General features: G+C 34.0%; 1 pseudogene across 1 annotated transcript; it reads left to right on the top strand.

Moving 5' to 3' along the window:
- The first annotated feature begins 88,659 nt into the window (after nucleotides 1-88,659).
- On the top strand, nucleotides 88,660-90,780 carry LOC149553526 (putative UDP-rhamnose:rhamnosyltransferase 1 pseudogene; annotated as a pseudogene). The gene has a single exon (XR_016353083.1). The product of XR_016353083.1 is annotated as a putative UDP-rhamnose:rhamnosyltransferase 1 pseudogene (transcript).
- The last annotated feature ends 197,578 nt before the right edge of the window (nucleotides 90,781-288,358 follow it).

The following is a 288,358-nucleotide window of genomic DNA, read 5'->3' as shown; positions in this document are numbered from 1 at the left end:
GCCACAACATTGTATTTTCTGTAGGAAGCTTTCCTTCCAATGTGTTTGCACCCTTAGATACACATGCTGGACTACCATTGGAACCAATAACCACAGTCTTCTTTATTGATTTTTCAGATGGTGAGGATGAAGTGATAGCTGCTCTCTTCTTTGAAATAGAATAACTATTGCAATGATAAATACATGCATCAAGCTGAAATAGAGTACCTCTCCTAGTACCCTTAGCAAGCACCATAGCTCCTCTCATCATCTTACATCTATCTTTAGAAAAAAAAACTTGCACACCTACATCATTGAACATAGTTATAGATAATAGGTTTCGTGCCAAACCTAGGATGTGTATTACCTTGTTGATACCCTTTACTCATCCATTAGGGAATTTGATAGTGACTTGTCCTCGTCCAACTATCTTTAGGTGAGAATCATCACCCAAGTACACCTTTCCACCATTGAAAACTTCATACTTTGAGAACTAGCTTCAATGAGAGGTCATGTGGAAATAAGCACCTAATCAACCACACATCATCAGATGCATGCGCTACCAAGGCTACAATGAAAGCATCACCATCTTCTTGAGATTTTTCTAAACTAGAATCTAAGGCCTTCTTCTTCTTCTTTGGCTCTTTACAGTCTTTATGGAAGTGCCCAATCTTATCATAGCTCTATCATTTTGCCTTGGACTTTCCAGTATTATTTGATTTTCCATAGGATTTGGATCTACCCTTTCCAGAATTGTCATTTTTCTTCCCTCTATCATTGGATCTACCATTAACAACAAGAGCTTCCTTAGCTGAATCTGAAGACTTTCTCTGCATCTCCTCAGATAATAGTGAAGACACCACATAATCCATTCTGAAAGTGACTAAAGTGATTTGAAGATCCATCACAAGACGGTCCCATGAATCCGGCAAGGAGCATAATAGGGTCATACATCAATCCTCCACCTCTATCTTGACACTAGATGATTAAACTATGTAATCAGTGAATTAAAAGCATTTAGATGATCTATAACAGATCCTCATTCCTCCATTATTTGAGAATACAACTTCTTCCTTAGGAATAACTTGTTCACCAAAGATTTGGCCTGATACACAAATCCAAGCTATGTCTACAAACTATATTTGCTGTCTTCTCATCAAGAACATTTAGGAGAACTAAATCGGCTAGAGAGAGTCTAATGAGACCCTTAGATTTTCAATCATTGAGATCCCAATCTGCTTGAGATATTGCTGTAGGTCTCACATCAAGTGAAGCCACCTCCCATAGATCATGATCTTAAAGCAAGTCTTCCATCTTGAGTTTCCACAACTCAAAATTACTGCCATTAAATTTCTCCACCTCCATTTTTCTATATGATGAACTAGCCATCTCAATCTGAAAATAAGATTTAGAATGCTCTGCATAAAAAATTCCACTCAAGTTGAGATTAGCTCAAAAAACCCTACCCAACAACTAGGATCAAAAGTTGATCAAGCTTTGATACCACTTGTAAGGAAACTTAGGTGCAAAAATAACTTTCTACACTAATCCCTTAAGGAAAGTATTGTGCAAATTCTATTTAAATCCTTACAATTTCAGATTCAATATTATGTAAATAACAATATTGCAGTCAACCATGAATACATAAAATAGACAGAGAAAGAAAACACATAAACACAAAAATATGATGGTGGAGAAAAACCTTTTGATAAAAAAACCCCACCCCTCCAAAACCTACACAATGTATTATCTTCAACACAAAGGTTACGACACACTTGCAATGCAAGTTCTTTTAGGACACAAAAGACTTATCCCGTAGCCACCAACAACATACTTTTTCACTCTCTCCTATCTATAACCCTAAAGTCACTTATATCATGCACTTTCCATTTTAGGGAAAATTCCAAAGAAGAACCATATTAGAGTTTTACCATTCTTTTGAAAAGTAACCTAAAATTTTTTTCAGGGCAATGCCTCAAGTATGGAGACTTGAGTGTACAATACTCGGTGATCAATTGCCACATATCTTCATGTCTTCACCCATCATCATATCTTCCAAAGATAGCTCTTACACATCTTAGAAATTTATCATAACTATTTCAGTCATGATCTCCTTACACACTATTCAAGATGTCAACACATGCAAGTGGAGTGACACATCAACATACCAACTAGACATGTACACTCACACTTAATTACATTATTTGAAAAAATAAAATTTACAAAACAAATAATAAGAATAGGAATTATCCAAGGTTGAGACACCTTATTCCTAATACAACATGAATACCTCTTTGAAGAATGAATCTACCACTTGCGTAGTAGTTAATGTATTTGTAATTGAGAAGAAGTGGGAAAACTTTGTAAGCCAATCAACAACATATATACAATCTCTGCTTTGAGCTCTCGATAGCCCTGTAATGAAGTCCATGGAAAAAAACTTCCACTTACTATTAGGAATTGGAAGTAGTTGAGGTAAGCTGATTGGGTAAGAGTGCTCTTGTTTATTCTGCTGGCAAGTAGGACTCTCTCTAACATATTGCAACACCTCAACTTTTAGCCCTTTTGAAAAAAAATACTCACAAATCTGTCGGTAGGTTTTCTAAAAACCTGGATGTCCTACCATAAGTGAGTCATGATAAACTCTCAACATCATCCTTCTCACCTTTTTCCCTGGCACCAAGTAAATGCACCCTTTGTACATGATGAGCTCATTCACAAGGGTAAAATTGCTATTCTAGACTGATCCATCTATGAATCCTGAAGCCCGCATATCCTTTGCATACTCCACAAGGATCAAATGTCTTCAATCCTTTGATATATCTGTCATCAAGCTCAATTGGGGTCATCATAATAAGGCATATGCTACTACTTTTTGTCTCCCCTTGAAATAGGCAAATATCAAAGTCATATGCCTATTATTTACTTACCCATTTTTGCTTCCTGTCATTAAGATCTCCCTACCCCATGAAATGTTTTAGGCCATTGTGGTTAGTTTTTATGCTGAATTTGCCACCCACTAAATATTGCTTTAATTTTTTCAAAGAATGCATTATGCCCAACATTTCCTTATCATAAATGTTGAAGCTCTTCTCAGGCCCCTTGAGCTTCCTACTCTCATAAGAAATTGGGTGCTTGTCCTTCATAAGCATCGCTCCAACACCTTCACTAGATGCATCACAATGCAACTCAAAAGGTTTGTTGAAATTTGGTAATGCTAGCACTGGACAAGAAGTCATCAACTCCTTGAATTTATCAAAATACACCTATGCCTCAAGAGTCCATATGAAAGCCCCCTTTCTCATCAATTTTGTTAAGGGTGTTGCATGCCTAGAATATCCACTAAGAAACCTCCTATAGATCCCACACAAACCCAAGAATCCTCTCAGTTGTGTCAAGTTCACTAGAGTTGGCCACTCAATAATAGCATGAATCTTTTTAGAATCTATGCGTACTCGTTGAGCACTGATAGTGTGACCCATATATAATAACTCTGATAATCCCAAATCACATTTGGAATCCTTTGCATACAAGGAATCCTTAATCAAAATGCTCAACATAGTGTCTAGAGTGCCACACATGCTCGTCCAATGTCCTACTATACACTAGGATGTCATCAAAGAAGACTTACACAAATTTCCTCAACTAATGTTGAAAGAACCTGTTCATTGTGGATTGAAAAGTAGTTGAAGCATTAGTTAGCCCCAATGACATAGCTACAAACTCAAAATGACTATAACGCCTCACCAAGGAGCCCAAACAAAATTAACCTAAAGTTTTATAAAGATAATAACATCAACATATAATATAGTAGAAGCAATAACTCACATACACACAACCATCCATAAACATATTACATCTCTTAAGGGTTTCATGACGTTGAACCACGTGTATAAGTTTTATTACTACTAAATTTGATACACAATAAATCCACATCATAGAATAACCAAAAGTACGAATCCAAAGAAATAATATAGAATTACATAAGTTGTCACTTGGTATAACTAGAATGTATGATCAACCATTGTACAAGACATGGGGTATGAAAAAATCAAAGAATATACATCATAAATTAAATACATCATCTCATAAGATATCTAAAAATCAAGTAGAATTAAACAAAATCTAACCATCCAATGAAAATACAAGATCCAAAAGAAAAGAACAACTACACAAGTACATCCAGCAACAACACCAGCTATCAAATCTCAATTGTATAAAAAATAATACCACTAGAGCTTGTGGAACCTAAATGGCCCACTCCCATTGTGCTTAGGAGATAATCTCAAGTCCCATATAGATATCAATCCACAAGTCATAACCAACATTTAGGTTAAGGAAATCTTGATAGAAATTTATCTCAAAGGTACCAAGACACAAGTACCATCTATTCTTAGAGGCAACAAAGACACTTAGGAAATATACTATGCAAGTGGAAAAGTGTCATCGCATGAGCCAACTCTAAGGTTACCATGGCAACCTCTCTAGACTCTGACCCCCTTGTGTCTCTATGAGGCATCAATATCCTTTCACATAGACAAGACATACTAATGAAGCAAGGTCACAACCAAACATCTTCTCTACTCCCATCCTAGCTTGTACTAGCACTCGAGGCATGGGAGAGGAAAAACACTGACTCTTATTAATTCATTTTACTCTCATTTAATGAGATGTTATCACTTATTAAAACAACTTGTATAATGGGTTACCTAGGAAACCTCTTTAGGGCTTCGACCTCTATTGCAAGCCACATCACAATGTACACATAGATCACCTACCCTAAGCTCATGAAAATTATAACTAATAAAATCACAATTTTCACCTCAGTCCTTTATAAGCAATTGGAAGGCACCTATCGATAGAACATAGTATTCACCTTAGTCCTTTACAAGCAACTAGAAAGAACGTAAAGATAAATCAAAATAATTATCTCAATCCTATACAATAAACTGGAAAGCACAAGAAGATAACTGATCGAAAAATCAAATGTTATAACAAGAAAGTTACAATAATCACCTTTGTTCTATACAAGCAATTGGAAAGCACTAACAAACACTAATCAAAACTCATCATAGAAACACGTGAATACATCATCATGGTTGGGTGTAAAATATCACATACATAACATCATCATAGAACAGAACTCCCAAGCCTTTGGTAAACATCCAAAACTAGTTAACACTCTAAGTCAACCCCAAACCCAACACAATGTAAAACATACATCATAGCAAGTGTAGTTTCATAATTTTATTTGGTATTGAAAACATAAGATTTTGATTAAACAACAGGGTTCAAGTTTTTGTACTTTGTTTAAAAATGTATTCCTAAAAGTCCATTTATAAAAGTTTACAAATTTCCCTTTTTTCAGATTGATGATCATTTAATCAAATCAACATTAGATTTAAAATAAATAATTCAATTATACCTAGCTGATTTAAAACTAAAATCCATTTTCCAAAACTTGTAATTCATTAACTAAATATGTTTTAAATAAATATTATTAAAAGTAAATAATAATAATTAATTATTAAAATAATAACTATTAACTATTAATAAATAATATTAATTATTAATAATAACAATTACTAATAATAATATAATATTAACTATTTAATTATTACTAATATCTTTTAATTTAATTAATTTAATTTTAATTAAAATAAACTATATTAAAAAGTTTATTAAATTATAAAAAATTAATAATAAAAAAATAAAAAAATAACATAACCCCTTAGAAAAAAGGTGTCTAAGGCTCATCGACTGATAAGGCTTTATCGCGACAGTGTTGCTGCTGCAATAGCAGTGTACTACCTTATGACTATACTTGATGCTATATTAGCAACAACTGCCATGTAGTGCAGGCTATCATGGGGTGAGTGGGGGGTTGGTGGCCCTGCTCCCCCTTTTAAACATTTTATTATTATTATATATTATTATTTTATAATAAATAAAAACAATCAAAAACCTAATTTAGCAAATTCCTTTTTCTATTACATGGTAATATAATTATCAAATCAATTTTAAATTATTGTGGTAATTATATATATATATATATAATAGGAAACCCACGAATAACCAATCAAATTTTGTATATCAAATTTTGACCTCTTTTCCAAACCCTACCCAAATTGAAATCAATCAAATTACGAATCTCTAAAATTTACCAAACAAGGGTTCCAATCTTCAAATCATTTATAGATGTTTTCGAAACAAAGAATAATAAATTCACAACCAAGGGTTTCAACACATCGAAATTCTGAATACAAATCCACAAACACAGAGAAGATAGAGATTTCAAAAGAAGAATTACTATGTACAACTTCAACAAGATCGTACTTGGATTTGATGCTAAACAATCTGATGCATAAAGCTCACAAGAAAATTCCCTTTCTTTCAAAGACCCTCTTCCTAAAAATTGGCTCCTCCAAACTTGTGTGTGGAGAAATGAGCTCTAATATCTTAATAAAGAGCTTTCTCCCTTTAGACTTTTAGTTTTGAAATCACACAAAACCTTTTTCTTAATTATTTTATTATATTTTAATTTCATGTGCAAACTTTTTACATTTTAATTAAAATAAACTTTATTAAATTTATTCTTTCTGTCTTTTATTAAATCAGAAGACATCTTTAATAAAATATTTATTAATTTAACTAGTAATAATATTTAGAGTTTATTATAACAAATAAAACTCCTAAACAAATTATTATTAAATTAAATAAATATAATTACACCAAAATTGGAACTTAATTAAATCTCTTAAATTTAATTCTTTTATTTAATTAATTTCTCAATTAATTAAATAAAATTAAAATTTGCTTTTTCTTTATAAAATATGCATTAAATTAAATCATTTAATAATCTTCTAATTTGACATAATTATAATTGAAAATGACAATAGACTCACAAAATGAAATAAGAAAACTCATCTGAAAGACCAAGTACTAAATCAAACTCAAGAATCAAAATCACGAATTCACATCACTTGAGGAATTTGGGAGGGTAAATAACTCAAATACTTGTCCTACTTTCTAGGACAATTGGCTTAAGGTTAGGATTTGGACTCAAGAATTATCTCCCTTCTTTTACCATTGAGATATTGCGATAGGGCACACAGCTTGGAAATTTAGGGAAGTCAAGCCTGGTACTTGTAATCTACATAAAATATGAGCATGCACATACACATTATCTAAACTAAACAGGCAATTGCGGGGAGTGGTGCATCGTGTATATCCCGACTAGTAGGTGAGTACAAATCCCTCCCTCAATCACATTAGAAATGTCAAACATAAAGTAAATCATACAAGTACACCATACACATGCAAATATGGGTTACCTAATCATAAAAACTGCATAAAAATCATCCATCTAACTATCATCATGAAATAACTAAAATCACTATATGACCATACATGTATCATCATCGAAAGAATAAACATGAATACATGAAATAATTGAGTATTAAGTAGCTCATCAATAATATCATCTGAGTATGAAATAACATCTAAATCAAATCAAGTAACCAAGTACCACAATCATAAAACATAACCATAAAACTAGCCTAAAAGAGTTTGGCAATACAACATGAAAAATAAACTAGGGGTAGACATTACAATGGCCACAATGATACTCGAATGCGGCCTTCTTTATATCCAGCTCTTTGACTTAGATTTGATGATAGCCTAATCTCAAATAAATTTTGGAGAAGAAACATGCTCCATGTAGCTCATCTAATAACTCATCAATCTGTGGGATGGGGTACCTATTTTTGATAGTCTTATTCTTTAGGACCCTGTAATCTATGCACATTGTAAGATTTCCATCCTTCTTCTTCAACAAAACCATAGAAGAAGCAAAAGGCAACTTAGTTGGTCTAATATGCCCTATAGCAAGTAGTTCCTTGATTGTTTTCTTGATCTCATCCTTCAATCTCTTTGGATGCCTGTAGGGTGTGATCATGATAGGTTTAGCAGCCTCCTCTAACTCAATAATATGCTCAATACTTCTATCTGGAGGTCTACCTATTGGTATTTCACTAAAAACCTTATAGTTCTTGATTCTCAGTTCCTATAGGTTAGGGTGATATTCTGACTTTTTCTGCCCCTATGATGGCATTACAGTCCAACAGGCTGCCCACTCAACTAATTAACAACTAGTGGCATTCCAATGTGCCCAAAGCTCTGAATGTATAACTCAGGCTCTGATACTAGATGTAATGCCCTGCCAAGGGATCCAAAAGAACTAACCTAAAGTTTTACTAAGTTTTTCAAATATTTAATTTTTAAAGAATAACATGTACAACAATTATCAAGTATCAGAAGTAATAACGTACAATCATACATAAGAAAACATAACAAATTACATTCCTTAAGGATCCCAAGACATTGAGTCAGATTTAAATTTAATTAATACTAATCTAACAAATAACACATCCACATGAAAGAATAATTACAAGTCCAAGTCCATTTAAATAATATACATTTATTCCAAATACCACTTGGCAATAACGGAATGCACAATCATCTACTATACATGTCATAGGGTATGAAACACTGAAAGAATATACATTTATTAAAAATATTACATCATCCCTTTTGGATCCATGAAACAAGATAAAATATAATAAGTAAAATCATCTATCAAATAGATATAAACATCCATCGTAATACACAAAGATAGAATGAAAGGAAATGCAGACAAGGAACTCCAACCATGATATCGATGAATGGATCTCAATGGTAAAAGTAAAAAGCACTACCACCTAACCTCGTGGTAACTCATAAAGGTCCACTCCCACCATGCTGAGGAGATAAGCTTAAGTCCCAAATAAGATATCAAACCAAAAAATCAAAAGTAATATCTAAGTCAAGGAAACCCTAAAAGTAATCTAACTCAAAGGTTCCAAGATAAATAAAAATCTAGACTTAGAGGCAAACAAAGACATGTAGGGAATCTACTATGTAAGTGGGCAAGTGTCATCACATGAATCAACGCTAGAGTTACCATGACAGTCTAACTTGACCCCAACCCCCTAGTGAATCTATGCAACACTAGTATCTTTTCGTATTCATAAGCAATACTAACAATGCATGGTCACAACCAAGTGTTATGTCTACCCCCATCCTAGTTTGTACTAGCACTCGAGGCAAGGCTGAGAACATATAAAGACTCTTATTAGGTTATTTTCTCATTTAGTATAGTTTTTTCACTTATTAAACAACTTACAATAGGTTACCTTGTTAGCCACTTTGCGCCCTGGCCTCAATCGCAAGCCACTTTTTGACATTACATATAGATAACATAGCCTAAGCTCATAAAATCACAAATCAAAGAATCATAGTATTTAACCTCAATCCTATACAAGTGTCTGGAAAGCACTACAAGATAATTCATAATAACACCTCAGTTCTTCACACACAACTAGAAAGCATTGATGGGACAAATTAATGTCTTGAATTTGATATAGTTTTATTGTCTGATCTTTGCTCTTTTAAGCCATGAGAAAACATTTCAAAAACACTTGTTTTAAATTGTTGGAAATAATTGAAAAGCCACGAAGAGTAATGGAACTGGTAAAGAATGTTTTCAATCATTGTTTTGTCATTGATGTCAAACTTGCTACTTTCAGAAATGACAATTGCTTTAGTGGTCCACATACTATAAGTTTGTTGATTGACAAGGAGGTGGCAATCAATAAGATGTAACTAGAGTACCTAGAGAAAGGTTGAAGTTATGATGTTGTAATGAAGTATAAGGAACAACTAAGCCATTGATGAAATAGTGTATTGATGACATACTCTAAGACACAGATGATGGATACACCAAGACATGTCAAAATTCAAGGCAAGTTAGTTAGTGCTGAATAGACTCTTAGTTGAAGCTGAGAAAAGTACAACTTAGTGTGTGCCAAGTGGTCTTCAGGTGCTGAGTGAAGATACAAGTGCCGAGCAAGATACAAGTGCTGAGCAAGATACAAGTGCCAAGCAAGATACAAGTGTTGAGCAAGATATAAGTGCTGAGCAATATTGAAGTGCCGAGTAAATTTCAAGAGCCAAGTTTCACTGAATTTCTTCAGATGTTGAGCATCAGTAAATCAATAATGCTGAGTTGCTACATTATTTTGAAAATCAAAGATTCACAAGATTTGAGCTGACATGGTAGTTATCTAGAATTCTGTGAATCAAGTAGAAGATAAAAATGATGAGTTGGTGGCACAAAACAATACTATGTAAACCATTTTTGACAAATACAATTGGATTCTAGATGAAGTTTCTAGATAAGAGTAAAATGTGGGATAGATACATTGTATCTTACCTAATCCATTGAAACCCTAAAGTTGGAGAGGGTGAATCGAATGAGAAAGGTATTTCAAATTTCTATTTAAGGAGTCATAAGGTCATGAAGCAGAGGAGTGGTGAAAAAGCATGAAAGCATGAAGTGTTGAAGAAGGTGCTAAGGAGAAAGAGAGCACAGATACTCAGTTTCGCTAGATGACCATAGATATGATTGCATTGGTATGATGAGAAAGAAGACTGAAGGAGATGAAGCTTGAGATGACAAGCTGTCAGAGCTGAAGTGATTAAAGCCAAGCAAAAGATTGAACCAAAGTATGATCTATAATCTGCAAAATATGTTGTAAGTTGTATCAGATCAAAAGCCATTGTTGTTACTCTCTAGCAATTGTAACAGTTAAGATAAATCCTATGGACTTAGCTTGGTTTAATAGCTATGTTGTAAATCCTTTAGCAGAGTGACATTCCAAGTGAATGTTCCAAAGTCCTTTAACCAGGCCCATTCCTAACAGTATGGTGAAATCCTCTAACAAGGTCACATTTAACAATGTGTTGTAGCCTTTAACAGGGCAGACTTTTAACAAGGAAAACCATCAAAAGTGGTTGAAATAAATTGTGTAATTATTTTGTGGGTATCATCCCCACTCCAGTTTTACCTTCTTATTCCTAGAGGGTTTCTGGGTTATCAAATTCTCAATGTTATGGTGTGATGCATGTTTACTTTCCATAGTTGTTTCAATATTAAAATTGCATGCATGATAAGTTCAGTTATGTGATATTAAGGATTTAGAGAAAAATTTCCATTGGACGTTGAATAACTGATTCACCTACCCTCTTAGTTATTATAAAGAATTATAACAATTGGTATCAGAGCTTAGCTGCTGACTTAGTTTAAAGGGACTAGAAGCAGGAAAGATCAAAATGCCTAAGAGAGAAGTTCCCAAGCTCAACAAAGACAAATTTGTTGCATGGCAAAGCTTGATGAAGCTACATCTTGGATCCATAGGAGATTATGCCCAAAATTTAATTGTTATGGAACATGTTGATCCAATTGGTACTCTTACTGCAGAAGATTTGAAAAACAAATAGGAACACAATCAGACAATGCTAGAAATTTCTTATGCACTCAACTATGCTGAATTTGATGATATCAAAGGATGTGACACTGCATTCAAAATGTGGAAAGCCCTATCAGACATTTATGGAGGAGATCAGAATGTCCAAAGAGAAAAAAGAGAAAGTCTCATAGGAAAGTTTGATGATATGAAAATGGAAGAAGGTGAGAATGTTGTTCAATATGCCGCTAGAATAAAGGAAGTGGTAAGTGCAATAAGATTCTTGAGTGGTCAATTAGATGATGATACTGTTAATAGTAAGTTTTTAAGAACCTTGCTCCCTATCTATGCTATTAGAGTATCAGCTATACAAGAGCTAAGATGTATGCCAGGAAACAATCTAAGTTTTGAAGGTATAGTGGGTACACTCATTGCATTTGAGTTATCTAACTTTGACAACTACAGACCTGAGAATGTTGAATTTGCTTTCAAAGCAAAGCTATCATTAAAAGATGTTGATCAGGTGAAATCAAAGAAGGGAAGAAAGATAAAATATGTATCCAGTGACAGTAGCACTAATGAGGAAGATGTGGAACAATTGAAAGCATTACTAGCTAGAAGATTTCACAGAGGCAAAGGAAAATTCAAAGGTAAGCTGCCTATCATTTGTTTTAATTGCAATGAAGTAGGACATATTGCTGCAAGGTGTACACAGAAAAAGGAATACAAGGAAAGCAACAAATACAAAAATAGAAGAGAAGATGATAAGAGAGATTACAAAGACAAAGGCAAGAAGTGCTATATTGTTGAAGAGAATTCTGATGATAATGATGATGAAATTGTCTATGTGGCCATGAAGGACCAATCTGATGAAGAAGAGCTTGCAACTCTGGTAACATGTATGAACAAGAATGATAGATGGATCATAGACAGTGGATGCTCACATCACATGATAGGAGACAAAAGTAAGTTTATTAACTTTATTCAGTATGATGAAAATAGTGTTAGATTTGGTAATGATGCTCCATGTCAAATCAAAAGAAAAGGTTCCATTAAGCTTATAGAGAAAATATCATGTGATAATGCATACTATGTTGAAGGACTAAACTACAATTTGCTAAGTGTCTCACAGTTAGGCAATGTAGGTTGCAAAGTAGAATTTGGAAATAAAACTGCAAAAATCTATGATACTGATGGTAGATTGATAGGAAAAGGAGATCAAACAAGAAGTAATCTATTTTATCTTGATCTGGAAAATACCTCTTGTATTGTTACAAAATTTGATGATGTGTGGTTATGGAATAGAAGGCTATGTCATGTCAACTTTGATAATTTGGTCAATATCAGTAAAATGAAGAAAGTCAGAGGTTTACCTAAACTGAAGAAACCTGACAATATCATGTGCAAACAATGTCAGCTAGGAAAGATGACCAAGTCAAGTTTCAAGAGTAAAAACTATACATCTAAAGAAGTACTTGAGTTAGTCCATACTGACTTATGTGGTCCAATAGAAGTACAGAGTTACAAAGGAGATAAATATATAATGTTGTTTGTTGATGACTATTCTAGGATGACGAATGTTATGTTCTTAAAGAAAAAATTTGATGCTTTTCAAATGTTTAAGTGGTATGTGGCTAGAGTTGAAAAGGAAACAGGAAAGAGTTTGAAATGCCTGAGATCAGACAGAGGTGGTGAATTCACATCAAATGAATTCGAGATATTTTGCAATGACAAAGGAATCAAGAGACAAACATCAGCCCCTAGAACTCCCCCCCAAAATGGAATTGCTGAGAGAAGAAATAGATTTGTGATTGACTGTGCCAGAACATTAATGATGGAAAAGACTGTTGCTCTAAAATATTGGAGAGAAGCTGTAAGCGTGGCTATTCATACACTAAATCGAGTACAAGTCAAGAAAGGTACAAGTACAACACCTTTTGAATTATGGTATGGTCACTCACCCAATGTAAAGCATTTCAAAGTATTTGGTTGCAAATGCTTTATCCATAAAGATGCTAGAAATGAAAAATTTGATGCAAAAAGTGATGAAGACATATTCCTTGGTTACTCCACTAGAAGTAAAAATTACAAGTGTTTAAATACTAACAATGAAAAAATTGTGGAAAGTGCAAATTTAAACTTTGATGAGCATGCGATGTCCAAGTTGAAAAATTGAAGAAAATGGACGACTACAGAACCTTTGTGTATTCTTATGAAGGAATGCCTATTGACGAAGATACTACCAATCAAATTGGGATTCAACAACAAGTTTAAGTTTCAGCCGAGTCACAACCAGTGAATGCCAAGCTGCATTCAGAAGCTGAGTTACAAAATGAAGGAAATGCTCATTTTGACTCTGAAGTCAGTGCACATGACAGAGATGTAGAACTACCTAACAACGAAGCACATAGTGATCTTGAATCTGAAAGATCAAATATGGAAACAAGGATAGAACCAAGATTGTCCAAATATGTGAAGAGGCATCACCCTGCTGAATAGATAATTGGTGACAAAGATGCAAGACCAATGACAAGGAATAGACTAAGAAATGAATTATGTCTATTAAGAAAATTTGAACCTAAGATAGTGTATGATGCATTACAAGATGGTGACTGGTATAAATCTATAAAAGAAGAGATTGATCAAATAAAGAAGAACAAAACCTGGAGTTTAGTTTCCAAACCAGTTGACAAAATGTGATTGACACCAAATGGGTATTCAGAAACAAGCTAGATGAGAATGATGAGATTACTAGAAACAAAGCCAGACTAGTATGTAAGGGTTATGCTCAAGAAGAAGGATTAGACTATGGGGAAACATTTGCCCCTATTGCAAGAATGGAAGGAGTAAGAACTTTACTTGCATATGCTGCATATAAAGGTTTTAAAGTCTATCAGATGGATGTAAAGTCTACTTTTCTGAATGGTATATTGGAGGAGGAAGTCTATATTGAACAACTAGATGGATTTGTTGATGAAAACAACAAAGATATGGTTTGTAAACTACATAAATCACTCTATGGTCTGAAACAAGCACCTAGAGCATGGTATGAGAGACTTCACAAGTATCTAGTGCAAATAAGATTTGAAAGAACTGATGATAACATCAACATGTACATCAAATCAGAAGAAGGTAAGGATATTATTGTATCTGAAATCTTTGTGGATGACATAGTGTTTGGAAGAAAGGAAGTGCTTTGCAAAAGTTTTCTAGACAAAATGAAACATGAGTTTGAGATGTCTATGTTTGGAGAAATCAAATTTTTTGTTGGTTTGCAAGTACATCAACTAAAACATGGTATATTTATGACACAATCAAAGTACATCAAAGAGATACTTAAAATGTTTGGATTAGAAGACTCCAAACTAGTCAGCACACCAATGGCAACAAGACATAAGCTATCCAAAAATGATGTATAAGCTGAAGTTAATCAAAAAATGTACAGATCCATGATTGGAAAACTACAATATGTTGTACATAGTAGACTAGACATAGCATTAGCAGTTGGAATAGTGGCTAGATTCTCTGCTAATCCTAAAGAGAACCATCTCATAGTAGTAAAAAGAATAATGAGATATCTTAAAGGAACTGATGACTTTGGCCTATATTATAAAAAGAATGAAAAGTTTGAGCTCAATGCATACACAGATGCAGATTGGGGAGGTAACATTGATGATAGAAAGAGCACAAATGGAGGAACATTATTTTTAGGAAAAAGACTAGTTACTTGGACTAGCAAGAAGCAAACATGCACATCTCAGTCCACTACTAAATCAGAATATGTGGCAGCAGCAGTCAATTGCACAAACATTGTCTGGCTCAGACATCTATTGAAAGGAATGAAAGAAAAGGTAACAAAACTTGTGACATTGTATTGTGATAATACAAGTGCTATAAACATATCCAAGAATCCATTAATGCATGCAAAAACCAAGCATATTGCAATCAAGTATCACTATGTTAGAGAACTAGTAGAAGACAAACAAGTGAAGATGGAGTACATTCACACAAAGGAACAAACTGCAGATATCTTCACCAAACCATTGCCCAAGGATGCTTATGAATATCTAAGAGGCAATTTGGGGGTAATCCCCCTAACTCAAGCATATTAAAAGCAAAGAAGCTACCCTACATCAACTGGAGCAAATCATTGAAATATCAGAAGAATGATGCAGAGGATGATAGTAGAAACAAGAAACTCCAAATCAATCACAAGCATGGTGACAAAAGGAGAAAACATGAGATGCAAAGCTTATATTTTGCATGTTAAAGATGCTACATCTTTGGCATTTATGTCAAAGAGGGAGATATATGGAGAAAACTGATCAATACAAAGTAAGAAGGATATACTAATGAGGGAGATATATATGAAAGAGGGAGAGTTTCTAAGATGGAGATATATGAGATTAGTAGTAAAGGATGCAACAATCAAGAAGGAAGCAACGAATATGATTTTGGTGGTAACTGAGTTGATCAAGTGATCAGTTTGGTTTGCCATCAATGCCAAAGAGGGAGATTGTTGGAAATAATTGAAAAGCCATGAAGAGTAATGGAATTGGTAAAGAATATTTTCAATCATTATTTTTTCATTGATGTCAACTTGCTACTTGTAGAAATGACAATTGCTTTAGTGCTCCAAATACTATAATTTTATTGATTGACAAGTAGGTGGCAATCAATAAGATGTAACTAGAGTACCTAGAGAAAGGTTGAAGTTATGATGTTGTAATGAAGTATAAGGAACAACTAATCCATTGATGAAATAGTGTATTGATGACATACTCTAAGACATAGAGGATGGATACACCAAGACATGTCAAAATTCAAGGCAAGTTAGTTAGTGCCAAATAGACTCTTAGTTGAAGCCGAGCAAAGTAAAACTTAGTGTGTGCTAAGTGGTCTTCAAGTGCTGAGTGAAGATACAAGTGCCGAGAAAGATACAAGTGCCGAGCAAGATATAAGTGCCGAGAGATATTGAAGTGCCGAGTAAATTTCAAGAGTCGAGTTTCACTGAATTTCTTCAGGTGCCAAGCATCAGTAAATCAATAATGCTGAGTTGCTGCATTATTTTGAAAATCGAAGATTCACAAGACCTGAGCCGACATGGTAGTTATCTAGAATTCTCTGAATTAGATAGAAGATAAAAATGATTAGCTGGTGGCACAGAACACTATGTAAACCATTTTTGACAAATACAATTGGATTCTAGACGAAGTTTCTAGATAAGAGCAAAATGTGGGATAGATACATTGTATCTTACTTAATCCATTAAAACCCTAAAGTTGGAGAGGGTGAATCGAACGGGAAAGGTATTTCAGATTTCTATTTAAGGAGTCATAAGGTCACAAAGAAGAGGAGTGGTGAAAAAGCATGAAAGCAAGAAAACATGAAGTGCTGAAGAAGGTGCTAAGGAGAAAGAGAGCACATATACTCAATTTTGCTAGATGACCACAGATATGATTGCATTGGTATGATGAGCAAGAAGACTCAAGGAGGCAAAGCTTGAGATGACAAGCTGTTAGAGCTAAAGTGATTAAAGCCAAGCAAAGGATTGAACCAAAGTATGATCTGTAATCTACAAAATATGTTGTAAGTTGTATTAGATCAAAATCCATTGTTGTTACTCTCTAACAATTGTAACAGTTAAGATACATCCTATGGACTTAGGTTGGTTTAATAGCCATGTTGTAAATCCTTTAATAGGGTGACATTCCAAGTGAATGTTCCAAAGTCCTTTAACCAGGCCCATTCCTAACAGTATGGTGAAATCCTCTGACAAGGCCACATTTAACAATGTGTTGTAGCCTTTAAAAGGGTAGGCTTTTAACAGGGCGGACCATTAGAAGTGGTTGAAATAAATTGCACAGTTATTTTGTGGGTATCATCCCCACTCCAATTTTACCTTCTTATTCCTAGAGGGTTTCTGGGTTATCAAATTCTCAGTGTTATGGTGTGATGCATGTTTACTTTACATAGTTGTTTCAATATTAAAATTGCATGCATGATAAGTTCAGTTATGTGATATTAAGGATTTAGAGAAAAAGTGGCATTGGACCTTGAATAACTGATTCACCCCCCCTCTTAGTTAGTCTAAAGAATTATAACGTAAATGCCTTAAGAACTTATGCTACATACAACCAGAACATATTAAACCTATGGATAGTGGTTATGAAGTACCTTGCTTAAATATTATATATAAAGTGCAGTATTTCATATAAATGTTTTAAGCTATGTTTTAATATTTGAGTGAGAGTAGAAATATTGTTGTATATGTTCAGATGTTACTAATTTGCAAGAAATATGGAAGTGGCGTGAAGAGTGGCAGACAATGTATTAAATAAGGAGTAATGGAGACCGGTCAATGCATGAAACATAGGTAAACACTAGGTAATAAGTTGTGAATGCGAAAGGAGTTATTTCAAAAAAGTAACTTGTTACTGTATCTGCATATCATTATTCTGTTATTCAATTAATGTTTCAAGAGTCATGGTTGACATCCTGCCCTTTTTTCTATTGATGATGTTTTCTTATGAGTTTTATGTTATGTTTTGTAACAAGTTCCAACCTTCTATATATATGGAACAATAGATTTAGTAAAGAGATTCAAAAATTTTGAAGTTGTTCTTTGTTCTCTAAAAATTGTTTAGACATGTAATAGAAAGAGAAATTCTAATGAGAGAGTGATTTTGGATTACTTGTTGTGTTCTTAAGTTAGTTGAAGCCAACCAAGGGGGCCCACTTAGGAGGTGGAATAGATTTAGGTAGAGCAGATTTGTTTCTTGTAATTTTCTATTTAAGATAGATTTATTGTATTAGTCCTATAGCATAGTTACTATGAGAGTTCCTACAACACTTGTGGAAAACTATTATAGTAGATATTTGTACTGTTAACTAGTTTAGAATTCTCTTTTATGTATTTTCTATAGTTCCCAGTTGATAGTCCAAGTGCGTTTACTATTTTGTATCAGTAGTATAGATTCCTTTCATACATTTTACTTTCCTACAACATAGGTGTTAAAACTCAAAGGAACACAATGCACATACTGTGCTGACCCATTTCAAGTCCTATGTCCTTGGATTGACAATTGAAATGTATTTTCATAATGGAAAAGATGGTCCTCAAAATTGGATATAACACCTTTGTTAGTAGAATAGGAGTATGATTATCTTGATCTATTATGGAAACCTATATTTTGGGCACCATTGTTAGGGATGGTGTCAAACTAAGAACCTTCTTGAGTCCTTTGTTTCTAGATTAGTGTGTTAGAAACCACAAGATTGAGTGCTTGATTCACAAGACACCAATTCAATTACATGCATGAAAGAGGAAGACCACAAGATGAATATGGAATATTTCTTCCAAGGTAGCCTGTTAATTTGAACTAAGAAATTGAAGAAGAAGTTGAGTTTCCTTTTTTAGATGCAAGCCCTATTTTTCCTACAGAATCATCCTCAAGGGAAAAACCTTTGGATACAAGTGGCCTTCAACCTTTTGTTGAAATTTTGGCTAGTATTCTTGATAGTACTACTCCAAATCCACTAGTTGTTAACAATCCAGTGCACAATATCCCTTTTCAACAACAATGTCATAATCAAATACCTCCAGTAATGGCACAACCTACTTTTCCATTTCCTCTCCCAAGCTTTGTAACTAATGCTAATCTCAAAAATATACCTCCAAATGCTCTACCAAAGTTTTATGGCCTTGCAAATGAAGATCCTGATACTTTCTTGTTTGAATTTGAAATACTCTATCATAGATTTTACTACAACACTAATGCCCATAAGCTCAAATTATTTCTAGCAACATTAAAATAGTCAGCTTTAGAATGGTTTATGGGTTTAGGAGCCAATGCAACAGGTACTTGGGATGAAATGAAAACTTTGTTTTGAGATAAATACAAAGAGTATTGCAAAGCAAATGATTCAAGAGGAGATGATATTTTTTGAATATCACAAAAGGAGGAAGAAACATTGGAAGACTATGTTTCATGTTTCTTGTATACACTGCAAAAGAATCTTCAACATGTGTTGTCCGAGGATTCACAAAAGCTAGTCTTTTTAAAAGGTGTGAATCATAGTTGTGTAGAAGAATTATACTTGATGGTTGGAGGAGATGTGTATCAATCTTCTTGGGATGAACTCAAAAAGATTTGTCTTAACTACTCAAGATCAACCATGAAGAAAGGGAAAGGACACCGGGCTACAACTATTAAAGGAATTAGTTAGGGTCTTTCAAAGCTCATGATATCTAATCTACTCTTGGATTTCAAGCAGGACATTATAAATGATGTTGTTATACATCTCAACATAATAACTACAAAGAAGAAGCATGTAGAAGCCAAAGTAAAACTAGTTGAATGCTGCCCTCATTGTCGGAAGCAAAAGAAAGATTGCCAATGCAAACTGGTCACTAGCATGGAAAACCAACATCTTCCAACTGAGCACATCAAGATAGACAGAGATGATGAGCAAGTATTCTTTGTTTCTCAACACTAGCCATGGGTCCAATGTCAAGGTATGCCTCATGACCCTTTGCAAAATTCAAATCTATATGGTAATTAATGGAAAAATCATAATACCCAAGGTCCTCCACAATATAGTCAACCTAATTGGAATAATTCTTGGCAAAACAATCCACAATATCCTCAGAACTCCCATGGCCCAACCAAAAAAATAATCAATGGTAGAACCAACAGAACCAATGGCAACCACCCCAAGGGAATTGGCAGTCCACAAACCAATGGAGAGGACCTCAATAGTAGCCTAACCAAAATCCTAGAACTCCACAACTACCACCCCCAATCTAGCAACCTACACTAATGCCACCACCTATAAATCCTAGACCTCAAAATTAGACCTAGTTACCTATACAACCTTAGCTAAATCCAAATAACCAATAGTCACAACAACCCATGTACTTTGCTGATGTTTAGCAATATCCTGCTTACGCTTGAATGTTGCAAATATACATTTGAGATCTAGTACAACCATACCAGTCCCTAAACTACCTCTTATAACTAAAATACTAGATATTCCTGTAGCATCAGAACCTCTAGTTTCTAAAGAGGTTGACCCAACTAATGTCACTATTTCAGCTCAAGCCTAGCCAATGCTTGAACTACCTTTTCTAGAAAATCTTGTTCAAAGTAAACCTATACAAACCAAGGAACAATCTTTTGATCTTATTGATCAGTTAAAGAACATGCATGTCCAAATACCCCTATTCCAAGCTATTAAAGATGTTCCCATCTATGGCATAACCATTAGAGAAGGCTGCCTGAAGAAGCTCAAGAGGAAGAAAAAGGACCCAACTATGGTCTATGTTGTGGGACAATTGGATGACATTATGTTAGGAAAATTGATCACTCCTAAATATTTTGATCCAAGTACTCCAGTTGTGAATGTGATTATAAATGGTTAGCCTATTATAAATGCTTTAATTGATATTGGTGCCACTATAAATGTCATGACCAAGGATATTATGAAGAAGTTGAAAATAGAAGGATTAAGAGCTACTCCAACAATTTTGCAACTTGTAGAAAATTCTACTATCACTCTTGATGGGATGATAGAAAACATATTTATAACTCTAGACTCTCTAGAGTATCCTGTAGATTTCATGATTCTATCTCCCAAAGTTAATCTATCTGGTTATGATATGATCCTAGGATGACCATGGTTAGCTACAACTGATACAAATAAATGTTGTAGTTCAGGGAATATGATCATATCTAATGGTCAAGCAACAAAGAAATTTGATTTATATCCTCCAACCCAACCATAATCAAATTTAAGCACATCTATCTAGCTAGATCTAGGGGATGAAGAAAAAGAGTTAAACTCTATAGCATAGCTTATGATGTTACATAGACAATCTTTCTTGAAGTTGCAGGAAGAGGATTCAATAATTTAGAGTATCCTCACTAACACTTGTGTGGTAGAAAAAGATGTATCTGACAGTTCTGTGTTAGAGTTAACCACATATGAGGAATGCGATGAGAATTGTATTATGCTCAAAGAACTAGACATTATTCATCAACTCTTACCATGTGAATTATATACAAGTCCAATCTCTGAAGCTACTATGATAGAGTCTACCACTATTATTGAGCTATCAAAAGGTCATAATCTTCATGTCAATCCTAAATTATCTTCTATATAGATGAACCAGTTAACATATTTGCTTCAAAAACATGAAAAGGCTTTTGCATGGAACTATGGGGATATGAAAGGGTTGAGTCCCTACCGCTCTGTCAACCCTAGAAAATGATTAATGCAAACCTTAGAGAAATAGTTAAAACTAAATTAAAAAAATTGCTTGATGTTGGTTTTATTTATCCTATATCTGATAATAGATAGGTGTCACCCCTGGTCATAGTACCTAAAAAGGGAGGGAAATGGTGGATTTGTGTAGATTACAAAGAATTGAACAAGGCAACCAAAAAGGATCACTTTCCTTTACCATTCATAAATCAAGTTTTGGATACTTTGGCTGGAAAGAAGTATTTCTCTTTTCTAGATGGGTATAATGGTCATAATCAAATAAGTATTTCTCATAAAGACCAAGACAAAACCACATTTACATGCCCATGGAGTACTTTTGTATATTCTATTTTTCCATTTGGCTTGTGTAATGCTCCTGCAACATTTCAACAAGCTGTCATCAACATTTTTTTTGATATCTCACATGATTGTATGGAAATATATATGGATGATTTCACAACATTTGGAGTCACCTTTGAAGAAGCCATGATGAATCTTGAAAAGGTTCTTATCCGATGTAAAGAACATAATCTAGCACTTAATAGTGAAAAATGTTTTATGCTCATGTAGAAGGTGTGGTACTTGGTTATTTCATATCAGATGCAGTAATACAAGTGGATCTAGCTAAGATAGAGGTAATTCTAACATTGCCCATACCTAAAAAACCAAAAGATGTAAGATCTTTTTTAGGTCATGCTGGCTGTTATAGGCATTTCGTAAAAGATTTTAGCAAAATAACTAGTCCTTTGTATGCATTGTTGACTAAGGAAGTTGAATTCATTTGGACACCCAAATGCAATGAAGCCTTCCTACAACTTAAGAAACTTCTAAGAAACTTCTCACCACGACACCATTTTTATAAGGACCAAATTGGTCAATTCCATTTCATATTCATACAGATGCATCAAACTATGTTGTAGGAGTTGTATTAGGACAAAAACCTACTAATCTTGAGAATGCCATATATTATATTAGTAAAACTCTTCATAGACCTGAGCTAAATTACACAGAAATAGAAAAAGAATTTTTAGCTGTAGTCTATGCATTGAAAAAATTCAGACATTATGTGACTAGATATCCAATTTTTGTTCATTTTTATCACTTAGCTATAAGGTATTTAATGAAAAAACTAGCTGTTACTAGTATATTAGCAAGATGGCTCTTGCTATCACAAGAATTTAACATCGCTATCACTGATAAGTTGGGAAAATCCAATATAGCTGCAAATTATTTGTCTAGATTGACCATTGCTGATGAAGATCGAACTCTAATTGAAGACACATTTCCAGGTGAGCACTTGTTCCATATAGTAACCCATACACCGCGGTATGTAGACATTGCAAATTATCTTGCTATGAATAGATTGCCCCCACACTTCTCTTATAAAGAAAGTAGAAGACTAGTAGAGAAAAGTTTTCAATATTCCTAGATAGGTAACAACCTCTTCTATGTAGGACTAGACCAAGTTATGAGGAGGTGTGTTAGGGAAGATGATATAAATGATATATTTCATGCTTGTCACGATGAGCCATGTGTAGACCATTTTGCAGGGAAAATAATAGCACTGAAGATACTTACAATAGTATGTTATTGGCCAAATCTACATAAGGATGCAATGAAATATACATCTAAGTGTGACAAATGTCAAAGGATGGGCCGACCAACCAAAACTAATGAGATGCCACTCACTCCATAGATTGTAGTCACACCTATTGATAAGTGGGGAATGGACTTCATAGGCCCAATTGATCCACCATCAAGTGGAAAATATTACATCCTAGTATATATATATATATATATATTATGTCACTAAATGGGTGGAAGTTAGAGCAATGAAAAGTGCCAGGGATGAGAAAGTAGCTAAGTTCCTCTATGAATAAATATTCACCTACTATGGAGTGCTAAAGAACTTGCCACAGATCAAAGATCTCAGTTTATATCAAACTTGATCACTAAGGTTATGAAGGAGTACATCATAGGGCATCATAAATCTAGTCCTTATCACCCTCAAGCAAATGGACAAGATGAGTTTTTTTCCAAAAGAGAACTTGAAGCCATTTTGACAAAAACAATACACATACACAAGAAGGACTAGACAAGCTAACTAACTGAAGCTGTTTGGGCATAGCGAACCACATGGAAGCCAACAACTAGATTCACTCCATTTGAGCTTGTCTTTGGTAAAGCATAAATGTTTCCCATTTAATTCCAACACAAGAAACTACACACTACTTTAGAGTTGAACATCAATCTTCTTGCAACACAACAAGAGAGATTCCTCCATTTAAATTACCTGGATGAAATATGAAAGAGAGCTCTAGAAAGAACATAAACTATTCAACAATAGCGAAAATAATGTCATGATGCACATATCAAGAATAAAATATTTCAAATAGGAGATTGTGTCCTTCCACACGATTCTCATTTCAAAGAGAATCTAGGGAAATTGCAGACTCGATGGTTAGGACCTTATGAAATTCAACATGTATTTGATAATGGCGTAGTGCAACTCATAACCATTGATCTTGTTGAGTTTAAGTTACTTGTAAATGGCTACAAACTGCATCTCTATCATAAGCCATAGACTAAAGTGTAGTTCCTACAAAAATTTCAACCAACCAGTGCTCCAACTCTTCTGAACGTAGTTCCTACAACAGAAGATGAAAATATTTTTCCTGTAGCCACACAATGATAGAATTTTAGGAATTTTCATAATAAAACCTCATTTAAATATGAGGCCCCATTGTTCCATTCACTTTCCTCTTTCTTCATATCAACCCATCTCATTTCTTTATCTTTCATCCATCCATAATCCATGTCACCAACACTCTATTTTTCTTGATTTCAATAAACAAAACTGTTAGCAGTTTCTACGATCATTAGCCTTTGCCACCTTGTTTACTTGCACATAGATGTACAATTTCAAATTTTTAGTTACAACAATTTCTTTTACTCTTTCTTCATTTTTAAAATATAGGTTTTGATATTTATATCTAATACTGCATTACATATATCATATAAGCCTTCAACCAGTTTCCCCTTCCCACACCAAAATCTTTAAAGTGAGGACACTAGTCAAATTTTAGTGGGGGCTAGGAAAGTATAGTAATTTCCAAATGTCACATCCATGATATCCTAGTCATGTCTACATCAAAGAATGTACTTTGGCGGCAGTCTGATAGTTTTCATTTCATTAATTTTTAAAATCTCTTTGTATTTGCCATAACTTTTATTGAAATTTTGGAAAAAGATCTCTTGTACTTGGCATGATTGAAAGGACTAAGAGCTATTATTGAAACTTTTTAGTTAAACCCTCAATGTACTCCACCATTAATGCATCATTATTCTACATGCCAAAAATGAAGGGGTTTTGATTATGAGAAGTGGTAATGAAATACAACATTTTTTACAAATTAGTTTTGAAGCTCAGGTCAAAGAAAATTTGTAAAGGGAAGAGGGATAAAAATTGTCATAGTAGCAAGATTGGAATTCAAAAATTATAAGGATAGGAGGATAGTTAAAGAGGAATGAGCCAGTCATGCATAATATTTTACTCATAGATATTGAAGCAGTGTGACAATTCCATGCTTGTGGATGGCTCGGTTATTTCTTACAATTAACAAAATTCAGTGGTTGGGGATTAAGAGTGGTTTCTATTGAGGAAAGAATAGCAGAGGTCACCGGGTTACCAGCAATTGGGGAACATTATCCAAATGAGCATGATGCTAGATCTACAAGAGCACATTTTACTCAGCAAGGTGACCCTCTACTGGACATTACAAAACAAGAATGCAAGAGACTTTCTCTTCCACCTCCATATCTAGACCTAGAAACCCACATTATCATATATTTAACCTATGAAGGTAGGTTCTCAAATTTACATGCTCATCATTTTAAATTGCTTAGCTAGATAAGGCATATTATGCAAGCCAATATATTCCAAACTCTCTTTACAATATGTTATGTATCAGTGTTGAGAAAACCCAAATTCTATTTCCCATCATGCCCTTATTAAGTTTTGTTGGAAAGATCTATTAGGGACTCTTCCCTTATTCCATGGGCTGAATTTTTTGAAACCAAAACCTTACAGCCACAAGTTAACCCCGCTCCTCAAAATTTAGAAAATGGGGAAGAAACCATAGAGCCAATTCAAAACCCAGCTGAGAAGGAAAAAGAACCCTCTCCTGATAAGTATGATAAGCCTAATTTAGAGGAGGATATGCCAAGCTCTTCTAGGGGTAAAGGCAAGGGTAAGGTTAATCCTAACCTAGAGAAAGAAATGCAAAATCCCTCTATTAAGGTAACAAAAAGAAAGAGGTTTGTTCCTATAGTAATTGATCCTACAACATCTACTCCATTCACACCTAAGCTAAAATGGACCTGTAAAGTGGTCGAAGCTGAAGAAGCTCCTGTACGTAGAAGCCCTCACATGTGAGGCTGAGTATCTCTAGCTTATGTTGAAAAATCATATGCCCCAATTTCAAAATCTCAAATAGAGTCAGTAGTTGAAAACATCCCTAATGATTCTCCTGTGCAAGTAGAGCTCCAAAAAATAGAAACACATGAAGTTAAGTCTATAATGGAGAAACCACAAGAGAATTAGGACACATGCCAATCAAATCTTACTACGAGTCTAGAAGAACACCCAGTAATGAGCAACCTGTTGTGCCATTAGTCTCCAAATATTCCAATGTCACTCTAATCCCTTATAAATCTTCTTGGTACACCCAGTATTTCCAACAAGTTTCCAGAGACCAAAAGATGAAATTTGAAACTCAAGAATGTTCATCATCAAAAATTTAGTCAATATTGTTTGGTTATACAATCATTTTATTTTTTAGAAAGCCTTGTGGAAACAAGAGCGAGACTAGAAGCAAAAAGCTTTATTTGACAGAGATGAAGAAGTTGAATCACTAAAGGAACAACTAGAAAAATAGAAGCAACAAATGAATAAAGCCTTGAAAATAGCTAATTAGGTTATAGCCTGTAGACCACCCCCAAGGGTGTATGCTATGTGTTTGAAAGAACTATTTCTATTGTTCCAGTTGACGATGAAAATGAGAAATAGTGATTGTGAATTTAAGAATGCTCGAGATTTCTATGATGTGTATCAAACCATGCCCTCATGGCAAAAGAACTTGTTGTGTGAGCTCTATTTACATAATTTTATAATCCCACAAGAAATAGAATAGAATCCCTTGCTCTACATATGAGATGTTCACTTAAGGGCTCTAATATCATGGATACACAATGAAACCAATTATGATAGACAATTGGATGCTTATAGAAACCTTGAAAAATCTAAGCCATTGCCACTCTAGGCTGAATCACATAAGCCTTATGATCTCCTGAGAGATTGGTTCAAATTGACTTTTGAGAGGCCAAAATTGGAAATCAGAGAGAAGGTGTTTGGAGAAAGGGAGAAAGTTTACAGGGAGTATCAGACACTTCCTAATTTTACACAATCGAGAGAACTTGTAGGACTTAGAAATAGATGGAGCCGACTACCATAGTCTTTTAAGAAGGCTGAACCACACAACACTATTAATTTTGTGCAACATTAAATAGAGTGCCTAAATATATGCAGTTGGGAAGGTAGATTAGAAAAGAGTTGTGGTGCCACTAACCTTCCAACCTCCTACCCTTCTCTAGCCCCTGTATGAAAGCAATGCTACCAGGTTAGATCCATTAGTTGAAGAACACTTAGGTGAGCATTGGAGATGATCTAGAGGATACTTCTATACCTTCAGAAGTGGGAAATAGGGGAAGAAAATAGTGGGAGATTTTAGAGCAATGGTGAAGAAGTATAATGCTTGAGGACAAGCATTGGCATAGTGGGGTCAGGTGATAAGACAAATTAATGTCTCAAATTTGACATAGTTTTATAGTCTGATCTTTACTCTTTTAAGCCATGAGAAAATATTTCCAAAACACTTGTTTTCAATGTCTTAAGAACTTATGCTGCATACAACCAGAACCTATTAAACCTATGGATTGTGCTTATAATGTACCTTGCTTAAATATTATATATAAAGTGCAGTATTTCATATAAATGTTTTAAGATATGTTTTAATATTTGAGTGAGAGTAGAAATATTGTTGTATATGTTTAGATGTTACTAATTTGCAAGAAATGTGGAAGTGGCATGAAGAGTGGTGAACAATGTGTTAAATAAGGAGTAATAGAGACCTGTCAATGCATGAAACACAGGTCAGCACCGAGTAATAAGCCGTGTATGTGGAAGGAGTTATTTCAAAAAAATAACTTGTTACCCTATCTATGGACCATTATTCTATTATTCAATCAATGTTTCAAGAGTCATGGTTGACATCCAATGCTTTTTCTATCGATGATGTTTGCTTATGAGTTTTATGTTATGTTTTCTAATAAGTTCCAATCTTCTATATATATGGAATGTTAGAGTTAGTAAAGAGATTCAAAAAATTTGAAGTTGTTCTTTGTTCTCTAAAAATTGTTTAGATATGTAACAGAAAGAGAAATTCTAATTAGAGAGTGATTTTGGATTACTTGTGTTCTTAAGTTAGCTAAAGCCAACAAAGGGGGCTCACTTGGGAGGTGGAATAGATTTAGGTAGAGTAGATTCGTTTCTTGTAATTTTTTGTTTAAGCTAGATTTATTGTATTAGTCCTGTAGCATAGTTATTGTGAGAGTTCCTACAACACTTGTGGAAAATTGTCATAGTGGATATTTGAATTGTTAACTAGTTTAGAATTCTCTCTTTTGTAGTTTCTACAGTTCCCTATTGATAGTCTAAGTGTGTTTACTATTCTATATCGATGGTATAGATTCCTTTCATGCATTTTACTTTCCTACATCATAGGTATTAAGACTCAAAGGAACTTAGTGCACATACTGTGCTGACCCATTTCAAGTCCTATGTCTCTAGTTTGACAATTCAAATGTATTTTCATAATGGAATAGATGGTCTTCAAAATTGGATATAGCACCCTTGTTAGCAGAATAGAAGTATGATTATCTTGATCTATTATGGAAGCCTGCAAGCATCCCAAAAAAACTGATTGAAGACTCAAAAAGGTTAAGTTAGATATGTCATAACATCCATCTCGTTATCCCACAAGGACATTGAAAGCAATAACAAACAATATAACCAAACTCATCATAGAGTATACCAAACACATTACCATGGTTGAGTTTAAAAGATCAAGATCAAATCATGATAACATTACAAACGTAGAACTCCCAAGCCTTTGGTAGACATCCTAAATTGGCCAACACTCTAGTCAACCCAAACCCAAAGCATAGACAACATACAAATAACAATGTAGGTTTCATAGTTTGGTTTGATTTTGAAAAAGATATAGTTGAGTTAACTGTAAGGTTTAAGTATTTGTTTCAATGTATGTTTTAAGAAGATAAGATTCATAGTTTACCCTTACAGATTAACCCATTCTTATATTTGAATAAAATGCACAATTACCCTAATTCGATTTTAAGTCCATTATTCCAAATAACATAAGGGTAATTATTTATTTAAATTATTAAAATAATGCTTATGGATTTTCATGTAAAATAATTTACAATTTTATTAAAATCAATATTATTCATAATAATAATTAAATAAATTTAAATATTTATTAATTAAATTCCATTATTAATTAAACTTAATTAAATTACGTTTAGTTAAATTAATTAATAATTATATAAAATAATTATATTAACATTCATAAATTATTTACTAAATTAATAATTATTAATAAAATTAACAATAATTTAAATTTAAATTTAATATTAATAAAATTTAATAAAGAAAATTAAAAATAAATAAATAATAAAGCTTGGTTTTGAAGGCTTGTCGACTTTTAATGCTGTGCAGCCACGATAGTACAGAGTATTGTCGCTGTCGCTGTATCCTGCAATCAGTGGTAGTTAAGCTGCCAAAAAGGTAGGGGGGAGGTGTGGTAAAACCCCCTCCCCTTTTTTAATTAAATTTTTTATTTTTTATTTTTTATTTATATAAAAATGTTTTGAGAAAAAAGAACAAGCCCCACCAAAAAAATCACCGAACATTTTTTAATTATTTAATAATGTGATTACATGGTAATTATAAATTACCATGTAATTACATTATTATATATATATATATATATATATATATATATATATATGATAAATTTGCCATTAAAACCCTAATATACAAACCTAAATCGAACAATTGAAATTGATAAAACAACCTTGTCTACCGAGTGATGGAAGCACAGTGCCTACCGAGTGATGAAAGCATAGTGCCTACCGAGTGATGGAAGCACAACATTTACCAAGTAATGAAAGTATAATGTTTACCGAGTGAAAGCAAGGTAAACCAAGGATTTAGTTTTATCGAGTGAGAGTAAAAGCACAGATCTGTGTCACCGTTTGTGATACCAAAACCTGTTTTGGTCAAATTTCATTTCTCTATCAAAACTCAAAATTTTTCAAAAAATAAAAATACCCTTTTATAGATCTCAGATTCAATATCATCATTATATAATTTTTTGAGTGTTTTGATTAGTTATAATATGTTATAATCTCAAAGTATTATAAGTCGATATTTCAACATTTCAAAAGATGCTCGCTCAAAAAAGGAAAAAAAATAGTAAATCATATCAAAAAAATTTTAAAATTATATTTATCTCTAGAGGAGAGAATCCTCTTCATGAATATGTAATTTTTTTTCAAGAAGGTATAGATTTGATAGGAAAGTTTTGACGGGAGGAAAAAATTGTTGGATTCTGATAGGGTCGAACTTGAGTACTTCTAACAAAGAAAATATACATCAAATTTTTTTTTTTTTTTGGTGCACTAGCTATACATGCCATCTATAAGATATTTTGAAATCAGAACAAAAAAAGATGATTTGCATATACTTGTTTGACGGGAACTACACCCTATATTTTTTACAGTTAAAAAAGGGACTTCAAAACAAAATAAAATGAATAAATTCTTACTCAAAAAAATTATAAAAATTATAGGCATAAAGTTCATCCAATTCTACACATTTCATCAGTTTACATCATCTTCATATTATAAATGAAAATAACATTTTTTTTGTCACTAATGTTGAACTGTCACATTCTGATATCACATTTCTTTATAAAAGGTGACACAGGTTTGTGCTTTTACCCGTGATACTATATCTATCAAATCTCCAATTGTTATCGAGTTTAGAACTATTTCAAGTGATTAGTATGGACCGAGCCTTCACTTCTATCGAGTGCATGGCGATGCCGAGTAATGCAGTGGACACTGAGTATCAGAAGGTCACTGAGTCAATTTAGTGAACTCGAGTTATTTACTATTTGGCCGACTCAATAATATTTTGTTCACTTGTGTTTTAGCCGACCTTGCAATTGTAAATATTGGAATGGTATATATGTAACATATTATATCATTGGCAAAAGAGATGAATACATGGATTAGAGAAGAAAAAAAGGAGACATACAATGTTTGAGAAATGTAAATGCGAATCAGCAAAGGAGCAGAGTAAGCCGCAAGGTCAACAAGGAGCAGTAAAGATCTATCAGTCACAAGAGGTGATATATACTTCAAGGATCTAATCAGAAAAATAAGTTTGTAAGTAGATCCATTGTTTCATCCTAACAGGTGAATCAGCTTTGTAAATCCTTTATCATGGTAGGCTTAACAGTCTTTGTATAAATCTCCTAACAGAGTGCATACTTAAGTGTATGTTTGTAAATCCTCTAACAAGGTGGACCTAGTAGTCCTTTGTGCTCCTAATAGGGAAAATCACCAGAAGTGGTCAATGTAAGCCTTAAGAAGCCAACTTCATACTGCAGTAATGAAGCTTTGTGGGTATCATCGCCACCCTAGTTTTACTTTCTATTTGGAAGGTTTCTGGGTCACCAAATCACTGAGTACATGTGTTATGGATGTTTTATTTCTTATATATGCAGTAGATTAGATAAGATATGATAAATGGTTAAAGTGTTGAATTGATCAAAAGCTTTGAAGTTACTAATTCACCCCTCCCCTCTCAGTAACTTATCATATCTTGAATATTTCCAACAATTTGATGCTATGATGGCAACCACATGAAGCATGCACACAAAAACCCTTAAAACTTTATTCCTCTAAAAAATGAACCCTCAATTGCTGATAAGGAATTCTCTCCTAAATTTGGGGCACTAATTGTGTGATGACCCAAGGGAACTCTTTGATCACCACCCTTTAACTCTTTATTATCTTTTCTTTTTATGTTTTCATTCACACTTTATGCAATATAAAATATCTTTATTAAGTTTACTTGCTTTATCTTTTTAATTAATTTATTATATTTTAATCTCATGCATAAACTTTATGCAATTTAATTATAATAAACTTTATTAAATAATTGCTTACTCTCTCTTAATAATTTTCAAAACGTTTTTAATATGATATTTATTAACTTAAAAAATAATAATATTTAGCATTTATTTAAAAATGATCTCTTAAATATATTATTATTAAATTAATTAAATATTATTACGCTCTCAAAATAGATTATAATTTTCTCTGTAAATTCAATTCTTCTTATTTAATTAATTTTCCAATTAATTAAATACTGAAATTGTCATAATAATTTTCTATTAAATTAAATGATGAATTAATCTTTTAATTTGACTTAATTAATAGAAAAAAAATCACCAAAGACCTAAAAGATGAAATACGAAAACCCAACTTAAAATACCACATACAAAATCAAACTCAAGGGTTATAATCATGAATTTATGTCATATGACACATTTGGAAGGGTAATAATTACGAATACTTGTCCTAATTTTCTAGAACAAATTGGTTTAAAGGCTAGGATTTGGACTCAATAATTTATCTCCCCTCTCTTAACATTGAGATAATGTGATAGGGTATGCTCATCTAAGAAATTTAGGGATGCTGATACCCAACACCTACAATCAACATAAAATCCACGCATGTACAAACACATCTATTCTCAGCTAAACAAGTAATGACATCAAGTGGTGAATCATGTAGATCCTGACTAGTAGGTGACTACAACTCCCTTTCTTCACCACATCAGAAATGTCATGCATAAAAAAACACACACACACACACACCATACACATGCAGTATGGGGTAAGCATCCATAAGAAAACATGTATAATAATCCATCTAACTAATCATCATCAAATAACTAAAATCATTGTAATAATCATTATCATGTATACATGAAGTAAATAGTACCAACTAGTCTCATCATACAATCAATTGAGTGTGAAAATAATATCTAATAATTTGAAAGACAATGCTACTAATCATCAAGCATAAATTGACCTAAAAGAGTTTGATAATAATAACAAAATGTAAAGTAGGGGTAGGCACTATAGTTCTTGATTCCTAGTTCCTATATGTCTAGGTGATATTCTAATTTTTTCTGCGCCTGTTATGGCATTAAAGTCCAACGAGCTGCCCACTCAACTTGGCCATGTCTCAAAAAGTTCTTCATGCATCTAGAAGACATCATCCTAAGCCCATTATCATGAATGACCTTAAGTATATGGGTCTTCCCATCTGACTAAAAATTTATCTCTCAAATTGAGAGTGAACTCTCCAATATCATGTAGCTAAGTCATGCCAATAACTAAATCTGTATCACCTATGTTAATGACATAAAAATTTTCTTTGAAATCAAAGTTGTTGATCTTTAGCCCAATAGACCTGTAATCTTCTTGTCACATTTGAGGATGTAGCCATCAACTAACCTCACTCTCAGACCCTCAAACTACTTTGTTTGTATCCCATGCCTTTCAATCAACCTAGAATCAATAAAATTGTGAATAGTGCTTGCATTAAGCAAAGTGATAACTCATGACCAACCAATACCCCTCTCATCTTGAATGAGCCCTCTTGTTGCACACTAGTGAGATGGGCCTCTTTAATGCTATCTCAGTCTTCTAATCACCTATAGCCATTTTGTTCAACTTTTCATCATTTATGCCTCCCTTTTCTTCAATTGGTTCCTCATTTTCAAATTGTTGGTCTGAATTTTTTGAATCAAAATCCTCATAATAAGCCCACATAACCTTGTTGGCTTTCTCCTTTGGCCTCGAAGGACAATCATGGTTCATGTCATAGAGTCCTTTGCAATAAAAAAAGAGTTTTTTCTTCCTTAAATCATTTAATGTCTCTCTATCCAAAGGAGCAAATGATTTATTTTTATTTTTAACCTTTGTTTCATTCCTCCCAGGTTTCTTGAAGAATCGTTTGTTGTCTTTGCTAGATGATGCACCCTTCAACTAGAATTTATTTACTAGGATTGCTTGTTCCATACTTCTAGCCTTCTTAATTGCTTATTGAAATTTGAATGGATCAAAGGCTTTTACCCATTCCTTTAGTGGTTTGGATAATCCTTCAATGAACAAAACAACCAATCTACTATCTGAGCTATCAAGCACCATAACAAATAGCCTCTAAAAGTCACTAATGAAATACTCAATCTGCCTGTTTGTCTCAACTATGCCAAATCTCTGAAGTACACTTCTGGATCCTTCTCATCAAACCTCTCTACCAACTTATCCATAAAGTCTTGATGTGAAATCACCTGGTTATGTTGAAGGGTAACCATCCCATGGTACCACTAATCATGTGCAACTCCCTCTAAATGTAGTGTGGCATATTTTATTGACTCCACTTCTATCATAGGTCTTAGTGCTAAGAAGGTATCAATCTTGTGAATCTAAGCTTGTGCTGTCATTTTTCCACTACCATCAAATATAGTTGAGGAAAGATTCCCTGTAGCACACATTAATTCATTATCCTCGCAATGATGTCTTCTATCTTGTCTCAATGCCTTGTAATGATATCTTCTCATGTTAACAAACTACTCAAATGTTATCCTCCCTCACATATGTGGAGCTAATAAATCCCATTTATCATTCACAACCATGAGGATATCTACAAATGTCTCCTCTCCTACTTCTTCTGTAGGTGCTATCTCAGGCTCATCTCTAATGAACGTAGGACGAGTAGGCTTGTCTTTTATCCTAGAGTGTGTCCTATGAGCTCTAGATGACCCCACTACACTCCTATTATCCCTTTTCTCCTAATTCTTTTTATCTTTTTGGGTTCATGCGTTGAACCATGGTGGTGAGTGCCTACAAATCCTGATCCATCTGCTTCTGTCCTGTAACCATTGCTAAAAAAAACTCCTTTGTTTCCTGATTCTCATTTCTATTATCTCTTGGTGGGATATCCTCTTTCCTATCACCCATGGTGTCTGTTTTCCTGTCAAATTCCTCTTCCCTATCAAATAAAGCCCACCTGGAAGTGTAAAATATGTTCGAACCAACCTCAAACAGTTGCATGTGATTGCTAAAACCCTGAAGATGGTAGGAGTTAGCTCTGATACTAATGCAATATCCCTTGCAATTTTGATTTTAGTTTTCTAATTACTTAACTTGAGAATTTTGTCAAAAAATTTGCACACAAGGGATATATTATAGATCTAAATTCTAACTTCTTTCTAAATGCCAAACTTTTGGTAATATGCTTGCAAAGAACTCCAAAACATCTAACAATGAAGATGCAATTATTTTTGTGTTTTTTTTTTAATAAATATAATAGTAGTTACAAATGAGAAAATATGCATCTACAACAATAAGAAATTAGGGAAACAAATTTTGATGTAAAACTCTGATAGAAATTCGATTACAAATGATTTATAAATTCTTAAACATGCCCTAAGATATTCAAATCCATCCTCCATGCAATGCATAATGAAATGGATGGGCATATGCACCAAGTTGTGGTGCCAAAAAGGTGACAAGTATTATTATTATTTTTTTCTATTTTCAATAGCACGTACACACTATATTAGAAAATAAAAGAAGTATATATGATGGGCTACACACTCGCAACCCATCATTTTCATCAGCATTTTCTACTATTCCTATAGAGAGCAGTGCGTATGCGAGTTAAAAATCCAACATTTTCACCATCCTTTGCCAAAATGCCTCCTCATCAATGAAATTCAAGACCACAAGCACACCCATGACGATGCTGTAAGTGATATAAACTTAACTTTGCATTGTTTGATATGATTTTCATATGTTTTTGTAGGTTTTTTATATTGTTTTGTAGGGTTTTTACAAATTTCATTTAGATTTGTTTATTTATTTGGATTTCAATTGATTTTTTATCAAGAAATTTTCATAATCAACCGAAAAATCCGCAAGAACCTCAAAACCCTCAAGAACCTCAAAACCAAAACCTTCCTCAAGAAGAACAACAATATCCACAAACCGAACCAATTGCAAGACCTTTGCCAGGCACACAAGAAAATATAATAAATAAAATAGAGAGAGGAAAAACTAAATTAGAAAATACTCATTTCTTGGTTGAAAGAATCCGAACAAACCAATCTAATAAGGGCTCAATTGGCATCATCCTTTGAATCCATTAATACCCAGATAGCTTCAATTAGTGGTCAGTTAGATATTTGGCAGGTTAAGAGGGATGGAAAAAAAGGATTTTATGCAAATAAATTGTCATATGAAGATGTTAAAAAAAAAAGAAATACCAAAAGGTAGTATATGTGCATTATTTAGAAAACTCGGTGAGCAAAGTACTGTTAGAGAGGGTACTAAATGATTCCCCATCCATTGGTGCATACACGATGCTATTAGAAATAATTTTTGGGATAGATGGTGGATATTTTTTGATGCCCCTCCTTGCAACAATCACGAGGTCCCCATGTATTTTTTGAATAAATTATATTGTGAGTTTTTCCTTGGGGAGATCCCCAATTGTTTTGATATATTAGACTCCCAGGGTAGAGGTGGGGGGTCATCATTTGAGAGACCGGGAGCACATCGTGACCCTAATGTAGTTAGGGCACTTGTGGTCAAGCCACAACGTGAGCATGTGACTATTCCTTTAGTTGTGAAGGAACATGTAGAGGCCATTGCTCTAGGGACCATTAATGCTTTGACGTAGAACCTCATCCATTCTATGAGCCCATTAGTTGAGGGGGAGCCTTCTGTGCGTTGTGGTCACATGTGCAATTCATGCGGATCCCTATGCACATTTGGCACTCATGCTAGAGATGGTGTGGATGATGGGCTTGTCATCGATTAGTTCTTGAACGACACATTTGGCATTGACACACAGGTAAATTACAATTATAATTTACTAATTTGATCACATTTCATATGTATAGTGAATGATTAATTAATTAGCATCTATTGACATTGTTCAAAATTCAGGGTCAGAGTGTTGTTGGGCCTAGCAGCAATCCTCCAGGCCCATTTTTTGTCCCTTCCATGAGTCCAGAGGTATGTATTGATTTAATCATTTTAATTAATACATATATTTATTATGTAATCATATTAAGGATTGACAAAAAAATTATTCATGTGCATCAGTTCTCCACAAGACCCTCAACGTTTACTACGGACTCGAAGCATAGACATCGTACGACATCACACAGGTATAGTTTTTTCATGTTAATTTAATTCATTTAATTATATTTATTTCATGTTTCATGTTAGATGTAACATGTATTGTATGACATGCAACTCATGATGTCAGACACACCTCCTCATGTGCGATAGTTTGTTGATAGTGGAGTGGCTGCAACTATGGCTAGCTCACAACCATTGACGGAGGTATGAAAGAAATTTTTTCATTTTAGTTGTTATTTATAATAGTTAGTCTCAAAATTTATAATGTTATTTATAAGTGATTATATTTATTGAATTGTTGTAGGGTCTTATCATGCCTGATCATCCACGAGCATTTGAGGTGGACTTACATAGTGACTATTTGATGGTGGTAAGAAAATAATTGATTTTGTGTGTACATATATTTGATTTCAATGTATAATAAATATTTATTGATATATACTTTCTTTGTATCAATTGGAGTTGGAGAAGAGCCTCAACAAGAGGTCGAGTGAGTGTGTCAGGAGGACCCCATCATCTCCACTGTCTGTCTCCACACGATGGCAGAGGACATCGAGAGACTTGTTTCCTTCCCCTTGTGGGAAGGAAAAGATATAGTTTATCTAGACATGTATATATATAGGCATTAGTGGACATATTCGATACACATTTGATGTATATGACATTCTATATTTGATGTATGACATTATTCGACTTATGACATTATTGGTTAATATATGATATGTTTGTTCATATATGACATTATTGGTTATCATAATATATTATGTGTTTGTTAATGTACATGAAATTATTGGTTATCATTTTATATTATATGTTTGTTCATGTATGACATTAAATTAGATATGTGCATGTATGACATTAAATTAGAAATGTGCATGTATGACATTAAATTAGATATGTTTATGTATGAAATTAAATTCAATACCTAATCTATTCAAAACTTTGATAGAATATTGATTAACAATAAACTTTATCATTGTTTAAGCATAAGTTAATCATTTGCAATATGTCATTGTCATATGATTTATGATCTTGTTCATGTTTAAAGTTTTTGTTCTCTATCATTCGTTTATCAAGTTTAATTCAATACCTAATTAGTTTGAATTTTTGATACAATATTGATTGGCAATAAACTTTATCAATCAAGATCAATTCGGACCTCTTGGCAATAAAATTTATCAGGCAATATTCATGGACCTCCTAGCAATTGGTCACCTAAATGAGAACCTTGAGATTGATTAGGAACTCTATTAAAGAAATTAGTAGTTTGAAATGACTTTATCCAACAAAATTAGATCAAAAGTTCTCTAAACATTTATGTTAAAAATAAGATAAAAATTTGATCACAAGTGGTCACAAAGTTTGTGGAGAAGAAAAAATCATTGTTACAAAAAGAATATAGACAAGAAGAAAAAACACAATTAGCTTGTTGAGCTTCAATACATAACCACCATTCTTTATCATCAATTGAAAAATGTCAGAGATAGTAGAGAAAAGTTGGATTATTACCAAAAAAAAGTCATTTTAAAAATCATAAATGTAACATAATCATTGATAGTTTTATGTTTTTCATACATTAATGATTGTAACATAATCACCAGTTGATTGGAATGTGTTGTTATTATTCTATAGTAACTAGATTAAGGTAAAAATAAAAGTTTAATAAATAGTTGTGATGTATAAGAAAGAGAGATATCTCACATGAGAGGGGGACGAATCTAAGATGACACATAAGATACTTGTAAGAGGGTGCTATACTTGTTAACAAATTTACAATGCATGTTATGGAAAATCATAGAGCATCTTTAAAAGGAAATAAAAGAGTATGACAAGTGGAAGGAACATGTTGTTTTGTAGACTCATATTCAAATTTGGGTGTCAATTTTATAATGAAGGATTCAAGCACTGCAATTTGGTAGTTTTGGCTCATGTTATCCTTGTATCTCACTCTATCTTGTATCTCAATCTCTCTTATTCCCCCAACCCCCCTCTTTATATTTCTATTTTTTCCATATCTATATAGCCATCTATCCTCTTCATATCCCCCTCACTAATGCAGAGATGTTGAGCAAGAAGTGAGGTTTAAGCACTTTCTTCTTCCTAATCTACCAAACTAAACTTGTGGCCTTCCTACTATCTTACTCCTTTAGGATGTCATTTTTGTGGCCTATCCAAAGTGATAGGGTCATTTGTGAACTCCTCAAAGGTGAGTACTTCTCCAATCAAGATCTTGCACCTTTTTATTTTATGGATACTAGCCCTATTCCAAGCCAATAATGGTAACTCTTCACCAACCCCAAGTTTCTATTGGGAAACCTTCCTTATTTTGAACTAATTGAGAATTAACTCTTGGTTTAACCCTCCAATTGTCATACAGTACAAAATCTTGACTATCATAGAATTCCTTGTAGGTCTCCTATTCTGATTTTCTGGACTTAAATTCCTCTGAGGTTGAAATCTAACTATTCTATGGGTAGATTCATACACCCTTTTGAAATTTATTTAAGACTCCAAAGCCTAGATTCCCAATTCCATTCCTGTAGCACCTAACCCATGTAAAGTACATAGACCTAATAAGGTCACACTAGGTTTGGTTTTCAAAGTAATTACTAGATAATTGGTGCATGGCATCAAACCTCCTCTACTCACCAATATTTATCATCTTCAAATTATGATGAAAAAAATAATGTTTCCACTTTTTTCTATTATATATTCCCCCTTATGAAAATACTCATAGAACTAATAAACCCTTCATCTCCTTCTTGCAACACTTCTCTACTTCATGTCTCTGCTTGACTCATATCTTAACTATAACACTTCTCTGCCTGAGTAGCATTCTCCAATAGTTTATTTCTCCCCCTTTGACTCATATCTTCTATTTTTACATCACTACCTTTGATATAAGTCCATTCAATATTTTATCTTCATTAACAATTTATCAATGTTTTTAACTAAATTTCCAATGTTTTAAACTAAATTTTCCCTTTTTCTTAAAATCTTTAAAGTTAGTCAATATTGATTATCCATTGTCACATAGGAATATATTTATATTTTGTAGAAAATATTTTATATCTTCTCATACTCTTATCATCCCTAGTTGTGACAAACAACATAGAACAATGGGTTGCCTCTAGCAATTTGATGTTTTTAGTGGAGAATAGAGAGTTATAGAGTTGGTGACAATTTGGATGTGTAATGAATATTAAAAAAAAGAGTAAACAAGAAGCCATTAGACACATGACCTACAATGTGGTATTTTCGTGCATTCATTGGGTTTCAATATTATGGCTTTTGTGAGAGCAATGTTATCATTACAAAGAAATTCACACCTTGAAGGTGAGTGCAATGTACCCTTCTCAAACATAATCAATTTGAGAATGATTAGGCTTTTTTGAGTTTTTTTGTAGACTAATTTGGTAGACAAGGGAGAACTCCAAATTGGAGAGGAAAAGGTTGATTGAGCAATGATTTGTTCATGGACAATGTCAACCTTGAATTTTCATAAGGTTACTATTTAAATTAAGTTTACATTTCACTGCAAATTATTCCTGGACCTTTCTTGAAACTTTGGATGGGGCCAAATAAGAATGCTAATAACCTTTTGTTGAAAGATAATGCCTAGATTTAATGTAATAAAATTTCTTGTTTTTGAAGTTGGCATAAAAAGTTACAAGTCAATTTTGAAGGTCTTAAAGACTCCTAAACAACTCAAAAGTGTTTGTAATTAGTGTAGTGGAGAATGTTCAAGAATGCGTGAGAATGTTTGAGCATTGAAGGGGATAGGAAAAGGTTGGGGATAGGGTTTACCCAGCCCCCTAGAGCTAATGGAGCATATAGTTCGATCCCACGATGAAAGTCGAGAGAGATTTGGCAGTTGGCAACTTTGTATTGGCCAATACTGCAAGTTTCAGCATCACCCGAGATGGCATCGTAAAATGAAAATAGAGTGTGATCTCCAAAAAGTGAGAGAGGTTATTGTAGGTCTCTACAACACCATCCTATAGGAATTGTAATTGCATCCATACCTCACACAAGCTCTGAGATATGCCCCGTCAAAGGTCACAACCTTATGGCATTTAGTGACCCTTAGGGACATTTCAGTTTAGCATGCCCGAGAACGTTCAAGCATTGAAGGGGATAGGATGAGGTTAGGGATAGGGTTTACCCAACCACTTAGAGCTAACAGAGTAGATAGTTCTATCCCATGACGAAAGGTGAGAGAGATTTGGTAGTTGGCAACTTTGTATTGGCCAATACTGCAAGTTTTAGCATCACCCGAGATGGCATTGTAAAATAAAAATAGAGTGTGATCTCCAAAAAGTGAGAGAGGTTATTGTAGGTCTCTACAACATTGTCCTGTAGGAACTAGAATCACATCCATACCTTGCATGAGCTTTGAGATATGCATGAGCTCTAAAATAAAAGTAAACATAACATTCATAACAAGTTACATTCTTTATGGATCCCTTAATGTTGAATCACATCTAAATTAACTATTCATGTCTAACATCACATCCTCATGAAATAATAATGATACATCCAACATATTTAAACAATATACAAGTGTCCTTTAGTAATTACATCTCAAATTTCTCAATCATCCACTGTACATGTCATAGGGTATGAAAGGCTTAACAAAATATACATCTGTGTAATTAAAGTACAACATCATCCCAATCTAAACCATAATGCAATAACATAAATGAAACTGCATATGATACATCATCATAAAACATCAAATGTAATTAACTAAGTGCATGGTTCCTCCCATCCGTAAATAGCATCATTAGACCATCGTGGGCCCTAGCCATCCCTCTGTGCATAACATTCCAAATCATTGAAGAGATCATCGGTATTAACAAAGTAGGAATGCCACTCGTAAACATACTACATCATATGTAGAGAGTAATCTAACATGCTACAACATATGCACAAGAAATCTAATCATGCAAAATTAAGCATAAGATAAGTAACAACATCATCTATCAGAAGCTAATCAACAATATAAGGATACATGTCCACCATCATAACCCAAGAATGCATCAGCTATGGTGTCTTGAACGGATCTCAAATGATAAGAGTGATATAGCACTACCACCCGACCACGTGGAACCTAAGTGGTCCACTCCCACTGTGCTGAGGAGATAATCTCAAGTCCCAAACAGGTTATCAAAACACATAGTAAAAATACTCTCTAAGTCTAGGAATCCTAAAAGTATACTAACTCAAAGGTTCCAACACAAAACCGACATCTAATCCCAGAGGCACAACAAAGACATGTGGGAAACCTACTATGCAAGTGGGAAAGTTTCATCGCATGGATCACGCTAGAGTTACCCTGGTAGTCTCCCAATAGACCCCGACCCCCTAGTGATCCCTATGCGGCCACTAGTATCCTCTCATACAAATGAGGCATACTACGGAATGCATGGTCGCAACCAAGCATTCTCTCTACTCGCATCCTAGTCTATACTAGCACTCGAGGCATGAGCGAAAACAAAACAATTATCTTTTTAGGTCATTAAGTCAGTATTAGGTGTGAATATTTTCACTTATTAAGACAACTTACAATGAGTTACCCTGGCAGCCTCTTAGGGCCCCGACCCCCATTGCAAACCACTTCCTGACACTACAAGTAGATAACCTACCCTAGACTCATGGAATCATAAATCTCAAAATACCAAAAGATAATCCACAATATAAACATCAAATCTCCATGAGTCAATTGAAAAGTATCCATAGATAATCATGACCACAATAGTTCTCTATTGGCAACTGAAGGTATCACTAATAATCACAATAATCATTGGTTCTTAACAAGCAACCAAAAATATTCAAAATCATATTGATTGAAGAATCCAAACTGGTTGAGTCAAAACATGCCATAACATGACATCATCAAGATCAAATAAAAATTCAATTCCATCAAGTGACTGGAAAGTATCCAATACAATTGATCGATAACTCATAAAAAGGTTACATATAACACAACTTACACAAGAAGATTGAAGACAATATCAATCAGCATGCCATCACATAACCATGGTTGAGTTTTAAAAAGATCAAGATCAAGACATCATCATGACATCACAATCATAACCCTCGAGCCTCTGGTAGACATCCTATAATTGGTCAACGCTAGTCAACCCAAAAAATCCAAAATAGAAGGATAGAGAAAACACAAATACAAGCACATGTTTGGGTTTGCTAAAATAACTTAATTGAATGAAATATGAGGTCTCAGTTTTCGTTTAAGAGTTGAATACCTAGTGAAGGAATATTATTCATCTAACCCACGTGTTATTTTGTTGGACTAGATTTGCTTTCCCATAACTCTTAAGATTCAATTTTCTAAATGTTCTAAATATCTATTATACATATGCATTCTATTGATAATGACCCCCATCATTTTCTTTTTTTTTTAAAATATAATAATCGCCAACAATTATACAACTTCATTAGCCAATTGATCATGATTGAAATTGCATTTAAATTAAGCTAGTTATCAATTATATGACTAATTATTAAATCTCCAAACCTGAATCCCTCATTAATTCAAGCAACTAATATTTCTATTTAATTTAATAATAATTAATGAACTATTATTAAATTAATGTTCCACATTCACCATTTTAAAATAAGAATAATAACAAATATTAACACACACACACACACACATTTATATTAAAATAATATATCAAATAACAAATATTAATATTAATTGATGAATATATTTATATTTTTTAATAAATGATATTCAATAACATATATATAACTTAATATAATATATAATATTTATAACAAACTTTATAGCAAAACGAAAGGCAATTTATAATAATCGCAACAACCACTAATGTGTGTGGACCGCAGGTACTCTGCGGATCGCAGGTACACTGAGAGTCATAGGTACTCTGCGATTTGGCAGACTTGCGGTACGTAGGGGTGGGGTATGGGATTCCTGCCCGCCCCATTATATATTTTTTTGAATATAACGTTTTTATAAATGTTTTCACACGACACTAATAATTTCCATTTTAAATGTTTCCCACTGCAACTTTCTTTTAAAAAAAAAACAAGGACTGCATTTTTACATTTATATATTTTAATATAAATGTTTTCACATCAACATAATATTTTCAATAGTGTAATATTAATGCAATTTAGAGCTCTCATATATATATATATATATAATTTAGACATAAATCTGATTGATGTACACAATGAATAGATTTAAGAACACTACGAATTCACTCAGATGAAGAAATAGAGTGTATTACCCTTCTATTAACTTTTATCTACCTATTCCTTCTAAAAAGATTTGTCCATATTATTTAACCCCAATCCCATAAATTCCTCAGATCTATGCATGTGAGATTTTCTTATACAAAAATTTAAATATCAATGACAAGATTGCATATAACTAAAGCATTCATGCATGGAATTCTCAGAAAGCATTCAAAAGACACGAAGAAGATAGAAAGTGCAAGAAGTGGAAATAACATAGGCGAAATCACAAGTGTCTACTTCGACATTGCTGCTAATTCGCTTCTCCTTAGAATTCGCAGAGTAAGCTCCTTCCTTCTCCAATGTTTCTTGGGTCCTCCAACATGCTCTCCAAACACTCTCCAAACGCTCTCCCTGAGCTTCTAGGAGTGCCTGAATATAAAGAACTCTCAGGAAGCACCTAGAATGTCTCTAGAAACAACCAGAAGGTGTTGACAACTAAGCATGAGTCTTTTCCAACCTTCTAGATGAGTTACAAGGTTGTAGACACCATGTGCTTAATTTGTGGGATAACTCCTATGTTGTAGACATATGTGCATTGAAGAGGTGCGTTTACTCCTAGGTAAGTTTATAACTTTTATTTTAATTCTTTTATTAATTTTATTATTAATTTTAAATTCCTAATTTCTTTTATTTAATTCTTTTCTCAATTAATTAATTAATTAAAATCAAAATATCAAAAGATCATGATATTTTATTAATTTTTCCAAATAATTAAATTATTAATTAAATCTATTTATTTAAGACTTAATTAATAAAATACTCACCATAGACCTCCAAAATAAAATATGAAAACCCATTATAGAACAATTCATACAAAATTAGTCTAAAGGGTTAAAAATCATGAATTATGTCATTCGACACATTTGAAAGGTAAAATATCTAGATACTTGTCCTACCTCTCTAGGACAAATGGTTTAAGGGTTTAGGATTTGGACTTGAGAATTTATCTCCCCTCTCTTACCATTGAGATAGTTTGACAGGGTACGCTCATCCTGGCAATTCAGGAAAGTCGATACCTTGTACCTGCAACTTGCATAAAAACCATGCATGTACATACAATATATATATGCTAAGCTAAATAGGCAATGGAAGGAAGTGGTGCATCATGTAGATCCTGATTAGCAGGTGACTACGACTCCCTTCCTTAACCACATCAGAAATGCCAAACATAAGAACAAACACACACACCATACACATGCAAGTATGGGGTAAGTATCCATAAGAAAACACATGTAATAATAACCATCTAACTAATCATCATCAATAATTAGAAATAATGTAATAATCATCATGCATATATAAAATGTAGAGTCTAAGTAATCTCATCATACATCAACTGAATCCATAGCACAATATCTGATAGTCTCGAAACAATACTAGTAACCATCAACATAGTCTAGTCCAATAAAGTTCGACCATGACAGCAACAATAAGTCCAAAAAAAATGTGAACGGGGGAAGGCACTACAAGATGATTAACATACAATGGTACTTGAACAAAGAACACTAATAAATATTGAGGATGTGAATTTATAATACAATTTTACAAATGATTTTGGCATCTCACCCTTTATCACATGTGCGTCAACTTTATTAGCCTTCTTCTTTGGTGACCTACAAATGAAGAATTAGCACAGTAAAAATTCTAAGATAAGATTAATCCACTAAAATTAGAGAATGAAAAAAATTGAATTTGGCTTGTCATTAAGAATTATCCATTTGTAGAAATCCTTGCTTTTTGAGTTATATGATAACCCTTGTTTGATGAGTATTGAAAACTTCTCCCATTGTATCCTTGCTTTTGCCAGTTTGAAGTTTCTGGTTACATGCACACAATCATGACTTTACATTTAAAATCATTCACATTCTTAAAATATTCATGTTCTTTCATTAAACAAAAAATTCTAGACTTTAACTTATTCAAACGACTAATCTAAAAATGGGTCCTATTAAAAAATCTAATATAAATTCAAATAATGTATCTAGATTCTAAACAAATCAAAATTAAATCTCATCACTTATAGATCATAACAATACGATCCACCTTAGTCATGTGGATAGTCTTGGGGAAGAGGTTGTAACATTGTATTTGGATACAATAGATCACTCTTCCTCTCTCTCCCTCTCTTCCTATTCAATCTAATGAGCCAACTGGATCTGCTCAACATTTTAATGTCTCAAGTATTGCCTCATGGTTTGACTCACGAAATTTCCAAAGAATCTTATTATGTGGTTTTCTGCCATATTTTTTCTATTAGACACTTGATGTGACAACAAGGTTTGAATAATGAAGAATCTTCCTCTCTATTTGCTAATCCTCGAATAACCACAAGTTAGGGTTCTTCATAGAATATCGTCTAAGCCATGTGCCTATTACAACCATCGCATTGACATGGTCCTCTAAACCTTCACCATCTATAACTGAGTGATCCAATTTTTTTCTGGCTTCAACACAACGACACAAATAATAATCTATCCCTTCTTCATTGTCTTCAGGTGTAATAACAACAAAAACATGGCCTACAGTGACAAATGTACAAAATGCGGTCATTAATTCCAAAAATACTTGGGTAAAAGTTATAAAGTTACATATTGAAATTACAAAGATATATAAATATATATATTACTAGGTTGCACTAGATTTGACAAGCAGTCAAATTCAATAGAAGAATCCATCTCTACCATTTCTAGTGCTTTTGGGGGATGATAGGTGTCAATTCTGTCCAAAACCCGTATATCCCATTTGTCCACCCATTCAGTTGACTCACAGTCATCCCAATTTTTCTCTGCACATGATGGAAAATAGCATGCCATTTTTTGTGTGTGGATACTCCATGAACTTGCATCAGAGCTTCTAAAAGAGTGTAACTCACTAGATCCTATTAGTGTGCAACAATCCTGATATGGTGCAATGTTAGTATTATCTATCAACCAAAAAATCTATGAACCGTAGACTCATCTTCCTTACGTTGACCCATTGTAGTGTTACACCATTGGACAATGGATTTTGCATCTATCAATATTGCTCCATCTTTGTACTTTAGTTTTTCATGAGCCAACGCTCTTTTAATGAATGTGCTTGCACCATTGTGCTCTCCCTTACCATGACCAACCTCTGTGAAATTTCACATATATTGAATTCTACACAACATGTGCACCCTGCTCAACCAATAGAACATCCATGCATTCTTGAATTGAGATGCACAATTATCTGACCAAATAATGTGCTAACGATATGTTATGCCTCTATTAGCCAAATCTCCATAAAATAGTTAAAAACAACCATGTATGAACTCCGTAGAATGTGATCGATCATTGCTGATGTAAAAATGGTACTCCCTCAAAATCTTCCTATCATCCTTTGTACATGTAGGTGAATGCATGAATGTTATGTGAACAAATATGGAAATCTGTTGAGAAGTATAATACTTTTCTTGAACCTTATTTTTTGGTTGTAGTGTGTAGTTCTTTGCGAAATCTACAATTGAAACAATGGCATCTAGTGGAAATGTATCATTGCACAACTTGAATTGCAAATCTAGCCATCGAGCTCCATGGATATGCCTTGCATACTCGTAAATAATCTTTTCATGAAAAATATTCATGAACTCATACACTGGAATCTTTTCAATGACTAAATCACATCTTTTACCATATTTTCCATCTTTTAGAGCATATGTCACTGTCTTAAATTTTTTGTAATTTACTATTTCATTTCCAATTGCATGTGTACTATCTATATGTTGACAAGTTGATAAAAGTTGCAAAGAACCACAAAATAAGCATGTACCATCCAAGGATGATGTCTTGTAAAATTGTTGGCCGTCCCCTATTTCACATAAAATGTTAGATATGAATTCCCTTGAAGATCTTGGTCGCTCATTTATGTCACAATCCTGCAAAACAAATTGAGAATGCAAAACTACACATATATGCCTAAAAACATCAAAATGGTTAGAAAATTCAATATGTATCCTACAACAACAAGTTGTGCACGTGTGATTTATCTTCACATAAAAAGGTTTACCCATATCAAAAAATCTTTGACTTATTCGAATTTGAGGATACATACCAATAAATTTTGCAAAAAATTGTGTCTGAGTTGAGTCCAACAAATGTTTCATATATGGGTCACAATTTTGGCTACCAATCCTCCTTCTTACAACATCTCTTTGATTAGGAGAAACATGTGTGTTATTTTTCCAAAAATTTTGATCAATGATTTCAAGGCTTCACTAATTTCTTTATCCTTTTGCAGAAGTCTACCGCTAAATGTCCATAACTCATTTTTTGTTGGATCTTCCAATCTCTCATGCCTTAGCATGGCTCTCCTTAGAGTACCTCTATTAGTTTTTAATGTTTTAATTATCTTTCTCATGAGTTGAGCTTTCTTCATTTGGCTACTTACTATTGTCAATGTAAGTACTCGTCTTGTGATATTAATATCTTTGGTGCATGATTTAGAACCCACTTTGTCATAAGTACTCATTAGATTCTTTACAATATTTTTTTCATTTGAATCATCCATCGTTCTTAGCCCAAGAATCTTCATGATAGGCCTAAATTTCAAATTCCTTATCATTTCAAGAAATAATTGGCATTGACCTATAATATTTAATTCTTCAAAAAATAATCTACACATATGATTAACTTTTCTTTGACAAGTATGCTTGCTAATCTTTTTAGGCATTGATTTCAAAATGTTAGTATCAATATCAATCGAATTTTTTGATCTTCTAAAATGAATTCTAGAAGGCGTTATAATCTTTTCCATTCCCTCAATATTTTGAACATCAACATAAGGTCGAGTGTATTGCGTACCTTGAATCAAAGATGATGTGCCTTGACAATAAGATGCAAAAGATGGAATATCACCTACTTCATGTGTTGATGTTGTGCCTTCAACATGACATGATGGAGTGTGTTGGTATTTGAAAATGCTGGAGGGTTTTCAATTATCCCACTAAGAAAGTGACAGGTCGAGGGGTAGCTAACTCCCATTTTCAACATGCCATTTCTGACAACAGGCCAACTATAAGGCTACACTCCTTCTGGACTTCAGGCTCTGCAAAACCTAGGTGGGTATACCTATAGATTCTTTATATGGTACTAGTTATCAAAGCATATATTGAATCTAATATGAAGCAGATGAAAACCCCTTATATCTCCTAAGAACTCATGAAATGACATAGATCTACGGTAGCTAAATGAAAACCTATGACATACAAAAGCTGAGTGAGGGTTAAATTTTGATGCCCTTCAAAATAAAATGGAAAGAATGTTTGATTAATAATGTTGAATTCAACAAACCCTCAAATATGCAGTAGTAAGACTTAATGATCCTGTAACTGATCAGTGCTTGATCCATTGGGCAAATCCATGAGTCAGAAACATACATATGGATATCTAAGACTTACTTGCATCTTCAGATATACGATCTATCTATTCAACTTGTAAATAGACATCTGTGCTCAATCTAAACCTCATTCTTACCTGATATCCCCCTTAATAAACTTGGATGACTGTTGATTTACTGAAGCATTTACACAACCCTTTGAGTTATAAGCAACAATAAAACATCATACAACCTTAAGGGACTGCAACTACGACCTAGGCTCTTTGTTCAAAGATCGTAAAACATTGAAGCTTACTAAGAAAGAAGACAAGATTCAAGATGAAACTGATGAAATCTTGATGTTCTTTGTATTAATCTCTTTGAAACAATACAACCATATGCATGAAATGAAAACATAGAGAAACCTAACATATTAGAACTTGCTGTATTAACCACCCTACTGCTATTCATACAAGAGAAAAATGCTAAAAAATATGGTGTCACAATCATGGGAATGCATCAAGAACTGGATCCAAAACCTTGGTATTAGAGTAATGTGCCAAATTTCTCCCAAGAACTGGAACCTCTACAATGAGAAAGAAAAGGAATGATATAGAGGAAAAAATTCCTAGATTGAATATGCAATTGACACTTGTACCCTCAGAATTCCTTCCCAAGAAGATCAAAAGCCTCTCTCTACATTCTCTCTTCAACTGAATATCAAAATCTCATCATTATGGCTCTACAAGGCAAAAATATATGATATATTTGATTCACCATCATAACTAATTTTTGATGTTAAAGACGAGTTCATGGTAAAAGTGAAAAACCAGTTATAAAGTGACTTCAAGAAGCCCATACAACCTTTTCAGATTGTTTTTCTTCACATTCAAGCTTCAAAAGGTTTGCTAATCTGCCCTCTAACAAACTCTAATGTTCAATCATCAAATCTGTTAGTTTTGTTTCCAATGTCCCAAAATTTACAAATTGACCTACAACGCAAATTGATGAATACTTGTGCATAATCTAACTCCAGAAATGAAAAATTCAGCTCTCCCCAGTTTCGATGGTATATTGGAGCATCTATTTTGGATACCGAAAACCCCCAGAATCATAGTTTGAAAATTACTCCTCTGCTATTTAACCTTGGTCTGCAGTTTTGAATTTCAATAATTTGAAGATTTCGTAAAGTTTGACTTTAGAAAATACCCACTTATGCATTAAAAAATGTACAAGAACCCTTAAAACAAATAAAATATTAAAAATTAATATTTCATTTAGAATGCTCTTGCTCAATGGGCCCACTGATCCCCACCCGGGCTGCCACGTGGCATCTCCTAGTTGGCTGCCTAATTGCTCTATCATCACCAAGTCACTGTCTACCTCGCCACCACCACATGGCGCTCTGGGACCCATTGCCAAATCTACACTTGTTCATTACCATGTCAGCTCCACCACCTGCCTTGGTCACTATGTCGCTATGGTAACCTCCGTGCATCTTCCCTATGGCAACATAGCGACAATGGTCGGATTGTCCACATGTCATGATCTCAACATTTTCCTGCCACATCAGCATGTGCATAATCTAGTTCAAAATTAACCTCAGATCGAACAGATTACAAGCTGATGTCATCTGTCTAGGTCATCTTCAAGTGGGGCCCGTGTGCATTGGTGAACAGCTTGCAAAGGCCCAATTTGTTTGGACATAGTCAAGCATGAGCAGGAATGTATTTAAACATTAATAATTCTATCCCCTCCCTAATGTGGGACTAAATCCTGTTATAAATTTCCCTATGGGCTATGTGTCCGCCATCCTTGAAATGATATCCTCATCCGACGCCATGCAGATTCTCCTTTTTCAATGTGTGGGAGACCTTGTTTTATGGGGCCTTCTATTTGTTTCCACTGCCTTTCCTAAACCTGTAGCTTCCCCTCATCTTTGGCGCTGAGTTTTCTTTAAAATTCGAACATCCATTCTTCTCCCTACCTATGGTTTCACTTTTTGTACAGGGTCTTAAACTTAGCGCTGAATTCTTTCTCTTTCATATGGTGTTCCTTTTGATGTATTGGGCAGCTTTTGGAATTTCCATAGCCTTTCCTTCTTGCATGAGCTTCTCTTTTTCTTGCCTTTGTTTTGGCATGGATTTCATTTAAAAATTGTGGGTTTCTCTACCTCTTAGATCACCTGTGAATTGCTCTCCATCCTCATGCATGGATTGCCTTTTGAAATAGTGCAAGGTCTCTACCTTTGTAGTGCATGTGGTTCCCCTGTTCACATCTGCTATGGGTGTGAGATGCTCCTTTGTTATGTTAATGTTCTTGCATTAGACTGTCCCTGTGGCTCTTTATGCTACTGTTGATTGCATTTTTTCTCTATAATAGCTTCAACTGCATCTTTCCACATGCAAGGTCCCTGCCAATGTGGGCATCTTCCTTGTTGATGTGTTTTCTGCCTTTGATTGTGTTTGATCTTTGTGATCAACGACTTTGCATATTTGTTGTTCATGTATCCCTCTTGCTTGCAGTGACTTCACTGTACAATTGCATGGGAGGTTCTTTTCAGTTACCTGCACCCTTTTCTTTAAAGACATCTCTACCTTTCACCATGCTACTTTGCTTTCTTGTTCAATGTGAGAACTCTACTTTGATGCTGCATGTGGAGAATTATGTAATTCCAAGACTATAATCCCTCCTTTGTATATGTCTACTCAAAATGTGGACTTTAAATTTTTTACCATGTATGGTCTTGCTACTTACCTCCAATGGTTTGATTTCTACATGGACTTTGGATACCCAAACAACCGACATGATTAAAAGGAAGTAGATGCAACTTAAACAAATATATTTTCTCAACATATCTATTTTGAGCATATCTAGCAACCATGGCAATTCAAGAACTTGTGGGATGAGATTGGGGATCCATCTGTCAATTTGTAATTGACTTAGCATTTTCCTCCAAAATGCCAGAATCTAAATTCCAAAAATGCTTTAGTCCCATTGAAGTTTCCACAATGCCTTATCAATCTGACGGAATTTAGCCAAGCCCCAAGGCAAGTCCGGCTAAATTTTTTTCTTTCAAACACTTGAATTATCAAATTGATCCACTGGCCACCTCAAATTGTCTGAAACTGATTTTGAGCGTTAACTTGATCATTAAAAACTCACTTAAACTCTTTAAATCCAACTGTCCCTTTTTGCACTAGGAGGTCCTTTGATTGCCTTTGAAAACTAACCTGAAATGTTGACCAGGACCTAAAATTGAACACGCTAAATTTTTGTTCTGCATTCTTGCACCCTGTCAAATCTTGTCTCATGACGAATTCGGGGTCAAGAGATATTCACTATCAAAGTTGCCTTCTTAGAATTACCTACAAATAAACACGTTAGAAAGCAATAAACAAGGTTCGAAATCAACTTTGAAAACTAGGAAAATGGACACTTGGCAATACAAAAAATTGGGACACTGGTTCTATGTCACGAGGTGAATATGAATATGCAATTTGGGTTCATGATGAATCACAGGGCACAAACGGCGAGCGGTCAAAGTAGGCTACCAGGATTTTGCAAACTAGGAACAATGATAGAAAGTGATTTTTGGAAATGCAATTGACTCGAAAAAGTGTGCATATGGATTCATCAAGACTTAAAGAATGACACAGTTGGAGTATTTTCAGTGGATAATATAGGGGTACAATCCATTTGATCTTACCAATCAAGGATCTCAAGTTATGACATCACGAACATGGCTACCAAATAATCTGCAAATACTAACACCAGTAAAAAGTTAGAAATTCTATTTCAAAATAAGACTTTGCCAAACAGCTCAGAAAATCAATTTATCATTACAAAAAATGTGAACGGGCTATATGAAGGGTGTTAGAAACATTAAACACCATTTATGCATTAACTCAATAGCGGGGTACATAGGCTTCACAAAGCACTTATATATAGGCCTAATTTTCTCAAATTTTTTGAAATGTGACTAAAAATGAATCATGCAATTTTTAGTCCCAACAATGGCTTTGTCTGGGGATGCATGCCCCCTATGGGCATGGCAAGATTTCAGATCTTTGGGAGAAGCAGACCACACTCTTGAACTTCAAAACTCTCCTGAACAACTTTATTGAAGACAAGGAAACTACTCTAAAACTACTATATACAAATGATGACCTCGGGCCACCAAACTTCAACAAAACTATTTACCTTTGTCAAATACTTGATTTTCATCTAAACTTTCATGAGGTAAACTAAAATTTCTTCTCCTATCAGTTTCACCAATCATATTATCATCATATAACAAATCACTTGGCAAAACAAAATTATCACTCTTACTTTCATAATGCATGTAAAAACTTATTTCATTCTCAACTGTTAGCTCATTATAAAAATACCGATCAACATGCTCATGAATATCGGTGTCAAACTGAAACTCATCATTACTGACTGATTCATGCATGCTGTCTACCAGAAATGTAAAGTCCTCATTCTCAACTCCATAGAAAAAGTTATATATATATCATGAATTTTCAACTCACCTTGACTTTGCCCTCTTCAAGTATCTCCAGCTGACTGTCAAAAGAGTAGTCAGATTTATATTCACACATAACATCATCATCAAAATTTGACATCACTTCACAACCACCTGATATATTTTCATAATCAAAGTGTTGATTTGCTTTTACCTCATTTGAATCATCATGAAATTTACCATGAAGTGTAGATTTCTCTTCAAAGACAACTCCATCGAACACTTCATCTTCACACTCACCAAATATAACATCATTATAAAATTCAACATCAGAAATGGAAGAACAATATTCTAATTTATTGCTAAAGTATGATAGTGTATCACAATTTTCATCTAACCTCGCTCAATCTGAAACCTCCATGTCTTCTTCAAACAATGGGTTAATGACTCCATGCAAGGATCCTCATTGCACATTAGGACAGATAATGGGTTGCTCATCCTCACAAATATCATCATATAAAGCATTATTATAGACTTTAAACTCAGTACCCACCCTATCCTCATGGAAACTTTTAGTGTATGAAGAAAAGTCAGAACTGTATGAAGACTTCTTTTCCATTTGTTCTACCAAACATATAGTGTCTATAGTTACATGTTCTTTATCAACTTGTTTAGGATAACCACTACAAACAAATTGTGATTCATTCCTAGACACCTCACTATACACTGGATCTTTATTGACTGACGTAAAAGCATTTGGCAACTCTTCATTGGAATCTTCAAATTCAGATTCATTAGTTGGACTCAACATTTTCTTATCTTCATATCTTATGGACAAATCACTCATAATTTCTTCATTGGCTAACTGATTTGTATAATACAAAAATTTAGATGCATTTTCCTTTTTAGATTCAGAGGAAGAAATCATACCTTCATCTTCGGATGAGTTTACTACCATTATTACTTTCTTCCTCCCAATCAATATCAGACTCATATGAAGGTGAACATACTATGTCATTTTCCTCACTATGATTCGAGCAACCACTCTCATCATCTCCTTCATAGGATGCTTCTTCATTGTACATTGGATAAACAACTACATTGTCATCACTTGGAAGATGACTTATAGCTTTTTCATACCCAAATTGAGATTCTTATCTTTCTTATTCATTATTAACATAATGCAACCTCTCAATAGAGAATTCAATTCTTGCCTATCCGGCTGATTAAAATAATACATCTTACCATTTACTGCTGAAACATTATCAACATGTGCATTATGTTCTTCTGATTGTGGCTGAGATGAATGTGATTCATGCTCTTCACTTTGTGTTAACTCTCCATGGCATGTCAGATCAACAACATCAAACTCATGATCAGAGAGATAAGTTTCAGCCTTCTCACTTGCACAAGACTAAGATCTAAGTTCAGTAACTTCAAAATTGGAAACATTAGTAACATCATCATACACATAACTGTCATGAGAAGAAATTTTTATTGTAACTAATGTTTGATCTTTAAAATGAACATGTCACTGAAACCTATCAGAGTCTAAAATATTATTCACCGCTATAGCATCATGAACATGTGTGTTTCTATTTGCAACTGGACTAACCTTTCTCATACACACATTCTGATTTGAATTCTCAATCTTATAACTTATAGCAGGGGTGTTGACATTTTGTTTTGAAACTGAAACATCAACACTATGTTCCACTTTTCTTTCAAACACATTATATCGGCAACCATTCAAGGCAAAATGACCTCTAGTCAATCCATACTTCATATTATTCTCAATATCTCTAGTGATCATAAAGGCCTGATATAATGTCTGTGGTTCTTTATCCCTTAGTAGAAAACTCATTTTCTTATCAAATGCATCCAAGTAAATTGCTAAACATATTTGATCATTGGGTCTATAACTCTCAGGGATATCATTCAAAATTCTAGAAAATTTGATATTGAATTGAGGCACGAGTTCATCACTCCCAATGTGGATCTTGAAAAACTTATCATAAGAATAAGACATGCTTACCCATTCTCCAAATTACTCCCTGAAGGCTGAATGCAACTCACTCCAGGATGAAATAGAAAGTGCTGGTATGAAAGAAAACCAATCTCTAGCATCACTTTGTAAGGTCTAAATAAATAGCTTCATATGAACATCCTCATGAGCAATTTCGTAGTCACCCATCAAATCAATGAATAATTCAACATGATGACTAGCTGAAACAGTATGGTTCCCACTAAACTTATGCAAAATTTTCCTAACATCATTAGGAATGAAATTTGAAACCATGAATACCATTGAAATTCAATGGCATATATCGCTTGGTAGAAATGGATCTAGGCATTTCATTAATTGGCTGGATCCTAGGTGAACTGAATCTTGACTTTCTTAACAAGTTTGAACCTCATTCACCTATACCAATGTCTGATTTATATTTTGTAGCAGATCTATACCCTTCTCCCCATTTCAACTTTTGAAATACATTTCACCAGTTTTAAAAACAATCAACTGAAATTGATCTAATGAAATGTATAACCTTAAAACCATTCCCCTCTTCTCAGTGCTAAAACTTCACTTGACGGAGAACACACTTGTATAACAATCAATTCATGAAAAGAAAATACATGAAAATGAGAATATCTTTAGTGTTGTTGCATGAAACCACTAATCTATTGATTGGCCTGGTGCTAACATGAATTCCTCACACCACTAATCATAACCTTACAGAGTCGCCATCTCCTTGAGGAGAGAAATGAAATCACTGTAGTGATTCACATTAGTCATTTCAAAAACTTTTAACAGCAAATCAAACAACACTTTGAAACTTACTGGTCAGAAACTTATATAGATCTCTCTTCTTGCTTGAAAATTCACACAACTTTCAGATCTTCTTATTTCAACAGAAAACTCTTTGAAAGCAACTATTCAACCGATCTACATTGGTTCAGAGATCCTTTAGATAGAGTCACCACTCAGTTATGTGAGAAAGATTTGAAACATAATTTGCATCATTGTAGATCTGAACTAAAACTTTACTTTGAAAAACTTTGCAAATCTTTAAATACTCAAAAGAGGGAAAACATCTTTAAACAATTTTGACTCTGCATTACCAACAATATTTTGAAAATAACAACTAGCTGACTAGACTGAATATGAACATTCTTAGCAACACAATTTGTATTTAGCCTTGAAAAATACTACTATAATGGATAAAACTTAAATGGGGTGCATGATTTAAAGTAAGAAAACTGGAAAGAACCTCAGAGAACTTACTGCTGAAATTTTTTAATGCACTTCTCATGCTATATTGAATCTCTTCTTTTCAAATTTGCAAGGTTTTTCTTAAATCTAATTGAATACAGTCCCTAGCAGAGTCTCCATTTTGTCGGCGTTTGAAAATGTTGGAGGGTTTTCAATTATCCCACTGAGAAAGTGACAGGTCTAGGGGCAGCTAACTCCCATTTTCAACATGCCATTTTTGACAACAGGCCAACTATAAGGCTACACTCCTTCTGCACTTCAGGCTTTGCAAAACCTAGGCAGGTATACCTATCAATTCTTTAAATGGTACCAGTTATCAAAACATACACTGAATCTAATATGAAGCAGATGAAAACCCCTTAGATCTCCTAAGAACTCATGAAATGACACAGATCTACGGTAGCTAAATGCAAACCTATTACATACAAAAGCTGAGTGAGGGTTAAAATTTGATGCCCTTCAACATAAAATGGAAAGAACATTTGATTAATGATGTTGAATTCAACAAACCCTCAAATATGCAATAGTAAGATTTAATGATCCTGTAACTGATCAGTGCCTGATCCATTGGGCAAATCCATGAGTCATAAACATACATATGGATATCTGAGACTTACTTGCATCTTTAGATATACAATCTATCTATTCAACTTGTAAATAGACATCCGTGCTCAATCTAAACCTCATTCTTACCTGATATCCCCCTTAATAAACTTACAACCCTATTGATTTACTGACGCATTTACACAACCCTTTGAGTTATAAGAAACAATAAAACATCATACAACCTTAAGGGACTACAACTACAACCTAGGCTCTTTGTTCAAAGATCGTAAAACATTGAAGCTTACTAAGAAAGGAGACAAGATTCAAGATGAAATTGATGAAATCCTGATGTTCTTTGTATTAATCTCTTTGAAACAATACAACCATATGCATGAAATGAAAACATAGAGAAACCTAACATATCAGAACTTGCTGTATTAACCACCCTACTCCTATTCATACAAGAGAAAAATGCTGATAAATATGGTGTCACAGTCATGGGAATGCATCAAGAACTAGATCCAAAACCTTGGTATCACAGTAATGTGCCAATTTCCTCCCAAGAACTGGAACCTCTACAATGAGAAAGAAAAGGAATGATATAGAGGAAAAAATTCCCAGATTGAATCTGCAATTGACACTTGTACCCTCAGAATTCCTTCCCAAGAAGATCAAAAGCCTCTCTCTTCCTTCTCTCTTCAACTGAATATCAAAATCTCATCAATATGGCTCTACAAGGAAAAAATATCTGAGATATTTGATTCACCATCGTAACTGATTTTTGATGTTAAAGATGAGTTCACAGTAAAAGTGAAAAACCAGTTATAAAGTGACTTCAAGAAGCCCATACAACCTTTTCAGATTGTTTTTCTTCACATTCAAGATTCAAAAGGTTTGCTAATCTTCCATCTAACAAACTCTAATGTTCAATCATCAAATCTGTTAGTTTTGTTGCCAATGCCCCAAAATTTACAAATTGACCTACAATGCAAATTGATGAATACCTATGCATAATCTGACTCCAGAAATGAAAAATTTAGCTCTTCCTAGTTTCGATGGTATAGTGGAGCATCTATTTTTTTTATCAAAAACCTCTAGAATCACAGTTTGAAAATTACTCCTCTGCTATTTAACCTTGGTTTGCAGTTTTGAATTTCAAAAATTTGAAAATTTCGTAAAGTTTGACTTTAGAAAATACCCACTTATGCATTAAAAAATATACGGGAACCCTTAAAACAAATAAAATATTAAAAATTAATATTTCATTTAGAATCCACTTGTTCAATGGGCCCACTGAGCGCCACCTGGGCTGCCATGTGGCATCTCCTAGTTGGCTACCTGGTTGCTTTGTCATCACCCAGTCATTGTCTACCTCACCACCACCACATGGTGCTCTGGGACCCATTGCCAAATCTACACTCGCTCATTACCACATCAGCTCCATCACCGGCCTTGGTCACTATGTCGCTATGGTAACCTCCACGCATCTTCCCTATGGCGACATAGCAACAATGGTCGAATTGTCCACATGTCATGATCTCAACATTTTCTTGCCACATTAGAGTGTGCATAATCTAGTTCAAAATTAACCCTAGACTGAACAGATTACAAGCTGATGTCATCCATCCAGGTCATCTTCAAGTGGGGCTCGTGTGCATTGGTGAATGGCTTACAAAGGCCCAATTTGTTTGGACACAGTCAAGTGTGAGCAGGAATGTATTTAAACATTAATAATTCTGTCCCCTCCCTAATGTGGGACTAAATCCCATTATAAATTTCCCTATGGGCTATGTGTCCAACATCCATGAAATGATATCCTCGTCTGACGCCATCCAGATTCTCCTTTTTTAATGCATGGGAGACCTTGTTTTATGGGGCCTTCTATTTGTTGTTGTTTCCTTTCCTAAACCTGTGGCTTCCCCTCATCTTTGGCACTGAGTTTTCTTTAAAACATGAACATCCATTCTTCTCCTTGCCTACGGTTTCACTTTTTGTGCAGGGTCTTAGACTTAGCGTTGAATTCCTGCTCTTTCATATGGCATTCCTTTTAATGTATTGGGTGGCTTTTGGCATTTCCATAGCCTTTCCTTCTTGTGTGAGCTTCTCTTTTTCTTGCCTTTGTTTTGGCGTGGATTTCATTTAAAAACTGCGGGTTGCTCTGTATTGGCGTGCTCTGCCTCTTAGATCACCTGTGCATTGCTCTCCATCCTCATGCATGGATTGCCTTTTGAAATAGCGCAAGGTCTTTGCCTTTGTAGTGTGTGTGGTTCCCCTATTCACATCTGCTATGGGCATGAGATGCTCCTTTTTTATGTTAATGTTCTTGCCTTAGACTGTACTTGCAGCTGCTTTGTGCTGCTGTTGATTGCATTTTTTCTCTATAATAGCTTGAGCCACATCTTTCCACATGTAAGGTCCCTGCCAATGTGGGCATGTTCCTTATTGATGTGGTTTCTGCCTTTGACTGCATTTGATCTTTGTGATCAACGACTTTGCATATTTGTTGTTCTTGTGTCCCTCTTGCTTGTAGTGACTTCAATTGTGCAATTGCATGGGAGGTTCTTTTCAATTACCTGCGCCCTTTTCTTTAAAGACATCTCTGCCTTTCACCATGCTGCTTTTCTTTCTTGTTCAATGTGAGAACTCTACTTTGATGCTGTGTGTGGAGAATTATGTAATTCCAAGACTATAATCCCTACTTTACATATTTCTACTCAAAATGTGGACTTAAAATTTTTTACCATGTATGGTCTTGCTACTTACCTGTTGGTGTTTTATTTTGATGTTAACAGTGCTAAAACTACTAGGCGACAAAAGGCTTAGTACCTAGATATCAGTACATACACAACCTAACGAATAGCCAATTCTCATTATCACTTGCATATGCAAAGTACTAGGGCCCAACTCCAACAAAACCTTAGACAATTTTCTACTCTTTTGGCTCCGTAAAAACCAGGGCGGGTGTACCCGGGGATGGTTCAAAGATGGAACAATTGTATGAGAATTATTCTTAGTTTCATTTTGATTCTCATCTCTAAATCCTCAAACATATACATAAATCTTACCGAATTGATAAACACATCCCTTGAATAGATATGGCCAAGAAATCTTCTATAGCTCTGCAGATGTTTCCAACAGCAATGGCTAAATGAAGCTAAAACAATCCATGCAGGCAAGTGCTGGCCAACTTTGAAAATCTTACAGGAAATATAAGTAAAAATTGATTTTATAATGTATTTTGAAAAGCCTAGTCATAATATACTTCTCTTTTGGCTGAAATACTTTCGATCAGTGCCTAGTCCATTGGGAATTCAGAGTCAAGTAAATTCTTAGATCTAATTTGTTGCTTTGCAACAAATTTTCATCAGCAATTCTTACCAGAATTTATCATTCAAAAATCCTTATTAACACCCGAGCAACCTCATCACATTCATCAGAGCCTTTATTTAATTCCTTGAATTAACAACAATAACAAATGGATGTACAGTCTTACTATATTGCAATCAATTGCATAAGCTTTTACTCACACAATCTCAAGGTAGCTAAGTATTTAAAAGGAGACAAAATTCAGAAAAGAACAGATATGGGGACAGTTCATAATTTGTATTCATTTCCTTTGAAAATGGTATATCCTTTACAATAGACCCAGAAAGACCTTCAGAGAAGAAGCACAATTCTTTCTACATTCATCTATCTCAGAAATTTTTACAGAAAAGTATACTATAAAATTCTTTCCCAAAATGTTTGGACCAAAAATAGAACTAAGCACAATACTTAGTAAAAACCAAATTCGGACCCTTCTTTAGCCTTGGGATCTCACTTAAATAATGTGAGATGCAACAAGCTTCAGGCTACAGAAGGTGACAGGTGTCCTTCTTTTGAAAAACAAAAACAAGAATAACAGAAAGGTTGATTACAACAGCAATTCTTGGCGGGTCCCTTTCTGTTATGCTTCTTGGTTGTTATGATCTGATCTCACAATCATTCTTCATCTTCAGAGTACATACCCATAAGGTCTGTAAGTGATGTATCATCTTCTGTTACATGCAAACTCACTTTAACCTGGGGATTTTCTATGTCATCATTGCTGACTACAAAAGTAACTATTACTCTTACATCTTCTTCGTCATTGTCTCCTGACATCTGCTCACTAAACTGATTTTTCCATCTGTTAAAAGTATCATCATCTGGCCAATCAAAACTTAGGGTTTCTCTTTGTATCTTTATTAAAGAATTGGCATTTTCTTCTAAATCATCGAATTCTTTTCTTATATCAGCATAATATAATTGTATTTTTACCAGCTCTTCATTTGTCTTTGCCCAAAACCAATGGCCAGTCTCACTGATGATGTTTGTTATTCTGTTATCGAATAATTCATCCATTTCCTTTTTCCATTTGTCTTTTTCCTTTACTGTATCAACAGATTCTAAGGCACAAGGAAATAGGGTGAATTTTTTAGCAAGATATTTTGAAAAACAGAGTATCAATTTTCTCTGTAAAGAATCTCTTTTATTCTCAAAATTATCTAATTGATTCAATAAATCAAAAATCCTTTCAACCTGATGATAAGGCATTTGGACTGTAGATATATAAATAATTGTAACATCATTGTTTCTCTGTCTCCATTTCTGTGCAAGAGAATCTAGTCCATCCTTTTCTTTATTTAACTCATCCATGAGGGTTACAATCCTTGTCAACTGATCATAAAAAGTTGACCATTGTATTTTATCCCTCAAATATGTCACACCCTGCCTCCATTTCTCTTCCTGCTGATTTCTAAATTCTATCTGCCACTCATGTAATTTGGTTTTTTTTGCTTCAAATTCCTCTGCAGTATAGAATTGGGGTCTTTCAGGGGTGTCAGGTATCTCAATAATAGGGGTTAATCCCACAGATGACTGTGGGGGATATGCAATTCTCAGTGTACTGGATTCTCCCACTTTTCTCTTTCCAAGTACCTTTTCTAATTGAGATACCCTATTTTCTAACTCAATTCTCCTTTTTACCTCTTGGTTATAGGCTTCCACCACTATTTCATATTTATTATGCATATCAATCATTTCCCTCTCTCCTCTTTCCACAGTAGCCAAGGAAAATTTAGAATAATCCACATTCATGTGGGCTGCCTGTACATTTGAAGTGTCAGCAACTCTTCTTACAATGATATTCCCTGTTAATCCTGAATCATCAGGCTGTGATGAAGTAATTCTGGATCCTCTTCTCAGGGACCACATAACAAGGGCAGCTTGATCATTGCTGAATGCTGTACCCAAGAATTCCTCTTTATTTGGATCCTGGAGTCCTAAATTATTTGAAACAGAATTAAAAATTAATGCGTCAGCAATGTCCCAATTGGGCAATAATAAAACATTAGCATTTTTTACCATCTGTCTTCCCTCATCAGGGGTTATATTTTGGAACTCTTGCACCATTTGTTCCTTTATTAGATTTTGAATGGAGGTCTCATCCATTTCTGGATGTTCTTCTTTCATATTATTACACCTTTGCTCAAAAATGTGCATGTTTACTCTCCACGCAAACTGATGGAAAGCCCTAGATCTTACAAAATTGTTATCAGATAAAAAATGCTGACTGGCTTGTTCCAAAACAGGGTCCAATTCCCTTCCTCTGAAATCTGCTGTAGTTAATTCAAAACTTGGCACAGGGGGTTCTTGAGGGTTCCCTTCATCAATTTCTGCTTGTGTAACAAAAATTTCTCCTTGTGACCCCATTTGTTCGAATTGCTCACTGGTGAGCTGTTCTTCCTCAATTCTTATTGGGGTTTGAGAATGTGAGTAACTTTCATCAGGGGATTCTTCCTCCCATATTATTCTTCTTCTTTTGGGAGAAGGTTCCGGGGGTCTTTCTTCTAGGACAGTGTTGGTGGATTCAACTATCTGTTTTTCTTTATGTACAACGGGCACCTGCTGTCGAACAATAGTATATCCTGTTTTCTTCCGTACCACCAGTGGACCTATTCCAATGTTGGCGGTGAAACCCAATTTTCTCATAATTTCTCTGGCTTTATCTGGAAAAGAATTAATAAAATGCTGTTTCTTCTCATTCATTACTTCCATTATCTCAGAGAAAGTACTCATGAGCTTATGTATTTTATCTGCATTGTTTGCAGCATTACTAAGAGGACTGAAATCTTTGTCAAAAAAATTAATGAATTCCAAAACTTTTGAATAGACTCTCCATTTTTCTTTCTTTATTTCTTGCTCATGGAGAGAGTATTCATTTCTTATTATATCTTCAGGAAAATAGAATTCATGCTGAACTGGACGAAGCTTGATTCTCAATCTAAGGGCAGAGTTAAAGAAACCTTCTGTATCACAAAAACGAGAGTGAGACACTGCCATCTTATATTGATCCAAAATTTTATGGAGAAAGACCCACCCTTCTTTAGTTATCACAAACTGGTGGGCTATAGTACAAGTAGGAAAAATTGATCCTGTCCCCCTTTTGTGCAAAAAGGCCTCCTCCACTCCTCCCAACTGCCACAAAAATTCAGCTATCCCTACCTTTAAAGGTACCTGATAGGGTAGCACATGGGGTGTTCCTTTGAATCCATAAACCCTGATGACAGTTGAGACTGGATATGGGATAATATCTCCCCACTTATGTGAAACTTTTAGATTATGGGTTTTGTCCATAGGCCTAACAAGGTGCATTAATGCCTTAGGGATTCTGGGATTATCACTCAATATGAGGCACCTTAGTTTGGAGGCAAAGTGCCTATCAAATCTAACGAAGCTAGCATTTTCTGCTTCCCAGGTCATGTCTGCACTCCATAATTGGACTGGCAGTGCTTCACCTTCTTGTTCTCTATTTAAAACCATTTCTTTACCAAAATAAGTGGCCCCTTTAAAAAGAAACATATGCATCAATAAGGAATACTGACCCCAAACCTTTTCCACCTTGCCCTGTGCAATCCCCACCAATCCATGATGAATCTCATTTGCCAAGTAAGATGCAAAATCAAAAATTATTTCCACACCAAAAGAAGAGATTTGGGTGATCATATACATGAAGCTCACCGGAATAAAATCTTCTTCGCCCTCTCCGAAGACTCTGCACAGGGTCCTATATATCTCCACTGCCCTGGCATTAAAGCATGATTTCTTGAATGGTTCTTTAGAAGATGATGTTATGGTTGGGAGGCCTCCAATCCGGCCTATGTGGGCTTTCAGTGCACCCTGTCTAACTACATCCCTCTTGGATATATATTCTTTTTCTAAATCTATCAGATTAATGGGCACATGATACATGGTGAGGGGTCCCAGACTGAAAACCTTCCTAATCTCCTCGGGACTGATGGTAACTAAAGCCTCACCATCTATTCTTCTCACTACCTTAGTGGCTTGGTCATAGTTTTTTGCTATAGCTTCAAGCAGGTCAAAATCCATAAACACGTTGGGGACAACAAGCTTCCCAAGATCAAAATTCCATATATTGGCATGAGGGGCATAAAACTTCCTTTCCGCAAACCATTTTTTGAATAAACTCAAACCAGTTTGAGAAGTTTGAGCATCCCGGACCCAATTACCCTTATCATACAATCCATCAGCTACCCTTAGCCTAGGGTTGAGTGAGGTTAACCTCTTAACTTGCACCGTTTCTACAGTAGATTCAGGAAGTAACTCAAGCAAATCATCATGCACATTTCTATCCAGGTAGTTTATTGCACCTGTAAATCCCTTCTTAGGAGGCATCTTGGGCTATCTTTTTTAAAACTTAAAAGCTCACGAAGATGATGGTAGTTTTACTTACTTGAATTCTGTCTCAATTCTCCTCTGTATTCCTGCAAAATTTTCGCGAACAGACAACTTGACAAATTTTTTTTTATCAAACCTTGGCACGCTTTTCTTTCAGTAATGGCTTCTGCACAAGAATGGCTTCAAATCTTTTCTCGCGTGAAATGAAACTGATGCAATCTCTCTGTATTATACTCTATTTTTCCTCATGGACGAAGCTTTCTTGTCTAATTAATACAGAGAGTGGCACTACATTTTTCGTTTAAAACTACGCCGTCGATCTTCAAAGATCCTACGATCATGCGGTACAAAGAGAACAACTAGGAGTTATATTTGCCATGTCAGTTATTTTACCCAATGAGAACTTGCCACGTACAGAATTCTTTCTTTTGATGGCGCTTATATTTAGACCCACTGACGACGGAGAACACGTGTCAGCATGTCGCTACTTCGTTATGCATAAAGAACAAGCACCTTGCCATGGCGAGGCGGCGACAACCGTTGATCGGATCAAGAAATGATCGAAAGATATGCTACAGGACTTCTTAAGAAAGAAGGCGACGGGCCCAACTCGCTATGTTGCTGTAATTATCTTCCTTGCAACTCTTCATAGCGAGGTAGCGAGCTCCGTTGATCCACTTCAAGCTGACATTCTAGATTTCTTGTACATTTAGTCAGATAGGTATTAATGAGAATCAGATCTCTGCATAGCTGGCACATGTCAAAATTTATCACAGTCATCTGTCATTACACGTCATCAAAGATATTGCCGATCTTTTTCCATTTTACGGGGCCTCGCTAACTCGCTAACGGTGAAGCACCTAAATTTTCCGATAGCGAGGTAGCGAGCTCCGACACTTAAAAGGATTCCGTGCCGAAAAATGCAAGGGTTACCTAGTAATTACTTTTGTTAATTAAAACTGATTTTGATAATGGTATTTATGACTGGTCATGCCACTTGGTGTAATTATGATACAAGCAAGATGCAATGTCATCATTTTTAGATTTTCATGTGGCCTCGCTACTTCGCTAACGGTGAAGTTCCTGAATTTTCTGATAGCGAGGTGGCGGAACTTCCAGAAAATCAACATTCCGGCTCTAATGTCAGATATTCTAGTGGGTCCCTCTCCTTTTTTCTTGGATGGCAAATTGCAAAGTGTACCTGCACAATAAAACATTTAATAAGCAAATCTCCGATCATCGCATCTTCACTTTATGGTCCCACCGCTTAAAAAACCCAATACTCGCTATCTCGCTATACTTAATGAGCATGCAACTCTCAATAGCGAGGTAACGCCAACGGTAGATCTAATCGGATCCGACGGTTGGGACAAATAGGAAGAAAGGTAACCCGGGAGAAAGGAAAAGGAATATGACAGCATATTCGCCTCTTTTGAAATTTCAAAATTTCGCGCCCGACAATTTATGAATAGGGATGAATATAGGGTTTATATGGCGATTATTTCTTATAGATGGTTTATCCAAAACCCTATGCTTCACTTAGACATAGAACATCTGACTTTTCTATGATTTAACTGAAAAAGTTTTTTACTATAGAAAAAGTCAGACCAACATTACCTCCAATGGTTTGATTTCTACATGGACTTTGGATACCCAAACAATCATCATGATTAAAAGGAAGTAGATGCAACTTAAACAAATATATTTTCTCAACATATCTATTTTGAGCATATCCAACAACCATGGCAATTCAAGAACTTGTGGGATGAGATTGGGGATCCATCCGTCAATTTGTAATTGACTCAACATTTTCCTACAAAATGCTAGAATCTAAATTCCAAAAATGCTTTAGTCCCATTGAAGTTTCCACAATGCCTTATCAATTTGACAGAATTTAGCCGGGCCCCAAGGCAAGTCCGGCTAAATTTTTTGCTTTCAAACACTTGAATTATCAAATTGATCCACTGGCCACATCAAGTTGTCTGAAACTGATTTTGAGTGTTAACTTGATCATTAAAAACTCACTTAAACTCTTTAAATCCAACTGTCCCTTTTACATTAGGAGGTCCTTTGACTACCTTTGAAAATTGACCCGAACTATTGACCAGGCCCTGAAATTGAACACGCTAAATTTTTGTTCTGCATTGTTGCACCCTGTCAAATCTCATCTCATGATGAATTTAGGATCAAGAGATATTCACTGTCAAAGTTTCCTCCTCAGAATTACCTGCAAATAAACACATCAGAAAGCAATAAACAGGGTTCAAAATCGGCTTTGAAAACTAGGCAAATGGACACTTGGGAATATGAAAATTGGGACACTAGTTCTATGTCATGAGGTGAATATGAATATATGATTTGGGTTTATGATGAATCAGAGTGCGCAAATGGTGAGTGGTCAAAGTAGGCTACCTAGATTTTGCAAACTGGGAACAATGACAGAAAGTGATTTTTGGAAATGGAATTGACCCAAAAAAGTGTGCATATGGATTCGTCAAGATTTAAAAACTGGCACAGTTGGAGTATTTTTAGTGGATAATATAGGGGTACAATCCATTTGATCTTACCAATCAGGGATCTCAAGTTATGACATCACGAACATGGCTACCAAATAATCTTCAAATACTGACACTAGTAAAAAGTTAGAAATTCCATTTCAAAACAGGACTTCGTCAAACAGCTCGAAAAATCAATTTATCATTACAGAAAATGTGAACAGGCTATATGAAGGGTGTTAGAAACGTTAAACACCATTTATGCATTAACTCAATAGCGAGGTACATAGGCTTCACAAAGCACTTATACATAGGTTTGATTTTCTCAAAATTTTTGAAATGTGACTAAAAATGAATCATGCAATTTTTAGTCCCAATAGAGTGTATATATCGTTGGATCTACAAATTAGTGTCTCTTCAACATGAGAGGACAATACGAGTTCAACATTGGAAGATGGTGTAGCGGACAATATGAGTCCAACATTGGAAGATGGTGTAGCAGACAATATGACTCCAACATTGGAAGATGGTGTAGCGGACGATATGACTCCAACATTAGAAGATGGTGTAGCTTCACAATTCAATTATCTTCTTGAGTGTAACAATCTCATTCATTCTCTTTGTCTTTCCAATTCTTCCTCTTTGTTTCTTTGTACCGGTGGTTCTTGATCCTCTTCGAAATTCAATTCTTCATTATTTCTTTGCAATTTTCTTTGGTCACATAGTAATTTCATTTTATCTCTTTTAATTGCCAAATCTCTCTCCCTATCTTCATTTGTTCGAGTTTTTGGTTTCTTCCTTGGCATGATGATGACTTCTACATGTCAAATTATTCAAACATATGAATTACTTAAATGTGTAAATTACAAATTATTCAAATACATATAAAAAATATAATTATTTGAATAAATACACAATATATATCAAACTTCTCAAATTTCTAACCATTTCGAAATAACATTTCATTCAAACATACAAATTTCAATGAATTTGTTATGTATTAAACAACATGTCAAATTATAATCAAATTTGTATCTATATATCAACAAACAATATTTAAAATAGATTGCACTAAGCTTTTCTATACAAGAAATATTCAAAAAGTCTTCAAATCACATATCCAATGATTGAATTTGGTGTTTGCTAGCTTCCAAAAGTGTTGAAATAGTGTTCGCTATGTTGGAACCCATGATTTTTGTCAGAGTAACAGAGTGTATAAAAGACCAAAAGTAGAAAATGGATGAAATGGGCCCCAAAGGTTCTTTTTGCCCATTTTTATGTGATTTCACATAGTGCATATGCACTATAGCGCGTACACACTATAAAGCACAGTGCGTACGCACTATGTGAAAACACATCACTCTCCATCCTCCCTACTCTCTCCCATCCCCTACCCTCTCTCTCTTCCTACTCTCCCTCCCCTCTCCCATCCCTTACACACTCTCTCTCCCCTCTCCCATCCTTTACTCTCTCTCTCGCTCTCCCTCTCCCACCACCTACTCTCTCTACCTCTCTCAACCTCTCTCCTCTCCCATCCCTTAATATTTAGATCTCTCACACACACTCTTATCCCCCCACTCTCTTCTCTCCCATCCCCTACTCTCTACATCTGTCACACACACTCCCATCCCCCTATCTCTTTCCCTCCCTTCTCCTATTTCCTACTCTCTCTCTCTCTCTCTCTCTCTCTCTCTCTCTCTCTCTCTAGTTCTCTCTCTCCCTCTCTACTCTATCTCTCTCCCACCCTGTACGAGCTCTCTCTGCCACCACCTACTCACTCTCACACTCTCTCCCATCCCCTACTTTGTCTCTCTTACACACACACACACTCCCATCCCACCTCTCTCTCTCCCTCTCCCACTCCCTCTCCCACTGTCTACTTTCTCTCCCCCATCCCCTACTCTCTCTCCTTTCCCATCCCCTACTCTCTCACACTCTCACACACTCTCTCATCCCCTACTCTATCTCTCTTACACACACACACACACACACACACACACACACACACACACACACACACACACACACACACACACACACCCACCCATCCCCCCCTCTCTCTCCCTCTCCCACTCCCTCTCCCACTGCCTACTTTATCTCCCCCATCCCCTGCTCTCTCTCCTCTCCCATCCCCTACTCTCTCACACTCTCACGCTCTCTCCCATCCCCTACTCTGTCTCTCTTACACACACACTCCCATCCCCCCTCTCTCTTTCCCTCTCCCACCACTTACTTTCTCTTCCCCATCGTCATACTCTCTCTCTGCCACCCCCTACTCTCACACTCTCACACTCTCTCCTACTGCCTTCTCTCTCTCTCTCTCTCTCTCTCTCTCTCTCTCTCTCTCTCTCTCTCTCTCTCTCTCTCTCTCTCTCCCTCTCTCTCTCTCTCCCTCTCCCTCTCCCTCTCTACACACTCTCTCTCTCCCATCCCTTACTCTCACTATCTCTCTCCCATCCCCTAGTCTCTCTCACACTCTCCCATCCCCTAATCTCACTCTCTCTCTCTCTCCCATCCCGTACAAGCTCTCTCTACCACCACTTACTCACTCTCACACTCTCTCCCATCCCCTACTCTATCTCTCTTACACACACACTCCCATCCCCCCCTCTCTCTCTCCCTCTCCCATTCCCTCTCCCACCACCTACTTTCTCTCCCCCATCCCCTACTCTCTCTCCCCTCTCCCATATCCTACTCTCTCCCATCCTCTACTTTATCTCTCTTACACACATTCCCATTCCCCCTCTCTCTCTCCCTCTCCCACTCCCTCTCTCACCACCTACTTTCTCTCCCCCATCATCATACTCTCTCTCTCTCTGCCACCCCCTACTCTCTCTCACACTCTCACACTCTCTCCCATCCCCTACTCTCTCTTTTTCATAGACACACACACTCTTATCCCCCCACTCTCTTCTCTCCCATCCCCTACTCTCTACATCTGTCACACACACTCCCATCCCCCCTATCTCTCTCCCTCTCCCTCTCCCACCCCCTCTCCAACTGCTTACTATCTCTCTCTCTCTCTCTCTCTCTCTCTCTCTCCCATCTTGTACAAGCTCTCTCTACCACCACCTACTCACTCTCACACTCTCTCCCATCCCGTACTCTATCTCTCTTACACACACACACACTCCCATCCCCCCTCTCTCTCCCTCTCCCACTCCCTCTCCCACCACCTACTTTCTCTCCACCATCCCCTACTCTCTCACACTCTCACACTCTCTCCCAACCCCTACTCTGTCTCTCTTACACACACACACACACACACACACACACACACACACACACACACACACACACACACACACACACACACACACACACACACACTCCCATCCCCCCTCTCTCTTTACCTCTCCAGCCACCTACTTTCTCTCCCCCATCTTTTTACTCTCTTTGCCACCCCCCACTCTCACACTCTCTCCCATCCCCTACTCTCTCTCTTTCATAGACACACACACTGTTATCCCCCCACTCTTCTTCTCTCCCATCCCTTACTCTCTACATTTGTCACACACACTCCCATCCCCCTATATCTCTCCCTATCCCACTTCCTCTCCTACCGCCTACTATCTCTCTCTCTCTCTCTCTCTCTCAAGTCCTCTCTCTTCCTCTCTACTCTCTCTCTCTCTCTCTCCCATCCCTTACTCTCACTCTCTCTCTCCCATCCCCTACTCTCTCTCACACTCTCCCATCTCATAATCTCTCTCTCTCTCTCTCTCTCTCTCTCCCATCCCATACAAGCTCTCTTTGCCACCACCTACTCTCTCTCACACTCTCACACTCTCTCCCATCCCCCACTCTCTAGATTTGTGACACACACTCCCATCCACCCTCTCTCTCCCTCTCCCACTCCCCTCTTGCACCATCTACTATCTCTCTCTCTCTCTCTCAAGTACTCTCTCTCCCTCTCTACTTTCTCTCTCCCATCCCCTACTCTCACTCTCTCTCTTCCATCCCCTACACTCTCTCACACTTTCTCGGGCCGTCCCCTACTCTCTCTCTCTCTCTCTCTCTCTCTCTCGCTCACCCCCATCCCATATGAGCTCTCTCTGCCACCTCCTACTCTCTCTCAAACTCTCACACTCTCTCCTATCCGCTACTCTATCTCTCTTATAAATAAATACAAATTCCCATTCCCCCCCTCTCTCTCTTGCAGTCCCTCTCCCAATGCCTACTCTCTCCCATCCCCTACTCTATCTCTCTTACACACTTCCATTCCACCTCTCTCTCCCTCTCACTCCCTCTCCCACTGCCTACTATCTCTCTCTCTCTCTCTCTCTCCCATCCCTCTGCCATTGCCTACTCTCTCTTTCTCTCTCTCCCCTCTCTCATTCCCTACTCTTTCTCTTTCACACACACACCCACCCCCCTCTCTCCTCTCCCATCCCCTACTTTATATCTCACTCCCTCTCCCTCTCCCACTCCCTCTCCCACTGCCTACTCACTTTCACTCTCACTCTCTCTCTCCCCCTCTCTACTACCCCCGACTCTCTCTTACATTTTCACACTCTCTCCTATCCCCTTCTCTCTCTCTCTCTCTCTCTCTCTCTCTCTCTCTCTCTCTCTCTCTCTCTCTCTCTTTCTCTCTTACACACATTTCTATCCCCCCTCTCTCTCCCTCTCCCACTCCCTCTCCCATTGCCTACTCTCTCTTTCATCCCCTACTCTCTCTCAAGCTACTCTGTCTTCCCATCTCCCATTCCATACTCTCTCTTTTTCACACACATGCACTCCCATCCTCCTCTCTCTCACTCTTCCTCTCCCACTTCGTCTCCCACTGCCTACTCTCTCTCTCCCCATCCCCTACTCTCAATCTCTCTCTCCCAACTTGTACTCTCTCTCACACTTCCTCTCTCTCCCATCCCCTACTGTCAATCTCTCTCTCCCATCCCACACTCTCTCTTTGCCACCCCTACTCTCGCATCTTGTACTCTCTCTGCCACCCCTACTCTCTCACACTTCCTCTCTCTCCCATCCTATACTCTCTTTGCCACCTCTACTCTTTCTCACTTTCTCTCTCCCATCCTGTACTCTCTCCCCTCTCTCATCCCCTACTTCCACTCTATCTCTCTCTCTCTCTCTCTCTCACACACACACATAGCCATTCCCTTGCCCCCCTCCCCCGCCACTTAGTTCTCTTTTACAATTTAGGTATTGATAGTGTGTGCGCACTATAGCATGCACACGCTACTAGGAATACAAATTTTAATAGTGCGTGCATGCTATTGAAAGCTTTGCATTAAACCCAAGCTTAAGGCTTGGTTTTTCCTTGGAGATCCACCCCAAAGGTTTGGAGTTTATAAATAGGTTTGAGACGTGTTTTCCAAAAAAATACCAAAAATGATTTTTTTTTCTTGTGTGCTCCCCTTCAAGAATCCTTGTTGTTGGGTATCGATAAGATTAGGTTACATAGCATTATAGGTCTCTGTGTTAGCTATCTAACCATATAATTTATTTTTAATTTGAACTATTTCAAACCTTTCATCTATAATTTCTTTTGAATGTATGTTCATTTTTTGTGAAAAACCACCATGTTCTAATTGGGCTATAGATTTTAGCTTGTTCATCAAATTTTGAAACAACTTAGTTTTTTAGAAGCTAGACTCCATTCTACACACTTTGAAAAAAAAGTTTTGATTTTAGATTAGTTTTCAATTATTTCTAGGGGGAGCACACAGATATTTCACGTTTTTGGGATGAGTCTAGTTAAAAAATTCATAAAAAAAAAATACACATTATAAAATTACCAAAAAAATCTGGGATAAACTACATAGTGTTAAGTAACTTTTGACTAGAGCTATTAAAGAATTTCAAAAAAAAAGTTAAAATTTTAGGGGGGCCACACTTTGTATTGTGTTATGTTTTTTTAGAATAAACAGTACCACTTTTTGTGGCCCCCTTTTTTGAGGACCTAAAACTAAACCATTTTGAAAAACAATTAGTAGTTTAGAAACTAGATTCAAAGGACTACGACTTTTGTTTTTGTCATATCTTAAAATTTTGAGTGTAACTATCTTCAAATTCTTGTTGAAGTTCAAAATCTGCAAATTTCAACAAAAAGGTGTCTAGTTATACCCCCCTTTTGCACCACAACTTGGTGCACTTACCCAGATAGGAACCTAGAAATTGCTCAAGAAATCTAGATTTTACATGTAGCGAGTCACTATAGTAGCAGTGACATTGTAACAATGTTTGACTTATTCCTGCAATCATACTCCACAATCTTTCCCTATGCCACAACTTTGGCACAATGAAAAGATTGATTTGTCTTCTCTAATAGTTGCAACCCTTCAGAAGATATTTCACCAATATGCTCAAATAGAACACCTGTATGATGTCCTCCCAATACCAAATTCACTGGGTATTTCACCAGCTCAAATGGAGGCACACAAAAGAACTCCGTTTTCCAATGTAAAATGCCAAAACCCTTTCTTAGAGATCAAAGAGATCAAATAAGAAAATAATGGATGCCCAACAATGAAGCTCTCACCTCTATTTATTCTTTTCCTTCACCCTTCTAAAAGGAAATAAAATATTATTCAATTTCACTCTCTAGAAGCTTCCCCCTTTCCAATACAATAATTATTTGTGCTTCTAGAAAATTAAATTAATTAAATATAAAGTCATGTTTAGATTTATTTATTTATTGATTTTAATAATTTAATTTATTTCTTCATGTTTCCCCACTTAGCCTTTAGAGAATGAAAGGCTAAGAACTCCCCTGAGGGTCTAAAAGATGGGGGAACAAGCACGCGCACACACACACACACACACACACACACACACACACACACACACACACACACACACACACACACACATGTGTATGTATATATATATATATATATATATATATATATATATATATATATATATATATATATATATATATATATATAGACACACACACACACACACATATATACATATACATATATATTTACATATATGTATATAGATGTCTCTATCTGTGTGTGTGTGTGTGTGTGTGTATTACAATGTCAATTTGTAAGCCTCTCGTGTGGGAGGTATTGGGTTTGAGTTTACTCAATCTTGACATATAAAAGTAATTAATTACGAAAAATAATAATAAGTAATATAGTCTTTGGCCAATAATAATAAGTAATATAGGCTTTGGCCATTACTGATAAAAAAAAATCATTACATGAGTAGAATAGTTCACCTATTTTCAGGAAAGATATACATTGTACACTTTATTCAATAACGTGTAAGCTAATAAACTTGTTTTTCTTATCAAAAAAAATGTGTAAGCTAAAAGTAAAAATAAAAGATGGTCTTGAGAAGAGGTCTCATACGCCAAATCTATGACTACCTTGGAGGAAAATCACAACTATATACCCTTATTTGTTCTATTTCAAAATCATCTCAATGATCCAACATATTTTGACAACCATGCATTAATTATAATTCAGCTGATGTTTCCAAAAACTAAATTTCCAGATTGTGAATGATTAAAAATATAGAAAAAATATAATGTATCATTATTATAATTAATTTACAAACCTTTTTTTCTTCTTCTTGGTTCAAAGCAACTCTTGTGAAAAATTGCTTCAGGTTTGGACAAATCAAGTTGATGTTTCCAAAAACTAAATTTCCAGATTGTGAATGATAAATAATATTGAAAGAATGTAATGTATCATTATTATAATTAATTTGCAAACCTATTTTTCTACTTCTTGGTTCAAAGAAACTCTTGTGACAAATTGTTTCACGTTTGGAAAAATCAACTTGAGAGAAACTTGAGCCACCGGTAAACTAAATTTAAAACTTCACTCCTACAAATTTAACCCTTTAGCTAGCTAGAAAACTACTCTAAAAAATGAGCTCTATGGATAGGCAACCAAATCTTCCTGTTGTTGCAGAACCCAACTAGTGACAATTTCTTTCATGCAAACTATTGTAAAAACTTGGACCAAAAAAATCTCTCAACCTCTCTAATACAAACACTTGGCACTAAACTAAACCAATCCCATCCTATTCAAAATCATCGTCTCTAAAAAAAGACCTAACCATTAGAATAGTGCTTATTCGAACTAGAGGAAAGGTCTGACATAAATGGTAAAATAAGATCGAATGTCATGCCTCGAGATCCTTATATGTTTACATTGGCCCCTAAATTGCAACAAATGGTTTTGGGTCCACTCAATCAACATGCATTGGTATTTCTCCCACCTTTGTAGCTCTTCCTACCAATGATATTCCTATTGTCTATCATTTGGGATATGTTGTTGGGTAAACAAAGTCTACTAGGATCTGGATGTGGTTTTAAGTGAAGGGATGCATATTTTGAGGTAAACTTTTTGTCTCTTCATATGGGTCCACAACCTCTGTCCCCCCACCTACTATCTATAGGCACTAGTTCTGATTCAATTGGTTTTACAATCGACTCTTCAACTAATCTCACCTATGCCTTCACAAGTTACAAGGTCTTGATTTGGCAATATCTCTAATCCTATTATTTCTTAAGGCAATAAGCTCTATTGCTTGATAATATTTTTTCCCTATCCTGCTCCATATGCATGTGCCTCTAGCTCTACTCTTGGTCCTACTTCGATTTAGTAAAGATTTGGATCACTTGCACTAGTCCAACTATAGTCCAACAAGAAGGGAAACCTTTTTGGGATGTTGCCTCTACAACTATATACACCCACCCTATGTTGGATAATCTTGGATTGGAACAAGTCTATTTCCCTTTCAATTCAATGCATGACTAGCCCTCCTATTGTAAAAGGGGATTTGGAGCTCAATATATGGAGCTTTCTAGAAGCAAGGAAGAAATATCTAGTAAAAGTTCTAGAATAGTATGAAGAAAGCATTAAAATTTATTTATTGTTTATAATATAAGAAATTTTGTATTTTTTGGAAGAATTTTTCTTCTTCTAATTGATCCAATGAATGAGAATCATATTTTCATATTAGTGCAAATAAATATACTTAATCAATTATAATGTTTCTATATTAGAAGATTTAATACTTTATTTTATTGGTTGATTTTACAATCAACTTGTTAAAAATAATGTTTATTATAGTAGCTGGGCATTTAATGCACAGTCCAGAACTTTCTACTTGCTTCTTGGAGCCTCTCTCTTTGTGCAAAATGTGAATTTAAAATTATGTAGAAATCTCTAGAGTGCTTCCTTTCTTGAAGCTTCTCAAGAACCCTCTAGAAATATGTATGAGCTCTATAAATAGAGCATTCCTCTCAGCTATAAGAACACAAAGAAACTTTATAGCTCTTTGATATATTTAAGTCTTGTTTTTGCTGCTCTGTTTTTTTAAGCTTTGTTTTTATGCTCTGTTTTCTGTTCTTTGTGCTGTTGTTTTAATTCATCATGGTATCAGAGCATTTTCAGTTCTTTGGGCTGTGAATATATGATGCTTTTGGAATGAATATATTTGTTTTTTCTTGTGTGAATCTTTACATTTGCAGGCTGTAACTAAGGAGTGAACAAGAGTTTGGTTTGGGACAAAAAAACTACATCAAAGGAAGGATATTGCAGCAAAAGAAAAGGTTTTTTCTTCAACAAATTGGTGAGATTTTTTCAGTTTCAAGCTTGGGTGTTCAAGTTTTTAAATATCTTTCATTCTCATCCAAAAAAAAGGGAGAGAATTTAACAATGGAATCACTTGGTGTGACTTTGCCTACAGTTAAATTAAATGGAAAAAATTATTATGATTGGGTATCTCATGTTGAAATCACTCTAACCCTTCAAAATTGTTATGATATTGTGACTGGTAGTGAACAAAGGCCTACAAATCTAGGAAATGATCAAGATAATTGGGATAAAAGGGACAAGAGGGCAGCAACACTAATCAAGCTTACACTTTCAGAAGAAGTTTTTCCAGAAATTTGTAATGAGAGAAGTGGAGTCAAAGTTTGGGAGATTTTGAAAGATTTATATCAAAATTTAGGTGATGTATGGATCTTATCTCTCACAAATGAATTATACAATTTGAAATTATCAAGCTCACAAGAGATAGTCCCACATTTAAGTAAGTTAAAGGAAAAGAAAAATGAGCTTGCTTCTCTTGGAAAAGATATAGATGATAAAGATTTTGTGCAAATTATATTACAAAGTCTTCCAAAATCTTATCAATCAGTTATAAGGGGTTTAGATACTGCAGATAAATTAAAAAGTATTAAATCAGAAGAATTGTGTGCTAAGTTGGTTCAAGAAGAGAAAAGCCAAGTTAAAGAAAAAGAATCATTTGATGGTGAATCTCAAGCATTTGTAATGAAAGGAAAACAATATTATAAGAAGTCACAAGAAAATGAATCTAAAGAAATAAATTGGAAGAATGAAAATAAGAATATTTCATATATAGATCATAATAGAAGTAAATGGAAATGTCATTATTGTGGTAAAATGGGTCATAAGGAAAATGAATGTTTCAAGAAGAAAAGAGATGTAGAAAAGAAAGTAAATAATTATCCAAAATTAGGAGATTCTAAAAGAAATGCATTTTGTGTTGCACTTAAAGAAAATAATACTTTCAAAGAAGATTGGGTTATTGATTCTGGTGCTACACAACACATGTCTCATAATGAGAATCAACTTGAATCAATAAGTGAAAATAATATAGAGAAAATATATTTGGGGGATAATAGTGCTTTAGAAGTTAAAGGGACTGGTAATGTCAAAATTGATAATGGTTTGTTCAAAAATGTGAAATTAGTCCCTGAATTAAAAACAAATCTGCTTTCAGTATCTCAAATTGCAAGTCAAGGACATAAAATAGAATTCTACAATGATAAGTGCTTAATCAAGGATGTCAATGATAATTATAGAGTCATTGCAATTGGTAAAATGGAGAATGGATTATATAAATTTCAAGAATTTACTTCTAAATGTGGAGATAAACATATGTGTGCTATTGCCCAATATGATGATATGAGCAGGTTATGGCATGATTGTTTGGGGCACATCAATTTTCAAAGTCTCAAGCTTATGGAGAAATTACAAATGGTACATGGGCTGCCAAAGATATCATTAAGCCCTAAGGTGTGTGAAGGATGTGCAATGGGAAAACAACATGTGGAAAGTTTCCCTCAAGGTAAATCATGGAGAGCAAAAACTCCTCTACATTTAGTCCATAGTGATGTAATGGGTCCTTTCAAAACATCATCAATTGGAGGATCAAGGTATGCCCTCACTTTTATAGATGATTATAGTAGAAGAATTTGGGTGTATTTTCTACAAAAGAAAGATGAAGTGTTTTAAAAGTTTAAAGAGTTTAAAGCTTTGACTGAAAAACAAAGTGGAAAGTACTTAAAGATACTAAGAACTAATAGAGGGACTGAATACATGAATAAAGCTCTTTTAGATTTTTGTAAAGAACATGGCATTAAAAAGGAATCAACTGTCTCTTATTCACCCCAACAAAATGGTGTTGCTCAAAGGAAAAATAGAACTATAATAGAAATGGCTAGGTGCATGCTTCATTCTAGAAATCTAGAAGCCAAATTTTGGGCTGAAGTAGTTCATATTGCCGTATATATCTTGAATAGAACACCTACTAAGGTAGTTTTGAAGCTAACACCAGAAGAGGCATGGAGTGGAAGAAAGCCTACAGTATCTGATTTTAGAATTTTTGGTTGTAAAGCATATGCTCACATTCCTGATGAAAGGAGGAGCAAACTTGAAAGGAAAAGCGAGAAGTGCATAATGGTTGGATATAGTGAGGAATCGAAAGGATATAGGTTATACAATCCTAGAACTAATGAAATCTATATTAAAAGAAATGTATGGTTTGATGAAGATGTTAATAATGATAATTCTCCAACATTATCTTTCTTTCCAATTTTGATTGATGAAGAAAATTCTACTTCTACCAATAGTCAAAGTCAAGGTGTGCAAACCACTACATGGGATGAGACTCAAGTTGAAGAATCAAGTGAAAGTGATAATGAAAATCCAAATAAATTTAGAAGCATCAAAGAAATTTATCAAGAAGGTCCTAGATATATATTTGCTAAATATGCTCTTATGACTAAGGTGATGCAGGTTGACACTCCAAACACATATGAAGAAGCAAAAGGAAAAGAAGAATGGGAAGCAGCTATGCAAGAAGAATACAATTCTTTGATGAAGAATGGAACATGGGAACTAACAACACTTCTAGAAGGCAAAAATGTGGTTGGTTGCAAGTGGACCTATAGAACCAAATTCACATCAGATGGAGCTATTGAAAAATACAAAGCAAGGTTAGTGGCTAAAGGTTTCTCACAAGAAGAAGGTATAGACTATACTGAAACCTTTGCTCCAGTAGCTAAGATGACTTCCATTCGTACAATAGTTGCTTTAGCTGCAAAGTTTGGTTGGAAAATTTTTCAAATGGATGTAAAAAGTGCATTTTTGCATGGTGACTTAAAAGAAGAATTTTTTTTTGCAAAAAGAGGGGTAAAAATTTATTAAGACATAAAGGAATACAACAAGGAGAGCTCAACAAGGAGCTCGATCCTGAGCAATAAGATCATCAAATTCTTGCACCATCTCAAAGGACAGTTGCCCCCTATCCCTAATATTCCAACCCGGATCATGACTAGAAGCCCATTTGGCTAAACAATCAGCAGGTCTATTCCATTCTCGCGGAATATACTTGAACCTAATGAACTGAAAAGAGGAAGAGAAGAAAAGAATCTGCTTAACAACAGTGGCCAGCTACCAACTAACATCCTCAAGCTCTTGTGAAGAAAGCATGTTCACCACCACCTAGGAATCAGACTCACAAATAATCTTACTCCATCCCCACAAGAAACACTGTTCCACAGCATATAAAATAGCCTGAGCTTCCATGAGATTGTTAGTATAATCACCCTTATGAATTGAGAAGAAAAATTTAACATTCCCAGAACTACAACGAGCCACTCCGCCAATACCAGCCGGACCAGGATTCCCACGAGAAGAACCATCAGTGTTAATTTTCAGAACTCCACAGGGAGGAGGAGTCCAGTGCCCATCCCGGTTAACCCGACCCTTCCTCTGATGGTGAAGCTGCCTGGACATAGAAGGAAACCTATGAGCCGCAACCCCATCTTGCAGATGAAAATTGAGGCGATTACAGATAGCAAGATCAACCGGATCCATACCCCCATCAAGCTCACACTTCACAAGAATAGTTTCCTGGAGAGAATGTGATATTTTCCACCAAAGATGCAAAACACCAAGCTGAACATCTTGGAATATGTGACGATTCCTCTCCAACCAGATATGCTAAAGCATGAAAGATGGGCCAGCAATCCAAGCAGCATGGAGAGAAGAAGACTTGGAGGGAGCACTACCCAAGCGAGCCCAGAACTCAGGCAAAGAGGAAGCATGCCGACAAGAGAAACCCCAAGCACTCCACCAAAGGTGCCATATCTGAGTAGAATAGGAGCAATGGAAGAATAGATGGGAGACAGACTCCTCTCCATTACCACACAAAATACAATAAGAGGGGCCCTGAAATCCACGTTTACAAAGATTATCCCAGGTAAGACAACGGTTGTGAGCCACTAGCCACATGAAAAAATTGCACTTGGACCAAGAAACTTTATTCTAGACTTGCTTCCACCAAGGGACCTCAGCATCCCCAAATAATTGTCTAGTTATCTCCTGATACCCAACAGAGACATGATATTTACCAGACAAGGTACCGCCCCAAGCCAATACATCTGGACCAAGCAAAGAGGAACACTCTCTAGAGGCCAAAATTTGAGAAAGCTCCTGACGATCCATATCTGTACCTCTAGGAGGCCAATCAGAGGAATGCTTCCATCTATAAACAACAACAGGTCCCAATTGATAAGGAGTCTTGTAATGAGCCACTTTATCCCATCCAGCGGCAAGAAAAGAGTCACAAAGAGGTTGAAGATGAGGGTATATGGATAAAATGGAAGGGAATCCATCCCAAGCATCAGACCAAAACAAAGCCTGAGAACCTCCTTTACATATCCAGAACAGACCCCTCTTCACCAACATCGCACCTGTCTTCAAAGTATGCCAAACCATTGAGCCACGACCTTCAAGAGGAAGTGCAGAAACAGAGCAAGGATCAACACCATGAAAATATTTATGAGTGATAATATGAGCCCAATGTTGATGCTGTCCAGAGCACCATCGCCAATAAAGTTTAGCAGCCAAAGCTTGTCTACTGAATAGAGCAGAACGAAGACCAAGACCACCCTCCTTTTTAGGCCTACAAACAGTTGCCCAATTAACCAAGCTCCATTTAGTACTACTCAAATTACCACTCCAAAGGAATTGTCGAGAAAGAGCATCAAACTCCTTGAGAAAGTAAATAGGTGCAGCATGAACCATGCTTCTATAAGTAGGAAGAGCTTGGATAACAGCTTGAAGAAGAGTAACCCGAGCAGCAGTAGAAAGCCATCTATGAGTCCAATGATTTACTTTATCCTGAAGCTTGGTAATCAAATTTTGCCAGAAGAGACGTGGCTGCCTGGAAACAGCAATAGGAATGCCAAGATAAGTCAAAGGAAGTGAACCTATCTGAAACCGTAGGATACCAACAATCCTGTGCTGAATAGAATCAGGAGTGTTAAAAAAGTAAATGAAAGATTTCTGCTCATTAACTTTCTGGCCTGAAGCTGCCAAATAAACGTCCAAAGCATGTCAAAAGGCTTCAGCTTCCTTGATCCTAGCAAGACCGGCAAGAGCAGAATCATCAACAAATTGAAGATGGGAAAGAGAAGGTAAGCCATTACCCCACCGCCAGCCTTGAATAGAATTCTGGGACACCTGATGCTTAATGAATCTGCCCAAGCCTTCAGCCATGATGATGAATAGATATGGGTAGAGAGGGTCACCCTGGCGGAGGCCTCTAGAAGCACCAAATAGTTGTGAAGGTTGACCATTAATAAGAATAGAAAAAGAGGCAGAAGTAACGGAACTCATAATCCAACTCACCCAGTCAGAGCTAAATCCAAAAGAAAGAAGAATACTTCTTAGGAAGCTCCATTTAACTCTATCGTAGGCCTTAGCCATATCCAGCTTAACAAACATGGCTCTCTCCCTTGAAGTAGCCATAGAGTGAATAGCCTCAGTAGCAATAACCACCCCATCCAAAATTTGTCTTCCAGCAACAAAACCACCTTGTTCTTCTGAGATAATAATGGGAAGCCACCGTTTCAGTCTTTCAACAATCAGCTTAGTAATAACTTTGTAGACCACATTACATAAGGCAATTGGTCTAAAAAACTCCAATTGATTAGCACCCTCTTTCTTAGGAATAAGAGTCAAGAATGTAGAGTTCAAAACTCGAAGCATCTGCTTGCTAGCATAGGATTCTTTAACCACCTCCAACAAATCATGATTAATGATGTCCCAAAATTCCTAAAAGAATTCAACTGGAAAACCATCAGGACCAGGAGCCTTCCCCTTAGGCATGCCAAAGACCACCGTCTCCAGCTCTTCCAAAGAGATAGGACGCATGAGATAATCATTCATTTCCTGAGTGATAAGGGAAGGAATACAAGACAAAATAATATTTTCTTCATTATCAGCAGGAGGAGAGTCCTCAGAGAAGAGGGTAGAGAAGTACGAAATAGCCTCCTGGAACAAAGCTAGCAAGGAATTCAGTTGGATACCTTCAGTATTAACCAAAGAAGAGATAGTGCTCTGATTCCGGCGAGATTGCACTGTTTTATGGAAAAAGGCAGTGTTTCGATCACCTTCCTGGAGCCAATCAACTCGAGCCTTTTGCTTCCAAAAAATTTCCGCTCGAAGTTCCCATTATTCTAGAGCTCTAGAAGCAAGGGATTCAGCCTGGCCAAGATCCTCCGAGAAACCTCGATCTCTAATCTCCCTTGTGATGACGTCAAGATTTTCTTGAGCAAGCCTCTTCATAAAGTGAAGATTCCCAAAGCATTCCCTATTCCATATCTTGAGCTGCCTTTTAACATATTGAAGCCTTTTAGAAAATGAGAACATTGCAGTACCATATGCAGGGGCACCATCTTTCCACCAACAAAAAACAAAATCATGAAGAGAGGAGTCACGAAGCCACATCAATTGGAACTTAAAAGGAGGATGCTTCGGAACATAAGCCCCTATAGCGGAAAATTTGATTGGCCAATGATCTGAACCCCTCCAATCAAGGATTTCTGAAGAGATAGTAAGGGTGCCACTAAGCCAGAAGCAAGAAACAAGAAATCTATCCAGGCGTTCTGAGATAGCAGCAACACCAGTCCTGCGATTATTCCAGGTATAGAGGCCATTAGAAGGCTTAACATCAGAGAGATGCAAAAGAGATATGTGTTGTTGAAGAAGAGCAGAAGAAGGCCCCAATCTAGCCAAACCACCATGCTTCTCTTCCAGACTTAAAACTGAATTGAAGTCCCCTACTAACACCCAATGATGATAAGGATGATAATTTCTCACATATTGAATATGTTCCCAGAGTTCCTCCTTTCCCACAAGATCAACAGGTGCATACACATTAGTAACCATGATTACCTCTCCTGAGTCTAGAGCAGAAGCTACCATAGAGAGAGCTGAGCGAGAAGACATCCAGCCAAGAGGAGAAATTTTTTGAGGATCCCAAAATATAGCTAAACCACCAGCACTTCCTGTTGCCCCAACACACTGGCATTGGCCACGAGACCAAATACTAGAGGCATGTTGAACCATAGACTCCACAGAGAGCTTAGTCTCTTGGATACAAAAAACATCAGGACTATGATCAACCACGAGGTTATGAATAGCCTTTTGTCTAGGGATGCTATTCAACCCCCTTACATTCCATGAGAGAATAATCATCATTGGGTAGATTTGGGAAAATGAGAATCCAAAGGTTTCACTGAACCAGACTCAATCAATATATCTCCTGTGAGTTTAATCTTCTCTTGGTTTGTTTTGCGCCCACTCCTTAGAGGGGGAGAAGAAGAAGCCCGCTTAAAGGGTCAAGGCAGCAACCCCAAGGGGAGAGGAGATCCCTTGCCTTTACCTGATGGTAGCACATCCTTAACCAAGTCAGCCAAAACAACATCGTCATCTTCTAACACTGCAGGAGTCACCAGAGCCACTGTCACAGTAGCTACAGGAACCTCACAATTCTGATATACTACAACTTGAGATGCCCCACAAGCATCATTAGGAACAGATCTCTCATCTGGGCAAGCTGGATCAGAAGAGATAGGAGGAGGAATACCCTCCTCTAGAACCATACTATCTAGCACCTCAAAATGGTTAAAACCTGAATCAGATAATCTTTCTTTCAAAGGCCTCTTTTGACCACGTCCCTTAGCTCGAGGACGAATAGGGGTAAATCCATCCTTATCCTACATTGGAGCCTTACCCTTACCTGTAGCATCTTGTGGATTCATCCCCTTGGTAGTATTAACCATTTGAGATTGTCCTTTCCCTGTAGTATCTGCCAAACCACCAGCATTTCCAGCTGTAGACCGATCCACTCCTCTGAAACTCGAGTTACGGGGGCACTGCCGTAGTAAATGACCATACTCATGACAAATCTGGCAACAGAAAGGGAGGGATTCATAATCTAACTGCTGTACCCAAGAAGAATCCCCCAGACAAATTTCCAAAGAATCTGGTAATGGGTTATTCAAATTAATTTCAACACAAATTCTAGCAAAAGAAATAACCTTTTTATCGAGGGTTTGATGTGCGATTGCAGCTGGCTTCCCCAACAAAGCAGAAATTTGTCGAAGGATGTCTTCACGCCAAAATTCCAAGGGAAGATGAGGCACACGAACCCAAATTGGCACTGTTGAAGGGAGATCCTCAGCAGAATTAAAACTTGAATGCCAAGGTTTGACAAATAGCCCCATATTGTTGTGGAAATAAGGGCCTCCTTCAAAAACATGATCACGATCAGACATGCAAGAGAATACAACAAAAAAATAACTATTCCCTGCCAACATAATCTCCATATCGCCTTCCACCTACCGAGAGCGGCGGATCCATGCCTCAAGAGCGGATAGGGAAATCCGAATTCCAAGAAATTTGCATATCAAAGCATGCTTGGTCCAATAATCAATGTCCTCCATTACAGCCGTTGGAGGAATAACCAGAACAGGGCGATCATGGCTACGCGGAAGACAACCATTAACTTTTTTCAGCTTGGAGCTCTCGCCTGAATAAAACGATTCAGATCGCATTGCATGCATAGTTGGAGAAGAACCATCTGTTCTCACCAACGGAGAAGAAATCCCAGGCCCTGCCATGCAAACAATAAAACCCCCAATCCAAAATTGACTGCAGAAGATCTCCAAAAACACCGACGCAAATTATGTCCAGTAGCTTTCTTTCATCTTTTCAATTCCGTCTATTCATACAATTTCAGCATCACCTTGGAGGGTGCTTATTGATGCTTTCTCACAGAACAATCTATAAATTGGAGCCGCAATAGAGCCAATTCCAAATGCATATCCAGATCCAGAGTCAGTCATTTATCTTTAATCCATTCCCATTCAGTCCCAGCAACATGCTAATAGCGTCAAGAAGCTGCAAAAATGTTACTCCAAAACTTCAATTTACTCCTATTCAAAAACTTCAATCTAATACTCCAATAACCTCCACCTCTTCCTTCCTGCAAAAACATAAAGAAGAAATTTATATGCAACAAACACCAGGATTTATTAAGTATGGAGAAGAGAATTTGGTGTGTAGATTAAGAAAATCACTCTATGGTCTCAAACAAGCACCAAGAGAATGGTACTCAAAAATTAATAAGTACTTCCTAGAAGTTGGATTTAAAAGAAGTAATGCTGATCCAGATGTGTATGTAAAATATTGTGATAATAAGGTTGTTATCATTGTATTGTATGTGGATGACTTGATTATTACAGGAGATCACACACATGATATTGAGATAACTAAAAATCAACTCAAACAAGCTTTCGAAATAACTGACTTAGGACTAATGCACTATTTTCTGGGTATGCAAGTATGGCAAGAAGAAGAAAGAATCATGCTCTCTCAAACTAAATATACTCTTGATGTACTTAAAAAATTCAATATGAGTGATTGTAAACCATGTAATACACCATGTGAAATAGGAGTAAAGTTAGGTGCTAACTCTACTCAAAAGAAAGTGAATGGAAAATTATATAGGCAGCTTGTTGGAAATCTTTTGTATCTTACTATAACTAGACCAGATATTGCATATGCAGTTGGTATTGTATCGAGATACATGGCAGATCCACACATCGAACATTGGAAAGCGGCTAAAAGAATATTAAGATATATTAAGGGTACTTACCAGCTTGGCATTGAATACAAATATGGAGGAGAACCTACTTTAGTTGGATATAAGGATTCTGATTATGCAGGTGACATTGATGATAGAAAGTCAACTTCAGGATATATCTTCCATCTTGGATCGGGACCGATTTCGTGGAGTAGCAAGAAGCAATCAACAGTGTCACTCTCATCTACAGAAGCTGAATATATTGGTTTATCAAAGGCATCTCAAGAAGCATTATGGCTTAGGAGGTTACTTGAAGAATTGCATCATCCACAAGACTCTCCAACAACAACATTTTGTGATAATCAAAGTACTATCAAGCTAGCAAAAAATCTGGTATATCATGCAAGGTCCAAGCATATAGAAGTGCATCATCATTTTGTTCGAGATCTAATCGAAAGACAAGAGGTGGAGCTTCAATTTTGCGGAACAGAAGATCAACTTGCTGATATATTTACAAAAGCATTGTCTATTGTAAAATTTACGAAATTTAGAGATTTATTGCAGCTCAAAGATGTTTCTACTCTCTCCAAATAAACATTATGGGGGGGTGTTAAAAATAATGTTTATTATAGTAGCTAGGCATTTAATGCACAGTCCAGAACTTTCTACTTGCTTCTTGGAGCCTCTCTCTTTGTGCAAAATGTGAATTTAAAATTATGTAGAAATCTCTAGAGTGCTTCCTTTCTTGAAGCTTCTCAAGAACCCTCTAGAAATATGTATGAGCTCTATAAATAGAGCATTCCTCTCAGCTGTAAGAACATGAAGAAACTTTATAGCTCTTTGATATATTTAAGTCTTGTTTTTGCTGCTCTGTTTTTTTAAGCTCTATTTTTATGCTCTGTTTTCAGTTCTTTGTGCTGCTATTTTAATTCATCACAACTAAAATTATATGTTCCTAAAGAAATACATAAGTTACCATAGACAATTTGAACTGATAAAGACAAGAACTTGACACTTTGAGTGTTAATTTTTTTACGTTGAAGATGTTCAATTTAATTGTGCCAGTCACAATTATATCTAGTAAAAATCAAACTCTAAATCAAAATCACACCCAACAATTATAATCTTCTACCCTTGTTATATTAGAATAGATAGTAAACACATTGTGGTATAGACTTTTCTATCAACTAGATAGCTTAACCTTTGCATTGTCACATATACAAACACTAGATGACACTCGGTTCATAAAGAATTAAAGACGCAACTTGTCACATGTACAAACACTAGATGACACTGGTTCATAAAGAATTAAAAACACAACCAAAAAAAATTGAAAAAAAACAGTGTGTTTTCAGAGATCTCTAAGATTTTTTAATTTTTTTTAACTTCTGGTGATCTGTGTGGAGCATAGCCGGCACCGATCATAAATCATAATACTCAAATTAGCAAGCTTTTACAGCGGATTAAGATTGCTTTTAATCGGCACGTTTAGATTGTGGTCAAGAGTTCATATCATCCACACACACCAGACACGACGCACCTTACTGTCAAACCTACCGCTTTAATTTACCAGAGTTTCGCCTCTCTTCTAGCCTTCCCTGATCCCTTGTTGATGGCAACACACCTTCATAAGCAGCGTCATGGACAACTCAAGATTCTAATCTTGGAAACATAATCACACTCATTTTGTGCATTGCTTATAATGGAAAGAGCCCTTCATGTACTCATGTTCCCATGGCTGGCTCAGGGCCACATCTCTCCTTTTCTCGAGTTATCCAAGAGACTTGCAGATCGGGGGCTCAAAGTCTCCTTTCTCTCCACCCCTGGCAATATTTCAAAGATGAAATCCTCGCTGGATGAAAAATGGATGAACAAGATCGATATGGAGGAGCTTCCCCTGCCATCTGTGGACGGTCTGCCTCCCGCCGCCGACAACACCGCCGATATTCCCGTCGAAATGGCAGATCTGTTAAAGATCGCTCTCGACGGCCTCGAGAAACCGTTCGAGCAGCTTCTCCGGCGGATTCGACCGGATTATGTTATTCACGACTTTTCCCAGCACTGGGTTGCCACTGTAGCGGCCACGATTGATATTCCGGCCATCTATTTCTGCATATTCGGTGCTGCGGCCGCTGGTTATTGTCTAGTGCCGAGCAGAAACAAGGGTGGGGGGGAGACTACTGTTGAGGATCTAAGCACGCCGCCGCCCGGTTATCCATCCTCTGTGGTAGCTTTCAAAGCATTCGAAGCGAGGTCAATCTTACCTGCGTATAACAGCCGCGGCGCAGAAGATGTGACAGTTATTAGTCGTTTTTTCAAATCAGTGGAGGCGTGTAAGCTTATGCTCGTCAGATCATGCACCCAAATGGAAAGCAAGTACATTCATTATCTGGAGGCGGTGATCAAAAAGAGGGTGCTGCCGGTCGGTATTCTTCCACCGCCGACCGCCTCGATCTCGGCCGACGAAAAGAGCGAGTGCCTGCGCTGGCTGGGCAACCATCCGCCTGCCTCGGTTGTCTACGTGTCGTTCGGGAGCGAGTGCTTTCTGTCCAAGGAGCAGGTTGCTGAGCTGGCAGAGGGGCTGGAGGAGAGCCGTGTGCCGTTCCTGTGGGTTCTGCGCAGCCCTCGCTACGTGGAGGAGGGCGAGGAGTCCACGTCATCAGCGGAGGAGAGAGCGAGGGCGTTGCTGCCGGAGGGGTTCGAGGAGCGGACGAGGGAGAGGGGTGTGGTGTGGTGCGAGTGGGCCCCGCAGCAGCAGATTCTCTGCCATCCTTCCACTGGAGGGTTTCTGAGCCACTGCGGGTGGAGCTCCGTGGTGGAAGCAATAAGATTCGGGGTGAAGATAATAGCGCTGCCCTTGCAAATTAACCAGGGTCTGGACGCCCGGCTGTTGACGGAGGAACTTGGAATAGGGATGGAGATTGGAAGGGAAGAAGATGGGAGTCTCAGAGCGGAACAAGTTTGCGGATGTGTGAGGGAAATTATGGTGGGTGAGGAGGGACGACGCGTTGGGGAGAATATGGATAAGGTAAAAGAGAGGTTGTTTGGGGAGGGGGAAATCCAAGAGAGGTACATAAGCGAATTCATTAAGCACCTCCTCTAGTTTCGGTCGACTGCCCTTCATGTCACAAATCTAGTGTAATGATTGTGAAATTTCACAACTATAGTTTTGGTACTTCTTATGTTAAATTATGTAGAAGTAAATTAATTGAATTTTTGATGTAATTGAATGGTTCACAAAGAGCCCAGCAGTGATCAAGTCTTGTTAAGTGCGAGGTTCAAAGATATCATAAGGGATGAGGCTGGGATCGTGCTTTGGGCAAATTGGGCAGCGTGGATTCTCCTTAGTCCTTAGCACTTAGTCGAAGAGGTTTTAGGCATTGTGGATTTGTATTGGGTACAAACTTGTTTGTGGATAACCTCCATAAAATTTTTAACAAAAAAAAGTATATTTTAGCGGAAAGGCTATTTGTGGGAACTTTGTTTCCATAAATTGATTTTTTTGACAAAAGTTATTTGTGGATGGAAAATTGTAAATCCTTCTGGTTAATTATTTATGGGTGAGTTTTTTGATCTCACTTCACTTTTAACTCTTGTTTTATATTTATTATCTCCACTTTTAATTATCATTTTTCTTTTACTATTTATTTTAAAAATAATTACTTGTGATCTCCACATTAGTTCATGTTGTAATCTCTATTTATTTAACTTTTGATCTTTAAAATTGATTTAAATTTTAGTTTTTAAATTATTTTAATTTTTAATTTTTTATATTAGTTTAGTTTTTTCTTTAAATATTACTTTTTAGTTTCTATAATTTATTTAGTAGTTTTTTGAAATAATTATATTTTTTCATATTTGTTAAATTGAATTTAAATAAAAAATATTTATTAATATATTTAAAAGATGTTATTAAATATTATATTATTTAAATTAAAATTTATTAATAATATAATTTTTTTGAATAAGATTATATATAAATATTTTATTAGCTTTTGAACTAAAAGAATGTGTAAGGTTTATGTTAATTTAGTAATGTGAATATATTTGAAATCATTACTGGATATATTGATGGTATTAAAAAAGATATTAATAATTTCTGGAATATGTTATCTTCTAACATTTTGTGACAGATCTTGAAGTGTAGGAATGAAGAAAGGTAGATTTCTCCAGGTAGGACACTCCACCATGTTTGTCTATGAATTGAAGGATGACTTTGACTGGAGGAGGCATATGGACAACTTCATCAACTTTGAAGCTACCCTAAAGAAACTCACAAATGAAATCCACATGAATAGAAATGCTAATGATCATCATCTTAGCATGTTGGCACAAATTTAGGAAAATAAGAACATTGTTTAGATGGAAGGCCCAGGGGGTTGGACTGTCTAGGTTGAATATTATACTTGTATTCTACACTAGTCTTTTTAGTTGTCCTGATACTTTTTGTGGTCTTTTTGATGTATCTGTGAACTCTGCTGGTTGAGGCTTGGCCTCACCCATATAACTCTTGTAATTTTTTTTTTGTTATTGATCCCTCTATAGTTAATTCAAAAAAAGATATATTATAAAATATGGTGTAAGAGAAAATAAGAAATACAAAATTTGAATGTTAGTAAAGCATTAAGTACGATCATTTTGAAGTGGAAATCTCGATGATAGGTGCATTTAAATATGAGATCTTAATAGTTGTTTTCCATTAGTTTCTATCTCATGTTAAATAAAATGTAAAGGAAAAAAGACAATGAACTACTTTCCCAAATGATGATAACTAATTATTATAATGTAAGAGAACTCTTAGGGAAGAAAACATTTAAATAAACGCCTTGAAAGACATGCCAAACTTGATTTGAAGTAGTAAAACTTGGAGGAAAGAGAACATTTGAATGGAGGCATCTAAATGCAACCAAACTTGATTTATAGTATAAATCCAATAGTTTTGTTAAATTATAATAAATATATTTGATCTTGATTGTTGATTTTTTTTCTTACACTTAATATTGTTGTTAGATATAGTCTATTCATTGTGACTCTCACTTCAAGCCTTATTCTATAATGATTGTACTTGCATCCACCCTAATTAAGCCCTCATATTAACCCCAAACCTACATTTTATATAATTTATATAATTTTATTATATATTACTTAATATTTAGATTAGATTGACACTCGTTATTTAATTAATAAAAAATAGTAGTCTACATTTTCTAATATAATAATTGTATTAATTTTCTAATCATATTTTGATTGGAAATAAGGATTAAATTCATTTAAATTCTCAATTTTAAAAAAAAGATTAAGATTAAAACTAATTTTTAGTTTTATTTTTTTTATTTTCCTAAATTTTCACTAAATACAAATTAACTTAATTATAAATATAATCTATAGCATATGGAATTAATTTAATCTTGTATAATTTAATTTTAATTTTAATTTTTTATAACTATAATTTGAATATTATTTATAATATTTAATTAATAAAAAATATAAATTATTTTTCTTAAATAAAATTAAACCAATACATAGAAAGAGGGGTTAAGTGTGCAATATATACTTTATAACAATATTTGACAATCTTATTTTTAGGATGGGTAATATACTCTTAATAATACATTTTTATAATACTTAATTTAATATATAATTTTAGATTATTTGTATAAAAGGTAAAATTTATTAATATCAATATTTAATAAGTATTTTTATTTGAAATTAAAAATATTTTTATTTTAATTATATTTTTCTTTTCATTATAATTTTATTTTTAATTATTTTTTCTTGTAATTTTATATTTTTAAAATTATTTTAAACTCTATTAGATTTTGTAGCATGTACCATTTAATTTAATAAAAATTATAATTTATTATTTTCAATTTAAATTTATTTATATGATAAAAGAAATTTCATAAATAATTATTCCTATAATACAATACACCATTATAGTCATGTACACTCTTAAAATAAAACTAAAAATTCATAAATGAATAAAAATATTTTAGTTAGTTAAAATATATTTATATATTAAATTATTAAGTCCTTGCATATACTATAGATCGATTACTTTTTATTTAGTTGAAAACTTAAAAAAAAAAAATTATAGTTATTTTAAATAATATTTAAATTATAATTACGATGAAAGTTTCAAGTATAAAACTAACTATATAAATTTAAAATAATAATATAATATTAAACTTTATTATTCTTATATTAAGTTATAATATAAAAATTATAATAGTAGTATAGATATCTTAAATTAACTTATCTAAAGAAAATGATTTAAAATTAATTTACTAAACCTAAAACTATTTATCTTTCATTTTTCTCCATTTATTTTAATTTTTTCATTAACTTAATCTTTTTTTTAATTTTAAATTTTTTTAACAATATATATATATATATATATATATATATATATATATATATATATATATATATATATATATATATATGAGATAGGTAAGAGGCCGAAACCAAGATTAATTATTATGTGTTGTCTTTAATTATCAGTATTATTTAGTAAGTGTGAGTAGATTCAAACACAAGACCTCTTCGATAAGATGCTCACAATTTATCGTTGTGTTGTAGGCTCTTGCCTTAGTTTTAACAAATATTTTATTTAGTATTTATTAAATTATTTTTAATAGTATATTCTATTTATAATAAAATTAAATTTTTTGATGAATAGATGGTTGTCAAATTTAATCTAGAAAGATAAAAGTTAACATTAAAACATTCACACTCACATCACCCCATTCCACCATTTTTTCCATTGTAGAATGTCTATTGGCATTAATAATTTAAATTCCATAGTTCACTAATATATTAAAAAAAAACAAGAGAAGGATGATATTGCTAATAAACAAATTGACATATTTTATGAGCATGTTGCCTCATTGCTGACATTGATAGGTAGTGACATTGACATGTATGAACAATGTATGTGACACAAGCCATGGGCAATTTGATGAGGCATAGGGCAAGACAATCAAGAGGTGAAAATATGTTGCACCATAGCTTGTGTGTTAGAATAATAAGATATTGCCTTATTAATTAAATCATTTTAAAATGATTTAATTATTAAGTCACTTATTATCTCTAGTTTACTTAAGCTAAACTTTAGGCATATAATAATTAATTATTATCATGCAACCTAGATTTTACCTATTAGGGCTTTGATCTCCTTTATAAGGATGCTCTCTCTTTGTAATTTATTAATTCACTTTTGATAATAACAATCTCTCTTTTCGCTCATCAAGAATGTCCCATCTGTGGATCTGGGAATTCCAGCCTCCATAGCTTTTTCTTTTCTCTTTCTGTGACATCTGTTTGCATGTAGGTGACTCTTGGGAGCTGTGGGGTTGATCTTTCATCAACTTCAACATGCTATTAGAGCTCCAAATCTTCATGCCCCTTTTCTAGTTTATGAGAAGTTTGACTTGGCTTTCAGATCTGTGCTTTTTCTTTTAGAGGGTTTCATTTTTTACAATTATTTTATTTTTGACTTTTAACACGCAAATCGAGTTTATTTTTTTCATTGAGAATTTTCACATTTTTTGAGGTGACAATTTTGTGAGTTTTGGTATTGATGAGTACACATTTTGAGACATTTTGGCATGGATCTCAAGGCAATAAATAATTTATTTTGGCCTTCAAGTGCTTTTTTGTCCTACATGTGATTTTTTGGCCATAACTTGCTCATCTTGACTCTGTTTTCTGATCCAAAAGAAGTGCTAGAAAGTTGATTTTGAGCCTATCATGATGGTGTAGTTTATTTGGATGTTTGATGCTATTTGGTGGTCTATTTTGGTTGTCAAAGTTAGAAGTTCTATTTTGCACTCCGAGAGACATATTTTGAGACATTTTATTTTATAGATTCTGCTCCAAGCACATCCCATTTGGTTTCTTATTTTTCTGCATTTTGATGGATATCTTGGTTGTTTTAGGTCTAGGGCTCAATTTTTTTTGTTTTAGATGATTTTTCATGGGTTGTACTATCTATTGTATCAACCTTGTGTCTCTTTTGATCTTTGTTGACATCCTTCGTAGTATTTTTGCAAACACATTGAGATAAAGTGTCACTCTATTGTATTTCGGGATCTTGCACATTAGTATTTTTTTGTACTCACACTACATTATAATGTGCCTTGTGGGGTTTTATGTTGTCCATATTTTTCATTTTCCTTTTTCAAGTGAGTGTCCCTTCCACGACATTAGCGTCATGATGTGTTGATGAGACATGCCATTATAGGTGTTTGTACTTCTTTTGCACTATTGATGTTTTTGGTTCTTCTTTTTGTAGGAGATATTGTTGTTGGAATTAAGTCATGTTTGTTATTAGTGAAAACACTTATTTAGATTTTGTATGGTTACCGAGCTCTTCATTCAGTCTCCAATGTTTTCTTAGCAATTTAGTGGTTACCAAGTTTCATAGTTCATACCGAGCATTCAATAGTTGCCAAGTGAATTCAACAGTTCAGTTCAAACTGAGCAGTTCAGTGGTTACCGAGCTTCACATTGTCTACCAAGTCATCAATTCTTGTGATATGAAGCTAGTGTTAATTGAGTGATGGGATGAGTAGTGTTTACCGAGTACAAGCAAGGTAAACATGGTATTCAGTTTCTACCGAGTCTCTAATGTTCATCGAGTTTGAAGCTATGTTGAGTGATTAGTATGGACCGAGCCTCTACTTCTACCAAATGCATGACGATGCTGAGTAATGCAGTGGACACCGAGTATCAAAAATTCACCAAGTTAGTTTTCAAAACCTAAGTTTCTACATTTGGGCTGACTTAGTAATATTGGTGTTATCTTGTGTTTTGGCCGACCTTGTAATTATGAGAATTATGATGGTATATATGTAATGCATTGTATCATACCCAAGCATGATGTAGATGAAGTAATGTTTTGAAAAGAGTAAAAGTAAATGTGATGATCAACATGTGAATGTGAATCAACAGTAGAGAAAAGTGTATAGCAAGGTCAAATCAGGAGCAATCAAGTTACATCTATCACAAAGAGGTGATCAACATTTCAAGGATCTTAATCAACAATTCAATTGTAAGTCAGATCTATTGTTTCTTCCTAATAGGTGAATCAGGTTCAAATTCTTTAATAGGGTAGACTTAATAGTCTTTTCTTAAATCTCTATGCCGAGTGCATACTTCATTGTATGTTTGTAAAACCTCTAATAAGGTAGACCTAGTAGTCCTAATTGCTCCTAATAGGGAAGATCATCAAAAGTGATCATTGCAAGCCTTAATAGGCCAACTTTATATTGTCATATTGAAGTTTTTTGGGTATCACCCCCACCTTAGTTTTACTTTCTATTTGGAAGGTTTTTGGGTCACCAAATATTGTGTTCAAGTGTTTTGTGCTTTCAATTTCACATGCATGCAATAGATTAGATCTATTAAGGGTGAATGGATTATGTTATTAAGTGCCAAATTTTGTCAAAAGTTTTGAGGTTACTAATTCACCCCTCCCCTCTCAGTAACCTAGCTAGTCTTGATTATTTTCAACAATTGGTATCAGAGATTTGTAGTTCTCAGGATAAATTTTGACAACTTGAGCAAAGATCAAGGACAATGGAGATATTCAGACTCGACAAAGCTATTGACAATGAGAAGCTAGATCTGGAGATGGCCATAGCTCAACTCAAGGAAGAAAAAGAACATCTTTCCCAATCCCTAAAAAGAAGGAAGGAACTTGCAAAATAGATTAATGACCACTATTATGTTGAAGAGAAGATTGAATACTTTTTCCCTTCAAGCAGTTCAGATGAAGAAAATGATGCAATCAAAGAACTCCTAGAAAAGAATGGCTCCCTGTAAGAAGAGGTAAGAAAATAAAAAAGATAATAGGAAATTCAAACAATAAGATTGTGTGAAATTTTGGAATAGAGAAATAAGGCAAATGAAGACTTGGAGGCAAGAAACAATGAAACTCAAAATCAATCCCTTTAGCAAGAAAATCTTATCAATCAACTCTCCAATGCAAATGAGGAAATCATGAGTCTGAAATCTAAAAATGAAAGATTAAGGAATGATTTAAGCACCGAAAGGAAAATCAATGAAAGATTGAAAGTGGATCTAAATTTTGAGAAGCAACTCAATGAAAGAATTATGAAATCCCAAGTAGAAACAGATCAATTGAATCAGCAAAATGAGCATAATCTTTATAGGCAAAAGGGAAAAGTAGGACTTGGATACAAAGAAGAAGGTGAATCCTCCAAACAAGGTGCTCAAAGAAATCAAAGACCTACTTGCAATCATTGTGGTAAGATAGGTCATACATCAAACAAATGTTGGAGTAATGGAAAGGAAAAATTCAATGGAAAATGCTACAATTGCAGTTAGCATGGTCATAAAGCTAATGAGTGCAAGGAGAAACCAAAGTTTGAAGGCAACTATCACAAATGTAAGAAACAAGGTCACAAGGCATTTGAATGCATATCTAAACCATTCAATCTAGCTGAACAATTTGTAAAGACAATATTTGGTTGGGACTACAATACTTGGTGTAGATGTCATTACTGTGGAGAATATGGACACATTGGCATAAACTGTGCAAGGCATCACTTGAGAAGAAAGGATACTACAATAAGATGCTACACATGTACTGAACTTGGTCATATAGCTAAGAATTGCATGAATATAGGTAGAGTTGAAGATGAAAAGAAAGAAAAATTTCATAACACTAGGAAACATATGAGACAACAGTGGGTTCCCAAATCTACCGAGCAAGCCAGTTCAAGTGATGATGGTCATGTCACTCAAGAAGTGGGTGACTCCACCATGTCAAATTAAGTTCCTAAGGAAGAACTGGAACTATATTTACAAGGTCACATCTTAAACAGTTCCAATTGGAAGGAAGGAAAGATCCAAATCAGTATTCCAGATACACAGGGATCACAAAAGTTTAGCATCAGTATTCACTGAGCAAAGTAAGGTTATACCAAGCAAGGTCAGGAGTAACAAAGTTTTGTTTAGTCATCGAGTTACAAGCTTCTACCAAGCAATTTGCATAGATAGTGGATGACAGCCTGTCATGCACTATGTCATTATGGCTCTCATCGTACCAAGCATTAATGGGAAATTTTCATCAAAAGGAAAGATTTTGACTTCATTTCCACTGTGATTTCAACATATTTAGAACAGAGTGATTTGCAGAGCGTTCCAACGATCTTGATCATAATTTGCAGTGAAGTTTTTTGAGAAATTTTCTTAGTCTATCGAGTGATCATGGCATCCGCTAGCAGTAGTAGAAAGGCAAAGAAAAGATCATAGAAATTGGTGCAAGGCATTGAATGGAAGGCTCTAAATTTCAAATTGGTGCTAGCGATTGCAGAATCCCTCGACCCCAATGGAGCTCAGTCACAAATTCCACCAAAGGTACTCCTTATTAATGATATTTAAACTCATTTCAAATGTGCTGTACAAGAGATAGGAACCCTAGAAATGGATAGTGCCCTAGGTGAACTATGTGTGGAAGGAACTCTTATGCCTGAGCATAAACACCTAGAGGAGAAAGGCTTAACCCATATTCTGCACTTGGCAAGAAACTTTCAAATCAAATGGATTAGATATATCTTGAGCCGAGTCCATAATGGTCAATTATGGTTAGAGAAGCTAGTTATGATTACAAAGAAGATGATTCATAGGATTACGGGTCTCCCTATGCTTAACAAGGTCAAAGTCATGAAAACCCTAGTTTGGGATGAGCTTCAAAAGAAAACCCTAGCTGAGTGGGATAGTACATGATTAAAAATTAGAAATGTATCTAATGTGAAACTCAGATGTGGCATTCATATTATTGCTCACAAGATTTATAGCTCTAGTCGACTGAATAGTGTGCCATGTGAAGCTGTTGACCTGGCATACAAGGTTGTTAAGAACTTAGAATATGACTTAGTAGATTTGATGTTCAAGCAACTGAATAAGAACATGGAAAGCATAAGAACTTCGAACAATAATCTGTGAAAATTTGGTTCTCTATTGACTTTTTTGTTCTTTTATGTTCAAAAGTTTTTCCCCTCCAAAGGCACAGTGGTATGGAGAAAGGACACACCAGTTTTCTATCATATTAATGAGTTTATTGTAGAAATTGATGAAAATTTTGATAGCATAATGGACATTTATTTTGAAGCTTTTAAGGAAAAGATGAATAATAGGTTCTAGATTCCCCAAAAATTGGTTGAAGACTGCAAGGATGATGTTTGTTTCATGGTTGATTGTGACAAAGTATACATCCAAGCAATTAGGCCTAGAATAGTATGGGTGAAACCTCTTCCTTATGAGGTTAATATTGATGAAACAAAGGAAATAATTGAAGCCTTGGTGAATGAGCCTATAGATCCAAAGGCACCTATCTTTGGAACATATGATGAAGCAAAAGCCAGAATAGAACTTGAAATTAAGCTTCCACAGACAATAAATAAAGGTAAGAGGAGGATATTCAAACTAAAAATAGCTAGTGCCCCCCCTCTTATGATTATTGAGAGAAAAGATGAAGATGAAGAATCTAAGAATGAAGAAGAAGAGTCAAAAAAGGAACAAGAGCCTGTGAGAAAGAAAGGCAAGGTGATTATCACCAAGCCACCCAAGTCCTCCACAACTGTATTCACCAAGAGATCTAAGAAGAAAGGAGGAAATTTTATTTTATTTAGTAAGCCCCCTCACCTTCCAGGAAAGATTGAAGAAATTGGAAGAAGGTGCTAGTATTACAAATTTCAAAGCTTTGAAATATGAAACCAGAATTGATGCAAAGAAGATGCAGATTGAGGAGTTAGTGCTGACAAAGATGGGAAAATGGAAATATTCTCCTGATCAAATTACACCTTAGATTTCCAATGAGCTATTAGTAAGGTTAAAACCAAGATGAGAATCAACCATGCAAACAACCAAGGACATATATGAACAATCTTTGAGATAGTTGCTATTGAGCCTTACCAATGCTAAGGTAAAGGAAGCTATGAAGAAAAATGAAGATAAGATGACCATCAAATTTCATACTTGTTTAATTTTGGTAAATGATATTGAGCATGTAGTCAAGGATGCTAAATCTATGTGGAAAAATGTTTATCATCTACACAAACCTAGTGAGAATCTAATAGGAATCAATGATGATGATGATAGTGACAAGGATGAAGACAATGAAGAAGACAGTACTCCTTATGTCACTATTGATGTTGCAGAATATCAAGAGTTGATAAAGGATGGTGAAGAAGAGAAAGAGGATGAAGCTAAAGAGGAAGATAGGGAAGAAGAAGAAGAAGAAGAAAGTGATCCAGTTAGGATAGTAACTGCTGTCATAACCTCCCTTCCTCACTCTCCAGTAATAACAACAACATCATCAAGCATGGAGACAACTTCAACAAGTGTGATTGTGTCCACAATAGATACATCATCTACCCAATCACTCTTTGCTCCCTCTCAGCTCCAGACATCACTAATGGAAGTGTCTACCACTTCATCTACCGAGCTGTAGACTCTCTCTTCTTGAGCTCCTGAGTCAGGGACATCAACAGTAAGTGCAGCATCTAGTTCTACAATTTTGTCTACTTCAATTTTGCATACTACAGTAAGTGCTCCTATTGTAAATAATTCTATCAACATTCCACGTGTAATTAAATCAATTTTGGGTAGCACATCAGTTTTGGATTCTTTTAGTGCTCTAGTTACCATTCTATCAATAGGCACTATACAAGTTTTTACTGCAAGCCATACTATTTGTACTATTGTTTTTGTTTCCAAATCTAAGGCATTAATGTTAGAAGTTGAACCAAAGACACCACTTAAAATTCTAATTAGTGGAAAATAAATTTAGGAAGATATAGATTTAGAAAAGGAAATTGAAATTCAAAAGTTAGATTTTGATAATGCTACTGTTGAGCAAATGAGATTGGTCAACCAACTTCTTGAATATAAAGCTAAGCAGAAGCAACTCAGAGAAGAAAGAGATAGAGAATTTTGGATTATAGAGAGTGGTAAGAATATTTTTATAGAGGCTATAGGTGTTGATGTTGATTCTTCTCAACATATTTTGTTACAACTAGAAGAGGTAGTAAATAAATTCAATGAGGACTCTACTGGCCAAGATAAGCTTATAAAAAAAGTAGAGAAAAAGTTTGACAATAAAGTGCCTGAGCACATTGCTTAGCATATTGCCATTCATCAGGTAGAGCTTTCCTCAATTTTGGAAAATCTTGAAAATTATTTCACAAATGTAACATCTCTTTTTGCTAAGCTATGTGATGTTACCAAGTACACAAAAGAAATAGAGGTAAAATTGAATAAGATAGATGAGGATCTGAAGGCCAGTGCTCAAAAGTTCCAGCTTGACCCCAGTTCAAGCTCTGCACATCACATGAGGGTCAGATTCCTATCAGATATGTAGGAAGAGTTATTAAGAGAGGAAGCAAGGATTTCGTCTACACTTATAGACATCTAGAACATGATCCTTCCTATCATGGATACAATGTAGAAGCATATTGCTTATTCAAAAACATTGATCCATGACAACATTTTTTCAATTGCAGATCATATGATTGAAATCTCAGCAGAAGTCCAAGTTGCACTTCAAACCTGCAAAATTTTGCAAGAAAATTGGGATAGGACATTAGCTCTTATTCTTAATGTACATTTCGAGTTTCTCTCACATTTTGGTGTCTCTATATAAGTAATTTGTATGAATCTTTGGCATTATTGTCAAAAAGGGACAGAAAGAGATATTTGTGGAGAGAGACATGTATATAAGAAGGAAAAATATTTGTATATATAGTATGATATTATGCCTGATATGATATGTACATTGTATGGGGGAGATATGTGCAAATATATATACAATAGAATTACAAAAACAAATTTTGAAAAATCAAAAATCAATCAGCATGACACTAAACATAAGTTTTGGCTGATAAGTGTTTTTGTCACTAATGCCAAAGGAGGAGATTGTTGAAATTAAGTCATGTTTGTTATTAGTGACAACACTTATTCAGATTCTTTATGGTTACCAAGCTCTTCGTTCAGTCTCTAGTGTTTGCCAAGCAATTCAATGGTTACCAAGTTTCAAAGTTCATATTGAGCAGTTCAGTGGTTGCCAAGTGAATTCAGTAGTTCAATTCAGATTGAGTAGTTCAGTGGTTACCAAGATTCACAGTGTCTATCAAGTCATCAATTCTTGTGATGTGAAGCCAATGTTAATTGAGTGATTGGATCAATAGTGTTTACTGTGTGCAAGCAAGGTAAACATGGTATTTAGTTTCTGCCAAGTGATACAATATCTACCGAGTCTCCAATGTTCACCGAGTTTGAAGCTATGTTGAGTGATTAGTATGGACCAAGCCTCTACTTCTACCAAATGCATGACGATGCCGAGTAATACATTGGATTCTGAGTATGAAAAATTCACCAAGTGAGCTTTTAGAACCCGAGTTTCTACATTTGGGTTGACTCAGTAATATTGGTGTTATCATATGTTTTGGCCGACCCATTAATTATGAGAATTGGGATGGTATAAATGTAATGTATTGTATCATACCCAAGCATGATGCAGATGAAGTAATTTTTTGAAAAGAGTAAAAGCGAATGTGACGATCAACATGTGAATGTGAATCAGTAGTAGAGAAAAGTGTATAGCAAGGTCAAATCAGGAGTAGTCAAGTTACATCTATCACAAAGAGGTGATCAACATTTCAAGGATCTTAATTAGCAATTTAGTTGTAAGTTAGATCTACTGTTTCATCCTAACAGGTGAATCAGGTTCAAATCCTTTAACAGGGTAGACTTAACAGTCTTTTCTTAAATCTCTTTATTGAGTGCATACTTCATTGTATGTTTGTAAAACCTCTAATAAGGTGGACCTAGTAGTCCTAATTGCTTCTAATAGGGAAAATAATCAGAAGTGATCATTGTAAACCTTAACAGGCCAACTTTATAGTGCAGTATTGAAGTTTTGTAGGTATCATCCCCATCCTAGTTTTACTTTCTATTTGGAAGGTTTTTGGGTCACCAAATATTGTGTTCAAGTGTTTTGTGCTTTCAATTTCACATGCATGCAGTAAATTAGATCTATTAAGGCTGAATGGATTATGTTATTAAGTGCTGAATTTTGTCAAAAGTTTTGAGGTTACTGATTCACCCCTCCCCTCTCAATAACCTCACTAGTCTTGATTATTTCAAACAATTGCATTGAGTGTGTTTATGTCTTACTTCTCAACTTTATAGGGGGGTTATATTGGTCCTATTTATTTCTTGGTTCAATGGAGTGTGCTATGTATTTAGTGTTTGATCCTATGTACTAGGTGATTGCAGTGGCTGGATACCTATACATTTCATTGAGATGGGTCATTTACCATATAGAAATTCTTTTATTCCTATTTTTGGAGGCTATAAAGATACCTTTCATCTTCGATTGATCAACTCTTTAGACTTAGTCTTCTCTACTTAGTCATATTCTATACAGTGGAGGTTCTTTAGATCCGTAGTTTGATAGTGTTTGCAACTTCATGCTTCAATGGTGTTCTTCATGATCATTCTTTTGTTCTTATCTTTTGGAACATTCTTTCCATCTCTTTTTGGTGTAGGGATTTTCCCATGTGGTTTTCTCCATTTCTCCTCTTTATAGAGATTTGGTTGCGCTTAGGTACCTCATTAGGCCTTGTTGTCAGGACCCAAATTTGGTTTCAGTAGTAGTTTCTAAGTATTTAGCTACTCCCTAAATTTATCTTAAGGGGGTGTTAGAATAATAAGATATTTCCTTATTAATTAAATCATTTTGAAATGATTTAATTATTAAGTCATTTATTATCTCTAGTTTATGTAAGCTAAACTTTAGGCATATAATAATTATTTATTTTATTAATTATTATTATGCAACCTAGGTTTTACCTGTTAGGGTTTTGATCTCCTTTATAAGGATGATCTCTCTTTGTAATTTATTAATTCACTTTTGATAATAGAAATCTCTCTTTTCATTCATCAAGAATGTCTCATTTGTGGATCTAGGAATTCCAAGCTCCATAGCTTTTTTCTTCTCTCTTTCTGTGATAGGTGCTTGCATGCAAGTGATTCTTGGAAGCTGTGGGATTGATCTTTCATCAACTTCAATGCTATGCTCTCCAAAGATGGCACTGGCTATGGTGCAATATATTTGTACTGGCTAGATATATGCATCTATCATATGCACCATTCAATCAAATCATATCAGTGCGGTGCAATAAATGAGTTGTTTAGTGAAAACAAATTTTATTATAGATGTGTAAATGAGTTTATTTCAAAGGCATATATATATATATATATATATATATATATATATATATATATATATATATATATATATATATATATATATATATATATGACTTCTATTAATAAAACATTAGAGAGTTGTTAAGAACAAATTAAATAGCAAATTTACAATATTTAATGTAGGAATATAAATTATTTTAGAAATTATCAATAAAAATAATATAGTAGTTTAATTTTTTTAAAATTATAATTTATAATTGAAATAATTTATTAATTTTTTTTATTACATTATATTTATATTTTAGATAATTTGTTATTTTTAAATTTTATAATAAATAAGAGTAAGCATATTCCACTAAGTTTACATTATTCACTTATTCTTATGCTCTCTTTAACTCATTCTATGATAGATCACGGATCCCAAAATGCAAAAATGTTAATCAAACTTAGAAATAACAAGTGCCTCTAAGTTATAACAATTTAACTAAGTACAATAATTATGTTTAAAATTATAAGAGAATAAATTGAAATAATAAAATTTAACATAATTTAATTAATATTTTAATATAATTAGCCTAGAGGCTCTTTAGTCACATAAAGACCCTTAAATTTGTGAAGAAACAAAAATTTGTAAAAGATCAAAAAACTATGAAACTCTGACAATATAGTTTTGACTTATGTTTACTGTTAATTTTTAGATTTTTAATGGAAAATAACTAATTGAATATAATAAAATTATAACCATTTCTATTATGGAATGACAAGAAACATAAATGATTGTCTGATTTAATTGATTGAAGACTGTAAATTTTCTTTCTAAAATTTTCTTGTATCAAAGAATAGTGTCAAGATATTAATGAGTTTTCTTTTAATCTCGACTGTTTTATCAATTAGATTGCAGAATTTAGGATTCATCCGTCCGAGGAAGGAAGACTCCTGTAACTATTTTTCAAGACTGCAAATTTTTTCATTGTTGTAGACTTCCTGCAATAAAGGTGTGTATTATTAGTTTTGGTTAGTTGAAAGATTGAATGGCAGTTGGTTGAAGGCTTGAATGAAACAAATGCGACCTTTTCCTAACCCTAAAAATTACAACTTGTAGGATCTTTTGGGCATGAAAGTCACATTATTCTTCACCCTTCATTGTAAAGTATACATCGATTCAATATTTCTTGAAAAGAAGAGAAAACAAATCAACACATAAAATGCTAGCTTTTCCAATAATGATAAAATGTTAGGGAGGGACATTTTGTGGACTCTATTCCTTAGTTTGATAAGTGTAGTCATTTTCTCACTTAAACGGTGAAGCTTTCCACAATCAAAAACATTTATTATCATTTCAAATAATAAGGATGCTGAATAAAATAACCAACATACTTATAATATATAATCTTTATTTGTCTTGTTGTTTAAAAAAACAAATGTAAACACATTGGAAAATTATGTATACGTTTGATTTTTGGTTAATTACGTTGAGAGGCGTTCTATACAGTCACTGCATAGGAATATGCTAGATTCTTCGTCAATAAAAAAGAAGTGGGAGCGGTTACACACTAATTTAATAAAAAATGATTTTACAAATGCATTTTCAATTTGCGTTTCTGTTTGGTTTCAATATTTCTTCTTCATTTTTCTTTTTCCAACCGATGGAATGCAAATCAATTGGCAATCTTGTAATAGCAGGAAGCCGTAAAGTCATTCCAAAACTTTAAATATGTGCGCTCTTCATCTTGCTTGCCTTTTTCTTTAGAATCGGCCACTCTTCGTAATAGCTCGAAACAGACCGCTTAAGAAAAGGCTTATCTGCTCCATTTTCATTAAGCTTGGATTGCCTGAGATGCAGGTCTCCAAGCTTCATTTCAGGAGCTCTATTTATCCCTAAACGGAAATATTGTAGCCATCTTGAAGACCTACCACTGCGCGATCCAGACGAGACTGATGTCCAATTCGCCATAACATTAGATTTATTACTGAAAACGCTTGAATTTGCAACCTTTAATGCTTTTTGAGAGGTTGCATATTTAAAGCTTCTGGTGGAAGCTTGAGAATTGCTGGAGATTGAGCTTGTCCAGTATCTTGACTTTGAATCTAGCGAATCTGATCTCCAAGCTTGAAGCTTTTCATTTAACGGGAGCTTATTTTGCCTGAAAGATTTGAAGTCATTATTAGACAAGCGAGCTTTGCATTCAGAAAGGGGAAGGAAAGAGTCGTTGAAGATCAGATCGTCGACAGCAGGGGTTTGACAGGCATTGGAAATGGAGGCGCAAAAATCGAGATCAAAATGGAAATCTTGATGATCTGAAGAACAAGGGCTCGAATCTCCCTCATGCGTGTTTGCTACTTCTTCATTGTCGCAAAGAAGCATCTCACAGAATGACAGAGTCTCATCATCATCCGACTCCGCCATTGAACCTGCACAGACATTTTGAAAACCGCATTTTCTTTCTTCATAGTAAAATTCCATTCTTCTCTGTGCTGATTCAAAATTACGAAAGAGATGGCCGAGCTGAATGGATGATAAGAAAAGCAACGATTGTGTTCTATTTGTGAAGGGAAGACATTTATATCAACTGAATTTATGGAAGCTAAAGGCATTAGCAATTGTTGAAAGTTGGAGATAGTTGATTCAGACAGAAATGCTTGTAATACGGGATATTTATTTTACTAACAAGACTAAGACCGTTGCGAATAACACCAACTTTCATTTCAATTTTCTTTGTTTTCTAAATGAAATAAAGGAAAAGCATGGCAATGCAATTTTTAAATTAATTAAAAAATAATTAAAGCGGTGAATTCGGTTGGCTGGATAGATGCTTCCCTTTATAGCATAGGTATTTGTCACTTATCTACTTGCCTTAGGCAATATTATTGCATTCACTTGCAACAACTAATGAACTATTTGCACCAATCAAAACATTTTTTTATTTTTCTCAATAATAAAATTATTTATTTGACATATGATTGAATGAAAAAAATTTGTGTTTTATAGACAGTTTATCTTAGTATGAATAATTCATATTGAGGCTTCTCTCTAACTCATATTTTAACCCTAACCCTAACCCTTTGTCTACGACTATCTCTAACCCTAACCCTAACTCCAATCCTAACCTTAACCATAACTCTAATCCTAACACTAACCTAGTTCCTAACCCTAATCCTAACCATAATCCTACCCCTAACTCTAAACCTAAATATAACTCTAACTATAAATCTAACTCTACCATAATTAGACTCTAATCCTAACCCTAATCCTTAGTTTAACCTTCACTAAAACTATAACCTAACCCTAACTCTAACCTTAACCTTGACTCAAAACTCTAACCCTAAGCTTAACCCTAACCTAACCTTAACTCTATCCCTAACCTCCTAGATATAACTATAAACACAACATTAATCGTAACTCTAACCACGGTCCTACTTTATCCCCTAACCCTAACCCTAACCATAATTCTAATGCTTTGTCTACCCCTAACTCAAACTATAACCCTAATTGTAACTTAAATTCTAACCTAACTTATATTCTAACACTAAACCTAACCCTGACCCTTACCCTAACCCTAACCCTAACCCAAACCCTAATCCTAACCCTTTATTTACCCCTATCTCTAACCCTAACCTTAAGCCTAACCCTAACTCTAATCCTAACCTAACTATAACTGTAATCCTAACCTTAACCCTACCCCTACCCCTAACTCTAACCCTAAATATAACTCTAACTCTAAAGAAGAATATTCATTTTATACTCATTTTAAGTGTAATCATTACCTCAATAACATTTACTAGCCCTTCGTTGTACACTATTCATGCTAAGCATAATTAACATTAACCAATGGTCTATTTATAAACCTAACTGAGAAAATTCTAAAACTACTTAAGGAACATTGTAATCCTTATATTACTCCATTATGCCTAACACTAAACCTAACCCTGACCCTTACCCTAACCCTCACCCTAATCCAAACCCTAATCCTAAGCCTTTATTTACCCCTATCTCTAACCCTAACCTTAAGCCTAACCCTAACTCTAATCCTAACCTAACCGTAACTGTAATCCTAACACTAACCTTAACCTTAACGCTACCCCTACCCCTAACTCTAACCCTAAATATAACTCTAACTCTAAAGAAGAATATTCATTTTATACTCATTTTAAGTGTAATCATTACCTCAATAACATTTACTAGCCCTTTGTTGTACACTATTCATGCTAAGCATAATTAACATTAACCAATGGTCTATTTATAAACCTAACTAATAAAATTCTAAAACTACTTAAGGAACATTGTAATCCTTATATTACTCCATTATGCTAAGAGGCCTATCTAACGAGAACAAGATTCCCTCATAAATGTAACTCTACACATAACACTAATATAACTCTAACCACAGTCCTACTTTATCCCCTAACCCTAACCCTAACCATAATTCTAATGCTTTGTCTACTCCTAACTCAAACTATAACCCTAATTATAACTTAGACTCTAACCCTAACTTATATTGTAATACTAAACCTAACCCTGACCCTGACCCTACCCCTATCTCTACCCCTATCTCTAACCCTAACCCTAACTGTAACCCTCATCCTAACCATTTATTTACCCCTATCTCTAACCCTAACCCTAACCCTAACCCTAACTCTAACCCTAAATCTAACTCTACCATAATTAGACTCTAACCCTAGCCCTAACCGTCATCCTAACCTTAACCCTAATCCTAACCCTAACCTTGATCCTAACCATTTCTTTACCCCTATCTCTAATCCTAACCCTAATCCTAACCTAACCCTAACTCTAATTCTAACACTAACCCTAACCTTAACCCTACCCCTACCCCTAACTCTAACCCTAATTCTAACTCTAACTCTAAATCTAACTCTACCATAATCAAACTCTAACCCTAGCCCTAACCCTAAATTTAATGTTGACTAAAACCCTAACCCTGGCCTTAACTCTAACCTTAACCCTGACTCAAACTCGTACCCTAACCTTAACCTTGATGTAGCTCTATATATAAACCTACCCCTAACTATAACCATTAATCTAACTCTACCATAATTGGACTTTAATATTATACCCAACTCTATATATAAATGTAACCCTAACAATAACCTTACGCCTAACCCTTTCTCTAACTCCAACACTACACCTAACTATAATTGTAACCCTACCCCTACCTCTAATTGTAGCCTTAAATCTTACTCTACCGTAATTGGACTTCAACCCTAATTGTAATGGTAACCCTAACTCTAACCTTAACCACGACTCAAAACTCTAACCCTAACCCTAACTGAAACCCTGACTCAAACTCAAACCCTAAATCTAACCCTAATCCTAACCATGATTCCTATGCTCTATCTACCCCTAACTCAAACTATAACCCTAACCAGGCTAACTCGTATTTTAACCCTAAACCTAACCCTAACCCTTTCTCTATGACTATCTCTAACCCTAACCCTAACTCCAATCCTAACCTTAGCCATAACTCTAATCCTGACACTAACCCTATTCCTAACCCTAATCCTAACCATAATCCTAATCCTAACCCTAAATCTAACCCTAACCCCAACTCTATCTCCAACTTTAACTCTAACTTGATCCCTAACTCTACCTCTAATTCTAACCCTAACCCTAACCCTAACCCTAGCCTCAATTCTAGCCCCAACTCTAACCATAACACTAATACTAAAACTAACACTAATTATAATCCTAACCCTAATGCTAACCCTAGCTCTAACCATAACCCTTGTGCTAACCCTAAACCTAGCCCTAATTCTAACCCTAACTCTAACTCTAACTCTTGTTCTAATTCTAATTTTAACTCTAACTCTAGCTCAAATCCTTCCTCTAAATCTAACCCTAACTATATTTGTAACCCTAATTCTAGCCCTAACCCTAATTCTTACCCTACCCTAACCCTAACTCTAACTCAATTTGTAACCAATCACTAATCCTAACCCTAACACTATATATAACTCTAACTCTAACCCTAACCCTAATTCTAATCCTAATACCAACCCTAACTCTTACCCTAACCTTAAATCTAATTAGGTAACTTTAACCCTAACCCTAATCTAACCCTAAGCCCAACTCTATCTCTAACTTTAACTCTAACGTGAACCCTAACTCTAACTCTAATTCTAATGATAACCCTAACCCTTACCCTAATTCTATCCCCAATTCTAACCCTAACTCTAATTCTAACTCTAACTCTTATACTAACACTAACACTAACACTAACACTAACACTACCTCTAATTTTAACTCTAACTCTAATTGTAACCCTAACCCTAATGCTAAGCCTAACCATAATCCTAACACTAATTCTAATCCTAACATTAATTCTAACCCTAGCTCTAACTCTAACTCCAACCGTTATTCTAACTCTAATTCTAACTCTAACTCTAATCCTAACCCTAACTCTTATTCTAACGCTAACACTAACCCTAACTGTATTTGTAACCCTACTTCTAACCCTCACCCTAATTCTTACGCTTACCCTAACCCTAACTCTAACTCTAATCCTAAATATATTTGTAACCCTAATTCTAACCCTAACCCTAATCCCAACTCTAACTCTAATTCTAAACCTAAGCCTAACCCTAACCCTAACTCTAACCCTAACTATAACTCTAACCTTGATGCTAACTCTAGCTCTAATTGTAAACCTAACCCTAACTCTAATTCAAACCCTATCCCTCACCCTAATTTTCATCCTAATGCTAACCCTAACTCTAACTCTAACCCTAACCCTAACCTTAACGCTAACTCTAGCCTTAATTCTAACCTTAACCCTGACCTTAACTCTAACTCTAACCCTAACCCTAACCTTAACACTAACCTTAACCATAAACATTAATTTGTCCCTAACTCTAACCCAAAATCTAACTCTACCATAATTGGACTCTAACCATAACCCTAACCCTAACTTTAATCCTGGCTCAAAAGCTAACCCTAACCATAACTATAGAACCTTAACCCTTACTTAAACCCTAACACTAAACCTAACCGTAGCCCTACTATAACGCTAACCCTAACCATAACCATAACTCTAAGCCTAACCTTAACCATGAGTATAACTCTAACCCTAAACTTAACCATAAACATAACTCTATCCCTAACTCAAACCCTAAATCTAACTCTACCATAATTAGACTCTAACCCTAACCCTAACCCTAACCCTAACTTTAATCCTAACTAAAACCCTAACCCTAATCCTAACTCTAACCTTAATCCTGACTCAAACACTAACCCTATCCCTACAATTACCCTAACCTGAGCCCTATAATATCCCTAACCATAACTCTAACCCTAACCCTAACCATAACTCTAACCCTAACCTTAACTATGAGCATAACTCTAACCCTTAACTCTAACTCTACCATAAATGGACTTTAACCCTAACTCTAACCCTAACTTTAATCCTGACTCAAACCCTAACCCTGACTTTAACCTTAACCCTAACTCAAACCCTAACCTTGGCCTTACTATAACCCTAACCCTAACCATAACCATAACTCTAACCCTAACCTTAACCATGACCATAACTCTAACCCTAACCTTAACCATAAACATAACTCTAATCCGAACCTTAACCATAACTCTAACAATAACCATAACCATAACTCTAGCCCTAACCTTAACCATAACTCAAACCCTAACCCTAACTCCAACCCTAACCCTAACTCCAACCCTAACCCTAAGGCTAACCGTAACCCTTATTCTATCCCTAAGGTTAACATTAACTGTAATGGTAACTTTGTCCCTAGCCATATATCTATGTTTGACTATAACATTTTACATTACAATATGCCAAAAATAAAATTACTTTTTTTAAAAATCTAAATTAAACTCCATAAATTAAATTTAAAAAATTTTTTTCAAGCATAATCTTATAGTAACTTTACACAACTCTAATTAAAATTAATTAACAATTTCATAATAACCTTATCAAAATATAAATAAAAAGTAAATGTTTTTCCTATTGCGCCGCGACTGCCACTAGCTTATATATACCTATATATATATATTACGCCGAGAGTAATCATTTTCGAGGCGCCTATTTTTATTTAATCCCAAGGTTATTTTATAATTGGGATTTATGAAAAAAAATAGGCGCCTCGAGAACGATTACTCTCGGCGTAATATATATATATATATAGGTATATATAAGCTAGTCTAGATCAATGTCATGATTCAATAGTCATGTTATAATGTTGGCTATCATATATCCTGCAGTTGTTGAGGGTGTAATGGTTTTGTCTTTTCTATACAATGAGAGTATCAAGATGATTAAATTATTGACAAGTTGACACAGTTTCTTGTCAATGACCAGACTTGACAGCCATAGCGCTTTACTTTGGAAGTATAATTCCCAATGGCATTATAATACAAATGACTATTCATGATAGCATTAATTTGTATCATCCTACTTTATCTCAAGAAAATATTTATGTAATTGTTGATGATGGAAGTTTCATCGTTTGTTTCATAATTACATTTGATTTTTGACATACTTGATCCAATCTTGAATCTTGAAGAGAGCATACAAAAATTTGGAATTGCATAAAGGAAAATAGTCGCTCCCAATATTATTAATGAATATACTAATTTATATTTACAAAATAATGGAATTTTTTTATACATGCACTATATTTAGTGTTTCATTTATGGTTTATTTCATCTTACATCTGAAATTTTGGCATTCATGTAGAAATGTTTTCTTGAATTTTTGATCTAATAGAGTTCAATTTTTTTATTGATCTTCAAGTATGAAAAAAGATGAGGTGGGAATAGAAGTTGAGTAAATATAAATCACACAAATTAGTTGACAATGCAATATAGAAGTATAGCAAAAGAATGAAAAATATCATAGGGTGGAATTTGGGGTTTTTTTGGGGCATTTCTCTATTTTGCATATTTGAAATTTAATTCAATTTAAAAGTTTAAAATATTAATAATACTAAGATTTCTTATGGTATGCTCTATGAAGGAAACAAATTAGGCTTAGTTTATCATTTTTGTTATGATTTAAGATGTTTGTAATGTTGAAGTTGATGAAAGATCACTCCACAACTCCCAAGAATCACCTGAATGCAAACACCTGTCACAGACAGAGAGAAGCGAAAAGCTATGGAGGCTTGAATAACCAAATCCATAGATGAGACATTCTTGATGATAAAAAAGAGAGATTTCTACTATCAAAAGTGAATGAATTTCAATTATCATTTAATGTTTACAATGATAGATCATCCTTATAAAGGAGATCAAAACCCTAAAAATATTTAACCTAGGTTGCATAATAATAATTAATAAAAAAATTAATTATTATATGCCTAAAGTTTAGCTTAAGTGAACTAGAGTTAATTAGGAAACATCTAATTACTCTAACACCCCCCCCTTAAGATAAACTTAGGAAGTAGCTAAAAACCTAGAAATTAATGCACAAAGTAGAAATGGGTTCCGACAAACAAGGCCTGATGAGGTACCCAAGCACAACCAAATCTCTACAAAGAGGAGAAATAGAGAAAACCACATGGAAAAAACCCTACTCCAAAAAGAGATGGAAAAAATGTCAAGAGAAACTAGGGAAGGACTAAAGAAGCTTCCAAACTAGGGAATGTCCCAAAAGATAAGAACAAATGATGATCATGAAGGAAACCACTAAAGCATATAGAAGCTACAAAACTCTATCAAAAGCAACCGTTGATATGAAGAACCTCCATTGAAATAGAACCTGACTATGTTAAGAAGATTGCACTCTACGCCGAATTAGGAGGCACAAAAAGGAAAACAACTAAACTCAAAGATGCAGATGGCATGAAACACCAAAGCCTGAAGATTTTATCAATCAAACCAAGGAAGCATGTGAGACAACAAAAGAACCCTAAATAATGTAGACAAGGGTGAGGTGACATGCAACTAGAATAGTGGACCAAAAGAACTGCAAGTCAAGGAACCATGATCAAGATGCACATAAGAGTACATATGTGTGTACTAAGGTAATTAATGTCAGACTCTACATGAGGCTAATGTCACAAAATGGAAGCTCACTAGACAAAGGAAGATGAAAAATAAAGGTAGATCATCAAACCCCCATGGCACTTTAATCATGAGAAGTGCATGTACAATAAGGCAAAAGATATGGTGAATCCTAAGAATACAGTAATTTGCATGAGTGTCCTCAGATGACACTGCTAGAATCAAAAGGCAAAACAAGGAAAAACTACTGAAACAAAAATAGAAATGCAATATGACACTTTATCTCAGTGCATTTGCAAAAATGCATACAAATGATATCAAAATAGACCAGAAGAGACATAAGACTAATGCAATAGATACTACAAGTTACCAAAAATTATTTGAAGCAAAGAAATTGATCCTTGAACCTAAAACAACCAAGATATCCACTGGAATGCAAAAAAAGTAGAAGACTAAATAGAGTATTCCTAAAGAAAAATATGGAAAAATAATTAGCATTAGTAGAAAGATCTCGAAAAGACCTTTCCAATGATATAAAGAATTCCCAAATCTGAGGTTAGATGCTCAAGATCTGTCTCTCGGAGTGCAAAATAGAACTTTAAACTTTGATAGTAGAAAAAGGCATCAAAATAACATCAAAATTGAAAACTAACTATACCATTGTGATGGGCTCGGAACCATCTTTCCAATGATATCTTGTTTGCAAAACATAGAGTCTGTATGCCCGAGATATGAGCAAAAATGTAAAGGTAGGTGCAAACAGAGGCCAAGGATGTGACATGAAATGGTGATTCAATATTGATGTGACATTGCCCTCAACAAGTGATGAGCCCAAATTTGATGGGTAAATGACCATCAAGGCAAAAAAAAGCCAGAAAAAGACCCCTATCGGTGAAAGAAAACTGATTGTCAAAAACATAGCCAAGCAAAGAGCTGGTGCCAGATAAAAATCCAATGGACAAAATTTTTTCCACGAGTTAAAAAAAATTTTTCCATGCAAATTTGGAAAAAAAAATGCTAGGAACCAATCACACTCAAATAGTTGGATAAAGTGCCAAAATTTGGATGGTATACACTCGGTTCCCTCTTTCCATGAAATAAGCTAGAGCATTTGGCAATGCAAACCATATAATGCCAAAAAATACATGGGAAAGAGGCATGGTTATGAGACAACATTCCCAAAACTGACACATATCCATGCATTTCTTGAGGTTTTTCAAAAGACCCAAAAAAAGATAAGTCGAGGAAGAAGGCTAGGTCAACAATAGACATGGATGAGATAGCACACAAAAAAATGTGCTTAAAACCCCACATCTCACTCCAAATATGTAGATCACAGAGAAGTCATAGCAGAAGGCATGTGAGATTACTAGACATGCCACCAAGAAAATTCTACCAATTATGGGCAAAACATCACCACCAAAATGACTTGCAATTTGGGCAATTTAAAATGCATGTCTCCAAACACAAATCACAACCTCCTAAAATGCTTGACATCTAAAGAATTCACAAATATCTTTTGTAAGGAACCAAGGGTAGAGGGAAGCAACAACAAAGGAAGAACCACAATAGAGGTAAGGGGCATGGAGGAAGGAGGTAGATGCTCCAATTAAGGTGGCACAAAGTACAAGCCACAAAAGAATTCACAAACCTCAAAGACTCCCTTGCCGTTAGTTGAAAAGAAAATACTACAACATGCCCCAAAAAAAATTTTAGTCAAAACACTATTAGTGAGGGTAGGGTCAGTACTAACAGGAGTAGACACTAGGTCTCCAAAGCCAAACAAGGGTGTCGAGAAAATTTTCCATGCGGGGAGCCAACACGAGCCTTGCACAAGGAAGGAAGCCACTGCTAATAAAATACCCCAATCGATACCTTTCACCCCAGCAATTACACATGGGAATGGTGTAGGATTTTTGAGAATGGGAGGGTCTTGTAGGGGTGAAAACCTACACATCTTTTGAAATGGCCCCAAAAATTGCACCCACCAAAATACAATCTCCATTAAAATATGCTTTAATCATGGGCGAGGCCAAGAAATAAAAATATAATGGCAATGATTTATGTGTACAAGGTGCATTGGAAGGCTCAGCTATTACATGGTTCATGTCTTCCCTCAATCACTCTTTGACTAGCAAGACTTCAATGGCCCCCACAACAACAATCTCAAAGATAGCATAAAATACCAATTGCAGGAGCAAGGTAAAGCCAATGCCACATGGTGCAGAGGAAAAATACTCCCATAATAATTATGATATCCAACGTAGGGTTGGGTGCTATCCACTAGAAACAAAGCTAGAAAAAGGCTTCCAAATAGGAAATCCACCAAAGATCACACCCTTTAAACATAGATCATTTTATCCTTCAATCAAGAAGACATTACATTTGCCAAATTGCTTGTGAACTTAAACCTCCAGACTTAGCAAACCACTTCCAAGCCCTATCCCAATATATGCATCCGATTTTATCATTGATAAATGAAACAAAAAAACCTTTGTCACAGCCTCAATTTTTGAGTCCAATCTTTGCCTCAATTTGCATGTCCACGTAAAAAACACTCTAGGTACACAAAATCTTTCCTAAGATTTCAACAAAGTTCAAATGGGATGTACTTTATATGGAAATGGGGGGTTTTTGAGGGCTCTGAGATCAATGGTTATATCCATTTTTTTTTCTCAAAGTGCCTTTAAAATTAGTGACCCCAAAATCCAATAAAAAAATTGAAAGCTCAAATCTAAAAACTAATGCCAAATCTCTCAAGAACAGAACATGGGCAAGAAAATCAGGAGCTCTCATACCATGTAAGATTTTGCAACCTAAAGCTACAAAATAAATTAAGAATTTGCTAAAAGAATGAAGCCAAATTGAAAATAAAAGAAAGATCAACTCCATAGCTCCCAAGAAGCACCTACATGCAACCACCTATCACAAAAAGAGAGAAGCAAAAAGGTATGGAAGCTTGAATAGCCAGATCCATAGACGAGACATTCTTGATGAGCAAAAAGAGAGATTGTTATTGTCAAAAGTGAATGAATCTTAATTCTCAATTAATGCTTATAATGAGAGATCATTCTTATAAAGGAGATCAAAACCCTACAAAGGTCTAACCTAAGTTGCATAATAATAATTAATAAAAGAATTAATTATTATATGCTTAAAGTTTAGCTTAAGCGAACTAGGGTTAGTTAGGAAATATCTAATTACTCTAATATGTAATTCATTTCAGCCTATTATTGTTTTGATTAAAAAAGGTAGGAAGAGGGTTCCTAACCCAAATAACAATAGAAAGAAAAATCCATCTCTACTCTTGGCCATTATTGTTATGATTCAAGACTTTAGTAATTCATTTCAGTATTAGTGAATTTAAGCATAATGATATGTAATATGATTCTTTTATTTCAAAAAATGCATCAAAGCTTACAATTTACAACTATATTTATTGAACAATGATTTAGAAATTAATGATAACATTATAATTCCATTTCTATGCTTATGTTGGTTGTTTCAAAAGTTCAAAATTTATAGAATGTGTGACTATATGATGTATTTTGGTTTATGCTTTGAATTAGTAAAGGTGTAGTTAATTGTTTAGATTTATTTATTTATTAAATAAATTTAATTTCATTCTTTACTACTAAAGTGTTATTTAATTTTATCTATTCAATAGTATTCTTAATCAAAAAGTTGTTTCCTCCACATCATTGCCATTTTTAATTATTTAATTATTTATAATATTATTTCAATTAAGAAAGAAAGTGTTTTTAAGGAAATAAATTAATAAGAAATAGAAATTTCAATTTTTTTGAATTTTTCAAAATTTTAATGAAAATAGAATGGATGTTTTCTATATATTTGAAGATTTGCAATATAATTTTCTTATTAAAATAGAGAGTCTTATATTTAGTAAGTAGTTCAAATTTATATTATGTTTAGTAGAAAGTGTTTAATTAATATAAATAGTGTCTATATTTTATATTATTTTTAATTCGTGTATAGCTAGATTTAAGAGATATTTATTTATTTCATAGTTCTAGACATTTAATTGTGTTGTAATAGCATGTTACACGCACGCACACATGCACACACACACATTTAGTTTCTAAAATAAATTTCTTTGAGTTTATGAAATTCTGATGGTTCATAATGGGATATATTCCATTCTTATTTTGAAATTTAAACCACTCTATGAATTGAAATTATTATTATTTTTGATAGGTAACATTATGATTCTGTATTAACATTAAAGAGAGGAATTATAATATTTCCATATGCAAAGTTTGGCAAAAGACCTTGCTACTATATATCTACCCATCCCCAAGGCCATACGTATTTGTTTGTACATAAAATAGAGTGTTAACACCCTGCCACAAACACTATCATCCCAAACCTACTTAACCACCGAAAAAGAAAACATATAGGTGCCTAAAGAGCTGACATCGTCCACCTCCACTGGCATCTTGTGGCTAGTCCATCTTGTGGCTAGTCCTTGAACCAATGAGCCACCTCCTCTTGTGTGAAGGTTGGAGTGGATTTATTGTTCGACATAGATGTCAGCCTCGGTATCCCCTACATAACTTAATGATGCTTCCTTCTACTATCTCCCTCCTCTTCTAATAATGAAGCATCTACCCACATGCCCTTTTACTATGGATTCACCCCCTTTCTTCTAATTCTTGCTTACGAGCTAATGTTGTAGGGGTTTCCCTAGAGATAACATGCTCTTACACGATGTTTCCTTCTTGAATCCACACTTGTCCTCAGCTGACACCCAATTCCTCCCCTACAAGAAGTCCACAATCTTCCTCCATCCCTGCTCTACCTTGGGGGCATGCAACCCTTTTGGACTTGCTAAAGACCAAACAACCAGGGGCTTTACAGAAGACTCCCCACCTCCAATAAATCTCCATGACTCTTGTCCCATCTCTAAGCCCACACCCAACACAACACATTGCACTATCTCTTCCAATCCTAGTAGCCACTATGGGTCGACACAAGCTACTACAAGCTAACATACTTACTCCTTTGATTCACCCACCATAAGTGCTAGTGCCATAAAAGTGAGGCCACATCCAAATTCGTGTGCCACTTCTAATAATCATCCAAGTACTCCAATTCATATATCTGTTGTATGCCCTCCAAGAAGTCAGGATCATCGAACATGGAAATGTTCTTCAAATGTTGGACTATAACATTTCCTTCATAAGTTTACATCTATTTCTATGATCCTAGCACAAAATTTGCCTCAATTTCTATCGCCCTTATATAAAAATTTGTGTATTTCCTTGTCTTTCCTCCTTATATTAACTTGTTTCAAATACTCTGAAAGCAAGCATATCTCAGGGTGCCAAAAAATTATATCAAAATCTAACACACACTGAAGAATGTGATATCTGCATATCATAATTTGATGATTGCCATCAGGGAATGGAGTCATGATGAAAGTTGCATTCCCCAAATGATCAACAAGGATGTTCTATTTTTTTAATTTTTGGCCTCTTAATAATAACTTCCTCTCTTCAATCTAAAATGAGAAGTCTAACATCTTTATATATTTCATACTGAATCCCCAAAGCTACATTCATGTCCATATTGGCCAGCTTGTTTGCCATCCTATTTTCTTCTTGGTAAGTATGGGAAACCTTAAAATCTTCAATGTCCATTAACAATCCTCTGATCTATTGAATGTATTTGTTGAATTGCCACGTTTCCAACTTCCCTTTCTTTATTCCATTAATGATTATCTCCGAGTCTATGAAGCCTCACCTCAACCTGTTATAACATAGATATTTTACTTGCATTTTGATATTTTGACATTAATTCAAGACTTAGATGGACAATGGCTTATATTATCTATTGATTTTGGGATTTACAATAGTGATTTCCATCTATGATAGGTATTAGGAAACAAATTTTTATATTGGATGATCAAACAAATATGGATGCAACTTTACACATGGTAGGATAGAAATTATATTTTGATGTGATGCAAAATGTTAATTCAATCATGTTGTTTTAAGATTAAATGTGATATGTAGATTTTGATATTTTTATGTTTTGAAATGTTTTACTTGAAATGATTAAGAAGAGAAATTTAATTGAATTATGTAATATGGATTACATAACATTGTAATTTGTATGCATTTCTGATATTTATTTTATGTGACCTTCTTTGGACTATAGCTGCTCAAATTTAGTGTGTAGGAAGTGGAACCATGGAAATTATTGGGGAAACAAGGTTCAAACTCATGTGAACATGGTTTAGCCAAGGTGGATCTTTGGAAGATTCAAAAGCCTCATTGTGATGTATTTTATTTTGTAAATGTTAGCTTACATGTGTGTAAAAAGTTTAATCTGAAAGATGCATAGGGACATGTCATGATGATGTATAATGTGCTTTGATGTGTCACTTGACACTTGCAGATTATTGTGTGTTAATGACATGTCATGTAGGGTTTTGGTAATGGTAGCATTTAACCCTTAAACTAATTACCTTGTTAAAGATTAAGTAGACCCACTTGACAAGGGATAGGATGAGTTAATATCAAAGGGAAATTCGAATTCACACTTGACTAGGATTTTAAAGGGTCATTACGTGGTCCCAAAGTGTCCTTTGTGTGAAAATAAGTACCCATATGTTAGTATAACATGTTAGGGGCCTAAATTTGACCATGTTAATGCTTAGCTAGCCTAGGGGGCCCCTCTACCAATGCATTCTTCCACCAATTCGAAAATTAAGTTATCACATGAGTTCTTCCCCATGTTTCTAGTAAGTCAAAAACAAAAAACTTGGTGGGGGAGGGGGACACGGTTGTAAGAGGTAGTGGCTTGATGTTTTTGCCAAAATAGATAGTGGGAGAGTCTTTTTAGGGGGACTTGGAAAAACTACTGGGTTGTTCACCCACTCTCTAAGTTTAGAGACTGTTAGGGTTTTGGGAGAGAAGCTAAGGTGAAGGGAGCTCTTCATCAACTATCATTGTCTTTAGCTTGGACTAAGATTGGTGCTCAAACCATGACCATATTTTTTATTTTCATAATGAAGTAGAAGGCATGTACTATTTTTGTGGGTTGTTAGAAATATTTAAGACTATGCTAAGTTACTGAGAGGGGAGGGGTGAATCAGTAACTTCTAAAATTTCTACCAATTTCAATTCTTAATCCAATAAACCATTTAGCATTTAATTCATCACATTTGGTCTAATTAGAAACTAAAAATATAAAAGCATCCACAACACTTAAACACGAAGATTTGGTGATGTAGAATCCTTCCAAATAGGAAGTAAAATTGGGGTGGGGATGATACCCACAAACTTTAGTACTGTAGGCTTACATTGATCACTTCTGATGATCTTCCCTATTAGGAGCAAATAAGACTGCTAGGTCCACCTTGTGAGAGGATTTTCAAACATACAATGAAGTATGCACTCAGTAAAGAGACTTAGAAAAGACTATTAGGTCTACCTTGTTAGAGGATTTTGACTAGTTCACCTATTAGGATGAAGTAGCAAATCTCTAGTATGCAACTGAGTTTGCTAATAGAGAATCCTTAGTGTACTGATCACCTTTTTGTGATAGATTTTTCACTATTGCTCCTTGTACTGATATGGCCTTTACAATTCTTTAATTGTTGCATTCATTTCACATTCACATTCTTGCACTTGCATTACACATTCATTGCATTACATACACTGGATATGATACAATACATCACATATATATACCAATCTAATTTATAAAATTACAAAGTTACAAAGTTGGCCATGACACAAGTGAACACAAATATTACAAAGTTAGCCCACATGAAGATACTCAGGTTTTGAAGACTGACTTGGTGAGGTTCTGATACTCAACATCCACTATCACTTCTTGGCATTGTCATGCTCTTGGTAGACATAGACATTCGGTCCATACAAATCACCTTCAAATAGTCTTAAACTTGGTCTACACTGGTGACTCGGTAGATATTATGCAGCTTGGCAAACATTGAATTACTTGGTTAACATGGAGTGGCTCAATTAACACTGTCTTCACATTGCATGAACTAAGTACTCGGTAGATACTACAATTCTTAGTAACCACTAGCTTTGCATGAACTCGATAACCATTAATAACCTTGGTATACACTAAATTGCTTGGTTTGAATTGCTAAACTTCACACTAACTAAATCTGCTCGGTAACCACTGGAGCTGGTCCAAAGGACTTGGTAGCACCTGTAGAAGCTCGGCGGCTACTAAATTACATGAAAAACATTGTAAACTATTCAAAGAGCTTGGTCGCTATACAAAATCTAAATAAGTGTGTGTCACTAATAACAGACTTGAGTAATATGTCAATAATCTCCCCCTTTGGCATTAGTGATAAAAACACTTATTAGCCCAAAACTAAATACCTTGTATTTATCACCATGTGATACTAGCTTGGTCTTATTTTTGAGATTTTTCAAAATTGATCTTTGTAAGATACACACACACACACACACACACACACACACCATAGGATATATCTCCCCCATACTATGTGATCTATTATGTACATGCAAATTTTTCTTTTAAAAAAAATTAAAATATATATATATATATATATATATATATATATATATATATATATATATATATATATATATATATATATATATATATATATATATATATATATATATATATATATATATATATATATATATATATATCCCCTTTTAACTCTTCTCTTCTCATATCTCATATCCCCCTTTAACTCTACTCTTCACCCCCTTTTTGACAGTAATGCCAAAGATTTATTCTAACATATTTACATGGAGATGCCAAAATGAGGTAAGAATTCAAAGTGTACTTTGAAGGTAATTGCTTGTGTTTTATCCCAATTCTCTTGAAGAAATTTACATGTATGGATGGCAATTTGCGCTTCAGCTGATAGTTCAATCATGTGGTCAGCAATAGAGAAGTTGTTATCATGAATTAGGGTTTTTGAATAAACAATGTGTTTCTGCATAGAGTCCATGACTAGAAGAATCTTATTTTGTATATCAACTAGTGTGGAATGGATCCTTGCTTCTTCCCTTAACAAATCTACTTGCATATTTGACAAACATCTGATCTTCTTAAAATGTGCAGAGCTTGAACTGGGGTCAAGTTGAAACTACTAAGCACTTGCCTTAAGATCAATATCAATTTTGGACAATTTTTCCTGAATTTCCTAAGTATACTTGGTGACATCACATAGCTTTGCAAAAAGTGATGACACATTTGAATAGGGCGCCTCAATATTGACCAAAATTGTTGATAACTCAACTTTATAAATAGCAATTTTCTGAGCAATGTGCTCCAACGCTTTATCATTGAACTTCTTTTCTACCTTTTCAACCAATTTCTCTTGTCCCTCAGTGTCCTCTTTAAAATTTTAGACTGCTTCACCAAGCTAAAACAAAATAGGTTGAGAAGAATCAACCTCAACTCCAATAGCCTTAGTCAAAATTTTCTTAGCATCATCTAATATCTTGTATTCTTTGTCTCTTTCTTCTCTTAATCTTTTCTACTTGGCCTTTTTCTGGAGGAATTCATCAACTATGTGCATTTGGTCTATAGAAAGATTGTAGAAATCCCATTTGGGAATTTCTATTTCCTCATCCAAATCTATATCTTCCTCTATCTCCTTTCCTTTCAAAAATTTACTACTTAGTTGAGCCTTAGGCTCAACTGTCCTTGCACTTATTGCCTTTGTACTTGGAATGGAAATAATAGTAGACATACTCAAGCTTGCAATAAAAACTGATATAGCACTGACTGGAGGAATATTTATAGAGATGTTAGAAGAATACAAAATTAATGAAGCCAAAATTGTAGAATCCAAAATTGAAGTAGACAAAATTGGAGTGCTTACCATGGATGAGCTCAAAATTGAAGAAGTCAAAATTTGAGAGGTGATGACTGAAGAACTTAACTTGACAGATGAAGAGAGAGTTTGCAACTCAGTTGATGAAGTGGAAGTCACTTCTGTCAATGATATACTGAGTTGTGTTGGGGCAAAGAATGATTGGACATTTGATGTATCTAATGTAGTCACAACTAAACTTTCTGAAGCTACCTCCATACTTGATGTTGTCAAAGGTTTTCTCATGGAGTGAGGAAGTGAGGCAATGACTGCAACTACTATCTTTATCAGGTTAGTTTCTTCATCATCTTCCTTATCTTCCTCAATAGCTTCTGCACCTTGCTCCTCTTCATCTTCCTTTTCTTTAGCTTCTTTCTCCTTATACTCTTCATAATCAATAGAAACATAATGATTGATCCTTAATCATCCTCTTCATCCTTACCTTCTTCTTCTTCATCATCCTTTACATCCACTAGGAAATCACTTGATTTATGTAGTAAATAAATATTCTTCCAAGTGTTAGTGGCATTTCTCACAACATGCTCTATATCTTTAATCAAAATAAACAAGAATTAAATCATAGAGTCAGTTTTTCTTCGTTTTTCTTTAAAGACTCTTGAACCTCAACATTTTTTATGCTTGGTAGCAACTACCTTAGGGTTTGTGCATATATGTCTTTTACTATTTGCATTGCAAAGTCCCATCTTGGCTTTAATTTCTCTAATAACTCATTAGAGATTTGAGAGGTGATCTGGTCTAGTGAATACTTCCATTTTCCCATTTTGGTCAGCACCAATTCTTCAACTTATTCTTGCTCTGCCTCTATCCTTGTTTCATACTTCAAAGATTTGAAATTTTTTATACCAACACCTTCTTCCATTTGCTTCAACTTTTCCTAAAAGGTGGGAGGAGGTCTATTGAGAACAATATCACTTCCTTTCTTCCAAGACCTTGTGAAGATTGTAGTGGATGTCTTTGGAGGCTTGGTGATAATCACCTTGCTCTTTTTCTTCAAAGGTTCTTCTTCTTCTTCTATTTCTTCTTCATCCTCTACCTACTCTTCATCTTCACCTTTACCATCAGTTAACATGAGAGGTGCATGAGATTTTAGTTTGGTTATCCTCCTCTTTCCTTTGTTAATTGCTTGAGGTAGCTTTATTTCCAGCTCTATTCTTGCCTTTGCCTCTTCATAAGTACAAAATTAAGGGGCCTTGGGATCCATAGGTTCATTGACAAGGGCTTCAAAGATAACCTTGGTCTCATCAATGTTTACTTCATATCCAAGAGGCTTGACCCACACAATTCTAGGCTTGACTGCCTGGATGTATACCTTGTCACAATCAACCATGAAGCACACATCATCCTTGTAGCCCTCAAGAAACTTCTTAGGTATCTTGAACCTATTGTTCATTTTTTCTTTAAACACATCAAAGTAGTTTTCCATGATGTTGCCATAGTTTTCTCCCATTTCTGCAATATATTCATTTATTTGGTACAATACTGGCACATTCTTTCTCCAGACTTCACTGCCTTTAGAAGGAAAACAATTTGAACATAAAAGAATAAACATGTTAACAAAGAACCAAATTTGCAGAGATTATTCTTGGAAGTCCTAATACTTTCCATGTTCTTATTGAATTATCTTAGTAACAACTTGGTGAGGTCATAAGACAAGTTATTCGTCACCACTTTGTACGCCAAGTCCATAGCTTCACATGATACACTATTGAGACAATTTGAACTATATATCTTGTGAGCTATAACATGAATACCAAACTTGGGTTTTTCATTTGTAACACTTCTTATTTTCATGCCTCTACTATCCCACTTGGCTAGGGTTTTCGTTTCTAATTCAGCTCAAACTAGGGTTTTGGTGGTTTTGGCTTTGGCAAGCATGGGAAGACCAGTGATTTGATGAATCATCTTCTTCATTATCAATATTGGCTGCTCCAACCATAGTTGACTATTGTGCACCTGGCTAAGAATATATCTAATCCACTTTATTTGAAACTCTTAGGGCATATGGGGAATATGAGTTAATCCTTTTGTTTCCAGATGTTGATGCTCGAGTTTTAGGGTTCCATCAACACACAACTAAGCTAGGGAATCATCCATCTCAACAGTACCAATTTCTTGAATTGCACATTTAAAATGAATTCTAATGTCAATAACAAGAAGTATCTTGGGAGGGATTTGTGATTGACCTTTGTTAGGGTCTAAGGTTTCTGCAACCATGGGTATGAGCTTGAAATCTGGTGCCTTCTATTCAACACCATGAACCAACATATCAGAGCCTTTCTTTTCCTTGTTGCTATTGCTAGATGCCATTTTTCTTGATAGCTTGAGAGAAATTCAAAAAAAATTGTAGGAAATTTTCTCAAGTCACTTGATCACACAAAAAATAGCACTTCACAATAGCTCTAAAAAATTCACGATAAAAAATGAATTCACTTCCATGCCTTTTGTTAAAATTTCACCATTAATGCTCTGTACAGTGGTAGATGAGTTGATATTATGCTTGATAGACTATCATCCACTATTATGTATTGATCACTCAACGAAGTCTTCATTACTCGGTAACCATAAGTGCCTTCATTACTCCTGACCTCACTCAGTAGAAAAGGTAACTCAGTGATAACTGATATAGATCTTGCTTAGTGATCCCTTTGTATCTTGCATATAGATTTTGATCTTTGTCACCTTTCAATTGGAACTGATTTTGATGTCTTCTTTGATGGCCTAGTTCCAGTTCTTCCTTAAGAACTTAATTAGAAGTGGTAGAGTCACCCAATGCTTGAGTGACTTGACCATCATTACTTGAATAAGTATCCTTAGTAGACTTAGGAATCCATTGCTGTCTCATCTGCTTTCAAATGTTATCAGTGTTTTCCTTCTTCTCATCTTCAATCTTACTAGTATTCATACAATTCTTGGCAATATGACCAAGTTTTGTACAAATGTAACATCTTATAGTGGTATCTCTTTTCCTCATATGATGTTTAACACAATTCATACCAATGTGTCCATATTCTTCATAGTACTGACATCTACATCAAGTATTGTAATCCCAACCAAATACTGCCTTCACAATTTGTTCTACAAGATTCAATGTCTTTATTTTGCATTCTGGTGCCTTGTATCCATGTTTCTTGCATTTATGATAGTTGCCTTCAAATTTTGGTTTCTCTTTGCATTCATCAGCATTGTGACCATGCTGATTGCAATTATAGAATTTTCCATTGAATTTTTCTTTTCCATTACTCCAACATTTGTTAGATGTATGACCCATCTTACCACAGTGATTGTAAGTAGGTATTTGATTCTTTTGAGCACCTTGTTTGGAGGATTCACCTTCTTCTTTGTATCCAATTCTTGCTTTTCCTTTTTTCCTATAGAGGTTTTTCTCATTCAGTTGAACCATGTCTGCTTGAGATTTCATCATTCTTTCATTGATTTGCTTCTTAGTGTTTAGGTAAATTTTCAATCTTTCACTAATTTTCTTTTTTGATCTCAACTCATTTCTTATTCTTTCATTTATTTGTCTTTCAAAATTTAGATCGTTCCTTAATCTTTCATTGAATTTTCTTTGGCCCATGATTTTCTCATTTGCATTGGAGACTTGATCAACAAGGTCTACATGCTGAAGGGATTGGTTCTAGATCTCATTGTTTCTTCCATCAATCTATTCTTTTATCTTATTTCTTTATTCCAAAATTTCACATAACCTTACCAACTAAATTTCTTGTTCTCTTTTCAGCTTTCTTACTTCTTCTTGAAGAGAACCATTCTTCTCTAGGAGTTCTTTGATTGCATCATTTGTTTCATCTAAGCTGCTTGAAGGGTGAAAGTCTTCAACTCTTTCTTCAATGTAGAGATGCTCATTTATTTGATTTGCAAGTTCTTTTCTTCTTTTCAAGGATTGGAAAAGTTGCTCCTTAGCTTTCTTGAGTTGGGCAATGGCCATTTCCAAATCCAATTTTTCATTGTCAATAGCTTTTTCAAGTTTGAATATCTCCATATCCTTGATCTTTGCTCAAGCTATTAAAATTTCTCGTAAGAACCACAAAGCTTTGATACCAATTGTTGGAAATATTCAAGACTATGCGAAGTTACTAAGAGGGGAGGGGTCAATCAGTAATTTCTAAAAATTCTACCAATTTCAATTCTTAATCCAATAAACCATTTAGCATTTAATTCATCACATATGATCTATTAGAAACTGAAAATATAAAAGCATCCACAACACTTGAACACAAAGATTTGATGACCTAGAAACCTTCCAAATAGAAAGTAAAACTGGGGTGGGGATGATACCCATAAACTTTAGTACCACAACATCAAATTGGCTTGTTAATGCTTATATTGATCACTTCGAATGATTTGTCCTATTAGGAGCAAATAGGACTGCTAGGTTCACCTTATGAGAGGATTTACAAACATACAATGAAGTATGCACTCGGTAAAGAGATTTAGAAAAGAATGTTAAGTCTACCTTGTTAGAGGATTTTGACTAGTTCACCTGTTAGGATGAAGTAGTAGATCTATGGTATGCAACTAAGTTTTCTAATAAAGAATCCTTAGTGTACTGATCACCATTCTGTGATAGATTTTTCATTGCTACTCCTTGTACTGATATGGTCTTTACAATTCTTTAATTGCTGCATTTATTTCACATTCACATTCTTGCACTTGCATTACATACATTGGATATGATACAATACATCACATATATATACCAATCTAATTTACAAAATTACAAAGTTGGCCATGACACAAGTTAACACAAATATTAGAAAGTCAGACCACATGAAGATACTTGGGTTCTGAAGACTGACTTAGTGAGGTTCTCATACTCAAAATCCACTATCACTACTCAACATCATCATGCTCTTGGTAGACATAGAAGCTTGGTCCATACTAATCACTTTCAAGTAGTCTTGAACTCAATCTGCACTGGTGACTTGGTAGATACTGTGCAACTCAGCAAACACTGAATTACTTGGTTACCATGGAGTGGCTTAGTTAACACTATCTTCACATCACATGAATTGTGTGCTCAGTAGATACTACAATTCTTGGTAACCACTAACTTCACATGAACTTAGACACCATTGATAAACTTGGTTTACATTGAACTGCTTAGTTTGAACTACTGAACTTCACACTAACTAAATCTTCTTGGTAACCATTGGAGCTGGTCCAAAGGACTCGATAGCACCTATAGAAGCTCAGTGTCTACTAAATTACATAGCAAACATTGTAAACTATTCAAAGAGCTTGGTAGCTATACAAAATTTGAAAAACTATGTGTCACTAATAACAAACTTGACTGATATGTCAAGAGTGGGTTTCATGCATTGTCATTGTGATGGTAAAATTGTGATTTGTGTTGCATGTATTCTTGGTTTTTCCTTCTTGATCTCTTTGTTTTGTTTTGGGATGTTGAATTTTTAATGGGTGTGAATGCTTCACTCACCCTTAGGAGGGAAGAGTAGCCTTGGGTGAAGGGGTTAGTTGGGCTCAATGATGTAGTTAAGAGAGATTACCTCATAGTGAGGAGTTGTTTCTTCTTTCATGGAGTATGGGCTCCATTGAAGCCATATACCTTTTGTGTTTTGGAGGAATAAGGGGATTGTGTAAGAAGGAGGAGATTTTTTTAGTGATAGCCTTGAAAGGCAAAAATGCAATTGCAATTTGATATTTGTATTACGGATATGAAATTCTCCTCTTTGAAGAGTCCACCTTCACCCAATGTATTCATGATTCCAATGGTGAATCAATGTGCAAGCCATGGGAGAGATTGTTATGTGTGGTGTTGTGTGGTTGTATGCATTAGAAGATGTTGCGTGTGTACCCCCTTTGAGCTTTGTTTTCCCAGCTTGATGGGTGGCCTCTTGGGAGGTGAGCCTCCATGGTTCCTAGTTTTGTGTTGTTTTGTAGGTTTTGTGAGAATGGATCCTATGAAGAAATCGAGGTTTTACCCTTGGCATGGTTGAAGAATCAAGTGTTGTAATGTGTTATGATGTCAAACTTTTATTGTTGTTCCTTGTGATGTGGAAGTGATTTACTCCCTATTGTATATTATTGTAAATGTGAAAGTGAGATATGATGCTATGTATATAACTGGCATTGTAAGAGACAGATTGTATCCCTTTCATTGTTGTATAGGAACGAAAGAAATAGCTCATGTAGAGAACTAGCCATTGTTGTGAATCCTTGTAAAAGTTTTGTAAATTTATTACTTTTCTTATTTAGGTTCATATTTCAATCAATAGTTGAATCTTATATATATCTCATGTGAGAGAATCATTGTAAGAGTTACTCAATGTAGATTTAAGTGATTTCATTGTAAGATTGTTTGTTATGTGTTTTGATAAAATGGAAATAAAATTTCATGTGTTGCAAGAATTCATTTGAGTGTATGGAAAATGATTCATTATGTTTTCAATAAGAAAGAGATTCCATATATAATTCTATTCATCCCTAGAAACATGTAAATTTGATCTTGTACGTTAGAGTTTAAACTTTGAGTTATCTAGTACCATTAAATCACTAGACTATAATGATGCAAAGAATCACATCAGCTTATCACCAAAGAAATCCTCTTGATTTCATAATAGTAATAGACAAAAAATAGCTCCAATGTAATAAGTAGAAAAAATATACATAAGAAAGTATGCTGTAGGTGCACATTTTACTTCTCTGGAAATTGTATGGGAATGGAAAAAAAATTAAATCTCTTCCTATTATAGACTAATAAAATAATCAGAAGCTTATTCCTAGGGTCTTGACCTATGAAGAAAAAACAAAACCATAGGATAATAAGGGAATTAGGAATATGGGACTAATAAACATCCCATTAAATTATATAACTACACATGTTAAAGTTTCCATGGGAATCTTGTGACATTATGTCATGAATCTACACTTGGAAAATTAATGTCAATATTTGTACCCCATAATATTACCATTCAAAAAGCCCTAAATTTTTTTTGGCAAAATAATGTAACCTAGGCATCCCTTTCCAAGGATAAAGAAAATAAGATGTACTAGTATGTGGGAGGGGCATTGGTCCCCCATCTTCCCAATCACCTCACGCCTTTGAAAGTACCTAGGCACTTGAAAAGTATCCTTCTCTTTGACACATTTCAGGGGACCTTCTAGGCATCTCCACCTTAGAAAAATGCTCATCCCATTTTGGTGCCTTGCACCCCAGGCTTCCCCTAGCATTTAAAGCATGGCATATACCTCCTTTTCCATCATTGCAAATCGACCCAACACTTCTTGGGTGGAACGATCCATTAAAAAGGTATATGCATAGAGAAAAAAGTGTTTTATGGAAAAAGGGGTCTTGAAGGTCTGTGACCTCCTCCTTCCCAATATCTCATCTTGGACAAGGCATGACAAGGGAGATGCCACCTTCCTCACACCACCTTGATCCTTGAACCCATACACATGAGGATAGGGAAAGCATAGGTGAGAGTGGTAAAAGAGGTTGATGTGTTGGTGGTTTTGGGGGAAGGGATTTAGAAATTCAAGAAGAGTATAAGGAATAGGGTAGTGGGCCACATGGTCTAGTAGGGAGTTATGGTAGTTAGTAGTTAAGATTTAACTAGTTAGTAAATAGTGTATGTACTAAAATAAGTTATGGTTGATATTAGTAATAAAGGTGAAGTTGTAAATAAGTAATGTATTTAAGCAAAGTAATTGGTAAGTACATTATATATGTTTAGTAATACAATTAAAAGTATAATATTAGAAGGTGGAAAGATTAATAGGTAGTGTATAGTGAATTTTTTAAATTTATAATTAAGTATTAAATTAATTTGTTAGATGTTAAAGAAAATAGTTAGTAGTAAAAAGGATAGCATGGATAGAATTAAATTAAAGGATAAGTTGCAATAGTACAATTTAGTAGTTATTAGTAGTACAAAATTAAGGGCCAATAATCACATATCAATATAGGGTCCTCTTACCTTTTATATTCCCATGGTGCTGATAATGAACTTATGCACTTAGGTCATAATAGTAAGGATGGATGCAAACACTATACATACTAGTCACGTACACACTACATATCTAGAAAAGTAAGAGCTCATTAAAACATTTATTTTGAATTATGCAATTTGGAATGGAAAACATTGAATTGTGGTTTCTTAAGGAACGTTGACATTATATGTTACAACACAATGTGTATTAGAATGAATACGCACATCCATTTTAGTGCATTGCAATAGCACAAAACCTAGGTTCCCTATAGATTTATGGATAGAGTATCATAAGGAGAGAACCATTAGACCTTGCTTCTAAACTAGGATCTTGCATTCTTTTGTCTACATCCTATAGGTATATGAAACATAATTATTTTTATTAGGATATCTAAAATCTAGTTGGAAACGTTAATGCAAATTGAAACTATTAACCATACTACTCTACGTCAAGTTAACCAATTTAAGGATCACCTTCAATTCATTGATTGAAGTATGCATCACCCTAATGGACATGACTTCTAACCGAAAGTTCCAAGTAAATGTATACCAATCACCAACCTACTCAATAAGTTAGTTTCAAGATGCACATGTCAGTATGTGATTCCTTAAATTTTGCTTAATAATATATATATATAATTTTTAAAAAATTAGTTGTATTTTTTCCTTGTAAAAATTTGGGCATGACAGAGTCCCCTTCAAGATGGACTCTTTGAATGCCCAATTTAGTTTTTAAAACTATAGCCTTTTTTTTCGCACAATGTTCTGCCACATTATTCATGCCATCGCTCAACCGTTTGGCTACGAAGGTAAGAGAGTTTACCGTATGATCTCTCACTACACAATCACACCCTGAGACCCCCATATTCCACTTGGTAGCCCCATCAAAGTTTATTTTAACCCATCCTTCCTCTGGTGGTATCCAACATACCTTTTCCCTATTTAGATTAGGATTAACCCTACCAAGCCCATTAATAGGCCATGAATTGAAATTATTTTAGACACATTAAATTTTGACAAATAGATTTGTAAATAAAATCATCAACTCTATATTATTCTCATGTTCAAATTATAAACACTGTATAACTCTTATGTTCATTATTCTTTTCTAATTTTATATAAAATTTGTAGAAAGTCTGAAAATTCCAAATTCATTGTTTACTCATAATATTTGAGTAATTAAATAGGAATGAGATCACTCTTTTTTTTAAAGTATTTTATATTTCTATGAGTCAATTAATTTCCTATTTATTTATAAACTTAGATGATATGTTGAAAGGAGGTAGCAAGCGGGAAAGACACACACAAAGAAAAAATGACACAGTCAGAGAAATGAGGTAGAGGAGTGTAAATAGGGTGAAAATATGACAATAATAGTGTCTGCGTGTGCGCGCACACACACACACATGTGCATGTGTGTGTGTATGTATATATGTACATACATATATATATGTATATGCATATACATATATATATATACATACATATATATATATATACATACATATATACACACACACACACATACACATATATACACACATACATATATATACATACATACATACAAACATACATACATACATATATGTATATATATGTATATGTATATGTATATATACATATACATATGTATAAGTATATGTATATATAGATACATATACATATACATACATATATCTATACATATACATATACATATGTATATGTATATGTATATGTATATATATATATAGGTATATATATATGTACATATACCTATATATATATATATACATATATATATATATATATATATATATATAGATATTTATATACATATACATATACATATACCTATATATATGTATATGTATATGTATATGTATATGTATATACATATACATATACATATACATATATATGTATTTATATACATATACATATACCACCTATATAGATGTATATGTATATGTATATACATATACATATATATACATATACATATACATATACACACACACATATGTATGATGTACATACATACATACATACATACATACATACATATACATACATGTATATATATAGATACATACATGTATATATATACATACATGTATGTATATATAATACATGTATGTATATATGTATATACATGTATGTGTATATGTATATATATATACATGTATGTATATATATATATATATACATGTATGTGTATATATATATATATATATACATGTATCTATCTATATATATATATATACATACATGCATGTATATATATATATACATGTATCTATATATATATACACACATGTATCTATATATATACACACATGTATCTATATATATATATATATATATATATAAACACACACACACACATATATCTATATCTATTTTTATGTACATACATATATATGTATGTACAAGGGTGACATTAATGAGATAGAGGTAGAGGGTAAATAGGGGGATTAGATGGTGAGAGAAGGAATTAGAGAGAATGAAAGACAATAAATAGGGGAACACATGTTCATAATGATATATATTCCATTCTTATTAGCACTTGATGTAGGATAAGTATTGCTGTGACACTTTTGTATTTCATTCATTAACTCGTGATTAAATTTTTTCCTTTCAAGTAGTTTAAATTTATCATTTTTTATTTTAATTATAAAACCAATACATTGTGCATAGTTAGATGTAAGATTTTTAACTTAATAATTTCTATAAAATGCTTTTTAATGATACGATTAGATAAGTCATTTTAACTCTTATATGGACCAGATTTCATAAACATGATAATTTTTGAGAGTTATATTTTTAATAATGTGATTTATATTATTTTAACATAGATTGTAAAATATGACACTTTGATACTTTTTAAGACTTTTAAAATTATATTTTTAATATTATATTTTACAAATCAATTTTTTTCATTCAATTAAATATATTATATATACTTATATATTATACAATCTTTTAACAAAAACTATTATATATATTATTCTTATAAATATATTATTTATTATTTTTATTAATTTAAATATTATATATACTATAATAAATTTATTAAATAAAAATTAAATTTATACTAAAACTAACGCCAAGTACTAATCCATTATATGACACTTGTTTTGAAATTCAATCCACTTTATGAATTAAAATTATTTTAGGCACATTAAATTTTGACGAATAAATTTGTAAATAAAATCATCAATGTGCTATATTATTGTTATGTTCAAATTATAAACACTATATAACTCTTATGTTTATTATTCTTTTCTACTTTTTATTTATTTAAAATATGTTGAAAGTCAAATTTTAAGTTCATTGTTTACTTGTAATATTTGAGTAATTAATAGGAATGAGATGACTCTTATTTTAAATTATTTTTTAACTTTTATGAGTCAATTAATATCCTATTTGTTTATAAACTTAGAAGATATGCTAAAAGTAGGTAGGGAGAGGGAAATACATAGATAGAGAAAAAGGACAAGGTGTGAGACATGAGGTAGAGAAGGAGGGTAAATAGGGTGAAAATATGACAAGAATAGGTAGAACACACACACACACACACACACACACACACGTATGTACATATGTATGTACGTATATGTGGGTAAGTGTAAGAAGTTGGGTCACAATTTCACGGAATGAGACCTCTTTAGAAATAGGTTCCCAATTTTTTAGAACTGGGTACCTGTTATGATTTAGGTGCCCAATTCGTATTCAAAAATTGAGCACCCAATTTTTGAATTTTAATCTGGTACCCAAACCTTAATTTAAAAATTGGGCACCTTATTTGTTTAAAATGAGGTGCCTGATTTGTGAAAAACATAAAACCCTTTTTTTGTGGGGTTTTTTTTGTCATTTTCACTGCTCAATGTTGTTTGGAGAGGGTAGCCTGATTTGTGCTTGGAAATGGGAACCTATTTTTCACTTTCTATTGACCCCCAACTATTTTTTTCACTCTTCTAGGTATTTTAATTTGTTATATATTATTTTATTTCATTGTTTTTAGTTTTTTTCCTTTATAATTTCATCAATCTATTTCTTTTTTTCATGCTTAATAGTTTTTTATATGTAAAATTCTAGATTTCCATTGTTAATAGTTTTATATTTAGATTATTTATGTTATATTTAGATTATTGTTAATTAAATATCTTTGCAAATTAAAATCCTCCCTTTTTTGATAGTTAGATGTTCATTCAAATTTTTGTTTTGTAGATGTTCATTTACAAATTATTATTTTAGATGTTTCGATGTATTTAATTTATATGACACATAATTAAAGTTAAAGTGATGGATGATTAGATAGATGCATTAGATGTTTAGATTGTTTAAACATGTATTTACATTGATGTTTTAGATTTATTTCAACTAAATAACTTAATTGTAAATTAGTTTGTTGTACATATTAAATATTAACCAAACTTTAAGGTTAGGATTTGTATAAACCCTATACTTGAACCTACACTTTACACTTAAATATATGTTAATGAAATATTTCTCTAACTCTAAAATATTAACTTATTACCCTATTTGTATCCCTAATTGAACTATATAATCCAAATCTTAGGTAAATATAATTCCTAGAATTGAACTATAATCCTAATTCAACTCTAACCATAATCTTGAACCATAACTATTTAATTCACTTGTTGACCTTAAATATAACTAGTTCATATTTCAGTCTACTTGAACCATAATTGTATTCTATCCTTAAGTCTAGTAAAAATTATGCTTCAACCATAAGAGAAATTGAAGTATATAACTCTCCTAATTTGAATGCTAACCATGTAATCAAATTTTAACTAGAGCCAGAGTAACGCTTGCCTTAATTTATGTACATACTAACTAAACCCTATGTAATGCACATAATCTGAAACCCTTACTTCAATCCTACATCTAACTCTAAGCCTTAAATGCCTAGCTCTAGATAATAAGTTGATTTTCAAACCTCATATTCTCAACCCTAACATATAGACACTAAATTCTAAACATAAATATAAACCATGATGTTAGCTACCCATATCCATACCCTAACACTAAACCTAACCAATTTTTATGAACTTATACCCTAAAATGTTATTTCTAGAACTTAACCATGTAACCGTAATCTTGTAGTTTAATGTGATGTATGTATGTTTTAATTGAATGTAAGTTTAATATTTTATGTAGATGTATTAAATTTATAAATTGGTAAGTATTGCAATCTCTCAATTATTCACATATATTCACATGTATGAAATGATAATATTATATGACAAAATCAAGTTAGCATTTATTTTAATTTAAAAAAAATAAATAATCAATCTTTATGTATTCAAATAAATTCTAAATGATATACCAAATAATAGATAAAAGTACTACCTTTATATATAAAATAATCTAGAGCTATGTACATGTATGCACACACACACACACACATCACAAAAACAACTTGGTTCATATGTAGATGTATTAAATTTATAAGTTGGTAAGTGTTGCACTCTCTCAATTATTCACATATGTTCACATATATGAATTAATAATATTATAGAAAAAAATCAAGTTAGCATTTATTTTAATTTTTAAATAATAAATAATAAATCTTTATGTATTTAAATAAATTCTAAATGATATACCAAATAATAGATAAAAGTAATACCTTTAAATATCAAATGATTTATAGCTATGTACACGTTCATATGCATATCATGATATAGACCTAAACCATTATCCCAAGCCTAACCCTATTAAACATCATAACTTCAACCATAAAACTAACTATATTCCTAAGTCTAACCTCAACTTAACCATATCCGTATTAAAAGTCTAAACCCTAAATATAAAACTAAGTATAATGTGCTCCCTTACCTTAAAACCATAATTTTAATTCTAAACCCTATTCATGTAACTCTAATCGTAAGCCCAATTCTAATCCTAACATTAACTAAAACCCTAATCCTAAACAATCATAACTAAATCTTTAACACAACCTTAGCCCTAATTATGACATAAACCTACTCTCTTAAATTCTATTTGTGATTTTCAATAAGTCATGTTTACCTTCCAAATTAAATGTATTACAATCCAAAAATATAATTAAACAACAAATATATTTTTAAAAATATTTTATTACTATCTAAAATTAAATATATTTAATATTTATATTGTAAAAAAGTGATATTGCAATTAATATATTTTTAAATATGATTAATTCAAATTCAAATTTAAATCTAATTTTGATATAAATATCTACTAAATAAAAATAAAAATTTAAAACCTTTATCATAAATATAAATTAATTAAAATTTAAAATTCATATTACTAATAATATTTCTCTATTCAAAATGTCCACCCTTTTCCATAATTCTAAAAGTGAAATTATTTCCACTCAAATTTACAAAGTTTGATAAAATAGAATTTCAAAATAATAGTTGTAGAATAGATGAAAAATGAAAGAGTAAGGAATATTAGAGAGATAGGAAATATGAGTACTTATCTATATGAGTCATAGGTATAAAGTATCCCTAGGTATAAATTAACCCTTCAATTTTAATACCAAACTAGATATAAATCATAGGTAACCTTTAAATCATAGGTATAAACTAACCCTTAAATCATAGGTATAAATTAACCCTTCAATTTAATAACTAAACTATATAGCCATAATCTTGAAGCATAACTATAATTCACTTCTTGACCCTAACTCTAACTGCAATATTCCCCTTTACTTGTATGTAGCCCTATTCCATCCTTAGCTTTATCGCAAACGTTATATGCATGTAACTAGATAATATAATCTTGTTTGAAAACTTATTCCTAACAAATTATAATTAATGTAAAAATTGAAGATTTAAGTCTAACCCTTAAATCCTACATGCACTAAATTGTAACCTTAATTTTAAGTGGAAAAATTCTATTAAAAAATGTTAAATCCAAAATCTTAACCAATATATATTAATGCTCAATCTAGTAAAACCTAATTTTGTAAGTGTTAACACGTTAGAACACTTTTGTAAAGCCTACACACAATCATAACACTAACCTTTTTAAAAAACACTTCTAATCCTTAGCCTAATCTTGATCATAATCTAAATATAATTTGAAAAATAATCTATACCTCTAACCCTAACCTATACTTTATAGTTATGTATGTTTATGATGTCCACAATGTTTCTTTAATCCAAATATATTAAATCATTACCATGTTCATATTCTCTCTTCCTCTTTTTGTTATATTCAAGTAGTTAAACATGTATTAGATGTAAATATATGGTTTTAATGATGTATTTATATTGATATTTTAGATTTATTTTAATTAAATAGTAATTTTGTGAATTTCTATGTCATATACATATATGCAAATTATATTTCATGGACCTACTGCCTCCCCCACCCCTCCATCTCGACGTCGACCTCGACCTCGACCTTGACCTCTACCCCTACCTCCACAACCACCTAGTCCTCCTCCACCACCTACCTTAGAGGATCTGCACGAGAGCACGAGGCACAATCTGCATGAGAGTATGAATCATTTTCTTTATTGTGAATAAAATATGTAGGAGGTCATTACTTGAATTGACAAAGAATTTAATATCAAGTACACACCTTTAACTTTCAAATAGAAGTGAGCTCCTATATTTTACACAAATGAACTCATATATTATTAAAAAAAGTGAAGCCGTATAAATTTAAAACAAGTGAAGTCATATATATGTAACAGAATGTGAAGGACATAAATAGAAGTGAACTCCTATTTTAAATATTTACATGTTTCAATTTCAAAATAAAACATTGGTTGAACACATTTCTTCAAATGAGGTCTTGCAATTTTTTTTTTTATATTAAAAAAAAACACAATTTGAAATGTTAATAAAAGCATAAATTAATAAGACCTATCTGTGTTATGTAAGTATGTGAAATGTATGTACTCACTATGTGTAATTGCACTAGATGTTGATGTTGGATCCACCTTAAACATTTAAATTTGCATAAGTTGTACTTGAGACTTGAATAAGAGGTATATATAAGCTCACTAATTTGATATTGACAAAACATACATAAATTTAAATAATATAAGTACATATATAAAAAGAGTACAATAAAGAAAAAACTTACATGTGTGCATATTGTAGTCATCCCACTGTACCATCTGCATCCTCTCTCTTTTGCAATGCATCTATGATTGTATCATGCTCATCCATTGAAATTGTCCATAATACCTTATTGGTTGATCTCCCTTTGTATCTTTCTAATTTGATATTCATTGCCAAGACCAAATGAGAATAGTGTAAAATCTTCTTTTTTGATTGGTAGTCTTCAAATGCTGATAAACCATTTCTTCTTATTAGGTATGTACGTAGCCAGGTGCCAGCTACAATGACAGACCCAATTGGATACTCAAAACCATCATCATGTACTTGATGACATATCAATTTTTTCTTAGGTTCCACACATTTCACTAGCTAATACCCAATCTTTTTATCATTATCATTTGGTGCAATAACAACATAAACATGTCCTACAAGAAAAGATAAAGTACATAAAAAATTTAATCACATGTGTACATAAATAAATAATATATTAATGACATGTACCTAATTATATTAATGACATGTACATAAATAAATAATATAAATTGAAGAATGATCATGATAAAATTTAATTAAATTTTGCATACCAGGTTGTATGAGGTCTGAAATGCGACCATAGTCTTATGATGCAAATGTAACATTTGGGCCTTCATTTACTATATCATCTTGAAAATGTGTGTTAGTAGGTGCTAATGATTTTTTTTGCCAATCTTCAACCCATTTTATATTCTTGTATTCTTCCCATTCACCTACAAGACAAAACTGACAAAAACAAGCAAGTTCCCTAGTCCATATAGTCCAAGTGTTAGAATCTAAACTCCTAAATGAATGTTATTTAGCTGACCTACTAATTGTCTCATAGTCATACCTTGAAAGGATATTCTTCTCTTCAACTAGGTAGAAGAAATGTTTTATTGTAGATTTATGACTTGATCATGTGTATAAATATTTCTTACACCATTCCACAATCTCATGTGCATTTTTGAATTTTTCTCTTTCCTCAAATCTTAATTTCTCTTTGCAAAGGGCTTTATTCATGCATGCACCAACACCATCATGTTCTCCTTTACCATGTCCAACCTAAAAAAAAATCCACACATGTTGGATATGAGTTTGTCTATTTGTCCTACTCAACCAATAGAATATTCTAACATTCTTGAATTGTCCTATACAATTATTTGACCATATCCAATGTTGTGTCATTTGAATTTGTCTCTCTTAAATTATCATAAAAGACCTTGAAATATTATTGGACAAACTTAGATGAATGAAGTTTATTATCACTCAAAGAATTTTCATGCAAATATTCATCCAAGAAAGAAAGATTGCCACACATATCACATGTACCAAAAAGACATGCATTGAAAAGAAAATATTGGTCATTAGGTGGCTTACAAAACAAACCTGGTATAAAATCCTTTATAGTTTGAGGTGATATTTTTACACCACATTCCTACAACATTTATTTACTATGCATGGTACCACATATAGATTGAAATACATCATAATGGTAATGAAATTGAACATGAGCTTTACAACATGTGATGCTTTCCTTGCTAATACTTACATACAATGGTTTATACTTTTCAAAAGATCTTTGACTAATGGTAATAGTTAACACCTTATCATCTAATTTTTTTTTGAACAATTTAATTTGAGACATGTCCAAAAGGTTTTTAGGATGTGGACCATGTATTTTTGAGCCAACTCTCAATTTAAGAACATCTCTTGAATTAGGTGATACTCTTGTATTATCATGCCAAATTTTTTTAACCAAACTTTTGACTTAACTAGTAAGTTTCATATCAGATCTCTGGAGTCTACCACTAGAAGTCCACAAACTATTTTCTCAATCACATTCAAAGTTAACCCTTCTCTTTATACCTCTTTCTAAAGTCTTATGACTTAGATTAAGATATCCACTTATGTTACTAATCAATCTTTTATCAGTAGTTGGTTTTTTTAACTAGAGTTGTTGTTATTTCTTGTTGTGTTGCATTCTTATCTTTAGAGCAAATTCTCTTTCTCATAACATCAAAGGCAGTAGAAAAAGTGGATACAACTTGTTTTAAAGACTCATTTTTATTTTTGAGTTTTGTTGGTGTTTTTTCAACTATTAAGCACAAAACTTAATACTAGGATAATAAAAGAGCACAACAACCTAAGGATCAACTACTTCCTATAAACAATTGAATGTGTTTCATATGTAGACCCATCTTCAACAAAATCAAGATAGATTTTCTACTCTTTAGGCTCTGCAAAATCAAGGTGGGTATACCTTAGGGATGGAATAATTTTCAACTTGACACTACATACCTATTTCATTCACTTCACAACAATACACATCCCTTAAATCATATTTGGTCACTATTCTTCTTAGGTTTGCAAATAATTCAAGCAATAGTAGCCAAGTAAAACTTAAAAGTTAAATGTAAACAAGTGCTGACCAACACAAATACTCTTTGAATTAGTAAAACAAAATTGATTTAGAATTTGAACTTGATGCTTATTCATGATCTTTCCATCCATAGACTGAATTAATTAGATAAGTGCCTCATCTATTGGGATTTGGAGTCTATTCAATTCCTAGATTTGATTGATTGTATTACAATCAATATTATCAAAAATTCTTACTAAAAATCATTCTTACAGACATCCTTCCTATTGCCATGGAAATCTTGTCAATTTTACTGAAGCATTTACTTAATCCTTTGAATTAAAAGAAATAGTAAGTTTATATACAATTTGATTTAATTGCATTCAATTGAACAAGGCTTGCTCATTCAACTTCAAGATAACCAAAAAATAAAATGGAGACAAGATTCAACCAGAAAAATATAGGGACAATTCATCTTTGTATTAATTTCATTTGAGAAATTGTATACAATTGAACAAGACTCAAAATGACCCAAGAGAAAAAAATCTAAAACCTGTGAAATCAATGTATTCTCATAAACTTATAGAGAAAACATATCACAATGTATATATCAAGAAAAAAATGGACCAAACAGGCTTAGTAGAGACTAAAAAGACAATGATTCAGACCCCTTCTCTAGTACTAGAATCTCACTCATATAATGTGAGATGTAACAAGCTTCAGGCATAGAGAACTGACAACTGTCCTATTGACAAAAGATATTTACACTTTAAAGTTGTCACAAAAAGACAAAATTGTGTGTAATAATTTTTTTTTACATTAGAGTATTCTTTTGGTGGGTCTTGTTTCTGTTACATCTTCAAGGGTTATGAATTCCATGATTGGCTCTTTTGTTATTCTAGTTCCTTGGAATATGTAGCTATCAAACTTGCTAATGATGTGTCTTGTTATGATGGTTGCAAATTAAACTCAACTTGAGGATATCCACTATCTTCATCATGAACTCTTAGGGCAATAGTTGCTTCTGAGTCCTTAGCTGCCCTACCATCTTTTGCCACCTGTTTCGAAGACAAAAGTTCTTCTTTCCATTTGTTGAAAATAATATCATTGGGCCAATCAAAATTTAGAATCTCCCTCTACTTTTTTATCACAAAATCTCCAATCTTTTCAATTTAAACAAAATCTTTTCTAATAGCATTGTAGAATAATTGTACCTTGACAAGTTCTTCATTAGTCATTGCCCATAGTACATGCCCCTTTTCATTTATAACATTATTCATTCTGTGGCATAACGATTCATCTAATTCCTTTCCCCATTCATCCTTTTCTTTTATTTTGTCAAACTTTCTGAGTGCACTGGGAAAGAGATCAAATTTCTCTATTATATACTTGGAAAAAAAAATTGTTATCCTCTTTTGAACATAAACTCTTTTTTCATCAAATTCTTTTAGATTGTTAACTATATCAAAAGTTTTTTCCATCTGATCACATGACAATTCAATGATGAAGATACATATAGAGGTGACATCATTATCTCTCTCATTCCACTTCTAAACAATGGGTTTTGATGTTTCTTCATCTCTTTTTATTTCATCCCACATCTTTAGGATTCCTGCTAGCTGGTCATAAAATGTTGGCAAATCAATCTTATCTACTTAGTACAAAATTGTTTGCCTAAGCTTTTGTTCATATTGATTGTTCAACTCAACATGCATTTCACACAATTTATTCTTTTCCTCTTCAAATTCCTCCCCAGTGTAGAACTCAGGCCTCTATGGGGTATCTAGTAACTCAAAAATGGGGGTTAATTTAAATGGCTCAATTGAGGGGCGAGGATATGCAATTCTTGGCCTACTAGAATCTCCCATTTCCTTTTTCCAAGTTGTTTGTCCATTTGGGATACTTAATTTTCTAACAATTGTATCCTCTTTCCTCTTTCCTCATATGCCTTAAGTATTTATTCAAAATTAGCATTGAGTTCTAAGAATGAACTCTTTTCTCTCCCAGCTAGCACATCCCTAAAATTTAACATTTCTTTAGCCATTTTTGTGACTTGTTGACTATCTACTTCATCAGCTCTATATATTGTAAGAGTACCAGTATGTTCAATAGTTGAAATTTCTTGTATTTTGGTCTTATTTGTTTTTTCAATAGACGATATGACTAGGGATTGGTGATCATTAGTAAATTTTATTCCCCTATGTGCTTGTAATATTTCTTCTTCGGTTTTATACTGCACATATTTCTCCCTTCTCATGGAGTCAAAAATCATAGCATTAGCTATGTCCCACTCAGGAAAAACCAAGACTCCTAACTCTCTAACTAACTATCTCCTAGCCTTAGGTGTTAGCTAGGCAAAGTCCTCCAAAAAAATTTCCTTCACCTCTTCCTCAATTTCAAAGTCTAATTTGCTTGGTTGTTCTATCTTTATTATTTTACATTTTTCCTCAAAAATTCGTATATTTTCTTCCACAAAAAATATACAAAGGCCCTAGATCTAACAAAATTTTCATCATCTATGAATTTTTTTGAGAGGCTTGAGCAATGATGAGATCTATCTCCTTACCTTTGTAATTAGTGATAGTGAGGTCAAAGGATGGCATAGGAGGCTCCTCAGGCACTCCTCTTTCTATATCAACAATCGTAACAATGATATCTCCTTCCCCACCCATTTGTTTTAGTTTTTCTCTTAGAGATGTTTCATCTTCTATCCTGAGTGGGGTTTGAGATGGTGAATACTCTCCTGTATGAGAAGTGGATCCCTATTCTAATCTTTGTCTCTTGGGTATATTGGTGTTAGGTGTACTCTTTGATCTTGGCCTTTTGTAGGGGGGAATGTGCTGTATATTCTAAGCCGCAATGTATCCAACCCTTCTCTATAGTGTATACTAGCCTAGAGTAACCACCATTCTACTATTTACCCTTCTCTCCACCTCTACTAATTTATTAGGATATGCTTTGACTAAGATGTTCTTCTTTTCATTCATATTTTGCATGATCACAACAAAATTATTCATCAATGCATTCATTTTGCCCCCCCAGTACTTCTTATCTTTCAAGGGGTTATAATTGAGCTCAAAAGCATTAATGAATTCTAAAATTTTACTAAAAACTATCCATTTTTCTCTTCTACCTTCATGTTCCTATAATGAAAAATATTTCTAATAACATCTTTCGAGAAGTACACATTTTGTGTAAAAGCCTTAGCTTTGGTTCTTTCCCTTAAGAGATAATAGAATCCCTCTGGATCAATGTATCTTGCATGGGATTGGGCCATGTGATATCTATCTAGAAATAAACTTAGATTCCTCTATCCTTTCTTAACAAAAACAAAATCATGTGCCACAGTAACAATAGGGAAGAATGTGCCTTTACCTTTGTCCATCATATCCCTTTCCTTAATTGTTCCAATCTACCATAGCAACTCTGCAATTCCTATCTTTAGAGGCACATGAAAAGGTAAAACATGAGGTTTTCCTAAGAAACTATATACCCTAATTATAGTGGAAACATTATATGGGACTATGTCCCCTCAATTATGACTTACCAAAAGTCCCTTACCATGGTCCTTGGGTCTAATTAGTTCTAATAGAGGTTGTGAGATCCTTGGACTATACCCTTTCAAAAGCAATTTGAGCCTTGAAGCAAAGTATCTATCAAATCTAACATAGTTGGCATCTCTGGCTTTCCAAGTCATGTCAGTGCTCCATAACTAAACTAATAATTTCTTTCTAATCCTAACTTCATTTCCTTAGAGAAGAAGGTGACTCCCTTGCAAAGACACATGTGTATTAACAAGGAATACTAGAAAAAAGGCCTGTTCACCTTACCTTGAGATATTCCAACTAAACTATTATGAATTTCCTTAGATAGGAAAGTAGCAAAATCAAGAATTATTTTCATTCCAAACTGCAAAGTCTAAGCCATGATGAGAACAATAGATCATTGGATGAAATCCTCCTCATCCATCCCAAATATTTTGTAGAGAGTAAAATATAGGGCTTGGGCTCTAAGATTAAAATATTTTTTCATTAATGGCTCTAGGGTGCTTGGTGTAGCCAAGGGTAGCAACCCAATCTCAACAATATGTTGCTACAATGGCCGTACTCTCAAATATACCCTCTATGCATTGTATCTTGCCTAAAATTCATCCATATCAATTGTCTCATGGATTTCATGGTTAGGGTTGAGCCTAAAAGCTTCCCTAATTAGGGCAAGTGAAACCCTAAAGAGGTTATCTCTAGCATGGTTCTTTACAATTCTAGTGATGTGGTTATATTTCTTGGCCATATCAGACAATAGGTCACTGTCAAAGAATACCCTAGGAATAACCAATTTACTAGTATCAAATTCCCAAACATTACTCAATGGAGGATCTAGGTTGCATTCTACAAACCATTTCTTAAACAATTCTAAACCCCCCACTGAAACTTGAGCATCTCTCACCCAATTGGCTCTATCATAAAAACCCTCATCTACAACCAACCTAGGATTTTTTGGAATAAGTTCTCTGCCTTTTGTTAATTCATTTATAGATGGAAGGAATTGTTCAAGGAAATAATCATGAACATACCTTTTAAGATAATCAATAAAACCAGAGAATTTCTTTCGTGGAGGCATTTTGAAATTTCAACTTTACAAGGTTATAATCACTTAGTTTTCAAAATTCCCAAACCACTTACCTGCTGATTTATGCTTCCTTTTATCTATCAATTGCCCTATAAGTCACTACAAACCTTGCAAAATTTTGTGCCCTAGCTTTATAAACCCTTGTGCTTTAATAAATTTGGAATTATGTGGCTTAGTAATGGTGAATCTGCAAGTTATACTGTAGTATTAAGATCACATGAAGGAATTCTGAGCAACATTAATGTTCCTAACCATTAATTTTTGTGTTGTAATTCAAGTTTGAATCTCATCTGTCAATCTCATAGCATCGAACAGTTTTACATGAAAGGGTAAAGCTTTTTTTTTTAAAGTTTTGAGATCCATGCCACATGTCAAGCATGCCCTTCACCGCTTTGCTTAAAATTCATGCATCTTTACAAAGAGGTGAAGTGCTGACCATTGATCTTACCAAGATCAATGATCACAAGAAACAAAAATCTCCTATCAATAAAATCTCTTGAAAAGTGGCCCCATTTGCACACTCATCTCCAAGTTGGCCAGTAGTAATTTATCCGGCCAATTAATTCATTCCATCTTAGTTCTTTTTCAGCTTGGCATAAGTTAGCATCTCTTCATTAACAATGGTCCCACCTAGCCACATGGTAGAATGATACTTCCCCACTTTGTTTAAAGTTCATGCAACTTTACGTTGTGGGTAAGCACCAATCATTGATTTGATGAAGATCAATGGTGCTAAGAAGTTGTGCCTTTTATAATGCCTAGTCAGCTAGACTAACCAATAAAATGATTTCCTTTTCGCCAATTGTTTGAAAATCAATAGAGTACAGACTTTGCTACTACATTTAAAAGAAGTGGGTCCATGATGTTACCATGTGCCATGCATCCTATTGGTGCTTCCTCACTTTTTTTAAATGTCGAGCGCTTTCTCATAACGATAAAGCAATAACCATCAATCCTACCAAGATCAAGGGTGGAAGAATTTGCATCTTTTGAAGAATGTGAAATACTAGTCATGGCATCATCAAGGACAGGTATCATTAAGGTGCTTGCTCACTTTGTTTAAAAATCTTGCAACTTTACATTACTGGTAAGTTCCATCCGTTGATCTAATGAAGATCGACGATGTAACATATTTACATCATTTAGTGCTAAGTCAATTACTCTAGCCAATGAATACATTACACTTGTCATAATAGTATCTAACACCTATCAGTAGTGGTAATACTTTTTTGAGACTGCGTCGCTAATATCATCATGTGCCATGCATCCTTAAGGCACTTGCCCACTTTGGTCAATACTTGAGCAACTCCATCAAGAGATAAAGCACCATTCGTTGATTGTGAAAAGATCAATGGTGCATCAAGATTTAAAGCAAAAAAACCCACTAAAATGAGCCTACCAATCAGATTGTAGGAAATTGGAACATGCCCTGATAGGTACTGACAACATCTAAAAAGGATCTGATGAATTTCAATTTTTTTTGTAGCACAATCAAGACCTATCATCAGCAAATGCTACGTGGCACATGGGCACTTCTCTACTTTGTTTAAAGTCCTTGCAATTTTATTTTGCAGGTAAGCACCAATCATCTATCTCAGAGAGATCGATGGTTGACCAAAACTAACCATCAAAGTTTAGGTGTTTCATAGAATGCTTAGGAGATACAACTGTGGTTAGGGAAACATTTTAAAATTAAAAGATTTAATTCAAGGAAAATGAAAATAAACTAATCTTTGGAATAGAGAACTTAGGGTAAGAAAATCTTGTGCAATTTTAATTTGGAATTTATATTTAATCGCCACTTTTGTAAACTATGGCACACAACGAGGGTTGAAAGACCTTCAAGAAACTTTAAATAGGGTTTCAATAAAATTATGCCAAATTTGGATTACAACCTTAGGGTTTTTCACTATGAGGTACAACATATGATAAAAAAGGTGAAAAACTAGGCCAACAAGTTTTGCATACATTCCTAACCTTTTCATTACTTTTTGCATTTTAGACATTTTAATTAGTTGCAACATCAACTGACATTGAAATCCAAATTTCTTATTATAAAAAAAATGTCTATATAATCTATTAGCATGTGTCCTAGTTTGTCTCCATGAAACTAATCCATGAAGATTATCTAGCACATAATTGATAAAAATTATGTTCATGCACTTTGGTATCATTCAAACATGTTTGTTTAGTACTTGGTGTTTCCATGTCTACATTCATATGTTTGTTGAGTACTTGGTGTTTCCATGTCTACATTCATACTTTTGTTATTATGAATTGGCATTTCATTTTCAATTTCATTTGGAATTTGAATCTCATTTTCATTTTCTTTTGGTATTTCTTTTGGGGCTTGCATTTCCATTGGAGGTTGTTGTGCATGATCATTTGACAATCTATTCTCATGAAGAAAACCTAAATCATTTAAATCATAACCTACTTCTACAAAATCACCAATTTTATCATGAGAAAAAACTCAAGGGTTTGGAGACACACCTATATTGAATGTTTGATTAGAATGTTCACCTAAATCTCCTTGTTTTGGGTTCTATTTTTCAGCCTCTTCATCCATCGGGGTATCCTCACCGTCTTTCTCTTCTAAAACATTGCTCAACTCTCTAATTCTTTGTCTTCTTTCTCATTGAAATTGTGCTTCATTCTCTTTGTTTATTGCAATCTTCTCTTTTTTCAAAACTTTGATTTTCTTCTTTCTTGATTGTTTTGATCCCATGTTTGCACCGGTTTTGAATTCAAATCAATAGGTTGCAAATTAGAGAAGATGACAAGAAAAATAATAATTGTGACAGAAATTCACTGTTATAGCTCAGAACCATCAATCAATCATTACAATGATTGATAAGTTCTTTGTGGGTCATCTTTTGGGATACAGTGAGTACTTAAGAATCAAGAACCCAAATTTCAAACAATCAGGTACCTAATTCGAAATTGGGCACCTGATATTTAAATACTTGGGTACTTGATTTTAAATCGGGCACCTATTTTCAAAAATTAGGTGCTCAATTCATAAAATGACTAAAATAGAATTGGGCACCTGACTTTTGAATAGAAAATTGGGTGCCTGACTCTAATACCATGGGTGCGAATTTCCCTTTGGCATCAGGTTATGCCCTGGGGAAAGACATAGTATAAGCTTGGTGGGACCAAGCTTGCACCTTTATGTATCAAATTTTGAGTAAGGCAATTAATCAACAATTTCAAGGATTGTCATAATTTTTATACAATCCTCCCCATTGAATTTCTTGACAAAACAAAAACCAATTATAGTTCTTACTATTCTGATTTCAAAAATGTAAATTTATAGTGTTATGATTTCATTTTCTATTATTGAATTATTTATTAATCAAAAGTGTCTCTTAAACATAAAATAGTGAGATTCACTAAAACTTTAATAACTTTTTAAATTTTTCATATGACTTAAATTAATTTACATGTTATCAATCTTCACACAATTATTTTGAAGTTAAAAAAATTTCAAAAAAGTTAAATTTTGATTAAATTATGGTGTCTATACACGAGAGGTTTTAGAAATTAGCTTAATCATTAATTAAAAATTAATAAAAAATATTCATTCAATAATTAAATAAAATTATTCTCATCAATATTTGGTGTGTCAGGGAACTTTATTTAAAAGGATTCATGAAAATTCATTTAGTTGTGTCAAATTATGGTGTCTGTACATCAGTGTGGTATGGTCCTGAAATAGACATTTTGAAAAAGTAGTTTATAAAGTTCCATACAAAAGAAAATCAATCATATGGGTATACAAATCAGGCACTTTAATTTTTATTTTTGAAGGTTTTTATGTTTAATCTCTAAGTGGCTCAAATTTTGGCATCAATTGGCAATACATTTCAAAAATAGGAAAAATATTTCCACTTTTTGCCCAAAAATGAGACCCAACTTCTTGAACTAACCCATGTATATATAGATATATATATAGACACACACACACACACACATATGCATTTCTATATGTATGTATATGTACACACACACACACACACATATCTATATATATATACCTATACGTATGTATATATATGTATGTATATATGTATGTATGTATGTATATGTATATGTATATGTATATATGTATATATACATATACATACACATACACACACACACACACACATATAAATATATGTATATATGTATAAATACACACACACACACACACACACACACACACACATGGATATGTGTAGGATCACGGTGTGCTAAAAAGTGGTGTAAAAAATATGTTGTTTTGAAACGTGTAAAAGTATTTCAAAAATTGCTTTGAATTTTTTTCACCTATCTTGGCACTAAACAAAAAATGTAATATCTTACTTTTTGGGGCACTCGAGTTGAGAATGAATACCAGATTTGAGAATGGGTATATGGTTTGAGAATAGATACTCGATTTGAGAACATGTATTCAATTTGAGAATTTGTATTCACTTTGAAAATGAGTACCCAATCTATGCACCCAAATCATGACACCAAATTCAAATGTAAAGGGAGTGGGGACCAATTTTTAAGTTATATCAAGTCCTAGTATAATATAGTTATAACATAATTTTTTTTTGGTGGGGGGGGGGGGGGGGGGGGGAGGGGACCAATTATTATACAAAGATACTAAAATTTATTATATAGTATTATTTATTAGATAAGTAACTTTTATATAGTTAGTACTTATTTTATATATATATATATATTAGTAGCCTAAGTTAATAAACTATATGATGATGTATGTTCCTAGGGATCCCTAGATGACATACATCTGGTCCAATGAGTCCAAATGGGTCTCGAGATACCCTATAACACTTTTGACCCATTCTACAAAAACATATCTTCCTAGGGGTCATAGGATGCTTAGGGACATACATCTTGTGTTTCAATGGGTAGCTAGGGGTTAGACAGTATTCTATGACCCCTTTCAAGTTGTTACATGATAACATATGTTCCTAGGGATCCTATGACCCTTGTAGACATACATGTTGTGTTCCAATGGGTTGAAATGGTTATATAATACTCTATAACCCCTTTTGACCCATTGGAACACAACATATATGGCCCTAAGGTCGTAGGACCCCTAGGAACATATGTTATCATGTAATGGGTCAAAAGGGGTCATAGGATTTGGACACAGTGAAACAAAACACACATGATGATAAGGGTCCTAGGACCCCTAGGAACATATTCTCTTATGTAATGTGTCGAAAGGGGTCATAGGATACCCTATGATCCCTTTCTACCCATTGGAATATAAGAGGTATGTCCTTGGGGGTCCTAGGAACCCTAGGAACATATGTTTTTATGTAATAGATCCAAAGGGGTCATAGAATAAACTATGATCCCTTTCTACCCATTGGAACACAACATGTATGTCCCTAGGGGCCCTAGGACAACTTGGAACATTAGTTGCCATTTATTTGATTAAAACAAGTCATAGGTTGTCCTATGGCCCCTTTCAACCCATTTCAACATAAAATGTTTTTCCTTATGGGTCTAAGGACCCACAAGAATATATTTTATCATGCAATTGGTTGAAATGAGTCATAGAATATCCTTTAACCCCATTTGAGCCATTGAAACACAACATATATGCCCCTAGGGGACTTAGGAACCCTATGAACATATTTTGTCATATAATTGGTCAAAATGTGTCATGACATGCTCTATGAGCCCTTTCTACCAATTTGGTAACAATATGCATGTCCCTAGGGGTCTTAAAACCCCTAAGAACATATGTTATCATGTAATGGGTTGAAAGGGGTCATAGAGTATCCTATGAACCCTTTTGACCCATTATAACACATCATGTATGTCCCTAGGGACATACATCATTTGTTTTAATGGTTGAGCCCCTTTTGACCCATTAGATGACAACATATGTTCCTAAGGGTCTTAGGAACCCTAGGAACATGTATGTTGTGTTCGAATTGGTAGAAATGAGCCATAAGGCATACCATGACACATTTCAATCCATTACAGGATAAAATATGTTCATAGGATTCTTAGGACCCCTAGGCACATATATGTTGTGTTCCAATGGGTCAAATAGCGTTAAAGGATATCCTATGACCCATATCAGCCCATTACATGATAAAATATGATCTTGTGGGTCCTAATACCCCTAGGGAAAAACTTGTTGCTTTGAAATGAGTTGAAAAGGGTTATAGGTTATCCTATGACCCTTTTCATTTCATATAAATGATTATAATATGTCCTTAATGGTTTTAGGATGCTAGGGACATATGTTTTTATGAAACATGTCAAAAGGGGTTATAAATTATCCTATTACCCCTTTTGACCCATTCAAACAAATAAAATAGGCTCTATGGGTCCTAGGACCCTTAGAGACATATGCTGTCATGAAATGCATCGAAAGAGTTTATAGGTTATCTCATGAGCTCTTTCAACCCATTTAAACAAATGAATTAGGTCCCTAGAGGTAGTAGGTCCCCTAAGGACATATATTATCATGAAATATGTCAAAAGTGATCATAGGTTATCATATGACCCCTTTTGACCCATTTGAACAAATTTAATAGGTCCCTAGGGGATCTAGGACCTTTAGGGGCATATGCTAGAATGAAATCCATCAAAAGGGGCCATAGGTTATTTTATGACCCCTTTCAACCCATTCAAACGAATGAAATAGGTCCCTTGGGGTCCTAGGATCCATAAGGACATATGTTGTCATGAAATGCATTGAAAAGTGTCATAGGTTATCCTATGACCCCTTTCAGCCCATTCAAACAAATAAAATAGGTCTCTAAGGGTCCTAAGTCCCATAAAGACATATGTTGTGATGAAATGTGTCGAAAGGGGTCATAAGATATTTTATGACCCCTCTTGACCCATTAAAACACATGATTTATGTCCCTAGGGTTCTTAGGACCCCTAGGAACATTTGTTATTATATAATATATTAAAAGGGGTCATGGGGTACTCTATGACCCCTTTTGACTCATTTGAACACATGATATTTTTTTCTATGTGTTATAGGACCCCTATGAACATATGTTATCATTTAATGGGTGAAAAAGGATTCATTTCAACCCATTAAAACACATGATGTATATTCCTAGGGTTCCTAGGACCCCTAAGGACATACATGATGTATTATAATGGTCAAAGGGGGTAATAAGATGCTTTATGACCCCTTTCGACATATTACATGACAACATATTTTTGTAGGGGTTTGATAACCCCTAGGGACATGCATGTTGTGTTCGAATTGGTAGAAAGGGGTCATAGGGCATGCCATGACACATTTAGATCTATTACATGACAAAATATGTTCATAGGGTTCCTATGTCCCCTAGGGACATACATGTTGTGTTCTAAAGGGTAAAATGGGGTTAAAGGATATCATATGACCCCTTTCAACCCATTACATGACAAAATATGTTCTTGTGGGTCCTAAGACCCCTATGGACAAACATGTGTTGAAATGAGTTGAAAGGGGCCATAGGATAACCCATGACCTGTTTCAGTCAAATACATGACAACTTATGTTCCTAGGGGTCATAGGGACCTTAGGGATATATATGTTGTGTTGCAATGGGTAGAAAGGGGTTATAGGGTATCCTATGACCCCTTTGGACCCATTACATGAAAAAATATGTTCCTAAGGTTCCTAGGACCCCCAAGGACATACCTCTTATATTCCAATTGGTAGAAAGGGGTCATAGGAATTCCTATGACCCTTTTCACACATTACACAAGAACATATGTTCCTAGGGGTCCTATGACTCTTATAATCATGTGTGTTGTGTTCCAAGGGGTCAAAATTCTATGACCCTTTTTGACCCATTACATGATAACATATGTTCCTAGGGGTCCTAAGACCCTAGGGCTATACATGTTGTGCTCCAATGGCTCAAAAGGGGTCATCATATATCATATGACCCCTTTTCATCCATTGCAATATAACATATAGGACCTTGATCTATGCACCCAAATCATGGTTCCAAATTCAAATGTAAAGGGAGTGGGGACTAATTTTTAAGATAAATATTGATATTTATTTACCAAACTCAAAAGAGGGAGCAATTTTTATGTTATATGAATTCTTAGTATAATATAGTTATAACATAATTTGGTTATTATATATAGTTACTAAAATTTATTACATAGTATTATTTATTTGATAATTATTTTATATATAGTTAGTGATTATTATATATTATTATATAATTATACATCATATATATATATATGTATTATATATATATTAGTAAACTAAGTTAATAAACTATATGATGATGTATCATCCTAGTAGTCCCGCTAGGGACATACATGTGTTCCAATGAGTCCAAATGGGTCATGGAATACACTATGACCCATTTTGACCCATTATATGATAACATATGTTCTTAGGGGTCAGAGAATGCCTAAGGACATACATCTTGGGTTTTAATGGGTGGAAAGGGGTTATAGAGTATCCCATGACCCCTTTCAACCTATTACATGATAACATATGTTCCTAGGTATCCTTGGACCCTTGTAGACATACATATTGTGTTCCAATGGGTTGAAAGGGATCATAGAGTATCCTATGACCCATTTTGGCCTAGTACATGACAACATATGTTCGTAGGGGTCATCTTGTGTTTCAATGGGTGAAAAGGGGTTATAGAGTATCTTATGAACCCTTTCAACCTTTTACATGATGAAATATGTTCCTAGGGATCCTAGGACCCTTATAGACATACATATTGTGTTCTAATGGGTTGAAAGAAGTCATAGAGTATCTGGTGACCCATAGGGCATATGATGACCCCTTTTGATCCATTGGAACACATGTATGGCCCTGGGGTCTTAAGAGCCCTAAGAACATATGTTATCATATAATGGGTCAAAAATAGCCATAGGATTTCAACCCATTGGAACACAACACCATGATGATAAGGGTCCTAGGACCCTAGGCACATTTTTTCTTTTGTAATGTGTCAAAAGGGATCATAGGATACACTATGACTCCTTTCTACCCATTGGAATATAAAAGGTATTTCTATAGGGGTCTTGGGAACCCTAGGACCATATTTTTTTATGTAATGAGTCCAAAGGGATCATGAGATACCCTATGACCCCTTTCTACCCATTAGAACAAAACATGCATGTCCCTAGGGGCCCTGGGACCCTTACAAACATAAGTTGCCAAGTATTTGGCTGAAACTGGTCATAGGTTATCCTATGTCCTATTTCAACCCATTTCAACACAACATATTTGTCCCTAGGGCTCTTAAGACCACAAGAACATATTTTGTCATGTAAATGCTCAGAAGGGGTCATATGATATCCTTTAACCTCATTTGAGCCATTGGAACACAACATATATGTCCTTAGGGGACCTAGCAATCCTATGAACATATTTTATCATGTAATGGGTCGATATGTATCATGGAATTCTGTATGACCACTTTCTACCAATTTGAACACAAAATTCATGTCCCTAGGGGTCCTAAGACCCCTAGGAACATATGTTGTTATGTAATGGGTCAAAAGGGTCATATGTTGTCATGTAATGGGTTGAAATGGATCATATAATATCCTATGACCCCTTTCGATCCATTTTAACACATAATGTATGTCACTACAGACATACAATATGTGTTTGAATGGGTCAAAAAGGATCATAGGGTTCCCTAAGATCCTTTTCAACCCATTACATGACAACATATGTTCCTAGGGGTCCTAGGACCCCTAGGGACATGCATGTTGTATTTGAATTGGTAGAAAGTGATCATAAGGTATGTCATGACACATTTTCACCCATTACATGATGAAATATGTTAATAGGGTTCCTAGGACCCCTAGGGACATACATTTGTGTTCCAATGGGTCAAATGGGGTTAAAGGATATTGTATGAACCTTTTCAATCCATTACATGACAAAATATGTTCTTGTGGGCCCTAAGACCCCTAGGGACAAACATGTTGCATTGAAATGGGTTGAAAGGGGTCATAGGATATTCAACCTATATAAATGATTATAATATTTTCTTAGGGGTCCTAGGAATCCTAGGGACATATGTTGTCATGAAACATGTCGAAAGGGGTAATTAGTTATCTTATGATCCCTTTCTACACACTCAAACAAATAAAATAGGCACCTAAGGGTCCTATGACCCCTAGAGACATATGTTGTCATGAAATGTGTTAAAAAGGGTTATAGGTTATTTCATGACCTCTTTTGACCCATTCAAAAAAATAAATTAGGTCCATAGAGGTCCTGGGACCCCTAGGGACATATTTCATCATGAAATGTGTCAAAAGTGATTATAGGTTATCTTATAACCCCTTTCAACCCATTTGAACAGATTTAATAGGTCCCTAGGGGACCTAATACCTCTAGGGACATATGTTAGAATGAAATGCATCAAAAGGGGTCATAAGTTATCCTATGACCCTTTTCGACCCATTCAAACAATGAAATAGTTCCCTAGGGGTCCTAGGATCCCAAAGGAGATATGTTGTTATGAGATGTGTTGAAATGAGTCATAGGTTATCCTATGACCCCTTTCAACCCATTCGAATAGATAAAATAGGTCCCTAGAGTCCCCTAAAGATATATGTTGTCATGAAATGTGTCGAAAGGGATCACATGGTACTCTATGACCCCTTTTGAATCATTCAAATACATGATATATGTTCCTAGGGGTCCTAGGATGCTCAGGAATATATGTTGTCATTTAATCGGTCAAAATGGGTCATAGGTTACCACATGATCCCTTTCAACCTATTTAAAAAAATGATTCATGAGGAACATATGTTACCATATAATGTATTAAAAGGGTTCATGGGGTACTTTATGATCCCTTTTGACTCATTTGAACATATGATATATTTTTTGATGGATTATAAGACGCCTATGAACACATGTTATCATTTAAAAGGTCAAATGGGGTCATAAGGAGCCCTATGACCCCTTTTGACCAATTCAAACACATGATGTATGTCCCTAGGGGTCCTAGAACCCCTAGGGAAATACATGATGTGTTGTAATGGTCAAAAGGGGTCATATGATACTCTATGACCCCTTTCAACCCATTACATGACAACATATGTTCGTAGGGGTCTTAAGACCCCTAGGGACATGCATGCTATGTTTGAATTGGTAGATAGGGGTCATAGGGCATGCCATGACACATTCTGACCCATTACATGACAATATATGTTCATAGGGTTCCTAAATCCCCTAGGGACATACATGTTGTGTTCTAATGGGTCAAATGGGATTAAAGGATATCATATGAACCCTTTCAACCCATTACATGACAAAATATATTATTGTGGATCCTGAGACTCTTAGAGACAAACATGTTGTGTTGAAATGGGTTGAAAGGGGTCATAGGATAAGCTATGACCTATTTTAGTCAATTGCATGACAACTTATTTTGGTAGGGGTCCTAGGTCCCCTAAGGACATACATGTTGTGCTGCAATGGGTAGAAAGGGGTCATAGGGTATCCTATGATCTCTTTGGACCCATTACATAAAAAATACGTTCTTAGGGTTGTTAGGAGCCCTAGGGACACAATTCTTATATTTCAATGTGTAGAAAGGGGTCATAGGGTATCCTATGACCCCTTTCTACACATTACACAAGAACATATGTTCCTAGGGGTTCTAGGACCCTTATCATCATATGTGTTGTGTTCCAATGGGTTGAAATCCTATGACCTCTTTTGACCCATTACATGGTAACATATGCACCCCAAGGGACCTATTTTATTTGCTTCAATGGGTCAAAAGGGTTCACAAGATAACCTACTACCTTGTTTGACACATTTTATTATAACCAATAACCCTAGGACCCCTAGGGGCATATTATAATTGTTCATATGGGTGAAAAAGGGGTGATAGGATAAACTATGACACCTTTCAACACATTTCACATCAACATCTAGGGACCTATTTTATTTGTTCCAATGGGTCATAGATTATCCTATGACCCCTTTCGACACATTTGATGATAACACATATTACAATTGTTCATATGAGTCGAAAGGGGTCATAGAGTACTCTAGGACCCCTTTTGAACCAATAAATGAGAACATATGTTCTTAGGGCTGCTTGGGCCCCTAGGAACATATATCATGTCTTTAAATGAGTTGAAAGTGGTCATATAGTACTCTAGGACCCCTTTGACCCATTATATGACAACATATGTTCCTAGGGGTACTAGGACACCTAGAGACATACATGATGTGTTTCAATGGATTGAAAAAGGGTCATACGGTACACTTTGAACCCTCTCAACCTATTATATAACAACATATGTTCTTAGGAGTCCTAGGACCCCTAAGTACATACATCATGTGTTTGAATGGGTTGAATGGGGCCATAGGGTTCCCTATGACCCCTTTTGACCCATTAAGTGAGAGCATATGTTAGTTAGGGTCCTAGGACTTGTTAGAACATATACCATGTGTTTGAATGAGTCACAAGTGGTCAAAGAGAACCCTATAGCCCATTTCAACCAATTATATGACAACATATATTCCTAGGGTTCCTAGGACCTGTAGGGACATATTGTTTGAAATGAAGGAGGAGTAACTAAGAGGATAGGGGTGAATCATTTACTAAAAAAATAAAATACCAAATCCCTTAGATGTTAGTACAAAATATAAACTCTGTTGAAACTGCTAAAACATGGTTAACACATAGGTACTTTTTCAACATTAATAATATGCTATAACTCAACAAATACTGAAAAAGTAGATCTTAAGATGTTAACTATGATTAACCTTAACTTAGTTTCATACATATAAAATAAATAATATGAACACAAGTGACACCAAGATTTAACATGGAAACTCAATCTCAGAAAAATTAGCAATTCCAACTAGTTAATATTTTTTCACTCTTTTGAAGTGAGCCCTGCTAGGAGCCAATCCTATTACAGGTTAAAAAATATACTGTTAGGTGTGACCCTATTAAAGGATTTGATCACCTTTTTAGGAGTGGCCTTGTTAGAGGTCTTTAGACACTTCAATCTAGAAATTCCTCCTTGTTAGAGGATTTATAAATAGCTATTAAGGTAAGTCTATTAGGAGATTTGATACACTACTATAATGGTTAGAGAGTAACAATGATATGAATTGATTGCTGATGCAAAGTTATCTTTGCTAATTTCAACTCTCAATATTGGATTCAGTACTTGATCCTTCTTGATTGAATGCATCTTTGCATCTCCTCAAGGATATTATGTTTATCCTTCCAGTTCGCTTCTTCTAGGCATCTTCTTATCTTCCACCCATTCTCACACATCTTCAATCCTCAACTTGATCTTATACTTATATCAAATATATTGTCAAGTTGGCTTGAGTACACCTTAGAATAATTAATATTCTTCTCTTAAATTGGCTAGAACCAACAAACAAATCTATTAAGCTCAATATTCCAAAACAAGAAAATCCTTTTTTGGCCAGCACGTCTCAGTAGACACTAAGTCATAAATTATTTTCTTGTGTTAACCAAGTGATCTCAGTTAATAGTGCATCTTCACAAACTTCCTTTGGTAACCAAGTGAGCTTGGTTAACACTAGTTCCATCTAACTTTCTTTTGTTAACTGAGTGAACTCGATTAACACTCAACTTCTACAAAATTCTCTTCAATGCTTGAGTGAACTCAATAGACACCGACTTTTGAACTCGACAAACACTAGAATTCTCGACAGACATAGGAAACTATCTTCATTGCCCGAGTGAGCTCGACATACATTGAATGGTAAAGATATGACATTTTGTGTAATATCAAAGACAATATACAATTAGCCAATTATTTTCAACAATATCCCTCTTTGACATTGATGGCAACACAACATGTCATAATACAATGAAATTTTAGAGGAAAATAATAGTAAGGAAAATATCCTTAGTTTCACTTTGATTCTTGTCTAATCAATATAACACCTTTTTAGTTGCAGGATTGGACATCCCTTACTACCAAAGTACTATGTTGATTTTCATTAAATGTCAATCTAGGAGCATGAACTTGAGATGATGTCTGCAAAGTATATGCTTTAGTTTTCACTAAAAGTCACTACTACCTTGAATGCAATAACTATTAAGAAAATCTAGTTTATCCAAGGAAAGACTACTATCAAATACTTGGAAGGAAATTCTAATTATTTAACCATACATCTATGCACCTACTGTTGCAGGAACAGTGACTGGTTTTGTTTCCAATGGCTGCAGGAACAACAATTCTAATCTTAATTTAGAAAACTAAGTCTAACTCCTACTTGCTAAAGTAAACTCCACTTTCTGCATGGGCCCCCATGGAAGAATGAAGGGAAGACAAGCTCAGCTAAAAGTGTAGAAACTCAACAAAGGCATGTATTCATTCAAATATGCAATTTTATAATAACTCAGGGAGAACAACAAGATGTCTCTTAACTCTGTCTATCTACTCACTACTTAACCTCATAGATATAGATGAGGTCTTATTTAAAAGGAAGAAAGAACAAAAAACTCCTAAAACTATGACTTCCTCATGAAGGAAAGACATAAGACTGCAAACATGCAATTTGTAAAGACATTAATTATCCCTTAAATTCCCCACAAATATAGATCATAGAAAATGCTAGATCTGCTCTATCTTTAAATAGCTTCCAAGAATCTAGGTATCATATGTTGCATGTTTAACTGATTGCTTTGATGCTTGCTTCTTTGCTCAACTGCTTTATTAGGTCCTGCTTTGTTATGCATTAAAACAAGTCCCTTCTGACTTTGCCGCCAAGTCTTCTAACTGCAACAGTGTCATAACGCTTCTCTTTAATACCATCAATTCCTTAGCGCTATTCCCTTGCAATTTTTTTTTTATTAACTCTCACTCAGCTTGTATCCCTGCGATCAATATTTAATACACACAAGACTTCCCGCAAACATTTATTTTCATTTATTAGTTTATAAAGAAAAGGCATTCATTATTCAACTAATAGTTTTTGCAATCTCTTTAGCTGTAGGAAGATCTACCCATACGAAACATTCACGAAGAAAGATTTTTACCACAAAATGAACCCCTTTTTAGATATAATTACTATTATCATTATATGCCCTATGTCCATACTTTATACATCAAAAGTTCAAAAACATTTATACTAAAAGATGATAAAGTTCAGTATGTTATAGACAAATGTTCACAAAAAGGGCTAATAAGACTTCTATTTCTTTATGTCATCATTTTTCCCCCCAACCTTCCTAAGGCTGGTCCCTTCAGCATCTATAGGTTTCTAATCCTCATCCGCAACTTGAGATCATCGATAATTTTCTCCCCTGATTCATGAGCTCTGTAATTAAAATATCCATGATTTTGTTTCAACCTTTCCCATTTCTATTCTTCGGCAATCATGTTATATTTAGAAAATGAATCATACTTTCCAAGCATAGGATGAAAGAGTATTGGCAGTTGGAAATGAAGATGTACCCAATAATTTTTTTGACTTCTACCTAACATCAAATACCTGGGCATCCTGCTGATGGTCAACTCCAGATATTGGAGAGTGTGCAACTCCCTTATTTTCAGATCTTTTGGCAATTGGATCCATCTTTGAAGGGAGGCTTGTATAGCATCAGGGGCATTTGCAGGACAATGCTGCTCCCAATCCATAAATGCCTGTTCACAGATAGGGTGAATTTTGGCAACAACACTTTGATTATTGTTAATAGAAAGCTAATCAAAGAATACTTTGTGATTGTTTTGTACCTCTGGCCAAATGTACAATGGTTCAAACATTTCTTTTTCCCTATAAGGAGCAGCCTAGTTCTCTCGACTAATCTCATTTTGCATCCATGACATAATGGCCCTAAACTATACATCTCCCACATATAACAATGAATTCCAATCTTTATCATCTAGAACAACAAGATTATGAACATATAACTCACAGAGGAGATTCTATAGAGTCATTGGAACTAATTTGAATGTTGCATAGAATTCTTGGGGAGTGTGTAAGGAAGGGTTCAACCCCTGAGTAATTCAAGACAATTGAAAATTAATCATTTGCTCCTTTAGGAATAGTGTGTAAACTGGAGATGGGGACCTGCAATTTATAAGCTCTGGAGAGAGCTCTGTAATCTTCGTGACACGTTGCTGGGTATGTACAGGATCATGGTGTGACAAAAAGTGGCAATGTGAGAAAAATAGAGTTTGAACACGTCTAAAAGCGCTTCAAAATCCGCTCCAACTTTTTTTAACCTATCCAGGTACCAAACCTGGAAAGTAAGGCCCAAGCCTTATTGGATATCCGATATGAGATCCGATATCATATCGAATATCCGATATCATGTCGGATATCCGATATGAGATCCGATATCATATCAGATATCCGATATGAGATCTGATATCTGATAGCGGCACTTAAAAATTGGAGGGAAAAGAAACAAAAATTAGAGGGAAAAATAAATTTGTAAGTGAGATAACTAATTTGAGTTATGAAATGTGTAAAGATATAATATATAGCCTATAAATATATAATATAATAACATAACTATTATATATAAAATAATATATAATTTATGTATTATATAATAATATAATATAATATTATATATATATATAACGTAATGTAAAGATATAATATATAATCTATTAATATATAATAATATATTATGTTATTATTATTATTATTATCATATGTAGATTATAATATATAATATAGTATGTTATTATTACAATCTATAAATTATATATATATGATTGTTATACTATATTATTATTATTTCTACTATATTATTTCTAGTGGAGTCATTTATATGGGTCAAAAGGGCTCACAGGATGACTTATGACCCCTTTCGACACATTCCATGATGACATATGTCCCTAAGGGATCCCAGGACCCCTAGGGACATATTATAATAGTTTATATGGGTCGAAGGGGGTCACAGGATGACCTATGAACCCTTTCGACATATTACAAGATGACATTTGTCCCTAAGGGTCCTAGGACACTTAGGGAAATATTAGAATCATTCATATGGGTCGAAGGGGGTCATACGGTGACCAATGACCACCTTCGGCACATTCTACGATGACATATGTCCTTAGGGGTCCTAAGACCCCTAGGGACATATTAGAATCATTCATATGGCTCGAAGGGGATCATAGGGTGACATATGACCCCCTTCAACACATTCCACGATGACATATGTCCCTAAGGGTCCTAAGACCACTAGGGACATATTAAAATCTTTCATATGGTTTGAAGGGGCTCATAGGTCACCCTATGACCCCCTTCGACACATTACATGATGACATATGTCTCTAGGGGTCCTAGGACACCTAGGGACATATTAGAATGCTTCATATGAGTCAAAGGGGGTCATAGGTTGACCTATGACCCCCTTTGACCCATTAAATGATGACATATGTCTCTAGGGGTCCTAGGACCCCTAGGGACATATTAGAATCATTCTTAACTGTCAAAGGGGCTCATAGGGTGACCTATGACCCCCTTTTACCCATTAGATGACGACATATGTCCCTAAGGGTCCTAGGATCCCTAGGGACATATTAGAATTGTTCTTATGGGTCAAAGGGGGTCATAGGTTGACTTATGACCCTCTTTGACACATTACATGATGACATATGTCCCTAGGGGGCCTAGGACACCTAGGGACATATTAGAATGCTTCATATGGGTCAAACGGTGTCATAGGTTGACTTATGACACCCTTTGACCCATTAAATGATGGCATATATAGTTAGGGGTCCAAGGAACCCTACAAAAATACTACAATAATTCTTATGGGTCAAAGGGGGTCATAGGTTGACCTATAACCCCCTCTGACCCATTACATGATGACATATGTCCCTAGGGGTCCTAGGAACCCTAGGGACATATTAGAATGTTTCATATGGGTCAAAAGGGGTCATAGGTTGACTTATGACCCCCTTTGAACCATTAAATGACAACATATATCCATAGGGGTCCTAAGACCCCTATGGACATATTAGAATCTTCAACCCATTACATGACAATATATGTCCCCAGGGGTCCTAAGAACCCTAGGGACACATTAGAATCATTCATATGGGTTAAAGGGGGTCGTAGATTGACCTATAACCCCGTTCGACCCATTATATGATGACATATGTCCCCAGGGGTCTTAGGATCCCTCGAGACATATTAGAATCATTCATATGAGTCAAAGGGGGTCATAGGTTTACCAATGACCCCCTTTGACCCATTAAATGATGACATATGTCCCTACCGATCCTAGGATTCCTAGGGACATATTAGAATTGTTCTTATGGATCACCTATGACCCCCTTCAACCCATTAAATGATGACATTTGTCCCTAGGGGTGCTAGGACCCCTAAAGACATATTAGAATCGTTCTTATGGGTCACAAGGGGTCATAGGTTGACCTATAACCCCCTTCGACCCATTACATGATGAAATATATCCCTAGGGGTCCTAATACCCCTAGGGACATATTAGAATCCTTCTAATCGATCAAAGGGGGTCATACCGTATGACCCCCTTTAACCCATTACCTAACGACATATGTCCATAGGGGTCCTAGGACCCCTAGGGACATATTAGAATGCTTCATATGGGTCAAAGCAGGTCATAGGTTGACATATGACCCCCTTCAACCCATCAAATGATGACATATGTCATCATGTAATGGTTCAAAGCGGGTCATAGGTCAACCTATGACCACCTTTAACCGATAAGAATGATTTTAATATTTTCCTAGGGGTCCCAGGACCCTAAGGGACATATGTCATCAGGTAATGTGTCGAAGGACCTATGACCACCTTTGTCCCACAAGAATGATTCTCATATGTCCCTAGGGGTCGTAGGACCCCTTGGGACAAATGCTGTCATTTAATGGGTCGAAGGGGATCATAGATCAATCTATGACCCCCTTCGATCCATATGAATGATTTTAATATGTTCCTAGAGGTCCTAGGACCCATAGGGACATATGTTATCATGTAATGTGTCGAAGGGGGTCGTAGATCAACCTATGACACCCTTTGACCCATAAGAATAATTCTCATATGTCCTTAGGGGTCCTAGGGACATATATCATCATGTAATGAGTCAAAAGGGGGTCATAGGTCAACCTATGACCCCCTTTGCCCCATATGAACAATTCTAATATGTCTCTAGGGGTCCTAGGACCCCTAGGGACATATGTCATCATTTAATAGGTCAAAGGAGGTCATAGATCAACTTATGACCTCCTTTGACCCAAATGAACAATTCTAATATGTCCCTAGGGGTCCTAGAAGCCTTAGTGACATATGTCATTATTTAATGGGTCGAATGGGGTCATAGGTCAACCTATGACCCCCTTTTATCCATATGAACAATTCTAATATGTCTTTAGGTGGCTTATGACCCATAGGGATATATGTCATCATGTAATGTGTCAAAGAGGGTCATAGGTTGACCTATGACACCATTTGACCCATAAGAATGATTTTAATATGTCCCTAGGGGTCCTAAGACCCCTAGGGACATATGTTGTTATGTAATGGGTTGAAGAGTGTCATAGGTCACCCTATGACCCCCTCTGACCCATAAGAATGATTCTAATATGTCCTTAGGGGTCCTAGGACCCCTAGGGACATATGTCGTCATGCAAAAGGTCAAAGGGGGTCATAGGTCAACCTATGACTCCCTTTGACCCATAAGAACGATTCTAATATGTCCTTAGGGTTCCTAGGACCCCTTTGGATATATGTCATTATGTAATTTGTCAAAAGGGATCATAGGTCAACCTATGACCCCTTTTGACCCATAAGAAGCATTCTAATAAGTCCCTAGGGGTCTTAGGACCCCTAGAGACATATGTCATCATGTAATGGGTCAAAGGGGGATCCATATGAAAAATTCTAATATGTTCCTAGGTGTCCTATGACCCGTAGGGACATATGTCATCATGTAATGGGTCAAAAGGGGTCATAGGTTGATCTATGACCCCTTTTGAACCATAAGAATGATTCTAATACGTCCCTAGGGGTCCTAGGACCCTTATGGACATATGGCATCATGTAATGGGTTGAAGGGTGTCATAGGTCACCCTATGACCACCTTTTACGCATAAGTATGATTCTAATATTTTCCTAGGGGTCCTAGGACCCATAGGGACATATGTTATCATGTAACGCATTGAAGGGGGTCATGGGTCAACCTATGATCCCCTTTGACCCATAAGAACAATTCTCATATGTCCTTAGGGGTCGTAGGGACATATGTCATCATGTAATGGGTCAAAGGGGGTCATAGGTCAACCTATGACCCCCTTTGACCCATATGAACAATTCTAATATGTCCCTAGCGGTCCTAGGACTCCTAGGGACACATGTCATCATTTAATGGGTTGAAGGGGATCATAGGTCAACCTATGACCCCTTTCAATCCATATGAACAATTTTAATGTCTCTAGGGGACCTAGGACCCGTAGGGACATATGTCATCATGTAATGTGTCAAAGGGGGTCATAGGTCAACCTATGATGCCCTTTGACCCACAAGAATGATTCTCATATGTTCCTAAGGGTCCTTAGGACATATGTCATCATGTAATGGGGCAAAGGGGGTCATGGGTCAACCTATGACCCCCTTTGACTCATATGAACAATTCTGATATGTCCCTGGGCGTCTTAGGACCCCTAGGGACATATGTCATCATTAAATAGGTCAAAAGGGGTCATAGGTCAACCTATGACCCTCTTTGATCCATATGAACAATTTTAATATGTCCCTAGGGGTCCTAAGATGCCCAGGGACATATTAAAATTGTTTATATCAGTCAAAGGGGGTCATAGGTTGACTCATGACCCCCCCTAGGGACATATGTCATCATTTAATGGGTCGAAGGGGTTCATAGGTCAACCTATGATCTCTTTTGATCCATATGAACAATTCTAATATGTCCCTACGAGTCTTAAGACCCCCAGGGACATATGCCATCGTTTAATGGGTCGAAGAGGGTCCTGGGTCACCCTATGACCCCCTTTGACCCATATGAACGATTCTAATATGTCCCTAGGGGTCCTAGGACCCCTAGGGATAAATATCTTCATGTAATGGGTCGAAGGGTGTCATAGGTCAACCTATGACCCCGTTTGACCCATAAGAATGATTCTAATATGTCTCTAGGGGTCCTAGGATCCCTTTGGACATATATCATCATGTAATGTGTTGAAGGGGGTCATAGGTCAACCTATCACCCCCTTTGACCCATAAAAAGCATTCTAATATGTCCCTAAGGGGTCGTATGACTCTTAGGGACATATGTCATTATGTAATGGGTCAAAGGGGGTCATAGGTCAACCTATGACCCCCTTAGACCTATAAGAACGATTCTAATATGTCCTTAGGTTTCTGAGGACCCTTAGCAACATATGTCATTATGTAATAGTTTGAAGCGGGTCATAGGTCAACCTATGACCACCTTTGACCCATAAAAAATAATTTTAATATTTCCTTACGGGTCCTGGGACCTCTAAGAATATATGTCATCATGTAATGCATTGAAGGGGGTTATAGGTCAACCTATGACCCCCTTTGTCCCATAAGAATGATTCTCATATGTCCTTAGGGTTCGTAGGACCCCTAAGGACAAATGTTGTCATTTAATGGGTTGAAAGGGATCATAGATCAATCTATGATCCCCTTCGATCCATATGAATGATTCTAATATGTCCCTAGGGGTCCTAGGACCCAAAGGGACATATGTCATTATGTAATGTGTTGAACGGGGTCGTAGATGAACCTATGACACCTTTTTACCCATAAGAACGATTCTCATATGTCCTTAGGGGTCCTAGGGACATATGTTGTAATGTAATAAGTCAAAGGGGGTCATAGGTAAACCTATGACCCCCTTTGACCCATATGAACAATTCTAATATGTCCCTAGGGGTCCTAGGACCCCTAGGGACATATGTCATCATTTAATGGGTTAAAAAGGGTCATAGGTCAACTTATGACCTCCTTTGACCCAAATGAATAATTCTAATATGTCCCTAAGGGTCCTAGAAGCCCTAGTGACATATGTCATCATTTAATGTGTCGAATGGGATCATAGGTCAACCTATGACCTCCTTTTACCCATATGAACAATTCTAATATGTCTTTAAGTGTCTTATGACCCGTAGGGACATATGTCATCATGTAATGTGTCAAAAGAGATCATAGGTTGACCTATGACCGCATTTTACTCATAAAAATAATTTTAATATGTTTTTAGGGGTCCTAGGACCCTTAGAGATATTTGTTGTCATGTAATGGGTTGAAGGGTGTCATAAGTCACCGTATGACCCCCTGTGACCCATAAGAATGATTCTAATATGTCCCTAGGGGTCCTAGGACCCCTAGAGACATATGTCGTCATGTAAAAGGTCAAAGGGGGTCATAGGTCAACCTATGACTCCCTTTGACCCATAAGAATGATTCTAATATGTCCCTAGGGTTTTGAGGACCCCTTTGGATATATGTAATTATGTAATTTTTCGAAGGGGGTCATAGGTCAACATATGACCCCCTTGGACCCATAAAAAGCATTCTAATATGTCCCTAGGGGTCCTAGGACCCCTAGAGACATATGTCATTATGTAATGGGTCAAAGGGGGTCATAGGTCAACCTATGACCCCCTTTGACCCATATGAATAATTCTAATATGTCCCTAGGTGTCCTATGACCTGTAGGGACATATGTCATCATGTAATAGGTCAAAGGGGGTCATAGGTTGACCTATGAGCCCTTTTAACCCATAAGAACGATTCTAATATGTCCCTAGGGGTCCTAGGACCCCTAGGGACATATGTATTCATGTAATGGGTTGAAGGGTGTCATTGGTCACCCTATGACAACCTTTGACCCATAAGAATGATTCTAATATTTTCCTAGGGGTCCTAGGACCCCTAGGGGTATATGTCATCATGTAATGTATTGAAGGGGGTCATGAGTCAACCTATGATCCCCTTTGACCCATAAGAACAATTCTCATATGTCCCTAGGGGTCATAGGGACATATGTCATTATGTAATGGGTTAACGGGGGTCATAGGTCAACCTATGACCCCCTTTGACCCATATGAACAATTCTAATATGTCTCTAGCAGTCCTCAGACCCCTAGGGACACATGTCATCATTTAATGGGTCGAAGGGGATCATAGGTCAACCTATGACCCCCTTCGATCCATATGAACAATTCTAATATGTCCCTAGGGGACCTAGGACCCCTAGGGACATATGCTGTCATGTAATGTGTCGATGGGGGTCATAGGTTAACCTATGACTCTCTTTGACTCATAACAATGATTCTCATATGTTCCTAGGGGTCCTCAAGATATATGTCGTCATGTAATGGGTCAAAGGGCGTCATGGGTCAATCTATGACCCCCTTTGACCCATATGAACAATTCTAATATATTCTTAGGCGTGCTAGGACCCCTAGGGACATATTTCATCATTAAATAGGTTGAAGGGGGTCATAGGTCAACCTATGACCCTCTTTGATCCATATGAACAATTTTAATATGTCCCTAGGGGTCCTACGATCCCTAGGGACATATGTCATTATTTAATGAATCGAAGGGGTTCATAGGTCAACCTATGATCTCCTTTGATCCATATGAACAATTCTAATATGTCCCTATGGATTTTAGTACTCCTATGGACATATGCCATCATTTAATGAGTCGAAGGGGGTCCTAGGTCACCCTATGACCCCCTTTGACCCATATGAATGATTCTAATATATCCCTAGGGGTCCTAGGACCCATAGGGACAAATGTCTTCATGTATGGGTCGAAGGGTGTCATAGGTCAACCTATGATCCCCTTTGACCCATATGAATGATTCTAATATGTCCCTAGGGGTCCCAAGACCCCTAAAGACATATGTCATTATGTAATGTGTCGAAGGGGGTCATAGGTTGTCATAGGTCAACCTATGACCCCCTTCAACCAATAAGAATAATTCTAATATGTCCCTAGGGGTCTTAGTACCTCTAGGGACATATGTCATTATGTAATGGGTCGAAGGGGATCATAAGTCAACCTATGAGCCCCTTCGACCCATATGAATGATTCTAATATGTCCCTAGGGGTGCTAGGACCCCTAGGGACATATGTCATCATGTAATGGGTCAAAGGGGGTCATAGGTCAACCTATGACCCCCTTTGACCCATAAGAATGATTCTAATATGTCCTTATGGGTCCTAGACCCCTAGGGATATATGTCATCATTTAATGGGTTGAATGGGCTCATAGGTCAACCTATGACCCCCTTTGACCCATAAGAATGATTCTAATATGTCCTTAGGGGTCCTAGGACCCCTAGAGACATATGTTGTCATGTAATGCGTTGAAGGGGGTCATAAGTCAACCTATGACCTCCTTTAACCCATAAGAATGATTCTAATATGTCACTAGGGGTCCTAGGACCCCTATGGACATATTTGGTTATGTAATGGGTCGAAGGAACCTATGACCCCCTTTGACTCATATATATTAATAATATACATAGATATTAATAACATACATATTAATATAATAATATATATTAATAACATATATATATATGGTTATTATATTTAATAAAAATATTACTTTATTATATATATTAATAACATACTTATATATATATATATTACGTTATTATATTTAGTAAAAATAATAATAATATAAATTATATTTATAGATTATAACGAGAATAACATAATATATTATTATATATTAATATATTATATGTTATATCTTTATATTACGTTATTTTATCTATATAATATATTATAATACATATTTACATAGTAATATAACAAAAATAATTTATAAATCATAAGCTATAAAATATTATGTTATAATATATATTACGTTATTATATATAGTAATAACATATATATAAGGTTATTATATTTAATAAAAATATTACGTTATAATATATATATAACTTTATTATATTTAATAAAAATATTACTTTATTATATATAAATTAATAACATACTTATATATATATATATATATATATATATATATATATATATATAATATATATATATATATATATATATATATATATATATATATATAATATATATATATATATATATATATATATATTATGTTATTATATATAGTAAAAATAATAATAATATAAATGATATTTATAGATTATAATGAGAATAACATAATATATTATTATATATTAATATATTATTTATTATATCTTTACATTACGTTATTATATATATAATATATTATAATACATATTTACATAGTAATATAACAAAAATAATTTATAAATCATAAGCTATAAGTCTTAAGTCCGATTTTCCCTTCAAAATGGGTTAGGATTTCAAATTTCCCACCAAAATTTACCTGACCATATCGGATATCCGATTTGAAATCCGATATCTGATTTCAAATCTGATATCTAATTTGAAATCCGATATCCGATTAGGCTTGGTATTTACCAAGCCTACCCGGTCAACCCAAAAGACGTGTTTGAAGAGAATTTTAGTGATACTTAGACTTCGGGTAGTCGTCTGACAATGTTATTTTCATTGAAATTGAATGAAACAAAAAAGGTTTTTTAATATTGCTCTCGAGATTCCATCAATATAATTTCTATCAAATTCTGAGATCGATAAGTATTTATTAGTTAATTATCAATGAAGATTATTGTAAAGTGCTAATTGTCATACTGATTGAAAAACAGCTATAATTTTCAAACCGTATAACATTTTTTAAATCTAAAAGTTGCGTCACATTCTATACTTTGCCTAGTATAAGAAAAAAAAAAAAAAAAAAAATTGGTAAAATTTTCTATTAGTTAAGGTGGTCAGACACGGGACTTTTTTTTTCCAAAAAATTTTTGGTAGAAAATTCATATTTAATTATTTATTTAGAATAAAAATACCAGAAAATATGCGTTACATCCGCACATGAGTCTAATTTTCATATCTATAAGTATATTTAAAAAATATTATCATTTGATTTTGATTAAGGTGGTCAGACATACACCTACTTTTTATTTTTGCCCTGAAATTTTTGTAGTACTGCATTAAAATTCAAACTTTTGACCAATCAATTATTTTTTTCTCCTGATAAGGCCTAGTAGTTTAGAAACTAAATTCAATTTCCTATAGATTATTTTCTTACAACTTTCTGATATAAAGTCCATAACCACTTTAAAATTATGTGTCAAGTTGACATAACCCTGATTTTTTGATTTTTCACTGCCACTTAAGGCCATAGTTTGGTACACCATGATCCTGCACATATCCTGCTGCAGGACCATAATTTCACTATCCTTCTTTTCAATTTTCTATGCTTGTTCCCTGATAGTTATGACCAATTGCTTCCTTTCTAGGTCCCAGTTTTCTTTTTCCCATTGAAATTGTTGGTACAAACTAAAGCTGGTTGTTAACAGAGTAGAAATGTCTGGTGGTGTATGACGACAGACAATAGGTTTATAATCTTCAAGGTGATGCTCAGGATGATGGTGGTGAGTAGTTCTATCATCCTGAGAATGCTAATGTACAATAAAGCTTTTATTTTGATAGGCAACAATGTTATCAACTTTTTCTAAAGGGGTAACAACTACAGGATAGGGTGCAATAGTCATTTTAACTTGAAATGTTTCAAAAATTTCCTGAACCATTTCTTGTGCAACAGATGGATATTCCTTTGGTGGTAGATTATCAATTTCCTCTGCTAGCTGTTCAAACTTGGACACTATTTCCTCTAAGGATTCTGTGTCACTATCAACATTAATAGGGCTATTTGGCTTTGCAAGAATTTTCTCAAGATCATTTTCATGTTCAGGAGTAGGTGTTGTGTGCTTAGGTGACTATGTAGGTGTAGGTACTGGAGTTTCAACATCAATAGGTGGTATAGGAGGTTTAGCAGGTGGTGCAAAAGGTTCAATTCTCAAATTTACCCCAAACATTCTGGTGACTTGTCGTGGAGTAGAACTTGGGGTAGAAATTGGTTTCTTGCCCTTATTGACAGATTTCCCTTTATTCGAGTTAAGTGTAGGTTCTTGTGATACTGGAGATACTTCTTCTGAACCTTCCTCTACGACAACTGTGCGTGATTTTCTCTTCCTAGAAGTTGAGGCTTCTATGGCTGAAATTTTCCTTTTTATAGTTTTAGGTACAGAAGCAGAACCTGAAGCTTCTTGAGCCATTCTATATACTACTTTCTTGACTCCTACAGTAGTTTTTTCTCTTGTCCCCACTCCTTGCCTTTTAGGTCCACCCCTTTTAGGTCCCTTTGTCCTTAGTTTTACATGATCATCCCATGTTCCCAAGTGCTGCCTAGTCAACTCTTTTTCAATTATAGCCCTAATCAAGCAATAGTGGGATACCGACTGGGTTTTGCCTTGATGTACATAGGTAGCTTGCCTTTTGATAATATTATAAAGGAAACTCGAGAGATTTACAAGATGATCACCATGCCATAAACCACTCAAAATTTTGAAATGAATAGCATGCAAACATGAATAACTTCCTTCACAGGTAAAATATCTTATGATAAATTTAGCGGGGTAGATGAATTGTAGAGGGAGAGATAATTGTAATGTACCTTGCTTTTTGTTTTCCTCCAGTCAAGGATCTCTAGGTGCTGAGAATTTCTCTTTTGCTTGTCATGCATCCATGTCCTCTATCCAACGTTCTCCATTTGTGGGCAACCCAGAAACTTCTGCCGCCACTTCTTTAGTGAATTCTATCTGAATACCCTTAACAATTTTATATCCATCCCTCAATATATTATGAAATTGGAGCACAATTTCCTGACCAAACTACTTCAAACTGAGACAATAAGCTAGCCAACCTCGTTGTTGAAAGAAACTACATGTTGCTAGGTCTACCAGTTAGACTCTGTGGTCTGTTGGTTCATGCCGCTGATGTTCTCCACCCATTTTTTCAAAAAAGAAACGCTATTATAGGCAAATTCACTACAAGTGATTTTGAAAGTATGGGCTGTGATAGCTATAGGGGTTTCAAAGGGAAATTGAAATACTTCAATGTTTTCCAAACATCACATCCTTTAGTACTTTATGACAACATTTTAATCACCAAACCATAATGAGGATAAAGATCGTGCTAAAAAACATACGCCATATTAATGAGGGGTTATGTGAAATCATGATTTAATGGTTAGCCTTCTATACATTATTTCACACATTTTGAAAGTACAAAGGAGTGCTAGCTTAATTACTAAAATGAACCTTCTCGATACATCCTACATGGCAACTTAATATTTCCTTGATTTGCATTAATGATTTTGATTTTCCCACCCCCCAACCTAGCAGAGACTAGGTCCCACCAAACTGTAAAGATTGCAAATTTTGAAAATTGAAATAACATTCTTTTCTAAATAAATAATAAATGAAATAAATGAAAAGGGGTCTAGTGTGACTGACCTCAGGTGCGATAGGAAGGATGGTCTGAATATTTCCGTACAAGAGAAAGAAAGTGAGATGGCGTGATGATGGAAAAGACAAGAAGATGGGATGGAATGAGGTGGAAAAGGAATGAATTTTCACATGAGTGCGAAAGTTTTATTATGAAGGCCTTGAAAATAAATTCAAGGGGCTGTAGGCATCTGAGTGGGAGAATTAGATGGAGTGGCTGTAGGAAGAGATGTTTCGATTATGGTGAACTATTGAAGAAATTCTTCTCGGGTTACTGGTTTATGATATAACTTCAGGTGATGCCCATTAACTAGGAGTTTGAATTTGGCCGGATCAATTATTGATAGTTGAACTACTCCATTGTTAAAAATTGCAATGATTTCATAGGGACCAAGCCATCAAGTCCAAAATTTTCCTTGGTGATGCTGATATCGTGAATCATACAGGAGCGCCCAATCACCAATAGAGAATTCTCTGTCTTCAATCAATTTGTCATGCCATTGCTTTCTTTGACTCTAAATTAATTCTGTGTTATGAAGAGCTGATTTTCGCCATTCATCCAACTCATTGAGATGCAATATGTGATCCTATTGTACTGCAGGAAGGGTAATATCAAGTTCCAAAGCTGTCTGCAGAGTTTTATGTTCAAATTCAATAGGCATAATAGTTGTTTTTCCATATAGGAGTTGAAAAGGCGTAAACCCAGAAGTGGATTTCCATATTGTTCTGTATGCCCATAACGCTTCAGGAAGTTTAGCTACCTAATCTTTGTGATATAAAGACACTGTTTTAGTGAGAATATGTTCCAGCTCTCTATTTGTCACTTCTACCTATCCATTGGCTTGTGGATGATACGGAGATGATTCTCCATGTTAAATTTTATACTCCTCCATGAGTGCTGCTATCAGATTAGATGTAAACTGAGGCCCTTGATCTGATTGTAATTCTCTTGGAACACCAAATTTGGTAAAGATACATTTGTACAAAAAATTTGCAACATTATTGTCACGAGGAAGCTTCATGGGTTTTGCTTCGGCCCACTTAGTAACATAATTAGTGAAAACTAGTATATAACTTTTCCCTTCTGATGGTGGTTCAATAGGGCCAACAAAATCAATTCCCCATTTATCAAATGGTTCTACTAATATCTATGGTTGTAGGGGCATTTCACCTATTTTTGTCAGTCGACCCATTCTTTGACATTTATCACATTTTTTTGTATACTGAGCTGCATCCTTGTGAAGTGTAGGCTAATAATAATCTATATTTAGAATCTTTAATGTAGTCTGTCTGTTAGCAAAATGACCACCATAGGGCTCATCATGAAAAGCACAAAGAACATCATATGTTTCATCCTCTTTGAGACATCTTCATGTTGCCTGGTCTGGTCCAGTGTAAAACATGAATCCTGAGATCCATGAGAAATTAAAACTCTTTTATGCTAGCAATTGTTTTTCTTTTGTAGAAAAATGTGGAGGAGTTTTGCCAGTAATTAGATAGTTGGCAATGTCAGCATACCAAGGGTTTTGTGCGGACAAAAGGAAGAGATGTTCATTAGGAAAGCTATCTTCTATGGCTGAAGGATAATTAGGCATTTGAAGATGAGACAAGAAATCAGCTACAATATTTTCTTTACCTAGTTTGTCAATAATGGTGATGTCAAATTCTTGCATTAGTAACAACCATCGAGCCTATCATCTAGAGATTGCTAGCTTGTTCATTAGATATTTGATAGTAGAGTGATCTGTATGTAAAAATATTTGGTATCCTATAATGTAATGTCTAAATTTATTCAGAGCATAAATTATAGCAAGTAGTTCTTTCTCTGTCACAGTGTAGTTATACTCAGCTCCTTGAAGATTTTTGCTAATATAGTAAATTTCATGTTCTACTGAATGTTTCTTTTGGCCAAGTACCACTCCAATGGCATGATCTAAAGCTTTTGTGTGTATGTGAAAAGGTAACTCCCAATTTGGTCATTGAAGAACTAGTGCTATTGAGAGGACTTCCTTAAGCTGTAGGAAAGCTTTTGTACACTCTGAATCCCATCAAAATTTTGCATCTTTTCAAAGCAATTTATATAAAGGTGCTGCAATTTGACTAAAATATTTGATAAAATGTCAATAATATCCCGCATGTCCTAAAAAACTCCTGACTTCTTTCAATTTAGCTGGTATAGCCAATGTATGTATGACTTCTATTTTTGCTGGATCTACTTTAGTTCCTTTAGGGGAAATAAAGTGTCCCAACACCACTCCTTGCATCATCATAAAACACTTTTCACTATTTAAAGACAAATTGTAGTCTTTGCATCTTTGTAAAACCTTGTCCAAGTTTTCCTTGGCTTCTTCAAATGTTTATCCATATGTGGTGAAGTCATCCATATACACTTCCAAAGAATTTGTAGATAGGTCAAAACAAATGCTAACAACAACTCTTTGGAAAGTTGCAAGTGCGTTGCATAAGCCAAATGGTAGGACAACATAAGAAAATGTTACCCATGGACACGTGAATGTGGTCTTTTCCTGATCCTCTAGTGCTATCTGGATTTGACTGTAGCCACTGAACCCATCCAAGAATGAAAAGTAATTTTTTCCTGCAAGATTGTCAAGAACTTGATCGATAAAAGGTAATGGAAAATGATCCTTTTTAGTAGCCGAGTTGAGTTCTTTGTAATCTATGTAGACTTGCCATTTCCCACCCTTTTTGGGAATAATAACCAATGGTGATGCCCATTGGCTATCTGAAATAGGATACATGAAACCGACATTGAGTAGCTTTTGTAATTCATTTTTGACAATATCCCTTAATGCTGGGTTTATCCTATGCTGAGATTGTCTCACAAGTTTACAATCTGGACTGATATAAATTATATGGGTACAGAGTGTAGGATCCAAACCTTTCATATCTATATACTCCCAAGCAAAAGCATCCTGGTGCTTTTGTAGTAGTTGTAGGGTATTATGATGTTGTGCCCAGGATAAGGACTTACTTATATTTAATTCTCTTCCTGGAACGATTGCTATTTTGACTAATTTTTGAGCCATTGAAATTTGCACAATTGGTTGTGAATCTATCTCATGTGGTAGAAGTAAATGCATAGGTTGCGCAGACTCGAAATAATGAAGTTCAACAGATAAAGGCAAAATGCTTTCTAAGACACACTTTTGTTTAGAAGATGTCTCAGGTTGTGTTCCATACTCATTTAGTATGATAGAAGAAATAATATCATCTTCTTCTTTAATGTTTATAAATGAGTCTCATGAGATCATCATCAATTTTTGAATAGAATCTATGTCCATATCAGAGTCATCCATATTTGGCTAGACAACTTGATCATCCTACAGCAAAGGCTGAGCAGGAAAATACAAGGTTAAATTTTTAGTGTTTGTTCCATCTGAAATAGTCATATTCCCTGATTGACATGCAATATAAGAATATTTTGTGGCTAACCATGGTCATCCTAAAATGATAGGGTATTCCCTAGTACTTTTTTTTTGAGAGAGTACGATAAAATCAACTGGATACTCCCGTGAATGTAATGTGACAGTGACATCTTCTAGCATACCATCAGGAATGATGGTAGAACTATCTGTTAGTTGCAAGATTGTTGGTGTTTTCCTGAGACCAATGATGCTTAATTTGGACACTAGTTCCTTGGTCATTACATTGATGGATGCTCCTAGGTCTATTAAGATGTTCTGCACTTGCACTCCTTGAATGGTGAGGGTCACTACTGGGCTTCCAGGGACTGCATACTTAGGCATTTTGTAGTCATCGATAAGATCAAAAAATTGTCCAAGGACATGGATAGTCTTTGGTTCTTTCTTTTTCCTTCTTGGCTTTTTGACACAGGCTTCTCTGATGGCTTTTGAATATATAGGTACTTCCTTTATTGCATCAAGCAAGGGAATTTTTACCGTCATTTTCTTGAGTTGCTCAAGTAAGTCTAGTGCAGCTTGATTTTCACTTGGTAGGATTTACTCTATTAACCTACTAGGAAATGGTGGTGTCTTGGCTGAAGGAGAAATAGTGGTGGCAGGTTCTTGAACTAACTCAGCATTTGTATCATCTATTTCTTTTATAATGGGCTGCTAAGGTGAGGCAAGCATTGTTCCAGATCATAGATGGATATCATTTAGGGTGATGGAATAACTTTATTGCTATGCTAAAGGTTTTGCACTATTAGGATTATGTGTAGGTTGTATAGGTAACTGTGGTTGTTCTGGAGGGGCTATTTTTGCTGTAGGAGGCAATAAGGCTTGTTGTTGAGGAGGTTGAGTCAAGGCTGGTTGATGTTGGTGCTGCTGCCAATTCTGGGTTTGCTGCCAACCCTGCTAAGGTTGGTGCCTCCCTTGGTTAGGCTATTGCCAACCTTGGTTAGGCTGCTGCAAACCTTGGTTGGATTGTTGCCAACCTTGGTTGGGCTACTGCCAATTATTATAATTACCATGCTTTTGTTTCCATTGACTATTACCTCCATAATTATGGAGTGGGTCTTGAGGAATACGTGATCTTGGAGCCCAGAACCTTCTTTGAGCAACATAGAAGACTTCCCCATCTTCATCAATTGCCTTGAACTTAGTAGGCACATGTTGTGATTCCAAGCTAGCAATAGGTTTACATCGGCAGTTGCATTTCTTTTCTCTACAATGGGGGCAATATTCTGCCAACATACTATCAGCATCCTCCTTCTTCCTTTGTGCTTGCATGGTATCCAATTGTGTAGCAACATCATTAATGATGTCTTGCTTGAAATCCGACAAGAGGTTTGACAGTTCTGTCTTAGATACTCCTACCCCAGGAGTTTTTTGGAATAAGTCCCTCAAACCTTGTCCTTTTTTTGTTGTTGCTCTAGAATAGTTCAAAAAAATATTTTGGATTTTAGTCCACATCTTTTGTGTAATGTCACCTCCAGCCATTAAGTCTAAAGATTCCATACTCTTGTCATGCACTCCTTTCAGAAAGAGATGCTTTTGGGACTCCTCATTCAGCTGATGTTGTGTGTTGCACTGTAGGTTAAACATGAACTAGGCAACATAGTCCTCCAAAGTCTCATCCTCCTTTTGTGACATTTTTAAAATGTCACCTCCTTTCAAATCATGGCCTCTACAATATTCCTTATATTTATTAAGAAACAGGTTACTCATAGTTGGCCAATCTGTCATAGCATTGGCACCTAGAATCATGAACCATCTTAAAGCGGCTTCTTTGAGAGTTGATGGAAATAATTTCAGCTTATGGGCATCAGTTGTGTAGTCATAACTTCAAAAAAGGATGTCGAATTCAAAGAGAAAAGTTTTTGGACATTCAATAATAAGGCCATAGAATTTAGGTAGGGTAGCTGAAGGTATATTTTTTAGATTTTGATTACCTTGCTGAGGAGGAATTCTAGAAACATGAGTCTAGATCCTATTTCTTTTTATCTATTCTATATCTTCATTCATTGCTTCAATCCAACTTTCATTATCAAAAGCATCTTTAGCTATTCTAGGTTCAAAGTTAGTAAGAAAACATGTACCTTTCAGTTTGTTTCTTTTCATTGTACCATGTGACTTATCTCCAATGATCTTTTTAGGTGCATGGTTCCTTCTAACATATCTTACTAATACAAAAACTTTGGACTTAGAACTTTTTCCACTTGTCTCACCATGATCTTCTCCATCATGCTCAAGTCTCACTGTCTATGACTTGGGTCCTTAAAAGTAAAACTTAGGTTGCACTAGCTACAACTTGGTAGCTTCTTAATGTGACTTAGGTCCTTTAAACTATGACTTGGGTTGCACTAGTAACAACTTGGGTGCTTCCAGAAATTTTGGGGATTTGGGAGGTGAAGTCTATTGACTTCCAATTGGATTAGGCAATGTATCAAATTCAAAGTAAAGAAATTTTTTGTAGTCCTCAGGTTATCTACTGCTCTCTTCTTCACTCTTTTCTACAAAATCACAGTCTTCATATGTACTTTTTGTGAGCTTATGAGTAGTTAGATTCAATCATTTTTATGCTTTACTTCTACTAGAGTATCCTAGGAATGTTCTTTCATCACTCTTGACATCAAATTTACCTTTCCTAGTCTCCTTCAGGATACAACATTTGCTACCAAATACTTTAAAGTAACTTACATTGGGTTTGTAGCCATACCATAGTTCATAAAGAGTTTTATTTGAGTTTTTCTTCAGCTATACTCTATTTAAGATATGAACTACTATACTAATTGCTGCCTTCCAGTATTTGATTGCAACATTCTTTTCTATCATCATGGTTCTTGCACAATCCATGATTGATATGTTCCTTCTTTTTTCTATACCATTTTACTATGGTGTACTAAGGGCTGATACTTGTCTTTTGATTCCTTTATTAGTACATAATTCATTGGAAATGGGTTCTCCTCCTCTATATGACCCCAAACATTTCAGTTTCTTTCCTTTTTCTTTCTGAACTCTATCTAGATACCATTTGAAATTTTGAAAAGATTTAGACTTATCTTTTAGATGCATTATGTTCATTATCCTAGAATAATCATCAAAAAATAAAATAAAGTTCTTATCTCCACTATATCTCTTAGTTCCAATAGGCCCATAAAGGTCTGTATGAACCAGTTCCAAGAGTTCTTCAGAATGTTAGTTCTTTCTCTTGAAACTTGCCTTGCCCATTTTAGCAATTTGACAATTTTTTCATAGGCTGATATCATGTTTCCTCAAACTAGGAATACATCTCACTCTTTTGTTTCTTCTTATCTTGATTGGGTTATCAAAGTTTACATGACACAATATTTTATGTCATAACCAACTTCTTCTACTTAAGCAATGAAAAATGAACTTTCACTAAGATCTATGTAGAATAAGTTACATTTTGTTTGGTTACCAGACCCAAATAGATTTCCTTTTTCATATAGACGCTTGGCCTTCCCATTCATGAATTCTATGTTGAATCCAATGTTACTCAATTGTGCCACACTCAGTAGATTATGCTTTAGTCCTTCAACCAAATAAGCATGATCATAAGTTTATTGGTTAGAGAAATACCTTTTCCTTTTATGCAACATGGTTCATTGTTTCCAAATCTTACACTTCCACCATCATAGTGTTCCATATGTTCAAAATTTGTTTTATCACCAGTCATATGATGAGAATAACCACTATCAATAATCCATGTATCATTTTTGCTAACATGAGAGATAAGTGCCATTTTATGTTCTTCATCATCAAATTCATCTTTTACAACAATATAAACCATTTCATCATCATCACTACTATCTGCATATTTAGCCATGAACAAGACTTATTACTTTTATCCTTGTAGTCCTTGTAGCTTTTGAAATCCTTCTTGGCTTTGCACTTGCTATTCTTCTTTTCATCTTTGTTTTCTCTCTTTGGACACCTCGCAACAATGTGACCAACTTCTTCACAAGAAAAAAAAATTAAAGGAATTTTACGTTTGTACATTCCTTTTCCTTTGGGATATCTTCTTTCAAGTAGGGATTCAATAGCTTTAAGATCACTATCAGAACTATCTTCCTCTTCACTTTTAGATTGTTTTCCTTTATACTTCGCAACTTTCTTCTTGAGTGACAACTTGGCTTGAAGTACTGATTCAAGATTGCTAGAACTAGGAACACAGCTACCATAATTATCTAGCTTAAATGTTGTCAATATTCCCACTAAAGCATTATTTGGACCACATCTCATTGTTGATTTCATAGATAAGAAGAAGGGTTCTAAGTACCTTTCTTACAACTGTGAAATCATCAATTTTTTCTACAAAGGCTTTGATCAAACTAACCACTCAAGCTTCTACCTTGGATGTTCTCATATTATCATCATCTCCATAGATATCCTTTAGTTTGGTCCAAATCTCATGAGAAGTAGCACACACTTTGACCTCATCAAACTCAACATAGTTAAGAGTTGGTGCACTGTCAATCATCATACTGTCATAATTCTTCTTTTTAGCAATCTCCTCCACAGTCATAGTTCCAATGGGAGCTTTATACTAGGTATTCAAATATTTTAGACCTGAATCACTGATGGTCACTAGATGTAGCTTCATAAGTTCTTGCCATGCCTCAAAGTTATCTCTATTCAACTTGGGAATCTCTCTTCTATAAGATGTCCTAATATTTAGCTTAGGTCCTTGAAAATTTCTCTGCAAGAACCAAAATATCTGATATCAATTGTTGGAAACAAAGGAGGAGAATTGAGAGGGGATGAGTGAATCAATTACTACAAAAATAAATCCCAGATCCCTTAGATGTCAGTAGAAAACATAAACTCTATTGAAATCCTAAAACTCAATCAACACACATGCACTTGGTTAACACTGACAATATGCTATAGCTCAAAAAATACTAAACATGCAGATCTTAATATGTTAACAATGATTAACCTTACTTAATTTAGTTTTATACATATAAAAGAAATAGCATGAACACAAGTGACACCAAGATTTAATGTGGAAACCCAATTTGGGAAGAAACACCAATTGCAACTAGTTAATGTTTTTCACTCTTCTGAAGTGAGCCTTGTTAGGAGCCAAACTTGTTAAAGGTTACCAAACATACTATAAGGTGTGACCCTATTAGAGGATTTAATCACCTTGGTAGGAATCACCTTGTTATAGGTCTTTAGACACTTCAATCTAGAAATGCCACCTTGTTAAAGGATTTACAAATATCTATTACGCCAACTATGTTAGAAGATTTTATACACTGCTACAATGGTTAGAGAGTAATAATGATATGACCTCATTACTGATTTTGGATGTCAATTCTAGTTTTAGTACTTGATCCTTCTTGATTGAATGTATCTTTTTAGCTCCTAAAGGACATTATGCTTATCCTTCCACTTTGCTTCTTCTAAGCATCTTCTTATCTTCCACACATTCTCACACATCTTCAATCCTCAACTTGACCTTATACTTATATTAAATACATTGTCAAGTTAGCTTAAATACACCTTCGAATAATTAATATTCATCTCTTTAGTCAGCTAGAACCAACAAACAAATTTATTAAACTTAATATGCCAAAAGAAGAAAATCCTTCATTAGCCGACCCAACTCGGTAGAAACTAACTAACAAATGATTTTCCTATGTCAACCAAGTGAACTTGGTTGTCACTGTATCTTCAAAAACTTCCTTTGGTAACTTAGTGAACTTGGTTAACACTAGTTTCATCCAACTTTCCTTTATTAATTTCTCGGTTAACACTCAACTTCTATGAACTTCTCTTTGACGCCCAAATGAAATTGGTACACACTAACTTCTAAACTTGGTAAATACTAGAATGCTTGGTAGACATAGGAAATTGTCTTCATTGCTCGAGTGAGCTCGACATACAACAACTAGTAAAGATATGAAATTTTGTGTAATATCAAAGATAAAATACAATCAACCAATTATTTTCAACACATACATCATGTGTTTGAATAGGTTGAATTGGGTCATAGTGTGCCCTATGAACCCTTTGAGCCTATTAAATGTGAAAATATATTCTTAGGGGTCCTAGGACCCCTAGGAACATATATTATGTGTTTAAATGAGTTGAAAATGGTCATAGAGTACCCTAGAACCCCTTTTGACAGATACATGACAACACATATTACTGTTAGGGACATACATCATGTGTTTGAATGGATCCAAAGGGGTCATATGGTATGCTTTGGCCCATCTTAACCCATTATATGACAACATATCTTCCTAGAGGTCCTATTATCCCTAGGGACATACATCATGTGTTTGAATGAGTTGAATGGGGTCATAGGGTTCAATGTGACCCATTTTGACCCATTAAATGAGAACATATGAAGATATTTCATTTGTTTGAATGAGTCAAAAGGGGTCATAGAGTGCCTTATAACCCATTTCAACCCATTATATGATAACATATGTTCCTAGGGCCCCTAGGGACATACATTATGTATTTGAATGGGTCAAAAGGGATCATGTGGTACACTATGATCCCTTTTGACCCACTAAATGATAACATATCTTTGTAGAGTTCCTGGGACACTGTGGAACATATATCATGTGCTCAAATGAGTCAAAAGGGGCCAAAGAGTACCCTATGACCCCTTTCAACCCATTATATGACAAAATATGTTCATAGGTGTACTAGGACCCCTAGGGACATACATCATGTGTTTGAATGGATTCAAAGGGGTCATAAGGTATTGTATGATTCCTTTTGACCCATTATATGACAACACATGTTGCTATGGGTATTAAGAACCTTAAGGACATACATCATGTGTTTGAATGGATCAAAATGGGTCATAGGGTATATTATGACCCTTCTTGACCCATTATGTGATAACTTATGTTCCAAGGGGTTCTAGGACCCCTAGGGTGGTACATCATATGTTTGAATGGGTTGAATGTGGTCATGGGGTCCCTTATGATCCATTTTGACCCATTAAATGATATCATATATTCCTAGGGTCCTAGAAACCCTAACATATATAATGTGTTTGAATGAGTTGAAAGGAGTCATATAATACCCTATGACCCCTTTCAATGCATTATGTGTCAACATATATTCCTAGGGGTACTAGGACTCCTAGTGACATATAAAATGTGTTTGAATTGATCTAATGGGGTCATAGGGTTCCCTATGAACCCTTTTGACCCATTAAATGAGAACATATGTTCCTAAGGGTCTAAGGACCCCTTCAAACATATATCATGTGTTCGAATGAGTCAAAGGGGTCATAGAGTACCCTATGACCCCTGTTGAGGTATTATATGACAACATATAGTTTGAGGGGTCCTAGGACCCTTAGGGACATATGTTATATGTTTGAATGGGTCAAATTGGGTCATAAAATTCCCTATGACCCCTTTTGATCAATGAATCAAAGAAAATACATTCCTAGGGGTCCTATGAATGTATATCATGTGTTCAAATGAGTCAAAATGGGTAATAGAGTATCTTATGATCCCTAAGAACACTTAATGTCATTGAATTGGTCAAAAGGGGTCATAGGATATTTTAACACGCATTTTGAGCCATTATATCACATTATTTATGTGATTGGGGATCTTAGGACCCATAAGAACACATATTGCAATTGAATGGGTCAAAGAGTGTCAAATGGTACCATATTACCCATTTTGATCATTTGGAACCATTATAAGTATGGTTAATGCTCCTAAAGATTAAAAAGAACATATTAAAGATCATAAAAAGGGGTCATAATATTATTTAAAAAGTTGAAAATTTTTTATAATTTTTTTTAATACAAAATTAATTAATAATAAATAAAGAAATGGGTATTCGATTTGAGAATGAGTATCCAATTTGGGATAGGTACTCAATTTGGGAAAGGGCTTGGTTTTCTTTAGATGCCAACCCTCCATGGTCAACACCAAAAGCATCCCAAAAATGTGTTTTTGGCTTGTTATTGTGTATATTTGACCTCAACCATGTAGTAGATAACTTTTTCTTCATTCAAAATTTGATGAAACAAAAAGGTTTTTTTGAGAGTGTTCTCATCTTTTCATTGATATAATGTCTATTAAATTATGAGTTTAGTAAGTAATTATTACTTATTTTCTAATGGAGTTAGCTACAAAGTGTTGATTGACATACTAATTGAAAAATAACTATAACTTTCAAACTGTATAAAGTTTTCAAAATCCAAGAGATGTGTCATTCTATTGTTCGACCACTATAAGGAAAAAAAGAAAAAAATTAATTTTGAATTTTTTAAAACTAGTTAAGGTGGCTAGACATAGGAGTTTTTTAATTCTAAAAACAATATAGTAGAAAAATTATAATTAATTATTTATTTGGAATAAAAAACCAAAAATATGTGTCCCATTTGGGCATGAGTCTACTTTTCATATCTATAATTATATTAAAAAATATTTTCATTTGATTTTGATTAAGATGGTCAGACATACACCTACTTTTTATTTTTTTCCTTGAAATGTTTGTAGTACTACATTAAAATCCAAAATTTTGACCAATCAAATTATTTTTTCTTTTGATAAGGCTTAGTAGTTTAGAAACTACATTTAATTTCATATAGATTCTTTTCTTATAACTTTTTGATATAAAGTCCATAACTACTTTAAAATTACATGTCAATTTGACATAACCCTAATTTTTTGTTTTTTCATTGCCACTAAAGGCCATAGTTTGGTTGACTATGATCCTGCACATACACGTATATGTACACACACACAGACACAAACAGATATATATATATATATATATATATATATATATATATATATAGAGAGAGAGAGAGAGAGAGAGAGAGAGAGAGAGAGAGAGTAACTAAGTGGACATAGATATGTGTGTATAAGAGAATAAGGTGGAGAATAAATAGGGGTAGATATGGTGAAAGGAGGGACTAAGAGGGAGAGGGAGAGACATAGAGAGATAATAGAGACATGGTGAGATGCATGAAGTAGAAAATAAGGGCAAATAAGGGAAAAACATGCTGAGAATAAGTGGGAGGGGGAGAGAGAGAGAGAGAGAGAGAGAGAGAGAGAGAGAGAGAGAGGGGGGGGTTACATTTATGTGATAAAGGGTAAATAAGCAGATTAGATGGTAAGCGAGGGAATTAGAGAGAATAAAAGAGAGTAATTAGGTGTATATAGATGTTTATGTGTGCCTGTGCATGTTAGAGAGAGAGTTTAAAGTATAACATGATCTTTGACTTTCTCTATAAAATAATATGACCATTTCTCATAAGATTGTTTCACATTCAATGTTATGGTTAAATGAAATTGGCTTAAGATTATATACCTAAAGTAAAATTAGGTCTATCATTATTCATAATTGATATTATGATAGATTAGAACCTAAACCTAACTATATAAGTTCAAATATACCATAAAACTATCACATTTCCATAGTAAACCATACCCAAATGAGAATATTATCGTAATATGACTATTGGATTGAATTGAATTCTAACCTTTACCAAAATTCACTGTGAAATGGAATTGAACTATAGATCTAACATGGAATCAAAATAAACCCCTATACATTTTAAATCATGCCTAACCAAATGAAACTAATAGAATGTCCTCAATAAAAAATAATAATTTATAACCCTAATATAAAGATGATCAAATACTATTATTAAGACCAATCAAATAAAATGCATTTTTTGAATGGCTCATGGAAAATCTCCCCCATCTAGGCTCCCCTTTGTCAGTCGTGATTCTCCTGGGCTCTGGTCTTCTACAAGCCCATTGGTAAATTCAAAATTTTCTATTACAGTTGTTCTTGAGGTGTTGGCTTCACAAAATAGTGGGTGTCTTCCATCTCATATGATTTCTACTCCCCCCCTCATTTTGGGAACTTCTTTTCTATTTTGGGAGGGTTCCTAAATTATTTGGTCTCTTATTTTGTAGTGAACAAGGAAACCTTGAATGAGATTTTTGTGTGGAAGGAGGTTGTTTTGGGAGGTTTGGGAGGCACAAAAGGGTCTTCCCATTGTGTTGGTGGGTGTTTGGGGGCTGGTTCTAAACCCTTCATTTCCAAACCCTTTCCCACCTATAAATCTATTTCAATTAATTTGGAGGCATATACTCTTTTTGAAATTTAGCAATGCACTACAATAATTGAACTAGATGTGATTATCTATCATTTTAGGGGCTTATGGCCCTTGCTAAAGGAGCTCCACACTTGAATTTCAAAGTTTTGGGATTCATATCTTACAAATTCTATACAAATTTTTCCTCTAGTTAAGGGTTTTTTTATTTCCAAATTTGATACTGCTGATTATAAGATAACTATTCTATTTGATCATTTCTTCACATGGAAAAAATGTTTCCCTTTGATGATGAAGCCTTGACATGTAAGGAATTTAATCTAGCTACTCAATCATTCTGCAAAAAGCCTATATTTGCGTATGTCTTTCTAACCTTCCTCTTCATCTCTACCATGATTCAGTCCTTGAGGATAAAGGAGATGCTTTAGGTAATTTTGATGGTAGAATTGGAATCCTAAGACATCTTTTATTCTAAAAATGCAAGGATTTCTTTTTTTTGATATTTTCGACAAACATTAGACTATGTAGTTTTATTGGTTCATAGATCTAATCTTTAGATTATGAAGGATTTCCATTTAGATGCTAGAAATTCTTTAACACTGGAATGTTGTAGCAAAGTGTATGGCTAAAAATTCCAAATCCAAGAAACCCTCCTCCTAGTGGTAGGGTTCTTTATCACAACACTATATGGTTGTCAAGAAGGTTTCTTTTGCTAGGGATATCACCTCAAATGACTGTATTGATTTTCAATGATAGGAGGATGGCTTTGGTCATGGTCAAGGTGGTTGTACTCAATTGTTTATTATTGATGTGGTCCTTCCTAGGGTTAGTGATAGATTTTTAGTTGTTGTTGAACATATTTTGAGTGATATTGTTGGATCTATCTAGCATGGTTGTGATGATCCTAGTTAGAAGTCTGATGGGAAAATCCTAAATGTTGGCCCTACCAAAACTGGTTGTTTAGAGGGTGGACTTGTTGCTGTAGCTCAAAACCTATTATTTTTGTTGGCACTACTGATACAACTAGGGATACTTGTGTGGTTGTTTCCCCCTAGAGAAAGTATTGTTTCTAGTGGTGTTGTGAAAGTTACTTATGCTAAAGCTAGCTCTGATTCTATTAGCATTAACAATGTTTTGGCTATTGAATACACTTGGTTAATTATGTATTTTCTTTTATGTTACACAAAATGCCATTTCTTTTCCAAATAGTGTATGTTGAGCTCCCTTGGGCATTAAAGGAAGTTTCTTGTGTCAAGTGAGCATCTTTGAGCTTTCCAAGTTTAGAAGTTATTGACTACCGAGTTCACTCTGATGTTAAAGGAAAGTTTGAAAAAGATGAGCATTGATTGAGCTCACTTAATCAATGAAGGAAAGTTGGATGAAACTGTTGTTAACCAAGCTCATTTAGTTACCAAAGAAAGTTTGTAAAGATGCAGCATTAGCTGACTTCACTTGGTCAAGATAGGAAAAACATTTCTGAGTTAGTGTCTACCAAGTAGGGTTGGCTAATGAAAGATTTTCTTGTTTCGGCATATTGAGTTCAATATATTTGTTTGTTGGTTCTAGCTGATTGAGGTAATGAATATTAATTTTTCTAAAATGTATTCAAGCCAACTGACAATGCATAAGGTATAAGTATAAGGTCAAGTTGAGGAAGAAAATTAGAAGGATAAGAAAAATATCTTTGTGGAGCTTCAAAGATATATTTGAGTAGGAAGGATCAAGTATACAAGCTAGAATTGAGATCTATAATTAAGATTTTAGTTGCATCAGAAATCAAGTCATCTCATTGTTGCTCTCTAACCATTATAGCAATGATCTAAATCTCTTAACAGAGTTGTCTTAATAGCTATTTGTAAATCCTCTAACAAGGTGGCATTTCTATTGAACTGTCTAAAGACCTCTAACAAAGCCACTCCTAATAGGGTGATTAAATTATCTAATAGGGTCACACCTAACATTGTGTTTTGTAACCTTTATCAAGGTTGGCTCCTAACATGTCTCACTTTAGAATAGTGAAAATTAGTAACTAGTTGCAATTGGTGGTTTTTTCCAAATTGGGTTTCCACGTTAAATCTTGGTGTCACTTGTGTTCTTACTCTTTCTTTTGTGTGTATGAAACTATGTTAAGAAAGACTAATCATTGATAATATCTTAATATTTTCATGTTAAGCAGTTGCCAAGTTATTTTAGTGTTTGCCAAGTTACAACATTTTATAGTGTAAATCAAATGACTGTATGTTTATTGAGTGTCAATATTTTTAGTGAAGTTTATGTTATGTACTAACATCTCAAGGATCTAGGATTTATTTTTGTGGTAACTGATTCACCCTTCCCCTCTTAGTTACTTCTCTTATATTTCCAACAGATAGTATTAGAGCTTCTTGGTGCTTGTAGAGAAGGTTTCAAGGACCTAAGTTAAAGATCAAAATGTCTTATAGAAGAGAGATTCCCAAGATAAATAGAGGTAAATTTGAAGCATGATAGGAACTTATGAAGTTGCATTTGGAAACCATCAGTGGTTCAAATTTGAAATAGTTAAATGTTGCTTACAAAGATCATACTGGTACAATGACTGTAGAGGAGATTGTTGAAAAGAAAAAATCATAATATCATGATGATTGACATAGCATCAACTCTTAACTATGCTGAATTTGATAAGGTCAAAGGATGTGTTGCTGCTCATGACATGTAGACCAAACTAAAGGATATTTATGGAGGTGATGATAATGTGAAAAGAGCTAAGGCAAAAAGCTTGAGAGGTTAGTTTGATCAGATGAAAATGAAAACATTTTAAAATATGTTGAGGGAATCAAAGATGGTGTCAGTGCCATAAAAGCCTCTAGAGGAAAAATTGATGATGTGACATAAGATCATCCTAGGTTGATGTGTTAACCTATTAATTTATGTTCTTTCTACTAGTTGTTACAAAGTTATAGTCATTTTCGAGTTGTAGCAATTGCTGAGTGCCAATAATTTTTTAGTATAAGGTAAGTTGAACTTAGCCCACATCATTTTAACACTCAAGTTAGCATGTTATCCCATCTTATGCTATAGTGTGTGTCAAGTTCCATAGTGTGTGATGAGCTATCCTTCATGTGCTGAGTGTTCCTATTGATGCTAAGCGTCAACATTTTGGATGCATTTTTTGCATTTTTGGTGTGAGCTAACTTGTAGGATTTATTTTGATCAAGATGTTTATGATAAAATCTTTCTTGGAATGTGTGTAGACCAATTTAGGGTCAGGTTATCTATTTTGTAATGTTCTAGAATCTTTTGTAAGCTATTTTGGCAAGTATAAATAGGGTATTTAGACTTAAAGTTAGAGAAGAATGAGAAGGTTTGGAAAGTTTGTGGCATATGTGTCTAGAAGGTCTAAATTTGAAGCTAGATCTTAGATCTTCAATGCATTTTGTATTTGGCCATAACCCAAAAGGCCTTATAGCTAAGCATGTATGCTGATTATTTGATGAATTATTAAAAGAATATTGTTCTCTCTCTCTCTCTCTCTCTCTCTCTCTCTCTCTCTCTCTCTCTATGTCTCTGTCTCTCTTTCTCTCTCTCACTTTGTGGTGTTTTTCTCTTTTGTGTTTTCTTCTATTGTGTTAACTTTGCAAGGTTGGTTTGGATTTCTAGGTGTGTCTTTGGCCCTAGTTATTCTCTCCCTCCTTGCATTGGGTGGTATCAGAGCTTGAGGTTCATCCTTGTGGAGCTTGGATCATGTGGAACCCTGATTTGTATTTGGTTGTAGGTTTTCATATCTATGGACTTGACCTATAACTTGTAGAGGGTTATGATCTTGCATGAACCTAATTTGTAAAGATGGTTCATGGTAGAGGAAATACCAATAATGCTGTGTTAGATGCATCTAGACAAATTTTAGCTAGATTAGATGTTGTGGAGATAATCTAGAGGAGAGGAGCACATATTAAGGATGTGAGTGATGATGAAGTGATAGCACCAAAGCCTAATTTGAAACTTGAAGAAGATCAAGATGAGGAATAATTGCTGAGAGTATTGTCCAAGGAACATTTAAATCCTATTGTAGAAGTTGTTCCTTATGATGGAAAATTATACATGAATGTTGTGTTAGATTGGATCTCTAATACGAAGAAGTTCTTTGAGTATGAAAATACTCTTGATAATAGGAAGGGGAAACTTGTAGTTACTAGGTTGAAAGGTTATGCTTCACTATGGTGGGAGAATTTTCAAATTGATAGATAAAGGAGAGGAAAGGATAAGATCAAGACTTTTTTGAAGATGGTGAACAAGGTAAAGAAAAAATTCCTTCTTGCTGATTACCAAGTTAGCTTGTTGAAAAAAATGCAAAATGTGAGACAAAGAGACATGACTCTGAAAGAGTATATTGAGGAATTCTATAGATTTTACATTAGATTTGGACATATGGATGATGATGTTGAGAAGATTGCAAGATATCTAAATGGATTGAGAACTAGAATTCAAGATAAAATAAGTTTTGTGAAATTGGAAAGTGTGGAAGAAGCATATCAATATGTCTTGAAAGCTAAGGAGATCTTGACAAAGAAGCATGAACAAAGACAAAGGGATAGAGGTGGTAGATTCTAGAGAGGTAGAGGAAGATCTTGTGGTGAAGGTGGTAGATCTAATAGTTTTATCTAGGATAAAGGTAAATCTGAATGGAAGAATGATGAAAAAGACAAGACTGAGAGGAAAGGTGGTAGTTCATATTGAGGAAGTACTAGTTCTAACTGAGGAAGAGGTAATTCTTATTCTAGAGGTGGTTTTTGTGGTAATTGTTTCAGATGTGGTAAATAAGGGCATAGATCTTTTGAATGTAGATCCTCTGAAAGTGGGCAAGGTAATAGAAATGTTGTGATTCAAGGAGACATTGAGAATTCACCAAGTGGACCTAAGGCTGAAGAAAATTTGATGGTGAGAAGAACCTTATGTAATAAGGGAAGTGATGAGGAACCTATCCTTAGAAGAAGTCTTTCAAGACCAGATGTAGGATGGCTAAAATTGCTGCAAGGTGATCATTGATAGTTGAAGTTCTATAAATTCAACATCAGAAGAGTTGGTTACAAAGTTGCAGTTATAGAGGTTGAAGTATCCTAAAATCTATCATGTTTTATGGATCAAAGATGAGCATAAGCTATTGGTAAGTGAGAAATCCATTGTGAAGTTTAAGATTGGACATTACTTTGATGAAGTGTTGTGTGATATTATGCCTATGGATTGTTGTCATATTTTTTTGGGAAGACCTTGGAAATATGATATATATTTTATATATGATGTAAGATTGAATCAATATACTCTTTGGGTGAATGGGAAGAAGCAAATATTGCTACCTTTGATTGAAAGTTGATGCAGGAGCATCTAGTGGTGTAAGGGCAATCCTATATCATCCAAATATATGCTTAGTGTTAGTTTATGTTTAAAGTGTTTTCATTTTTGGATACCCATTTGGTTCAAATAAAGATTCCAACTCTCATAGTTCCACTATTGGTTTTCTAGGTTAGAGTTTTTGAGCACCTTGGGATACATGTCAATGCATAAAATAAGTTATTTTTTAATTGAGCCATAATTATAACAAGTTAGAGGGTGTAAGTTGGAGGGATGATTATACTTTAATTTAAAGCACTGTAGAAAAAGAATCAGTTCAAAAGGCTTTATAGTTTGAAAGTTATTGTAGCTTTAAGTTGCCTAGAGACCTCCGAAGAGCACTTCAAAGTCAGATTTGAGACACTAAATGGCATCGTATGGGCCTTAAAAAAATGGGGGATGAGAAAAGCTGGTCTATAGGGATATAAAGTTCTTGGAGAGATTTCTATAATTGTAAACAATTTGTTAATCAGAATCGTGAATCAAAAGTTATGCCTCCTCGAAGTTGGACTACCATTTTTGGATTCATCTAATTTTACACCGAATTTTGACGTATTTAATAAAACCTTCTATTTTGCTAGTGGATGCCAAATGGAATATTATAAAATGTATTCCTAACCCTAAAACTAATTTGGTTTACTTAAGGACATTTTTGGCATTGTAAAGGCAATTTTTGGTAGAGTTTGGGAGAAGGTACTATGAGAAGAGTTTTCTTCAGAATTCGATAACATTGTAAACCCATAGGGCATGTCATGGAGTCTATTTTTGTTGTACTAAATGTTATAGTAGATATCTTCTAATAATAAGAGTTTCCTTTTCTTGTTGTGTTTATTTTGCCTTGGGTTGTGCCCTCATCAAGTGGTATCAGAGTAAGTTTTCCTGAGTGTGTAGACAAAGCACTGACTGTGAGGTAGTTTGCACTATGCCTATGTGGTTGTGGGTTTTGATACAAGAAGATACCTCCATGAAGGGAGCATGTTGGAAGGGCTAGAGTTGTTACTCCTGAGGTTAGAGCCCTTTAGAGACAAGTCCAAGCATTACAAGAGGAGATTAGTAGAGGGATGAATGTTTCCTTAGGCAACGAAAGTGAGGAAGAAAATGAAGAAGAAAGAAATATTGGGTAGGAAGGGGAAGGAAATAGAGAAGTCCTAAACTAGGTAGAGGAGAGGCTTTTTAGGGCCATTTCCAAGCTTGGAAAAAGACCTAAAATTGATGTTGGCATATTTTTAGGAAATCTAAACTTGGATGAGTTGATCATCTGGATCAATGTGTTGGAGGAATATTTTGAGTATGATGATATTGGGGACCCTAATAGGGTTAAGTTTTCCAAGGCCAAAATGAAAGGTCATGCCAAACTCTATGGCAAGAGATTCAGTTGGAAAGAAATAGAAGAGGAAATGAGAAAATCACAAGATGGGATCGCATAGTGGAAAAACTAAAGAAGTAGTTTATTCCTATTGATTATGAGGTTGATTTGTTCAAGAAGATGCAAGGGTTAAAGCAAGAAAGAAAATGTGTCAAGGAATACATAGAGGAGTTTTATCGAGTCCTTATTAGGGTGGGGCATGCAAAAGTAAATAGGAGAAGGTTACCCATTACCTTAGTGGGTTAAGACCTAACATTCATGAGGAGTTAAGTCTATTTAGAATGACTAGCATTGAAGAGGCATACTAGTTTTCCTTGTGAGTTGAGGAGAACCTAAAAAAAAAAATTTGATGAAAGGAAAAGAGGGTATAGTCAAGGAGGAATGGGTGGTGGCATGTCATTTGCAGGCCAAAATGAGAACTAGAAGAAAAATGAAGATGTGGGTACTAGCAAAAATCAAAGGAATGAGGGTTTCAACCACTTCCATGATCAAAACTTTGGAGATCAGAGAGGAAGAGGTAGAGGACATGTAAAATATTGAGGAAGAGGAGGCTTCTATGGTACCTATTTTCATTGTAATGAAGAAGGTCATCGATCCTTCGAATGCCCTCAATGCCAAGGAAGGACAAATAGGAGAACTAATGGTCAAGAAAGGGTTTGTCATGTGGATGATGATGCATATTCATCCCATTTAGAGGATGTAGAGGAGAGGTTTTAGTTAATGAAAGGGTCTTACTGAGTAGTGAGACTAAATCTAGACAAAGGAGGAGGTTATTTCAAACCAAGTGCAAGTGCAAGGGTAAATGTTGTGATGTGATTGTAGATGGTGGAAGAACTAACAACTTAGTGTTAGAGGAGATGGTTTCAAAGCTAAAGCTCAAGAGGGAGGAACACCCCCAACCCTATCAGATTGCTTGGGTGTAGGATGATCATAAGGTCTTAGTTAGTGAGCAATGCTTGGTAAAGTTCAAGATTGAGAGTTACCATGATGCGTCTCTTTGTAGCATCCTTCCAATGGATGTCTGCCATTTATTATTGGGAAGGCTGTGGCAGTTTGGTAGGCATGTTATACATGATGATCATGAAAATACATACTCTCTGACAAAGGGTTGAGTTCACAAAAAATTGAAGCCCTTGATTAAGGAGGGTGAAAAGGTAAGTAGTAGTACTAGGGTATGTCTTGCTGATGGAAGAAATTTTTTGGATAGCATGAAACATCAACATATGTGTTATGCTTTAATTCCTTGAAAAGATAAGGAAGGTAGTAGTAAAATTCCACTTGAAGTTTTTGAACTATTAAGTGAGTATGGAGATGTCATCTTCGATAATGTTTCAGAAGGGTTTCTGCCATTAAGAAAAATTAGTCATCAAATAGATTTAGTCCCTGGAGCTAGTTTTCCTAACAAGGCTGCTCATAGGATGACTCCTAATGAGACTAAGGAGATAAATAGACAAGTTCAAGAGCTATTGAGGAAAGGTTTGATTTAAGAGAGCCTAGTTCTATGTGCATTACCTTTAGTGCTAACACTAAAGAAGGATGGAGAGTGGAGAATGTGTAAAGACTCTCAGGCTATAAATAGAATAACCATCAAGTATCAGTTTCCTTTGCCAAGAATGGATGATCTTATGGACTATTTGAGTGGAGATGATTACTTCACAAAGATAGATCTCAAGAGTGGTTATCACTAGATTTAGATAGAAGAGGGAGATGAGTGGAAGACTACATTCAAGACCAAGGAGGGTCTATATGAGTGGTTAGTCATGCCCTTTGGACTGAATAATGCACCAAGAACTTTCATGCAGCTTATGGATGAGGTACTAAAGCCATTTTTGGGAAAAGTTGTTATTGTCTATCTAGATGATATTTTGATTTTTAGTAAGTTTTTGGATGAACATTTATTGCACATTCATAGTGTAATTGAAAGGTTGAGGGAAGAGAAATGGTTGATTAATTTGAAGAAGTGTAGCTTTGTCAAAAGGGAATTAGTCTATTTGGGGTTTTTTGTATCAATTGATGGTCTCAAAATGGACCTAGAGAAGGTGAAGGTCATCTTGGAATGGCCTACTCCAAGGTCCACCATTGAGGTGAGGTCATTCCATGGTCTAGCTAATTTTTACAGGAAGTTCATTAGGAATTTTAGTAGTATGTGCACCCCTAACTAAAACAATGAGGGGAGATAGAAAAGAGTTCAAGTGGACTATAGGAGCTACTAGGAGTTTTGAATTGTTAAAGAAGAGGGTGGCAGAGTAACCTATGTTGGCACTTTGTAATTTTAACATAGTGTTCCAGGTGGATTGTGATGTTAGTGGTAGTACTATTGGGGTTGTGTTGAGCCAAGAAGTTAAGCCTATTTCCCATTTCAATGAAAAATTGAATGATGCAAAGAAGAAGTATTCTATTTATGATCAAGAGTTCTATGTAATAGCTTAGGCCTTAAAGAAATGGAGGCATTATTTATTTCCAAAGGAATTTGTCTTGTATACTGATCACCAGGCATTACAGTACCTAAATAACCGAGGTAAATTAAATTAGAGGCATTTGAAATGGGTAGTGTTCATGCAAAGCTATACATTTTTATTGAAACATAGAAGTGGAAGGTCTAATAGGGTTGCAGATGCATTAAATAGGAGAAAGTTATTGCTAATGATAATGCAAGTTGAAGTGGTTGGGTTTGATGAACTCAAGATTCTATACCCTAAGAATCTTGACTTTGTAGAGGCTTGGAAGGTTTGTAAAGAACCTATTACTCTAGACAAGACCATATGGCTAGATTACATGATTTAGGATGGTATGTTGTTCAGGGGAAGTCAATTGTATATTCCTAGGAGTTCCATGAGGGAAAACTTGATCAAGGAGAAGCATAGTGGAGGAATGACATGACACTTTGGTTGAGATAAGACCATTGCCATTATTAGAGAACATTATTTTTTGCTTCAATTGTTACAGGATGTGAAGAAGTTTGTGTAGAGTTGTCATGTAATTCAAACAGCCAAAGGATTTTGTTAAAATATTGGACTCTATCAGCCATTTCCTATTCTATTGAAGCCTTAGGAGGACATAAGTATGGATTTTGTTCTTGGATTTCCAAGGACACAAAGGCGTAATGACTCAGTATTTGTGGTGGTTGACAGGTTCTCCAAGATGAGACATTTGATTCCATGCTACAAGACTCATGACATAGTGCATATTGCAGATTACTTTTTTAGAGAGGTGGTGAGGCTACATGGTCTCCCAAAAAGTATTATTTCTAACATAGACACTAAGTTTGTGGGATATTTCTAGAGGACTTTGTGGAAGAAATTGAAGATAGAATTAAAGTTTAGTTGTGCACATCATCTGCAGGCTGATGGACAAATAGAAGTAGTGAATAGAAGTTTGGGCAATTTGCTAAGGTGTTTAGTAGGAGATAAACCCAAGGGATGGGATTTGATTTTACCACAAGAAAAATTTTCTTACAATAATTCTGTAAATAGGAGTACTGGTAGATCACCATTCCAAATTGTGCATGGGAGTAGTCCAAGGATTGCATTAGAGGTGAGGATGATGGAGCAAGGGGAGAGGACAAGTGCTGAGGCAGAAGACTTTGCTAAACATGTCAAGAACCTACATGAGGAGGTTCAAACACATATTGCCAAGATGAACTTAGAGTATAAGGCTAGGGTATATCAAAAGAGGAGACATAAGGAGTTCCAAGTTAGAGATCAGATTACTTTATATCTGAGAAAGGAACAATTTCTAGTGGGTACCTAAAACAAGTTGAAGATGAAGAAATTTGGCCCCTACAAAATTTTGAAGAAAGATGATTCAAGGAATGCATATGAGGTTGAGTTGCTAGATGGGATTCACATTTCTCCTATTTTCAATATTGCAGACTTAATAGAATATCATGATGATGGTGCAGATGAGGAGTTGATGTTGGAGCCATGTCCAATTCCCACTTTTGTGAAGGAAGAGATTGAAGAAATTCTAGATAGTCATGTGGGCCAGAGTACTAGAAACAGGAAGTATATATGAACAATACCTGGTGAAGTGGAAAGGATGACCAATAGAAGACTCAACTTGGATATCTGCAATAGAGATTTCCCATTTGGGTTTTCCTCTACCAGCTATAAAGTGACACGATCACTTTTCAATCTACCCTAGGTGTTTGATGCAAGAGTATCCAGTAGTGTAAGGGCAATCCTGTATTACCCAAAAATATTTTTACTATTAATTTTTATTTAAAGCGTTTCCATTTTTGGATACCCATTTGGGTCAAATAAAGATTCCAACACTCATAGTTCCACTATTGGTTTTCTGGGTTAGATTTTTTGAGCACCTTGGGATACATTCCAATGTAGAAAATAAGTTATTTTTTAATCAAGCCACAATTATAATAAGTTAGAGGGTTTAATTTGGAGGTATGATTACACTTGTAATTTAAATCACTCCAGAAAATGAATCAGTTCAAAAGGCTTTATAGTTTGAATGTTATTGTAGTTTTAAATTGCCTGGAGACCTCCTAAGAGTGCTTCAAAGTTAGATTTGAGGCACTAAACAACCTCATATAGGCCTAAAAAATGTGGGACAAGAAAATCTACCCATACGGCTATAAAGAACTTGAAGAGCTTTTTAGAAATGTAAGTGGTTCATCAATCGGAGTCTTAGATCAAAAGTTATGCCTCCCAAAAGTTGGACTACCATTTCTAGATTCTTCTAATTTTACATTGACTTTTGATGTGTTTTCTAGAACCTTCTATTTTTTGGGTGGATGCCAAATGACATATTCTAAAATGTAAAGGTAAGTTTTTGGTGGAGTTTGGGAGATGGTATTGTTAGAAGGGTTTACTTAACTAATTTGGTTTACTTAAGGATATTTCTAGCATTGTAAAGGTAGTTTTTGGTAGAGTTTGGGAGAAGGGGTTTCCTCTAGAATTTGATAACATTGTAAGTCCATAGGGCATGTTGTGGAGTCTATTTTTGTTGTAGTAAATGTTATAGCATATCTCTTCTGATAATAATGTTTCCCTTTTTTTGTGTTCTTTTTTTCTTGGGTTGTGCCCTCATCAAAAGTCCAGATGATGTTAAGTGTACTACTATAAGAATTTGCATGGTTAATGGAAAGAAAATTGAAAAAGAAGTGAAGAAGAATCAATTTTGTTTTGCTATAGCTCCTAGAAGACTGAGTGTTGGTATTAATGACCAAGTAGTAGAAACTAGTGATATTGACCGAGTACCAGAAGAACTTATAGAATTGTTGCTTGAGTATAAAGAGATTGTTGCTATGGATATTCTTGATAGTTTACCACTAGTAAGAAGTATAAGTCATTATATGGATTTGATTCCTGGAGCTAGTTTGCTGAACAAAGCACCATATAGATTGACACCTAGAAAGAATGAAGCACTTAACAGACAAGTGCATGAATTACTATAGAAAGGATTAATTAGAGAAAGTTTGAGTCCATGTGATGTACCTGCTATATTAGCACCTAAGAAGAATGGAGGATGTGTACTAATTTCAGAGTTATTAACAAGATCATAGTGAAATATAGGTTTCCTATACCGAGGATGGATGACATAATTGATTGTTTGAGTGGAGAAAAGTATTTTACCAAGATTGATTTGAAGAGTGACTATCATCAAATCAGAATTAGAGAAGGTGATGAATGGAAGACTGCTTTCAAAATAAAAGTTGGTTTGTATGAATGGTTGGTAATGCCTTTTGGTTTGACTAATGCACCTAGTACTTTCATGAGGTTGATGAAAAGAGTTCTAAAAAGATTCTTGGGTAATGTTGTGATTGTTTATTTGGATGATACTCTGATATTCAGTAAGACTAAGGAAGAACATCTTGAGCATGTTAAAAATGTTTTGTAGAGGTTGAATGTGGACAAGTTGATGATTAATCTTAAAAAGTGTTCTTGATGCAAGAGGAGATTGTGTATTTGGGATTTTTTATTTTAGCTGATGGTTTGAGAATGGATCTTGAGAAGGCTATTTTTGTTTTGGAATGGTCTACACTTAAGAATGTGGGTGAGGTAAGATAATTTCATGATTTCACTAGTTTTTATAGGAAGTTTATAAAGAATTTTAGTGCTTTTCTGAGACAATGAGAGGAGATAAAAAGGAATTCAAGTAGACACATTGAGTTGATAACAGTTTTGAGACTTTGAAAAAAAGGGTTGCTGAATTATCTGTGTTGGCTTTTACTAATTTCAATAAGTTATTTCAAGTTGAATGTAATGCAAGTGGTAGTGCAATAGGAGCTATATTGAGTCAAGAAGGAAAACCTATTGCTTTCTTTAGTGAGAAGTTGAATGATGTTAAAAGGAAGTATTCTGTGTATTACCAAGAGTTTTTTGCCACTATTCAAGCATTGAAGAAGTGGAGACATTATTTGATTCCTAAGGAGTTTGTGTTGTATACTGATCATAAAGCTTTACAGTACTTGGGAAGTCAACATATGTGAATCAGATAGATATGAAGTGTGTTGAGTATTTGTAGAGTTTTAAATTTGTGATTAAGAATAAGAGTGAAGTTAGTAATAGAGTCACTAATGCATTGAGCAAAAGATGTTCTTTGTTAACTAAGATGAAGGTTGATGTTCTTTTGATGAAATGAAAGAGTTGTATGATACTGATCCTAATTTTTCTGAGGCATGGAGAGAGTGTAGAGCACCAAATCTAATAGATCAAATTCGTAAGTATGATGAATATTTTATTCAAGAAGATATGTTGTTTAAAGGTACTCAGTTATGTATCCCTAGAAGTTCTATGCAAGTTAATTTGATTAAAGAAAAGCATAGTGGTGGATTGGTTGGACATTTTGGAATTGATAAGACATTGAGTTTGTTGAAAGAGAAGTATTATTGGCCACAAATGTATAAGGATGTTTAGAAATTTGTGAAGAATTGTGAAGTTTGTCAAGTTGCAAAAGGAGTAAGTTAGAATACTAGATTGTATACACCTATTTTTATTCCTGAGTAACCTTTGAGTGACATTTAGTATGGATTTTGTTCTTGGATTTCCTAAAACAACAAAGGGGTATGGTTCTATATTTGTTTTTGTAGATCAATTTTCTAAAATGACTCATTTTATACCATGTAAAAAGACATTAGATGTTAAGTATGTTACTAAACTTTTCTTCAAAGAGATTGTTAGATTGCATGGATCACCAAGAAGTATTATTTCTAAAAAATATAGTAAGTTTGCTGGTTATTTTTGGAAAATTTTGTGAAAGAAGATGGGTACTAAGTTGAAGTTTAGTTCTACATTCCATTTGCAAACTGATGGATAGATAGAGGTTGTGAATAGAAGCTTGGGTAATTTTCTAATATGCTTAGTTCGAGATGAACCACATAATTGGGAGATGGTATTAGCACAAGCTAAGTTTGCATATAATAATTTTGTGAATAGAAGTATAAGGAAGACACCTTTTGAGATTGTTACTGGAATGAAGTTTAGAGGAGTATCAAATTTAATAGATATTGTTGGTGAAGAGAAAAGAAGTTCTTTAGGAGAAGAATTTTCTGATTTGATGGAGTCTTTGCATAAGGAAGTGAAGCTAAAGTTGGAAGAAAGTAAACAAAAGTACAAGGAGAATGCTGATAAGTCTAGAACACATCATGTTTTTGAAGTTGGTGATGAAGTGGTGGTTCATTTGGAAGGGAAGATTTTCTATTGGAACATACAATAAGATGAAGATGAAGAAGTTTGACAGTGGAAATGCTTATGAAGTTGAGTTACCTGATGATATGGATATATCCCCTATATTCAATGTTGCTGGTCTATATAAGTATCATGAGTATAATGTTGAAGTTGTTGTACCTGAAAATAATCCTATGCAGTAAATTGAAGAGGTTGAATAGATATTGGATCAAAGAGTTGGTAAAATAACAAGAGGGAAAGAGTACTATGAATATTTGGTAAAGTAGAAGAATAGACTAGTTGAAGATGCTACATGAATTTTTCAATTTGATTTGGATTTAGCTTAGGTTATGAAACTTGCATGATTTAGGAGAATCATTTGTTTCTACCTTGGTTGTTTGATATAAGAGTATCTTGGGTTGACATGGTATCCTGCTCATTTGTGTTCATTCTACTAGTTGTTGCCAAGTTATAGTCATTACCGAGTTGCAACAATTTCTAAGTACTAGTAATTTTTTCATATAAGTTGAGTTAAAGTTATCTCATGTCATGTTAAAACTTAGGTTAGCGTGTTATCCCATATCACTCTATAGTGTGTGCCATGTTCTGTAGTGTGTGCCGAGCTATCTTTCATGTGCCAAGTGTTCTTGTTGATGCCAAGTGTCACCATTTTGGACATATTTTCCACATTTTTTATGCGAGCTGACTGGATTGATTTATTTTGATCAAGACATTTATGATTAGATATTGTCTTGGAATGTGTGTAGACCATTTTAGGGCCAACCTTTCTATTTTGTAATGTTCTAGAATCTTCTATAAGCCATTTTGGCAAGTATAAATAGGGTGTTTAGACTTAGAGATTGAGCAGAATGGGAAGGTTTGGAAAGTTTGTAGCATATGTGTCTGGAAGGTGTGAATTTGAAGTTGGATCTTAGATCTTGAATGTATTTTGTATCTAGCCATAACCCAAAAGGCCTTACAGCTGGGTATCTATACTAATTATTTGATGAATTAATAAAAGAATATTGTTCTCTCCCTCTCTCTCTTTGTGGTGCTATTCTCTTTGTGTGTTTTCTTCCATTGTGTTAACTCTACAAGGTTGGTTTGGATTATTGGGTGTGCCTTTGGGCCTAGTTCTTCTTACCCTCCTTGTGTCAAGATGTGATAGTGGTAAGCAAAGTACTCAAAACCCTTCTTCCCATTTACACAATAAGAATGTATATTGTTCAAGAGATGAGATGTGATCCAAATAGCATAATAAACTTGGATGCTCTAGTTGGAAGATTGATTGTATTTGAACTAGATAACTATGATAATTATAGTCTTAGTTCTAGCAATCTTGAGTCTACAATTGAAGCCAAGGTATCACTTAAGAAGAAAGAAAAAAGGTAAAAAAGAAAAAAAATTGAAAGTGAAGAGGAAGACAATTCAGATAGTAATCTTCAAACCATTGATGCATTACTACAAGAAGGTATCCCGAAAGCAAAGGAAAGTACAAAGGTAAAATTCCTTTGATATGCTTCTCTTGTGAAGAAGTTGGACACATTGCTAAAGATGTCCAAATATAGATGAAAAAGATGAAAAGAAGCATAGAAAATACAAAGGAGATAAATATTTCAAGAAATTCAAGTACTACAAGGGCAAAGGTAAGAAATATTTTTTTATGGCTAAAGATTTAGATAGTAGTGAAGATGATGAAATGGTCTATATTGCTACAAAAGATGAATTTGATGATGAAGGAGATAAAATAGCACTTACTCTCATGTTAGAAAAAATAATACATTGATTATTGATAGTGGTTTTTCACATCATATGACTGGTGAAAAAACAAAGTTTGAACATATATAACATTATGGTGGTGGAAATGTGAGAATTGGAAACAATGTACCATGTTGCATAAAAAGAAAGGTTGTATCTCACTAACCAATGAACTTAGATGCAATAATGCTTATTAGGTTGAAGGACTAAAGAATAATCTACTAAGTGTGGCCCAATTGAATAACATTGGATTCAAGGTAGAATTCATGAATCTGAAGGTCAAGTTGCTAGATGGAAAAGGAAATTTGGTTGGGTTTGGTAAAAAAACTAAAGGTTATCTATTCTATCTACATCTCAGTGAAAGTTCATATTTAATTGCTCAAGTAGAAGAGATTTGGTTATGGAATAAAATGTTATGTCATGTGAAATTCGATAATCTAATAAAGATAAGCAAAAGCAAAAAGGTGACAGGTATTCCTAGCCTAAGGAAACTTGATATGGGTCTATGCAAATATTATCAAATTGGTAAGATGGGCAAGATAAGTTTCAAAAGAAAGAAATATCATTCTAAAGAAGTCTTGGAGTTGGTTCATATAGACTTATGTGGACCTATTGGAATAGAAAGATACAATAGAGATAAGTAGTTTATTCTTTTTGTTGATTATTATTCTAGAATGATGACTATAATGTATCTAAAAGACAAGTCTAAGGCATTTCAAAAGTTTAAGTGGTATTTGACAAGAGTAGAGAAAGACACTAGATAGAAGCTAAAGTGTTTGAGATCAGATAGAGGTGGTGAATTAATCTCTAATGAGGTTAATGAGTTCTGCACTAAAAGAGGAATTAAAAATAATGTATCAACCCCTCATACACCTTAGTAGAATGGTATAGCTAAAAGAAGAAACAAATCCATCATGGATTGTGCAAGAACTTCGATGATAGAAAAGAGCATTGCAATCAAATACTAGAAGATATAAATTAGTACTACAATGCATATGTTGAACAAAGTACATCTGAAGAAAGAATCAAATCAAATTCCTTATGAACTATGGTGTGGCTAAAAATCTAATGTAAGTTACTTGAAAGTATTTGGCAACAAATGTTATATTCTAAAACAATCTAGGAAAGGCAAATTTGGTGTCAAAGGTGATGGAGGTATATTCTTAGGATAATCCTATAGAAGTAAAGCATATAAATGTTTGAATTTATCCACTCATAAGATCATAGAAAGTGCACATGTGAAAATTGATGAGTTTGTAGAAAAGAGTGAAGAAGGAAATAGCAAAGAACCTAAGGATTATAGAATACTTATTTACTATGAACCTGATACATTGCCAAATATCATTCGAAGTTAAAAGGCCTCATCTCTTGAGTCCCCAAAATCTCCAAAAGCACCTAAGTTGTAACCAATACAACCTAAATCATAGTCTAGAAGACTCAAGTCATAATCAAAAGCTACCAAGTTGCAATCAGAGCAAACCAAGTTTGAAGGACCCAAGTCATAGATAGTGGGACCCAAGCTTGATATAGAAGATCATGGAGAACCTAGTGGAACAACTTCTAAATGAAAAGTACCTATGTTAGCAAGATATGTTAGAAGGCACCATGCACCTGATTAGATCATTGGAGACAAGTTAGATGGAACAATAACAAGAAACAAATTGAAAGGTACATGTTTTCTTGATGAATTTGAACCTAGATTCATAAAAGATAATTTAGATAATGAAAGTTGGATTGAACCTATGAGTAAAGAAATATAATAGATAGAAAGGAATAAGACTTGGACTCTTGTTCCTAGACCCAAGGATAAAAATACAATTGGCACAAAGTGGGTTTTCAGAATTAAGATGAATAAAGCTCAAGAAGTTCCCAGAAATAAAGAAAGGTTAGCATCAAAAGGTTATTCTCAAGAAGAACGTATTGATTATGGTGAAACTTTTTCTCTTTTTGTATGATTAGAAGGTGTTATAACTTTATTTTCTTACATTGTACATAGAGGATTTAAAGTTTATCAAATGGAAATGAAAAATACATTCTTGAATGGTATTCTTGAAGAAGAAGTCTACATAGAACAACCTAAAGCTTTTGTGGATCGTAACAAAAGGATATAGTTTTTAAATTGTACAAAGCATTGTATGGTGTCAATCAAGCTCCTAGATCTTGCTATGAAAGACTTCATAACTACTTGATAAAGACTGATTTTCAAAGAATAAATGATAACAACAACTTATATATCAAAGAAGGACTAGACAAGAAGATTGTGTTGGCAAAAATCTTTGTGGATGAAACTTTATTTACTAGAAATGATGATTTATGAAAAGATTTTTGAAAAGATATGAGTAAAGAATTTAAGATGTCCATGTTTTGAGAGATAAAGTTCTTTTTTGGATTACAAATTCAATAGAAGAAAGATGCTATCTATATTACTCAATCTAAATATACCAAGGAGATACAGAAGAAATTTGGAATGGAGGATTCAAGACCAATTAGAACACCTATGTCTATAGGACATAAGCTTTCCAAAAATGATCATTCTAAGGAGGTAGATCAGACCACATATAGATCAATGATTGAAAAACTACAATATGTAGTGCATACAAGGCCTAATATTGCATTAGCAGTTGGTATAGTGGAAAGATTCTAAAAAAATCATAAAGAAAACCATATGATAACAACCAAGAGAATCATAAGGTATTTGAAGGGTATTAAAGACTATGGATTATGATACAAAAAAGGAGACAATTTTGATTTAAAAGTATTCACAGATTAATTAGGCAGGAAGTGTTGATGATAGGAAGATCACCAGTGGTGGAGCATTCTTTCTTAGTAAAAGACTAGTGTCTTGGACAAGTAAGAAGAAATTTTTTATTTCTTAGTCTACAATAAATACAATATATGTGGCAGAAATAATTAATTTCTGCAATGTTGTTTGGTTCAAGCAACTGTTTGTAGGTATGAAAGTAGAGATAAAGGATCCAATGGTTATCTTTTGTGATAACACTAGTGCAATCAATATATCAAAGAATCCTATGATGCCTACCAAGACCAAACACATTTCTATAAAATATCATTTTTTGAGAGAATTGGTGCAAGATAAAGAGGTTAGATTGGAATATGTGAATACTAAAGAAAAAATTGTAGACATATTCAATAAGCCATTACCTAAGGATGCATTCTGGTATCTAAGAGGTATGTTAGGGGTCATTCCCCTATCTAAAGCTCACTAAATGAAGTTTAGTGATGCATCAACAAGAGCATGTTGAAGATCAGTTAGTTGATGTAATATTTAAAAGGGAAAATTGCATATGAATGAGTACATAAGGTACATTGATATTTACTAAATATTATCTTTGGTACAAGATTTCAAAGACAGAGAAGTTTATGTGTGTCATATCATAAAAAATTTGGTTGAAGATGTCAAAGAAGAAGAACTTGGTCTGATATCAAAGAGGTAGAGTTTGTTATTAGAAGAAAATGTTGAAGACAAAGTTTTGCTGATAGAGGGAGAAATTGAAGGCAGAGGGCATTCAAACTAATGGAGGAAGTTCTCATGGATGAGAATCAAAATGAAACTAAGGATATTTTCCTTAATTTATTTTTCTCTAAAATTTTATTGAATTATGACATGTTGTGTTGCCATTAATGCCAAAGTGGGAGATTCTTGAATATAATTAGTTAATTATGTATTGTCTTTGGTTTTACACAAAATGTTATAACTTTACGAGATAGTGTAGACAACTCACTCAGGCATTAAATATAGTTTCCTATGTCAACTAAGCATTTTAGAGTTTTCCAAGTTAAGGATTCAGTGACTACCAAGTTCACTCAGTCATCAAAGGAAAGTTTGAGGAGAATGAGAATTAACCAAGCTCACTCTATCAATGAAGGAAAGTTGGATGGAACCATTGTTAACCGAGATCACTCAGTTACTAAAGAAAGTTTGCGAAGATGTAGTGTTAACCAAGTTTACTTGGTTAATATAGGAAAATCATTTTTGAGTTAGTGTCTACCAAATAGGGTCGACTAATGAAGGATTTTCTTGTTTTGACATATTGAGTTCAATAGATTAGTTTATTGGTTCTAGCTATATGAGGTGATGAATATTAATATTTCTAAGATGTATCCAAGCCAACTTAACAATGCACAAAGTATAAGTATAAGGTCAAGTTGAGAATTGCATGTGTGGAAGGGTATTGAAGATAGAAGATGCTTAGAGGAAGAAAATTAGAAGGATAAGAAAAATATCCTTATGGAGCTGCAAAGATACATTTGATCTGGAAGGATAAAGTATACAAGCTAGAATTGAGATCTATAATTAGCAATTCAATTGCAATAGACATGAGGTCATCTCATTGTTACTCTCTAACAATTGTAGCACTGATCTAAATCTCTTAATAGAGTTGGCTTAACAACTATTTGTAAATCCTCTAAAAAGGTGGCATTTATGTTGAAGTGTTTAAATACCTCTAACAAGGCTAATCCTAATAGGGTGATTAAATATTATAATAGGGTCACACCTAATAGTGTGTTTTGTAATCTTTAATATGGTTGGCTCCTAATAGGGATCACTTCAGAAGAGTGAAAATTAGTAACTAGTTGCAATTGGTAGTTTTTCCCAAATTGGGTTTCCACGTTAACTCCTGATGTCACTTGTGCTCTTACTATTTATTTTGTGTATATGAAACTAAGTTAAGTAAGACTAATATCAGATAATATCTTAAGATTTTCATGTTAAGCAGTTGCTGAATTATTTCAGTGTTTGTTGAGTTACAACATTTGCTAGTGTAAACTGAGTGACTACATGTTTTCCAAGCATGAGTATTTTTAGTGAAGTTTATGTTGTGTACTAAAATCTAAGGGACCTAGAATTTATTTTTGTGGTAACTAATTCACCCCTCCCCTCCCAATTACACCTCTTATATTTCCAACATTGGCTTGGTAGGATAATGCTTATAAAATGGATGATGAATGGTTTACAATCAAAGGTAAACAATCAAGGAATCCTTCTATTCCTTTTAATGTGTCCCTTAGATCTCACAAGTTGGGATTCAAGGGGAATTCTTAGGATTGTTGATTCTTATCCATAAGGCATTTGGTGCTTGGTTTCTTTACTTTTTGTTATTGCCAGTTTGTGATTGTGGGGTGTAGGTCCCTATATACAAAACATGTTCTCATCTTGTTAGTGGGATGGACCTTCTTAGGGGCCAGGCCTATATTTTAGGGATCCTTTTTGTCTAAGGGATTTTTTTTCCATGTTTTGATATTTTGAGTATGTTGAAGGGTTTCAGGGTACCTTTAATACATATTTTTCTAATATAGAAAAATACTAATCAAATCAAAACTGAGCACTTAACCCTTGTCGCAAACAAGATCAAATGCTATTAATGAGTAACCCTATAAAATGTAAACCCTTTGCATATTTTAAATCTATTACCATAATCTTAAACTACATAGTAGTGAATCCTTAACAAATTATAAAATTTACTCATAACATAAAACTAATGAAATCCTAAATGCAATGCTTAATTGAAATTATACAATAATCCTATGAATACTTAATTACCTAATAGAAAATTAAATTGTATTTGAATCTAAAATGCTAACCATAAACCATATTTACCCTTGCCTATAATTGTGGACCCTATTATTGATTAAATGTATAAATTTAAACCTAATAAAATAGTGCATTTAATTGTGAACCATATTATTGATTAAATGCTAACCTAAATTGAATAATAACTTTAAACCTATTAAAAACTAAAAAAGAATGAACCCTAAACCTAATAATAAATAAAAACTCTTAATATTGGTTTCTCCATTATGGAATGTAATAAAGTGCATTCCTTTTCTCTTAATTCTTCCTTATTGGAAGATCAAGATATACTAGCTGCTTCTAAAATTATACATTGGTATTTAATGATAGATTTTACAAACATGAGAACCCCATAAGGAGGTGGGAGTAGACTGTTAATTCTTGGCAATTTTTATTCAAGATGGTGGGGAAAAAGAAAGCTAAGGATGGTAGACCTTTGGAAATCTCCCTAGTGGAGTCCCTCCAAATAGCTGAAGCCTCTCTCTAAGACCACTCTTCAGATTGTTGTCTTCTATATTTGGTTACAAAAAAAAAGTATTAATTGAGGAAACACTAGTCTAAAAAGATTCAGGGGGCCAAAATTTGGTCTATGGCTAACTGGTTGGAAAAGGGTGATAGGGGATCAAAGTTCTTCTTCAAGGTTCTTAAATTTAAGGAGGCCGAAGACAAGATTTAGTGTGTATGGGAGGATGGAATTGTGTACACAAACACTAAAGATATCCTTGGTGCATTTACCATATTTTATAAAAGAATATTTTCCATTGAAGATATGGGGGTAGATATAGAGGTTTCCTAGAATACAATGAAGGGGATTTTCCCCAAGAAGTTGATAGATGAAGACTCATAAGTACTGATGGCTCCTATCTCTATCTCTCTCATCAAGGTTAGAGAAACCATTGCCACCCTATGAAAATAAAAAGCTCCTAGGCCAAATGGGATCACAATTGAACTTTTTAAAATGAATCTTGAATGGATCATCCCCAACTTGGTTGAACGCACTAGAGGAGGGCTCATTGGGTCCAACTATCAATTCAGGCCTCATTAAACTTACATATGAAGGAGGGGATAAAACATTGATAAAAATATGGAGACCTATCACTCTTCTGAATGTTACATATAAAATTTTGGCTACTAGGTTAGTCCCCATTCTTCCAAAGATCATTAGTAAGACTCAAAAATGGTTTGCCAAGGATAGATATATATTGGAGAATCTCCTCACTTGTTGGGAAACAATGAATTGGGTCAACTATTCATGGAAAAATATTGGCATGTTGTTGATTAACTATGAGAAATCCTATGATAGTGCGGAATGGGGCTTCATCTTTATGATGCTAGAAGCATTAGGCTTTCTAGTGGCTTTTATTAATATAGTGGGTATTTTGTTAAAAAATGAAAATGCGATGATTGAACTAAATGGGATGAGGTTAGCTTGTTTTGATTTGTCAAGGTTCATAAGGCAAGGATGCCTCCTTTCTATTTGATATTGTGGCAGAAGCCTTACACTACTTGCTAAGGGATGTCTCTATCTCTCACAAGTTTGTAGGACCCATCCTTCCAAATGGTAGTGAGATCTCTAACATTCAATTTGCAAATGGTGTTATTTTTTTCTTCCTTGGGTAGTAACATATCAGTTACAAAATCTATTATCTTGGGCTGGGACCGTAGCTCTCTAGGATGCTGCCTTAAATATGGTCTTAGTTGGGGAGGCCCAAACTAAGTAGTTAGTTACCCTGGTATACCTTTCTCCATCAATCCAAATATTCATGACATGTGGATATGTGTTAAAAGAGAAAATAAATGGAAAGCTTCATAAATGGAATTACTTTTATTTATCTTTAGTAGGTAGGGTGCAAGTTTGTTAGAAGATCCTTTCTTCTTATTTTGTATAATTCTTATTAGCATGACTATTTAATGTGAATCAATTTGAATATCTACAAAATGTTATCAAGGAATTTCTTTGGTCAAATGGGAAGGGGAATGGAAAGACACATGCAGTTAGATGGAATTGTTGCACAAAAAGAAAGGAACTTGGGGGGCTTGGGATGAAAGATCTAAGACTCCAAGGGTTGGCATTAGCTATGAGTTGGATTGCTAAATCCAGTTAGGGAGATAAATCCTAGAAGATTCTCATTAGACATAATTTGGCTAGAGGCTATCCATGTGGTGCTAAGCTCTGGAATAATTTGGTTATGTTAGATTTTCTTTCTCTGGAAGATAAGACTTTAGTGGGAGGGTCTAATGCTTTTAAGTCAATCTAGAAAAGATGGGGTAAGGTAAGACCACTATTGGGGACCATTCCAAGAATAAAATTGGGCAATATTTGGTGTGGTAACTACTCTATTTGGTGGAATTTGAAAAGGAACTTTGAGATGCTAGCACTAGTTTAGGGGTGCTCTACTAAGAAATGGGCCAGAGTTAGTATTAAATTCTTTAGAGATATTTTGATTAATGATAGGCTTATTGACTGGACTATTCTCAAGGCTAAGTTCTCCTTCTGTGATTCCCAAAAGAAAGCATACTCTATTATTGCTAATGTTATAGATGCTACTAGGGTGAGAAGAAGTTGTTGTGTAATTGAGTCATGCCCTTTCCAACTAAGATGGCCTAATTCCTCTTCCTTCCATCTGGTTAAAGCCAAGATTGTTTACTCCTCCCTCTCCAATAAAATGGTTGTCCTTACCATCTTAATTCCAGTTGGAAGTTATCCCTGACAAATAATGACTAGAAAAAGATCCTTAACCAAATTTGGGCTAGACCTATTGAACCCAAAATTATTTTCTATATTTGGAGATTGTTTTTGTATAGGTTGCCATTCAAGAAACCAGGAGGGGAGCCTATTAGTTTTTCTATTTGCTCCCAACATGAGCTCTCAACTTGAATCAATTGCTCACATTTTCTTTTAGTGTCCTCTTGCTTGAGATATCTGGCATATGTTTAGATTTGTGTTTGAAGAAAATGGTTTTATTGAGAACATTATATTTGTTATATTTGTTGTGGTAGCAAGTATGTTAATGTGTTCTGGTCCATCTTTTCTCCTTTCATACTCTGATGTAGTTGGAAAGTTAGGAATAGTAACATTTTTTAGGGTAACAGAAGGGTTCTCACTGAGTCTCTAAGAAGATTCATAAGGGATGACATTGTTGTGTAGGCGACTACCATCTTCAAAATGAAGGAGGAATAGTTTTAGAAGCTCATCCAAGAAGATAAAGGTACACTTATTAAGAAGGATTTGAAGTATGGCTTCAAAACTATGAAGGATAAATAATGAAACACTACTAAGGACAAGTTCATTATCCCTTTGGCAGAATTGGTATAGAAAATTTGAAAGGAGGGTAATTGGAGGGTGCAAGAATTAAGATTGGAGTGACTAGTTATGACATTTATGCCTTCCCCCTGAGATTCACTACTTCGGAGTCCAGTGGTGAAGAGGAAGTTTAATATGTTTAAGGTTATCTATATAATTTACTAACAATACTCTTGATGTAATATGTTGTAAACTCTTCGCTCCAGCCATTGGGCTGTCTTTTGGCTCCACTATTTTGGTTTTTTTTTCCGACTCATTGCTACTCTGAATTACTTGTAATCTCTTTTTGTCTCCTTGATATGCAATAGTAATAATAAATAAAATAGAACCTTAGCACTAATAGTAAACTAATTTGAACCCTAACTATAAAGCTAAATAATCTCAAACTTACACTAAATGAAACCAAATTATAATCATGAACTAAATTCATCGTGACCTTAAAATAAATCCAAATCATATTTCTAAACCTAATTGAATAATGAATTGTCCATTAAATTAAATTTTATAATAACCCTAACACTAATTGAAAAATAAACAAAATTGAAAGATAACCCTAACACTAATTGAGTATTAAACAATATTGAGCCCTAACCCATACATGCAATTAGGAGTTTTAATCTAAAACCTAATTGTGACTCTATATCTAACTTGTATAAATCTAATTCTCTATATAGTCCCAACCCAGACAAATATATATATATATATATATATATATATATATATATATATATATATATATATATAGAGAGAGAGAGAGAGAGAGAGAGAGAGAGAGAGAGAGAGAGAGAGAGAGAGAGAGAGAGAGAGAGAGAGAGAGAGAGAGAGAGAGAGAGAGATATTTAATTTAATTTGAAAAATATTTTAGATTGAAAAATTAAACCCTCTCTCTCCTCTTTTGAGAGTAAATACACATTTGAATATTAAATAATTACGCCGAGAGGCGTTCTATACAATCACAGCACGAGAATATGCCAAAAAAAGATTCTCCGTCAATAAAAAAGAATTGGGAGCGGTTACAAACTTCCAAATTAAATATTAAAAAGGAATTCTCGAAATAATAGTTGGCCGAAATAATAAGAAGCCAAATGGAGGCCAAAATAATAGGCCCGAAATAATAGGGCCCGAAAAAGTAGGGCCCGAAAAAGTAGGGGCAAAAAAATTTCAATATGATTTTTTTTTTGTTATATATAATTTTGCATGCACATTCATACTTATTTTTTGTGAGGAGTGGGAGAATTTGAAACAAATTTGTGGAATGTGAAGAGACGTCTGTGGGGGGATATGAGGAGCCTCTCAGAAGTTATAAAACAAGGCTCCTCATACCCCTTTTTAACTCCTCCTTTCCTCCATCACAGAAACCCTCCTAGATCACAAACATTCTCAGAGCTTTGTAGATCAGCGATGGAGAGAAGCCAAAGCCTTGAGAAGACCAAGCAGATCACAAAGAAGTTATAGAAGCTTGGAAGCCTCAAGAATGCACTTTCATTTAAGCTACACCGCTGCTCATTCGACCAGGAGGAGGAGGAGGAGAAGCAGATTGAAAGGCACAGATCTAAAAGCTCTATTCCATGAGCTCTCATGGCAGATTACACTGTGAAAGAGGATCTCTAGTGGAAACGGTGGCCGGAAAATTCTGTTCCGCGAGGTCACCTAGCGATTTATGCTACAAAGGAGGATTGTGAGAGGAGGCAGTTTGTTATTCCGGTGGATTATTTGAAGCAGCCTGTGTTTAAAGATCTACTGCACATGGTAGAGGAAGAGTTCGGCTTTGATTATGTTACCAGAATTCTCACAATTCCCTACGATCCAAAATATTTTGAGGAGATTATTAATAGATTCAAATTTTCAGGCGGCATTCTTGTGAAATCTTCATCGTATGGATGTTCTTTCAATTGAAAGTCTTATTTCAGTAATAACAATCTGATGGTGCGATGAGGATGATCTTGTCCTCCTGATCATGTATTATAGTATTATGCAGAACAACAAATCTTTTACATAGTTTTAAAATCTACATTATGCAGAACAGATCTATGTTGTGCAGATTTTCTATTTTTAATTTAATCACGTTTGAAACAGAGCAATTAAGTTTTACAATGGGGTGGGTAGATTTGGTAATTGAGTAATTCAATATAAAAGTCATCATTTAATCAATGAAATAAACTTCAACACAATTTATTTTTGCCTTGCATCTTGAGCATTTGATATTTTAGTCATTCATTTTAATATTTTCAACTTTGATATTTTATATCTTGATATTGCTTACTCATCTTTGGAAGATGCAATGCCAAGATGAGACAAAGTTCGTTCAAAACCATTAGATAAATGAAAAAAATTAATGCATTTAGTGCACAAAATAAAGAATGCATATGCAATCAATTTTTTTATCAATCTTTAAGATAGCTTTTTTTTAAAAATAGAAAATAAAAAATAGAAAATAGAAAATATTCTTTTATGTATGTAGAAAAAAATTAGAAAGATTTTATGTATGTAAAAAATTAAAAGAATTCTATATACATCTAGATTTTTTGAAAAGAATTCTATTTACATCTAGATATTTTGATTGAAATAACCATAATGTAAAAACAAAATATAAAATAGAAATGTTAATATATGTATGTAGAAAAAATTAGAAAGATTGCATGCATCTAAAAAAATTCTATTTACATCTAGATTTTTTTAGAATGGAAAAAGATGGATAATAGAAATATCAATTGCATGTTTGTAGAAATAAATTAGAAAAACATGTATCTAGAAATTAAAAAGATTCTATATGTGTCTAATTTTTAGATTTTACTTTATTCTAAACTAATTATTGATGGATATATATTTTAAAAATATTTATGTAGTTTAAAGTTTAGATTTTAATTAATTTGTATACAAATAGGAAAAAGAATAAATATTTTATATATATGTAGATTAATTTCTATTTTTAAAATTTACAAGTAAATGAGTACTTTATTCATCTAAAGTAAACAAGTTTGTAAGTAATATATTTTTTATTTTAGGAATATATTAATCATAATGTTCATTTATTATTACTTATTTAATATACTTACTCTCAAATCTAAGCCAATAGAAATGATATTTTATTAACTTTGAAATAGGGAAGTCTTATGCAAGTTCGTTTACAAAAATACCAAAAATATATTTGGTCTTTGATCAAATTGGAGTTAATATTAGAAATATAAATATGATCATTAATAATTAAGCTAAATTCAGTTCAAAACAATAATATTATTTAAATTTAAATAAAATAAGCCATGTTTACTTTGAAACATCAAACAACTAATTACCTAATAGAATAATTAAAATAAATGAATCTATTATGACATAGAAAAATATTTTCGAAGTATAATTTCTTTGTTTTTCAATCAATATGAGTTTTTTTTTCTACTTGAAAACATAAACCATACTAATTGTCATCCTTAGTTACCCCTAATAGCAACCCCTACCTTAGCCCTAGCCCCAAAAATGATGTACAATCTAACTATAATCCAACATTAAACTATAATTATAACACTAAAACATATCCCTATTGATATTCTAAACTCTAATCATAATAAAAATCTCAGCCCAAACCATAATCCAAACCAAAAACCTACACACTAATATTGGTTATAGTCCTAACCATAAAATCTAACCCTTAACCATAATGTAAAAACAAACTCCAAAATATTGATCAAAATCCTAAACCTAACTATAGGGATAACCATGATATTAAACTCTAAATCCAGTCCCAAGGTCCTAACCATGGTGTAAACCTATAACCAAACTCTTAAAAAGTTTACTAATCGCTGATCCTAATCACATTCCTAACTTTAAACTTGAACCATAAACCATAGTTGTAACCATAATCATAAACTTAAACAAAACCCTAACCCTAAAGGTACAATCATAAAATTAATCATAGCTTAGACCCTAATCCTAGCACAAACCACAATCATGACCAAATATAAATCTTCACCTTACCCCTAATCATAATTTCAATGTTAACCCTAACATTAGTTTCAATCCTACCATGATATGAACCCTAATATAGACTTCACCTTGATCCTCACCCTAATTTTAAGTCTAATTAAACCTTGACTAAAACCTAATCTAAATGATATATCTAACTATAATCCTAACTGTAACTATCATACAACCCAATGCTAACCCTCATGTATATTTAATCCCTAATCTTAACTCTAAATATTCTATAAACTCTAGAATTGATCTTGATTCTAACCATAACCCTAAAATCTAAATTGTAACCATAGCACGAAACGTGGGGACCCCTGCTATGTGGCACAATTCTGGGTCTTGGAGCCTCGTGAAAGCACTACAGAGTGAGGAAATATCAGAAAGGTGACATGTGGTAGCATGACACAATTTTGGGCTTTAGAGCATTGAAGAAACAATGCAGCGTAAGGAGGTGCTAGAATGGAGACGCGTGGAAAGAAGAGGAAAGACTTTCATGTCGCTGGTAGAAAATTGCGAAAAGGGATAACATGATGCGTTAACCTCCCACAAAAAATGCAAGGTTGACCATAGGGGAGAATTTGGTTTCCCCAAAAATGAATGATGGCCATTGATGAAGGTCTTCCTCTCGAAATAGACAGCATAGATGCATCGTGAATCCTCACCAATGAAGGATTAAGTCATAGCCGTCGATGTAGATTCTCCCCTCAAAAAGGATGACTAAGATGCAACGAGGAAACTCCTCCCAATGAAGGATTAAGTCACATTTGTCGATCAAGATTGGCTTTATTTCCAATGGATGACTAAGATGTACTGAAGAGATTCCTCCCAACAAATGAAGCAGATAGCACAAAAGGTGCAAACTCCCTCCATGTGGCACAATTTTGGGTCTTAGAGACTGATGAAAGCATTGTGGAGTGAGGAAATGTTGGAAAGGCAATGCGTGGTAGCATGGTGCAATTCTGGGCTTCAGAGAATTGAAGAAACAAGGTAGCATGACGATGCATCAGAATGGAGATGCATGGCAGCATCTTGTGCAATTCTAAGCTTTAGAGTGTTTCGAAGACACTAGCGTATAAAGAAATGTTAGAATGGGAATGTATGGCAACATCTTGCACTTTTGGGAAGATGGGAAGATAGCTCGCGAAGAAACAAGAGTTGTCGAATCTCGCAGCATGAATCAACTTGACCAAGAAAAAATGATCCAGCTTGGTCAATGAAGAAATCGAGCCAACACAAAATGTTAGCCGCCAACTTTAGCGATGTTAACCCTCTGCAAAGAACCTATCCCATTTAAGGTCTCTTAGATCAGACATCAGTGATGGGTTGAATAGGGGGAAACAATAGCCAACAATGCCCTCCTAAATGAAATTCTAAATGTAACACTAATAACCATGGTCCTACTTCTTTCCCTAACCTTATCCATGAGCATGAGAATATACATATTATTATATAGGGCATCTTATATAATAATAAATATAATCTAAAATCCCAACCCTTACTCCCCTCCTAACTATAACTGTGACCATAAGAAAACTCCTAAATATAACCCTTCCTCTAACTCTAACCCTAACCCTAACCCTAACTATAACTATAACCCTATCCCTACCAATAACTGTAACCCTGAATCTAACTCTACCATAATTAGACTTTAACCCTAACTATAACTGTAACCCTAAACCTAACTCTAACCTTAACCGTAACCATAACCGTAACTCGAAACCTAACCCTAATCCTAGCTAGAATTCTAATACTCTGTCTACCCCTAACTCAAACTATAGCCCTACCTATAACTCAAACTCTAACCCTAACTCATATTCTAACCCTAAACCTAATCCTAACCTTGACCCTAACCCTAACCCTAAGCCTAAGCCTAACCCTTTGTCTACCCCTATCTCTAACCCTAACCCTAACCCTAACCCTACCCCTAACTCTAACCCTCAATCTAACTCTTGTTGTAAATCTAACTCTACCATAATTAGACTCTAACCCTAACCCTAACTTTAATCCTGACTAAAACCCTAACCCTAACCCTAACTCTAACCTTAACCCTGACTCAATCCCCTTACCCTAACCTTAACATTGATATAACTCTCTCTCTATATATAACCCTAACTCTAAATGTAAACCTAACCCTAACCCTAATCCTAACCCTAAATCTAACTCAAACCGTAACTGTAAGCGTAACCCTACCCCTACCCATAACTCTAACTGTGAATCTAACCCTACCATAATTGGATTTTATTTTTAACCCTAACCCTAACTCTAACCTTAACCTTGACTCAAAAATCTAACCCTAACCCTAACCCTAACTCTAACATTAACCCAACTGTAAAATTAACTCTATTGGTAACTCAAACCCTAAACCTAACCCTAATTCTAATCCTAACTCTAACTCTAGCTCTAGCTCTAACCCTAACTCTAACCATAACTCAAACTCAAACCCTAAACCTAACCCTAATCCTAACCCAAATTATAATGCTCTGTCTACCCCTAACTCAAACTATAACCCTAACCCTAACTCAAAATCTAACCCTAACTCATACTCTAACCCTAAACCTGACCCTAGCCCTAACCCTAACCCAAAACCTTACCCGAACCCTATCTATAACTCTAACCCTAACCCTAACTCTAATCCTCATCTTATCCCTAATTCTAATCCTAACACTAACCTTAACCTTAACCCTACCCCTAACTCTAACCATAAATCTAACTCTACCATAATTAGAATCGAACCCTAACCCTAACCTTAACCCTAGCTCAAACCCTTACCCTAACTTTGTCCCTAACCATATATCTACGTATAACTATAACATTTTACATTACAATATCCCAAAAAAAAAAAAATTATCTAAATTAAATTCCTTATATTAAATTAAAAGATATATTTGACTCAAACCCTAACCCTAACCCTATCCCCACTATAACCCTAACCATAACCATAATGATTACTCTAACCCTAACCTTAAACATGAGCATTACTCTAAACCTAACATTAACCATAAGCATAACTCTACCCCTAACTCTAACCCTAATTCTAACTCTACCATAATTGGATTCTAACCCTATCCCTAACCCTAACTATAAGCATAAGTCTAACCCTAGCCTTAACCATGAGCATAACTCTAACTTTGGATTTGACTCTACCATAATTGGACTCTAACCTTAAGCCTAACCTTAATTTTGATCCTAACTCAAACCCTGACCCTTTAAACTCTAACCTTAACCTTGACTCAAACCTTAACCTTAACCCTAACCTTAGCCTTACTATAACCCTAACACTAACCCTAATCATAACCATAACCATAACTCTAACCCTAACCTTAACCATAAACATAACTCTAATCTAAACCTTAACCATAACTCTAACAATAACCATAACCATAACTCTATCCCTAACCTTAACCATAGCTCAAACCCTAACCCTAACTCCAACCGTAACCCTAATGCTAACCCTAACCCTAATTCTATCCCTAAGGTTAACATTAACTATAATGGTAACTTTGTCCCTAACCATATATCTATGTATGACTATAACATTTTACATTGCAATATCCCAAAAATAAAAAATATATTTTTAATCTATATTAAACTCCTCATATTAAATTTTAAAAAATATTTTGAAGCATAATTTTATAGAAACTTCATACAACTCTAATTAAAAATTAATTAACAATTTTATAGTAACCTTATCAAAATAAAAAATAAAAAGTAAATATTTTTCTTATTGCGCCGCGACTGCCACTAGCTTATATATACCTCTATATATATTACGCCGAGAGTAATCGTTCTTGAGGCGCCTATTTTTATTTAATCCCAAATTTATTTTAATCGAAGTTGGGATTAATGAAAATAAAAATAGGCGCCTCGAGAACGATTACTCTCGGCATAATATATATAGAGGTATATATAAGCTAGTAATAATTGTAATAGATAAATATTTATAATTAAAAATAATATTTTGTTTGATATAAATATAAATTTATAATTATAATGTTAAACTTTATTAAAATATAAAATCATTAAATTTGGATTCATGGTGTAAATGGTATCTTTTTGTGATTCCTTGTTATGGGCTCCTATAAACCTAAAATATAACATGTAATCCATACCAAAATAGATTAATCATTAATTATGCACAAGTGATTACAATATTATATTGTCTATGAACAATTTTGATTATACTTGATTTGTAAATTAAGTACTTTAATGTACAAGCTAGTTTTTACAAAATTAAATTATACAACAATATATAATCATGTTTTCATTTTTAGTATTAATCATTAAAATAAAGAAAAATAGGTTGTTTAAAAGTACATTTTTTACAATCTTTTATTTTATGAAAAATTAAAATTGAAATTAAAATTTGATTTAACTCTAATTTAATATATTTTTTAATTTTATTTGAAAAAGATGACTTTTTCTTCTACAAATTTTCCTTAATTTTACTTTTGTAGAATTCTTAGATGCCACTATTATTTAGTAATTATAAATATATTTACAAACATTTTTAGACATACTTTTAATTGCTCACAAATATTTCTAGACTATGAAATGATTACTAAGTATATACATAGTTTCTCATGTTGTTACATATTTAGGAGTGTGAGAGTTTTATTTTAAATGATAATTTTATTAAATAATAAATAGTAGTATTTTTTGTGACATTCTAATATGTCCTCTTGTGCAATTCTTATTTTTCACTTGTATTTAGTAATCATAATATGTTAATTGCCACTTCTATGTAGTAATCATAATACATTAATAAATACTTAACTACTAATGAGATTATAAATTTATAAATATTTAACTACTTATGTGATTATAGATTTATAAATATTTAACTACATTTATAAATATAATTTAAAATATTTATAAATATTTTTAGACTATGCCATGATTATCGAATATTTATATAGTTTCTTGTGATTATTTGTTAGTAGTTATATTTAGGAGTGTTAGAGATTTTTCTTTTAATTAAAGTAATTAAAAAACTATTCTTTCAAAGAATACTAATATTTTAACTATTAGTATATGAGACTTACAAATAATTAATTTATTCATATATATTCTCTCAAATGAGTCAATTTAAAATTAATATAAAATAGTAATATGAAAAATATAATAATGCATTGAAAACATATTAACTTTTAATTAAATAAATCCTTCAAACAATGAATACCATGGATTTTATGTGTTCTGACAATATTTATGTTTATTTGACAACTATCAAATGTGCAATTAGAATATGATTAGACTATTACAAAGAATATGATGATACGTGTGACTATTGATATGGGGAAATATGTTTTACCGTACTTGGTGCCTCCAAAGATGTTTGAATCTAAAACACAACAACAAAGCTATGACCATTTCAACAACTTTTATTAAATGTAACACGCAATGAAAACATTTAGTTAATGGGTCAAAACTAGAGAAGGTGCTTGATGAATTCACATATATGCTTCTTTTGTATTTCCTCCTCCCCAAATAATTTCTCTCTTTATCTTCTCCATATATTCTCTGTCAGGTGTCGCCCTTTGTCACCACCCATGATTTTCCCCACACATCTATTAATATTATATGCCTTGAAACTCCAATCCTCTTCTCTCATAACCCCCATCCCAACTTGGAGTTCTTCTGCCTTTGAATTTGTTAGGTTTCTCATTGTGATTGAATGACTAGGGTCAGGTTATTTTTTTGAATTAATAATTAGTTGTTACCATACCATTGCAATTGAAAGACACATTTTTTAATCCAAAAGGCTGACATAAAATTTTGTCAAACATAAAATAGAGAAATAAAATAGGTTAATAAAAGTTTAAAAAATAGGGTGGAGGGATAAAGAGTTGACCTCACATTTGAAAATGTTTGGAAGAGATGGGGGCCCACTCATCCATCTATCCCCTCTATGGAGATGAAATTGCACTGAAGACATACCCTCTCTCAACAATCCCAACTTTCTTTTCCCATTGACGACTTGGACTTCTTCGTAGGTGTACAAGATGATGGCCAACATCATGGCCATCCACTCCCCGTCTGCTCCTTGCCTACCTAGTGTTTAGGAGAAAAACTATCTACTACCACATATATAGAGGCTACCAAGCTACTTGGTGTGACATAAAGGAGCTTCTCAGATTGTGATTAGATGAAGGGCTTTCTCCTTGTCACACCCTAGAGGGGTTTATCTACTAGCAATAAGAAGAGGGACTTTATTGTTGTCATGCCGAGTATAAATAGCTTGTGCCACTGAGTTGGTTGTTGTTTCCAATGATTGACTCACTATGTTATACAAAGTACAATTTTTGTGCTTCTAGAATAATCTCCCACCCTGTTCAAATTTGTCCTCTTATATCTTTTCCTTAAACATTGTATTTACTTGGAACATCATTATTGAATTAGGGCTCTTAGGTATGTGTAGATGAAATCTATAGATTCATTTAGGGGATTTTTTTGGTCATGTTTTAGATTTGGACTATCCATTTATTTTCTAAATTATACATGCTCTCACAAGATTGACAAGATCTCTATTCAAAGCGTGGTCCTCTACTATGAAATCTTGGCCAAATTAGATTTTTTCTCTTACATAGTAACTTTGGTTTTGTAATTTTTTTTTTCTAGCTCGAGTGTTATTTCTCCTTTGGTTTAACCAGATTTTAGAAGATAAATCTTCTTTTAGTTGTCACAAATTGCATATTTCATGAGAATTATTTCTTCTTTCTGTACTTTCCTCTATAACTCAAATTGCTTCCTTTTAGGAAGTATTTTACTGACTTTAAAGCTAATCTATTCCTGATTATGATATCCTCTAATTGTAACCAATTAATTTTTTTTTTGTTATTAGATGATGTCTTCATTTATTTTCTCATTGTTATTTTTAGACCAGACATGATTTTTGGCCCAAGGTTTAGTCATTTTTTCTTATGTCAGATTTAATTTCTGGCTACTATGGTCATCCAGAGTTCTATCTATACACCTCTATTTTTTCTCCATTATCTTTCTTTATCCCTTGGGCACTAATAGAGGAATCTCCTATGATCTCCTACTATGATTTTTCATAGTGGTTCTTTTATTCTCTCACGGAATCCTCTATATCTAAATGTGTCATTACTTCATTTATCTCTCACTTTCTAGTAAAACCCATTTTGTCTCTAGAAATTATAATGGTTGTTTCTATTCTATCTATAAATGTGGTGTCTAAAATTCAACCTTAGTTAAATGCAAGGAAGATCACTTTCTTGTCATAGGATTACCATCACATCTACCCGCATAGATCCTATTAGTTAGAAATATCATTACGGGTTTCACTGTCCTTTGAGGTAGAATTTGCAAACAACTTACTTTGGCCAGGAAATCTATTGGGATAAGGTGACTTAGCCTTACCATAATTTTTATTTTATTTATGCTTACATAGAAATTTGCTAAATGAAGCTAGATTCTTCCACAAGAAAAGACTTGGAGTAGAAAAATAGAAAGCTTTTATTTTTCAGTGATTTATTCTCTTATTTTTTTTTTTTATGCAAGGGTTATGAATAAGGAAGTTTCTAAAATAAATTGTAGATGCATTGAATGTAGATGCTTTAGAAACTATTTCCTCTTGTATGAAAACTCTATAAGTACAAGACATTGAACATTTGTAGAGAATTATGAGTGAGAGAGAATTGTTCAAAGAGCATTGTTATGCTGCTAAAATTGTTTTTGATTTGATATCAAAGTTGAATACTTTTAGAGAGTTGTGACTCTATAGATTGTATTGTAACTATTATTTTTGATAATACAATTGAGTCTGGCTTTGGAGTGGTGAGTTTTTTCCCAAGAAGGGTTTCCCACATATATCTTGTGTCTATGTTTATGAATTGAATCTTTTTGTATGTATTTATTTAGTTTGCAATAGTTTAAGGTTTTGTGAGATAAATTTCAGCATCATCTCTCCTATTAGATTTAGCATTTGGAAGCATTTCTACACTTAGGCTTCCTTTCAATTGGTATTAGAGCTTGGCCAACTTTGTTCTTGTTGTTGGGTATATAGTTTTTTTTTTTAGTGGGAATTTTACAGAAGTTTTTTTCATAATATTATTGCAAGTTATATATGGAAACCACAACCAGTAGAGTAGAGATGGATAAGTTCAATGGTAGTAATTTTGAGTTGTGGAAACTTAAAATGGTTGACATGCTTGTAGATAGAGATCTATGGGATGTTCTTTCTTCAACGAAAGAAGACTAAGATAAGGAAGATCTAAAAGACAAGGGTTTAATAAGACTCTATTTGGTTGATTCTATACTCCTAAATATTCATGAAGAGATGATTGCATCTAGCCTTTTGAAAAAGCTTGGTGATATTTATCAAGGAAAATCCTTGGTAAATAAGTTATTTATGAGAAAGAAGTTGTATTCTTTGAGAATGGATGAAGGAGGCTCTATTGCTGATCATTTGAATGTATTTAATATTCTGATTGCTTAGTTGACTTTTGTTGGTGATAATATTGATGATCAAGATAAATGCATGCATTATATTCCTTTCTAGATTCATGGGATCACCTTGTTATGGCTATTGGAAGCATAACAACCACTTTCAAGTTGGAGGATGTGGTTGGTTCACTGTTATCTTAAGAGATGCAAAGAAAGTCTTTAGAGATGGCTAAAGAGGCCCTTGTTTATCATTGTAGAATAATAGAGAAAAACAAGAACAAGGACAAGAAGATAAAATCCAAGTCTCCTAGGAGATCTAACTCTCTTGGTAAAAAATACAAGGAAAAATGATGGAGCTATGGAAAACCTGGTCATCTTCAAAGAGAGTACAAAGAGGGGAAGAAAAAGAAAGGAAAAAAGGATTTCTCTAATTCTAATATTGATAAATATTCTCAAGGTGATGTAGATTCTTTTGTTGCAACCTTGGCAACACATACATGAAAAGATGTTTGGTTGATAGATTCAAGTGCTTCTTTCCACATGACATCTTATAGAGATTGGTTCCTAAAGTATGAAGAGTTTGATGGTGGAAATGTGTCTTTGGGTGATAATTCTCACTTGAATATTTTTGGTCATGGTAGAGTCAAGATTAGATTCCTTGATTGTAGAGTGAAGGGGATTGATGGTGTACTTCATATCCTTGGTTTAGCAAGAAACCTGATTTCGGTTAGCAAGCTTGGTGATGTGGGTGTGCAAATTATTTTCTCAAGTGATGGATTCAAGATGATGAGAGGCTCTATGGTTCTTGCTAAGGGTGTTAGTATGGGCACCTTATATAGGTTGGATGCATGCATGATTCAATGCAATAACGCTTCTGTGAAGTCCAAGAAATGGGTTTTAGATTCTTCATCCTCACTAGTAGATCAAGAAAAGAAGAAGATAATTATTTCCACATCTGATGGTAAATATTTTTGGGTACCTAAGGGTGCAAATACTTTGGAGATGAAGTTCACTACTGAGAAGACAATGTTATTGCACCAGAGACTTGGGCACATTAGCGAGAAGGGTCTTAGAGCGCTGAAAAATAAGAGCCTTGTTGAAGGCCTTAATGATTGTAATATGGAGTTTGAATTTTGTGAACATTGTATTTATGGTAAAAACACCATGTTCCCTTTTATTCCAATTCTCATAAGTATTTTGGGGTTTTGGATTATATTCATTCATATGTGTTTGGTCCAGTTAATACATTCCTTCAATATCTAGATCTTTGTATTTTGTCTCATTCATGGATGATTATAGTAGAAAAAAAATTTGTGTACTTCGTTAGAAGTAAATTTAAAGTTTTTAGTAAGTTCAAGGAATTTAAATCCTTGCTTGAAAATTAGACTAGTAGAAAAATTAAGTATTTGAGGAGTGATAACTGTGGTGAGTTTTGTTCAGCAAAATTTGATAGGTTTTGTTAGGATCATGGAATTGAGAGACATAAGAAAACTCCATACACTCCACACAAAAATGGAGTTGTAGAGAGGATGAATAGAATTTTCATGGAGAAGGTTAGGAGTATGTTGAGTGGTGTTGGGCTTGAACAATTTTTTTGGGCTAAAGCTATAGCTAGTGCATGTTATTTAATTAATAGGTCCCCTACTTCAATACTTTGTGAAAAGACACCCATGTAAGCACAACCTAACAATAAGGCCTCTTTGAGACATCTTAGATTGTTTGTTTGTGAGGCACATGCTCATGTTCCAAGTGTAAAAAGATCAAATTTGGAAACAAGGTAGTTAAGTATATCTTCACTGGCTATGGTGTTAGTGTGAAAGGTTACAAACTTTGGGATCCAGTTGAAAAGAAGGTTCTCTGTAGTAGAAGTGCTATATTTCATGAGTTGAAACCTTCCATAATTAATTTGAAGCTAGAGAAGGAAGAGAAAAAGATAAAGGAGGTCATATCTACTACCTGTAAGGAGGAAGAATTATGAGTTCTTGATAGACCCAAGAATGAGGAGAGCTTAAGCAACTTTGAAAGTTCTAAAGAAGGGAAAGAAAATCAACCTCAAACTTTGAGGAGGTATACTCATGATAGAAAATGACCTGATAGATTTGGTTATTCACCTAACAGGTTTGAATATTATTTTTTGGATTCTAGTTATATATTTTCTTTGATTTCTAACACTAATGAGCCTAGGACTATTAGAGAGGTTATGGGTATGAATGATGTAGATTCCTAGATAGAAGCCATGAATGAAGAGATGTCAATATTAAAGAAGAATGCTACATGGGATTTGGTACCTTTTTGTGAAGGATGAAAACTTGTTGGATATAAATGGCTATTCAAGAAGAAAGTGGTTCCAGATGATAGTGTTGAGAAGTATAAGGGACAATTAGTTGTGAAGGGCTATTCACAAGAGGAGGAAATTGATAATGGAGAAATATTCTCTCATGTAGAAGATATTACATCTATTCAAATATTTTTGTCACTTGCAACAACTTATGATCTTGAATTTGAGCAAATGGATGTGAAGACATCATTTATTTATGGTGATTTGAGGGAGGAAATTTGTATGTCACAACCAGAGCATTTCATTGAAAAAGGTAAATGAAATCTTGTTTTTAAGTTGAAGAGATCTCTATATGGTTTGAAGAAGTCTCCTAGAATGTGGTATCAAAAGTTTAACACCTATGTTTTGTTCTTGGTATTTCTAAGATCTAAATTTGACCATTGTGTGTATTATAAATCTAAAAATGGTCACATTCTTATCATAGTCTTGTATGTGGATGATATGTTATTTATTGGGAATGGTAAAAGAATGATTTTAGATTTGAAGTCTTAGTTAGCAACATAGTTTGAGATAAAAGATCTAGGTGCAACTAGATATATTCTTGATATTGAGATCATTAGAAATAGAGCTAGTTGAAATCTTTGGATGAGCCAAAGGAAGTATGTTAACTCTGTGTTTGAGAAATTCAGCATGACTCCTTGCAATTAGTTAGTTTTTCCAATGATACATGGAACAAAGCTATCTAAGGATGATTTTGAAAACCTACTACAGAGATGGAGGACATGTCTTGAGTACCTTATATGAGTGTCGTTGGAAAATTGATGTATGTTATGGTCTATATGAGACCTAACAATACCCAAGCAGTGGGATTCCTTAGTCGATATATGGCCAATATTGGAAGGGTGCATTGTGATATAGTTAAGAGAGTGTTCAAATATTTGAGAAGCACATCTAAGTATTTCTTGTGTTTTCATGGTAACTCTTTTGTATCTCAAGATTCTATTTACATTCATGGATATGTGGATTTAGATTGGGTAGGTGACATTGATAGTAGAAGATCCACTAGTGGATATATTTTCATGATGCATGGTGGTGAAATTAGTTGGATGAGTAAGTGAAAGGCTATAGCTTCTTTGTTATCTATGGAAACAGAGTACATGCAAGCTATTCATGCTTCTAAAGAGGTCATTTGGCTTAAGAGATTGTGTTATGATATTGGTTTTAATGCAGGATAGATTACTATCTATTATAATAGCCAAAGTGCTATTTGTTTAGCAAGAATGCTACTTTCCATGCCAAAAAAAAGCATATTGATGTACAATATCATTTTGTTCATGATATGGTGGAAGATGGAAATGTGAAGTTATAAAAGGTTGCAAATTTGAAGAATGTTGTGGATGCATTGACAAAGCTAGTGAACACTGAGAAGTTTAGATGGTGGGTTGGTTCTATGGGCCTTGGGGCCTATGCTATGATGCAATAACTCCTATAAGGTCTTTGTCAAGTGGGAGATTTTTGGGATAAGGTGACTCAACCTTACCGTGATTTATTATTTCATTTGTTCTTTCATAGAAAGTTGCTAAATGAAGTTGGACTCTTCCACAAGAAAATATAGAGTAGAAAAACATAAATCTTCTACTTTTTGATGATTTATTCTCTTCTTCTTTGTTTTTATACAAGGGTTATGTGTAAGGAAGTTTCTAAAATAAATTGTAGATGCATTGAATGTAGACACTTTAGAGACTATTTCCTCTTGTACAAAAACTCTATAAGTACAAGACATTATTTTAGAGAATTATGAGTGAGACAGCATTGCTATGCTTCTAAAATTATTCTAGATTTGATATTATATCTAAATACTCTTGGAAAATTGTGGCTCTATAGATTGTATTATAACTATTGTTGCTGATAATACAATTGAGTCTAGCTTTGGAGTGGTGGGTTTTTTCCCAAGAAGGGTTTCCCAAACATATCTTGTGTTTTGTGTTTATGAGTTGAATCTTTTGTATGTATTTATTTAGTTTGCAATAGTTTAAGGTTTTTTTGGATAAATTTCAGCATCATCTCTCTTGTTGAATTTAGCATTTGGAAGCATTTTCGCACTTAGGCTTCCTTTCAAGATCAATGAACCATTTCAAGTGTCTTTTGGTAGTTCAAGAATGAGAAAGAAGACACATGCTATAGGGAAATTAAAGCACATTCAACCACTTATATTCAAGGTTTTCTATTCTTGGACCAAAGTGAGGGATTGGTCAACCTCTCTCATTGTTGATTAAAATGACATCTATGGCTTTTGAATTAATCTTTATGATATTGAAAATGTTAAGTGAGCTATGAAAGCCCTTAGTCACTATAATACCCCTGCTTAGGTGTTGGCTTTCACTAGAACTATTGAATAGACATCTTGATTGAACTAGTAACATGGCTTTTAATGAATTAGTTGCATGTTACATGTTAGTTTGAGCTCAAGCCAATTGTGTACATCATTCTTGTGCAAATCAAAATTTCTCATTCCTTTATACCTTAACATTCTCCAAGATTTGAGCTTAATGTCTATAAAATACATGCCTCAGTTAGTATAAGGTAGATCCCCCATTTGTTACTTGTGTCCAACAAAAAAAGTGTATAGATTTTGCACTTCCACTAGAATCAGATTCAGGATATGTTGAACATAATTTTCTTAGACCCCCTCTCTACGATCTTTTGAGTGATTTTGTATCCTTCTAGTTTCCTTTTTTGAATTGAGCACCTTTGTAATTTATTAATACAAATTCCTATTCAACATAACAAAAGGAGACATGGTAATGCATTTTCTCACATTTAGGGATGACTTATGAATACAGGCTCAAGGGAAGAGAAATTATGACTATTTGAGATGAGAAGGAACATGACTAAAAATAAAAATTGTCTATACATTTTCCCCATAAAGTGATGTAGGAAAATTCCAATGAGCATGGCTATAATCAATATTTTTGATTGCAGGTTTTGCTATGTCCCTCCAAAATAAATTCCAAAAAATACATAAAGTCTGATTTCATTTCCAAAAAATGTCACTTAGTATTGTCATAAATTTAATAGCCTATTCAAACCATAATTGTTTATACTTCAACTATGTGATTCAATAAATAGTCATAGAGAACTACTTATTTTTAAGATTTACTAAATCTATTATTAAAGCTATTTCTAAATCTATTAGGAACAAAGATACAATTAAATATAAATATGGAAAGATTGAATTTAAAGGATGTTTAGAAGGGTGTATAAATAACATTGTTATTCTATTGCACATCTTAATTTTGAAAACAATATTTTGAATTGTCGAGGTTGTAAAAATTGAGCATGAAGACAAATGTGGAAGTAGTGTATGAAATTGTTTAAGGTTATAAATATGTATATGATTCTAATAATAATTACCTTCTACTTGAATGACCAACTAATTAATACTTTTAAACAAATTTTTATCCTATATAAGTATATCCTCTTTATTCTCTTTAATTTTTTTTATAACATTTCTATTTTACAAGTTAGAATTGATTCTTGAGGCTCATAAATTCTAGAATCTATATTACAAAGTGTCTTAAAAAAAATTATAACATTTTTAGAAAACTAATAAATGGATTAAAAAGTTGAAACACATTTAAAACATAAACCAGATATTCCTATCTATCTAGTACATAATCCTTCATAGATTCCAGCTCCATCTTGACTTCACTAGTTTCATTAGTTAAATTTGGAGGACTCTTACCTTATCTCTTTTTTCAATAATGCAATTTAAGGTTGGATATTGCACATTTCCTTTGTCTCTATGGTAATGGTCATTTCCTTGACGTGCAGTGATTTTATCTGATTAATATTTATACATCTACTTCTCTACACTTTGATCAATTTGTTTTTGATGCATATGCCTCCTCACCATTTCCTTTGTGGAATTTACATCTATAGCAATGTCTGTTGACATTAAGGTAAACTTGTCTATCAGTCACTCAACACTTAGTCAATTGGTTACATTGCTACCAAGCTCCATAGTTGCTAAAGATCTTATCATTTAGTTTCCAGTGTTAACCAAGTGATTCAGTTGTTCTTGAGCTAAGTAGTCAAAATATAGTATCTACCAAGCACTTGAGTTAGTTTGTAGTGTTTTTAAAGCTACAAAGAGTTTATTGAGCTTCAGAGACAAAGTTCAGTGTAAACTGAGCATAGCAGAGGCTACCAAGCTAGTCATTGGAAGTAAAGAAGATTGTAGTATTAGCCAAGCTCTGTAGCGTTAACCAAGTCCAATAGTATCTACCAAGCTCATAGGGTTAACAAGGTGGATCTAGCATTGACCAGGTTATGTAGTGTCAACCTAGTGATCTAGTTACTACCAAGTTTCTTAGTGTTCACCAAGTCACACAGTGCTGACTGAGTTTGAGCTACTTGGAAGTGATTAGTATGGACTAAGCCTCAAGTTCAATTGAGTGCCAAAGATTACTGAACATTGATAGTGTTTTTTGAGTATCAAAACATCATCAAGTTTGTCTTCTAAACCAGAGTTACAATAGTTGGACTAACTTTGTGAATTATGATGAAATTGGTATTGTAACCAACTCCAATAAGTTGTGATTTGGATTGGTATATATGTAATACATTACTCATATCTAAATATGCAAATGAAGAAGAATATAATGAGAAGAAGTGTGAATTAAAGAAGGCTAGAAAAAGTATAAGGGACAACAAAGATTCATCTATAACAATTAGGTGATCATTGCATTATAAGGAATCTCAACCAAAAAATCAAAGTTATAGATCAAATATTAGCCACTGGTTCATCCTAATAGGTGTATCAGTTAAATCATCTAACATGGTAGATGTATCAGTCTTTATTAAACCTCTTAATCAAGTGCATGCTTCATTGTATATTTGTAAATCCTTTAATAAGGTAGACGTCACAATCCTTATTGCTCATAATAGGGTAGATCATCATAAGTGGTCAATTGTAAGTCTTAATAGGATAACTTTATACTATAGTACTAAAGCTTGTGCATATCATCCCCACCCCAGTTTTACTTTCTAATTGGAAGGTTTCTAGGTTACCATATATTTTGTCAAAGTGTTATGAATCTTTAATTTCTTTTATTCATTCATGCATACAATTAGATTATAATATTATATGAAGGATTAATTGGTTAAGGAAGATAAATTTTTATTGGTTCCTAATTCACCCCTCCCCACTTAGTAACCTTCCCTACCTCATATTTCTAACAATTGGTATCAAAGATTTTGGTTCTCATATCATAAGTTTAAAAACTTGAGAAATGATAAAAGGAAATGGACATATACAAGTTGGATAAGGCTATTGACAATGAAAAGTTGGATTTGGAATTGGCTATTAGAAAACTCAAAAAAGAAAAGAAGAAACTCTCTTAGTCATTAAAAAGAAAGAAAGATCTTACAATATAAATTAATGAAAATATCTACATTGAAGAAAGAATTGAAGATATATATCTACAAAGAAATTTAGATAAAGATAATGAAGGAATCAAAGACCTATTGGAAAAGAATTCCAATCTTCAAGAAGAAATAAAAAATCTTAAAAGAGAACAAGAAATTAAATCAATTAGATTATGTGAAGTCATGGAAGAAAAAGGAAAAGACAAAGAAGAAATAGGAGAAAAGAACAATGAAATTCAACATCTATCCCTTCAACAAGAAAACTTCATTGATTAACTCACTAATTCAAATGAAGAACTTATGAACCTAAGATTATAAAATGAAAGATTTTAGAATGATCTCAATACTAAAAAGAAAACCTATGAAAGAATGATGAAATTTTAGGAAAGCATGAATAAATTGAATGAGAAAAGTTAGTATAGATGCAAAGGCGAAGCTGGAATAGGATAATAGAACAAGGTGAATCATCTTAGTAAGGAACTCAAAAGAATAAAAGACCTACTTACAATCATTATGGTAAGATAGGTCATACATCAAACAAATGTTAGAGTAATGGCAAAGAACGATTCAATGGAAAGTGCTATAGTTGAAATAAGAATGGTCATAAAGCAAGTGAATATACAAAGAAACCCAAGTTTGAAGGTAAATGTCACAATTGCAAGAAATAAGGACACAAATCCTTAGAGTGAAAAACCAAGTAGAAAAATTTGTGAAAGCAATATTTGGATGGGATTACATCACATGGTGTAGATGTCACTACTATGGTGAATTTGGGCACATTGGAGAAAAATATATGAAACATCGCAAGAGAAAAATAAATACTATAAAAAGATGTTTTATTTGTACAAAACTTGGACATCTTGCCAAAAACTGTATGAACACAAGTAGAATTGAAGATAAAAAGAAATCCAAAGATGAAAATATTAGAAAAAAAATAAGGAAGCAATGGTTACCAAAATCTCTAGAGAATGCAAGTCAAAATAAAGAAGTGAATGACATCCAAGTCAATGAGTTGGATGGCTCAAACATTTCAACTTAGTTCGTTATGGATGTCATTGGAACTATGATACAAGAAGGAGTAATCTAAAATCACTTCCAACCAACAAGAAGAATGATCCAATCAACATTCAAGATGCATAGGAATCACCAAATAGGATGGAAAGTAGGAGACCTTACTGAGCAAGGTTGGGTCACAAGACCTTATTGAGCAAGGTCAAGTTGCATATTATTTTTGGTTACGAAGTCAGTAGTTCCTACCAAGTGTTGATGACTCTACCAAGTTGTACATGTCTCCCAAGCATTAAAATAGAAATTGAGTCAAGGATAGCCTATTGCTAAGAAAGTATAAAGTATGAAACATTAATGGTGATTGATGATAGGAAATTTGTTAAAAGGAAAGAAATCAATTGTATTATTTCACCATGAATTTCTAGAGCTATTTGTAAAGAGAGAATTTAGAGCCCCAAGTAGTCTAAGCAATTGTTGTTGAAAAATTCTCAAAGTTTTCATAAACCCTTCCAATCATGGAATCTCTAAGTAGTAAGGTGAAGAAAGGTTCTGAAATGCTAGCCTGTGGAGTCAAATACAAGGCACCAAATTTCAAGTTGAGTCCAAAAATTGTAGAGGCTCTCAACCTAGCTAGTGCACAATCTCAAATTCCACTAAAGGTATTACTTATACATGATATCTATTCATTTTTCCATTGTTCAATTTAGGAACTTGGAACCCTAGAGATGAATGAGGAAATCATGGAATTGTGTGTGGATGATGCATTGAAACCTAAACATCAACATTTGGAAACTAAGGGCTTGACACATATCACTAATATGCCAAGAGACTTCTAGGTCAAATGGATGAGATATATTCTGAGCCATGTACACAATGGGTAGTTATAATTGGACCAAACCATTTAGATAATGAAGAAAATTATACATAGAATCAGTGGACTTCCAATGCTTAACAAAATGAAGACAACTAAAGCCCTAGGTCAAGTCGAATTGGAAAAGAAAATTCTTGCTATGTGGGATGGAAGAGGTATGAATATTAGTGGTGTAATAGACATGGAGTTGAAGTTTGACATTCATGTTATTGCACACACTATTTAGAGTTCTAGTAGATTAAACATTGTGTCATGTGAAGTTGTTGATCTTACATACAAGGTTCTGAACAATAACCTATCCTTCAACCTTTTCAAGTTACTATTGAATCAAATAAAAAAAAAAACATGGGGAGCATCAGAGGATTGAAGAATAATCCATGTAAGTTTGGATCTCTTTTGACATGTTTATTCTTCTTTGTTCAATTTTTTTGCCTTCCAAAGGTATAGTAGTATGGAGGAAAGATGTGCCTAGTTTATATTAGATTATTGACTATATAGTAGAGATGGGTGAAAATTTTGAAAGTATCATGGATAAATATTTTGAAACATTCAAGGAGAATATGAATAATATATCTAGGATCCATAAGAAACCTATAGAAGATTACAAGGATGATATATGTTTCATGGTGGACTATGAAAAAGTGTACATACAAGTAGTCAGACCTAGAGTGGAATGGGTTAAGCCTCTAGAGTATGAGGTTAACATTGATGATAGGTCAAGGATATCATAGAGGCTTTGCTGAATGAGCCTATGGATCCCAAAGCTACATACTTTGGAACATATGATGGGGCTAAGGAAAGAATAGAACTTAAAGGAAGGAAAAGAGTAGAAAAGCTACTAAAAGACACTAAAAAGGAAAGTGTCCCTATAATGCTTGCCGAGGGAAAAGGTGATGATATAGAAGATGATGATGCAAAGGATGAAGAAGAAGAAGCCAAATCTAAGGAAGAAGAGCCTCTAAGGAAGAAAGGAAAGGTTATCATAACCAGACCTACCAAGTCATCCCTTGCTGTATTCACAAGAAGGGAAGCCAAATCCAAGAAGAAATTGAAGTTAGGTGAAGATGAAGCCAAGAAAATTATCTTCAAAAGATCTACATGTACACTTTAGGAAAGATTGAAAAATATAAAAGAAGGAATTGGCATGACATGTTTCAAATTCCTTAAGTATGAGATAAGGAATGTAGATGAGAAAAGGTAGATAGAGGATGCTATTATGACCAAGCTAGGTAAATGGAAGTACTCTCCAGATGAGCTTACACAGAATATTTATAATGAACTTATGTAGGCAATAAAGCCAAGATGGGAAAATGTGGAGAAGACTGTCAAGGATATCTATGAATAGACCTTTGGGCAATGCATGCAAAATCTCAATAATAAGGAGGTAAAAGAGTCCTTGAAGAAAAATGAAAAGAAGTTCATTCTCAAGTTGAAAAAATAGATGATACTTCTCAAAGACATTGAATATGTGGTGAAAGAAGCTACAACAATATGGAAGAATATTTATAAGTTGCATCAACCTAGTGACATTGTTGTTTATGTTGATGACAAAGATGATGAAGATCAGGAAGAAAATGTAGAAATAAAAGATGATGAACTAGATGATGTTAATCTAGATGGTGAGGAGGAAGAACATGAAGCTATTGGAGGAAGCCTTCTAGAGATTCAAAGTATTGAGGAAACTGATGTAGAGAAAATTACAGTAGTAGTCATTGCCTCGTTTACTCACTCTCTGAGCACAACCTTAGTGCAATCTAGCTCACAAATAGCTTTGAAAAAGTTGGTTGTGGATACCACTACTATAATAAGCACCCAACCAAGCTCTAAATCTATTTAGCTGAATGTTATAATGACATAAGTGCCCAACACTTCATTTGCTGAGCATCAATGTCCTCCATCATCAAGATTGACCAAGAAATAACAAGGTATTTCTATTTTTAGTTCCATTTCAACATTTGTTTCTATTCCATCAATTTCTACAATTGTTTCTATTATAAGTATTTCTATATCTAGTACAATGATAGTTGAGAACTAGTCTCAACCAAGTACTAAGTCTTAGAGAAAGGTAAACAAATTGTTTCCACCATTCTAAATGAAATGGGCAAAGAAAAGGAATTGTTGATCTAGATGAGGATATAGTTATTCCAAATTGGGATATCTCTTCACTCACCCTTGATCAAATGAACACTATGGGTGAGCTACTAAAGAAGAGAGCTAAGAAACAAAAGCTTAGAGAAGAGAAGAGGAACAAAAACCAAGTCTTTGAAGACATAAAGAGTATATTTGTGGATACTTTGAGTATTGAGGTTGATGGTACTCAACCTAGTTTGGATTAGTTAGTAGAAATTGTTCACACATTCAATGAAGACTTGAATGGACAAGAGAAGCTACTTCAAAGAGAAGAAAGGAAATTTGAGAATAGAGTGTTGGAACAAGTTGCACAAAGAATTGCAATAGATCAATTAGAGTTGGCTACTATTCTTGGTTCAATAGAAGCCTCTATTAATAATGTTGTATCATTGTTTATTAAGTTAAGTAACATCTATTTCACAAAGGAGATTAAGGATAAATGGTCCAAGACAGATGAAAACATGAAGACAAGTGCAGATCAGCTGTCACTTGACCCAAGTTACAATTATGCATACTATTCAAAGATTAGATATTTGATCAATCTATAGGAAGAATTATTGAAGGAAGAAGCCAGGATTAGGGCCACACTTGTAGAAATCCAAAGAAAAAATCTTCCAAACATGGATTCATTATAGAAACACATTACATATGAAAACACACACATCCATGATAACATCTTCTACATAGTTGATCATATGATGGAATAATCAATAGAAGTTTAGATTGCACTACATGTAAACAAGGTACTATAGGAAAATTGGGACAAGAAAATGGTACTCAATTTGAAGGGACATTCTAAATTCTTATCACATTTTGGTACTAATATATAGACATTATACACCTTTGGCATTTATGTCAAAAATGAGGAGAAGTTATTATATATTATAGAAAAGGAGAGAAGTATATATATGTAAAGGAAGAGAATGTATACTATACTCTAGATATATGTATATAGCAGATGTATGTATGGGGGAGTAGTATAGTATGATGAAGATACTTGTAAAAATGAGAAGAAGATAACTTTACAAAATAAAATTAGAAAAAATAGAAAAAAAAAGTATGTTGCCGAGCCATAGCAAATGGAAGTCAAAATCAAGTTGAAGACACATAATGATGGCTAAGGATGTTTTGACTTATAGTTTTGTATGTTCAATTTTTTTTTTTTTGATAAGTATTTTTGTCACTAATGCCAAAGGGGGATATTTTTGACATTAAGGTCAATTTTTCTATCAATGATTCAAAATTTAGTTGATTGGTTACATTGTTACTAAGCTCTACAGTTGCTACCGAGCTTATCATTTAATTTGCAGTGTTAACCAAGTGATTCAATTGTTCTTGAGCTAAGTAGTTAGAATATAGTTTCTATCAAGCACTTGAGTTAGTTTTCAATGTTTTCTAAGCTACACAGAGTTTATTGAGCTTTAGAGACAAAGTTTGGTGCAAATTGAGCACAGAAGTGGCTAGTGAGCTAGTAAATGGAAGTAAAGAATATTGTACTGTTAATCGGGCTCTATAGTGTTAACCAAGTTGAATAGTATCTATTAAGCTCACAGGGTCAACAAAGTGGATCTAGTGTTGACCAAGTTATGTAGTGTCAACCTAGTGATCTATTTGCTACTAAGTTTCTTAGTGTTCATCGAGTCACACAATGCTGACCAAGTTTGAGCTACTTGGAAATTATTAGTATGAACTAAGCTTCAAGTTCAATTGAGTGCCAGAGATTGCTAAGAATTGATAGTATTTTCTAAGTATTAGAATATCACCAAGTTTGTCTTCTAAACCTGAGTTCTAGTAGTTGGGCTGAATTTGTGAATTATGATGAAATTGGTATTGTAATTGACTCTAGTAAGTTGTGATTTGAACTGGTATATATGTAATACATTATATCATATCAAAATATGTATATGAAGAAGAATATAATGAACAAGAGTGCAAATTAAAGAAGGCTACAAGCTAGTATAAGGGACAACAAAGATTTATCTATCACAGTTAGGTGATCATTACATTACAAGGAATCTCAACCAACAAACCGGAGTTGCATATTAGAGATCATCCACTGGTTCATCCTAATAGGCATATCTGTTAAATCCTCTAATAGGGTAGACTTATCAATCTCTGCTAAACCTCTTAACTAAGTGCATAATTCATTGTATGTTTGTAAATCCTTTAACAAGGTGGACCAAAAAATCCTTATTGCACCTAACAGGGTAGATCACCAGAAGTGGTAAATCATAAGCCTTAATAGGTTAACTTTATACTACAGTACTAAAGCTTGTGGATATAATTACCAACGTAGTTCTACTTTCTAATTAGAAGGTTTTTGGGTTACCATATCTTGTGTCAAAGTGTTATGAATGTTTAATTGCTTTCATTCTTTCATGCATACAATTAGATAAAAATATTATATGAAAGATTAATTGGTGAAGTAAGATAAAGTTTTATTGGTTCTTGATTCGCACCTCCTGTCTCAATTTTTGAAAACAGATTGATATAGGATGAATATGTGTTTCAATAATTGTTTTTTCACTAATTTCAAACTTGCTACTTGCTAGTAAGACAATTACTTAGATGATTTGAGTAAGTTATCATTTCTTTGATTGATGAAGAGGATTCAGTCAAATGAGGTAACAAAAGTACCTAGAGGAAAGATTGAGATATGATATGGAAAAGAAGTACAAGGATTAGTTAAGACAATGATACTATAGTGCATTGATAATCTGCTTAAGGTTACAAAGGATGGTTACGCTGATTAAGATTAGAAGAAAAAGTTAAAAGAATTGTGTCTACCAAGTTTAACAATCTTCATATAGGAGCCGAGAAAATTTAGTGTAAGTTGAGAAAAAAATCAATTGGAGACGAGAAAAAGTCAATTTTAGTGTAAGCCAAGTGATACCATTTAAACTACGTAAAATTTAGTTGATACTAAGCACTAGTAAACTTTAGTTAGTGCCAAGTATTTTGATAGTGGATATCGAGCAATGCAATATGTGTTGAGCATCAGAAGCCAGTTAATGTCGAGTGCCAATATTATGAGAAAGATTAAGAATTTTATGAATTTGAGCTAACAAGTTTGATTTCTTGGATTGTGTGAACTGTGTGGAAGATAAGCTTGATGAGTTGGTGGCACAAAATTTAAGACAAACTCTTTTGTGATGAATTCAAAGAAAGTTGAAGGAGATGTTTTTAAATGGGAATAAAAGAAAATGATGGGTAGATTCATTGAATCAAACCTAATCCTACCTAACCCTAAAATAGACAAAGGAGGTTGAGTAAAAAATTATCTTAATTTTCTATTTATAGAGATGTCTAGTTAGAAGAAAAGGTTCTCATGTGTGAAAACTAAGGAAGACAAGGAGTCTAGGATATTATTTCATTCAGTGACCTAAGAGAAGAGTTTACATTGGCAAGCGAAGAAAAAATGCTTAAGGGTATGGATGCTTAAAGGACGAACAAGCTATCAGATCTAAAGAGTGTGAAATCCAAGTAGAATGAAGGACTAAAACAAAGATCTGTAATCTACAAGTGTGTTGTAAGTTGCTATTAGATCAAGCCTGACAGTAACTTTCTAATCACTATACCATTATAGGGTAAATCCTTTGGATTAAGGTTGACCTAATAGTCATTTGTAAATCCTTTAACTGGATGGCATTCCTAGTGAATGATCTAAAGTCCTCTAACAAGGTTGACTCCTAACGAGGTGATTGAAATCCTTTAACTAGGTCACATTTAATGGTATTGTAACCTTTAATAGGGTTGGCCTTTCATAGGGCATCACTTTAGAAGAGTGAGAATGGGTAGCATGTTACTAGTGGTTTTTCCCAAATTGGGTTTCCACATTAAATCATTGTGTCAAATGTGATATTTAATCTATTATGTTTCATGTATACATTTCTACAAAGTTGATATGACAATAACCTACAAGTTTAAGTGAATGTATGATCTAATGGATGCATGCCTGATAAAAATGTTTTATGGTTATGGGTTCACTAAATTGTGAAAAGTTTTATTTATACATCTAGACCTTGGATAGCTGATTCATCCCCCCTCTTAGTTATTCTAAAGAATTCCAACACTAGTAGCCTTGTCTACCTCATATTTTAAATAATGTCTTATACTTTAAAGTTAGAGTACTTCAGCTTCAAAATTTTTACAAAAAAAACCAAATGGACTAAAATAAAGCAAGTCTCCATTAAAGGGAAATTTCAATGAATACTTAAAGTTATTAGGTCTCAAGGTCAAAGTGAGGTATTTGTTGGAAATATTCTTAAAAGCTAAGTTACTGAGAGGGGAGGGATAAATCAGTAACTTCTAAAACTTTTAAAACTTTAATCCAATTAACTATTAATCCAATACTAATTTATGCATGAGAAACTAGAAACATTAAAGAATACATAACACTTTGACACAAAGATTTGGTGACCCAAAAACCTTCCAAATAGAAAGTAAAACTAGGGTGGGATGATACCCACAAGATTTAGTACTACAGTATAAAGTTGGCTTGTTAAGATTAATCACTTCTGATGATCTACTTTATTAGGAGCAATAAGGACTGCTAGGTCCACCTTATTAAAGGATTTACAAACATACAATGAAGTATGCACTTAGTAAAGAGATTTGCATAATAATATTAGGTCTACCTTGTTAAAGGATTTGACTAATCAACCTGTTAGGATGAAGTAGTAGCTAATCTCTAATCTACAAGTTGGTTTGTTGAATGAGATTCCTTTAAGTGTACAAATCACCTTGTTGTGATAGATGATTCTTTGCTGCTCCTTATACAACTGTAGCCCTTGTAATTCACACTTTCTGCTCTTCTCTAATTATCAAATTGATACTTACATATATTCACACCTTAGATGTGATACAATACATTACATATATAGCAATCCAATTATACAATTATAAAGTCAGCCACAATACAAGTTTACACAAATATTACAAAGTTAGCCAAAGTGTAGAAACTTAGGCTTTGAAGACTGACTTGGTGAGGTTCTGATACTCAACATCCACTATCACTGTTTGACATCATCATGCACTTGGTAGATGTAGAAGCCTTGTCTAGACTGACTTGGTGACATTCTGATACTCAACATCCTCTATCACTACTTGACATCATCATGCACTTGGTAGACGTAGAAGCCTTGTCTATACTGATCACTTCCAAGTAGTCTTGAACTTGGTCAAAACTTGTGACTTGGTAAATACTTTGAAAATCATCATATAAACTGAATCACTTGTTTATCATTGCATAGCTCAGTAAGCACTATCACCTTGAGCTCAGTATAAATTGAGTTACTTGGTTAACACTAAGTAGCTTGGTCAATGCTACACTTGGATCACATTAACTATGAACTTGGTAACCACTGCATAGCTCAGTTTGCACTGGCAAACTTGACATATACTGAGATGCTTAGTTTACACTACTGATCTTCACAACAATTGCAATTGCTTGGTAAACACTAGAATTTGTTCAAAGGACATAGTAGCAACTATAGAACTTGGTGACAACTGAAATGCTTGGTTAACACTATTAACTATACAATAAGCTCGATAGATACTTACAATTTGAATAAGTGTATGTCACTAATAACAAACTTGACTGATATGTCAACAATCTCCCCCTTTGGCATTAGTGACAAAAACATTTATTAGCCAAAACTAAATTAAAAAATTTCCTGAATGTGTTTAGCCATCACCATGTGATTCTTAGCTCTGTAAAGTATCAAAATTGGTTTTGTAAGATATATTTTGTATATAGTATACTATACATCTCCTTTCTATATACAATATACACTTTCTATACATGCTATACATTCTTCTTTCACATCTTTCTCCCCCATAACTCATCATTCCCATACATCCTCTATTATATTCCTCTCCTTCTATATCTTCTATATCTTCTCCCCATTTTTGACAATAATGCCAAATATTTATTCTATATATTTACATATTAATGCCAAAATGAGACAAAAAGTCTAAATGTATCTTGAGTATGATAGTCAAAGTTTTGTCCCAATTGTCTTGCATGACCTTACATGTGTGTAGTGCAATCTACACTTCTACTAAAAACTCAATCATGTGGTTTTCTATGGAGAAGTTGATGTCATGGATGAGGGTTTTTGAATGTACATATAATTTTGTAGTGCATCCATGATGGGAAGAATCATGTTCTAAATATCTACTAGTGTAGATATGATTCTAGCCTCTTCTCTAAGAAATTTTGTCTGTAAATTTGTCAAAAAATTAATCTTATTGAAATGAGCAGAGCTTGAACTAGGGTCAAGCTGCAACTGCTAAGCACTCAACTTGAGGTCTTCATCAATCTTGGACAATTTATCTTTCATTTCCTTAGTAAAATTTGAAACATCACATAGCTTACCAAAAAGTAATGATACATTTGTACAAGTTCCTAGAGAACTCAAAATGGTAGAGAGTTCTACTTGATAAACTATAATCTATTGAGTAATGTGCTCTAACACCTTATTTTCAAATTTCTTTTCTACCTTTTGCAGTAACTTGTTTATCTATATCTTCATTGAAATTTTGGACTACCTCTGCAAGATGAATCAACCTCTATACTTGCAGCCTCTGCCAAAATATTCTTGGCATCCTCAATGATTTTGAAGTCTTTAACCCTTTCCTCTCTTAGCCTCTGCTACTTGGTTTTCTTTTGGAGAAGTTCACCAAACATTTTCATTTGATCCAAATTGAGTTTGGATATGTCCCAAATTGGGATCACTATATCCTCATCAAGGTTTATTTCCTCCTCCTTTTCTTTTCTCTAGACCAAAAATTTTGTGCTCGGTTGAGACTTGGTCTCAATTGTCCTTACACTTATTTCTTACTTACTAGGAATGGAAATAATAATAGACATAATAGGACTAGCCACAAAAAATTGATACTACACTTATTGTAGAAATACCTATAGAAATGCTTGCAATAGATAAAATTGAGTATCCAAAATTGATGTTTCCAAAATTGTTGTAGCCAACATGGTAGAAGAGGGAAGAGTCTATAGATCAGTAGATGAAGTAGAGGTCACTTCAATCAATGATGTATTAAGCTGAGTTGGTGCAAAGATTGATTGGTTGGTTATGCTTGGAGTGTTGGTCACAATCACTCCTATAGAGGCTATCTTCGAGCTTGATGTTGTCACTATTTCTTTTGGAGAGTGAGGGAGTGAGACAATAACTACTGCAACTATCTTAACTGGGTCAGTTTCCTCATCATCTTACATTCCTTTCTTGGTAGCCTCTTTGTATTGTTCCTCCTCCTCATCAATGTTATCAAAATGTGTTGTTTCTTCAACATTTTCCTCTTCATCTTTTTCTTGTTTATCATCATCTTTCACTTCAATAGAAAAATCACTTAGTTTATGAAGAAGATAGAAATTCTTCCATGTATTTGTTGTATTCCTTACAACATGCTCAATATCTTTCATCAAAGTCAGACAATTGTTGAATTTCAGAGCTAAATTTTCCTCATTTTTCTTTAGAGATTCCTTAATCTCCTTGTATGTTAAGCTTAGAATAAGCTACTTCAGGGTTTTCCCATAGATGTCTTTTATAGTTTTCATGGAAAATTCCCATCTTGGCTTAATTTTATTCATCAAAATATTAGAAAGCTGAGAGGTAAGCTAGTTTGGTGAGTATTTCGACTTACCCATTTTGTCCATCATGAGGTCTTCAATCTACTTTTATTCTTCCCCAGTCCTAATTTCATATTTTAATGCTTTAAATTTTTTTATACCTACTCCTTCATGTAGATCTTTTAGTCTATCTTGGAATGTGGGTGGAGGTTTTCTAAATATTATATCTCCTCGTTCCTTATCAACCTTCTTCTTTGAGGATCTTTTAGTAAACATAGCTATGGATAGTTTGGTAGGCTTAGTAATGATTACCTTGCCCTTATTATTCAATGGTTTGTCTTCCTCTGATTCTTCCTCATCCTCTGCTTCTTCATCCTCACCTTTTCCCTTGGTCAACAAAAGAGTAGAACTGGTTTTCAACTTAGCAATTCTTTTCTTGTCTTTGTTTACTTCCTGAGGGAGCTTGATCTCTAGTTCTATCCTGGCTTTGGCTTCATCATATGTACCAAAATATGCACCCTTGGAATCAACCGGTTCATTTACAAGTGCCTCAATGATATCCTTAGTTTCATCTATATTAACCTCATATCTAAGAGGTTTCACCCATGTAGTTCTAGGACTAACTACCTGAATGTATACCTTATCACTATCTACCATGAAACACACATCATCCTTATCATATTCAACTAATTTCCTTGGGATCCTGAATCTATTATTCATTTTCTCTTTAAATGCATCAAAAAAGTTATCCATGATACTATTGTAATTCTCTCCTATCTCAGCAATGTACTCATTAATTTGGTAGAGAACTGGCACATCTTTTCTCTATACAACTAAACTTTTTGAAGGGAAGAATTTTTGAACATAAAAGAATAAACAAGTCAATAGAGAGACAAACTTACATGGGTTGTTCTTTGACATCCTGATGCTTTCCATGTTTTTGTTGAATTGTTTCAATCGAAGCTCAACAAGGTCAAGAGAAAGGTTGTTCTTCACTACCTTGTATGGAAGGTCAACAACTTCACATGGCACACTATTCAATTATCTTGAACTATAAATCTTGTGTGTAATGATATGTATACTAAACTTTAATTCCATATTAGTGACATTGTTTATCTTCATGCCTCTACCATCCCATTCTGCTAGGGTTTTCTTTTCTAGTTCAACCCAACCTAGGGTTTTGGTCATTCTAGTCTTAGCCAACATTGGGAGACCAGTAATTCTATGAATAATCTTCCTTGTGATTAAAAATGGTTGCTCCAACCATAACTGTCCATTATGCATCTAATTGAGAATAAACATAATCCATTTTACTTGGAATTCATAGGGCATGTGAGGAATATGGGTTAACCCTTTAGTCTTTAGGTGTTGATGTTTGGGTTTCAAAATTCCATTTATACACAACTATTCTAGGGCTTTATCCATTTCCAAAGTACCGATATCTTGAATTGTGCATTTAAAGTGAGAACGAATGTCATTTATCAACAATACCTTTGGAGGGATTTGTGACTGTGCTCCACTTGGATATAGGGTTTCAATGATGATAGGAATGAGCTTGAAATTTGGAGCTTTCCATTCACCATGAACTAACATCTCTAAACCTCACTTTTGCTTGCTACAACTGGATGTCATCTTCACTCAGTAGGGTTTTAGAGAATTCAAAATCTTTCGGTAAAAAATTTCTCAAATCGCTTGCATGCTCTTTAAGATCACACTACACAATATCTCTTGAAATTTCATGGTGAAAATGTCTTCGATTTCATTCCTTTTATCAAATTTTTCCATAAATGCTTGGTATGGATGGTAGATCAAGTTGATAGACTGTCATCCACTTCCTTGCATTGATTACTTGGTAGAGTCTTCCATCATTTGATAACCATATGAAATTTAGTTACTCCTAACCTTGCTTAGTAGAGTCTGTGACCTGACCTCACTTAGTAAAAAAAATAACTTGGTAGTAACTAGTACCCTTTTACCCAGTAATCCCTTTGTATCTTGAATAAAAATATGGATATTTTTTCTTTTCAACTGGAACTTGTTTGGATGTCTTGTTTGGTAACCTAGTCCTAGTTTTCCTTTGAGAAATCAAGTAGAAATTGTGGAGCCACCCAATTCTTGAGTGACTTGTTCATTTTGGACTTGCATTCTCAATAGACTTTGGAACCCACTGCCAGGTATGTGTAGGATCATGGTCAACCAAACTATGCTCTTGAGTGGCAATAAAAAATTAGAAAATCAGGGTTATGTCAACTTGATATGCAATTTTCTACTTGTTATTAACTTTATATCAAAAAGTTGAGAGAAAATAATCTCTAGAAAATTGAATCTAGTTTCTAAACTACTAGGACTTATCTCAAAAAAATGAAAATTGATTGGTCAAAATTTTGAATTTTAATGCAATATTACAAAATTTTTAGAACAAAAATAAGAAGTAGATGTATGTTAGACCACCTTAATCAAAATCAAATGATAATATTTTTTAATAATATTCTAGATATAAGTAGTATACTCATGCCTGGATGTGACACATATTTTTGGGTGTTTTTATTCTAAATAAATAATAAATAATAAATTTTTATCTTTAGTATTTTTGGAATAAAAGAACTTTTGTGTCTGACCACCTTAGCTAATTCAAAATTTTGTAAAATTGAATTTTTAATATTTTTCCCCTTATAGTAGAAGAAACATAGCATGTGATGTATCTTTTAGATTTAAAAAATATTGTACCATTTGAAAGTTATAGTTGTTTTGCAAGTAGTGGGTCAGTCAACACTTTATACATAACTCCATTAGAAAATATGTAATAATTAGTTACTAAACTCATAATTTGACAAACATTACGCTTATGGAAAGATAAGAACATTCTTAAGAAACCCTTTTCATTTCAACAAATTTTGGTGAAAAAAAAAGTCGTTAGCTACATGTTTGAAGTAAAAATCACATAAAAAAGTAAAAATCACATAAAAACAGGTCAAAAGCACATTTTTTTGATGTTTTTAAAGTTGACCATATAGGTTTGGTATCAAAGATATAGTAGACCCTGTAAAGATATAAATTGTTTTCATTTAGTATTAGGGTGGGTGGGAAAAGAGTTGGAATAGATTTTGAAATGGTTTGAGATGTTGTAAAAATATAGATTTTTCAGATCACCACTTTTTGGCACATCATGATCCTACACACACCTTACTGTCTCATTTTTTTTTGAATGTTGTTAGCCTTTGCCTTCTTTTCATCTTCAATTCTACTAGTATTCATGTAGTTCTTGGCAAGATGACCAAGTTCTATAAAAATAAAATATCTTTTACTAGTATCTCTTTCCCTCAAATGATGCTTTACAAAATTCATTCCAATATGTCTAAATTCTCCATAGTAATGGGGTAAAAGTACAAAGTTGTGTCACCTTTCAGGCTGACTTATTATAATGATTGAATTTGAGTATTTCTATCCAAAAATCAAAATTTTCAAACATATGATCTAGATAAACTCATTCTAGCTAAGTTATATATGGTCTCACACTTTTCCAATTCAAAATGTCTATTAAATGCATGTTTTTATAGTAGTTTGTGTCCAATTACTAAATAAATAAAATTATTTTAGAAAACTAATGTTTCAATAAATCTTACTATTTTTTATGATATTTTTTTAGTAACATATAAAATCGTTTTATAGAGCTCAAAGTCAAGAATATTCTCACATAAAGTTTATAGTGTTTTAATTAGATATAGTATAGTGTAATTTAAAAATTCTACAAGCATGTATTTTAACACTAAAAAACATGTCAATTCTAAGAAAGAAAAAATATTAAATCTTATAATTTTTTAAAAAAATTATATGATGTTCTAGAGGAGAGCGTCCTCTTCTAGAATGTATAATTTTTCTTCTAGTTAGAATAGATTTGTTTTGAAAAATGTGGTGGGAGATGAAAATTATTGATTTTAGGTGAGTTAAAATTTGAATCATTATCAAAGAGTGAATATAGGTCTAAGGTCAATTTTTATTTTTGATTGTTCTAGCTATATATGTTATCTATAATATAGTTTTCCATATAGTTTTGTGGTGGGAATTAAACCCCCAATTTTTAGTATTTTTTAGAATCTAAAAAATTATCTATAAAAATTAGGAAAATATAAAAATTCTTATTACAAATAATTTTTAAAAATTATAATCCTAAGCTTCATCCATTTCTACACATTTATTTAGTTTACTTCATTTTTGAATTCTAAATAATAATACCAGTTTTATGTCATTGAAGGTGAACAGTTATAATTTTGTTAGCCTTTTCCTTTACAAAAGGGTGACATAGGTTTGTGCTTTTACTGAAGGACATCTACACTAGGTGTTATAGTCCCAACCAAATATGGCTTTTCCAATTTTTTCTGTTGGATTCAATATTTTGGTTTTGCATTTTGATGATTTGTGCCCATGCTTCTTAAATTTGTCACATTTGCCTTCAAATTTTGGTTTTTCTTTGCATTCATTTGCTCTATGACCATGCTAATTGCAATTGTAACATTTTCCATTGAATTTTTCTTTACCATTGCTCCAACATTTGTTTGAAGTATGACCTATCTTACCATAGTGATTACAAGTAGGTTTTTTATTCTTTGGAGCTCCTTGCTTAGAGGATTCTCCTTCTTCTGTATATCCAATTCTTTTCCTTTTTATCTATAGAGATTTTTCTCATTCAACTGATTCATGTCTACTTGGGATTTCATCATTCTTTCATTGATTTGTCTTTTAGAGTTTAGGTCATTCTGCAATCTTTCTTTTTCAAATCTTAGGTTCATGATTTCTTCATTTACATTGGAGATCTGATCAATGAAGTCCACTTGTTGAAGGGATAGGTGCTAGATTTCACTATTCTTTCCTTCTATCTCCTCTTATCTTGTTTTTGTATTCCATAACTTCACATAATCTTACTGACTAAATTTCTTACTCTCTTCTTAGTTTTCTTACTTCTTCTTGCAGTGAACCATTCTTTTCTAGGAGTTCTTTGATTGCTTCATTTACGTCATCTAGAGTGCTTGAATGAAGGTCTCCAATTCTCTCTTCAATGTAGAGATGATCATTCATTTGAATTGCAAGACCTTTTCTTCTTTTCAAGGATTGAGAGAGTTTCTCCTTTTCTTTCTTGAGTTGGGCAATAGCCATTTCCAAATTTAGCTTCTCAGTGTCATTAGCCTTGTCTAGTATGAATATTTCCATGGCCTTTGATCTTTGCTCAAGCTGTTAAATTTTTTTTTGAGAACCACAAAGCTCTGATACCAGTTGTTGGAAATATTCTTAAAGGCTAAGTTACTGAGAGGGGAGGGGTGAATAAGTAACTTCGAAAACTTTTAAAACTTTAATCCAATTAACCATTAATCTAATACTAATTTATGCATGAGAAACTGAAAACATGAAAGCATACATAACACTTTGACACAAGATTTGGTAACCTAGAAACCTTCCAAATAGAAAGTAAAATTGGGGTGGGGATGATATCAACAAACTTTAGTAATTAGTATAAAATTGGTCTATTAAGGCTTACATTGATCACTTTTGATGATCTGCCTTGTTAGGAGCAATAAGGATTGCTAGGTCCACCTTGTTAAAGGATTTACAAACATACAATGAATTATGCACTCAATAAAGAGATCTACATAAGGCTGTTAGGTCTACCTTGTTAAAGGATTTGATTGATCCACATGTTAGGATGAAGTAGTCTTTGATCTCTGATCTACAAGTTAATTTTTTGAATGAGATTCCTTTAAGTGTACAAATCACCTTGTTGTGATAGATGAATCTTTACTGCTCCTTATACTATTGTAGCCTTTGTAATTCACACTTTCTAGTCTTCTCTAATCATCACATTGATACTTACATATATTCACACCTTGGATGTGATATAATATGTTACATATATATCAATCTAATTATACAATTACAAAGTTGGCCACAATAAAAGTTTACACAAATATCACAAAGTCAACCAAAGTGTAGAAACTCGACCTCTAAAGATTGACTCGGTGAGGTTTTGATACACAACATTCATTGTCACTACTCAACATCATCATGGACTCAGTAGAAGTAGAAGCTTGGTCCATACTGTTAGAGAAAATAATCATTATTTATGCTTTACTTAAGCTTACTTAGGATAAATGCATTATTTATTAGTTTTTCTCCTAGGAGTAAGCATACTTTTATGTGTTGACTTGTTGAAAACACAGGAGTTTGTTCCCATCTTGTCATACTTGTCCTCTCATTTATGTGGAGGATAATCCAACTTTTTTGGATCTATGTTGAGTTGTCATGCTGATCTCCTAGCACTTTCTAGCTCATTCTAGAAGCTTCCTAGAGGCCTTTATAAACAAGGTCTCATGGTGTATTTGCATATCACATTGTACATCGATTTACATTTTATCTAAGAATACACTTTTCTTATTTTCAAACCAAACCCTTGCCTCTTCTTGTCTTTTTCTTATTTTTTATAGGTTTTCTATGTGTAGGTGATTCAAGGGCTTATGGATTTGATTTGCATATTTTCTCAAATTCAACATGGTATCAAAGCCAAATTTGTTGTAGCTTGTCTAGTATTTGGAGGAAAAGGAGAAAGAGGGTTTGACATAATAGATCTGACATTTTTTGGACTTTTTTCTTTATTTTTTTGGAGGTGTGATGACAATGATTTAGAAAAAATAACTACACTAGAGATTTTCAAATAGCAATATCTCCCTCATATGGAATCCTTTTTCCAAGCAATATTTTTTGTTTTGGGGTAAGATTTCATTATCTAGACATTGGTGTAGGTTGTTTGAGATTTTGGTTCTTGAATTTTTTTACAAATTACAAATCCAATTTTTTGTACCTTCAAATGCTTCATTCAGGCTCATATGGACACATATTTCAATGCTATTTTTCAAAAATGTGCATGATTTATTGTCTACTTTCTAGATCTAGAAATAGTTTGGAGTAATATTGAGCTCCTATTTTTGGCATTGAAATAGAGGCTTTCATTTCCTCTCTCTCTACATTTGGAATCCAAGTTCTTTTCTTAGGTTTTGTGCTTTCTATAGTTGTTTCTTTGGTATTTGAGGGATATCTTTATAGGTTATGGGGGGAGCATTTCTTTTCTGTAATTTACTTCAGAATAGACCCTTCTCCTTCCATCTTTTTCTCTCAATGTTGGATCCTTCTATGGACCAGCTAATCCTACACAACTATCACACCTAGAAAGCAGAAATGAATAGGCTTCTTATGTCATGAGGTTTATGGTCATGTCTAGATGAGAACTAACCTATCTTGTAGTTCCATTTTGAGCTTCTTCAGCATAGAAACAAAATGGATGAAGCCATGAGATTGATTGCACTAAAAATCTCAGATAGTCTCCTATTTTTCTTGGATGGTTTGACCAATCCTCAAGATATTTGGACCAACTTTCACAACTTGTTTGACACAATTAATGAGTTTTGAGCACTACAACTTGATGCATAGTTAACTTCTTTGACACCTACCAACTTCCCCACCATTAAAGACTTCTTGATGAAGTTCAAATCTTTGTGTATAGTTTTGCATGGATGTGGGAAAAACAAAATAGATGATGAGTGTATTTTTTTCATACTCTCAAAATTGTGAGGATAGTATTAGGTCTTCTCTTCCACTGTCTACTCCATTATGGATGCCTTGGGTAATAGACATTAGACGCTATCATTTGAGAAATTTTGTGATTAGTTGATGTGGGAATATTCCAAGATCACTCAGATGGATTCACTTATAGGTTTACAGTCACAGGCATTTCTTTCCAAGGATACATAAGAGTAAAAGCCAAAGTAGATATCCAATTCCTCTTCTTAGCACTCTGCTGGTCCGTCCTCTTCTTATGAGAAGAAGGAGAAAAAGAAGATTGAGGCTCCTATTTATTTATATTGTCAAAAAGGATCTCATTATGAGGCACATTGTTTTTAGAAGAGATTTGATGGCTATGAGAAACTGATTTCAGATTTGCAAGCTCTTCTTTAGAAGAGCACTGTTTCCTCTCCATTCTTTTCTATCTTGTAGGGGTCTTCCTTTTACTCTTCTTCCATCTCTTCAACATCTACACTAGATTTTTGAAAGGTCATACATTACAAGCATCCATTACATCCCCTTCCTATGTCCCTTGGATATTGGATCTAGGTGTTTCTCACCATATGACACCTTCTCTTGAGACTTATCCCATTCCTCATATTCTCATGGGGAATAACACTACCTTACCAGTCCATAGGAAAGGTTTAGTTGGCATTTAGGATGGAACCTTCAATGTTATATTGTATGTTTGATCTCTATTTGTAAACCTTCTCTTGATTTCTTAGATTACACGTAGTGGACCAGGGAAGATAGTTGAGTTCACTTATGATTTAGTCCTCATTCAGGATTGTGCAATAGGAGGACTTATTGCTATAGGGATAGTTGATTATTCCACCTATCTCTACACCTTCTTTCACTTTCATCCACCATCTCCATTGTTAGAGCATACTTCTTCTCCTTTGTGAGAGCATCATGTGGTGCAGATAAGATACTTGAACCTTTGTATTGTTCTCGAGATCACTGCTTTGCCTTCCACACCGCAACTAGTTGAAGTCTTTTCTCTTTAGTAAGATTCTTCTTCAGCCCTATCTGACCCTCTAGCTCCATTCATCAAGCCTCGAGGTGCACCCATTGTAGATTCTACAGAGGACATTTATCTCTTCTTTCATGACAATGCCAATACACCTACATTGGGGATTCCCTTTTAGGATCCTCATTTTTTTTCCTTTAAGCATCAATTAGGCCTTCTAGTTTCACCTCTCATTTAGGAATCTCCTTGTTTTGTTCCCTTGTTTTTTTCACATTGGAGTTTCATTATTTCAATCTTTTTTCAAGGGCTCCATTATTCTTGGGTGGCTTTGGTGTCTCTCCTTATGGGGGGGACTTATGGTTTTGAGAGAGTCTCTTGAGCCATTACCAATATATACTTTGGATTATGGAAGTTGTCCTTGGGGGTTCTTGTTGAGGCCTTCCTTCCTTCATGTTTTCTGAACATGTTTGTTCTTACCTTTTTTTGGGGGAGGGTTTTTCCCATGCGGTTTTCCCTCTTTCCCCATTTTCAGAGGTTGCATTTCTTTGCATTTGTACATGAGTACCTAACATGGCCTAGTTGCTAGGACCCATTCTACATTTCATCTTAGCTTTTGTGAGCTTGAGTGCATTCCCCTAAGTTTCTCTTAAGGGGGGGTGTTAGAGTAAATAATAATTATTTATTCTTTACTTAAGCTTACTTAGGATAAATGCATTATTTATTAGTTTGTCTCCTAGGAGTAAGTGTAATTTTATGTGTTGACTTATTGACAACACAAGAGTTTGTTCCCACCTTGTCATACTTATCCTCTTGTCTATGTGGAGGATAGTCCAACTTTTGTGGACGTATGCTAAGTTGTCATGTTTATCTCCTAGCACTTCTAGCTCATTCTAGAAGCTTCCTAGAGGCCTTTATAAATAATCTCTCATAGTGTATTTACATATCATATTGGACAATAGTTTACATTTTATTTGAGTATACAATTTTCTTATTTTTAGACCAAACCCTTGCCTCTTCTTATCTTTTTCTTCTTTGTGACAAGTTTTTTATGTGCAAGTGATTTAAGGGCTTGTGGATTTGATTTGCTTATTTTCTCAAATCCAACACATACTGATCACTTCCAAGTAGTCTTGAACTCAATCAACACTTGTAACTCGGTGAATACTATGAAACTTGTCATATAAACTGAATCACTTGTTTACCACTGCATAGCTTAGTAAACACTATCACCTTGAGCTCAGTATAAACTAAGTCACTTGGTTAACACTGAGTAGCTTAGTCAAAACTAGAATCACATCACATTAATTGAGAAATTGGTAACCACTGCATAGCTCAGTTTGTACTGGTAAACTTGGCATACACTGAGATGGTTAATTTACACTACTGATCTTCACAATAACTGTAACTACTCAGTAAACATTGGAATTTGTCCAAAGGACTCAGTAGCAACTTAGAACTTGGTGACAACTAAAATGCTTGGTTAACTCTATTAACTATACAATAAGCTCAGTTTATACTTACAATATGAATAAGTGTATGCCACTAATAACAAACTTGATTGCTATGTCAACACCATCCTCTTACTCCATCTAGGTTTAAGTTTGATTATTGACAAAGCCTCTAGATGCAACCCATGTAGAGCTAGAACTAGGTGTATCTTTAGAGACAATGGTGTCTTCCATGTTCATCCCCTTGGAATGAACAACAAGGAAAAAACACATGCATTGATAATGCTTAAAGTTAGCTTATGAGTTCAAATTGTAGGAGTTGATGAAATCCAACTCCATAGTCACCAAGATCACCTACATGTAAAATAACCTGTTGAAGGGAAACCAAGAAGGAAGAGGTGGAGCTTAGAAAAACCCTAAATGCACATGAGAGAGAAATAAAGAAAAATAATGAAATTATATTTATAATGAAAATGTGTTTTGTTTACAATGAGAGATAGACCGCTTATAAAGCCCTCAAGGAAGCTTGTAGAACAAGCTGGATAGAGGTAAAAGATAAGGTTGACAACCAAGCACCCTTCCACAAAAAGGTGGAACATGCTAGAAGGGAAAAAACTCCCATGTTGTCAACAACTCATCACTACATTCATTAAATACTAAAAAATAAATGCATTAACCTAAGTAAGCTTAAGTAGATAGAATAAATAATAAAAAAATAAATAATTATTTACTCTAACACCCCCACTTAAGTGCAACTTAGGGGAATGCCTTAAGCTTACAAAACTAAGATGAAAATGTAGAATGGGTCTCAGCAATGAGGCCATGTTAGGTACCCATATACAACGCAAAGAGATGCAACCTCTGTAAATAGGGAAAAAAAGAAAACAACATGGGAAAAACTCTCCCCCAAAAAGAGGTAAGAACCTAGTGAAGAACTAAAGAAGCCTTCAACTAGGGGAAATGTCCCCTAAAATAGGAACAAGGAGTGATCATGAAGAGTATCATTGAAGCATGAAGAAGTTGCAAAATTTTCCATCAGAAAGAAACTGCTAATCTGAAGAACCTCCATGGAAGAAGAAGGCATGAATCGAGTGTATCTAATCTCACCGAAATGCATAGGTAGCCAGCCACTGTAATTGCCTCATATATAGGATCAACCACTGAATACATAGTTCACACTATCAAACCATCAAACTGAAGATGCATTAGAACACCAACATAACCCCCCCTTAATGCAGACAGGGTGAGATGATAGGCAACTGAGAAGGTGGGCCAAAAATCTCCTACTGACGAACCAAGAATGAAAAGAGAGGAAGAGGTAAAAACTCCTATAAAGACATAGTCACAATGACGCTACATGGGGCTAATGTCATGGAAGGGACACTCACTTGACAAAGGGAGAAGGCCTAAAATAGAAAACAACTATCCCCCCCATGGTGCTTTATAAAAATAGTGCATTTACAATTGACTCAAAAACAACGTTCCTAAACATGAAATGCAAGAGTGACACTTTATCTCAGTGTGTATACATAAAAGTGCTTAAAAATGATGTTTACAATGATTAAAATAGGAAAAATGATGACAAAAAAGAAAGTACAACCTAAATTAAAAGAAACCATGCCAGAAAAATGATCCTCAGACCTAAAACACTCAAGATATCCACCATATAGAAAAAATGCCAAAATCATGATAGAAAGAGCATGGGCTAGAATCTAAGGAAAAAGACCTCATTTCTAAAAAGATGACAAAACCAGATTTCCAAAAATATAATGTTTTCAAAAAACTAAAATGGGACACAAAATATATGCATGCCAGAGTAAAAAACATAACTTTAGACTTTAACTAAAAAAAGGGCAACAAAACTAGATCAAAACCTAAAAAAACCTACACCAATATCTCCATCTCAAAACCAACTTTTCGACACTTCTTTTAGATTGAAAAAATACCTCCGTATGCTCAAGTTATGGCCAAAAAACCAAAGGTAGGTTAAAATAACCTTGGAGAGGTGCAAGAAGGTGCTGATGCAGTGCTAACATCATGCTGACATTAGCATTTTACGAGTCTAAAATTGACAGCTTGAAGGTCATCACCACAAAAAAAGAGGCCACGTGGCAGTAGGCTTATGTGGTAGGGTCCACGTGGCAAAGTTCCATGTGGCACCCTTGCCACGTGTCACTCCCAGACTGTAGCTAAGTTAGCAAAAATGCCACACAGGCTAGATGTCGGTGACTCCACATGGGCTAGTGGTGTTGTAGCAATTAGAGCGGTGCTGGAGGCAGTAGGACCTGGGTAGAGTGGAGGGATAAGGTGGTGCCAGAGGTGAAGAAGCTAGCAGAGTTGAGATCGGTGGAGGCATCGCCAATGATAGGAGGTGCAGCAAGAGATAAAGCTGCCTCAGTGGAGCAGACTGGGGAGAGTCACTTGGGAAGCAGTGTGTGGGTGGCCCCATGGTGGTCGCTAGGCGGTGCCATGGTGGTGCAGCCATAAATTGTTTTATTTATTTTTTTTAATTTGCAGATCATCCATATGACCATACAGAAGCCCTTGAGCTAATTTTTTTTAACCTCCTAGAGCCTTGTCTCCAAAATCAACAAATTTTATATGAATCCTAACTATAAATGGCCTTATAGATCTAATGGAAGTGTCCATTTGGGCCCAATGTGCTCTAAAAATTTGTTGTTCCCCCGATTTGAAGAAAATGCACAAACAAACTAGGGTTTGTGACTTCAAATCATAGCTTCAAAAATCCTTCAATCAAGCAGTAGTAGGAAGGCTCTGATACCATGTAGGAGTTGATGAAATCCAACTCTACATTCACCAAGATCACCTACATGCAAAATAACCTATTGAAGGGAAACCAAGAAGGAAGAGGTGGAGCTTGGAAAAACCCTAAATGGACATGAGAGAGAAATAATGAAAAACAATAAAATTGTATTTACAATGAAAATGCATTGTGTTTACAATGAGAGAGAGACTGCTTATAAAGGCCTTAAGGAAGCTTGTAGAACAAGCTGGAAAGAGGTAGAAGATAATGTTGACAATCAAGCATCCTTCCACAAAAAGGTGGAACATGCTAGAAGGGAACAAACTCCTATGTTGTCAACAACTCATCACTACATGCATTAAATACTAAAAAATAAATGCATTAACCTAAGTAATCTTAAGAAAATAGAATAAATAATTAGTAATTAATTAATTAATTACTCTAACATGAATCCCATTCTTACTAGTTATAGTTGCTTTGGGGATCTTTATATAAAATCACAATATACAATAGTGTAATTCTATCATATAGACATTTTTAGTACTATGATAATTTATATTATAGGAAGCAAAGAATGTCAGTTTACATGCCCACATAACCAAATGGAATGTTCATGTAGTGATAATCAAATACCAATTCTCAATAGGCCATATATTTTTAGCATTTTTAGTAGGTGGGTGTCTTACCTCTCCAACATATCTTGAACATATCCTTTGTTAGGATAAACCACAGACAGAAATAAAAACTACATGCAAATATAACCAATAACAAAAATAATAGAACACACAGAAATGAACACAAGGCACCAAGATTTAACGTGGTTCACCCAATCCCTGGGCTACGTCCACCAAATAGCAAGTCCGATCTTATTACAATCCAGTGATTACAACCTGATTACAATCCGTAATCCCTTACAGCTCAATACCGCCGCACGAACCAATTTTGTATCACCACACATAAAAAATACCCAACCCTAAGCCCTTTTTATACAAGTATTAAACCGCTTTAGGGTTATAAAATATCGGCCATATGTCGGCCATAATATGTCGACTACCATGTCGGCTACTTTCAATTTTTTTTTTTTTCAGGGTGATGCCCCGAACCCCACTATTTATGAAGTATGTACAGTACTTTCCTGATCAGTCACTGCAATCTAACATCCTCTAGAGAATTGAGTCTAGATTATAAACTTTTCATTACATCAATCTTCATTGCACAACCCATGTTCTACAACCCTTGTTTTAGAAGTCAAATGGTTAAAAATGGAAAGACAAAGAATTCTTAGAATGGATTAACAAATATATATATAATCAATATTCGAAATTCACATACTATGGTTATGTTTGATTTTTAAAAAAATATGATTTTATATTTTAAACTTTATTTGGCTTGATCTAATTTTATTTTGAATTTTTCTAACTATAATGGCATGGGTGGAGAGGTATTCAAATGCATTCTTTCCTCCTTTAGTTCCAATTCTTATTCCTAGAGGTATAATAACTCTTTCTATCGATTGGAGCAACAAGTTTTGAGCTTCTTGTCTAAACTATATTTGAGGACTTTTTTTTTTTTTTTTTCAATTGATAGATATTGTGCTTTTTAATGAAATCATTTATCATTTTAGACCACCTAAACCAATAGCTAATTCTTCAAACAAATGATCTCAAGTTAAAAAATTTCTTAGATACCTCACATTGCATCAATATCTTCCTTTCTAATATAGAAGTATGAAATTCTTTTTTGAACAAGCGTAGATACATTTTAGTGACTACAAGTTGCCTAACTAGGCTTAGCTTGATTGTGAAAAAATCTTCTAGAAATTGTTATCGCTGGAAATTTTTTTAGTGTTGCCTATACATTTTTTGCTTCCCACTTTAAATTATGGGAGACATACTTATATTCTAAACTTTTATTTGTCATACTAACTATATGCTTCTAGTCATATTGGTTGAGATGTAGTAGTCTTGCTTGATACACTATTGTATTAAGCAATAATGTAGTAGTCTTACTTGATACATTATTGTATTGAATAATATAGTCATGTAAAAACATATTCTTATTTTTTCTAGGCAAACATATTTCCTTTTTATTTCCAAGCTTGACTATAGAACTTAAAAGACCTCATTCATTTGTTCAAGTTCAGTCTCAAGATAAAGTGAAGCTTAAAAGTTAAAACTAGTTTTTAGTAACTTGGTGCAAGAGAAAAAATAGCTCTAATCAACTTCTCCATGAGGGGAGATCATTGTCACTAAAATATTTTAACCTTAAACATTATCATATCAAGCAACAGGTTATGTACAAATAGAGAAAACATTAGGCCTTATAATGAAAACTTTTGTTTGCTTATCAACCTATTAGTAAACATATTTTTCTTCTATGAAAATCCTTCACAAACAAATCTTAAATGCCCAAATTGAAAGAAGAAATCTAAAACCAATAGTTGAGTCACTTGTAATTATTTTGTCAAGTGCTCTCTACATTTTCAAATGAAGGTACAAATCCCTTCTTTTGATTTATAGTAAATAATTTTCTGATTATGTCTTTAACTAGAAGGACAAGAAGGAACATTAACATCCATTCATCAACATGAAATGAATGCAAAATTTTATTTAAATAACTTAAGAAGAAAATCAAATATATAGCACACATACTATCTAATCAATCCTCCCATTTACAAAGAAACAAAAGGGAGATTTGATATTCGCTATATATATGGTACATAAAATCTCAAGATTTAATGACACATAAGACCCTTGATAAGTGAGAGCAAGATTATATTTTGAGCATGGCTAAAATAATAAAAAGATCATTTCCAACCAGAGAAACATAAATTCAAATTATAAGAACTAAAATTAAATTTCTCTTCATTCCAAATACATAAGAAAAACAACCATATTATTATTTTATCCTTGCACCATAAATGAGTTTGTAAGTTGAATACAATCCCTTTCCTTCCTTTCTCTGTTACAAATTTGAAAACTAAAAATGTTTTCCCTTTCCTTCAGAAATGCACAAGCATGTGAAATTAGAGAAGAACATGGTTACCTTTTTAAAGAATTTTAACCCAACTAATTCCTAATTACCCATAACTCCCTTGTATTGAAATCCATTTTCCTAGAGTTTCTCCTTGTACAAATTTTTGACAAATACTTCACATTAAAATAATAATTAATTCTCTTAAATATTGAATCATTTCAAACTCTCTTTCCAATTTACCCTATCCCCATCAACCTACCTAATTTACCATTTTTACTTTCGTGGTCACATTACAATAGTAATAATTAATTCTTTTAGAATTAATTATGTGAAAAATTATATTACCTTTTGATATTTAATTATTTTGCATGTAGTAATATTTAATTATTTAAATAATTATATATAATACAAAATAATTTATAAGGATTTTACTTTGAAAGTATCTCTTTTATTTTTGGCTTTTGTGAGAGGGGGAATACTTAGGGTTTGAAAACCCTAAGTAACAGGGGCTCTAATTGGGGCTTGCATTCTATGTCAGGATGTAGAGAGCTCCAAAATCGATGAGTGCTTCAGTTCTTTACTCATTAGACAAAGAGTCACCACTTAAAGAATCCCTGTATTTATGATAAAATCTTGTTTGCATAGTTCCTCATATTTGATGTATCATCTATATGAAATTCTACCTGAACTACAAACATCCTTATGTTTCAACTATTCATATGAAGAATGCATGGGGTTTCCATCATTATCTAAAATTTTACTTTCTCAAAATAATATTTCCAAGTGCCATAGTATGCTCCCTCATTTTCTCAGAATTATTCTTAACCCACTTAAAGTTATCCTTGTGGTTGACCTATGCCTTTTAGGTGAGAATGAATATGTTTTCTAGGATAATGTGATGTGCATGAAAATGAGGCACCAAATTTATAGGAGAAGGTATTTGATGCCTATTAGATGAAGAAAAATGTAGTGTGTTGGTGAAACTAATCTTGAAAGTGATCCTGAGACATAAAGGCAATTCAAATATTGTAGGAGGTGATAACTTTTGTAGCAATGCTGCAAATGATTGCATTGGAATGAACATCTATTTTGGAATCGGATATTTTGATCTAGACTTAGCAATAAGAGAAACTAAAGGTCTTTTGTTCAATTTCATATGACTAGGTGATTATTCTTGGTGATTATGAGTTTCCATCTGCATAGAGGTCGCCTCCAATTATATCTTCTAGCAAAGGATTCTCTTTTTAGGGTTGGTAATCATAATCATCTCCTTCATATTTATCATGGCTTCACTCAGACTATAACACCCCACCAAGGGATCCAAAAGAATAAACCTAAAGTTTTATTAAGTTTTCCAAACATTTTTTTAAGAACAAGAAAGAATAGCATTCACATAAAACACAAAGTAGTGGAAGCAAGTTCATGCAATCATACAAAAGAAAACATAACAAATTACATTCCTTAGGGATCCCAAGACATTGAGTCACATTAAATTTAATTAATACTAAGTCTAACAATTACCACATCCACATGAAAGAAAAATTAAAAGTCCAAAGTCCATTTAAATAATATACATTTTTTTGAATGCCACTTGGTAATAAAATTTGGAATGCTCAATCATCCATTGTACATGTCACAGGGTATGAAAGGCTAAAAGAATATACATTTATAAAAATAGAATTACATCATCCTCCTCAGATCCATGATACAAGTACATTACAATAAATGAAACCATCTATAATAAAGATATAATTATCCATCATAAAGATAAATCCATCCATCATAATATACAGAGATAGGAAGAAAGGAAATGCAGACAAGGAAACTCTAGCCACAGTATCAATAGACACAGTATCAATGGATAGATCTCAATGGTAAGAGTAGAAAGCACTAGGACCCAACCATGTAGCAACCAAAAAGGCCCACTCCCATAGTGCTGAGGAGATATTCTCAAGTCCCAAACATGATATCAATCCAAATATCAAAAGTACTCTCTAAGTCCAAGAAATCCTAAAAGTAGTCTAACTCAAAGGTTCCAAGATAAATCAAAATTTAAACCCAAAGACACACAAAGACATGTAGGAAACCTACTATGTAAGTGGGCAAGTGTCATCACATGAATAATTGCAATAGTTACCCTATCAGTCTTTCAGGACCCCGACTCCCTAGTGATGCATATGTAGCACTAGTATCCTCTTGTACTGACAAGGCATACTAATGATGCAAGGTCGCAACCAAGTGTTCTCTCTACTCCCATCCTAGTTTGTAGTAGCACTTGAGGCATGGGTAAGAACATACAAAGACTCTTATTAGGTTCATTTTACTCTCATTTAGTGTAGTTTTTTCACTTATTAAACAACTTACAATGGGTTACCCTGGCAACCACTTAGGGCCATGGCCTCCATTGCAAGCCACTTCCCAACATTACATATAGATAACCTATCCTAGGGTCATAAAAGTATAAATCAAAGAATCATATAAAATTCACCTCAGTCTTATACAAGTGATTAGAAAGCATCAAAAGATAATTCACAATAACACATTAGTTCTCTACAAGTAATTGGAAAGCATCCCAAGAAATACTAATCGAAGACTTAAATTGGTTAAGCCAAATATGTCATAACATATCATCACCAATAACAAATCATACCAAACACCTCAATCCTATAAAAGTGAGTAGAAAGAAATCCAAATATAAATAATCAAAATCCAATCATCATAACATCACAAACATAGAACTGCCAAGCCTCTGGTAACATCCTAAGACTGGTCAACACTCTAGTCAACCCAAACCCAAAACATAGACAACATATAGATAAACAAAGTGTAGGTTTCATAGTTTGGTTTGATTTTCAAAACATAATGATGAGTTAAATGTAAGGTTTCAATTTTCATTTTCAATGTACATTTCAAGTATATAAGATTTATAATTTAACCCTTATCATTTACCCCATTTTAATATTCGAATAAAATGTAGAATTACCCCTATTTTATTTTAGGTCAATTTTCTAAAAATATCCTAAGCATAATTATTTATTAAATTATTAAAATAATAATCATTGATTAACAAATAAAGTAATCTACAATTTCATTAAAATCTAAATTATTAAAATTTAAGTGAATCCATATCCCTATTAACTACTTTCCATTATTAAAAAAAAATCAATTAAATTAACTTTAATTAAAATTATTAATAATTATACATATATATAAATTAATTATATTTTAATTAATTATTAAAAATTAAAAAATAGTTAATAAATTTTTTAATTAATAATTAATAATTAATATTTAAAATTAATAATTCATAATAAAAAAACTTTGAATACAATATAATTAAATAACAATTAAAAAATTTCATATTATACCCCCTTCTACATATTATTTTAAAAGCCCGCTAGCTTTATTTCCCTTGTGGCTGCAGCAGTGTGGACTTACGGCTACTGCCACGATAGTGGCCTACCATGTGACCATTAAAGGTTGCTAGTAGTACACTGCTATGATAGTGTATGCTGTGGTGGGAGGTGGGATTTGGTGGCCCGCCTTCCCACCATTATAATATTTATTTATTTTTTGAAACAAATTCATTTATTTATTTATTATTATTTTTTAAATAATTTTTTTAATAAAATTTAATAAATATTTAATTTAACTAAAACAAATCTCTTTTTCATAAAAAAAACATTTATTTTTTAATAACAGTTCTAGCTTTAATTGGATAGAGGAAATACGACCAATCAGTCAAATTCTCAATTGAAAATTTTGAATGTAATATAAAACCCTTCCCCATTCAATTTCCACTTAAAAATCCGCTGAAGAAGGATTATAATGATCTTTTAATCTTTTCGTGTACAAAAGATTTAACATACATACAAGAAATTCACAATACTAAAACATTCATAACAAGAATCATTTAGATAACCATTTGATAGTCACAATGAAGACAAGAAAGAAAAGAGCATAATAAACTGTGCAAAAAATCACAAGCATCTACCTGGACTTGATGATAATCGCTACGCCCAAGAAAATTATGAGAGAAATTTCTCCTCTCAAGACCTTCTCTCTTTTGAAATCCTTGCCTCTTCCAAAATTTGCGGTCCTTTGAAAATGAACCCTCAATTGGTGATAAGGAGTTCTCTCCTAAAATCGGGGCACTAATTGTGCGATCAGCCAAGAGGACTCCTTGCTTACCAAACTTTAACTCTTTATTATCTTTCTTTTACCTTTTTCATGCACATTTAATGAATTGTAATATAACTTTATTCAATTTCACTTGACTTCTCTTTTTGATTAATTTATTAAATTTTAATCTCATGCACACATTATGCAATCTTAAAACTTTTAATTGATTAATATCTTGTCCACTTTTTAATTTATTTTTCAAAATGTTAATTGATAAAATATTTATTAACTTAAATAATAATATCATTTAGCATTTATTTAAAAATGAACTTTGAATATATTATTAATAAATTAAATAAATATTATCACATTCTAAAAAAATAAAATTATGACTTTTATCTTTAAATTTAATTTTTTTTATTTAATTAATTTTATAATTAATTAAATATTAAAAATACCATAATAATTTTCTATTAAATTAAATCATTAATTAAATCATTTAATTTGACTTAATTAATAGAAAAATCACTAAGGACTCATAAAAAAATACAAAAATCCATCATAGAAAGACACATACAAGATCAAACTAAAGGTTATAATCATGAATTTATGTCATATGATGCATTTGGAAGGTAAACAACATAGATACTTATCTTAATTTTCTAGGACAAATGGGTTAAAGGTTTAGGATTTGGACTTAAGAATTTATCTCCCCTCTCTTATCATTGAGATAATGCGATAGGGTACGCTCATCTTGGAAATTCAGGGAAGTCAATACCTGGTACCTACAATCTGCATAAAATCCACACATGTACAAACAAAATATTCTAAACTAAATAGGCAATGGCAAGAAGTGGTGCATTGTGTAGATCCCAACTAGTAGGTGACTATGACTCCTTTCCTTAATCACATTAGAAATGTCATACATAAAGAAAACACACACACACACACACACACACACACACACACACACACACACACCATACACATGCAGCATGGGGTAAGTATCCATAAGAAAACACATGATAATCTATCTAACTAATCATCATCAATAATTGAAAACACTATAATAATCATCATGCATACATGAAGTATAGAGTACCAAGTAATCTCATCATAAATAAACTGAATCTGAAACAATATCTAATAATCTCAAAATAATACTACCAATAAACAAGCATAAATTTGGCCTAAAAGTGTTCGACAATGATAACATAAATGGAAACTAGGGGCATACACTACATAGACCAAGATTAACTGAACTTCCAATTCTTCCCTTATGTCTTTAGGTAAACCTTCCTACCTATACCATGATCTTGTAGGTGATTCTAAGGCCATTCCTCCTTTCTTCTTGGAGATTCTAGATTTTTATGAGGTGACATTAATTCTTTGATGATTATTTTGAATCACTGCTCCTATTATCTTTGGAGCTTCAAATATGCAATGATATTTTTAGTGATTGTTTGAATCAATGAGTATGAGGTGACCAATGTCAAACTTGTACCCTTTCATTATCCCATTGTTATATATATATATGGAAGGATTGATCTGTCTTTGAAATGCTTGATTCATTGATTCCCTTGTAGCCATAATATTTTTGTTTATTAACATTTTTATAAGAAAAAACCATGCATCCTTGCACTCCACAAAACAACACTATATACAAAAGAAATGACTTTTTTATTACAAACAACTCTATCCTAATGAAGTTGTACACCATATGTTGAATTAAATATGCAAATATCATGAAAAAAAAATTGTGGGATCTTGACTACACAAAGGTGATGATCTTATCCATGAAAGTAACCATCAATAGAATATACAAACCTTTGTAATGCCAAACATGAATATATTTTAATCATGTGCACATACTTGTGTTCTCCAACAGAAAGACACACCTGGAAATTATTGTTTGCAAATTTGGAATGATTATCATAGTTTCATCTTTCCAACTTGCATCACTTACTATGATCTCCATTTGTACGAAAAGTTCTATCTCAAGAAATTTTATATTATGCTCAATATAATAAGAAAATATGTCATGTGATATTACACCTATCAACAATATCCATGGAGTGATGTAGCATATGCGACTATTCAAATACCATTAGTCCTTGCAAAATAACAAAAAATCAAGGTGATTTATCCATGATTACATACTTTGTGTACACATTTTTCCATAATTTTGGATGTAGCCCTCTCAAATGCATAGGTGTTGAAGCATTAAACATATCCTCTAAATATCCACAGAAGGCGTGACACTAATATTTGAGGCCCATGATTCCTTGGTCTACCCTATTTTTAATAAGACATCTTCTCATGCATAATGGCATAATAATTTAAGAATATTAGAAAGTGAGCATTCTATACATTTGAATTCAATTTTACTCAAATTCGGGCAGTCCATTACCTTTAACTATCCATGATTTTTTTTTTTCTTCTAAAGCTTATTTTGTAGCAGACCATTTTACCAACATGGTAAATCTTATTAGCCATGACCTATCAAATGGGAAATTACCATTAGATTTTTCATATATTTTTCATCTCTACCCAAAAAAAATTTATGAAAATTTTAGAGCACATAACTCAGTCACAATGTTTTTTAAAAGCACCTTGTGATCCTCTTTTCTTGGTCGTCTAGACCAGTTCCCACGGACATTTTTGCATGAAAAGATGGAATGGCACTAAAAAAGGTTCTAGAGATTTAAACTTTTCCCTTTACACCAACTATAAAAGTTGGGCACAATTAGTGATAAAACATATGTCAAATTTATCATAAAAGTGATAAAAGAGGTTGAATTTTCTGCATGAAGTGGCCTCAAAACAATTTCATAACAAAGGAGCAATCAACAACCATTGCACTAAGATGTGTAATATTGCATAACTACTATCATCCATCAAACGTAGAAGCTAGTGAATTACAGGTGTCTGCCTTGATTCATTACCATATAAGCTTAAATGTTTGGGTAATGCAACCTCTTACATGCTCAAAACATTAAGCTAGATCTTTAGATATTTATATCAATAAAAAGTTTGTTGGCTTCTCATTTGACAGAATTTAAACAACCTTTTATCAGCCCAAAAGACCTAGGAATTAGGTAAAAACCATTGTGGGCAATCTACAAAACCATAATAAAAAACCAACTAACAAAACATCAAAGTCTCCTCCACTTTGAACTCTACAAGATCTAGGCAGGTATACCTTAGGAATTCAACTATTATCCATTCTCAAAATCAAGGTTCCCAATATGAATTCCAATTACAATAGATTATTGAGCCTTCTTTCTTCTTATTCAATGGTAGTGTGGAGATGATAATTAGCTACTTCATTAAACCCTAGACACCGTGAATTAAGTACAGGTTGACATTTCACATTTAGATAACAAAATTGCAAAAGATTGATTGGTTATAATATTTTTGCATTATACAAAACATTTCATTCATTTTAACTCACAAGGATGGCCAATGCCTTATCCATTGGGTTACAACTAATAGAGATAGTATGCCTACTTTTGGATCTTATCTCAACACTTTTTGCAAAGATCTATCTTTATTCATTTCTAGATCTCATAATTACCATATCTTTACTTGAAACCATGATTTTCTTTCAAATTTCATTAAGTATTTACATAATCCATTAGATCATTAGCAAAAGAAAATTGAAATATAATTCAGAGTGAATCACAATTGAAATTTAATAAACTTTTCTAGCAAATTTTCAAAGAACAGAATAGAGATAAGGAAAGAGATAGTATTTGGAATGAAATCAACTCTCAATATTTTTATTCATTCCTTTGAACTACATACAACTCATTGATCACCTCTATTAGAAAATAATAACACAATAGGCTGACAACTGTAACTTTTGTATTCAATTTTGAAATTGATTTACATTATACATGGACCAACTCCAACTTTAAATTGACTCATGTAAAATGAAATAAAACTCAAACCATCCTCTAGCCTTGGGTACTTACTTATATAATGTGAGTTGCAATGAATCACAGTTATAGAGGGAAAGGACAACTGTCCTTAGAACAAAAGTTTTACAATGAGACCAAAACTGTCACTATCACAAAGATGCACAAGAAAAGACATTTTTTTTTTCTTATTTTTCTTTTGTAATAGAATGACTTCCTCATTTATTTTCTTGTGGTGGGGTCAACTCTATTGTAGTAATTTCTTGTAGATCCACTAAACCTAATGATTGGTCTTGTTCCATCTGTTGCTCTCCAGGCTGTGGGACCACTTGGCTTTCACATGACGTATCAAGCTTTGATATCTAGATATTTATCACAATTGGTTTCTCTTCTACCAGATCATTAGTTTGAGTGGCCATGTCCATCATTGTAGTTTGTTTCTCTTTGTCTCTTTCTTTTGCTTGAACTACTCTATCAACTAGTTGTATATTTTTTGTGGTAGTTTCTTTGTCTACACTTTCTTTTTCAATTTCCATTTGCAATAATTATGTTGCTGGGGAATAACTTTCCATCCACTTGTCAAAAAGTGTATCATTTGGCTAGTTGAAGCTTAATATTTCCTAATCTCTCTTTAGGATATCCTTTCCCATTTTATTTATTTCAACAAAATCTTGCTTTAAAGAATAAAAAAATATTTGCACCTGCACAACTTTCTCGGTGGTCCCAGAAAACCATATGTAATTTTCTTTGTTTACTAATTTATTTAACTTTATGCCTTTGAGTGCATAAGGAAAGAGATCAATTATTTTGCCAAGATATTTCAAAAATAAATTAATTATTCTTCTTCATAGCAAGTCCCTCTTATGATCAAAATCTAAGAGATCATTGGCTTGATCAAAAGTTTTTTCTATTAGATCATCAGAGTGATCAATACACGAGCAACATAAGGCTGTAATAACATCATTCTTGCTGATCCATTTGTTCAAAATTAGCCTCAAATTGGATTCTTTATTATTCAATCCATTCCAAATTTTCACCAAATTTGAAAATTCTTGGTAAAAAAGGGACCAACCTACCTTATCCACTACATAAAAAATTGTATCACTTACCCTGTCTTCATGTTGGATTCCTATTTCCGCATGCAATGACCATATTTTGGCCTTTACTTCAAGCTCCTCAACTATGTATAAATTTTTCTTTTGAGGCATGCTTGGAATGTCCATAGTTGGCACAGTATTAAAGGGTAGCACCAGGGGAGGAGGCACATCAATTCTAAGTTGGCTAGACTATCTACCTACTTTTCTCTTTCCAAATAACTTCTCCATGTTTGCAATTTTATTTTCCAAATGGTAGATTTTTCTACCCCTTTCATCATATGCTTCTAATACTTTTTCAAAATTTTCATTTAATTTCAAGAAATTAATTTTATCTTTGGCTACTACCACTACACTAAAGTAAACCATTTCTTTATTTTTTAGGGCTACCTTTTCACTATCTACCTTCTCAACCCTATATACCATGAGACTACCTATGTGCTTAGAATATGATATTTCATGAATTTTGGCCTTTTTTTTTTTTTTTCTGGATGGACCACATAACCAAAACTTTATGGTCATCACTCTACTTGACCCCTTTATGGGCTTGTATCACCTCATCCTTAGTCTTTAATTGGGTATCTTTTTCTTTTCTCACTACATCAAAGATCATTGCATTAGAAATGTCCCATTTAGGCAGTATTAGGACTCCCAAGTCTTTCAACAATAACCTTCCCCTGTAGGGGTTATTTGGATGAATTCCTCCACAAGGTTAGCCTTAAGCTCTTCTTCAATCTCAGAGTCCTAACTAGTAGGTTTCTCTATCTTTATTTGTTTGCACTTGGCTTCAAAATTTTCTATATTGTTCCTCCACAAAAAATAGATAAATGCCCCAGATTTAACAAAACATTCATCATCCAAAAATTTCTTTGATGTCTACTCCAATATAGGTTCAATTTATTTCCCTCGAAAATCCTCTATAGTGAGGGCTAGGAGTGCCATAGGAGGCTCTATAGGTGCTCCTTCTTCTACTTCTACTATAGTAATCACAACATCCCCTTGACCTTCTATCTACCTTAATTATTACCTCAAAGTGTCTTCATTGTCTATTTGGATTGGGGTTTATGGAGAGAAGTACTCCTCAAATCTTGAAGAAGATCCTTATTCTATTTTTTCCTTCTTAGTAGCATGTACTATAGGAGGACTATCACACAACTTCCTTTTGTATAGAGGGATTAGTGGTATATTTATATTCTTTTCCACAACATATCCAACTTTCCTCTATGATGTATATTGGCCTGGGCTAATGATACCTTTACTTGCTAGCATTTTCTCAACTTTAATAGCCTAATTTGGATAGGTTTAAACCAAAATTTCTTTGTTCTCATTCAAGGTTTGCATGAACCCAAAAAAATGATTCATACACATATTAATTTTATCACCCCAATATTTTACATCAGCTAGGGGGTCATGTTTTGGTTCTAAAGCATTATTAAATTCAAGAACCCTACTATAAACTTTCCATTTCTCTTTCCTAACTTCCCATTCCTATAATAAAAGTTCATTTGTAATTATATCTTCACAGAAATATACAAAATGTTCATAAGACCTAGCCTTTGGTCAATCTTTGAACATATCATAAAATCCCTCAGGATCAATAAATCATGCATGGGATTGATCATCTGATATCTATCCAAAAATTTACCAAAATGCTTCCATCACCCCTTGGTAATAACAAAATTATAGATTATAGTGAAAAAAGGAAATATTGTACCTCTAGATCTACCCAGGAGCTCCTTCTATTTAAGTCCTCCTATGTGCTAGAGGAATCCTACAATTTCAACCTTTAGTGGCACTTGGTATGGTAGGACATTTAGCTTCCCTTGGAACCATACACTCTAAATATAGTGGAGACTAAGTATGGGATGATGTCTCCCCAATTGTAGCTCGCCTTCAGTCCCTTGGTATGATCCTTCAGTTTGATCAATTCCAACAATTGCTAAGGTATTATATGATTATTTCTAGTCATTAGAATTCTCAATTTAGAGGAAAAATATCTATGAAATTTGACAAAGCTAGCATCATTGACCTCCCAAGTCAAATCAACACTCCATAGTTGGACTGGTAATTTCTCTCCATCCTTTTCTAGCTCCACCTTCATCTTCTTGAAGAAGACATAAACCCCTTTTCATAAACACATGCACATCAACATAAAATACTATCATAAGGGTTTCTCCACTTTGGCCTTACTTATGCCAACTAATCCATTGTGCATTTCCTTTGCTAAATATGTGGCAAAATAAAAATTCAACTCATGCCATATTTTAGTGTCTAGGCAATGATGAAAACTATGGATCCTTGGATGTGATCTTAATCATCCATTCCAAAAAGCTTGTAGAGGGAGAAATAAAATGCTTGTGTCCTAGAATTGAAATATTTCCTTAGTAGTGGCTCTAGGGTATTTACTATAAGTAGGGGTAAATGCCCTATCTTCACAAAGTCTTCTTCTAGAGGCCCTCTCCTCACGTATACCCTCTAGGCATCATACCTGGCCTATAAGTCATCGATATTAATGTTCTCATGCAATGCATGGTTTAAAAACTCCATAATTACCTTAGGTGTAACCCTAAAGAGGTTGCTTCCCACATGATTCTTGACTACCCTCAACATATGATCATATCTCTTGGCTATCATTGTTAATAAATCATTGTCAAAAAAGATGCCAGGCACAATCAGTTTCCTAATGTCAAAATACTAGACATTGCTTAGAGGAGTGTCATGTTTTCTTTAAGAAAACCATTTTCTAAATAACTCTAAAAACCTAGTAGATGTATCATCATCTCTTATACAATTTTCTTTATCATACAAACCCTCACTAACTAGTAGCCTAGGGTTTTTTGGGACTAACTCTTTCCCCTTAGTTATTTCATTAATAGACAAACGAAATTGTTCTAGAAAGTCACCGTGTACATTCTTCTATTGGTAAACTACCATCCCTAAGAAATTACTTCATGGAGGCATATTATCTAATTGATCATAATTAAGACTATAATTTCCAGATAATCAAGAGTTTCAAACACTTACCCACAAATTTTCTTATTTGACTAAAAAATTCTATTTGCAACAATTCATAGCTTGAGAGAAATGAAATTGAGCTTTGGTTCTTTTGCAATCAAATTCCCTTTCACTTGGTACCTAGTAATAAATTGAATTACAAGTTTTATGCAAATTCTCTTCATAGAACTTCACATTGATCAGCATTAAACCTCTAACAGTTGAATTTTAGGCAATGCCAAAAAAATTGAATTTTGGTAATTTATCTAGACAAGATCGAATGATTCTATTTTAAACTATAATAATTACATTACCTTTTGGCAAGTTGGACATGTGACATCATGTCACTTTCTTGCTTTAGCTAAAGTTTGAGCATCTTTAAAACGCAAGAAATTGACAATTGTCAATTTGCATTTGATCAATGATCCTGAAGAATCCTAGTTATCTCTCAATTCATTTAAAATCTTTGGGCCCACTGATACACATCTCTTCATTTATTTCTTTCTTTACCTAAACATCATGCAACCTTGAAATGCAAGAAAGTGATGATCATCGATCTTCACTTGATTGATGATCATGAAAAAGAAACACCCTTCCTAATATTTTGCTTTCTTAGAAAATTAAAAATTTTCACCAAGAATCTTGTACTAAAAACAACCTTTGGAAACTCATGAAATTGGCTGGCCCTACCATTTCCACATGTCATCACATTGTGTTCTTTCTTTTGTTAAACTTTGTACAACTTCAAAAACTAAGTATGTGACAACCATCAATCAAATAATATCTAACAACTTGCAAAAACTAAAGTCCTTTTGCTATAGTCAATGCCTTCAATTAGCTAGAACATGCCATTCAGATCACTTATTCTAACACATTCCTTTTTGCGGTCCACAACTTAGTCTAGTCCTACTATATCCATGTGGTAACTTGTCACTTTATTGCTTTGGTTAGACTTGACTATTTTCAAAATGTGAGAAAGTGATAGGTGTTGATCTTCATATGATTGACAAATTAGAAGATGAATGACTTTATACTGCTTGAAACCCAAAATGAGGGGTCTAAAAGGATAGGTGTCAACTTGTTTCTTTCTCACTTTAGCTGAACTCCATGCAACTTTAAAATTCAAGAAAGCAATGATCATCAATCTACATCTGATTGATGATCATGAAAATAACTCACCAAGGGTTAAGAAATTAAACAAAATAATTGGCAAGTTAACCCAAGGCAAACCTAAGTTGAAATAGAGTCATGCGCTAGGGTAAAGAAGATTTTTGTAAAAAATTTAAAAAACTATGCAAAAACTAAATAATAAAAGATTTTTCAAAGCTTTTTATGGCTTTAATTAAAAATCTTATTGTGCATATTTAAAAATTCAAACAAAGTTCACCAATTTTTAGAAACCTAGGGCACAAATGACATTAGGGAAATATAATTAGGGATTTATCTAGGGAATAATCAATCAAGAGGCATAAAATCCCTAATAAGAAAAGGATAACTAGTTTTTTCCACAATAATTTTATAGCATTTTTAACATGTGAACAACCAGGCCAACAATTTCCAAGTGTTTCACCAACCTCAAAAAGATAAATGTAATTCCACTATATAGATCACCCATCATAATTTTTTTTGGGAATCCCTAACTTCTTGAAATGCAAATAAAAATATCCAAAGTTTGTGGGTATCAACATTAGAAAAGTAGCTTTTGGAAAAAAAAAAATTCTCCTTTAATGAAAAGACCCATTGGGGTTCTTCCATTCTGGTATTAATATATTTCATCATATAGCTCTTAGAAAACAAGTTTTTAAACAAGAAGTTTGAATCTTGCAACTCTGGATGTTGAGATTGGATAAGCACAAGATGGTACCAATCAATGAAGAGGGCTTTTATTTCTTGGAGTTTTTTAGAATGTGGATTGATATAAGAAGTAGGGGGAATGTTCAATGCTGACACAACTTTATTGAATGGACACAAGAAGCTAAAGAAAAAAAAACCAAGAAAAAATTGTAAAATTGGATGACTATTTACAATGGAAAAGAGAGAGGTTAGGAAATGTTAAATGTGACCATTTATAGTATAAAAGAAGTATGACCCTTTTCAAATCAAATTTTGGTGAGATGGAGGAAGAAAAATTTGAGACAAGACTAGTATTCTTTTCATCTCATTTATGGAAAATGTATGTAAAGGAGGGAAAATAAATATAGATTCAAAATTTTCTATGACATTATTCATATCAACATTTCCTTTCACAAATATAGGTAAAAAGTCTTAGATCTTTAGATTTCTCATGTTATACCTCCACTATAAACTACTACATTGACTCCTCCAAAGGAAGAGAGTGGAAAAGATTTGTAAGAGGCTGAAAAAAACATAAATCCTTTTCTTCCTCTATGTTGTCACCCAATTCCTATACAAGATATTTTACTAGTTCATTGGCCATTCCCCCAATTTCCTTTTCTTCACACATTTTCTCTACATTTTCTAGCTCTTCCATAGGAGATATTCTTTGGATGAGGATAACACCATAAAAAGACTTTAACAATGCCACTTTCTTTGCCAAATCCCCTATGATTTCTGTTAGAGTAAGTTATTTATTACTCTAGTTTCTTTAGCTCTCTTAGGTGCATATAATTAATATTTTATATTAATTATAATGCGCAAACCTAGCTTTCTTTCCTTTATGGTTTTGTTCACCTTAAAAAGTTGAACTTTTGTATTTTTGTGTTCATAACTTAGAATACATTTTCACTCTCACATTCTTGAGAACTTCTAAGCTCTACTTTTTTTGTTTTTTGGCTTCTCTTCATTGCAAGATATTTGCATGTAGGTGTTCTTGAGGATCTATGAAGTTGGCTTTTTTCCAGCATGTTTGTTCTATCTCTTTTTGAAGAGGGGTTTCTCCCACTGGGTTTTCTCCTTTGTCCCCAGTTCATAGAGATTTCCTTGTATTGGGTACCTGATCAGGCCTTGTTGCTGAGACCCATTTTCTTGCTTTCATAGCTTTGCTAGGTTGGCTTCCTCCTAAGCTTTTCTTAAGGGGGGGTGTTAGAGTAATTTATTTATTACTCTAGTTGCTTTAGCTCTCTTAGGTGCATATAATTAATATTTTATATTAATTATAATGCACAAACCTAGCTTTCTTTCCTTTAGGGTTTCGTTCACCTTAAAAGGTTGAACTTTTGTATTTTTGTGTTCATAACTTAGAATACATTTTTTCTCACATTCTTGAGAACTTCTAAGCTCTAATTTTTCCATTTTTTGGCTTCTATTCATTACAAGATATTTGCATGCAAGTGTTCTTGAGGATTTGTGAAGTTGGTTTTCTCAACTTCTACAATTTCTTGGATTGGATTCTGTTTAAATGGAGCTATAAAGATAAAGATATCCATATCATTTTTATTTCTTGTAGGAGTCCAATCTCTCAAAATATTTGGATATCTATGAAATACTTTCTAGTATTCATCTTCAATAGAGCCACAACCTCTATCCTAGGGGAGGTAGCTCTAAATTTAAGAAATCATCTACATAGGCACTTTGAATTCCTCAGCAGAGCTTCCAAAAATCTATTAGTAAACAATTTTGTCTTCTTTTCAAATCATTCACAAATAAATCATAAAATTCCAAATTGAAATAAAAACTCTAAAACCTAAAGTTGAGTCACTTTTAATTATTTTGCCAAGTGCTCTCTAAATTTTGAAATGTTAGTACAACTTCCTTCTTTTGATCTATAGTAAATAATTTTCTAGTTATGCCTTTAACCATAAGGCAAAGAAGGAAAACTAACATCCATTCATAAACATGAAATGAATGCAAAATTTGATTTAAATAATTTAAGAAGAAAATCAAATCTATAGTACACAAACTATTTGATCAATCTTCCCATTTATAGAGAAACAAAAGGGAGATTTGATATTTGCTGCATATATGGTGTATAAAACCTCAAGATTTCATGACACACAAGACCCTTGATAAATGAGAGCAAGATAATATTTTGAACATGGCTAGAATAACCACAAGATCATTTCCAACTAGAAAAACATAAATTCAAACTGTAAGATCCAAGAGTAAATTTTTGTTCATTCCAAATATGTAAACAAAATAACCATATGATCATTTTATCCTTGTGCCATAAACAAGTTTTCATTAAATAAAATCCCTTTCCTTCCTTTCTTTGTTACAAATTCAAAAACTAAAAATGTCTTCCATTTCCTTCAGCAATGCATAGGCATGTGAAACTAGGCCCCATTTGGTTATGGGAAGAACGGGCGCAAAATAGGGTTTTCAAGCACCAAAACCAGGTTATGGAGGAAAACCATGGTGTTTGGTTCATCAAATGCATAACCTAGTTTCAGGTCTTGTCTTCCAATTTTGCTCAAAAATTTGAAGAAACTTCTTCTAGGAAATAGGTGGAAGTTGAAATGAAAACCAGGTTTTGGGTTTTTATGAATGCCTTTGAATAAATCATCGGGTCCACCGAATCCGCCTTAGGTTTTTGGAAGAAAAAATTGGGTTTTTTGGAAGATGACGGTTGTGTTGTTTTTGTACTTTATTGTGCGAGGGTGAGGGTTTCTAGTTTGCTAGGTTTCTTTGGCTGTGGCCATGGCATTTGTTGGGTTGTGGCCATTTGTTGGGTTTGTGGGTATTTTGTGGCCATGGCATTTTCTAGGTTTGTTGGGTTTCCTGTGGTCATGGCATTTTCTTTGATTTCTCTATGGCCGTGGCTAGGATTTCTCTGCTTTGAATAGTGGCAGAAACTTTAAACGGTTCTCTTCTCACACCCACCTTTGCATACTAGATTTTTTAAGGTTTTTTTTGTTCATTCAAATGTAACTGCGTGTTGTAGGTCTACTTAGAAAACTAGTTAAAATATATGCTTAGGAATGAGTCCTAGTATGTTTAACTCTGATTACTTGTATATATCATAGTTAAAGTTTTAATTTTTTGTACTTAGCAACGAAATTTACAAGTATATCAATAGCTTTTATCTATACATAGCTGACCTATACATAGTTTATCATGGTTCTATTTCTATCTACTATCTACTTAAAAATTTAGTCAATATACGTGGTAACTGTTTGTTTCAAATCTATTTTTAAAATAGTCAATATGTGCTCACTAATAAATTCCACCATAGTGCTGTGAGAGATCAATACCAGTGAAATGAACAACCAAAATTTTTAACAGTTTCTTGCCAGTAATGAGTTCTAGTTTGTTGTTGTGAGAGATGAATGCAATACCATTAAATAGAGCCAAGTCATAAACTTGTGCTCATTAATAAATTCCAGTATAGTGCTGTGAGAGATCAATACTAGTGAAATGAATAACTAAACTTTCTAACCATTTCTTGCCAGTAATGAGTTCTAGTATACTGCTGTGAGAGACGAATGCAATACCATTAAATAGAGTCAATTCATAAACTATGTATAGATCAATGGCAATCATGGCTTTTATCTATACATAATCAATATGTGCTTAATAATGAATTCCATTATGTGCTCATGTGATTACCTGTATATATCATAGTGCCAATCAAGCAAAACATGGAAATCATGGCTTTTATCTATACATAGTTGACCTATACGTAGTTTATCATGGTTCAAATCTATTTAGCAAAATAGTCCAATATATGCTGTAACAATTTGTTTAGAATTTGTTTGACAAAATAGTCAATATATGCTCACTAATGACTTCCAGTATAGTGTTGTGAGAGATCAATACTAGTGAAATGAACAACTAAACTTTGTAATAGTTTCTTGGCAGTAATGAGTTCTAGTATACTGCTATGAGAGATGAATGCAATACCATTAAATAGAGCCAAGTCATAAACTGTGTATGGATCAACTATGTATAGATCAATGGCAATCATGGCTTTTATCTATACATAATCAATATGTGCTCAATAATGAATTCTAGTATGTGATCATGTGATTACCTCTATATATTATAGTGCCAATCATAATAGCAAAACATGGCAATCATTCTTTTATCTATACATAGTTGGCCTATACATAGTGTATCATGGTTCAAATCTATTTAGCAAAACAGTCCAATGAGTTCCAGTATAGTGTTGTGAGAGATCAATGCAATACATTAATCAAAGTGAATCATGCCAATGAAATAAACAACTAAACTATGGATATATCAAGTATGTGTTGATCCATGCAAAATCATTCAACATACTTATGAGGTCATAAACTATGTATAGATAAAAGCCATGATTTCAAACTATGTATAGATCAATGCAGAAAGAAACTTTATTCCCATTGCCAACAATGCTACTTTTCATCTTCTAAAAGACAAGCCTCAGTTTTAGAAAACTTGACGGTTTATTAAAACACATTCATAAAAGCCCAAATTTAGGTTATAGTTTGTACATGTGTATGTGTACATACATACATGTGTCGATACATGTGTGTACATGCATGCATACATACATACATACATGTGTGTGTATGTATGTACACACATACATACATGTGTGTGTATGTACATACATGCATACATACATATGTGTGTGTGTATGTACATACATACATACATGTGTGTGTGTATGTACATACATGCATACATGTGTGTGTGTGTATGTACACACATGCATACATACATACATACATTCATGTGAGTGTACATACGTACACACATACATACATGTGTGTGTACGTACATACACACATATATACATGTGTGTGTGTACATACATACATGCATACATGTGTGTGTGTACGTACATGCATACATACATGTGTGTGCACATACATATACACATACATGTGTGTATACATATAGACAAATGGAATCAGTATTATGCTTTCATTGGTATAGATAGATTACATGAAGTATAATGACACATTATTGTAATTTTTTCTTTATGGGCTTATGATCCTCAGTAGTTGGTATTCCTTGCTATATTTGAATAAATAATTGACTTCTTAATGCAATGAGGCTAGCAAATAATCATGTTGTATCTCGATAGGTGATAGTTGATATCTCATAACTGATAGTGTTTAAATTGTCCACCTTTCAGGCCACTGATGGATCCTATTGAGAGTATAGAGGTCCAAGGAAGCATAGTTAGGAAGACCACATACACCCGCTTTCTCACAATTCTTTTTGCTTTTGTTGGCATAGCCAAAGTACTGGTAGCCCGAGAAGGCAGTCAAATGGGTAAACAAATAAGAAAAGGAAATTCCTTTTGTAGAGACATTATTCATTCAAATGAGGTGGATTGTCATGATCAGATTTGGATGAGTAGGGCAGCCTTCTTTTCTCTAGCTCATATTCTGAGGTTGAAAGGAAGCTTGAGAGATATGATCCACTTGAAGTTAGAGGAACAACTAGTGATGTTCCTCCACACACTTGGGCACAATCTAAGGAACCACAAGATTTCCCATAACTTTGGGCACTCAGGAGAGATAGTTAGTCGGTACTTCCACAAGGTTTTGATGGTTGTCTTAGCCCTTCGCAGAGATTGCTTCATACCACCTGGTCTAGGCACTCCTCTCAAAATTAGTGGGAAGGATCATTTTGAACCATTATTCAAGGTAAATCACACATTGTTACAAGTTTATTGTCTAGAATTTTGTCCTTATCTTATTATTACTTGAGCATACATTTGATTAGTGTATCATATCCCACAAGATTGCATTGGAGCCATCGACGGAACCCATATTCCAGTGTGAGTCGATGTCAACATATAGGGTAAATATCATGATAGAAAAGGGAACCTATCAAAAAATGTTATGGGTGTCTACTCCTTTGATTGTAAGTTTTAGTATTGCCTTGTTGGTTCGGAAGGCTCTGCTATAGATAGCCATGTTCTAGCCTCAGCTCTATCCAGATCAGATCCACTTGTAGTTCCCCTTGGTAAGCCAAATCACATTTTAATATACTCAAGGTTATGCTAAATGGTTCAAGTATTGACAATATACTTTCTTTATGCAGGAAAATATTATCTCGTAGATGCTGGATATCCAAATGCACCTGGATTTTTTGCTCCTTATCGGTGTACACGCTACCACTTGAAAGAGTGGTTAAGAGAAAACCCAATAAACTTTGCACATGAGTTGTTCAACCATTGACACTCCTCTCTTAGAAATGCAATAGAATGTACATTTGGTATTCTGAAGCAACATATGCAACATCTTATGATATCATGACACAATCCTATATTGTTTTAGCATGTTGCATACTTCACAATTTCATTACGATAGAGGGTGGCCTTCCATTGGAGGAAGCTATTGAAGAGGAAGATGATCGTGATGAGATAGAGGTACCACTGCTTGAGACATATGGGTTGTCTCAGGAGGATAGAAATGAGTGGGCCCAATTTTGAGAAGATATAGCAAATAGGATGTGGGAAGATTATAGATCTCGAGAATAAATGATTTATTAGAAGGCAATGTGCTTTATATGATTAAATTGATGTATGCATATACAATGATGGTGTGTGATTTCATTATTTTAATTTTAGTCTTTGCTACATTCTAATTAAATAAAAAGAACATTAACTTTCAATTTCACACCTACATTATGTACAAAAATTGTTGATCATATCTACAATACACAATCCAACTTGAAATATAGATTACATTGTTTTAAATGCAAGAAAGCACAATTATTATACATCTTTGCATTGAGAAAGTACAATAACATGCTTCATAATGGGGCTCATGACTATTTACTTTCCATTGATATCACCATTTTGTCTTGCTAGTAGTTTTTTTGATGTTGATGTGTTATCATCAATTATTGCTTAAAATGTGTATCATCTTCAGTTAAATGCTTTCAAGTTTATTAAATGTTAGCCTCATTGCATTAGGATGTATTAAAAAATGATATTTAAAGTTGATCGTCTTTAATTTTAAATGAAATACATCAAGGAGTACCAAATGATGAAGATCATAAGCCCACTAGTAAGAAGAGAACAATGAATTCGTTGAAAATCCTATTTTTCTAATGTTACTACTTGTTGCATTCCATTTAAATTTAAAGAGAAATAATTTTCAATTTTATTCATATGATTACTTTAAATTGTAATACGTTTACCTATTCAATATATTAGCCTCCTTCCATTATGACATGTTACAAATTGATAGTTAAAGATTTTCACCTTCAAATTTAAATGAAATACAAGAAAGAGTACACAATGGCATATACCGAGCTCATGATGAGCATGGACGGATCTGATCATGTGAACTAGATGTGTTCTCCCATTACTTTGAGTGATATAGATGGATCCCTTGCTGTGAGCAACAAATCTTCTTCTTCAAAGAAGAAAATGTGGACAAAATCAATGGAACGCAAGTTTCTAGACTTGCTCCTCGAACAAGTCCATCTCAGACAAAAAGGTGAAGGTGGGTTTAAAAAAGAGGTGTGGACTACGATAGAGAGGACATTCAATGTAGTGATGAACTTGAATCTGTCATGAGATCATTTTAAGAATAAGCTGAAAACATGGAAAGTAGGATATAAAGTAATGAAGGACTTGAAAAATACAAGTGGGTTAGCTTGGAATGAAGAAACTCAAACTGTGGATGCTGAGGATTCAATGTGGGATGACCTTTTGAAGTTAGGATGATCTTTGTACTCTTTTCATTGAAGAAATTTTCCCTTCTTATTTTAATAATGAAAAACTTACAACCTAATCCATCTATTAATGCTTACATGTAGAGGAGAGAATTTAAAAATGCAAAAATGTATAAGAGTCTCCTTTCCAATATTTCAATGAGTTGGCTGTAATTGTCGGTATTGACATTGCTGAAGGGTTCGCATCTACAATGCCCCTTGATGCTGAAGAAGGGCACCCTATGAATGATGCATTTAATGTGCTTGATGAGGACGATACCAATTGTGGTACACCTCTTAACAGCCAACTAGATATTGATGAAGAGTTATATCATTCCAATCAGTCGAGTGCAAGTACTACAGGGACTCCTCCACCATCATCATCAAGGAGGGGAAAGAGGAAGAAAACATCTTTGGCTACATCACAGGATGTGATATGTGAAACTATGAAGGAACTAAAACATGGCCTCGGTAAGCCTTAGATTGTAAAAGTGGATAAATCTAAAGATGATAATATTTTGACTGCTACATATACTGCTCTAAAGTTGTCCCTAAACTAAGTCAAGAAATTTTCATGAAAGCGCAGGATACCTTAGTGCTTCAACGTGAAAGAGCCAAAGGGTTCTTGATGATGGATGAGATGGGGAGAGTGGAGTGGATTGCAATGACATTTGGTACCATTTAGCTATTTCAACTACTAACTGGATTGCAATGACTTATGCTGCATGATTACTCTATTCAATGGTTTTGCATTAATCTCTAATAGCACTAAACTGAAACTATATTGATCTCACATCACTATATTGGAACTCATTATTGAGCACATTTTGACTATTTAATTAGTGATCTCTCACAGCACTATACTAGAAGTCATTAGTGAGCATATATTTACTATTTTGTTAAACAGATTCTAAACAAACTGTTACGGCATGTATTGGACTGTTTTGCTAAACAAATTTGAACCATGATAAACTATGTATATGTCAACTATGTAAAGATAAAAGCCATGATTTTCATTGATCTTTCATGTATCCATACATAGTTTATGAGTTGTCTGTGTTTAATGATATTGCATTGATCTGTACATAGTTTAAGACCTCATAAGTATGTTGAATGATTTTGCATGGATCTATACATACTTGATATATCCATAGTTTAGTTGTTCATTTCATTGGCATGATTCACTTTGATTAATGGTATTGCATTGATCTCTCACATCACTATACTAGAAGTCATTAGTGAGCATATATTTACTATTTTGTTAAATAGATTCTAAACAAACTGTTATAGCATGTATTGGACTGTTTTGCTAAACAGATTTGAACCATGATAAACTATGCATATGTCCACTATGTATAGATAAAAGCCATGATTGTTATTGATCTTCCATGTATCCATACATAGTTTATGAGTTGGCTACGTTTAATGGTATTGCATTGATCTGTACATAGTTTATGATGTCATAAGTATGTTGAATGATTTTGCATGGATCTATACATACTTGATATATCCATAGTTTAGTTATTCATTTCATTGGCATGATTCACTTTGATTAATGGTATTGCATTGATCTCTCATAGCACTATACTGGAAGTCATTAGTGAGCATATATTTACTATTTTGTTAAACAAATTCTAAACAAATTGTTACAGCATATATTGGACTATTTTGCTAAATAGATTTGAACAATGATAAACTATGTATAGGTCAACTATGTGTAGATAAAAACATGATTTCCATGTTTTTCTATTATGATTGGCATTATAATATATACAGGTAATCACATAAGCACATACTGGAATTCATTATTGAGCACATATTAACTATTTTACTAAATAGATTTGACACAAATAGCCAAACACTATTACAAAGTTTAGTTGTTCATTTCATTGGTATTGATCTCTCACAGCACCATACTGGAATTTATTAGTGAGCACATATTGACTATTTTGCTAAATAGATTTGAAACAAATAGTTACCACATCTATTGACTATGCTAAGCAAATAGCAGATAGAAATAGAACCATGATAAACTGTGTATAGGTTTGCTATGTATAGATAAAAGCTAGTGATATACTTGTAAATTTCATTATTGAGCACATATTGAGCACATATTGATTACGTCTAGATAAAAGCCATGATTGCCATTGATCTATACATAGTTTATAATTGGCTCTATTTATATGGTATTGCATTCATCTCTCACAACACTATACTAGAACTCATTACTGGCAAGAAACTGTTACAAAGTTTAGTTGTCCATTTCACTGGTATTGATCTGTCATAGCACTATATTGGAATTCATTAGTGAGCACATATTGACTATTTTGCTAAATAGATTTGAAACAAATAGTATGTATGTACACACATGTATGTACGTATATATTTGCATATGTATGTACAAACATGTATGTACGCATGTATACATACTTGATCTATGCATTGCATTGATCTCTCAAAACACTATACTGGAACTCATTACTAAGCACATTTTTTACTATTTTGCTAAGCATGTATGTATGTATATGCGTATGTATGTATGTATGTGTGTATGTATGTACACACATGTATGTACGTATGTATGTATGTATGTGAATATCTATGTACACACATGTATGTACGTATGTATACAAACTTGATATATGCATAGTTTAGTCATCCATTTTATTGACATGATTGGCATTGGTCAATATGAAGGATAGTTGTTCATTTCATTAGCATTCACACGATTGGCATGTGAAGTCATTCCAGGTGGTTAATTGGATTTGTGTAATGGTATTGCATTGATCTGTCACAACACTATATTGGAAATCATTACTGAGCACATTTGTACTATTTTGCTAAGCATGTATGTATGTATGTGTATATGTATGTATGTATGTGTTCATGTATGTATGTACATGCGTATGTATGTACACATGTATGTATGTGTGTATGTATGTATGTGTGTGGATATGTATGTATGTCTGTGCATATGTATGTACACACATTTATGTACGTATGTATACATACTTGATCTATGCATAGTTTAGTCATTGATTTCATTGACATGATTGGCATTGGTCAATACATAGTTTAGTTGTTCATTTCATTGGCATTCACACGATTGGCATGTGAAATAATTTTAGATGGTTAGTTGGCCTTGTTTAATGGTATTGCATTGATCTCTCACAATACATAGTTTATGATCTCGTAAATGTTTGGTATAGTTGTTCATTGCATTGTTAATTAGAGTTATATTTGAACTATACATATGTGGAATAAACAAGGAGTGACAAATGATGAATGCTCAATTGTAGAACTTGAAAGCATATAGAAATGTGATTTTCTAGATGATTGTATAGTTCATGATTCTATCCTATGTTGTATCTATAGTCCTAATTTTCTTGCATATGTTTTTATTTTTTGTCTTTTTGTCCCTATTTTATTTCCTATGTATGTTCTCATTGAAAAGATTATCAAAAGTATTGAGGATTCTTGGTAGATGATTGTACAATCATGATTTTGTCCCATGTTATATGTATATTCCTAATTTGCTTGGATATTTTTTTAATTTCTTATTTTTTTTTTCCACAATTTGGTTTCCTATGTACGTGCTTCTTGACAAGATTGTCAATGGTATTGATAAAGTGTCTTTCTCTTGTATTTTTTTATTGCTCTTGATTTGCTAATATTGCAAGACCACACATGTTGATTAAAAATGAGCTATCTGATGATTGTTTACTGTGTTTGTAAATGGTCAATATTTTTGATGCCACTCCTTGGTGTATTCCATTAAAAAAAAATTGGGTTTTAATTTTTCAAGCATGTTTAGTTCATATATGCAAGATTGACCATCTAACAATATAGACAGTAATGGGAAGACTGAGCAGCATGAGAGGGTTGCCGTCGAATGTGGGGCATAAGGGCATACATTGTGGATTTCTCAATGTTTTCATATTGAATGGTGTGCCATTGAATGTGGGGCATAAGGGCATACACTGTGGATTTCTCAGTGTTTTTGTATTTAACGGTGTGTTTTCACACCAACATTCAAATCATGGATATTGTTCTATCAAGTTAGCAAGTTTTCATATTGTAGTAATTATGTGAAATTCATTATCAGAATTTCATGATGTTAAAATATGATTTATATGATTAATTATTTTCATGATCTTTTTTTTTAAATTGCATGTAAAATATATGTTTCCAAAATTCCACATTTTTTAAGAGCAATTATTGACAAAGCATCATTTTTCTTGTTAAAGTTACCATCAAATGTTTATTGTATGTGAATGTAAAATGGTATATTTTTTCCTATATAATATTTCATGTAAAATTTAAGTTGCATATTTTGTTGAATAATTAACTAACTTAATAAATTTATTAAAAGGGAGAGATACATAGAGGGGCAAAGAGTGTAGGATAGGAAGGGGGGAGGGAGGGATGGAGGGAGAGAGTGAGAGAGAGAGAGAGAGGAGCTTGAGTGTTCCTAAATTTGTAGAAAGGTGTTTGTTGATGTGTGTTTTATGACTCACCAAATAGTAGAACAAAATACTAAAATATCTTATCCTCTCTTGAATATATATCTGTCTATGACCTCATCAAGATCTTCAAATGTCTCCTCCCCAATTGAAAGTATTTTCCAAGTTGAAGATAGCTAGCAAAATTCTTTTGGTCTTTTCCTCCCTCCACAATATCCTTGTGTGCATAAACTCCATTGAAAATGTTCAGTGTTAGAATCAAGTGAGTAGGCCCTTTCAAGCTTGGACAGATAATTCTCTCCCCTGGCTCTTTATCTGCTAGGAACTTAATGGTTTCATTCTCTTGTTCACTTCATGAAATGGAATCCTC

The sequence above is a fragment of the Cupressus sempervirens genome, chromosome 6, assembly GCF_028749045.1.
Source record: "Cupressus sempervirens isolate cs-2001-9-10 chromosome 6, ASM2874904v1, whole genome shotgun sequence".
In the NCBI taxonomy this organism is placed as follows: domain Eukaryota; kingdom Viridiplantae; phylum Streptophyta; class Pinopsida; order Cupressales; family Cupressaceae; genus Cupressus; species Cupressus sempervirens.
This window is presented reverse-complemented; position numbering and strand designations above follow the sequence as displayed.